The sequence below is a fragment of the Leopardus geoffroyi genome, chromosome D2 (assembly GCF_018350155.1).
Source record: "Leopardus geoffroyi isolate Oge1 chromosome D2, O.geoffroyi_Oge1_pat1.0, whole genome shotgun sequence".
Classification (NCBI taxonomy): domain Eukaryota; kingdom Metazoa; phylum Chordata; class Mammalia; order Carnivora; family Felidae; genus Leopardus; species Leopardus geoffroyi.
The window spans coordinates 87,515,891-87,794,544 of record NC_059334.1 but is presented as its reverse complement, the minus strand read 5'-3'; the positions used below and the strand labels follow the sequence as shown (position 1 = coordinate 87,794,544).

Sequence of the window (278,654 nt, the reverse complement as noted above, 5' to 3'; positions counted from 1 at the left end):
GAGGGCGTGCAGCTCAATGACCACCCCACCCCCCCGGAGGACCCGAGCCAGCACTCGGCCGGCTACACGCTCGAGTGCCCCGAGGACAACACACAGTGGGTCGTGTACCGGTAGGTGGTTCGGAGGGGCCCCGCCGTCCCCGGCAGCTGCCGGCATGGCTCAGCCACGGAGCGGGCCGGGTGGCCCAGGGAGGCTGTGCCCACACCAGGGGCGTGGCTGGTGTCATGCGTGGCCGGCGTGGCAGGATGGTGTGTCTAGTGTGTTTTAGTAGAATCCACACTTTGGCTCCTTCCAGTTAGCGAATTTTGTTATTAGTGAAAAGGGGATACGATGGGTTGGTGTAAGCGGTGGGGTGTGGAAGGGGAGCGGCTTTCCGTGCGCTCAGAGGACGAGCTGTGGTCTGGGCCTCGGTCACGAATGTGGGTGAGCAGAGCCTTCCCGTAGAACATCCCGGGAGACACAGCACGTGAAAAGCCACGGCAGAAACGCTTGTGAATTTGAGATGCTCTGTTAACAGTGATACCAGGGTCTCAGCTGTCTCGGATCTAAAACTGAGTATTTTTCAGAGAGAGTGTGGTAGTGCGTGAATATCGGCCCCATGTCGCGGGAGCCGCACACCGTCTAGCTGCCCCCCGCTAACCGGAGGGGCGAGCCTCTGTCTCTGGCGAACAGGCTCCCGTGGAGGCAGCGGGCGGGCGCAGCGTGGGGACACGGCCCGGCCCCTGCGGGCGGGTCGAGGGGACGCGGTGGGTCGCGGCAGGCGGTCCAGGCCGGGGGCGGGCTCCGCAGGCCAGTGGGCCACGGGCGGACCCCGCGTTCGAGTCCCTGGTGCCCGTGCGGGAAAGGTCTCGTTGCGGAGGAAGAGCGTGACGGGGCACGCCCTGCCAGGACCTGGATCGAGAGCCTGTCGCAGGGCGCCATGGACAGCTGGCTGCGGTCCGCCGACATCGGGCGACAGATCCAGGAAGGCTGCATCGTGCAGAACGCGGTGGTCTACGTCCTCAACCACAACCGCCACCTCATCGTGGCCGGGAGGCAGAGGGAGCTCGTGGACGCCTTGGACCACCTCCTGAGCATCGTCAAGGCCACGGGCCACAACGGGTAGGTGTGGCCAGCGGGTCCCGCGTGCGGTCCTGACCCCCGGGGAAGGCCCCGTCCTGCCGCTCCGAGAGACCTTGATTCGGGCCCGGGGACTGTGGGGTCACCCACGGGTCCGCCGGTGGGGGTGGTGCCCCGGGAAAGGCGGGTCTGCCGTCGGCTGGTGTCTGACAGTGATTGGGACGTGGGGACAGGGGGACAGGGGGAAGGCTGTGGGGGCACAGGGAGGGCTGCTCAAGCATCCCAGGCTCCGTTCACCAGCTGTGCACCCCAAGCCAGATGCTCACCCTCTCTGAGCCGCAGGGCGGCCCATAGTGGTGGAGGAAGGCCTCGGGCCCACCTGGCAAGGAGCGCCCCCACCCTCACTGTGTGTCAGCACGGAGCCGGCCTGCCCCACTCTGTTCCAAACAGAGTGATTCTAAGGAAGGTTTGCTGAGACCCGGATCAGCTGGGAAAAATGGAAGCAAAGAGCGACTCCTTTGTACGAATCTCATCTGGTTTCATGGAAGGTTGCAAACGTGCGTCTGTGTTTTCTTACGTAGACGGATGGGAGCCCGGGAGATTGCTGTTTTCGTGAACTAAAATCGGAAATTTAAAAGCAAGACAGACCACAGTGTCACCCGACAAGGGTGACATTTAAAGACTCTCCTTGTGTGTTTTTTGCTGGTTTGGTTTTTAGTCTGAGCGATAAGCTTTAGGTTTTCTCATCAGATACCGGAGTAGATGTGCTAGGCGGGGTGGGAACCAGCAGGCCGCGTGCCGGTTTTCGTCAGGGACGATTAATAACGAACACGGAGCCCGAGCTAGAGAGCCCCTCGCTGGGCAGCGAGCAGGCCCTGTGGATGCCCCTCTGACGCAAGCGCCCCAGCGGGGCTCCGCAGACGCCAGCCTCTCCCCTCCCAGCACTGCCGTGAGTTTCCATCGCAGACGGAGCTCAGACTCTGAGTCCCCGGTTCTGGACGTGCGGAGACCGTTTGCAGCAGTTTTCAACGTTTTGGTGCCATGACGTTGCCAGTGAGAAACGTGGGCGTTCTGGCCGAGGCCCATTTGATCTGTTAACCAACCGGTAGAAGTGCCCGGGCCGCGACTGAGGCCTGACGGACGCCCGGCAGCGGGCACGGAGGCCAGGTGGGCCTCTCTGTCCCGCCCCGACGATGCCCCGGGGAGCCCGCCCGCCTGGCACGGCGGCGCCCTCTCGCCAGGAAGGCCACCTGTGGCGGGGGAGCCAGGCGTCACCGGAGCGGCCCTCGTCACAGCCAGCTTCCCCTAGGAGGCCTTGGAACAGCTTGGCAAACTGGCGCCAGGACCACGGGCGCCTGTCGTTGGTCCCGGCAAGATGGGAGCCTGGCAAACGCACTTTGTCACGGACTCGTCTGCTTGAGTCTGTGCGTGCGACTGTGTTCTCACCTGCCGGCACGCTCTTTCCAGAGACTTCACTCTGCTGGGGATGCTCTGCAACACTTTGGCTCGAGGCTTGATTATCAACTGGATTCCGACCCAAGTGCCGGAAAAATCTAGAAGACCCATGCGCCCGAACCTGTTTCACGCACCACTGGACCCAGGAGCCAGCGCTGAAGTCAGGACCGCGGTGGAGGTAGAGCCCTCGCTGCGCGAGGCCGGGGGGGGGGGACCCTCACTCCACTAGCGCAGGTGACGGGTGGCCATTAGGAGGTGAAACTGGCTAGGGTTTTCCACTGCCAGGAAATGGGGTGCAGGGCAAGGAGGGGCGGAGAACATGCATTTCTGTAAGAGGAAGACAGAGAGCCGGGTGTTGTCAGGGAGGGGAGGCGGTGGAGCCGGGCAGGTGGCAGGGCCAGCGGGGGGCCCCCCAGGGGCGCGTGGGGGCCAGGCCGCCCAGCTGCAGGCCTGGTGCCTGTTTAACCCCCGCCGGTCTGACCACGAGCCAGGTCCACTTACTTTTACTAGTTTGGGTCTTGGCTCGGGCTCCTGTTCAGAGTTCAGGCTCTAGAACAAGGCCCCATCTGTGTTAGGTTTGCGAGTTCGCCCTGAACCTGAGCGCCGGGACGGAGCCCGAGGAGGTGGTGCCCGTGAGCACCCGGCAACAGCTCCTTGCCACCTGGGTGAAGGCCCGGCAGCTGCTACAGCAGCAGATCGGGCCGCGGCTGGGCGCGGACGAGCAGGTGCCAGGGGCCCGGGGCGCGGGCGGCGTCTGGGAGCTCCCCGGGGCTCGGAGGGCTCGGCCGGCCGGGGCCTGCAGGGCGGACGCCTCCTGCTGAGGTCTTCCCTGGTCTCCCGCCTGAAGGGGGACAAGCAGGGACCCAGAGAGGAGAGCTCCCACAGACGTGGGCTCTGAGGTCATGGGCGGGCCCTGCCCCACCCCCCGGCCAGCCCAGCCAGCAGACCTGCTGCCTCGTCACTGCCTGGAAAGGGACCTCGGAGAGAAACCGACACACCGATGGCTCTGGCTGTCGCCGCGATGCCGGCGTGTCCCAGGGCTCCGGACCCCAGCGTCCCGGTACCCCCGGGCTGACGGGTGCTTACGCTTCCTTCCTCCAGAGTCCCAACGAGGACATCAACTCGGTGACCAGAGTTCTCGTTGCTCTGGAGATGTACTCCTGCAACGGGCTGGGCCTCATGGACTTCTCCGTGCCCCCCTTGGCCCAGGTAGGCGCCACCAGTGCCCAGAGCCCCCAGCCTGAGGCCACTCGTTCGGGTCAGCTGCTCAGACTCAGAGCCGGGGTCAGAGGGCCTTGCCTGAGGCGGCAGACTGGGTGCCCTGTCGCGGGACCCCGTCCTCACCACGGCGCTCACCTGCCCCTCGCAGGGTGCCCGAGCCATTCCACGTGGGAGCCACCCGTGGCTCGGGGCGGGGACCCCGGGGGTGGCACGTCAGCCGCACTAACAGACGCCCCTTCTCCCCTGCCCGGAAGGTGGTGGAAATGGCTTCCAAGTGCAACTGGTCGGACCCCCTGGTGGAGCTGCAGACCCTGACACGACTGACCCACTTTGCCCACATGGCCCACGACCACGAGGTCGCCATGGCCTGCTCGCAGAAGGCCATCCAGATGGGCATTAGGCTCCTGAGGATGTTTAGCCGGTAAGTAGCTGTGGACCGATCCCCCTGAGGCCAGGAGGGGTCACCGGGCCCGAGCACCAGCCTTGGGTCGTCCCAGCACGTGTCCCGGCAGCCGTGTCCGTGCGTCCGCGCGCCTCTGCCTGCCAGCTCCTCGTCAGCCAGCACGACGCCGTCAGCCGTGGCTCCAGAGAGCCGGGTTCAGAAGGGTTCTGAGGCCACACAAGGCTCCCTGGCCGTGAGCATGACGGTCACGGGCACAGAGGCAGAAAGGGGCTCCCGGGTCAACCATCTGCCATCCCCGACAGACAGAGCTTTGATGAACATAGTTCTGAGTGGGCAACACAGACGTGCCACATAAATTCAGAAGTCACCGAGGGGGTGTCCCAGTGACAAGAAAACCCTCCGGCCCTTGTCGCCCTGCCCGCTGCGGGCTGCTCGCTCTCCGGAGGCCATGGCTGCCGGATGTCGCGGCACGAGCTCCCGGACCCCTGTCCCCGTGCGGCGCTGGACGCCTGCTTTCCCTCACAGCTTCCGGTGGCTCTCGCGTTCCGACCTCCGATCGGGAATTGTGTTTCTGCGTCTTTCCCCTCATTGTGAGTGTCAGGCTGTTTTAATTTGTTTCTACTGTGAGTTTTTTCCATGGTGACGACCGTTTTCCTTGAGGGTCTTGTGGGCTATTTCCTGGAAACCACGAAATCACCGACTCGAGAGTATGAAGAAGACGTTTGTAGTGACTCAGCAGCCAGGGTGGGCGGGCCAGACCCAGGTGTGCCGAATTACCACGTGAGGCCAACCTCGGGCCGCGTCCGCGTCTCGGGTGATTGGCAGCGTGGCGGGGGGGGGGGGGTCTGTCCCCGACTGAGAACCCCAGGGACACGGATGCATCCGCCATATCTCAGCGGCAGTTCCGGGGCCTGCGTGGGACACACGCAGCGTGTATTTGGGGGCCGACAAATGAATGCCACCTGAGATGTCTTAACACCGCCGGCCTCCAAGTGGCCGGGGTCTCAGATGCGCGTGGGGTCGTGATGGGGGCGGCGCGTGCAGGATGGCTCCCTCCAAGGACCCCGCGGCACCACCTCAACCAGCTCTCTGGTGGGTGCCACCGTCCCCATATTGCAGGTGAGGAAACCGAGGCAGGTGCAGGCCACGTCTGTGGCCGGAGGCCACCTCCCCGGCAGGTGGCAGAGCCGGGCCCGGGCCCAGGCGTCCGGTTCTTCAAGCCCACGCTCCCAGAGACCCCCGGATGCAGCCTCTTGGACGCGGCCACGCGCCCATTCTGTGGGCAGGAGCACGCCAGAAACTGCCGGAAGAGTCAGCCGCGATCCCTGTGGGTTCACGTCCCTGAGATGGGCACAGCACCCGGCGACGGGAGCCCCCAGGACGCAGGGCAGCAGGAGAGGCCCCCTCCCATGGGTAGGGCTTGGGCCCAAGTAACAAGGTCCATTGCCGAGAGGTAACGGGGAGCCTCGTCTCTGGCTGGTCGCCGTAACTTCCTCAAGAATCGGACGCTGTTGTGGCAGCCTGTGTTCTGAGGGCATGCGTCGGTCCCAGCTGCCCCACGAACAGAAGACCGCGTCACACTCTGCAGCAGCCGACTTTCCACCTTCTCCCTTCTCTCCGGGTGGGGTGGTGCATGCCCGCCAGGACCTGCCCTCCTCAGACGGGACGCTCAGGCACAGAGGCCTGGTGTGGGGCAGCGGCGGGTCGAGGGGAGACCCAGTGGCTCTCGTGCCAGCCGGGGGGCTCCAACCACGCGGGGGCACAGGAAGCTCCCTCCGAGGGCCGCAGGGCAGGGAGGGGATGGACGCGTGGCTGAAGAGTCCGGCTGAGGACTCCAGTCACCGGCCCGAAGTAGCAGGTGGGGGTGCCAGTGAGAAGGTGGCCCTGCGAGGAAGGTTGGGGTGGGTTCCCAGGACCGTGGGCCACACGACCCGTCGAGACAAGGCTGCCTTCGAGCGACCCCGGACCTCAGGGCAGCGCCTCCGAGGCCCAGGGGTCCGTAGACGCAGAGGCAGAGATTTCTGGAAGAACACCGAAGCCGTGGATGTCTGTTGGGATGAGGTGGGGCGGGACGAGGCTTCCCCACAGGAGGGGAGGAGAGGCGGCCGGCGGAGGGTGAGGGCCGTCGGAAGCTCGTGGAGCCGGCAAGTCGAGGAACGGGCAGTTGACTAAACCCTCTGAGGAGCTGGACGTTTGGGGCAGGTGTCCGTCAGCCTTGCCCGAGGTACCCGCGCCCACCGACCTGAGGTGGCAGCCGTGGGGGCGTCAGAAGGGCTCCGTCTGAAAACAGAGTAGCTGAAGCACAGCCGTGACGGAGCCTGTCCGTTCTCATCGTCCGCACTGAGGGTCGTCACGAGGGGCCCTTCCTCCGGCACAGTGTGGACTGACCTCTCTCAGAGGCTACGGGTTATTTTCTCTCAACAGTCTGTCCTGAGAGGTGCTTGGCTTCCACAAGGGAAGTCTCCCACGCTTTCTGACTTCCCACCCCAGCTGGGGGAGACCGAGGGGTGGTCCCTGGTCATGCAGCTCGGTGGCTACCGGGCGCCCACCCGCTTCTGGCCTCCGCCCACGCAGGAGCCCAGTGCCCTGAGGCGGGACGTGCGGCTGCCGTGCACAGAGCACCTGGCCGCCTGCCGGGACACCTGAGTCCGGGCGGGGCACCAGGGCTCCCCTGCTTGCTACCGGCTCCCCACCAGCATCTCAGCCACACTCCCAAATAGGGAGAATTCCTCGGGATACGCAGATTATGCGACAGCCAGAGGAGAACGTTAAGAAAACCCCCTCAAACTTACTTGAGAAGTTGCGGCATTTAAAAAGTGTGTAGTGTTGTGGAAGAAGGAATAATCAAGGACTGGAGATCCCTTGAAAAGAAATTGAGTGAAGATTTCGGCGTGAGGAGGGGCTCCTGGGCGGCTCAGTCGGTTGAGCGTCCGACTTCAGCTCAGGTAACGATCTCACAGTTCACAAGTTCGAGCCCCGCGTCGGGCTCTGTGCTGACAGCTTGGAGCCTGGAGCCTGCTTCCGATTCTGTGTGTGTCTCTCTCTCTTTGCGCCTCCCCTCTTGTGCTCTGTCTCTCTCTGTCTCTCAAAAATAAAACATCAAAAAAAAAAGGTATCAGTGTGAGGAAATCTCTCAGGAAGTAGATGAAAAAGGACGCACACAGAAAATGTGACGGAAAAGCCAGGAGCCACACCGGAGACACACCGGAGGTCCAAGGACTAACCTTCAGAACCCCGGAAAGAACAGAGAGCGTGCTTCAGAAAGAAGTTTGAATGCGGATTGTGATGCAGGAGGGCAGACAACGCCGCCGCCTGACAGACGCTGTCACCAGCAGGCAGCAGGGGAATGAAGTCACCCTCACGTGCAGACGCACCACAAGGACACGTCTGGTCATCACAGATGAAGAGAGTGTCCGAACCGCCTTTAAAAGAAATCCTTCTGCACCTCAGCAACTTCTTACGAGACACGTCTCCAGAGGCGAGGGAAACAAAAGGAAAAACGAACTACCGGGACCTCGTCAAAATAAAAAGCTTCCGCAGAGCGAAGGAAACAAGCAGCAAAACTAAAAGGCAACCGACGGAGTGGGAGAAGATATGTGCAAACGACGTATCAGATAAAGCGTTAGTATCCGAACTCTATAAAAAACTTACCAAACTCAACACCCAAAAAACAAATGATCCAGTGAAGAAATGGGCAAAAGACATGAATAGACGCTTCTCCAAAGAAGACAACACGGCCAACCGACACACGAAAACACGCTCGACATCACTCCTCATCAGGGAAATGCAAATCAAAACCACAATGAGATACCACCTCAGACCTGTCGGAATGGCTAAAATGAACAAGTCAGGAGACTCTGGATGCTGGCGAGGATGTGGAGAAACGGGAACCCTCTTGCACTGCTGGTGGGAATGCAAACTGGTGAGGCCGCTCTGGAGAACAGTGTGGAGGTTCCTCAAGAAACTAAAAACAGAACCATCCTACGACCCAGCAACTGCACTACTAGGTATTTATCCAAAGGATGCAAACATGCGGATTCAAAGGGGCACACGTTTATAGCAGCGCCATCGACAACAGTCAAATTATGGAAGAGCCCAGATGTCCATCGATTGATGAGTGGATAAAGAAGATGTGGTATATATATATACACACCCTATGGAATATTAATTACTTGGCGATCAAAAAGAATGAAATCTTGCCATTTGCAATAATGTGGATGGAACCAGAGTGTATTATGCTAAGCAAGATAAGTCAATCAGAGAAAGACAAATATCACATGGTTTCACTCATATGTGCAATTTGAGAAACACAGCAGATGAACATAGGAGAAGGGAAGGAAAAAGAAAATAAAAACCAGAGAGGGAGGCAAACCATAAGAGACTCTGGAATATGGAGAACAAACTGGGGTTGCGGGGGGGAGGTGGGTGGGGGATGGGCTAAATGGTGATGGGCCTCAAGGAGGGCACTTTTGGGACTAGCGCTGGGTGGCGTTTGGAAGTGATGAACCATTAAATTCTACTCCTAAAATCATTATTACACTCTATGTTCACCCACTTGGATTGAAATAAAATTAAAAGTTAAAAAAAAAGAAAGAAATCCATCTGCAGAGTCACAGGAAACATCAACGCAACAGCCTTTTCCAAACACTGGGAGGCAGAAGAAAAATGGCGCTTTCTAGGTGGAAATAGTTCGCAGCCTAGATTTTAACCCACTCAGACTTTGAGTCAAGTACGTGGGGAAGGAAAGCCATTTTTAGGCAGACAGGGACCCGGAATATATGTTTCCCACACGCCTGTTTGTGGGAAAGTCACTTGAAGGATATGCTCCAGAAAAACAAAGGAATAAACCAAATGAGAGAGAGATGTGGGATGTTTGGAATAATAAATACGTTCCAGAAAAGTTGTCACACTGTGCTGCTTGCTGGGAGGGCTCCCTGTCTGAACTGGAGCAGGACGGAGGGGGTGCTGGAGCGAGGGCAGGGAAGACAGAGGACCCGGGGTTAAGCTAGGAAGAGTAGAAAAGGCACGGTGCTAAATGAAAATCGTACAGTGGAGAAAAAGCCAGTGGGAAGCCCTAGGAGACACAAAACATTTGCATTATCATGGTGTTCACTGACACTTTAGTTTTGGGATTAACAGTTGTGGCTACTTCACAAAAGTGTTACCAGTTTTGGCAATTCAAAAGCCAAACGCTTTTGCAGGGGAGGGGAGAGTCCAGAAGAGAGGAGAATGGCTGTGACAGCAGCCTCGCCTGAGAAGGTGAGCGGTCAGGTGTCACTTGCTGAGGGTCCACGAGATCTGAGCTGGTATAACGTTTTAAAGAATAAAGATAACAAATAGGGGGATTAAATTAATCCTGTAATCATCTATATTAATAAGTTGAGGGCAAAAGGAGGGTCTGAGTAGTGTAAATTTTTAATTTTAAAGAGAGAGCATGTACAAGGGGGAGAGGGGAAGAGGGAGAATCTGAAATCTTGTTTTAAAATATCTATTTATTTATTTTGAGAGAGAGAGAGACAGCGCAAGCGGCAGAGAGAGAGGGAGAGAGAGAATCCCAAGCAGGCTCTGTGCCGTCAGGGCAGAACCTGACAAGGGGCTCGATCTCACGACCGCGAGATCACAGCCTGAGCTGAAATCAGGAGTGAGGCTCAACCGACTGAGCCACCCAGCAGCCCCAGGTCTGAGTAATTTAAACTTCATCTGTCGTCGTAAGAATTCCACAGGCGATGTGTGCAGCTGATAACGTTGGGAAGTCAAGTTAGATGCCAAGTTTTAGAGGCAAGCATATGCCTACTAGAGGAGAGGACTAAGCGTTTAGAAGTCATTCCCTGCAGGGAACAGCGCTGCGAGGTGAGTAGAAGTAGCAATGCCTCCCCGTGTGCAGGTACCGTTTTGATAAAAATGGACAAGTTATTTTGAAAAGAGAAACTGCAAAGACATTCTTCTAGAAAGAGTCAGCACCTGAACGCTGCTGCATAGTCGTTCTGTTGTTGGGTTAAAAGTTGCTTCGCTGCTGGTGGCGGGCGGGCCAGGAGGACTCGGTCAGGGCGGCAGGGTGTAGGCTGTAGGAAGTGTGGCCTTGCCATTCTTCTCCAGTGATTCTTAAATTGAGTTTCATTTTAGAATGAAAAATCTTATGTAATACAATAAAAGAAGATAAAAATAGAAATTTATGCAAATAGTAATAGGGAAAGTGGAGGTACCATAAAAATGTAATTTCCCCTTCGACTTTTGAAAGCTCATTTATATAGCATCGCTGCCCTCTAGCGGCATCCGGAGTCACTGCACTCAGCGGGATTGCCCCTCGTACCCGGGTCTGTGGTTCTGACCGTTCATCCAGCCTGCTGGCTTGCTAGCTGTGTCCAGGCATGCTCCTGGGTGCTTGGCAGCTGGAGAGACACGGCCCCTGGTTCTGGAAGAGATGCCCACTTGATAGTGATCTTGCTGGCCACTCAGAACGTTGGACCTTGTGCCTGGTCAGGCAGGATACATGGTCACATTCAGCCACATGGCACTCGCTGCAGATGATTCACTGTTTCAAGAAAATGACACGTATTTCAAATGTTTATGCTAATCTTTCCACTTTGCAGTTTATAGGTAGAAACTCTAGTGTGGAATTGGTCACAAAGTAATTTTATAATAGCGATGCACAGTAATAGTCAATTTTTAGTTCTTGCTGAAAAATAGTGCAGTTTCTAATCAGTATTTTCATCTCTGAGTGTTTAATTACCAGAATAACTTTCACACTCACACTATCAGTATAAAGGAATGTCCATTAATAAGAAATTTCTTGCAGATCGTTAAAACAGACACAAAATAGATTAGATAGTCTAATTCTAGATAGTCTAAGGTTAGTTGGGACATCTCTACTTTGTTCAGCATTTTCATTTAACATAATCATCAATGTTGGGTCTTTATAGAAATTTATATAATATATACAATAGATTTAGGTAAATTATTAATAATTTATATATGTGTATAATATTTATATCTTGCATATAAACATGTAAGATATTTAATATTATATTTATTGTATATTATATTATATTATATTTATCTATAAACAAATAAGTGTATAATATAAAATAGGTCATTTATAGAACATGTTTGTTTATAGGTAGAAGTCCCTTTTCCTACCATTTCTGGCCATTACACAGTAACAGTTACTATACTCTTGTGCTGTGAGAAAAAACGGTAAAGCTTGGCAAAATACACGAACCAATTACTGCCAAGCATTGGACAACAGATGATCCAACGAAGAGATTTCTGTAAAAGGGAACATCAAACGTGGCTGCACGTTCACCCTTGCTTTCTGTGGGGTGGGGTTGGAGGGGTGTTCAAACGTCAGCGTTGGGAAGCACAGCGCAGACAGAAGACACACTGGGACGAAACAAGGACCCGTGCCCGGGGCTCCTGAGACAGCCGGCATTTATCGGACATGATGTGAGAAAAGAGATTACTGGACAGAGCTTGTATGTTCCCAGGCACTGAGGTGTGATTTCTAAGCTGCAGAGAGATGCTGGAAGCCATCCGTGTTGAGGTGTTTGAATTGGCCAACCAGAGTCAACTTGCCAGGCGTCCAAAAAGACCGTATGCCTTAGGAATAGGGCTGTAAGGGCCACTCTAGACTTACCCTACAAAAGCCTCATTCAAATCTCCGTAGGATAAACTGAGGCACCAGTAAATTAACTGCCCGTCAGAATGAACCCCAACATCCCATTAAAGGAAGGCAGCAGCATCCACACTCAACAATACAGCCCTTGCAGTGTCCAGCATAAAATCAAAAAACCTACTAGACGTATGGAAAAACAAGAACGTGTTCTCCATACCAGGAGAAAATACAGTCAATAGGATAGGAACAGTTAACAGACGCAGATATGACACAAAGTTTGAAAATTAGAAGACAACAAATGTAAAACTTAAAGCAGCTGTTATAAAGACAAGAAAGCATTTTTAGTGGAAAAATTAGTGTACAGGTGGGGAATTTCAACAAAGAAATGGAAACTGTAATAACTAAGTGGAAATTCCGGAACTAAAAAATACAACATCTGGAAATGTTTCCCTGGGAGAGCTTAACATCTGAATGCTGAAGAAGTGGTAAGTAACTGTGAACGCAGCTCAACGGAGTCTGGAAACCACAGCACAGGGAGAAAAGACAGAAAACCAAAATGAACAGAACTTCCACGACACGTGGGGCAGAATCAAGTGGCCTAACCCAAGGGAAATAGGAGTCTCGGGACAGAGGCAAGAGAGGGAGGCGGAGATACGGATATTCGAAGATGGAAGAGTTTAATTTGTTTCCAAATTGAGTTAAAAACATCAAGCCAGAGATCCAAGATTTTCAATGACTCCAAGCAGGATAAACACAAAGAAAACCACAGCTATTTTCACCGCAGTCCCATTGCTGCCGGCCAAAGGCAAGCAATCATTGGACAGAAGTCGGAAGGCAAACGGGTGCGTTGTGGGTAGGAAAGCAAGGGTGGGACTGCAGACTTCTCAGCAGAAACAACGTGGACTGCCTAACGTTTTAAGGGTTAAAAAAGAAAAGAAACCTGCCAATCTAGGATTCCTGTAAGAAGAGCCTGCAAAAAATGAAGGCAAAATCAAGGCATAAGATAAACTAGAGGTAAGGTAGGTAATCCATTCCTCGAAGAGATGCCAGAGGAAATTCTTCAGGCTCAAGGACGATGATAGCAGGCGGAAACGTGGTTGAAGAAGCCGGGAGACACCGAGGTGGTGACTGCGTGGGGGAGCGCAAATGACTTTCGCCCTCAGTTCTTAAGTTCTTTAAAAGGTTTTGCCTTTTTAAAACGGAAATGCATCGCGTGGTGGGATTCTTAGCAAATATGCAAGTAAACTGCGTGACCGTGAGAACACAAGTGGCAGGAACGAGGCACGTCACAGAACACTGTTCAGAGGTTTTCCCACCGCCTGTGAAATGATGTATTAACCCAAGCTACACTGTTAGTTGAGGGTGTACGTTGTAATCTCTCGGGCAAGTACTGAAACAATAGCGAACAGAAGGGTAACTAAAAATCCAACAGGGGAGACAAAATGGAATACTGAAAGGTCGTTCACTTAGCCCAAATGGGGGAGGAAAGCAACAACACGCGGGACAAACGAAAGCAAATGGAAGATTCCGCCCCAACCACACCGGGTATGGACCGAGCGGAAGTGAGCCGTCACTCCAGTTAAAGAGCAGGGTTTATCCCACGGAATACAGGAAGCGTCTGAGACCCGGCCAGAGGCCTTTTCAAGACACGCTCTTCAAAAATAAAGACTCAGGTGGCCCGTGGAGGGAGTCTGCCCAGGAACTGTGTGTATTTCTCTGGGAATAAATCCAGGGCCCCCCCAGCTGGGTGTTGGGGATCTGGTCCCCTCCAGCACGGGATCCCCCTCCCGGGGGCGATGTCTCCGTGTGTGTGGTGGTACCTATGCACAAGCCCTGGCGAGGCCGGGGTAGTAAACGTTTAGGGAGAGGGTCTGGCATCCTTGACACAGCTTTGAGTCGAAACTGTACCGGACTGAGCTCCCGGCCCAGAGCGGAGGCCCTCTGAGACCAGCACACGGGGGCGCAGGGAGCGGAGCCCCGTTGCCCCCGGCGGGGCTCGGCCCTGCTAGGAGGGGCTCGCTGTGCCCACCTTTTGCTGCTGCACAGAAGAACACAGATTCGTCATTTAACACGCCGGTTCGTGGTTCTGGGGGCTGAGTGCGCTCAGCCAGTTAGCTGCGGTTTGGGGGCTCGCACGAGGCTACTCTGGATGCCCCCAGGGCTCGTTCACCTCTCTGCACAGCACCTGTCTCCCCGAAGAGCCCTCCTGCCCTCGTACTTCTCTGTCCCCAGGGAGGAGACTCAACTGGTGGCCGAGATGCTGAGCACCACAGCCTGCATCCAGGGCAGGAGCATCCTGGAGAACCTGAAGGGCAGAAAGCAGCTGCGCCTGGCGGCCGCGAGGTCCTTCACGGAGAGCGCCAGGTGCGCCATGCCGGGCTAAGTGGCCAGTGTGACCGCGTGGGCTGTGGGCTTGGCGTGCGTGCTGCCTGTGGGAGGTAGACGGACCGCAGTGCCGTGGGGTGAAGGGTACGGGGCTCAGTGGGGACTGCCACTAGGGCTGGCCCCCCCTTGTGACCCTGTGGCCGGGGCCATCTCGCCCCTTGCGGTCACATCCACTCCGCCCCATGTTCGAGAGGCCCTCGGGCACGAGTGGGTCGCCACAGGCCACATGGCCATCGGGGGGAGGGAGCGCCCGCGTCCGGGGTGCTCCGTGGCGCCCAGCCGTGCCCGCTCCCCGGTAAATCGAGAAGCTTCCCATGTCGCTCCTGCATCATTGGTGTCTACGCCGCTCCAGCCCAGGGATTCCCTTTCAGGTTCGGGGGCATTGCGGGGAGCAGCGCCCTGGTGATGCTGGCTGTGAGGCAGTACTGGAACACCTGGCTCCCGCTCCTGTCCTCCGCGGCCAACAGGAGGAAAGCTAAGGCTGCCGTACAGAGGCTCATCGGCATCATCAATAAGACAGAAGCGAAGAAACAGGTGTGCCATGTGGGGCCACGGCGGGGCAGGCGTCCTCCGGAAAGGGAGGGCGAGATCCCCGGGGAAGACAGACCCCGGGGAGCCGTGGAAACCAGGAACACAAGGGCCAGCAGAGGAGGGGGCCCAGAGGACAATGACGTCCCTGAAGCCCGGCAGGGCAGACACGCAGACCTCTCTTTCCTCCTTCCTCCCCTCCAAGGGGACACTGACCGTTCCCCAGAAAGCCCCAGCAGGGGAGGGGAAAGGACAGAACGGTAGATTCAGATGGCCGAGGAAAACCACAGAAACCTCTGGGCCAGAGCCAAAGTCTCGGCCTGACTCCACCCCACAGGCGCCCCATCGCCAGGGCGTGTGTGGTCTTGGTAAGTCACCACCCGCGGCTGGCCCCCTCTGTTCACCTGGGTGCAGACCCGGCTTCAGAGGGCATGCGGAGGTCAGTGAGGGCTGTCCCGCCTGCTGACCACGTGTGTCCTGTGCCCCAGGACTCGGCTTCCCACGGGGACTCCAGCACCTTTCCCGTCCGCCCAAGAAGGCCAGGCTCAGACCTAAACCTGCAGTTTTCAGCAGGGCCTTTTTCTAAGGGAAGATCTGCAGGTCAAAGTCTTTGGCAGACAGAGGTCCGTGGTCAGACGGTCTAGGGTAGAGCCCGTGGGCGGAGCTTCGTGGGCCCTCAGTCCGGGCCCCAGCAGAGCCCTCAGAGGCCGGCGGCCAGAAGAGCTGTGGGAGGTTTGGGGGGACAGGACGAGCTGGGGGAGGTTTGGGGGGACAGGACGAGCTGGGGGAGGTTTGGGGGGACAGGATGAGATGGGGGAGGTTTGGGGGGACAGGACGAGCCGGGGGAGGTTTGGGGGGACAGGACGAGATGGGGGAGCCACCCTCTGTGCTGATCCAGAGCCAGGCCTGTGGCAGGAGGGCCCACAGCTGTGCGTAAAATTCCCAAGACTGTCTCTGGTCGGGGAGACTGCTGTTCAAGGGACAGCAAGAAGAAAATTGAAAATCAGAGCCTCATAGAAGAAATTGGCTGATGCTTCCTATTTTCTTACAAAGATATTTATGACCTCTGATGGCCTAAGCCCGGTGTGGGCAACCCCCGCCCAGGGGCCAAATCTAGCCTGTCTCCTATATTTGTAAATAAAGTTTTATTGGGACGCAGCCATGCCTGATCATTTACATATTGCCTGTGGCTTGGCTACAACAGCAGAAGGGAGTAATTGTGACACAGACCATGTGACCCACAAAGCCAGAAGTACTTGTTCTCTGGCACTTTACAGAAAAAATTTGCCCAGCCCGGGTCTAGACATTTATAAAACTCACCTAAGGTTCAGTTCTTTCCAATGGGCTTTTTAAAAAGTTGTGATCAGGGGCGCCTGGGTGGCGCAGTCGGTTAAGCGTCCGACTTCAGCCAGGTCACGATCTCGCGGTCCATGAGTTCGAGCCCCGCGTCGGGCTCTGGGCTGATGGCTCGGAGCCTGGAGCCTGTTTCCGATTCTGTGTCTCCCTCTCTCTCTGCCCCTCCCCCGTTCATGCTCTGTCTCTCTCTGTCCCAAAAATAAATAAACATTGAAAAAAAAATTAAAAAAAAAAAAAGTTGTGATCAAATATACATAATGTAATTACCATTTTAACCATCCAGAAGTATATAATTCAGTGACCTTAATTATATTTAGTGTTTTATGGCCATCACCAGGGTCTGTGCCTGCAACTTTTTCATCATCCCCAACAAGAGCCGTCCCCATGGAACAACAGCCCCACTCTCATCTCTATCAATGGGAAGACTCTAGGTTCCTCACTGAACAGGAATCACACAGCGTTTGTCCTTCTGTGTCCGGTTTATTTCACTCGGCATGGTGTCATCAAGGTTCGTGTAGCAGGTGTCAGCATTTCCTTCTTTTTTATGACCGAACAATACTCCGTTGTGTGGATGGACACCATTTTGTTTATCCACTCATCTGTTGCTAACATGATGGCTTCATCCTTTCCACTGTTGTGAAGAGTGCGGCTACACACGAGTGTGCAAATACGTTTATGTCCCTGCTGTCAGTTCTTTTGAGTCTACACCTAGGAGTAGAATTGCTGTGTTATCTGGTACTTCTGTGTTTAACCTTTGAAGGAAATGCAAAGCTATTTTCCAAAGCAGCTGCTCCATTATACATACCCACCAGCAGCTTTCCAATTTCTGCACATCCTGTCAACACTCGTTGTTTCCGATTTAAAAAAAAATTATACCCATCCCAGTAGGTGTGAAGAGATACCTCGCTGTGATTCTGATTTGTATTTCCCTGATGACAACTGATTTTGAGCATCTTTTCATGTGCTTATTAGTTATCTGCATATTTTCTTTGGAGAAATGTCTGTTCGAGTCCTTTGCCCATTTTTGGATTTTTGTTGTTGTTGTTGTTGTTGTTGTTGTTGTTGAATTGCAAGAGTTCTCTATATATTCTGGATATTAATTCTTTATCAAACATCAGATTTGCAGATTTTTTTCTCTCATTCATTTGATTGCCTTTTCACTCCCTTGATGGTATCCTTTGACACACAAAAGTTCTTAATCTTGACAAAGTTCAACTACATTTTTCTTTTTACCTATGTTTTTGGTGTCACATCCATGGAGTCATTGCCAAATCCAATGTCATGAAGAATTTTTCCAATGTTTTCTTTACGAGTTTTATAGATTTAGCTCCTATGTTTCAGGTTTCCCCCACCCTCACTTTGAGATAATTTTAGTATGTGGTGTAAGATAGGGGGACAGTTTTATTTCTTTGCCTGTGAAAATCAAGTTTTCCCAGCACCATTTTTTTTTTAATGTTTATTTAGTTTAGAGAGAGACAGAGTATGAGCAGGGGAGGGGCAGAGAGAGAGGAAGACACAGAATCCGAAGCAGGCTCTGGGCTCCGAGCTGTCAGCACAGAGCCCGACACAGGGCTCGAACTCATGAACGGCGAGATCACGACTTGTGTCGAAGTCGGACACTTAACCGATTGAGCCACCCAGGTGCCCCACCCCGCACCAGTTGCTGAAGAGTGTTCTTTGCCCGTTGTATGATCTTAGTGTCTTTGTCAAAAGTCATTCACCATATATCTGAGAATTTATTTCTGGGATCTCTGTTTTATTCCATTGGTGTATATGTCTGTCCTTGTGCCAGGATCACACTGATTCGATTCCTGTAGCTTTGTGGTAAATTTTGCAGTCAAGAATTGCGAGCCTTCCCACTTTATTAATCTTTTTTGAGGTTATTTTGGCTACTTGGAGCTGCTTGCAATTCCACATGAACTTGAGGTTTGGCTTTTCCATTTCTTTGGAGAAGGGTGTTGGGATTTTGAGGGATTGTATTGAATCTATCGATCACTTTGGGTGCTATGGACAGTTTAACATTTTTCCATCCATGAACAAGTGATGTCTTCCCATTCATACAGACCTTGTTCACTTTCTTTCAGCAAAATGTTTTCATAGTGTTCAACATATATGTCTTTCACCTCTTTGCAAGCATTTAATTCTCTTAGGTGATGGTATAAATGAAATTGCTTTTTGTCTCAGCTCAGGTGGCCATAACAAAATGCTGGGTGCCTGGAGGGCTTAAACAGTGGAAATTTGTTTCTTACTCTTCTGGAGTCTGGAAGGAAGTCCAAGATCAGGGAGCCAGTAAGGCCGGGCCCTTGTCCCATCTTGCATACATCTGCCTTCTTGCTCTCTCCTCGCTTGGGGGCGTGTGGAGATCAGCAAGGTCTCCGGTGTCTCATCTTTTTTTTTTAAAGATTTTTTTTTTTAATGTTTATTTCTGAGACAGAGAGAGAGAGAGCATGAGTCAGGGAGGCGTGGAGAGAGAGGGAGACACAGAATCAGAAGCAGGCTCCAGGCTCTAAGCTGTCAGCACAGAGCCTGACGTGGGGCTCGAACCCACAGACTGCGAGATCATGACCTGAGCTGAAGTCGGATGCTCAACCGACTGAGCCACCCAGGCGCCCCTCTGGTATCTCATCTTATAAGGACACTAACACCATCATGAGGACCCTCCGTCATGACCTCACTTAATCCTAATTACCTCCCAAGAACCTCATCTCCAAATATCAGCACACTGGGGATTAGGGCTTCTGCATGGGAATTTGGTAGAGGAGGGACACAGCTAAGTCCACAGCACTTCCTGGTTTTGTTTTCAGACTGATCACTGCGGGTACATAGAAAAACAACTGACTGTTGTATTGTTGTGTCCTGCGACTTTGCTGCATTCAGTTATTTGCTCTAGTGGTTTTCTTGGGGATTCTTTGGGATTTTCTATACCTAGGACCGTATCATCTGTGAATAGGGACAGTTTTACCTCTTCCTTTCCAGTTTGGCTGGCTTTTATCCTGTTTTCTGTCTATTACTCTGGCTAGAATGTCCAGTAAAATGCTGAAACTCCCTCATCTTTTTCCTGATTTTAGCAGGAAGCTTCAGTTTTTCACTGTTGAGCCCAACGTCAGCTATGGGTTGTTCACAAATACCTTTTATATGTTGACCAATTTTCCTGTTATTCCTAGTTTTCTGAGATTTTATGATGAAAAGTTGTCGGATTTTGTCAGATACCTTTTCTCCATCGGTTGAGATTATTGTGTGGTTTTTCTCCTTCATTCTGTTAATGTGCTGGATTAATTACACTGATCGGTCTTACGTGGAACCACCCTTGTATTCCTGGGAATACACGTGGTCACGGTGAATCATATTTTCACTACGCTGTTGGATTTGATTGGTTCAATTTTGTTGAGCATTTTTGCATCTATAGTCATAGAGTATTGTCTTGGTCTGTAATTTTCTTGTGATGTCTCTGTCTGGACTTGCTATCAAAGTAACGTTGGTGTCAGAATCGCGTCAGAATCGGCCCGGAAGCATTTCCTCCTCTTTGGTTTTTGGAAGTTGAGGAGGGTTACTGCCAATTGTTCACATGCTTGGTAGAACCCATCCATGAGCCTTGCGTCCAGGACTTGTCTTTATTGGGAGATTTCTGATTACTGATTCAGTCTCTACTTGTTTAAGTTTATTGACGTTTTCCATTTCTTATTGAGTTAGCTTGGGCAACTATGTGTTTTAAAGTATTTTTCCATTTCTTCTAGATCTAATTTGTCGGTATGCGCTAGGCCACAGCCTTCTCTTAGAATCCTTTTTATCTCTCCGAGGTCATAATAGTCCTACTTTCACATCTGATTTTATTTTATTTTTTATTTAAAAAAATGTTTTAACATTTATTCTTGAGAGAGACAGAGAGAGAACGCGTGCACGTGCGCATGAGTCGGGGAGGGGCAAAGAGAGAGGGAGACGCAGAATCCGAAGCAGGCTCCAGGCTCCGAGCTGTCGGCACAGAGTCAGGCGTGGGGCTCAAACCCGTGAACCGTGAGATCATGACCTGAGCTGAAGTCGGACGCTTAACCGACTGAGCCACCCAGGCGCCCCTAGAAGTCTTTTCTAATGTGCTTTTGGTCCCAGTGATTTCAAGCTCTGACACCGATTTGGATGTGTTGCGTCATTAAAAAGGGTGCAGGCTGTGTGAGGCAGTCCCCTGTGCACGTTCTCGTGTGCACTGGGGGGCCTTTCCTTAGGGGTGAGATGTGACTTCAGTGTTTGTGGCTTAGTAGTTCAGGAACTTGGCTTCCGTTTCTGTATTCAGACACTGAGGCAAATGAAAATCAAAGTGGTGAAAGAATAAATTGCACCTTTGCGATATCTGCACGGTTTCTTTGTTTTCACCTTAGGGAAAAGGAGAAACACTGCTTCTGCACCAGTGGCCTACAGCGGACTTCCAAAGCGGAGGGACTCCCGAAGGGCATTTTCTCCCAGGTTTGTAGGCGCGAGACGCGGCCGCGGCACAGAGAAAGGGAGGTGCCGCGCGCCGTTATCCCTTGCACTGACGCACAGACCGCTTCATCACGACCGTAACGGCTCCTGGGTGACGGGCACAGAGTGCCGTTGGTGAACAACTTCCTGGAACCTGCACTTTGCGCGCAGGGAAACCGAAGCCCGGAAGGCCGCCTCGTCCGGCCCCTGGGTTCAGGGCAGGGCTCTGGGCGGGTGGCGGCCGCCGGGAGGCCCAGCCTCTGGGTCACTCTGGCAGATGAGTCGTGTTCTTGTACTTCCAGAGCCAACGTAGAGACGGACTCCTGCAAAACAAAAGCAAAACACAAACTGAACTTAGAACAGTAAGACCGTATTTAAGAATTCATGTTTAAAGAAAGAAAATGATGATTAACCGCTAAAACATCATCATTCCTGTTACTGTAAGGTCTCAGTGTGTACTGGGGGCGTAAATGCTGTGGGCTGGGGCAGCGGGCCCCCTCCCCGAGTACCGCGGGTCTGTTGGGAGATAAAGTTGATTTAAGATAACGAGCAAACAGTAGGACCGCGTGTGATTGAAGAGTGAGTTGAGCGCCACACTCCAGACGGCAGCCCGGGCCGCGGATCGAGGCTCCGTATGGCTGGGGGGGGGGGGGGGGGTGCAGGCCCCGCCCACGCTGAACTCCACGCACCGAAATGATCAAATAGGTCAGTGTAGTAGTAGCGAAAAAGGCAGATTGTAGGGGGAAGATCGGAAAGTACGATTGAGCCAAGCAGGTGTTTCGTGGGAAGATTACTTCTTGAACTTTGAAGTGAGTCAGTGAGTAACTTCTGTGATACGCAGTCGTGTTGGTCAGGACGGGCTGTGCTGCAGGAACAGACTCACCGGAGCGCCCAGAGGCTTGCCTCCGCACAGCACTTTCCTCCCTGGTGGCGACCCCACCCCGAGGCCCCGCCCGGAAGGACCTGTGGGGAAGGGGTGGAGCAGGAGGGGGCCCGGCGCACAGGCCCCCGACGACAGCTGCAGTACCTGAGGGGAGGGACTGGACCGGAAAAGCGGTGGACGGTCCAGAGCCGTGACGGTGACGGTGACCGTGAGGGCAGACCAGGGAGGATGTTGCTCCTTGGCACAGATCAAAGAAATGCAGAGCCAAGGGCAGGACCTGAGCCAGTCGGGACTCAAATGGCAGACCCCGGCGGTCCTCGCCGCCCCACCGTGAGGCCCCCGAGTTGATCGGGGTTGACCGGCTGACCCAGTCACGTGCCTGAACCTGCCTGCTCCTGGGTGTGGACGCAGGGACACCTGTGTCCTGAGATCCCAGCACTGGCGGTGCAGAGGCCACGCAGGTCCCGGGCAGTGTGTGCTGTGCTGGCCGTGTGGCCGTGTGCGTGGCCGGGTCCTCGGGCCTGCTCTCCCGGCTGCTCTGACATCCAAACAGGACAAGAAGGCTACACGGTCACCCATGTAAGCTATTGCCGCTGGGGGCCCCGTACCCGCCACGGGGCCTCTGCTTACACGGGACAGGGGGGCGCTGAAGCTGGGCGGCGCAGTGGCACGTTTGGTGGCAAGTCAACAGGAAGGCGTGGTCTCCGTCCATCAGCCCGATGCCGCCACCTGCCGGGCCTGGCCAGCAGCCACGCCCGGCAGTGCGGGTCAGGGCTTTCCAGAAAGGATTCTTCTTCCCTCACGAGGTAGAAAAGTACCGGGAGTCCGAAACAGAGACAGGGCTCGGGAAACGAAAAGTCTGAGCCGGCTCAGGTGTGGAGGGTGTGGAGGCCCGGCCGGGGAGGGGGCGGGGGCGCTCAGGAGGCACCCCTCGAAGGTGAGCCACGCGGAGGCAGGAAGAGCAGTGGGGCAGCCTGGGGGACAGTGAGCCCCTCACGAGCCTCTTCGGCGCGGCTGGTCCTAAAGGACTGCTGTCGTGCGGCCCTGCCCCCCCCCCCTTCCCCCGCGACCGGACAGCTGTCGCGTTGGCCCGGGGGTCGTTGTCGGGCCCGTGGGGTCGCCGATGCGTGTGACAAACCGGGCGCACGCCGCCCTCAGGGACGTCCGCGGCTTCCGGGCTCTCACGTGGTGCCGGGAGCCCTCCCTGTGGCGCCCCGAGGCCCGCAGGTCGGGGCAGCCTGGAGCTGCCCCTTCTCGGAGCCCCGAGCACCTCTCCCGCCGCAGGTGCCGAGGACGACCTGACGCTGCGCGCCGCGCTCTACGGCCTCCTCTTCCACTGCCACGCGGACCGAGGCGACTGGGAGGGCGGCCTCAAGGTGCTGGACGAGGCTGTGCAGGTGCTGCCGAGGACAGCGCACCGCCTGTGAGCGCCCCCCCCTCCTGGGCACCCCGCCGGGGCCCCCCCACCTGCGTCGGCCCCCCTGCCCCACCCTCCCATCTCCACTGGCGACTCCGTTTCCCCTCTGGGAATTCAACACAAGAAGGGAGGGGACTTAAAACACACAAGTCATGGGGCGCCTGGGTGGCGCAGTCGGTTAAGCATCCGACTTCAGCCAGGTCACGATCTCGCGGTCCGTGAGTTCGAGCCCCGCGTCGGGCTCTGGGCTGATGGCTCGGAGCCTGGAGCCTGTTTCCGATTCTGTGTCTCCCTCTCTCTCTGCCCCTCCCCCGTTCATGCTCTGTCTCTCTCTGTCCCAAAAATAAATAAACGTTGAAAAAGAAAATTTAAAAAAAAAAAACAAAAAAACAAAAAAACAAAAAAAACCCACACAAGTCATGACAAAGGAAAACACGACACAAAAACCCCCAAGTAACTCAGGTCCCGTTTTGTTTTGTCTTTGTACGTAGGAAAATGGACAGACATTTCTTAGTTTTGGGTGCCTTCTATATATTTAATTGTTTACCGTTCAGTTCAAGCATTAATTTCTCTCTTTGGCTTTTTTTTTTAAGCCTGATTTTCAAACACATGGTCATCGTGAAGGCCAAACTTGGCCAGAATTTTACGATGGAAATACAGAAATTCAAAGATGAAAGTGAAGATTACTTGGCACACATGTGGCACCGTCTGGCCTTGAACTCCAGGAGTGTGCAGGGCGAGCTGACCTGCTATCACAACGCCATCCAAGCCTTACAGGTCTGCCTGGGTGCTCGTGACGTCAGCCTCTCAGTTGTGGACGCGGGCCCGAGGAGGGAGGCCTGGGGAACCCCTGGCCCAGCGGAGGCGTGGGGCGCAGCCACAGGGAGGGGACGCGCCCTTCTGACGAGCGCAGGGGAGCGGGCAGACAGACCCCTGTCTCCCGTGGCACCTTCCAGCGTGGAGGGAGAGGCCCTGCGTGGGTGCGGGGCCCGCACTGCTGCCCCGGGGGACGGTTGTGGGGGAGGCGGTGAGGCCCGCAAAGAGGGGTGCCCGAGGCCGGACCGGGCACAGAGGAGCAGGCTGTGTCGTCTTCTGCGGTTCGGGGGTCTCGGGCTCTCTCCCCACGACGAGAATCACGGGAGACATTCGTCCCCATGCACCTGGAGTGAAGCAGGGCAGGTCTGGGGAGGGGACGGTGCCTCCACGTGGCCCCACGGCAGGTGGGGGCTCTGCTGGGGGACAAAGCCGCCCCTCAGTCACGGCCCTGAGCTTGTCCTGAGGACGCCACCAGCGCCAGGTAACTGACGGGGCTTTTCTGTTACTCGGAGTGTCTCCCACGGAGCAAATCCTGCCGTGAGGTTTGTCGACGGAGCCAGGGGTGGTGTGTCCCTCGGGAAGGAGTTAACTGGGGACTGGTCAGGACGCTGCTCTGGGTCCAAACACAGGCTCTGTGTGGTCAGCGCTGAGCGGCCAGTGAAGAGGCTCCCGGGACCTAGGTCCCCACCGGGTTCAAAGGGACCAGGCAGTGTGGACCCCACCCTCCAGGGAAAGGCTTCCCCGGCACCAGGCTCCTTGCAGAGGCTGTCTGTCCCCACCGACCCCAAGTCCCCTCGTTCCTCGTTTCTGGTTTCTTGGGGTGCAAGGTGTATCTTCCTGAACTCACAGGGTCACGTTGCCATCACTGCCATCGGTTTGAGGACGCTTCACCACCACCCAGAAAACCTGGCCCGTTAGCGCCCATCCCCTCACCCGCCGCCGGCCAGCGGTCCGCTTTCTGTCTGTGTGGGTTTGTCTGTTTTGCACGTGTCGCACAAGATGTGTCCTTTGTGCCTGGCGTCTTTCATCTGGCGTAACGCGTCCAGGCTGTCTTGGGTTATGGCTGTGTCCGAGCTTCACCCATTGCTCTGGCTGCTAAGGCTCCACCGTGGGCAGACGTCGTCAGGTAACGTTTTGTTGATGGGTGTGTGTGTCGTTTCCATGTTTAGCTCTCGCCAATGGCGCCGCACGGACGCCCCGTTCGTGTCTCCCGGGCACAGACCTAGCAGTGTATGCAAGGTGCCCGGGGAGCTCTGCTGACCTTCCGAGGGGCGGTCACGGCTCCCCAGAGCTCTTTCCCACCAGCAGCGGCGAGGGCCCCAGTGTGGCCGCACCCTGGCCCGCACCGCCCGCTGGCTTTCTGACCTAGTGTCCTGGGGGGGGGACAGTGCTGTCCCATTGTGGTTTGACTTGTGCTTCCCGGGTGACTCACACATGTGTGTATTTTCTTTTTCTTTCTTTTTTTTTTAATGTTTATTTTTCTATTTATTTTTCATGTCTATTTATTTTTGAGAGAGAGAGAACAAGCACGAGCGGGAGAGGGGCAGGGAGAGAGGGAGACAGAGGATCCAAAGCAGGCTCTGGGCTCTGTGCTGATAGCAGAGACCCTGATGCGGGGCTTTAACTCGCAAACTGTGAGATAGTGACCTGAGCCGAAGTCAGATGTTTAGCCAGCTGAGCCCCCCAGGGGCCCCCCTTTTTTAATGTTTATTTAGTTTTTAGAGAGAGAGAAAGCAATGTATTTTCATGCACGTATTGGCCATTTGTCTATCTTTTTAGCTTGAAAAAAATTTTTTTAATGTTTATTTACCTTTTGAGAGAGAGAGAGACAGAGACAGAGACAGAGGTGTGAGTGGGGGAGGGGCAGAGAGAGGGAGACACAGAATCCGAAGCAGCTCCAGGCTCCGAGCTGTCAGCACAGTGGCTCTCAAACCCATGAACCGTGAGATCATGACCTGCGCTGAAAAGTAGGACGCTTAACCGACAGGTGCCCCCTGTCTATCTTTTTCAGAGAAACGTCTATTGAGATTCTTTGTCCGTGTTTTAATTTAGTTGTTTGTCTTTTTATTGTTGACTTGTAGGACTTCCTCATGTGTCCTGGGCACAACCTCTGATGAGACAGGAGATTCGTATACGTGTGTTGTCTTTTCAAGCGCTTTTCACTTTGTTGGTGATGCGTTTATAGCACAAACGTTTGTAGTTTTGATGAAGTGCACTGTTTCTTTTGTTGCTTGTGTTTATGGACTGTGTCCCCGGAGCCATCTTGTAGTCCAAGGTCACGAAGATCCACTCCTGTATTTGTTGTAACGGCGTCATTGTTTCAGCTCTTACATTCAAGTCTTTGATCCATTTTGAGTTACACTTTGTGACTGGTGTGAGCATGAGGGCGCCCCGTTTTCCCAACACCATTCGTTGAGAAGATAGTGTCCGTCATAAATCCCACCCAGGCTCTGGCACCCCCCAGCTCCCTTGCAAAGCTCTTGCCAAGCCCCCAAGACCGCCGTGGGCACCCTGAGGCCCCCCCCTCCTCCCCGACCTGCCCCTGCCCTGTCTGGCTTCCTTCTCTGGGCTCCCAGGTCCCCCCGCCTCCCAGCCCAGCCACCCCCCCCCCCACCGCCAACCACTTAATGGGGAGAGGGCAGGACTCAGGGCTCCGATCCCTCCATCCACGACTCCCCTCCCACCCCCGCCAGTGATCTCAACCAGAGCCAAGCCCCACCTCTACCCTGAGTCTCCTCACAACCTCGTGTCTGGCCTGGACCCCCCTCCAACCTCACCTCCCGTGACCTGCCGCCCGTCCCCCTCTGTCTTCTTGCGTGCCAGCCCGACACCCAGAATCAAACGCCTGCTCCTCAGCACCACCCTCCTCTGTCCTGCCTTCCCCAGCCCGCGGATGGTGGCCCCCCCCGGCCTGGGTGTCAGGCGAGGGCTGTGGGGTTGGGGCGAGCGTGTGGGGCCCTGCAGGTGGACCCGACATCAGTTGGGCTGTCTCTGCTCCGGGAGGGGTGGGAAGCGGCAGCCCTGTCCCTCGTGCGGTGAGTTTCGACTCACTTTGTGTGGGGTTCTGGGGCTGCATGCTGGACGGAACAGCCTTCTTCCCCGACCCCGGAGCCCTGGGTAACCACAGACCCGTCCAGAGAAAGCCTCGCATACACATTTGAATGAGTGCCCTGGGAGGCACAAAGCTGAGCACGGACTGAAGGCAGGCAGACTCGGGAGGGCCGGCCGGCGCCCGCAGCGGGGTGGGAAGAGGGCCGGGAGACTGCCGGCTTTGGTCTCGTGACAAGACCATCAGCAACGGAAAGGTTGTGCACGAGTGTGGACGGCACTGGGTCCCATCAGAGGGCCCCGCGCCGCGAAGGTGGGTTGAGAGCCCTCCGCCCGCTTGCAGCGACGCGCTCAGTCCCAGCGTTTGGGACGCTGAGGAGTGAACACATACCCCTTCTGACCTTTTTGTTCAATCCCAAAGAAGCCAGAGAGTGACTGGCAAAAAGTAGAATACATCCTGGAATTCAGCGAGTGGCTGTATGACAAACAGTTTCCCATGGAGGACGTAACTTTCCACCTGACGTGGGCGATTCACATCCTGCTGGCGATGATACCTGCCAGGGACGCCCCTGAGCTGGCAGGTGAGGGTGGGCTCTGGTTCGCGGTCAGCTGCTCAGCGCGTGGGGCCGCGCCCTCCCCGTGGCACCGGGGTGCTTGGGTGGGGGGCTCCCTCCTGCCTGGGACGGGCGTGTCCTCACGGCCCCCACCGGGACCTGCAGCCCCCAGCGGGCAGCCCTGTGGTCCGCTGGCTGGGGGAGGAGCCCTGGACGCCCGTGCCCCCAGGTGCCCTTCAGAAGGGCCCACGACATCCGAGCGTGGACATGCTCATGGCCGTGGGCACCCCTGTCTTGCAGAGGAACAGCTGCCCACTCAGACAGCCCCTGCAAGTCCAGTGTCCGAGGCTGCGGGGACAGTCTCCTTGGAGAAGCTTTGGAACGTGAGGCAGCTGGAGGCGCTGGCCCGCGCCTACACCCTGCTGGCCCTGATGGTGTCCCCGAGCGCGGCCAGCTACCAGGACTACTGCCTCATGGCCTACACGTTCCTCAAGCGCATCTGGCAGGTGAGGCACGAGGCTGCTCCCTTCTGGGTCCCCAGCTCTTGACGGGAGTCCGAGCCTCTCCCTGTAGCCCGTGGGCCTCACCTGCTCGAGAAACCCCTCAAGGAAGGCCCGCTCCAGTGGCCGAGGCCACTCGTCTCCGAAACCCACCCAGCACCCTTGTCTGTCCGCCCAGAAGTTCCCCGGCGGGGGTGCCCACAGCCCGTGCGAATGGAGCGGCCGGCTGGCCCATGTTTGCATCTCCCTGCCCCTCGGTGGCCCAGGCACAGCAATCCTGAGCTGCCCTGCCGCTGGGCTTCCAGAACCTTCTGTGCACGGCCTGTCCCTACCCTCTCTTTGCAGGGCCCCCCACCCGGGGCAGCTCTTGGAGCCTCTGGTTCTTGAGGACCTCCTGCGGGCAGTACCCGCCCCCCTCAGAAATGTGCTGGGAACCTTGGCTGCGGGAAGGACGGGCGGGACTGGGAAAGCAGTCTTCAAGATGCCCCAGCCCACTGTCCCACCACCCATCACACAAGGATTCTTTATGCTTCTTTTAGGAGAACTGTTAAGTTATGTGTGTTCTATTTTTTTTTATTTTTTTAATGTTTTTTTTATTTATTTTTGGGACAGAGAGAGAGCATGAGCAGGGGAGGGACAGAGAGAGAGGGAGACACAGAATCCGAAGCAGGCTCCAGGCTCTGAGCTGTCAGCACAGAGCCTGACGCGGGCTGGAACCCACAAACCGCGAGATCGTGACCCGAGCTAAAGTCAGACGCTTAACCGACTGAGCCACCCAGGCTCCCCAAAGTTATGTGTGTTCTTAATTAGAGACATGAACTCACTTCATAGAGCTGACAAGCCCTCCTTGGAGGTCAGCCCCGTGTCCCCACCGCGCCCGCATCCTGGAGGCCAAATGTCCCACTCACCAAGGGATGCTGCGGTAACCCGTGCACAGGGCGGGCTCACCGACGTGGCCCTGGCACACGAGTGGTGTGAGGTCGCCACTCGGAGCGTTAGGACCACTGGCCGCCCTCAGATCTGAGCGTGTGCGGGGGCGTGTTCACGGCTGTTCCTCATGTTGCAAACCTGGATTTCATTTTTCACAGGTTTCTTTGTTAACGGCAGGAAGATCAATTTCAGAAAGCAGAATTGTAGCAGCAACGGCTAGTTCACATTTGCTACTGCCTAAAAAGGAGAAGGAGAAGAGGAAGGAGAAGAAGGAGAAGGAGCCAGGGAAGGAGAAGGAAAAGAAGGAGAAGGAGAAGGAGAAGGACAGAGAGAAGGGCAAAGACCCCACGCAGGTACCCTGACAGTGGGGCTCCAGGCCACAGACTGGGGCCACGCAAGAGGGCCTGGACCCACACCCGGGCTGCCGGGCCGTCGGGAGGATGCCCCAGGGTGTGTGCGCCCCCGCCCCCCGGCAGAGGGTGTGCGGGTGGGAGGGCAGCTCTCTGGAGGAGTGGAAAGACAGCTTCCTCGTCACGTGGGGCCCCCACCTCGTCTGCGTGGCAGTCCTGTCCGACTGCCCTCCGGAGCGGGCGCTCCCCCTGGACTCCGGCCCCACGTCCTCCGTGCTCTCCTTTGCGCGGCGCTGGCCGGGCCTGGATGTGCCGGTGGCGGGGTCACCGCGAGCCGGGGTGCCTCCGGGTAGACTCTGTTGGGCGAGGGGAGAGAGCACCGTCTTCGTGCTCTCGGGAGTGACGTCAGAGCGGGTTTTGCCTGTGAAACCGAACGTGGCTCTGGAGTGGCTCACAGCCCGGGCGCGGACCCCAGGGAGGACAGACGTGTGCAGGGGTGCTCTCGGGGCGGGGCGGGGCGGGGGTGCGGGTCCGGGCGGCACCCCGCCCCCAAGGGCGCCGGGGATGCGCTGCCTTCTCAAGGCTCACCACCTGTCTGCTCGAGCTCAGCCGGCTTCCAAAGCGAGTGCGCCGTCCCCGCTTTACAGCTTCCAACCGCGGTTCCTGGCAAACGGCTTGAGGACTTACCGGCCAGCACAGAGGAGTGGGCTTCCTACTCCTGCCCCGAGGAAGCGATATCTGTATTTAAACAAGATAAAAGCGACTTTACCGTCAACGCGTCAAGCATCCAGAAGCCGGTGAGTTGACTCAAAGAAGTGGTGTGGGCCGTGGCCACGCGCCCGCCAGCCTGCGTTCCCGAACCGTCTCCCCGAGCTGGAGCCTCCCTGTCGTGAAGTACGCCCAGAAGAGGGGCGGGGACAAGGCCTGGCCTCGCGAGGTGCCGAGGAGACACCTGTGGGTCGCCGCCCAGGCCAAGGCGCGGAGCAGGTCGGGCCCGGGGACCGTCCCCAGGAACGCGTTCCCGACCGCCGCTCTCCCCAGACGACTGCCGGTGTCCGCGGGAAGCACTTCCTTCCTTTCGCCACGCGCCCCCCCCCCCACCCGCCAGGAGCACCCCGAACACGCCAACGCAGCTGCGTGTCGGGGTCTGTGGCCGCCGTGGCCGTGGCGGTCGGCACAGCCCGGGTGGCAGCAGCCTCCGACGTCTCTCCTCTCGGCTGCGTAGCCCAGGCATCCAGAGTCCGTCTGGCCCGGCCCGAGTCAGGGCGTCAGCGGGGCTACCTTCCCTGCGGGGCTCTAGGGGAGGGACTCCCTGCCTCGCCCAGCTCCCGGGGTCCCGGCGTCTCTGGGTCAGGGCCGTGTTCCCCCCTCCCCCCCCCCCCCCCCCCGTCTCTGTCTCCGACCTCAGGGTCCTCTCCTCCGTGTCACGTCCCTCCCTGCTTCCCTCTTACGATGACCCGTGGGGTGACGCCTAGGGCCCATCTGCCTAACCACGAGAATCTCTCCTTCTCAGGACTTTTTTTCTTTTCAGTCTGGTACATGGCAATGCACCATTTCAGTTATTTTGTCCATTAATAACTAATATTTGAGAACATTTATGATATTAATGGAGCTTAATCTAAGGGAAGTTCAACTTGTTTACATTTCAGTGTTGGGTATTAATTAAGAGAAATAGTAAAAATAATTACGGTCAAAATTATTACGTCAAAAATATAATAAGTGCTTGGTGTTAAGTCTACATACAATTCAGTTTTTGGCGTCGGGTTCTTTGGCTGCGAGGAAGAACATTCGGTTTACATCATTAAGGGGAATATTCCTCAATGCTGGGATGGGCTCGTGGTATTTCTTCTGCTGTTGACTTTTAGCAGAGTTCTCTGACTGTATGAATGGAGTTGAGTGGAGAGGTACTGATCGTGTCTATTCCAAATAGGAGTACATACGTGATTACTGTCGTGACGAGGAGGTAGGCAGGCAGTGCGACCTCTCTATATTTTTGAGGCCAGTAGGCTAAGCCTAAGGAGTTTAGCCGAGACTTAGGAAGAAAAGCCCATACAAGATAGAGGATGAAGCCAAATTGGGAGCTTAAGAAAAGAACAAAGCCGTAGTTGCCCTGTCTGGCAATGGGGGCAGTGAATTTTCCACCATTTTCCCTGTGGCTTTAGACAACCTTTCTGACCTGGGACGCCAGAGCACAGGGTCAGCCAGAATGTTCCTTTCACCACCAGAGAAGATCCCCCCTACACACACCTTTTATTTTAACTACTCTTGGGGAGCATTTATATAAGATTATTTGTTATTTCTTCCTTAAATTTGGTAGAATTCCCTGGTGAAAACCTTTAGGCCTATTCTATAAGGGAAAGTCATAAATTATGAATATAGTTTATTTCATGGTTATACAGACCTTCAGATTTTCTGTTTCTTCTTACAATTTGATGGGTTGTGTTTTTCTAGGACATTTTCACTTAATATAAAATTTCAGATGTATTGGCATAATGTTGTGCTTAATATCCTTTTACTATCTTTTAGTGACTGTAGGGTCTGTAGGGATTTCTATGTCTTCCCACCCCTCTTTCCTGATCAACCTCACCAGGACTTACCAATTATTAGTCTCTCAAAGAACCACACGTTTTCCAGGCCACCCAAAGACCACTGGGTTTCAATGAAGTTCCTGAAGGGGCTGCTTGACTTCTAGATCACCCTTAACTGTAAGGTGCAGCCCTTTGGGAACCAGCTGGGACATGTAGCTTTCAGTGGGCCCTCAACTCCAGTTTTTTGCCTCCACCCTACAAAAAAAAAAAAAAATCAGAAGCATCATTCAGCCTCCCAGCTTCCTCTTGAATCAGCAGACATGCCCAGGACAAATGGACCCCAATACGTGAGGCTAATTTCTCTGGACACCCATCGTCTTCCAGGTCTCGGCCCAGTGATTTTTCCCAGCATTTCCCAGTTTTCAGTGCTTTTAGTGCATTTTAAAAATAGTTCATCTAACTTCTCTAATTTTATCAAACCTAGTTCATCTTTGTAAGTATTAGTTCTTCTCGATCTATATTCAATTTTAAAGCAGGTATTTGTGTTCCTAAAGAAAGTCTGTTTTTAATGGATCAGTAGTTTTTAGTGGAAGAAATCTAACAAAAACATTAATTTGAGTAAATATGTAAATGGATTGTTTCTTTGTTTTTAAAGTTTATTTATTTTGAGAGAGAGAGCACAAGTGGGGGAGGGACAAAGAGAGGGAGGGAGATGGAGAATTCCAAGCAGGCTCCATACTGTCAGCACAGAGCCCGGTGTGGGGTTCAAATTCATGAACTGTGAGATTGTGAATTGAGCTGAAATCCAGAGTCAGCCGCTCAACCAGCCACCCAGGCACCTCATAAATGGATTGTTTCTTGTGAGGACCTTTAACTGTACTTGGATGTTGAAGATTGTGGGTGATTTCACATGACAAGATAAAAGTTATTAGTGAAAGAGAGGAGGAAAGCACATCATTCATTCATTCATTCATTCGTTCGTTGTTCAACAAACACTGTTGAACACCTGCTGTGTGCTTAGAGCTGTGCTTGGAATGGAGAAGGACAGGGGTTTTTGTCGAAAGACCCTAGAAGCTAGTGGTCTAACCTTCCTCCCTTCTTTGACCTTACATGTTTGTTGTGTGTTTATGTAGACATACAGTTTATATTATCTGGACCACTTGGTCAAAGCCCTGCAGAAGATGTCCCTTTACGAGCTCACCATCCCAGTCCTGCAATTGGGCGTACTAATTGCAGCCTCCGTGGTAGACAGCAAGAGCCTCAAAGATCTCTACCATCTTCGGTCAGTATAGCTGTTTTATTTTCAGGGAAACTGGGGAGCATTTAGGTGGCTAAAATGAAAATTTCCCCAAAGCAATATAAAAGCAAACAGCGTTTTCATATATTAATTCTGTAGTCAACTATTTCTATAAATAATAGTGCCTATGATTTGTAAAACCAAGTCAATCAATATATTTGAACATAAAATAGTAATTTTATTTTACAATTTCTACCTGGTCTTTAAGAGAAGATCATTGTTCTAAGGAAATGCACACTGAAGTGTTAGAATAAAGGGCCACTGTGCCTGTAGCCGACACTCAAATCATCCAGAAAAAAATATAGGGTGTTGGGGGAGGAAGAGAAAACGGTAAAGCAAACGTGGTGAAGTGTTCACACTGAAGGAATCTGGGCGAGGGGCGTATAGTAATTATGGTATTTGTGCCGCAAGCTTGACATCATTTCAAAATACAACCATTTTACGCCAGAATCAACGTGGAGCCTCTCTCCTTGAGGGGGGCGGTGGTCAGAGCCCCAGCCACTGTGCCGGAGTTTTACCTCTGAAGGTGACCCTGAGACCATAAGTAGGTATTGAGTAAAATACATGAATGAGTATTAAAATTTTCTCTGCCTGAAATTTGGTAGAGTCACCTGTGTAATTTTGCTTGGGTTTAAACATTATTGAAAACCTCACTAAATTATACATTTCTTTTTCCGTTTACCAGTTTTTATCAGGTCCCAGTACAGCCGGACTCTGACCTACCCGGTCCTGTGTAACCCCATTAACTCTCCGTATTGCCCCCCTGCCCCTAGACTTGCCCTAGTTTGTTCCGATTTGAAGTTGCAAGAAGCAGCGACTTACCATGAAGAGGTGGTCGGGCAAACATACCTTTGTGACACGGAGCAGGCCAGGTACGGCGCCTCCCCCGGCTGTTAGGTCTCCTGTCGGTGGGACACGCTCCCCTGTCCAGAAGGGACGATTTGGCCAACCTGGGGCTGCTCTTGGCTGAGTCCCCTCCAGCCCCAGGCCCCATCCTTCATCACAGCCAGACGGTGGGCTGTGGGGAGACCCTCGGCCTTGGAGGCTGTGCCTGGGGGGGTGCAGATCTGTGCCTGGGGTCAGTGCCTGGGTGGGGGCTGTGCCTGGGGGGGGTGCAGATCTGTGCGTGGTGTCAGTGCCTGGGGTGGGGGCTGTGCCTGGGGGGGGTGCAGATCTGTGCGTGGTGTCAGTGCCTGGGGTGGGGGCTGTGCCTGGGGGGGTGCAGATCTGTGCCCGGGGTCAGTGCCTGGGGTGGGGGCTGTGCCTGGGGGGGGTGCAGATCTGTGCCCGGGGTCAGTGCCTGGGGTGGGGGCTGTGCCTGGGGGGGGGTGCAGATCTGTGCCTGGGGTCAGTGCCTGGGTAGGGGCTGTGCCTGGGGTGGGGTGCAGATCTGTGCCTGGGGTCAGTGCCTGGGGTGGGGGCTGTGCCGGGGGGGGTGCAGATCTGTGCCTGGGGTCAGTGCCTGGGTGGGGGCTGTGCCTGGGGGGGGTGCAGATCTGTGCCTGGGGTCAGTGCCTGGGGTGGGGGCTGTGCCTGGGGGGGGTGCAGATCTGTGCCCGGGGTCAGTGCCTGGGGTGGGGGCTGTGCCTGGGGGGGGGTGCAGATCTGTGCCTGGGGTCAGTGCCTGGGGTGGGGGCTGTGCCTGGGGGCAGTCATGGGCATTTTCTATCACCTGTAATCTCGATCTTCCTGTAGCTATTTTCATTTGTATTTCTTGACGACCGATGAAGTTGGACATTCTCAGATATTTCTTGGCCATCATATTTCTTTGGCGTATTACTTGCGTTATTTATGTTAGCTGCAGAAAAGAAATCGCCTTGAGAAAGGAGAAAAACAAGGAACTGCTCTCCGAAGAAAGTCTGACGACGGTGCCCGAGCCCATAACCACGGTCCAGAAAGCAGAGACAAAGCCGCTCATAGCGAAGGATAAGGTACCCACTCTGCCCGCAGCACCGTGTTCCTGGCTGGGCAGGGACGGTGCTGAGGCTGCAGCCCGAGCCACTGGCCAGGACCTGCCGTGACTGCGCTGCGCCCAAACCCTCCTGCCAGGTTTCCCGTGTCCCCTCCCTGTGGGTCGCGGACGTCTCCGGGGAAGACGGGGCTACAGACCGCCATGGAGTGCTCCCCCCAGGGGCCTGGGCAGGACTCAGAGAAGACAGGCTGGGGGCGGCATGGAGGGCCCACCAAGAAGGGCAGTGGAGGCCCGGGCAGCTAGAGAGGCGGCCCCAGAAGTCTGACCACCAAGCAGCTCTCCCCTCCACGCAGTGGGCACACTTTGGGCGGTCTTGCCCCCGAAGGGAAGTAACCGTCCAGGCCACCATGCTCGGGACACCGCTCCATACTTGAGACTCCGTTTGTGAGCCCCCAGAGTCAACCGTTTGGGACACTTGGTAGGAACGTGCCAGGAGCCCAGGTGCCTTGCTGAATTCAGGGGCTCGGTGACCCCTCCCGTGCTGGTGCGGGTGCCGCGTGGTACAGGACAGCGGGGCCACGGAGCACGGGGCTCGGGCGGGAGCAGGGGCCACCTGGTGCTGGGCGTGCTGGGCGTGAGGCAGCCGGTCAGAAGACAGAGGCCCCGGGAGACGGCACGCAGTGGAGACAGGGGGCCCGGCCCGGCGAAGCGGGTCCTCCTGGCAGGGAGCCGAGGGGGCACACGTGCCTGCCGTGCCTTGCAGATCTTGAAGATAAACGGAGAGACCGGGACTGGGCTGGAGGGGACGTCCTTTCCCCTTCTGTGGACCCTCAAGGCGGAAGTTCTGCTGGAGGTGGGTCTGTACCAGCCTGCGAGGCTGCTGCTGTCGGAGGCCCACCTGGCCTTCCAGGTGAGAGGCCGCCCTGCCCGCGGGGACATGCGCCCTCTGCTGGGAAGCCAGCCTGCTGCTTGCCATTCTGGAACGCCCATCTTGATTTGTATCCGAGTCTCTGCCCTTTGCCTGACGTTCCTCTGGTTTCCTTGCCTTCTGTACACAGAGTTTGCTAACATCCCTGCTTCCCTTGGCTGCCGTGGGCCTGATTCCACGGCTGCTTTCTCTTGGATGGTAGGGCTCCTAATGGGCCGTTCAGCATTGCATTTCCTGCCGTTGTGTGTGGAGGCTGAGAGCCTGGAGGTTCGGGCTGAGCCCCCCACCCATGAGTTCTGTCCTGTCTCCTCGGGTGTGGGCCCTGCAGGTGTCTGGGGCCTCTCCAGGGCCTCCCTGGAAGCCTGGGGTTTTCTGAGCCCCCTTGGAAAGGCTAGCACTCGGGCCTGGCTGTTCAGACCTTCGCTCGGCTCCTTAGGCCCCACTACTCCGTCCGCTGGGCTTCTTGAACCTGCTCCGTCCTCGAGCACAGATCTTTGGTCCTCCTGGTGTCCCCCATGCGTGGCCCTTCTAGTGCCTGGAGGCCCCAAGCCCGGCCTCCCCTCCCATGCCGGGCCCTTGCTTTTCACCTGGGCTGTGTCCCCATGAGCATGGATGCCCACGTGTGTTCCCCTCCTCGGAGATCGTGGCCCTCCAACGCCTGCGGATGGGTGGTTCTACCTGCGTCCGGCTCTGAGAACTGTGTCCACTGGGGAACCAGGCAAAGCTACAGAGCCAGACAGGTGGTCAGAGACAGAGAAGTCCCCGATAAAGGCACAAAACTTCAAGGCGTGGGAGGTTCAGGCAGTGGGGACAGGCGTGCGGGTCTCGGCCAGCAGGAGAGCTGTGTGCAGGCCTGGTGGCCAGATAGGCGCGTGCGGTCCAGACTCCAGGGCCAGGAGGGGTGCGAGGGGTGGGGCCCGAGAGGCCACAGCACCCTGCTGGCCACGGCCTCTTCTGAGAGCCCCTGGGGCAGAGTCAGTCCCCAGGGCGTGGCTGGGCCACCTTTGCCGCCTCCAGATGCCACCCCGCTCCTCCTGAACCTGACACGGGTCCCACGTGCCCACGGGTCTTTCCCTCCCGGCCATCCACTGCCCTGAGCCACCCACCCCATGGCCGCGCCTCTGTGGGGCCATAGCAGTCACAGCCTGGTGACATGTCCATGGGGTGTCTGCAGGTACGGGCCTCGCTTCCGTCCACGGCAACCCGCCATCAGCCTCTTTGCCGTGCTCCACCGGCCAGCCCCACCCCCCACACGTCCGCCTCCCGTAGGCACCTCGTCGCCCTCCCCGCCTCCAGCCTGTATTTGCCGTCCAGAGCCCCGGCTCTTGGGACAGCAGGCCCCAGGCCCACCGGGCCCTCAGTCTCTTTGGGCTACGTGCCAGCTGCCCTGTCCGGGGCCACCTCGGACTGCCGCTGTTCCGGCCTGCGTCCTCCTGCCGGCTGTGGGTCAGAGGCCAACAGCACCCCCGCCCCACACCCAGGCCACCTGCGACCATGCGCAGTGGGTGGGGGATGAGACAGCCCTGACCAACTAGGGTGCAAAATCTGCTCACCTGCCGGCCCTTGGCCAGCATCTGGACGGGGGCTCCTGGGCAGCGGGGGGGGAGGGGGGGACACTGGAACCTGCCGCTAAGGGGAGGGGGCTTCCCAGGGCCCTTGGCACTGTTGGAACCCTGGAAGTGGTCTTAGCACAGGTACAGGCCTCAAGGCCCCCACCCCTGTGCCCTGAGGGCAAATACGGGGCCTCCTTCAGAGGGCAGGGAGCAGCCCAGTGGACACGGTGCGGGAAGGCCTGCCGCCCGGAGCTGCTCTCTCTGTCTCTGTCTCCCTCCCCCTCCCGACCCCCCTCCTGTCTTTCTACGTCTTTCAGGAGCTTGATGATCCTTGTGCCCAAGCAAGATGCCTGCACCTTCTAGCGCAGTTGGCGAACAAGGAAAGAAACTACGGACAGGCCAAGCAGTTGGTGCAGTGGGCGCAGCGCCTGGGGGGCAGCGAGGAGTTCTGGTACAGCTCAACCCTGACCCTGGCGGACACGCTCCTGTCCATGGAGGGCAAAGGCAGAGAAGTGGCGGTGAGGGGGCCGGGTGCGCTCGAGAGGGGCCCGTGGCTGGTCCCGGTGGCCGAGGGCCACGCGCCGACGCCACGTTGCCATCCCCAGGTCTGCCAGTTGTTTCAGAGACTGATAGACACCTTCAAGCTTCTGCAAAAAGAAAGACCGAACCGAGTGCCCGTCTTGGAGTTTATGGCCACAGACCTAGAGGCCAGGTAGTCCTTTGTAAGAAAAGCTTAATTCGCATGACGGTCGTGGCTCACTTTGTCCTTTATGCGGCATTGCAAACCTATCGCGTGCAGGGAGTCACGCGGAGAGCCCTCCGCCCACAACCCCCTACCCAGCCGACCTGCTCTGGAGCAGAGCCTTCCCTGGGACCCCCTGCTGCCCCTGGGGGAGGGAGGCCTGGGGACATCTCGGGAGCCTGACCTTCGGCCTTCGGGCTCCTGGGGGCAGTGTCTCTTTCTTTCCAAAGTGCCTTTTTCTTGGGACGGAGTGCAGGTGGCTTGGTTTGTTCCTAAATTCTCAGGGGACGCACGCTTCTGAGCAGACGCCTCTTATGCTGAGGGGCGGGCCCAGCCCCGGTTGGGGGCTGGCTGCGGGGTCTTCTCCACCCTTCACCCTCCGTCAGTGTGGAACTGCGTCTGGGAGCAGACACCTCCCTGGGGTCTGTCCTGCTCCGTGTTCGCCCCTGTTCTGGCCGGTGGTTCTGCGCCTCCCGCCCAGGGGGCAGATGGCAGGTGCCCTGGGGACAGAGCCTCCAAGAGCAGCTCTGGGTCTCCTGTGCTTACTGGTCTTGCAGACTTTCAGCTTGTTTTTGAGCCATCTTTCTGGTAACTTCTATCCTTCTAGAAAATCGTTGCCTCTGGTTGTGTTAGTAGACGTGTTTCTGGGCTCTTCCCCTGTGACTTCACGGAGCGTTTCTCGTAGGTCCCGCTCCTCCTCGGTGCCCTCACTCTTTTCCCAGATCAGACTCCACACCAACGGCTAACTGACCTCAACAAAGAAGCAGCTCTGGCTTTCTTGACCAGAGCAGCCGGGACTTTGTCGTATTTTGGTTTTCTTGATTTTCTGCTTTGTCTTTGTTCAGTTCTTGGCTGTGTATTTGAGAGGCGCTGTCCTGTTCCGTTTTCACTGGTCCCGTGGGTCACCCAGCCTGTCCCCCCTCCCCCGGCAGGCGCCCCTGACGTCCCCTGGCAGCGGCCCGCAGGTCTGATGTGCGAAGACCGCCCCGTCCGTGTGGGTTTCTGCCCCTGAGTCAGAGGAGAGCGGTTTTGAATTTCCAGAAGCATGTGATGGCGGGGTGCGGGCTGCTACCTTCCGACTTTATCGCGTTGTGACGGAGGCGTGTGTGTGGCCCGTGCGGTCTCTGCTCTTCCGGAAGCGCTCCTCAGGTGTTTCCTCCGGCAACGCTGGTGACACTGCGGTGGCCACACGTGACGGCCCACGTCCCATACAGGTGCGTGAGCCTCCAGATCAAGGCCGCTCAGGAGTCAGCTGATGGCGAACCTCCCGGATGCTTGCTTCTGCTGAACAAAATGGACGACTGCTTGACGGAAATTGAGAAAAGGTTGATCACCTGGGGCTACAGAGACAATTGTGCGGATATAAGACTAGAGCGCGCCAAGATAAAGAGGTGAGCGGCCCTCCCGGGCCCCCGGAGCTCTGCCCGGGCCGGCGTGCCGCTCCACCCTGTGATGACCGTCACCGAGCCCCCATGACCGCGCACTGCCCCCGGGGCTGTCCAGGCCGTTCTCCCTCCGGCCCCCTCCCCGCCCCTGCCCCCCGACTCCGCGTCCTGACCACAGGCCCAGCTTTCCTCCTGGGTCAAGCCCCCACCGGCCCCCGTTGCCCTCCAGCAGAACCTCCTCCTGGCCCCGCCCTGTGGCCGCGGGCACCTCCGTCCAGGACAGCGGCACAGGGAGGTGTCCTTGCTCTCAACCAGTCCCCCCAGTGTCCCACCAGATCCGTGTCTGCACACACACGGAGGTACACTCACAGCCCCACACGCCGCCCCACCCGCACACGCAGGCACACCCGCACACCCCCACAGCGTTCACACATCGGTCACACACACGTGGGCACGTCACCCGTGATCACTCACAGGTGTTCACACACAGCCTCGCACACATCGACCCCGCACACCCCTGCACCTGCTCACACTGGCTCTGGCCTGAGGAGCAGTCCAGGCGCTGCCCTCCAGTGGGGCTCTGTCACCCTCCCCCACGTGACCTCCCGAAGTCCCCACTGTCATCACGGGTAGGCGCTGGCCCAGAGGCAGCGGAGTGAGGCTTCAGTAAATGCCCTCCCCCTCCCACCTCCCCTCCACCCACCCCGCCCTGGCCACCCGCGTGCTTGGGGTGCACACAGGCATTTCGAAGCTCAAAACCGCGTGTAAGGTAGTAACAGCGGCCTTTGTGAGGGAGAAGGAGCCTGCACACAGGCTCACAGTGTGCACGGTGTGAAGGGTGGCCTTTGGCCCGTCATCACACAAGTGACACGCGGTCGTGGAAGAACTTTAAAACATGCGGAAAAGCACCAATGGGAAGATTCGGTGGTTGAATGAGCACCGTTAACGTTGTGTTGGTTCGTTGGTCTGCCTGCCAGGTGTAGATTTAACTTTGACAAAAGCAGTACAGGGCGCGTACTTACTTTTGTATCTTTACGCATAAGACATCTCATCAAAGGGTTTAAAGTACTAATAAAAATATAGTCACATAGAAGTTATATACTCCGCACTTCGTTAGTGCTTTGAGATTTTTGTTCTGAATCCCACTCTTGGTCTTATAAAGATTATGTGCCCAGAACGAGAAAGACCAGGAGCAGAGAACCGCGTATTACTTGGAGGCACATGACTTAGTCCAGAGAGCTGTGGCTGATGCAGAGGAGCTGTTCTGCAGCGTGCGGGCCTTACTGTCCCTGCAAGAGGTGAGTCTGTGCCCTGGGCCCCCCCCCCCCCGGAGCCCGGAGCACCCCCGGGGCACACACAGACGCCCCCCACTTGCCTTAACCAAGCCGCCGGCTTCCACTTCTGGCAGTGACACTGACAGGATTTGCCCTCCCTTCTGAAATAACCAAAAAGTAGACAAAAACGTGAAGCAGATGTTCAACACACTAGACGTCAGCATCCGTGCCGTCATCCTGAGCAGAGGCGGCCCCACCTCTGTCCAGGTGGCCGAGGGGCACCCAGGGGGACAGGTACGGGGCTGGGCCCCCACTCAGGCCTGGGGCAGCGCCTGCTCCCACCAGCGGACAACCTCGTGACCCCGAGGCCAGTCGGGGATGACCCGGCCCTGGATGAGCCCTGCCCCAGATCAGCCTGCAAAGTCATCCACGTGTCTGCGCACTGGGGTCCCAGGGCAAAGGCAAGAGCGGGGCACAAATGTCCATCCGCCAAAAGAGCAAGATGCGCCGCGTCTGGCAACGGGTGAGAAATCACCGTGCCAAAATCCCAGTCAAAACTCGCGTGCGAAAATCACCATGCCCAAGCAGGAAATACACCTCAGAACAGTCTGCGAACTGGCACAGATACCAGAGTTCAAAGGCAAGGATGTTAATTACTACTGACTGCATTCCTCACGCTCCAAAGGCTAAGTGGAGATACAGGAGACATAAAGAGAGAGAGCGAACTGACAGAGGTGAAAACCACGTGTGCGGGGAGGCACGCACCGGGTGGGTAGGGGAGCAGAGACTGAGAGGGTCGGAGGCGGCCGCGGACAAGAGTGGAGATCGCCAGAACACCCGTGCGTCGACGTGCCGAGAGCGCAGTAATCGGAACCTTGCGAGGAGAGGAGGGCCAGGAGGGGACAAAGGCTGTGTGAGGAAATAATGGCTGAAAGCCACTATGAGCCTACTGGAATCCAGGTATGCCAAGGGCACGTTGTGACCCAGCTGTCTCCGGCCGGTGGCTGCGAGGGCTCTTCGAGACGGGTCGGAAGTGAAAGCACACGGTAAGTGCAGAGCAGCCGACTCCAACAGAAAGAGTGCCATCTGGAAGACGGTGACGCAGCGTCACGAAGAGCCTGGAGCGAGAGCCGCCGATCGGTACCCAGCAAACACGTCTCTCGAGGATGAAAACGAAGTAAAGACTCCCCCGGACCTCCAAGAGCCGAGCGCGTGGCAGCAGACACGCGCCGGGACCGCACAGTTGTCCTTGAGGCGGAAGGAAATCGGCCCCACGTGGAAATGGGATCTGCACAGATGAACGAAGGGCACGGCGAGTGTGAGCTACCCGGGAAAACCTGTGACGACTTTCTCTCGTTATTTAAATCTCTCCGAAGGATAGCTGACTGTTCCGGCAAAATGATAACAGCGTAGCATCAGGTCGGTAACACCCGTGAAAACGAGATGTGTGACGAGAGTAGTGTGACGGAGTTTTGTGCTCTGAGTGGAGTGGCAAAATATACTCTAAACCCCGAAGGGATTACGAAAATCTCAGAACAAAGAGGCATGCCTAATAAGCCAAGAAGGGCTTAGGAGATCCTAAAAACCATTCACTCGTCCCTCAAGAAAGCGGAAAAAGGGGAAAGAGAATAAAGAACAGCCGGGCCGTATAGGAGACAAACAAGTCATGTCACAGTCCTGCGAACCAGCATGGTCTGGATCCCCAGTTAAATGACAGAACTCGTCAGACGGTATGAAGAAGCAAAATCCAACCATGCGCTGCCTACAGGGAAGCCGCTTTACAGACATGACTAGGCCGGAAGTAAAAGGATGGGAGACGGTACACGATGCTGACACACAGCGAAGGAAGCCGGGCGGCCCCGCCCTCATCAGGCAGAGCAGGCTTCGGAGGAAGAGCGTCACGGGGACGAGCGGGTCGGTTTCAGGGTGTAAGGGGAGCCGGTAACCACGGAGACATCATGTTCTAAACTCTAAATACCTAACAGCAGATCGTCCAAAGAAACGAAGGAAAGACTTGTGACATTGCGGCAGAGAGGCAGACAAATCGGTATTAACAGAACAAGGAGACCTCAGGCAGAGAGCTAGGTTTTGCACCACCACCGACCAGGTTGCATAGTGGGTGTTTATAATGCATCTCCCGGCAGCAGCAGGATCGCATTCTTTTTGTTTCGTGGGCACACGACACAGTCTCCACGATAGATCATATTCTGGATCCTAAACATAGAACAAGTCTCAATAAATACAAAGAGATTTAAATAAATAAAAAAAAGATGGTGTACCAAGACTGCCATGGAATTAACGTAGAAATCAAAAAGCAGCATAAAAGAATAGTTTAGCCCACGGAGGCAGAAAGCTGATTCGTGGTTGCAGGGGAGGGGCTGCGAGGCCATAGAGAAGAGATGGCTGTTGAGTGGGTAAGGGCTTCCCTTTTGGAATGACAGAAACATTTTGAAAGCAGAGGAGGTGCCTCCCAAGGCTGCGAACAGACGAAGCACCACCGAGCTGTGCACTTTGAAACAGTTAACTTCACGTTATATGAACTTTACCTCAATTAAAAAACAAACCCAGAAAGCTAAGGGTGGAATTGCCCAGATACATGGAAAATGAGTAGCATCTACCAAAATAACTATGAGCCAGAGAGCAAATCAAAAGGGAAAGTGTTTCTGAACTGAAGGGGGGAAAAAAACGCATCAAAATTTTTAAGGCATCTCTAATGGAATGCTTAGGGGAAAATTTGTGGCACTAAATGACCGTATGACAAAAGAAATAAGATCGCAAATTAATGACCTCAGGCCTCACCATAAGGAAGGAGATAAAGAACCAGCTCCCCAATGAACAGAAGAAAGGAAATCAAAGATCAGAGCAGAAATCAGTAAAATAGGAAACATTAAATTAGAAGGTAAAATCAGTAAAACCACAAGTTGTTATTTGAGCAGATCAATAAATACACACACTTCTGCCTGACTGATCAGGAAGAAAAGAGAGAACGTGAATAACCAATACCAGAGAATAAGAGGTGTGACATCACCGTTGATCCCACACATATTAAAAGGATAATAAGGGGCTATCCTGAACAACTTCACGATAAAGTGGAAGATTCCTTGAAAGACACAAACAACCAAAACTCGCTCAAAAGGAGACAGATCGCCTGAATAGCCCTCCATCTGTTAAAGAAACGGAATTTGTAGTTTCCACAAGGAGAACCTCGGACCCGGAAAGCTGTGGCGGCAAATCCCAGCGGACATTTAAGGATAGCATGACACCAATTCAACACAAACCCTTCTGGAAAACTGAGGAGAGGGGAGCACCCTATGAGGCTAGTATTACCCTGATACCAAAACAAGAGCCTCACATAGATGCCTCTCGTCACGAACATAGATACAAACGTTCTAAACAAAAATTCAGCAAATTAAATCCAATGATACGTAACAAGGAGAAGACATCAATGTCAAGTCGGGACTATCCTGGGAATTTTTTTTAATGCTTTTGCTGTTGTTGTTGTTGTTGTTCTTTTTGTTTATTTATTTAAATTCAAGTTAGTTAACATACAGTGTTGTCTTGGCTTCACGAGTAGGACCCGGTGATTCATCTCTTACATATGGTGCCCAGTGCTCATGCCAACAAGTGTCCTCCTTAATGCCCATCACCCATTTAGCCCAACCCGTCACACACCTCCCCTCCAGCAACCCTCAGTCTGTTCTCTGTATTTAAGAGTCTCTCATGGTTTGCCTCCTTCTCTGTTTTTATCTTATTTTGCCTTCCCTCCCCCTATGTTATCTGTTGCATTTCTTAACTTCCACATGAGTGAAATCCTATGATATTTCTCTTTCTCTGACTGACTTATTTCTCTTAGCATAATACCCTCTAGTTCCATCCATGTTGTTGCACACGGCCAGATTTCATTCTTTCTTCATCACCGAGTAGTATTCCGTTACGTATATAAGCCACATCTTCTTTATCCACTCATCAATCGATGGACATCTGGGCTCTTCCATAATTTGACTGTTGTTGATGGCGCTGCTATAAACGTGTGCCCCTTTGAATCAGCATGTTTGTATCCTTTGGATAAATACCTAGTAGTGCAGTTGCTGGGTTGTAGTGTAGTTCTGTTTACAGTTTCTTGAGGAACCTCCACACTGTTCTCCAGAGCAGCCTCACCAGTTTGCATTCCCACCAGCAGTGCAAGAGGGTTCCCGTTTCTCCACATCCTCGCCAGCATCCATAGTCTCCTGAGTTGTTCACTTTAGCCACTCTGACCGGTGTGAGGTGTTATCTCAGTGTGGCTTTGATTTGTATTTCCCTGATGAGGAGCGATGTGGAGCATATTTTCATATCTCGGTTGGCCATCTGGATGTCTTCTTTGGAGAAGTGTCTGTTCATGTCTTTTGCCCATTTCTTCACTGGATTACTTGTTTTTTGGGTGTTGAGTTTGATAAGTTCTTTATAGATTTTGGATACTAACCCTTTATCCAGTATGTTGTTTGCAGATATCTTCTCTCATTCTGTCAGTTGCCTTTTCGTTTTCCTGATTGTTTCCCTCGCTGTGCAGAACCTTTTTATCTTGATGAGGTCCCAATAGTTCATTTTTGCTTTTAATATTTATTTTATTTTTTAGAGAGAGAGAGAGAGGCAGAGAGAGAGAGAGAGAGAGAGAGTGTGCGCATGAGCAGGGGAGGGGCAGAGAGAGAGGGAAAGAGAGAATCCCGAGCAGGCTTCAAGCTGTCGGCGCTGAGCCCAACACAGGCTCAAACTCATGAACCACGAGATCATGATCTAAGCGGAGAGTCGTATGTCCAACTGACTGAGCCACCCGGGAATTGTGTAACATTCAAAATCAATCAATTTGGCTCACCATATTTTTTTTAAATTAAAGTAAAAACATACGATCACCTCAGTAGATGTGGAAAAGCATGTGACTAAACCCAACACTCATTCCTGATTGAAAAAAAATACTCTCAGCAAACTATTAATAGAAGGAAAACTCCTCAAGCTGATGGAGGGCATCTGTGGGACTCCCACCACACCTGGGTGGAAGTCCAGAGCTAGGACAGCGCTATGTCCTCTCACCCCCTCCCTCCTGAGTTGTATTTGAGTTGTAGCCCACTCAGCAGGTGAGAGAAGGAAATTCAAAGTGCCCTGTTGGGAAGGAAGAAATACAGCAGCCTTTGCTTTCAGACAGCATAATCACGTGTATGGAAAACCTCATGCAGTCTACAAAAATGATAATAATAAAGCTACTGGGACTACCAAGCAGTTGCACCGAGGCTTCAGGACGCAAGGACAAGATGCAAAGATTAATTTTATATTTCTGTACACTCCCAACAATTTACCAGATATTAAAAATTCAAACACAAGGGCACCTGGGTGGCTCAGTCGGTCGAGCGTCCAGCTTTGGCTCAGACCGTGGTCTCGCAGTTCGTGGGTTCGAACCCCACATCAGGCTTTGCACGGACAGCACGGAGCCTGCTTGGGATTCTCTGTCCCTCTCTCTCTGCACCTCCCTCACCCATGCTCTCTCTCTCTCAAAAAGAAACATTAAAAAAATTTTTTTAAATAAAAAAATTCAAAACAATACCATTTGACAGAATGAAAATGAAATTTGATAAAAAAGTGGAAACGCCTACCCTGAGAACTGTAACACATTGCTGAGAAAGTGAAGGAGGCCCAAACAGATGGCGGGATATACAATGTTCATGAGCCAGAAGGCTTGATATTGCTAAGATCTCAATTCTCCCTAAATTTTCTGTAGTCCCGACCAAGAAGCTGCAGGCTTTTTTACAGAAATTGACAAAATTATTTTAAAATCCATACAGAATTGCAAAAGACATAACATAGCAAACACAACTTTAAAAAAGAAAAACTAGGGGCACCTGGGTGACCCAGTCGGTTAAGCATCCGACTTCGGCTCAGGTCGTGATCTCACAGTTGGTGAGTTCGAGCCCCACATTGGGCTCTGTGCTGACAGCTCAGAGCCTGGAACCTGCTCTGGATTCTGTCTCCCTTTCTCTCTGCCCCTGTCCCGCTCACACTCTGTCTCTGTCTCTCTCAAAAATAAATAAACATTAAAAAAAAGTTAAAAGAAATAAAAAGAAAAACTAAGTTGGAGATCTAACACTATCTGATTTTAAGACTTATTATAAAGTGACAGGAACCAAAGCAGTGTGGTTTTAATGTAAAAGTAAGACATGAGATCAATGGAACATAACAGAGAATCCAGAGATAGACACACTTTACAGACACAAAATTGATTTTCAACAAAAGAGCAAAGGCAATTCGGTGAAGAAAGGCTACTCTTCAAAACAGTAGGCTGGGGGTGCCTGGATGGCTCAGTTGGTTAAGCCAGCGACTTCAGCTCAGGTCACGATCCCATCGTTTGTGGGTTCGAGCCCCGCATTGGGCTCTGTGCTGACAGCTCAGAGCCTGGAGCCTGCTTCAGATTCTATGTCCCCCTCCCTTTCTGCCCCTCCCCCCGCTCATACTCTGTCTCTCTCTGTCGCTCAGAAATAAATAAATGTTAACAAAAATTTTTAAAAATAAAATAACTAAATAAAACATTGGTGCCACTGGAAATGCACACCCAAAACACAGATGGAAGGACGGAGCTCAGAGCAGATCATAGACTTACAGGTAAGAGCTGAAACTACAAAGCTTCTAGAGGAAGACACCTTCGGGACCTTGGGTTCAGCAAAGATTTCTCCCCTACGGCAACAAAAGCATGAATCATGAAGGAATAAATTGATAAACTGGAGTCTGCTCTTCAAAAGACACTATTCAGGGAATGAAAAGGGAAGGCACGGACTGGGAGAAAATATTTGTGAACCATATGACTGACAAGATTTGATCCAGAATATAAAACACTCTTGGGGCGCCTGGTGGCTCAGTCGGTGAAGCGACTGCTCCGGCTCAGGTCATGATCTCGAGGTTCGTGGGCTCGAGCCCCGCGTCGGGCTCTGTGCTGACAGCTCGGAGCCTGGAGCCTGCTTCGGGTTCTATGTCCCCCTCTCTCTCTCTGCCCCTCCCACGACCCACTCTGTGTCTCTCTCTCGAAAATAAACAAGCATTAAAAATTTCTTTTTAATTTAAAACGCTCCTAAAACTTAATAATAAGAAACAACCCAATAAAAAGGGGGCAGTTGAGCAGACACCCCCAAGGGGAACGTGTGGATGGTGGACGATGATGTGCAGAGATGGTGAACCCACCAGTGAACCAGCGAGACGCTGACGGTCATGGAAAACCACAGCACGCTGTGACGATGGCTACAGTTGGGAAGACTGAGCATACTGATCGTCAGCGAGGACGGGGAGGGACAAACCTCCGGCCGCTCGGCTGGGGGCGTAGCTCGGACCACGCTTTGGCAGTTAGACACAGGCCACCGTGTGAGCCGGCCCCGAGTGTGAGTGGATAAACGCCCTGTGGCGGGTTCTCCCCGTCAGTTAACGGGCATGGATGCGTGCAGCGACGTGGACGGGCCTGAAATAATTATGCAAGGGAACAGCGCCGGAGAGAGCACATGCTGTCAGCCCACGGGCAGGAAACCCTAGAAGACGCAAACCGGCTCAGAGTGCTGGAGTGTGGCTGGTGGCCGCCGGGAGGGAGGGACTGAGGGACACGGGCGTTGTTTGGCTGCGGAGACGGCCCGTGACGTCTCATCGGAGCTGATGGAAGCACGGGGCGTGGGGGGTCGCGGGGCCTGCCTGCGCCCTGACTGTGTCTCTGGCGGGCCCAGGTACCGAACGTCAACACGCCTCTGAGGAGGAGGCTGGCTCAGCTCCGACTCCACTTGGCGGAAGCATCTCTGGATCTGCTGGAGCTCATCTGGGCGGAGGCCCTGGCCCGCCAGTTCGAGCAGAGCCCCGTGGAGAAGCTGCTGCTCAGCTACCTGCAGAGCGTCAGTGACCACACCTCCGTCGGCTTGGTAACCGTCCCCGAGACCAAGGGGCCCCCCCCGCGTGCGGGTCTGCGGGGGCCGTGCTGGGATGGCAGGGCCACCCGGGGGCGGCTGGGGGGACGGAGCCCTGGGCCTGGCGGGCCTGGGGGTCTAGCCGAAGAAAGCCCCCCCGTCTGGCAGTTGGTGGGGGGTCTGCCGGCGGACTGTGCACGATGCACTGTCCTCCCCAGGGCGTGCGTGTGCTTTGCCTTAGCACGTTGGCATGCCAAAGAGCTCCTCGAAGCTGAATTCGTGTTGTTAAAGAGCAGTCAAATTTGCAAAATACCTGAAGGAAACATATTCTGCCCTTTTTAGACACTTTCCTAGATTTCATGTAGTATGAGTCAAATTAATTTGACATAACTATGGAGACGTGGAAGATAGCCCTGAAACTGAACTTGAGGCAAACTTACATTATTTGTTGGTGAGCCCCACCTCCGGGTTCTGCAGCCAGGCTCCCGTGACCTCCCGACGCCTCAGCCCCGGAGACCCCCCCCCCCTCCACCCAGATGCAAAAGGGAGCGTTTCTCAGAGTGCTCGGATATCGTCCCTCCCGGGGGCCTGAGACCAGGGACTCCAGGGGCGCGACCCGGGGACGCGGGGGCGGGAGGGGGCTGCGCCTCCCAGGGCCGGGCGAAAGTAACTGCAGGTGCTTTGTGCTCCCGAAGAAATGGTTCACCCTGAAGCGGACTCTGGCCCACGTGGTGCTGGCCCAGCTGGGGGCCCTGCACTCGCCGCGCACCGGCTTCGCGGAGCTCCGCGCCCGGCAGCTGGGCCTGGCGGGGAGGGCCCTGCGCCTGCTGGCCGTGCAGGCGGACCCCGTGCGCCCCACCGTCTACTGGGAAGAGGGCCTCTCGGTACGCGCTCCTGCCCTCCGCTCGCCCGCAGACCCCTCGCCCACGCGCGGGAACAAACCGTGTATCTAAGACTCACCTCCTCTCAGTAAGAACCGGGATGTCAAACAGGCCTCGCATTGTCCCTGGTTGAGAAGGTGGTGTGGCCTGGGGCACCTGGGTGACTCAGCCGGTTAAGCCTCTGACTCGATTTCGGCTCGGGTCATGATCTCACGGTCTGTGAGTTCGAGCCGCGTGTCAGGCTCCAGGCCGACGGCGCGCAGCCTACTTGGGATTCTCTGGCTCCCTCTCTCTGCCCCTCCCCACCCCTCTAAATAAATAAGTAAACATTAAAAAAAAAAAAAAAAAAAAAAAAGAGGGTGGTGTGGCCTGAGCGAGGGAGAAAAAGGCAAGAAGTGGTCTGTCCGGTGTGACCAGCCAGCGGGAGAGAAACACAGACTGCTGGGGACAGACTGGAGGGGGGTGGGTGGCAAACACACAGGTCGTCCGAGGGCAGGACGTCCCCGTCAGCAGCCCGCGGTCCCTGGTGTCCCCCGCACCTCAGCAGCTCTCCAGGGAGTCCAGGGTGCGCCCAAGTGCGGGTGCAAAACCCCCGCTCACGTGCAGCAGGGGACCCGAGCCCCCTTCCTCCCTCCCACCACCCACACTGCCTCGTGGAGCCGACACAAGGGCTTGTGGCCCCGCACTGGCCGCGTCGTGCACGCAGGCCCACACCCTTCTCTAGGGCCCCCTGCCAGGCTGCCCCGCAGGCCGGGTGCCCCTGGGGAGCACCCCACCCCCGAAGGGACCCTGCTGACGCTGCTGCAGGGCTCCAGGCCACCGTCCTAAGTGCCTCGTACACACCCCTTCTTCCATCTGGAAGGCACCTGCCCAAAGGCGAAGGCAGGCTCATCCCCACAGACCCTGCTCTTCTAGGAAGACCCCCAGCCCCAAGCGGCTGAGCTGGCCGACAGGGGCGCCTTCTCCATAGGCAGGTGCTGAGCTGAGCGGCCATAAGCCTCTGGAGACCATTCTGGAGGACGAGGCCGGCGAGGATCGCTGCAGGGACCCGGGACCCTCCAGGGTCGCCTCCCAGGAGCACGGCAGGAAGGGCTGGGACCTGCAGGTATGGCCCCTCCCACGCGCCCCGCGACGCCCTGCCTGTGCCCTGTGCCTGAGCCTGTGTCCCTGCAGAGAAGGATGAAGCTGGCCCAGCGGTACCTGGCCCAGGCGTCCGAGGTGCTGCTGCAGTGCGTGCGGGTGGCCCTGGGCGGCTGCCTCCTGGACATCGCGGCGGCCGCCAGCTTGGAGATGGTGGAGTGCAGCGGCACCCTGGACCCTGTGGCCACCTGCCAGTTCCTGGCGCTGTCTCAGGTGTGGCTCTGTGCCCCTTCCTCCGGGCCCTTCTTGGCCACCTGGGGAGAGAGCGGCCCCGGAGCACCCGGCGCTCCCTCCCGCCGGCGCCCGGCCGGTCTCGGCCTTGAGAGCCGTGCTCAGCCGGAAGACGGCGCTTCCGGCCACCGGAAGCTGTAGGGAAGGCCGCCCCCCCGCCCAGGTTCCCTGCGCCGCAGCCCCTGTTACCGACGTCCCCGTTGCCCCGGCAGGCCTCGTGCTCTTGAGGCTCAGAGCAAAGGGGTGGGAGGGTGCCGGGAGCACGGCGGCGGAGGGCCAGGAGCAGCACGGCATCCCAAGAAGCCGGTAGCAGGAGAGGCCGTGCAGCCCCGTCCACCCTCGCGCGTGGGCGCCACCGGCCCAGGGCAGGGCTCAGGCCCCTGGGCCCCTCCTGTCTGGTTCAGAGCTGCTCGGCCTCAGAGATGATGCGGGACGTGCTGTTCACGGCCACGGACGACACCAGCAGCTCACAGCTGGCGGCCCTGCTGCGGCTGGAGCACCAGCTGAAGCGGAAGGGGAGGACGTCCACCAACTTGTTCGCGAGCGTGAGGCAGAGGCTGGCGGTCATTTCCAAGGTGAGCGAGCCCCCTGAGCCGTCCCCGTTCTCACAGCTGTGCTGCGTCGCTCTGCTGTGGCCAGCCTGACTGGGGAGGATTCGGGCCGGGTCCGAATCCTGGCTCCCCTCTTGTCAGCGCGCGGTTCTGGGGTGCCACTCACCCTCTGTGACCTCCTGGTCCTCGAGGGCCTCGTGGGGATGAGGGCCCGCCGCCTCGGTGACCCTACATCCCAGGCCTGCGGCAGAGGGCGGGAGCGACAGGGCCCCCGAGGGTCCTCCTTCCGCCGCCGTGGAACGCTGCAGTCACCACACCTCCTCGTGCTGGGACGAGCAGCTGTGAAGAGGGGTATTTGAAGGAGCGGGACTCGGTGAAAACCTAGCAAGTCGGGAAGCAGCCTGGAGCCCTCTGGCTGGTCCCGCTCCCCTCCTTCCCTGTTGCTTCTGTGCACCCGTGTGGGTCTGACCTCGTCCCCTCCCGCCACGGCTTCCTGTCTCCCTCCATCCCCTGTCTTGCTTGCGGTGAGGCGTCCTGTGCTCCATGGGAAGTTGAGGGGCGCCCCTGGTCTCTTCCCACCAGATGCCAGTAGCTCCCCCTCCAGTCGTGACACCCCGAGCTGTCCCCAGAACCGCCCCCTGCTGAGAGCCAGGGCCTTAGCCCCCGTGCTGGAAAGCCTCTCTCCTCCTGAGGAGCACTGCAGGCCCCAGGAGGTGCAGGGACCACAGCCCGGTCCACAGGCAGGCCGCTCCCCACAGCCCAGCTGCCCACCTTTGGAGGACACGTCCACGTGTGTCACTGTGGCTGGGGTGATGGTGACCCAGCGCTAGCTTCAGAGGAAACCTGACGGACCATGTACATCAGTGCGTGTGCAGGGCTGAGGACAGAGCCAGACGCAGGGGGCGCAGGAGCTCGGTCCAAGACGAGACCCAGTCCGAGGTGGGATGGGTCCCAAGACAGGACAGGGTCCATGGTGGGACGGGGTCTGAGGCGGGTCGGGGTCCATGCAGATCAAGTTCGAAGACAGGATGGGGTCCATGGTGGGATGGGTCCCAAGACAGGACAGGGCCCTGGTGGGACGGGGTCCGAGGCGGGACAGGGTTCGAGGCGGGATGGGGTCCGAGGCAGGACGAGGTTCGAGGAGGGAGGGGGTCCATGGTGGGGCAAGTTCAAAGACAGGATGGGGTCCATGGTGGGATGGGTCCCAAGACAGGACAGGGTCCATGGTGGGACGGGGTCCGAGATGGGACGGGGTCCAAGACAGGACAGGGTCCGAGGCGTGATGGAGTCAAAGACGGGATGGGGTCCATGGGGACAGGGTCTGAGGCAGGACGGGGTCCGTGGTAGGATGGGATCCGAGGTGGCCATCTCTGTCGCGGGTATTGTGTCAACTCCTCCTCCTCCTCCTCCTCCTGTTTCGAGGATCCTTGTGGGAGACCTGCATGACTCTGGTCACAGACTCGGGGGTCCGCTGCATCTGGGGGTGGGGCGCAGAGCACAGCCAGGCTACCGCAGCGGCCACAGCAGGCGCCAGGTCAGTGGCATCAAACGCTGTCTTTAAAGGCCCAGCTGTGGACACACTGAGAGCAGGCTGAGCTCCAGCTCCCGAGAGGGGACTCTGTCCCCGTCTGTCCCCACATCACTGCCGGCCCTCTGGGACATGTGGCAGGCTCCTGACGACACGCCTGGGGACAGCGGCTACATTCTGGGCTGTGGGGAGTTTGCCTGAAAGCTCGTGGAAGGTGATGAAATCCATTGTGGTCTCATGGCGCCTGGGAAATGAGGGCCGTCCTGGGAGGAGGTGGCCTCCGGGACCCCGGTCCCCGTGAGATACCCCCCACGTGAGGCCTCTTCAGAGAGCAGGAGCACAGCACAGGGAACACGGACCACCAGAAGGCAGTCAACCGGAGCGGAGAGGAATCGAAAAGACAGAACCAGGGATGAGCGCCATGGGAGGAACTCTCAGTAGGCCAAGCGCACTCCTAACCGGAGTCTCCGAAGCCGGGAGAGGGAAATGCGGCCCCAAGGCGATACTGACATGACCCGATGGCTTCGAATTTCCCCAAGCCCACAAGGCCCACGAGGCCACAGGCTCGGGACCGCCAGCAACCTTGCACGGGACAAACACAGGAAGCCGCACCACGTCCATCCGCGTGGAACTGCTAGTGCCCAGGACGGAGGCCCCGAGGGCAGCGGGACCGGAGCCACAGGCCCCTGAACACAGGCCAGAGGAGACCACGGCCCGCCGACGTGCAGTGGAGACACGCTCAGATGCACAGAAACCCAGGCAGTTTGCAGGTATCCTGCAAGAAAAGAAACAAGGAGGTGTAGGACAGGAAAAGTAAGTCCCCAGAAACACGAGAGAACCAAGAATACTCCAAAGGCAAACGTTTAGTGATAGGAAATAAAATTTGACTGCGTAAGACAGTAATTCTAACATCTTGTGGAGCTGAAATTATTTTGTGGAAATAATAGGCGAGACAGTAAAACAAAGAGCAGGAAGGATTAGATGAAGAATTAGACGATGCCGAGGGTCTGTCACTCCTCGGGAAAGGTAAAGTTACATCTTTATTAGACTCTAATGAGCCAAAGGTGAATGTCTTAGTTCCCAGGGTAACCACTAAAGTAATGTGTGACTAAGTTAATAAAAAGGAAAAAATCAAATAATAGTATTTTATTATCCCGAAGACAGGCAGAAAGAGTGGGGAAGGTGAGGGAATATAAAAGCATGTGGTCCCAGTAGGGAAAAGGCAGAGCAAAGTAGACAGAAACCCAACGGGTTTGTGGTCGTAGTAAGTGTAACAAGCCGGAGACCAAGACTGTCAGAGTGGATGAAAAGAAAAACAAAGTCCAATTACGTGCTGCGTAAAAGGGGTACGTTTTACACACAAGGACCCGGAAATACTGAGCGGAAAAGATGAGAGAGAGCATCTAAATCATGAAGTTACTGCTGACATGAAAGCCAGGTGACCCGGAATCAGTCAACAGGGAATCACAATCCTAAACCTTCACATACGATGATGGAGATTCAAATACCCAAAGCAGAAGGGATAGGAGTAGAGGAGCCCCGGACAGGCCCACGTCTGGCGGGAGGACCCACGGCCACGTGGACGGCTGGACGGAGCGTGTACCAGAAGGGACCAGAGCCGGGCCGTGGCAAACCTGAACATGCCAACAGAGCGAGATCCTCCCATTTCTTTTCCAACCACAGTGAGATTGAATTAGAAATGATATAGCTGAAAGATACCGTTGCTTTGAGAGCATCATCATCGGTTAGTCAAAGAAAGAATCACAATGGAATTTAGAAAGTGTTTTAAACCGAGTTAGAGAATGAAAACACTACATATCAAAACCTATGAGACTTGTCTAAAGCAGGGCTTAGAGGAAAAATACAGCCTTGACTAGAGGGAGAAAAATCTTAAAAACGGTAACTAAGATTTTGATTTCTAGAGGCTGGAACAAAAACACCTAAGAAAAATAGAAAATAAAAAATAAGAAATACAGCAACAGAAATAGCGAAATTTGAAAACAAACATACAATAGAGGAAACCAACGCTGATAGAAGGGCTCCAAAGAGAAGATTGATAAAGTTGATGAGCATTTAGGAAGACCCAATAAAGAAAAAAAAAAAGGAAAAAAACCCAGTAAGATTCCAATATCAGTACCAGAAAGACATCATAGAGACCCTTTGGACATCGCAAGGCTCGTAAGGGAATATTCTCTTTAACCTTACTCCAGTTAACTTGACGATTGGGATGGAATAGACACATTTCTCAAAAAATACAACGTACAAGCTGACAGAACAGAAAATCTGAATAATTTATTAGCCGTTAAAGAAATTGAATCCTTTGTTAAAAACATCCCCACGAAGAAAATCCCAGACCCAGTTGGCTTCACCAGTAAATTCTGCCAAACGGTGAAGGTACAGATAACCTCCCCAACGCTTCTAGAGAGTAGGAATACTTCCTCTTTCCTTTAAGGTCTGCTAAGTCTCCATACTAGAAACCTAGTGGTGGTGCTACAAGGAAGGAAAATCTCTCTCATCGGCAGACACGAGACAGTGGCCAGCCAGATCCTGGTCGTGCGTCAGCGGCAAATGGCCACGTTCCCCGTGGCTTCATATTAAAAACATCAACGTTGGGGCGCCTGGGTGGCGCAGTCGGTTAAGCGTCCGACTTCAGCCAGGTCACGATCTCGCGGTCCGTGAGTTCGAGCCCCGCGTCGGGCTCTGGGCTGATGGCTCAGAGCCTGGAGCCTGTTTCCGATTCTGTGTCTCCCTCTCTCTCTGCCCCTCCCCCGTTCATGCTCTGTCTCTCTCTGTCCCAAAAATAAATAAAAAGGTTGAAAAAAAAAAAAAAAACATCAACGTAATTCACCATATTGACAGAACTTGATAAAGGACGTCCTTTAAACCCCGAGCAAACCTCAGCCTATCTGCTGAAGGGTTGAAAGATTTCCTCCAGCCAGGAGTGTTGGCGCCCCGGAGGCCGTGAGCGCTTCTGTTCCGCATCGTCCAGTGAGGCCAGAGGTGAAAGGAGGGGTTGAGGGAACAACAGTCAGCACAGAGGCCAGGAGCCCAGCCCGATGCGCCCATTTCGCAGGTCGTTAGAGAAGCATCAGCTGCACTCCGCGTGCCAGGTGCAAACAAGCAGGAAAGGAAAACAGCTGAGTGACACTGTCTTCAGTAACAGCAAAACGATCAGTGCCTGGGGGAAATCGGACACGAGATGCCCCTGGCCTCTCCCCTGAAAACTACAACCCTTCTGAGAGAAATCCGAGGAGATGTGCACAGAGGAGGCGGGCTGTGTGTGGGCGGAAGGCTCCGTGCCCTTCCGACGACCGTCCGCTCTCTGTGGACAAAGGGACGGGTGTGTGTGCTTTCCTCCTTGGGCTGACCCTGGCTGTGTTCCCCCGAGTTCGTAGTCAGTATCGCTTTCTAAGAAAGTGGCCCGTGGTTGATGATGAGCCAAAACCACTTGACAGGTGATCCCGCACCCGCCCTCTGTGGAGCTCATTCCCACGTACCTGACGTGTCACTGGGCGGACAGGAGTCTCCGGGAATGGCTTCCAGAGAGAGGGGTGCCCAGCACCGACCTGTCCTGATTCTCCTGGGCGGCCTTGTGAGCCTAAATGCCAAGTCACCCCAGGAAGACGTCCTATGGGCCATGAATCTGCAGTTGCCACAGAAGCCTCCTCAGACTCCCAGCAGGCGTGTACCTTTTTAAGAACTGACGATCCAATTTTAAAATTTGTGCAGAAATGCCCACTTGCTATACAAGGTATCAGGACCTTGCTATTGACGCGATCAGCATGTTATTGACACATAGAGAATATACACACACACAGAGACAATGACCAGTGGCACAGAAGAAAAGTCTGGAAACAGACCCATCCACATAACGTCCAACGTGTGTCAAGGGTGACCCCGAAGGGCGAGGCACCGTGGTGCAGATCCCGGTGACGGGACCGAGGAGGGCACCTGTCGCGATGAGCCCTGGGTGCTGCGTGGAAGTGTCGAATCACCACATTGTACACCCGAAACTAGCATAACAGCACATGCTGTACTTTAGTACAAACTTAAACACAAGCAAGCCCGAGAAGAGGCCCCCGAGCTCACATCCCGTGGTACTGGGGATGTGCTCCCGTCGGTGAGAAAAAGACACTCCCACAGGAAAGAATGACAAGAGTGGGATTTCACAAAAGATACCCAAATGGTCGATAGACATTTTTAATGGCCCCCAGCTTCATTAGTTATTAGCGGAATGCAAAGAGGCCTGCATTCAGATGCTGCCAGACCCCCGGAGGCGCTAAAATGGATCAGGTTCAGCAGGACCCGGGTCACACGGGTGGGGCGGGCCTGCATCCACGCAGCAGCCCCTCTGGCGTCGGGGTCTGTGCTCAGCTGCACCTGTGTCCCTGGCCTGCACCCCTGTGGAATGCCCCCGCGTGGTCCCCAGGGAGCACACCCCCAGGGCCCAACCCGCAGCTTCCCAGGTGGCCCAAGCGGGACTGCCACTGCCACTGCCGGGAGAGGACAGAGGCTGGTGGCGGGCTCACTCCAGTCTCCAAGAAGCCAGTCTGGTCCCCAGCAGGGGGTGCTCCGCGCCAGCCGCCCTGGCTCCACCTCTGGGCGGGTGGGTGGGGGTGGCTGGGTCATGCTTCCGCTTTGTGCCTGCTCCGCCTGTAGGCTGGGACGTGAATGCAGACACCGGTCGGTGCTCGCCAACCCGAGGCTGGTTTCAGTAGCAAGTGGGGACACGTGCTTGTGGGCCGGTTCCTCGGGACGGCTGCGGAGCGGGATGCGCCTCGGAGCCAGGGAGGGTGAGGGGGTGGGCTCGGGGCGGGGTGCGCGCCCCAGCCAGATGCGCCTCGGAGCAGGTGCCCTGGGAGCAGGGTGCGCGGAGAGCAGGGGCACGCGTGTGACCACACCTGTGGCGTTCAGGGGACCGGGCGGAGGAACAGAGGGAAGGCACTAGGCTGCTGGTGGATCTTCCGTTTGTTACTTGTTTGGGTTCTTGCGCCTGCATGTGTAGGGCAGGTCAAGTTTGCGACAGAGGCCAAGAGGGTGCAGCCTGGGTGGATCCCCGTGAAGGCCGCGTGCGCCCTCTGCCCCCTTGTGGCGGCCGCGAGTCCTGCAGGGGTCGCGCCCCAGGCCGGCCTGGGCAGACCCCAGCCAGAGGCCTGGCACAAAGCGTCTGAGCACAGCTCAGGGACTGTGCCAGCATCCGGCGTGGTCCGTTGATTCCTGTCTGTCACACGCAGGCTTGGCAAAATCTCTGGGTCACTGAGCAGCATTTTAACCACTTGAATGAAATGCCGCCTACCTTCCGGATTCTCTTTCTGCAGCACGGGAGGGACAGGTAAGGCCTTCTTGTCCCTGTTCTGGGGACGTTGGCCACCCTGTTAAGAAGTCTAGCGGAGCAGCGTGGACACGGCACTGTCGCTGGGGGCGGGGGGGGGGGGAGGTTGTCACCATGCAGGGCACGTTATGGGTTCACCGAAGGCCCTGGCTGGACAGACACAGGCTGGCAGGTGCTCCAGGCTGAGAGGGGGTGGGTGTGGCGTCCCACCAGGCTGGCATGACAGGGGGACACGATGCCCGTGCACCTGCCGAGCAGAGAGAAGTCAGACAGCTCACGGCGACGACTGTGCCCAGATGGGTCTATTTCAATTCTGCGTCTTGACTTGGCCAAGGCGTTCGTGGGGAGGGGGCCCCGCCAGGGTGTGTGTGGTCCGCTGAACGGGCTCCCCGAGGGCCCTACGAGCTGGGTTCTGACCCTGCCCCGTGTCCTGGCAACAGGACCCATCTGTATGGCGCTGCCTACGAGAGACCCAGGTCGGTCCCTGCGGCCAAAGGGAGGACGCTCCAAGCGGGCGGTGAGTTCCACTGCAGGAGGCGCTCCTCAAACACGGTCCTCAGCAGGGGGGCAGGTGGACCTGCCTTTCTCCACCGGGGGGGGGGGGGCTGAAGGGGGGGAGGCTTGCTGGGTGGGGGTCGTTGAGCCTGTGAGAGACGGGAACTCGGGCAGAGACGTGTGTTTCCCAGGGCCGGACCCCAGCCTCAGCTGCCCTCGGGGCTGGTGATGCTCAAAGTCCCTGGGTGGCCCTCACTCGGCTCCATAATCTCTTCTCCCAGGAGTCACTACTTCCCCCTTTCTTCCTTACACCTCAGGCACATAATTCCACTCCCTGTTTCAGGCTGTAGACTGGGGGACACCCGCCTGAGCCCCCACTCTGACAGCCACCATGAGTGCCTGTGTGTATCGACTCCCAGTGTTCATGCACAGCCCCCGCTCCGTCTGTCCTCGGCCCCTCAGACTATGGGGGGGGGAGGGGGGACAGCGGCAGTGTCGGTCTCCACAGGCTTCTGCAAGGTGGCACGGGTGGCCGTGAACCCAGCCACCTTCTCCTGCCTACTGGCCGATGCCCAGCAGTTCCGGGAGCTGACCCAGGTGGAGGTGACCAATGAGGACATGGCCCTGAACTCAAGCACGGTGAGACCTCGAGCCCAGCTGCCTGGGCTACTCCGTCACACGAGTGGGACCAGGACCCCGGCCCGGCTGCAGTGAGGTGAAGGAGGGGTGCTGGGTGAGTGGCACCGGTCATCCGGACCCCAGGCGTTGCCGGACGCCCAGGTCGGGGTCCCGGCAGGATGGCCGATGCTTTTCGACTCCTTGAGCGAGTCTGGTGCAGGTGCCTCCGTGATGTGAGCAGAGGAACCAGTGGGGCTGGGGGCGCCAGGGCGGGCCCCAGAGGAGCGGGCGGCTGGGACCGGCAAGGAGTCTGGGGTCCGGTGGAGCCCGGTGCCTGGGGCGGGCCGGTGGGGTGCAAGGAGCCTGCTGTGCAGCTGAGCCGTGCCCCTGGCCGCCAAGCTTTTTTCTGGAAGGGCGGGTCCTGCAGCGTCTTCCTCACTCTGTGCGCTAACTGGGCTGGGATTATATGAGGCCCCCTGAGACGCTTCTGATCACGGCCTGATGTTTGGGCTGAGGCAGGAATTGGAAAATGCGCCTCCTGAGAGGGAAGGGCACTCTCTGCGGAAGTTTGGGGAAGTCCTGGCGTCCATGGAGGGGTACCTGAGGCCGCTGTTTCCAGTGCTCGGCAGCCCTGAGGCCAGGTACCTGTCGCGGGCTGATTGCGGAAGTGTTTGCTGTCTGAGCAGCTCCCGGCACGAGGGTGGAGGCCACGGGGTGGGGGGGGGGGGGGACAGGGCAGTGCTAGCTAGATGTCGTGGTCCGGGTGGGGGCGGGTTTCGAGCACAAAGTCCAGGACTCTCCTCGGGACAGGGAAGGGAATCACCATCTCTCTGTCCCCAGAAGTGATGCCCGAAGGTGCTGGGGGCGGTCAGGAATAGGGGGCTGGGGGCCAGGTTGGCCAGGGCGGGGGCTCAGCCTGCAAGCCAGCTGTGACCCCAGCCTCCCCGAAGCCCAGCATGAGCTGAATGGCCGGCGGTGGGCTGGGTGGGCGTCATTCCCACGTGGAGGTTCGGGTCTCTGCTGTGAAGTTGATGAGCTTTGCTCTGCCCTAAATCAGACCGTGCTGAATTCAGACGGGAAAGGCCAAAGGGCCCCTCAAATCCAGAATGCCCGACTCGGGGCCTCTGTCATAGGGAAAAAGTCCCGACTCTGCTGAAAATCTTTTCTGGGGGAACATCCCCACCACTCAGGTCCCCTCGGCCCATGCCCTTGTAGTGCCGGGTGCCCGTACAGGGTGGGAGTGGGACACGTGGCCCGGGGTCCTGAACCCCTTTGACTTATTCTCGGTAGGGAAGGCAGAGGCCTTGGGCCGCCTTTGTTTCTGTCTGTGCCCAGTTATCCCTGCCCCCATCTCAGTGAGACCGGCCCCCAAAAGTGACACCCCCTGCCCTGATGTGAAACGGTCCAGGGAGATGTTCTTTACGTCCTTAGTACGTGTGATTTTCATGTGTTTTTAAAAACCTGAGGACGTGCCTTTGGCCTCCAGAACACAGGTGCCCACCGTTGTCGCGGATTCAGGGAGACCAAAGGGCAAAGACAAGGAAAGGAAAGTGTCCCTGCCCCGGGGTGAGTGAGAGCGCGCCGGAGGGGAGGCTGGGTTGGGGGAGCCCAGGTGGGTCAGAAATAGGCGTCCCCTGAGGGTCTCCCAGGGCGTGAGAAAGTCCCCTCAGGGGTCTGTGCGCCCCACGTACCAGAGCCCGGAGCGGGGGCTTCCTGCACCCGCAGACCCGCCCCTCCTGGGGGAGCTGGTGGCCTGCGTGGTGGCATACTGCCCGTCACCCTCGGGAGCGTGCGCCCCAGATGACACGAGGGCACAGGGACCTGCTGGCTCCTGAGTGAAGGGCGACACGTGCTGGTCCGGCCGCCCCTGGGGAGGGGGCGCCCAGCGCCTGAGCTCCGGAGGCTTCTGGGTCGTCTCCACGCGGTCAGGACAGCCCCTCCGGTTTCCCACTCGATGGGCCTGAAAATGTGGGAAGTGCGCTCGCGCCGTCCTCCCAGCCCCGCGGCCGGAGCGGGTGTGACCACGAGGCGTCCATCTCCCACCCGGCACCTGCGATCGTATCCATCGCTCTTGTTCGAAGGCATTTTCGTCTGTCTCCTTTTCTGGGGCCCACGCGGGGTCATCGAGCGGGAGGGAAGGGAGCGCGCCCGCCTCGGGTGCTCTGACCCGGAAGCCCCGCTGGCGCCCCCTCCCCACGCGGCGCCTGCACGCACTCGCGGCTCGCGTGTTGCAGCACCAGCGGCTCCGCAGCCGGACGACAGACGAGGGTGGGGGGTGCGTGCGGCTGCGGGGCAGGTGGTGGTGCTTCCCGCTCGAGCTGAGGGGCCGGAGTCGGCCCACCCGCGGTCACCTTTGTCCGCTGGGATTCGGACTTGAGATCCCCAGACGCAGCCCTCGCTCACCGCAGTAATTTGTTTCCCTTCGTGTGTAAGGTAAATTCGACCGAGGGGTCTAGCGGCCTCACCCTTACTACCATTTACGCCTGTCGGAAAGGGCAGGGTTTCTCTAACTGGCCAAGCAGGGCCCACGTGATCCTCCGAGGGGTCCGTGGTCACGTGGAGAAGCTGCCACATCACAGGTGCAAGGCTGCGTCCTCTGAGAGGTGGCTCCCTGGTTAGGAGTCGTGGATTCCAGGACCTGCTCCGGGAGGCAGGCCCTCAGACCTGCGGAGGCCCGGCCATCCCGTGACCTAGGCTGCGTCCGGCTCGGAGCCGTGACCCAGCTGTGCCGTGAAAACCTTCCCCCAGACGCCCCCGCGCGTCCTGCCGCCCCCCCGCCCCCCCTCCCGTCACAGGCTGAGCCGAGCTCAGACTTCTTCCTGTGTCTCCAGCCGATCGGCCTCAGCGGTGACGGGCAGGCCCGCCCAGGGGTTTGCGCGTCCTCGGGAGCTCGTCTCCTGCGGCCTCCGTAGCTGGCGCTGCCCTGTCCACAGTTGAGCCCGAGGCTGCGAACGACACCATCGTCATTGCGGACAGGCATCTTCTGGAGCTGCCGCTGGAAGGTCTCTCCGTGTTTGACGAAGGCGTGGACTCCGTGGCCCGAGAGTTTTCCCTGCAGATGCTGTGGAGCCGCCTCCGTCTAGAGGAGACAGGTGAGAGGTGTCCTGGGCCACAGTTAGTTTCAAAATGGGACTGAGTTACCTTCACGCGGACTCCTGGCAGACGGTCATCATCGGCCGTGGCAGCGCTTTTCTAGGCACGCATGGGTTCGAGGTATTGTGGATCCCCTGGTGTGTGCCAGGTGTCTGTGAGTCGCGCCGAAGGGGACATTGAGCGTCGGCCGTGGCCTCGCACGCTTGGGTTTGAAAGGCAGGGACGGCAGCCAGCAGCCGGTGACGAGCTAGTCACGGACTAGGTGGCGAAAGGTGATGCCCGGGGGTTCGGGGGCCGGGACGCGGGCCTGGGGGCGGCTGCGGACTCCGGCTGGCCGTGGCCTGTCCGCGGGCGCCTCTCACGCAGGTGCACCGGGTATGGGAAGGCCCTCCCTCCGTGCCGTCCCCGGCAGACATGCTGCACCTCAGCGAGTAGGAAGGGACGCTAAGAACAGACAGTTTGCACCTTCACCTGCATCCCGATGGAGCGACAAGGGCCACGTCTGCCCTTCCGACTGGAAGCAGGGAAAAGGCGACGTAGAGGGAACAGCGGCTTTGCGACGCCAGAGAGCGGGCACGGAGCCTGAGCCCCGAGAGGGAGCCGCGGGGGACGCGGGGCCCAATGCGCCAGGCCCGAGCCCTGGGAGGGGAGTCCTGGGATCAGGGACCGCCAGTGCCCCCCCAGAATGGGACAAAGACTGTAACCCCGTGTGTCCAGAAGTTTCCAGAAGCCCCCAACATGAGAAGCGGAGCGGAGACCCCAGGGACGGCGGTCAGACTGATGAGCCCCCCGGCGGCATTTTAACGGCGTCCCAGGCAGAGCGGCCCCTTGTAAGATGGAGGCAGGAGGTCACGGACAGATGGGAGGAGGCCGTGCTGCTGCCTCGAAGGACGGGGGGCGCCCGAGCCCAGGCTGCAAAAGGTGGAGTCCGTTGTGTGCAGCCCCAGAGGAAGCAGTCCCGGGCAAATCGTCCGCCAGAAGGGCTCCTCTGCACAAGTGTGAGAACCACGCGTGTGTGGCTTTAGGTCCCTCCACTTGTGGTCACTTGTTGCAGCGGCGACGGTTCTCACCGTGGAGTGACAGAAACACTGGCTGAATGGGAGGTGAGCCTTCCTAACGCGTTGCCGAGGGGTGGCGAGCAGAAGCGTCCCACGGCCCGGGCTGGAGGCAGGTTCTCCGTGCGGCGAGTACTCCCAGTACACGTCTCCGGACAACCACAGAAGAAGGGAGCCGCTGCATAGAGTCCACGCTGGTGAAGAGGGAAAACGAACGAGAGAAATGACGCAGCCGTGGGGCCGCGAGAGCCGGTGACGGGCAAGCGCACACAGATCGTGGGACAAACGCAAACCAAACAGTGGGGCGACGGGAGTTAATCCATCTAGATCATAAGTAAATACACAAACGGGCCACACAGCTGCCCACCGAGTGACGGCGCGGACAAGGGGACGTTGCGCACACAGGTGCCGTGTGTACAAGAGACGTGGCTAAACCAAAGGACACCCCGCGTCAGAAAGAGATCGTCAGGGCGACTGGAAGGGACAGCTGCCCACTGCCACGTGGAACAGGCTCCACAGCCAGAGGCCCTCTGGGGTGGGGTCGTCACACAGCGGTAACGGTTGACAGCCTCAAAACACGTGGAGCAGCACCCGGAACCATCACAGACGCTGGCCCACGCCAGCATGGTCAGCACGGAAACCACCAGCAAAAGGTGGCTTTCTTGAATCCCCAGGTGGAAATTTAAAGCCGCGCCCCTGCATATCTCGTGGGGCTCAGGAGAAGTGGTCACAGGAAGGCCCCAGACCGCTAGTCTCTGGAAGCGTAGAAGTTGAGCATGGAATTTACGGAGTCGGAGCAAGAACACAAAACTCAAGGCAGAGGAGAGGGGGCCGCAAGCACACGAGCAGACATCAACAAGGAGACAAAGGTTTTTAAAAACTCGTGAAATAGGGGCGCCTGGGTGGCGCAGTCGGTTAAGCGTCCGACTTCAGCCAGGTCACGATCTCGCGGCCCGTGAGTTCGAGCCCCGCGTCAGGCTCTGGGCTGATGGCTCAGAGCCTGGAGCCTGTTTCCGATTCTGTGTCTCCCTCTCTCTCTGCCCCTCCCCCGTTCATGCTCTGTCTCTCTCTGTCCCAAAAATAAATGTTGAAAAAAAAAATTAAAAAAAAAAAAAAACTCGTGAAATAGACACATTCCAGTGAGAATGGTCAAGAAAAACGTGGATGGGGCACAAATGCACAACGTGAGGAGTGAAAAGAGACTCCGGCCCTACAGATGCATCAGAGATCCGAAAGATGGTAAGACAACGCTACGAGTGACCTTACCAAGTATGTTCAAGCGCACAGCCGAAGGAGGCCGAGTCCTGGAAAACACAGCTCGTGGACTCAAGAAGGAAAACTCTGCGTGCTCTCATAACCAACAAAGAGGGGAGATCAGTGGACTTACATCTGCTGTTGAAACCGACTGGGTAGACTTTCCAGAAACAGCTGATGTCAATCTTTTTTTTTTTTTTTTAATTTTTTTTTTTTCAACGTTTATTTATTTTTGGGACAGAGAGAGACAGAGCATGAACGGGGGAGGGGCAGAGAAAGAGGGAGACACAGAATCGGAAACAGGCTCCAGGCTCTGAGCCATCAGCCCAGAGCCTGACGCGGGGCTCGAACTCACGGACCGCGAGATCGTGACCTGGCTGAAGTCGGACGCTTAACCGACTGCGCCACCCAGGCGCCCCTGTCTTAACAAATCTCCCTGAGAATAGGGAAGAAGGGCCACCCCTCCAGCCTCTGTTGGCCCCACACCCCCAAACTGCCAAGAACGGCACAAGAGAGAAAAATATGACTTTCATCACCCATTCTGACCTTGAAAGTTATAAGCGTCATTAAACTAGACCAAGGGAAAACGAACTTAATAAGCATCTTAGTCACTGCAGAGAAACAGCATTTCTTAAAATGAATGCATTCGTAATAGAAATTCTTAGCAAACCAGCTGGGAATGAACACCGCTCGCCCTGGCGGAGGGTCCATCCGGGTCCCCAGCAAGCCGCCTTCTTGATGGCACAGCACACAGGACGCGGCCAGAGCCTTGCTCTGGCGCCCCTTCCCTCCTGGAATGTGAGTGCACCCACAGGAATACGAGACATGAGGGCCGACAGAGAGGAAGTCACCTGTCACTATTTCCAGAACTTGCGAAAGAATCTACAAGCCAGCGAGCAGTGAGGGGTAGATGCTCGTGCAGGAGGCAGGGAGCCAGCAGGGTCCAGCCCCGCGACGGGGCCGCTACAGCAGGCACACTGGCGGGTGCCCCGCGTGGTGTGTGAATGGCCAGCCAGGTGGGCCGGGGGGTTCTCTGGGGACTGTTCCTTTCTCGAGGTCTCCTGGCTCGGGCCTTTGCCAGTCCCGCGAGCCTTTACATGGGAGAAATCGCTGCTTTCACAACTTCAGAAAAATTAAAACCAATCGTTGTCACTACTTCTTGGGTTTTTTTTTTATTGAGATGAAATTTACGGAATGTAAAATTAACCCCCTTAAAGTGAACAGTTCAGGGACATTTAGTGCGTTCATACTGCCTCGTGCCTCCACCTCTACTGGCTCCAAACACCTTCTTTGCTTGTCCGCAGCCGACGGGGCCGTGAAGAAGGAGGGCAAAGGCAGACAGTTCAGGAAGAGAAATCCAGCTAAGAAGGGACACAAGGTGGGCAGAGGAGGCCTCGCCGGCCACAGGCAGAGGGCCCGGGGAGCCCCGGGGTCCGCCTGCGGGCCACGGGGCCCCTAAAGACCCTTGTCTGTGGAGCAGGATGCTGCGCCCCGGCTCATCCCCCCCGACTGCATCGTGGTCGACCCCGACAACTTCAAGTGTATCCTTTATCGGCCCCACCGCCCGGGACACCCAAGCCTGTGGGCTGTTGCTCCTTAACCCAGACCCAGTCATCGTGGACCCCTACGAGGAGGCCCGGGTCATAGGCAAGTGCCTCTCACGGGCCCTCGACGTGCACACACACGCCACAACCCCCCCCCCCCCCCCGTGGACTCTGGCGCAGCGTGGCGCGGGCTCGGCGCTGCGGCCTCTGCTCTCGGCTGCCTCCCGTTACCCCGACCACGCAGGGGGAGTGGGGCCCTGGGGCCCTGGGGCCCTGGGGCCCGGACGCGCACCTGTGCTCTGCGGCCCTTCCTGGCCATCACAGCCAAGTCAGGACGTCAGTTGTACGACGAATGAGCCCCTGAAGCGAGGTCCGGTGACCCTCAGGGCCCGAAACGTGACGTGGGGCCGTCCCCTGTAGCTTTAGGTGTTTAGTTCCTTGGGTTTTTCTTTTGCTAAGCTGGTTTTCAAAACCTCTTTAGGAGAGATTTAGGGAAGGGAAGGAGCGCTGACATTTCCACAAGCGATAGATGTCGACTCCACCACGTCCCTGTCTGTGTGCACCAGGGCCACCACAGCCACACGAGGGCCACGCTAGGTGCGCGCCAAGGGCCACGCCGGGGCCTGCTGCTGCCTGTAGCCCCTCAGGGTTCCACGTGTGAGACAAGCTCCTGGGTCTGGTCCCCATTCAATTTGTGTTGCAGACATGCGGACTCCTGTCTCCGTAACCCGGGAAATTTTGGAAAGATTCCGAGACTCGTTCACTGCTCTGTGGGTGGGACATCTGGGAAACACGCACTTCCCGAGGTCGGTGTCTGGTGTCTGGAGATACGGTCCCCCATCGAGCCGGTTTATGTGACCCACCAGAGGGGTGCTCCCCACACTCGGGGGGGTGGGGGGGTGGGGGCGGTGGGACCACGGGCTTCCATGTCCCCCTGGCCCCTCGCTTCTCCCTGTTTCCCTCAGCCTCCCCCCAACCCTGAACCCCCATTTTATCCCGGGAACCACACTCCCACCCCACCCCCAGAGGCTCCTGTGGTCCGGCCTTTGGTCATCAGGCAGTGGGCTCCGGGTCCTCAAGGAGCCTGGATGGCGGCGGGGGGCGGGGGGGGGGGGGTCACTGTCTTTGTCCCACTTTACAGATGAGGACCTGGCGCCCAAGGGTGTACTTCTGCCCAAGGTGCAGGGTGTGCCCCAGGCTCTGGCACTTGGTTGAGGGAAGGCGGGGGAGAACCTGCTGGGGGCAGGGGTGGGGGGTGCTGGGCAGGGCTGTGGGTGGGCGGGGCCTGCGGGGGGGGCGGGGCTGCAGTGGGATTGTGCTGTGCCCTGGGGCCTGCTGGGAGCGGGTCCTCCGGCAGATGGGCAGGGGTGTTAGTGGGCGTGGCCTGCGAGGAGGCGTGTCTGCGAGTGGGCGGGGCCTCCTGGAGCGGTGCAGAGCACTGGCTGGGAACAGGGATGCTCACCTGGGGGTCCTCTCAGAGACCTGGGAGAGGTTGGCCATTAGGAAGTGTCCTTTCAGCTCTTTCCAGAGCCGCTGCACAGTGAAAGGAAGGTTCATTCCAGGGACGGGATGTAGCTTCTCAGGAGAACCACATGGGTAGAACCCAGGGTTGAGGGCAACGGGGGGCACCAGGAGGGTGGACATTAGTTCTGCCTGAGCGGAGGGGTGGGACAGGGGGCAAGGAGCACAGGACGGGCTTTGCTTTAGAAACACGTCCCGAGAGTTTCTCCTGCCCGCAGCTGCAGCCCCAAGGCCTCAGGACAGATCCCGTCCTGGCTGCCGCGGCCAGGACCCCCGGGGACGCCCTGGGATACCTGCTGCTTGCCTGGTTCCATCCACCGGGCCACCCTCCTTCCCTTTGCAGCCAGGCCGAGTGGGAGCAGCTCCTGGGCAGCTGCAGTGGCTTCTTCTTCTACGGGATGGAGAGCTTCCTGTCCCACGTAGCGGTGGAAAGGTTGGCTGCCACGAACCTACAAGGTGAGACAGCCCCTCGGCGCCCCCAAGCCTGATTGTCTGCCAGGACGACGGGAACCAGCACAGACACGGAGCAAGGCCCCCGCGTCTCCATCAGGCGTCGACCGTCTGACGAAGGGCTCCGAGGGCTGGGGCCTCCCTAGAAGCACGGCAGGGCTGTGGGGGAAGCCCCTCCTGCCCTCACCCCCCTCTTGCCAGTTCCGAGCTCTGGACCTGGCAGGCCCAGCCAGAGTTAGGGCCTGGGTGGGTCATCCCCCGGGGCTGTGCCTGCAGAGTCCAGGAGGGCTGGGGTGGGCGTTTCCGGAACATGCTGGTCACGCCCCCACCACTCCTTCTAGTGTAACTGTGGGCACCCTGGGTCTTGTGTTCCCTCTGGCTGTCCCCTGAGGGCTTCCGAGTGGTGGTCTGGCTCGCCCTGGAGTCGCCTTTTCCTCAGCGGGTGGCTGGATGACTGACCGCCCTACACAGTCGCTAGGAGAGCCTTTTCAAGGGCCCCTCGGAGATGCCCTCAAACTGACCCGCCGATGGGAGCACGTGGACACTCGTCCCGTGGTCAGGGCCCCTGAACCCCGCCCCCCTCTGCCGCACACGGTCACCTGGTGCCTGTCTCCTTCCCAGCCCCCTGGAGATGGGGGTGAGGCCGACACACCGCCCCATCCCAGAAGCCTGTCACCCGGCAGAGTCCTCGCCCCAAAGGGCAGCAGAAACAAGGCCTCTCAAGCTTAACTCCAAGCCTTCTCAGACAAGATGGTGTGTGAAGTCACCATGCGCGCGTGGGGCCGACAGCACCCTTGGTGCCCCCCCCATTCCCGACCAAGGCTTGTCCTCACGCATGGGAGGTCCCGCCTGCCCCTGGGGCAGCCCCCCAAACCGCCCTCAGCCAGGCCACTGTAGCAAGTGGGGAGTCCACCTCTGTCCCGTGTGGCCCCCTGCACATCCATAGCCAAGTGTCACACTTCAGGCACTGGCACCTGTTTCACGGGCCCACGGGGCCAGGGTGACCGACTCTCGCCATGTGTGTCCAACTCCCCTCCCCCCAGCCCCCCCTTCCCCCAGCAAGACCGGGGCCGAGAGCCTCTGCTGAGCAGGGGGGCCAGGCCATGGCCCAGAGGGTGCCTCCCAGCCCCCCTGCCGCCCAGCCCAGCCCGCTGGCACCAGGGGCCTGTGAAGGGTGTGGGGTTCCCGAAGCAAATGCTGTGCCCGCGGGCTCAGGTGGCCGGGGGGCCTTGGAAGAGGGCCCGTGGACGGACGTCAAGCCCCAGCCGGGCGAGGCCACTGGCCTCCTCCACCTGGGCGTGCGGCGGCTGAGCTCTGCCCTCCTGGGTCCCACAGAGTGCCAGATGATGGTCCTGCTGGACCTGACCAGGTCCTACACGAGCATGCAGCGGCACACAGAGCACTCGGACAGCAAGAGGTGCCCGATGTCCCCCCCGCCCCGCCCCGTGCCAGCAGCCCCGCCTCCGCATCCCTGACTGGGGGGCTCGTGATGGGGGCCGGGGGGCGTGGGGGGAAGACAGAGCCCCACGAGGGAGCCGGGACTCCGCAGTCTGCCCCGACCCCTTCCCTGGAAGAGTCTGGCGGGGGCGTTGTGGGGGCGGGAGGGCAGCCCCAACGCAGACCCCGAGGACAGAGGGCGGCAGCTGGGAGGGTGCCCTGGCTTCAGGGCTCCCCACAGGGCCGGGGGGGCCACCGAGGTGGCGCAGCAGGGCCCCCGCCTCACGACGGATGCCGCGACTCCTGGCTCCACTGCCATGCTGGGAGTGGTCCGGAAGGATCTGGCAGCACTCTGGAGGCTTCTTGTTAGATGACGTTTAATCTGCCGAGGCGGGCGGGGTGGGGGGTGGGAATGCGTTCTCGATTCTTCCAAGAACTTGGAGAGCTGTCCGTCGAAGGACACATGCCCCACTTGGTGCTATTCGGGCTGTGCACTGGGGACGGTTCAGGCGGTCACACTGGATCCTGGTCCCCGCAGTGTGGCCCAGCTGTCCCTGGAGAGGCCCGTCGAGACTGCCGTCCTTCTGAGTCTGGTGGGGGTCAGGAGCATCCTGGCAAACCAGTGGCCGACCTTCCTGCAGGACAACGCGCTGCGGGCCAGCGTCCTGTGGGAAAGTGAGTGGGCGCGGCCGTCCCCTCCCCGGGAGCCTGCCGGCGGGGTCCCTGGCCAGCCTGAGGATGTTTCTTTCCTAGATCTGTTGACAGCTGGCAGGCCCATCGGGAGGGCCGCCCATCTCCTTCGGCAGACGGGAGCTGGGGACACGAACAACCATGGTAACGGAAGCTGTTCCACATCCCCGCTCATCCTCTGCCATGCAGGGCCACCTCCCGGCCTGTGTCCCCGCCCCTCGTCTCTGCCAGTGTCCCTGCAGCCCCACAGTCCCGTGTCCCTGCCCGCAGCCCCGCAGGCTAGGGTGTCTGCCTCCTGTCTCTGCACAGGCTGACAGCAGCCTCAGGGACGCCTGGCGTCCTAAATCCTTAAGGGAGGCACCCTGGCTGTTAGAACTGCCCGTCTGTCTTTAGAACCGTCCAAGTCACATAAGTTCTGAAAGCCCAGGTGTGCTCCCTGGGAGCAGGGGCCCCGGGACTTTGTTCTTCAGAGCAGACAGACACCCCTTCACACCTTCACGTGAGGTGCTGGGGCTGAAAATAAGTACGACACCAGCCATAGCTCGAGCAGCGCGTTAAAGGAACAGTCTGCCGTAACTCAGAGAGGTTTATCCCAGGGTGACTTACCACGAAGTCTTCAGACAAACAGCACAAGGGGTTACGTGGTCCCCGGGGCCCAGAACACAGTGCCAGACGATAAGCGCGGCTTCAGTGGATGGAGGAGGGAGGGAGGGCCTGGCGTCCGCAGGTGCATGAAGGTCGATGGCGTCTAGAAAGAGCCGGTGGCGGAGGAGCTGCTGACTTGCGCTGGGGGCGGCAGGAGAGGAAGCCGTGGCTCCTGCGTGCTCCGTGGTCCCGCGTTGATGCGCCTTGAAAGGAAGGGACAGCACCGTGATTGTCATGCACGCCCTGCCCCCAGTTAGTGGTGGCGGCCAGCTGGTGGCAGGAGGAGGCCCCGAGCTGCTGGAAGCTTCTGGACGCCTCACACTCAGAGTGGGGAGGTGGTGCGGAGGGGACGGGGGGTGGGGACACTCGGTGTCCCGGGTGTGGGCGTGCGGCAGGGCCCGTGTTCAGGGCTACGTCTGGAGGCAGGGTCGGGAGCACCCCCGCCCCCCGCGTGCGTGAGCCTCTCTCGGGCCCCGGGCGTCCTGCCCCCAGTGAGCTGTGCCGTCCTCAGATGAGTCTCCGTGGACCTCCAAGGACCAGCTGCCGTCCTTCCAGCCACAGCTGCGCGGCTCCGAGCGGCTCCCCGTCGCCCTCAACTCGGTCCTGTATGGGCTGCCACACCTGGCCATTGGGTGACTCCCCGAGGACATGGACCTCGACGGCCCCTCTGAGGACCCACCGCCCACCCCTCCCCACCCCACCCGTAGGCGCCCCTCCTCCAGCGGCCTTGTCCCCGAGTCCCAGTTCTGCGCAGGGTCACGCCAGGGCCTCCCGGCCCGGCTGCCTCTGGGGCTGCCTCCGTTCCCCCCCCCCCCCACGCCGCATGCACCGGACCCTCGTGGAGGGGAGGGGATGCCTCTGGGGGCTCCGCAGGGTGGGTAGGGCGAGGGGTGCATCGGGGCTGGCCCCGCAGCTGCCCGACCCCCAGATCCCTCCCCTGCCCCGGGCGTTCCCAATAGTCCCGTGGTGCGGGGGACCGCCTGAACGCGGGGCTAGGGGCTGGGACAAGGGGTGGCCTCCGCCTCCCACGGGTCCTCAGCAGCAGGTGGGCCCTTTGGAAGACAGCCTCCCTGGGGTGAGGCTCACGGTCCCCGGAGGCCCACCCTGGCCCCCGCGCCCTGGCTCCTGGAAGTTTATGTGCTTTAGTAAAAACGACTAAATCACTGTGGTGTGGCATCTGTGGTGTGGTTTCTGTGACCCCGGGTACGCAGCTTGGCTCGAGTCCCTGGAGGGGGCGCTCGGTCTGGCACCATGCTGTGGCGGGGTCCAGCCAATATTTGCTGAGTGAATGCATGAACGAATGAAGTCAAGCCCGGAGGGGGCCAGCAGGAGGTGCCCGTGGACGTGCCCTTGAGGCCGGGCCCCCAGGAAGCACGCGGAGGCTCCGTGTGGGGCAACCACATGTGCGCTGGAGTTCCCCAGCGTGGGACACACAGCCGCGTCACCTCCCCCAAAGCTGGACTTCCAGCACACCCCCCCCCCCGCCCCCATGGGCCTCACCGCACGCAAGGACGGCCCCGGGAGAAGCCACTGTCCCAGGGTAGGACACCCGGCCAGAGTTGAGGGTGGCAGGAAGACAGGTGCCGTCCTGGCCCATGGGGAGCCTCGGGCAGGAGGCTGAGTGGCTAGGACCCGTGTCCCAGGGGTCTCCCAGGCTGCGGCCAAGGGGCAAGGGAGAGCCAGCTCCATGTGTGTCTGGGGTGAAGCCAACCCCGCTAGCGGGTCCGTGGGCGGGGTGGAGGGGGAGGGTCAAATCTCCCCAGGCACTGCGTCCTGGCCAGCAGCCCCTCGGACATCTGCCAAGGCCAGGCCACAGAGTGTCTTTGTCCCCAGGAGCCCGGCGGCAAGGCCCGGGCACGCTGGCCCTGGGGGCCACTGAGAACGCCCTCTCCAGGCCTCTGAGCACTGGCTCTGGGGCCACCTGGGAGCCAGAGGCAGCCACCCAAAGGCCAGAGGATGCCAGGTCTCAGGCCAAGTGACCACTGGTCACCATCTGGGCCGAGGCTCAGGAGCTAAGCAGACAGACACGGTACAATGCTCGAGGGTTTGTCCCCTGGCGCACGTGAGGCAGGCAGGTGGTTGTACGTCCTCTCGACCCCGAGTCCTGGACGCTGGTGGCAAACCTTTGCCCGCAGCAGCACGGCCTCCCTGCTCTGGGCCAGGGGGGTCAGCACCGGGACCTCCTGGGTTGGGGCCTAGGACAGGCCAAGTCCCGAGGCGAAAAGCACGGAAGACGGCCACCACTAGGTATTCCAGTGCACCGACCAAGGCTGCTGAACTAAACAGTAGTGACCACAGCAAATGCTAGGGAAGGTGCGGGGGGACGGGCGGGCAGGTGGGACGGTGCAGCCCCTCAGGGCGACCGTTTCCCGGGAACTCTGCACACGGTCAGCGCGAGAGCGCGTCCCAGAGACACGAGGCGCCGTGCACACACCCGAGCCTGCCTGCTTACAGCGGCTTTGCTCCATTAGAGCAAACGCTCGAAACCGCCCGAGTGTGCCTCGCCTGTGAAGGTTAGACTGGCTCTGGGCATTTATCCGTGGAGCTCAAATGAGGAGGGAACCACTGACCCCTGCAGGGACTTCAGAAGCACCACGGGGAGTGCAGGAGCCCCTACCAGCGAGGTCAGACACCAGAAGATGCCATTTACGCAACGCTCTCAAGGTGACAAAACCGCAGAGCGGAAGGACAGACTGGTGCTGCCGGGGGGGGGGGGGTGGGGGGGGTGGGGACAAGCACACCAGTGCCTGGGGGGAGCACAAGGGTGTCCGGGAGCGGCCAGAGATCTGTGCGCCAGAAACCACCGCACAGAGCTGCACGCACAGGAGCTCCCGCCCCTGCCGACCCGGCCAAAGGGAGCGCGGTCCGCGGCCCGTGCGCGGTGCTGCGCCTGCGGGTCTGGTCTCCGGCTTCAGAAGCCACCCCTGGGGAAGCGGTGGGAAAGGTGCCATCGACACTATGTTCGCAACTGCCTGCGCATCATCATTCAGCATAAAAAATCGAAAAACAACTCATCTTGGATAACATCGAGAGGTGGTGATTCCCCTCTTTTTGTTTAATTTTTTTTTCCTTTTCTCCAACACATACACATACTTCTTCCAGTTAACAAAAGAAGCTAACTAATGATCGGGGAATAAATTCAAATCAGGGCAGCCTTGGATATACGAGCTTCCTTCTAGAAAGATGTTGGCACGCACCCAAACAACAAGAATAAAAGCCTCTGGAAATATTTCATCCGTGCAGGACCACATTTTTTACCTTCTGGTGTGTCTGCTCCCGTGAGCGAGATGGAACGTGAGTGCCGGTCCGGGCATCGGAGGCTGTGAAATAACTTTCTGAATTATGCCCCAGCAACATAACAAATCACATTATCAATTAGCTTCTGTAACACAAGTGGCATTCCGTAATATATTCAAGCATGAAAAAATTGCAAAGGTGGAATTTCTGTAACCCTAAAAACTATAAGGAGAGAAAGGATCACTTGGAATTTATTGGTGATAAAAGACAGAACGTAATTGGAACCGGACAGCCCTCCCAGGAAGTGGGACCAGATCTGCACGTTCAGAATGTCGCGAGGGCCCTGAGGCTCCAGGAGACCGCTGTGCCCACGCCCCGGCCCTGCCTTCCCTGCACGGGGTGACCCTCGCGGGGCGGGGGGTGGGGGGCGGCCAGAGGGGAGTCTGACCTTGAGCCGGTCGCTCTCGTCTGGAGCCCCGTCTTCTCCTCTGGGAAGCACAGCTCCAGGGCTTGGACCTCAGACCCGCGTGTCGCCCCCCGGGCCGGCCGCGACGGGGCCCCTCGCTTGCAGCACCTTGCAAACTCCGACGTGTTCTCGGCTTGTCAGTCGCCTTTTTGCAAGTTCCACTTATTAATTTATGTCTTGAAAATGGTGATTTCCATGTTTTCAAAACAAGGACTTTTTTTAAACAATATGTTCTACTGTAGGGAATTTGTACTCACAGCCCACACACGACGTTCTGACGGACCGCTGGATGTCTCTCCAGCCCGCTCCCGGCGTGCGGTCAGCCTGTCTCCTGTGTTCTCCCTCAGCACCACGCAGGACCCCCCCATTTCAAGTTGTGGAAATCAGAATTCTCGTTAAAGCATCTCCGCCCCCAACGGGCCGCTTGCCAACGCAGGAGACCCAGCACGGCCGGACAGGGGGGCCTCTGGGCACGGAGGGGGGGGGTCCCCGCAGATGGGCCAGGGCAGCGTGGGGCTCCCACCTCACCGCGGACGTGGGCCCGGGACCCGGGTCAGCCGGGGTCGGCACCTCGCTCCGGCCAGGACCCCCGCGGGGCTCGCATCCGTGTCACCTGCAAGGTGGGTCCCGCGGCCCCGGGACGTGTGTCAACCTCATCCCCACGGAACAGCGTCACCCAGGCACAGCCGAGGTCTGTGATGTGGCCGCCACAGGCCCCACTTGTCTCAGCGCCCACCGCCTCCCCGGCCTCCGGCCATCCTGGCTGGTGGTCCGGGCTCCTGGGTCCCTCTCTGCGGCTGCCAGCCAGTCCTCCTGGGATGGGAAGTCTGTGGTCCCAGCGGGCACCCGTCTGCCAGGGCCTCGGGCACCGGGCCGGCCCTCCTCCGCAAGCAGGAAATTCACAGTCACGGCCGAAGCGGGCCCCCCAGGTGGATGTGGACGAAGAAATTAGGCGGGTTAATAAAGCTAAGACGTTCGCAGACCCTTGTGCGTCAATGTCTATTAAGCTCCCTCATCCAGCACCGGTCTCCAATAGTTTAATTTCTGTATTAAATAATTAAAACTCTATTTTCAATTGCTGTGAACAATTGTTTTCCTTAATGATCTTCCCAGAGGAGCCAGTAATTTTGTATCTTGTAAAAATGATTAACTGGCATCATTATCCCATATCTCTGAAATATAACTGAGCAGCTTCAGGGAAGGCCATTTGTATTCAATTAACGCTCCCTTGCATTAAGACGGACAATATTACTTCACGCCACGGGCAACCCTGCTGTCCCCTCGTTTTATTATGACGATGATGGAGATAGAAACAACCAGTTTAATTATCCCATTTCCAACAGAAATCAATTTTCAACGTGTCCTCACCCTCACACAGAGGAAGAGGCCACAGTGCCATTCCGGGGAAGGGCAGGCCTGTCGTGGGTCCACCCGCCATGCCGCCCGCGCTCGGCTCTGGGCCCCGCCGCGCGCACGGGCACGGGCCCCCGCGAGGCTGCAGGCCTGGACCTCGGGGGGCCTGCAGACCCTGCGAGGACCTGCTCCCGCCTCCCTGAGCGTCGCCCTTCCTCGTCACCCCTTGTCCCGCCCCCCCCCCCCCCCGCCCCCCAGCACCCGGGCCCCCAGCCTTGGTTTCCTGCCCCATGCTGCTGACACTGGTGCCCGCCGTGAAGGCGGATTTATCGCCCCGCACGGCTGCCATCGTCAGGGTGATTCAAGGGACGCGCCCTGCCTCGCCGCTCAATCACTCCGCGCTGTTGGCCAGTATAATCTAATTGTTTGACATTTTTATCACAATTCATTGAGACCAGAAGGAGATGACTAGATTAATACCCCCGTGCGCTTGGCTAATGGCCGGGATGAAGCCGATGGGCCAAATTACAGGGGACATTTTCTTATTACAGAGTTTAATTCTTTGTGACAAGAGGCGGGAGACGGTGTTCAGACGGAGGCGGCTGCCCTCAGCCCGGTGGCCTGAGATCCGGGGTCCCCCAGGCCCTCCCCCTTGCCTGGGCCGGGGACACGGGAGGCGATGGGGACGTTCAGCCCCGGGCGATAGGGGACCAAGGGCCATGGGCTGAGCCAGAGGCTCCCCGGGGAGCCTCCAGTTTGAGATGAGGGTCCGTGGGGGAGGCCGGCCGAGGTCGGGGAGCGGCTCCTGGCTTGCAAGTGGGATTTTCTCCACCCAGGAGGCAATGTGCCCCGTGCCCGGTTGGATTTCCTGTTCATGATTTGTCCCTCTGCTGGGCCCATCGGCTTCCCTTTCTGCTATCAGCGCCTAGTTCTCTCCCATACGGACACTAATCTTTTCTGTCGCAGACACCGAAACATCCTTCCCAGCTGTCCATTCGCCGTGGGGTCTGTCTTACCATGATGGGTTTTGCCCCGCAAACGTTTTACACAGTTTTCTGGCATCACGTGTGACCTTCGTCTGTCATCATGGTCAAAACGCCAGGTTCTGGATCCAAACCGCATGGAGTCAGACCCACCTCTCCAAACGGCAGGCCTGGGGGGGCCAGGTGAGCACGAAACTGGCTCACGGGGGGCCGGGAGGAGCACGGGGCTCAGGGCCCACCAAGCGACCAGCCGATGCCGCAGGACTGCCAGGTGAGGGGGGCTCAGGCCAGGTGGGTGGGAGGGGCAGCGGATCCCACGCCGACTGGCCTGGGCCCTGCACGCTCCTGGCTGCAGGACGCAGAGCCGGCCACCTGCCGTTCTCCCTGGCCCGGCCTCCAGGGTAGCAGGTGCAATAGCCCAGGGGCTCTGGGTCCCTGGCACCTGCCTTCCTCTTGACGCAGGAGCAGAGGTTCGAGGCTGGCTTGCTGAAAAACCACAGGGTTAGGGGCCGGAAGCCCAAACGGAAAGAGGCACATATGGGCTGGGGAGGGGAGGAGGCCCGGGGGAGGCAGAAGAGGGTTCCCCCCACCCCCACCCCAAAGTGGTCAGGCCCAGGGCATCGTTCACGGGGCTGCCCCTGGGGCTGAGACTCCCACTCGGAGCCCCAGCTGGAGAGCCCGATGCCACCCTGGGTCCACTCCCTCGTCTTGGGGGGAGACGTGGCTGTGGACCCCAGCCTCTGGGTCCATTCCATGGGGCAGGGAGGGCTGATCCCTCCTCAAGGTCTCCAGGATGACCGAGATGTGACCCAGCCTGGGCAGTGCAGCCCTGGGGCCCAGGTAAGCCTGGAGGCTTCTGGGAGCCCCACCTGAGCACCCCCTCCCGCCCTCCCCCACGCATTCCCAGGCCACTTGCCCCAAATGCCCAGGGAGGCTGGTGCCTGCAAGCGTCCGAAAAGGGCAGGCCTGAGGATCGTGAGCCTGCAGCCCCGACTCTGAGGACTGAGCTGCGTGCGGGGACAGAGTCCTTTCACCCTCACCCCTTCCCTACCGCCCCCAAATGCCCCCTCAAGGGGCCCCAGGAGCCCCACTCAAACCCGTGTTTACAGAAACAGCCCTTCAGTAAGTATACACACAAAACGTGGGCCTCACAGGCCCAGGTACGGATCCAGCCCACCCAGGCAAGGGCACTGATGTGTCCCGCACTCGGGCCTTGGGCTGGGGCCTTCTCGCCGTAACGGTGCTCGGACTCCCCCTCTCCTGCGTGCACCGCACGGCCCTCAGCCCTGGAGGGTTCAACAGCTCTGGCCGCCACCTGTCCATCTGTGCCCTGGGACAGTGAATCAGGGTGACTGTGTTGGCCCTGTGTACCTGGCCGTGGATGAGTATTTTAAGCCCACATTACTCAACAGGTATAATCTAAGGAGTCATCTTGATCAAGACACCATGTGACATTCCCCGTAAGCGCACACACGGAGACTGCGCACTTTTGTTTAAAGTAGGTCTTGTCTTTTTTGCTTGAAGCCTGGCGCCCGAGGCCGTTACTCCAGATCACAGGGACACTGTCTTCTGAGGTGCAGATTTAGCCAGAGAAAGACGTCACAGAGCCAACACGTTCACAGCACAAGGAACAGCGTTTGGTTTCTTTTTTAACTTCTTCAAATTACTCCTGTGGGTATGGAAGTGGTTAACAGATCAATATTCTTTCTAAAAGGCAATTGGAAAAAGATCTCACACCAATAAAATTTTAATAGACCTTATAGTCTGTTTAATTTCCCCCAGAGGCAGACAAGGTGTATCAGGCAGTTTGGTCTGGGAGTGTATTTATCACACGGGACCTGCCATCGGCTCTCGTGGAAGCCGGGGGACCGGACGAGAAGGTCAGGGGTGGCTGGGGCGGCCGGGTCTCATCAGGACACGCTCGGAGGTAACCTCGCGTCCCTCATGGGAGAATCCCCGAGAGGCCCTGAGCGGTTTGAGGATTTCCCTGAACTCCCAGGATGCACTCTGTGCTGCCCCCACTCTTGCGAGAACGGTGGGAACCCCCATCTTCATTCTTCTTAAAAAATTCCCAAGAGGCGTAATCTGGAGTAATTCTGTCCCCCTGAGCCCTGCCGGCGACCTCTGCCCGCTCGGGGTTCGACTGTTCCGCGTCCCTGCGTTTCCCTTGGGAAAGGCATGAGCCAGACAGGAAGAGGCCTGTTCTGGGTTCTGTCCCCATCGGCCGCCACCCGTCAGGAACCCAGTGGCTGTCACCTGCCACCCTGCAGAAGTCATTTGGGGTCAGGCTGCACAGTTAAACCCCGGGGTCCCGAGCCACTGCCCCAGCGTGGACACGGCTGCGTGGTCAGAACCAGCAGCAGACCTGGAACCTGCTGGCTGAGGCTCATGGGGCCTGGGCTGGGTGGGGGTGGGAGTGGGGGCTCCCCGTGACTCCCAGGCAGCCCCACAGGGCACCTCCAGAGTGACCTGTCCGGGCCAGACACAGACATGACCGCGGAGATGCACAGGGCAGTCCCGGGCAGGACGGCCATCCTCTCAGAGCAGCTCAGCCGGGAGACGTCCCAGGCTTTGTCATGTGGGGACCAGGTCTCGCTCAGGTGACGCGCCGCTGGCCGTGCTCAGGTGACGCGGCGGTTTCCACGTCGATTTGGTTTAGCCTCTGATGCCCCAGGTGAAGCGCACGGTTTTGGAGGCAGGACCCCCGCCTCTGCTCGGTCACAGGTGGCCTGAGCGTGGGGCGTGGGGACGTGACTCCTGCCCGGGACAGGTCAGCAGCCTAAGCAGGGCTGGCCCCGGGTCTGGCAGGTGCCTGATTCTGTCCGTGCTCGAGCCGAACAGGACCGTGCCCGGCACCCCCTAAGGGTTGCCTTCTTCCGACCAGCCAGCCTGTTGGCTCAGAAACCCAATGGCACCAAACTCAGTGTTCGCACATCCAACTGCTTTAAACACAGTCCAGCAAGGGGTACGATTAGCCGCTGAGGGTTCGCCTGTGCCCCACACCCCACACCCCGCACCCGACACCCCAAAAGCCACACCCGACACCCCACACCCCGCAAGCCGCACCCAACATCTGCTAGTTGACAGGACTGGGCCTGGGCTGCAGGAGCCCTGGGGGGGCATCCCCTCTCCTGACTCCCCCTCCCCCTCTCCCTGCCTCCCCCTGCCCTCCTCCCCTCTCCTCCCTCCCCCTCCCTCCCTCCCCCTGCCCCCTCCCCCATCTCTGCCTCCCCCTGCCCCCTTCCCTCTCCCTGCCTCCCCCTGCCCCCCTCCCCTCTCTCTGCTCCCCCTGCCTCCCCCTGCCCCCTCCCCTCTCTCTGCCTCCCCCTGCCCCCCTCCCCTCTCCCTGCCTCCCCCTGCCCCCTTCCCTCTCTCTGCCTCCCCCTGCCTCCCCCCTGCCCCTCTCCCCTCTGGTGGAACCTCGCTCAGCACTGTGTGTCCATGGGCACAACCCCGCCCAGAAAGTAAGTGTGTGCTTTCCATGATCAGCCCTGACCAGCCCTGGAGGGGCCTCGGGACACACGTCCTGGGAGTGGCCAGGGTGGATCTTGGGCCCTGTGCTCAGCAAACCCAGAAACTAATGGAAACTCCAGCCAAGAGTGAAACCAAACACCGCAGAGAAGCGGCAGCTGTGTGGCCCAGCGGGTTCCAGTCAGAGGGTCTGTCCCGCCACATCGCCGACTTACTCAGAGGACCGAGGTGTCACGGGCACCCGGCTCGGGTCAGAACCACCCGGGTGACCTCTCCCCTCCGCCAGCTCCCAGGGCGGGGCCTGACCCGGCAAGGCCTCTGCGTGTTCGTGACTTCACGACCGCCCCAGACTCTTCTCCGGGATTCTTCTCTGCCCTGGCTCACGCGGGGGACCTGCCCTGCACACAGAGGCCAGGTCGTTCGGAACTTGCCCGACCCCAGAGAAGCTGGTCGCTGAGGGCTGGCGGCACCCCCAGCGCCTCGGTCAGCCCAGACACGACGGCCGCCTGGCCTCCACTCGTACCCGGTGCGATTTTGGGGGATTTTACAGCGAAAGCGGCACACGCTCCTGGGAAAAGAAGCCAAACACACCGGGGAATGGGAGAAGGCAGAGGGGCACCGGACCCCCTTCCCTCCCCAGGGGAGGGTTTGGGGCCCATGGGTCCTTCCAGGTCTCTCCTCTGGAAAGAGCATGTTCACACGTTCCACGATGAAATGGCATTAATTTATGAAACAAGAGTCGCCTTTTCCAGGTCGGCTTCACGCCAGGTAGGCTCTCACGGCAGGGTCTTCCCCTCGTGACGCTGCTGGGGACACCTTCTTCGTCGCACACACCCACGCGCTGTGGGTGTGAGCGGTGTGCCAGCTCTGGTGACGCCACCGGTGTCTTGTGCCCGTCCCCACGTGGGGCCGCACGGGAGCTCACGAGCACAGTCGGGTTGCCTTCTGCCTCTTCGCGCGCTTCTGTCCCTGCCAAGGATTGCGGTGCGCGTGCGCCTTCGGAACGGCCAGCAGCCCCCCCCACCAAGCGCGGCTGTGTCTCAGGCGGAGCCCTACAGATGCGACCGTCCGACCGTCTGGCTCGCGATTCCTACTGCCCGTCTGCGTGTCACACGCGAGTCACATGTTTGTCAGGGACACGCCCGCCCCCTTCACCTGGACCTCCCGGGGCTTCGCGGGGAGACGGCTCCTGGCCCCCACCCTCCACGCCCGGAAGCGAGACTACAGGTAGAAGGGATGACGGAGGGTAAGAAGCAGGGGACACGGGAGAAAGGGGGCAAAACACAAAGGGCATGCTGTGGGACAACGACGCAGCCGGCCACGGGCTTCCCGCCAGGTCCAAGACCTGAGGGGTAACCGAGGGGGCCTCAGAGGTTTCACTGGGGGGGGGGCGCCCACCTTCCCTGACAACCAATCACCAAAGAGGTCAAGGCCGCTGACCCAGGGCCAGCAAGGGCACCCCTGAGGGCAGAAGCCTCATCCCAGACCCTGCGGCGGGTCAGCCTCTATCTACGGCCGCTGGAGCCCTCGGAGCCCAGACCCGGGCGGCGTGGAGACCGTCTTCTTGCCAGTGGGCGAGGGAGGGGTCCGCCGAGGAAGATCCCAGCGACCACGCAGGGCAGCGTCTAGGAGCAGGGGGGCCTGTGCCCACCCCTCCCCTTGGGCCCTATTCACTCGGATGCCCCCAGGCTGCCTGTGGCCTCCAGATGGGCCCTCCCTTGAGCGGACGTGAAATCTGGATCCAGGAACCTGTCACTCGGGGAGCACGGCTTGGGGCACTCAGGCAGGCATACAGAGGTCCCCCCCCCCGCCACCCTGCCCCCACCAGCCTGCCCTGAGGCTGAAGCAGCCGCCCAGCCCTACGTTCACCGCCTCGGCCTTTCCATCCACATTCTGTTTATCTTACTTTGGGGCCTTAAGCACCTTCAAGGACCATCACCGGGTGGCAGCACCCGCCCCTGGACTTGCCCGGCCCAGCTGTGGAGGGCAGCCTCCGGGTGACCCGCCACCCCCATGGACGCCTGGCTTTCTGCCTTCCGGCCCAGGCGGCGGTGAGGCGGTTGGCCTCCGTGGGTTGGTCCAAACCTCCTCTGGTGAACATGCTCTCTCCGCCCTGGCCTCTGAGTCCTGGGCAGCTGGAGAGGTCGCCAGACCCCCACCCACTCGTCCGTCAAGGGCTCCTGGTCCTCTACGGTGCGGGAAATGCCAGGGTACCGGGCACTGCCCGTGTTTGGTCCCCTTTCCTGGGTCTGTGAAGTCTTTCCTTGGGAGCAGCAGAGACCAACCCCCTAAAATTCCTACCTTCCCGGAGGCTCAGCTCCATGTTACCTTCTCAGGGAGCCTCCAGGATTTCCCCAGGCCCCTACTTGTCTCCAGCATCCTGGGTGAGCTGCCCCAGTGTCCTTTCCCATCACACCGTGCCTGCCACTGGAGGGCAGGGACAGGCGTCAGCTGTCTCAAGTGTCCAGGGAAAGCGGCAGTGAGGAAATCACAAGGACCCTCCAGTGTCACCCAAATGTCGGTCACAACTAGAGGCCTCAGAACATGGATCATCCTCTTCCGTGGGGATTTGGGAAGAGCCCCTTTGTTACTGTCACGCACCAACCAGCCTTTGTCAGTGGTGCCAGGTAACAAACATGTCCCCCCACCAAAGCCCAGTGGGCGATTTCCCCGGCTAGCCTGCCCTGCTCCTTGGGTCTTCTCGCCTGGAGCTGGTCCGAGACATGCCTCTTTGCAGAGGGAGAGAGCCGGCAATCTGGCGGACACACGGGGCTCTGAAATTTCCTGCTCAGGCCAGCAAGTGTCCCCTCCGCACACCTTCCCTTGGGCCACGGCGGTCATGTGGCAGCTGAATAATCAAGAGGCAGGTACAGTCCTCCCCAGAGAAGCAAGGTGAGCCCCAGGGCTCGGGTGGGAGGGCTCTGGGGCGGGGGGGGGGGGGGGGGATCTCCTTATATGAATCAGCACCGGGGGGGGGGGGGCTGGGGCTCACGTGCCAGAGCCGAGCGCTGGGCCCAGCTCACTCCCTCCCCAGGCCCACTGGGCCCACTGCCCACAGAGGCCAAGCCGGGCAGCAGGCAGCCTTGCGCCTGGAGCACAAGACCCTCATGCGTTGCAGGGAGTGTGGGGGGCGCATTGTCTCACATGCAGACCACCCCCCCCCTCCCAGCATCAGGAGGCCTATTCTCCACGGCCTGGATGTTCCCCACTCACGGGACCCAGGGCAGGGTGCCCAGGCTAGAGCAAACACGGTCTCTTACGTGAGGCGCCAACCGGAGAGGCTTTCCCGAGACAGAGGCCCCTGAGCGCCCCAACCGCGGGGGGAGTGGGGACAGGGCCTCACGCCAGCCTCTGGCCAGGGCCCAGGCCCCACCCCCTGGTACTCAGTGACCCTTACAATGCAAATCTGCCCTCATAATTGACAGCTCCTTCCTCTGCTGGACTCGGGCCCCTCCTCACCTGGTCCTGGGTGGCCCCCGGCTCCCTCCCAACTTCCTGTCTGCTGGGACGCAGCAATGCGCTGACGAGGCCTTAGCAGGAGCGCCTCGGTCACCGTGTGAATAACCAGCTCACACAGTTGTCACTTAGCGTGTCATCTGCTTCCACCCCAACCACAGGCCTGCGATGGACAAAGACGGTCAAGCCAGGGAGCCCAGGCCCCGCACGCAGGGTGGGGCAGACACAGCCCCACGATGGGGTCAGCCCCCTCCCACGTGGCCAAGACCGCTGCACACACATCGCCAGGAAGGGGCACCTGAGGGGCCCGTGGAGGCCACCCATCCCGGGGCTGGTGCTGCCGTGGCACCGCTGGACCCTCACCCGCCGGGAAGCCCCACAGAAGGGGCCGGGGCCAGGCTGGAGTGTAGCCAAGAGCCCTTCCGGAAGCCTCCGCCTGGCCGGGGCTGGTCCCGTCCCACCCTGGGAGCGTGGCCACGGCAGCCGAGCAGAGGCCCGAACACAAATCTTTTACGCGGTGCTCAATTAGTGCGTTTGGCACGCGGTCAGACACCCCCAGGAGAGCAGCCCCCGGGGGAGAGCTCATTACCAGCGACTGCTCATCTGGGGCCCGCGCGGCCCTGGGGAACGAGCGCTGGAGCTGTGATTTACGGCCGCCTCTCTTTGTCCTTTCCTGAAGGAGACAAGATTCTTAGGACCCCAGTAGAGGGCTTCTGAGACACCGTGTGACGATCGCCCTGAGACCGGCCTCTGTGGTCCTGTGGTGGTGGGTCGGCCCCTGCTGGGGGGCCCCCTTGTGGCTGTGATTCAGGTAGCTTTGCAGAGTCCCCCTCGCCCGGATCCCGTTTCTACGGGGCACTGGAGGGGGGGCGGCACGTCCCAGCGGGGCCCTCCTCAGTGGCGGTCCTGCTCACTGGGCCCGTAGAGGGCGCTGGGGCCTCGGCCGACCCAGCTCGGATATGGCTGCAGGGGACGGTGGCCACAGGTCTCCAGGAGAGCCAGGCGCATCTCAGAAGCAGGACCCCAAACAAAGCAGGGAGGCGGGCCTAAAGGCTCAGGTCTCTTGCAGGGGGGACCACCCCTCCTGGGCTCTGGGCTGAGCTGCCTCTCTGCAGGGGAGCTGTTTATTCAAGCTCTTCGCAGCCACCGGTGGGCTGGTGCCTGTGGGACGTCTCCATGGAGAGCGTGAGTCCCAAGGGAGGGACCCGGGAGGCAGAGGAGGCAGACCAGAGCCCAGAGCGCCTGCGCCGGGAGGGGCCATCCTGACTGGAGAGGTCAGGTAGCCACAAGTGAGTCTTGGCGCTCTGGCCAAGGAGGTGGGAGGTGCCAGTCTCTTGAGAGGCTTTCTCCAGAAGCTAATGATAGACACTGGCTGTGCATCAGCAGAGGTCGTGGGCACGCCTGCCTGTGGGCACCTGCAGCAGCCACGAGGGGCCTGTGGACATGTGTCTCCCAAGCAGAGATGACCCACAGTTGTGTGGCCGGGTCAGAAGAAGTCACAGCCTGCACAGAACCCATGTAGAGGGCACCCCCCCCCCACACACACACACGCTTGTTCTGGGAGACGGGTGTGTGTGCAAAGGTCCCCAGCAAGACAGCGACTCCAGCAGACCCAGGGCGGCGGGTGGAGCCGATCCGTGCAGGCTCCGGAGAAGGGAAGTGAAGGCTGCAGCCAGGCTGTTAGGGACACGAGGGTGACGCTCTACGGCCATTACATTTACCAAATAAACAACTTTTGAAGGAACAAAGGTGCTGGAGTTAGGGGAGAGGAGCTGGGGTGGCGGGAGGGGCAATGTGGGAGGGGCCTGGTGGGGGGGGGTCCCCACGCTGGGGGAGGAGCCTCGGCACAGGAAGCAGAGGATCTGCGGAGGATGGGAGCATTCATGCGGCTGGGGCCAGGTGCCTACTGAACCCTGGGGGAGCACAGAACCCCTCCCCCACCCCGCCAGGGGCTCTGGAACCCCCCTGCAGGTGGGGCCGGATGCTGGGCCATTCCATTCCATAGTATTTACTCAGCCCCGAGGCACCTGAGCGTGGAGTCTCCGCTGACCTGGGTGCTGACAAGGTGACAGGCTCAGAGATGACCACTCGGCAGGTGCTGCTACTCGAGGGGGCTTGGTACTACTCACTGGGGAGCGGCCCAGGCCTTAGCGTGCAGGCCGCAGAGCAGTGCAAGTGGGGGGAGGGGGGAAGGGGTGGGGAGGTGGAAGGGGTGGGACGGGGCAGGCCTCCTCTTCCAGCCCCTCCCACCTCAGGGCCTCCTCTGGCAAGGCTCCCGCACGCAGGGTGAGGCCACTAGAGGCTCGGGGAGCTCGGGGGCTCTGCGTGGGGCCCCAGGGGTGTTTGCTGAGGAGGGTGGGACTTGCTCCTGCCCCTCCTCCTGTGGCAAAGGTCGGCCTCCTCTGAGCGGCCCAACCGCGTGGGTCTGGGCTCCCGCACCTCTTCCCTGGCTCTGTGACCCGGACGCTGCAGAGGTTACATCCGGGCACCTCCGTGGTCTTCCTCAGGCTCGCGGACCCCTGGGTTAGCTCAGCAACCCCTGAGTCGGACCCCCGTGAGGCCTCATCGTGCGAGGGTTTGAGGATCATGGGCGCAAAGCAAGGGCCCTTTGCAGGGGTGGCCCCCAGAGTGGCCATGGTCCCGGCGGGCCGCAGCTCAGCGACCACGACGAGCGGAACACAGACGGAGGACCGCTTCGTTGATAACGTCTCCGAGGACTCGATGGCTCCTGAATCCAAGCTCCATTCCTGGGACCGCCTCCCCTCCCGCCTCCGCCCAAGGAGTCGGCTGCGAGGACCTGACCCCGGCCCGCCCGCCCTCCGCAGGGGCCCACCCTCCCGACCCGCCTCCCCCAGCGAGCCGGTCCGTCCGGCAGACACTCCCCAAGCCCCCTGTTAATCGTTCGTTACCCACCCGCACCTGCCAGTGCGCGAGGGGTCGTGGAGCGCGCTGCGTTCCCGGGCGCGCCCGGCACGTAGTAGGTGCGGAATAAATACGATCGAACGCATGAGGGTCTGTGCCAAGTAGCGCGCTCTGCGCTTCCCGACAACGTGTAAGTTCGCCCCGAAAAGCGCTCCTTTGTAGGACGTTTTCTTCAAGACCAGGAGATGGCATTCTCGAACCTCTCGGCTCAGGCGGCGGAGGTCCGCCCGAAGCTGGGAGCCCAGAGGCGCTGCTTCCCCGCAGGCCACCTTCGCCGGAGGAGGGGCTGCGCCAGGGGGCGCCGAACGGGGTGCGGGTGGGAGCCCCGGGGAGGGGGCGGCGGGGGCGCAGGCCAGAGACGGCGGGCGGGGAGGACGCCGAAGTCCACAGGCCTTCACCCGCGGGACCCGGGCACCGGGGGAGGGGGGCCCGAGGCGCGGCCTCCAGCAGGCTGGGGACCGTCCGGGGCGCGGCCTTGGGAACCCTGGAGCGCCGGGTAGACGCGCGGCCCTCGCCCCGCGCTCTGGTCTCGCACCGCGGCCACCGGCTCCCCGGGGAGACGCGCGCGCTGAGGCCAGAGGACACCCCAGCCGCAGCGCAGGGAGGGCCGGGCGACGTGGACAGACCCGGGGTCGCTGGGGCGCAGGACGGCGACTCGGGATCTGCTTCCTCCGCGGTGAAAGACGGCCGGGATGCTCTCGCCCAAAGCGCGGCGCCGGGAGCTTGGCGGGTCCTCCTGCCTCCGAGCCCAGGGCCGCCCGCACCGTTCGGAAGGACTGCGCGCCCCTGTGGTCCCGCCGGGCGCGCCCCAGAGGCCCTTCTGGCCGCCACCGCCCACCGTCGGGTCCCGAAGAGCAAAGGGCGTGTCCGGAGGAGGGACGTGACCCCGCCCCGCGCAAGGCCCCGCCCACCTGCCCCGCCCACCCGGTCTCCTCCTCCCCCTGCCCCCGCGGACCTCCCCCCACCCCCCCCCCCGAAGTCCCAGCCTGGGCGGCGGTGCCTCGGCCTCTGGGGCCCCATCCTGCGGGCAGAGTGCCCCCGCGGGCAGGCTCTCAGGGCGCACACGCGGCTGTTTGCCCCGGGGACGTGGGGTGTGTGGCAAGCGAGGCCGGGGCGGGTGTCCTGGGGGCCGGGCCCCTCTGGGGCAGGTCACCCGGATCGGGCGAGTGCAGCCCTGGCCCAGGAAGCGGGGACGCAGGAACCCCCAGTGCGCCCGGGGCTGCGCCGCACACGGAGCTGAGGGCCCCGCACGTGCCGCAGCCTCTCCTGGGCAGCACGGCGCGCGCGCACGGGACGCAGGGGCGACCCCCAGCCCTCAGGCCCGCGCAGCCCAGCCGGCCAGTGGCTTTCCAGCCGCGATCTGGCGTAGGGACTCGCAGCGCCAAGACCCCGCCGCTAACGGCACAAAACGAAAATGGACCCCCGAAGGTCGCCGTGCGAGGGGACGCTGGGTCCCCGCACAGAGCCGGGAGGGTCGCCTCCACTCGCACCATCCAAACCCTGGCGGCCCGGGGGAAACGGGAAAGTCGTTGCTAACGGAACCGCACCAGGCCCGAGACAGGCGGTCCGTTCGCCCACGCTGGGGTCACGGCTCCCAGTCGGCAGCGAGTAACAGTAGCGGCCGCCACTTACGAATCAGTGTGACGCCGCCCAAGAGACTAGAGGCGACAACGGCCAGCGTCTTACTCAGCTCCTGCTCCTCGCAGGCGCGGAGTCCGCCGCGATCTCACTGAATCCCCCCAGCAGGGCCATGGGCGGGGGGCTTTTCGTAGCAGGGGGGACGGCTTGGGCCCCGCGTGTCCCGTGAAGGCGGCGCTTCTGCCCGCTGCGCCTCGGGAGCGCACACAGGTCAAGGCCCTGACCGTGGCCCACGCGCCCTGGGTTCGGGGCTCTGAGCCGGCCACGTCGCTCTTCTCCACGAGACAGCAGCGGCACGTGGGCTCGGTCGTGGGGTCCGGGTGGGAGTTCGAGGCTGAGGTGGCCTTCCGGGAAACGCGGGGCCGGGAGGCCCGAACCGTCCGCGGGCTCCAACCCTGCAGAGGGCAGTGCCACGGGCTGGGAGGGGACAGGGAACTGCCCGCCTGGCAGCGCGCGAAGCCGGCCACCTCGCTTGGGGCCCCCGGCGGGTCTCGCCAACCGCGTCAGCAGAGCAGATTCGCGCTGGCCCCTCGGCGCGCGGGCTCCGAGGTCCAGCGTCCTCCACCCGTCTGCGTCACAGGGAACGTCCCTCCCCCCCCCGCCCCGATTGTTCGCGGTGCTCCCCAAAACCTGAGCCCGGGCCGGCGCTCTGGCCGTGTCCCCACGACGGTGCCAACCGGCTCCCCGCGCCCGCACACCTGGGGGCTCTTCGCCGAACGGGACGCACAGAACGTGCGGAGCGGATCCTCAAATCTGCATTCTTTCGAGCGATAAAATATGTTCTCGTATTTTTTCCCGATTCCCCATTAAAACCTTTGCCTAACTAAACTCCCATCCAACGGGATTTATTTCGTCCCGGGGGAGATAAATCAGGGGGCAAATTTACAGCCGGGGAGGCACCTGCCGCGCTAATGGGCCCTTCATGGAGTGCGCGGCCGGCGGGGGCGCGCAGACGGGCGGGGCGCTGGCCAATGGCCGGGCCGCGGGCGCCCGCAGCCAATCAGCGCGCGCGCCGCTCGGGGGCCCCCGCGGTTATCAGCGCGTCCGGCCCGCGCGGCGCCGCTCCGATCGGCCCCGGAGCCGCCGCCGCCGCCGCCGTCGTCGTCGTCGTCCCGCCGCTGCCCCGCCGACCCCGCGGCCGCCGCCCAGCCCCGCGCCGGAGCCGCCGCCCTCGCGCCTCCCCGGGCCGTCGGCGCCCGCGCCCCGAGCGCCCCGCTGCAGCCGGCGCCCCGGGCCGCGCGCGAACTTCCCGGGCCGGCGGGCGCGGGCGGCGGGCGGCGGCGGCGGCGGCGGCGGGGCCCGGATGGGCGCCCGGGCCGGCGGCGGCGGCGCCCATGGACGCTAACCGCCCGGGCGCGTTCGTGCTGAGCAGCGCGCCCCTGGCCGCGCTGCACAACATGGCCGAGATGAAGACGTCGCTGTTCCCGTACGCGCTGCAGGGCCCGGCCGGCTTCAAGGCGCCCGCGCTGGGCGGCCTGGGCGCGCAGCTGCCGCTCGGCACCCCTCACGGCATCAGCGACATCCTGGGGCGGCCGGTGGGCGCGGCGGGCGGCGGCCTCCTGGGCGGCCTGCCCCGTCTCAACGGGCTCGCGTCGTCGGCCGGCGTCTACTTCGGGCCCGCGGCCGTGGCGCGCGGCTACCCCAAGCCGCTGGCCGAGCTGCCGGGGCGCCCGCCCATCTTCTGGCCCGGCGTGGTGCAGGGCTCGCCCTGGAGGGACCCGCGCCTGGCCGGCCCGGGTAGGTGGCGCGCGCGCGCGCGCGGGGAGGCGGGGGTCGGGGCGCGGGGCGGCCGGCCGAGCTCACCGCCGCCGCCAACCCGCTTTGCAGCCCAGGCCGGCGGGGTCCTGGACAAGGACGGCAAGAAGAAGCACTCGCGGCCGACCTTCTCGGGCCAGCAGATCTTCGCGCTGGAGAAGACCTTCGAGCAGACCAAGTACTTGGCGGGCCCGGAGCGCGCGCGCCTCGCCTACTCCCTGGGCATGACCGAGAGCCAGGTCAAGGTGAGCGGCCGGGAGCGGGCCGGCCTCTCGCGGGCCCCGCTGCGCGGAACGTGGTGGTGGCGGGAGGGGATCCCGGCGCCCGCGTCCGGCGAACGGCGCGCGACCGGCCTCCAGCCCGCGCCCCCCGCCCCGTCCCCCCCAGCCTCCCGCAGCCCCCCTCCCCCCCCCGGGGCGCCGCTGCCCCGCGGCCGGACCGAGGAGCTGCCGCCGAGGGCCCTGCGCGTCCACGCGGGCGGCGGGGGTCTCGCCCGGGGAGCCGCCTGACCGCCCCCCCCCCCCCCCGCTCCCCGCCGCAGGTGTGGTTCCAGAACCGCCGGACCAAGTGGCGCAAGCGGCACGCGGCGGAGATGGCGTCGGCCAAGAAGAAGCAGGACTCGGACGCCGAGAAGCTGAAGGTGGGCGGCTCAGACGCGGAGGACGACGACGAGTACAACCGGCCCCTGGACCCCAACTCGGACGACGAGAAGATCACGCGGCTGCTCAAGAAGCACAAACCCGCGAACTTGGCGCTGGTCAGCCCGTGCGGCGGCGGCGCGGGGGACGCCTTGTGAGCAAGCAGGGTCGGGGCGGGCCGGCGCCCCTCGCCGCCGCCCGCCCGCGTGTATATATATTTTTACAGAATAAGTTATAAGGCGGCCGCGCGTCCCGGGCGGAATCACTTTGTATAATCAATAAATTATTTAACACGTTCCCGGCGGAGCCGCGGCTCCCGAGGCTGCACCGCGTGTGTCTTCCTTCTCGAGAACTCCGTTCTCCGCACGCCCCCCGCCCCCACTTCCCCGCCCCGCGGGTCCCCCGGCCCAGGCTTCGTCCCCGCGGGGGCCGGGCTGGCGGGGGCGGGGGGGGGGGCGCGGTGCGGCTCCGGCCTCCCCGCCCCGCCGTGTCCCCGCGCCCGGGCGGCGGCAGCTCGCAGCAGCGAGGGGACCGCGAGGGCCCGGCCCCGCGACCCCTCGGCCGCCCCGGGAGAGCCGGAGGAAGGAGCCGCGACGCCAGCGAGCGCCCAGCGGAGCCGGACGGAGACGCGGGGCGCGGGCGGCAGGTGTGCGCGCGGCGGCAGGTGCGGCGCCTCTCCGACCCGCGCCGCCACCTGCGCTCGCGAGCGGGCGCGGTCCCCGGGGCTGCGGGGCCGGCTCAGTGGCGGAGGTCTGCGGCAGGTGAGCCCCCCCTCCCCACCCCGCGCGCGCGTCCTCCTCCTGGGAAAGCCGGGGGGCGGGCGAGGGGCGAGGCCTACGCCGCCGCCGGGCCCCGCGGCTCGGGCCGACCGGCCTGGTCTGGTCGGGCACATCCGGGAACGCCTCCGCGGCTAAGCTTTCCGCCCCCGGAGCCCGCACTCGGCGCGCAGCCCACGAACACGTCGGGTTTTAAACTCTGCACCGGGGCCCCTGCAGCCCCCGGCCCGTAGTCTTCAACCGGCAGAAGCTGCTGTTTGATCCAGACTCGGGCGCCGGAGAGCACTCCAAAGCGACCCCGCACAGGGACAGCGAGGCCCGCGGACCAGGCGGCTTTGGGCCCCGAGGGCAGCGGCCCTGGTAGCGGGGGGCCGGCCCGGCCGGCCGCTCGGGGCCGGAGCCGGGGCTCCACGTGGTTGCGTCCTACTGCTCATTAACTGTTGACTTTTAAGTTAAAAATTAAATACGAGTGATGACAGTCCGACAACTGTTCTCCCGGAAGGCGTTTTTTAAAACGTGAGACAGAAACGTGAAAGGCTGAAGTTGGTCTCTGCCACAGGGGCCGCACCATTTTACAAAAGACATTTCCTTTGAGCCGCTGGCTGGTTTTCTCTTTAATGGCTCGGTCTCGAAATCTGCCTCATTTCTGCGAGTGAACTGTTCTCTGAGCTCAAGTTAAGAGCGGAGGAATTTCCAGTTTTCAACTTTCGCGGAACGCAGTGCGTTTTTATAATCTCCTTTTCAAAGGCCGAGGGGTAATTGCCATTAGCTACCACTGTCCACGGAAGGGTATTCCAGGATCTCTGCGGGGCCGGATCGGAAGGAACAGCCCACAAAGGCTCGCCCTCCGCTACTTAGCATTTCAAAGGAGGCGGGAGAGGGAAGGAAGAAACAAAGCGGACGCGGCACTGTTTTCACCAGGATCAATTTTATTGCTTAGGAACCGGGAGCGGTCGTTTCTAAAGGCCTCCACAGTGACCAACAACTGAAACCCCGTGAGACAGAACGGCGTGGGGCGGGACTGCCGTGTGGCGCGTGGACAGAGCAGAGGGGCCACAGCACTGACACAGACCCCCAACGCGCGCGGTCAAGGACACCCGATCACTTGCAAGGGTAGTGATTCACCTAAAGACGAGCATCTGAGGCCTTCACACAGTCCAGGCATTCCGTAGTGTTCTAGAGCAAATCAATAAAACCCACGTTTGTGTTTCATCCACAGGCACTGCAGTGACCTTTAATGCCGTACTTTGTGCTAGGAGAGAACGTTTGCAGCAGGGCCATCACGTGGGTTGGTTGTAGCTGAGCAGCCGAGGGAACTTACGGTTAATGTTTTTTTATATACAGCCCATGTTAGAAGCAACTTCTACCTGAAGCAGACTAGATATTGTGGTTTTCATTCCTCCCATGATATTATCATTTTACGTAGGATACTTGGCACCATAGAACAGTAACAAAAGACAGACAAACAGGTTACAAAATTCTTAAAAGGTACACCCGAGCTAGCTACAAACTTCACATTCAGTTCTTAATGTTACACAGAAGAAAAGGCATAGGAGTAAGAATCTGCAAGTGTAGACGTGCTGTGGCCGACGTTCGCGCCCCGCCGGCCGTACTCTCGGATGCGTCCGCGTGATCTACGCAAAACTGAGCTGCTAGACTCCACTCCTACCTGCTGATAGGACACTCTCGAGCATTCGTACTGGAAAGTGTATTTAGCATAAGTTTTGGTAAGGTTTATAAATTATTTTTAAAAAGTATATATTTATATATATTTATATATATAAAAATGGAAAGCAGCTGCAGTGTAATTCAAAAACCACGTAACACGGCAGTTAGAGTAAATAACACGGAAGGGGGGGGGGGGGCCGGAGCACAGCGGCCACGCTGCCTGAGGCGGCAAAGAGCCCGCGCCCGCCGCCCACCCCGGGCTCGCCTCCAGCTGGCAGGGGGGTGACGCCCGTGGGCTTTCTACGCCGGAGACGCTCTTCCCACGCTGACAATTGTTAAAAATTGAAACCCTGGAGCCTGAAATACAGACTCCCTCTGCTGTCTGTAGAGTTTTGGCAACAGGACGGTGACTTATTACAAAAACCCACTATTTCTACTCAATGTCACACGAACAGACAAGACAGTGAGGTATGTGAGGCTTTTCCGGAACGGTCCGGAGGCTGAAGCGAAGTGTGGGGCCGGCCGTCTAGCGGGTGGCGCTCGGGCGGGTTTGTCGATGCAGCTGTTAGGAGTACGGATTTCATGGACGCGACTTCCACTTGCTCCTTGCGCTACGGGGAGGTCTCGCGAAGGGCCCTCTGCTGTCGCTGCCATCGCTTCCCTGCCGCGGAATGTGTCATTTGTTAAAGGAACAAACACACCGGGAAAAGCTGAGAAAAGGTGAACTCGAGGGAAGGAGTCATATTTACCACACGTCACTGCACGACACAACACTTGTGCACATGGGCGTGAGGTTTACCTGCCCCGGGCGCGATGCGGAAGGCCAGGAACACGGGCTGCAGCGGAGAAGAGAGGGCGTCAGGACCCCGGCCGCGAGCTCACCCCGACCCCCGACCGCCCCAGCCGCGCCCCCGGGCTTGTGCGCTGGCACCAACGTGAGCCCAGTTGACCCAGAACCGGAGCCGGGCCGGGTGACTGGACGCCGGGGGCCACGCGCCTTCGTGTTTTGTCAAGCGGGGATCGCTTCCGGGTGGGGAGAAGCTCACCCACAGACCGCTGGATAAACCCCAACTAGCACGGGGAAGGACCGGTGCCGGGGGTCACGGCCCGGAGGCCTTGCGGACAGGACCGAGCGCCAGTGTCTGATTTGGCTGAAGGTGGGACAGGGCCGGCACCGCCCTCGGTGAGCCTGCGGGGCCCTGGCGTGAGGGCCGTCCGCTTGTACCAAGGTGGCCCCTGCACGCAATTCCTCGTGCCCACAGAGCACTCACACTCCCCACCTGCACTGTGGCCGCGGCTCGGCACGAGAAGGCCACTACAGTAGTCCCAAGTGCACGCTAGAAAAACGACCCTCAGAAATCATCGGCTGTAGACGGTATTTTTGTATAAATAGCACAATTCTGTATTTTGTTCTGCCTTCTTAATCCACCCACCTGCCTGCCTGCCTGCCTGCCTACCTTCTGGTATTTATTACAAGCAAATAAACAGACCAAACGTGGCCTGTGCCGTGGAGGCCGACCGAGGAGAAGCAGGGGCCTGGCCCCGCCCGCCGCCCGCAGCCCGCCACCCGCCACCGTCCGCCCCTCGGGCCGCGCCCCGCCCCGCAGCAAAGGCACATCACCTTGTGGTCTCCCATGCAGACGTTGGGCCCGATGTGGTCGTAGGTGACAACCTTCTCCTCGCTCTCCGACTGGGGAAGCAAACAGAGAGAACCGTGTGGGAGGCAGGAACGGTGGGGCCTCCTTGGGGAGCGCCAGCTACCGCCCCCGCCCAGCTCCCTGCATGCAGGTCTCTGGCCGGCCCCTCAGAGGGAGAAGCCGGCCAGCACGCAGAACGTTCTGGAAGCCCTGGGAGCCCCCGACCCTCCCTGCTCCTGGACGGGAGTCGGGCCGGGGGCCGCGGCACGTGCCCCTGCCAGAGCCCTCGCTCAACGGCAGTTAGTGCCGCCGTGAGCTTTTTTCCCGGGCTGCCCCCCGGCACTGGAGCAGCTTATCGGGCTCCGGATGCCCCGTGTACATCTGTTCTGACAGCCTGTTGTATTAACCCGGAACTCGGTTCACAGGACGCAGCCGCCACTGACCCCCCGCTGCTGCACGGGGCACTCTGCACACGTTAATTAAGCGCTGCGCACACACCGGCTCCCCTCCCTCCTCGCTGGCTCTGCCAGCCCGCGGCCGCCGGTATTTTGGGTGCGACCCTGAGGGTTCGCTGCCGGCCATCAGTCAGCTCCGACTGGGCCGGAATTTTACACCCGCAGCCGGAGCGTGTGAGACTATAAAGTTAAAACTGAATTATCTTTAATGCAGTAGGAGGCTTCAGGTCAGATGTACTTTCCAGCGTGGTCGCCTGCCAGAAAGTATGAACACCTAACCGGCACCGCGCGCGCGAGCACGCCCCATCCTTCACGGGGGCGGCGCGGCCTCGCGGAAGGAGGGGACATTCATCAAACGCGGCCCGGTAATTTACAACGGCAGCATAAAATTGTGGACTTCCAACCGCATAATCTCGAGACAGATAAACAAATTACAGCAACGCGATCATCCCCGCGGATCCCAGCCCGCGCCGCCAGCCCGCCACCTTTCGTGTTTTAGGGCCGGGGAAGCAGAACGGGACATGATGACGAGGTGGCGGAGCGTGGCATGATGGATGAGGCCGAGGGGCTGCTCGTGGTGCGCGTCTGCTCCCGCTGTAAGGCCCGCTGCCGCCGGGCAGCCCCCCGGGAGGGCCGGGGGGGACGTCTGTGGGGGGGGGGGGGACCCTCCCCTCCAGCTCCGGCCCCCCCCCCTCCAGGGCTGAGGCACCAAAGCCCGGAGAAGACGTGAGGGAACACAGAAGAGCGGGAAGCCCCTTCCACGGAGCCACGTCAAGCCCGGGCGGCGCACCAGAGATGGCGCTCGGCAGCTGGCTCCCGAGAGTTCACTGCAAATGCGGTTTCCTTGGTCGTGGTTGTTTTCCCTGGTAGACGGCTTGTCCCTTGTCTGTCCCCGAGGCCCCGGGGGCCCCATGCTGGCTGCGGCCCCGTGCCCAGCTCACCCCACGCGCTCAGGGCCGGCAGGTATGCGATGCCGTGGGCCCCCGCGCGACCGCACACGGCCGTCTCCCGAGCGCCAGAGGGCAGGCACCGCTGCGTCCACGGCGGGCGCCGGGCAGGCCCCGGGTCTGTGCGCTTGTGGCCCACGTCCCCTGCAGCATCAGCCAGGAAGGCCAGTGGGGGAGGGGCCCCGGGGGCCAGGGGGCCATAAGCGGGTGCGGGCCTTGCACACCGCCCGGGGTAGGACTGCCGAGGCCCCGCCACGGCAGGCTTGCCGTGGACCCATGGAAGCCCCTGCCTCCAGCCCAGTCCCCCAGCCGGCTTCCTCTCCACGGGCCCAGGCCGCTCTGGGCTCGGGGAAGAACGTGGAGAGCTGGGCCCTCAAGGAAAAGGGCAGCGGGGGCCCGCGGGTTAGGGGGCACTGGGGAGGTGTGTGGTGGGGCGGCTCTGCCCTCCTGGCCGTGACCCCTGTTGGCCCAGCGCGCTCCGCGTCCCCGGGGGAGGACCCAGGGCCCAGCCGAGCGGTCCCGGGGACGGCCCCCACCTGAGATGTGCCCCCGTCTGCTCTGAACACTGAGCACTGGACCCCGGCGCGCCCACCTCACCCCAGGGTGAGGCTTCTTCACTACCGGGTGGACAGAACCAGTGCAGGCCTGGATCCTTCCGAAAACACTCTTTTTGCATTGGAATGTGGACACGGAAGATTCTGGAAAGTCAGAAGGCCACAGGAAGCCCAAACGTCCCAACACCCAGTGCGGTGTGCCACCTCCTGAATGTCGCCCGTCCGTCTTCACCCTATCGAGCCCAGATGTGAATCAGGCTCGCGATTCACAACTCAGGAAAATAGCGGCGGACGTCTCCACCACGCTTTCCAGCCTACGCGCTCTCTCGTGGACCAGAGCACATTTAGTTCCCCGGGATACAATCGACCACGATGATTTTTTAAAGCGCTGACGACCACGTGTGCCCGTCTCGGGTTCAGAAAGGTACGAGATGTCGCAGAGGCCCCTGAGGCCTGAGCGCCGGGTCTGACGCCAGGACTCGTCCCGGGTCTCCCCTGCGTGGCTGGTCCCGGGGCGGCTCTGGCACTCACCTTCAGAATCAGCTCCCTGGCGGACGGAGACATGAGGACGCGGTCACACCACGCGGGGCACCGCGTGTTCATGTACTGCCTGCCCTGGCCGGAGTCCTCGCTGTACGGGTAGCTGGGGGGACACAAAGGCACCCAGTCAGCCGCCGGCTCCGGCCCCTCCTCCCACCGTTCTCCGCGTCCCCCGGGGAGGGCCCTGTGGGCTGCCCGTGCACGTGGGATGGCCAGCGCTATGCAGGGAAGGAATGCACGGTCAGAAGTTTCCAGAACACAAGGCCAAACTTGCAATTTCAGTCCTCACTGGAATCTTGGCTGTAATGGGATCTTGGGACAAGCCTTTCCTTTACAGAAATGGAATCCCCTGTTCACCTGTGGTTTTGGCTCCGTACGTGGCCTAGGGTACACGGAAGACCTACACAGGGAAAACCACGCCCCCGCCCCACGTCCCACCGGGAGACGTGCCCCCTTCCCCACCTGCGCCCCAGAGGCCAGCAGCCGTCTCCTCACCGCAGTGGGATCCCCGCCAGACGCCCGTCATGCCCCCGGAAGCCGGGGCCCGACGCGGCACACACGCTGCCCCCACACCTGCTCCAGCACGGCACCGCGTCTCCAAGGGTGCCCGGTGCCCGGGCCACAGGGTCACCGCTGTGGTCACGCATGAGTCTATGCCCGGTTCTCCCCTTCCCACCCACTGACCTGGCTCAGCCCCCAGGGACGGAGCCGCCACCGCTGACCCACCCGCAGGCAGGCGACACGCCCTCGGGCGGCAAACAGCGGGGTGCCACCAGCTGACACGCGTGGTCATCCTGGGGACGCCCGGCTGCGGCCCCTCATGTCCTTCTGCTGCCTCCTGCATCCAGAACCCTCCGGGGCAGTCCTGCCCGTGAGCCCCGTGCAGCCGCCTCGGTGCCCCTACAGTGGCCAGCCCACCCCCAGCGGGCGTCCTGTCCGGGAAGGACTGAATCATCGGTGGACAGACTGGCTGTGCTGTGTGGGTCTCCTCGGCGTGGGCTGTCCGCACGCCTTCAGGAGGGTCTCAGACCCTCCCTCGTGGAACAGTTGTTCAGGTGAATCCCAAACCACCCGCAGCTTCTTCTCCTGTTGCTTTGAGCTCCGAGAGCGGGACGCGGGTGGCCTTCTGGGCTGCTCCCGAGGTGGCCCCTGGTCTTTGGAGGACCCTGGCCCCTCTCCCTCTGCTCCGTGGCCTCCAGACCCGAGTCAGGCCTGTACCTTGATCATCAGGCTTCTGGATGTGTGCCTGCCCTGAGCCAGTGGCTCCCGGCCTCACGGGGCCCCCCACCCCTCAGGGAATTACCACTTCCCTCAATTAAGGACTCAAAGCGGCAAATGCAGTTAAAACCTACACGAAGGAGAGAGGACCAGCCACTCCTGTGTCCTACTGGTCACAACGTCCTCGTGAAGAACCCAGACGCCAGCTGCCCCCCAGCCTCCTCGGCAGGACAAGCGTGGACGAGTGTGCTCCTGGCTGGGCCGGGGCCACGGACGAGCGACATCGCCTGGCACACGCCAGCCCGCCTGGGTGCCGGGGGGGGGGGGGGGCTCGCCGAGGCCGGGTGGCGGGCTCTGTCCGGGAACACGCCCAAATGAAGAGCCAGTGGCTGGGGCGGTGGTGCCCGTGGGCAGGGGCCGGGCAGTCCGAGCCACCAGCCGCCCCCGGCAGCCCTCCTGGGCAGGCTCTGCCACCAGCATTCCGCCCGACAGCTGGGTGTTGGCACGGTTCCTGCCCACTTCTTTTTCTTTGACTGTAGCTTTGTTTCTTTCCTTCTCTTTTCCAGGAGTTTCAGTAACAGCTGGTATTTTTGAAACCAAATGTTTGGGGGACGCCCTTATCCGCTTGGGGCTGGTGCGCTGCACTGGCCGTGATGGGCGCGCGTCTGCACCTTTTCTTCTGGTAACGCGCTGGGGGGTCTGCGATCGCTCACACGGCGGGGCCGACTTGGCAGGCAGGGGTCCCAGGAGGGGCTTCTATCCCTGCAGCCTCCCTGAGGGCGCACCCCCGCCCCCATGGTGTGTGGAACGTACTGGAACGTGCCAGTCTGGCTGTGGTGTACCTCCCGTTTCCTCCTGAGCCTGGCGTCCCCACCCGCGGCCGGCCCCGCGGATTCGGCCGGCGGACACAGCCGGGCTTTGTGCCCTCCCGGCCGTGTTGTCCGGCTCGGGGCCCGCGGCGACTCCACCCGCCCGCCCAGCCGCGCCAAAGGGGCCGCTTCCCACATCCTGAGGGAAGGAGCTCGAGGGGCAGGGAGGGAGGGAGGCCGAGTCCTCGAGGACAGGTGGACGATTGTTAGCTCTACCACACGCCGCCAACAGATACGCGGCTGTGCCTCTCCGTGGGGGCGAGGGCAGGGCGTCGGTCCTGGTCCCCACCCTGCCACGGTTTGCTTTCAGATAAGTGTGTACACACGGCCGGCACCGAATTAGTCACTGTCGGCTCTGGAGGTGCTCAGGCCGCGGACAGGCGGCATCGGGCCAGGAGCCCTGTGCTCCGTGCACCGTCTGGGCAGCGCGTCAGGCAGCGGAGGAAGGACCCGACCCCGCCCGGGCCCCGCCCCGCCCCCCCCCCCCCCCCGGCCCATCTGGACCAGCACCGGCACTATTCTGGCTTGCTGCCCCTGGTCCCAGGAGTGGCTGGGACCCCTCTCAGGGGTCAGGGGCCACAGGGTACGGCCCCTGCGCTGTGGGGAGGAGGGCAGTGCCCCCAAGAGCAGGACACCTCTTGGGACCAGCCTCTTTCTCCTTTGGACTCCCCTATAGTCACATTGGACTCTGGTGGCCGGGTCCTGCCCGAGCACGGTGGGGTCGGGCCCGGGGCTCCCCTCTGGGTGCATGCGTTTTAGGGCCGAGGCGCGAGCTTCGCCGCCGCTCTGGGCCTTTCTGGCTCTTCTCTGGGGCTCATCCCAGCACCGCCGTGTGAGTCGTGACCACTCGTCAGGTCCCACCGTGCACAGGCGCCCCGCTGACAGATTTGTGTCCTGGCACAAACCTGGGCCTGCGGTGCAAACACTGGGCTTGGGCCCTGGGGTGTGTCCACGTGTGTGGGTGCTGTGCGCAGCCCTAGACGAGACCCGAAGACCGTCAGGGGTCTGCGAAGGGGTTTCCTGTAGCGTCGGTGGCATCGGGCGTAGCTGAGCATCCAGGGTCATGTCTGAGCATGTGAAATTCATCCAGCTTCCGTCCGGACTTTGTCTCAGCATTTAAGCCGGGCCACCACAGCCACCGGCTGCCCTCACGGCTGTCCCCACCCCGGACCTTTGCCCCTGGCCAGCGGGCTTGCTCTAGTCCAGCAACTCGGCATGTTGTCCCCTGGAAACTCGGGGCAGATCCGTGTCGACCCCGACCCCCAGCTCGGTGGCAGCATGTTCCCGGACAGAGCCCGCCACCCGGCCTCGGCGAGCCCCCCCCGGCACCCAGGCGGGCTGGCGTGTGCCAGGCGATGTCGCTCGTCCGTGGCCCCGGCCCAGCCAGAAGCACACTCGTCCACGCTTGTCCTGGCAAGGAGGCTGGGGGGCAGCTGGCGTCTGGGTTCTTCACGAGGACGTTGTGACCAGTAGGACACAGGAGTGGCTGGTCCTCTCTCCTTCGTGTAGGTTTTAACTGCATTTGCCGCTTTGAGTCCTTAATCGAGGGAAGCGGTAATTCCCTGAGGGGCTGGGGCCCGAGGCCCCTCTGTGGTCCAAGGGTGGGGGGGCCCCGTGAGGCCGGGAGCCACTGGCTCAGGGCAGGCACACGTCCAGAAGCCTGATGGTCAAGGTACAGGCCTGACTCGGGTCTGGAGGCCACGGGGCCTGCCGGTGCCCACCCCGCGCATCTCCGTGGACCACATCCAAACTGGGCCCAGAGACCCGCTGGACAGACAGACGTCCTGGCTCCTTCCCAGCCGCCAGGACTGGCAGATGCCACCTCCTTGTCCCAACTGCACAACGTCACACAGATCATTATGGATGAGAATCTACAGGTGGTTAAGCTTTAAATCTGGCCCAGGAAGAAGTCTGGAAAGAGCATCTTTATCCTTAATTTAAAATTAAGTGCATCCGTTAAGATAGACAACCCCTCCGCTGGCCTGAAGCGGTGAGTTTAGCTCGGTTACATACGTTTCTTTTTTCTTTTTTTTTTTTAAAGCTACAATTTGATCTTATTCTGTAATTAACTCCTTCAGGAAAAACCTCTCCTTCCGGCCGGCCGTGGGGAGTTGGCCTCCGGGAAGGTATGGTCGTGTTTCTTCCCACTGCTTCCTCCGAAAAAGTAAATCACTTTGCAAACGTCTCAGGGGCAGACCCAGGCCACGTTTTCCTGTTCTCTCAATCAGCTTTATATTAAAGTGTCACCCGCACTGGGAAGGGCCCACACGTCCCCACGTGTCCCCTCATTTGGGGGGAGCCCTGCCGGCCCTCCGGCCACTGCCTGCAAAGTCACGGGTCGTGACCCCAGCAACGCCAACTAGTCACGTCTCCGGGTCCTGTACCACGCCTGGCGTCCGGCCTCACGCGCGCCACGACTGGAGATTTGTGTGCAGAGAGCGGTCCGGAGCCAGTCGCTGTCGTGCGGAGCTTTGCTTCAGTAGCAAGGATCCGTCCCGCCACCGGTGGGCACTTGGGCTACTCCTGGTTTCTGGCTTGTCCTTAGGGGGTGGCGTGTGGGCCCCGGGGGTCCCCGAGACCCTCCGGGGAGCGTCTGTAAGGTAAAACTGCCTTCACGATCGCCCTAAGATGCCATCCGGCCTTCTCATGGTGCTGACGTTTCGCTGACGTGAGGGAGGCGCTTCTCAGTGTGGCTTCTGTGCAGCGGCCCCACGCCGAGAACCACGCGTGGTTACTCTGCCGGCTCTCCAGACCGCGAGGCGGGATGTTTCGAGATGCGGCGGGACGAGATGGGACAGACAGCTTCCTGCCACGTGGCTGTTTCAGATCACTGTCATGGAACGGCTTTTTTCTTTTTTTTTTTTTTTTTTTTGCGAGAAAGGCGGAAAGACTGTTGTCACTCAGACGGGAGTTTTCTCAAGAGGCCACGAAACGAGCCAGTTTTCCTCTCCAGGAAAACTTCCAAGAGAATTTTTGCCAGTGAGAAAATTCAAGCTTTCAAGCAGAACCCAGGAGTTTGGAGAACTGGTATCAGCCCCACGTGCCTGGCAGTGTGCCACGGTACACGGTGCTCTGCTCCGTGGCCCTGAAGCCACGCGGCAAGGGACACGCCGTCTCACACCTGCCAACATCTGGGACGTCTGCACAATGTGGCACCCCAGGGGCTCCGAAGGACCGACCTGTGACGTCCCCAGTCGTGCACGTGGGCGGCCCCTCCCACGGCAAAGAGCCGGCGGCCCACGGATGTGGTTTCAGCTCCGCTCTCCTGTCGGAGGAGTGTTTATAGACCCGCGGACGCACCGTCCGGCAGGATGGGACTTCGTCGGGCCGGGCGCTGCCCCGGGTCTGGTGGGGGTGGCGGGTGCCATCACACAGCCCGGGGTGGGGCTGGAGGGCCCCCCGCGGTCCCTCTGCCTGCTCCCCCCCGCCAACCCCGGGGCGAGCGGCACACTGCCTCTCGACCACCGCCCACGGCCGGTCACTGCTGTGGTGGCCCCGGGGAAGGTGCTATGCGAGCTGTGCCTTCGTGGAGAAGGACTGGAGAGTCTGTAAACGTCCAAATATCAGCACCTTTTCCAGCAAAGCGACGGCATTAAGTTCCAATCCGTTAGGACTGAAGTTGTGTCAGTCCGTGGAGAACGCTAACAAGCATCTTCATGAAGAACCCCTCTCTCTCGTCGCGAGGCCCAGCTGCCGATGAGACGCCTGTGGGGCTCGCGGGTGCACGGCCACGCTGGTGCTCCACGCTGACACCCGCCCGCCACCCGGGGCCCTGGGGAGCCACCCCCGGAGCACGTCCTGCTCGGCACGGCGCTGCGGGAGGGCCAGAAACCGCAGAAACCGTGCCGGGCACTCACCACTTGGATAAAGGGCAGAGAGTACAGATACGTTCTGGAAACCAGCCAGAGGCCACGGGAACGGATGTTCAGGGTTTGCGCTCACGCACTGGCACGGGCACATGCCCTCAGATGCCGCCACGGTTCCCTGGTTCTGACGGACCGAAGCACACACGGGCCTCCCTGAGACCAACGACCTGACAGCCCCGGCTGCCCGGGCCCAGTCTTCACAGCCTTCCAGAAAGTACCGAGAGCAACAGCGAGTCCTGGCGAATACCCGAGAGCCGGGTGGGGGGATGAGAACACACAGCCTCGGAGACACAGGCATTGCTTTGTCCGGACCTCCCGGCTGACCCAGAGCAGCCTGGGAAGTGAAAAGCGATGTTCACAAACTATACGTGTGTTGGGTAAAACCCTCCGGGCTGTGGAAAGGAACTGGTGTGGCACTTTGCGGTCAGTGAGGGGTCTCGTGTACAAGCCTGCCCTGCCCAGGCCGCGAGGACAAAGGCAGAAGGTGGGGACCCTTTCCCTTCTGGGAACATCTTCACGGGACCCGGCCAACATCTGCAAACAGAAACCTCTGTCGGAGGGAACGAGCGTGGGGAACCCGAGCTGGGCATCCTTCAGTCCAGAGCCCGTGTGCCGCGCTTCCCGAGGGGACCGGCCTCCACCGGAGCCCCCTCCCAGCAGGACAGCCGCCCTGTGGGTGGGGAGTGGCAGCTGGGGGGGGGGGGTGCCTTGAGCTCACCCCCCACCCCCAGGCACCCCGGCACTGGAGAACGACAGCCCCCACTGAGACGGGGGCCCCGTGGTCCAGCCTCAGACCCCGTGCTGGGGACGGAGTTCCTGCCTCCTTCCCCACAGGGTGATGTCGTGTCCCTGGTCGGGCGGTGCCGGGAGTGTGGGACAAGAAGGAGCTGGACGAGAGAGCGGGACGCTTCAGGCCTCCAATCTTCTGGAAGGCTCCGGCCCCGGAACAGGTGCTTCTGCGTTCAGGACTCAGCCAGCAGCGCTGCCTCTCCCCAGGCGGGGACAGGACAGCCGTGTCACCGAGCTCCTTCCTGCAGGCAGCACTCTGGGGCCTTCTCACCCTCTGCTCCAAGAGGGGACAAAGGACCGTGTGCAAGGAAACCACTCCGGGTCAGAAGCCCCCAACCGCTTCCAGCCGCGAGACTGCTCCATGCTGGTGGCTGTCCAGACACGCGCACCCGCACCCAGGAGACAGCCCCCCACGCTCACACCCCCACGCTCCCCGCCCGGGCAATGCATACTCTGTGCATATGCATCTTGCACGTGAACACACGCCCATGTACACTCATGCGCACACGATGTACAAGAACACACACCTGCCTCATGCACACCCGCCCCCTCGGACGTGCACACGCCACATACAGGCCCCTGGGTACACGCACCCGTGCACATGTGCACACCCAGCTCACACCCAACACCCACCTATACAAGACACACGCACACACCCAGACACACATCCCTAAACCCATACGTGCGCACATACGAGCACGCGTGTGTACAAACCCCAGATCCACACTCCGTGTACATACACTACCCCCCATGCACACACGTGCACACACACCCACGCGTTGTGGATGCTACGCGCATGCACAGTAACCTACATTCTGCACACACACTCCCATACCTACACACGTGCACACACGTGCGCTCTTACCTAAGTAACGCCCACCTGCACGCACACAACCTTCTGTTCACACCCCCACGTGTGCAGCCCACGCGGGCAATCGCCCATACACGGCTGCGCGTGAGCTCACACCCCACGCACGCACACACGCACGCACACGCAGCATGCCTGAGACCACTCATCGTACAGGAGAGTCAGAATTCACCTGGCAGACATCAAGCCTTACAGCCACCGTCCCCCACACTGCCCGTTCTCTCCCCAGACTTTACGGGGGCTCATGCCCTCCCCACATGGTACAGCAGCTCCAAACCCCACATGGGAACCCTGGTCACACACAGGGTTTCAAAAATACAGAGGAGCTAAAGGAGGAGGGGCCGTGTGTCTTGGGCAGTGGGGGAGGGGGGCAACGTGGCACGTGACCCAGGCAGGGGGGAGGGGGATGACCCCGGGATCGGGGGAGGGGTGGACGATGGGGCAGCGGGGGGAGGGCGCCCTGGGCAGCATGGGGACCGGCCTTAGGAGCACTGGGTCGGTCTGTGCCAGAGCAGGTGCGGGGACTGCGCGCAGATCACAAGGGTTTCAGACCCGGAGCTGGGCTCTGACGTTCCAGAGCTGCCGATTTCCTTAGGAAAACCCTTTCACCTCTCTTGTCCCACACGCCCATCTTGGGACACCACTGTGTTACTTCCTAATTAAAGGAAATCGACCTGTAATCGGTCACTTAATAACTTAATCGACCAGCCCAGCAGCCCCTGCGCCTGTGAAGCCAGCACTGGTAGGACATCAGGTGTCCCCTCCTTTGTCACAGCTCCTGTCTCTAGCCAGAGCGAGCTCTCTGCCCCTAAGGGCTCAGGGGGCCCCGCAGGCCGCCCTGGATGGCCCAGGACACCACCTGCAGTGAGTGCCTTCTCACGGCATGTTCACAGGTGCCAGGCTGGGGCAGGGACGCCTCCGGGCCGTCCTCCTCCCACACGCCATGGACCTTGCCGAGGGCAGGGTGAACCCATCCCCTGTGCACAGCCGCCCCTCCCCGGGCCCTGGTGAACAACGACCAGCACCCACGGGCGGCTCTCTGAAGTTCCTCCCACGTGGCACGAGATCACCCCCTTCTCCTGTCCAGGGGCGACAGAGGCCCCAGACGAGCGGGCTGCCAGGCGGCGGCTGCTTTCCGGGGGAGGCCTGTGCCCGCCCTGCCAGGAGCCGCCAGCCCAGGACCCCACTGTCCTATGTGGCCACGTGAGGGCTGACGTCCTTCCAAAGTCTCGCCGTGTCTGGGGGGTGGCCAGGCGGGCATCTCTGCTGCTCCCCACCAGGGCACTGGCCACGAGGCCCTGTGAGCTCTGCACTCGGGAGAAGCTCGAGAAGCAGACGCCAGCTCTAGGTGGCCGTGTCCACAAGGCCGTGGCCTCTGCCCCAGGCGCCCCCAGGCCTCCTCCCTCCTCGCCAGCTCAACAAAGCCTGGAGAGAGACCCCGGAGGTTGTTCAAACAGGGGGCACTCGGGGGGCCTGGCCCACCACACCCGGGACGAGGCCGCGTGACAAACCCCAAGAATCTCGTCAGGTCTCAGGTGCATCTGGAAGGACGTCTGACCGCACGTCACTACACCCGTGAGGGGTCGGGGCCATGAGGAGACATGCTTGGTCAGCACCCACCTGGGAACTGCCGGGGCACCGACCAGGACCCAGTCCCTGCCTCTCTGGTCCCCTGGAACTCCCGCCGTGGCCCTCTCGGCCGGAGCCTGCCCATGCCCTCGAGCCGCAGGGAGTCACTCGTCCAGTGGTCTGTGGGGCCCCCTTCCGGCCTCCACACGTGTGACTGAGCTGTGGCGCGGGGAAGGGAGGCCCCTGGTTTTCGAGCTCGTTCTGGGAGCAGAGCTGTTGGGTCTGGTGATACTCCCCCCGTACCCCCCCCCCCCCCCCACGTTAGAAAGTTTCTGGAATGTGCCCGGGATCTAAAAGCAGAGAGAGGGAGGGGAGGAGTCTGGGGACAGGGTCTCCATGTCTCGAGGGTGCCCTCCCCCCAGGATGCCTGGCCCACCCTCTGCTGGCCTCTTTTTGCCCCACGCCGTCCGAGAGCCTGGGTGCCTGTGTGGGCCGTGCCCCTCACGAGGGGATGGGGTGGCGTTGCTGTAGACCGCGAGATTCCGTAAACATCGGAGTAAAACCCAGCGAAAGCTTCTCTGCCCGAGAAAGAGAAAAACAGCCAAAAACTCACCCAACACACGACGTTGTGGAAAACCCTGATGCTCCCAGACAGACCCAGAACCCAGAGCAGCTGCTGGGGGCCCCCAGTGTGCCAGTCTGAGAAGGCAATATTTTGCGTACTTAAAAACGTCTTTTTGTTAAGGGAAGCTAGCAGAAGCTAACAAGCTCCTCTTGGTCTCAGCTGGCTGCTGCCTTTGGGCCGTGGAAGGGCAGGGAGAAGGGTGACCTGCTCGTCCGGCAAGCGGCGCTCCTTACCTGGGAGGGAACGAGATGTCCAGTTCATACAGTCTGTCCTTAAAAACAGACAGCTCTTTGTCAAATTCTAGGAGCTAAAGAAAAGAAACAGAAAAGCATAAGGTCACTTTGCTGGGCCGCACCGGCGGGGGGTGGGGGTGGGGGAGCCACGGAACCCGCGGGAAACACGCCTGGCGGACCGACTGGACCTGTGCGGGGAGCCCTGCCGACAGCCGCCCGTTGGTGTCCCTGGAGAGGCCACGGGTGCCCAGGAGGCCCTTCTCAAAACCACGAGGGGCAGCAGGCAGCACAGCCACAGGCCACGGCAGCGACCCGCAGGGCGGACACAGTTCTTTGTTTTGCCCGAGCTAAGTCACGGAGCAAGCCACGTGGACCTCGCACGGGAGTGTGATTAAAAATGGCCACAGGGCGCCGGGGTGGCTCAGCCGGTTAAGCGTCCGACTCGATTCCAGCTCAGGTCACGATCTCACGATTTGAGTGACTGAGCTCCGTGTCGGGTTCTGTGCTGACAGTGTGGAGCCTGCTTGGAATTCTCCCTCCCTCTCTCCCTCTCTCTCTCTCTCTCTCTCTCTCTCTCTCTCTCTCTCCCTCTCTCTGCCCCTCCCCTGCTCTCTCAAAATAAATAAACGTTAAAAAAAATGTTTGTTAAAAAAGAACGGCCGAGTCGGCACACCGGGGGGACCCCAAGAGCACACGTGGGTGGGGAGCACGGTTCCTGCTTGCGGAGGACAGGGTCCTGCCCCGCAGACTCCTCGGAACCAAAGCCCGCCCTCCCCCGGGGAGGCAGGGGTGCCACCGGTGGCCCAGCCACACTGGCTGTGCCAAGGCTGCACTGCCCACAGCTTCCGGACGTGCGCGTAAGTCGTGTCCCCACGCAGCCCGGCCCCCGCCTGAGCACCCGCGCCCGGTGCTCTCCTCGCGTGGGCCAGAGGGTGACACCCGGACGGAGCTGTCGTGGGGCTGTGGGGTGGGAGGGTAACCAGTCCCCTTGCACACACGCTTGACCGTACCTCACACACGTTCCCGCTGAAGCCTGCACGCTCACAGACACCAGCCTCAGACCCCGCCTGGGGAGGCTCGGATGCCGGGGGTCGGGGGACGGATCCCCCGGGAGCCACTCGCGAGCCCACATCCACCGAGCACGACCCTGCTCAGCGAGGCCCCCACGGGCATGGGGCTGAGGGCCCCCGGGGGGAGGGGAGGCACAGGGAGGCGGGTGGAGGACCACGGGGGGAGGGGAAGCTTGCGGGAGGGCGCGGGGGCTTGGCCTCCAGGGCACCACACGGCCTTGCTGCCCCCGCACCAGGGGGGAACTCTAGCTCCTCTTCCAGAGTAGGCTCCAGGCCAAGCCGCTTCCGGAAAGTTCCTGAGTCGGGTCCTCAGTGGAGCCGGGGACAGAGGAAGTCTTCAGGGAGAGAGAGACACTCCCCGGGGCCTGGACAGGGCCTGCACTTACACACACGTTTACACGTACGTCGGTGCTGGTAGACACACTCGTATTTACACACGCACACTCACACGACTATAGTGTGTGGCTCCCGTAGGTCACCCTGGCGCTTGAATTCTTGGCCTTCCCGGGTCAGAGGCAGGCCCCGCGTGCGGGGGGCACGGGGGCGCTCAGGGTGGCCGCTGGCTTCATGCAGGTCCCGTGTGCAAGGGAGAGGAGCCAGCCTACCCGAGGCCACGAGCCGGGGTTCCGGAAAGGACCCGTGCGTCTGGAGAAGTTTGGCCACGGCTGACGGGCGGTTCAAGGAGACGTCGGCGGCACGTTCCTTTCCACACGGTGACTCTTTTCAGCCGCGGCCAACCTGCTGGTCCCCCCAACCCAGCTGACTCTTAGAGAAACGCAGCATGGCAGACAGAGATGCCGCGAGACCCTCCCTGTCCCCCGGTGGCCACGCCCTGGACGGCCGTGTCCCGCGAACCCTGTGCACGCACGTGTCCACAAAGAGCAGCTCGCGTCGGGGGACACTGGCGTTCCCGCGCCTTCCTCCTGCCGCGGGTTCCCGACTCCGCCCGGCGCGAGTCCCTGGGCTTCTCCGGCCACGGGCCCTCGCTGCTCCTCTGGGGTCAGGGTGCCGCTGCCCGGCGCCAGCGTCCCTCTCGAGGGTGACCCGCCGCGCTCCTCAGTAGCTCCGCATCTTGCCTCTTCCCGTCTGGTGTCCCGCTGTTTCTCGTGGACACATCCTTCTCCTGAGGACTCGCCTCCCGCGGTTCCAACCTCCGCTCGCCAAACGTGTCCTCCACGGCCGCACACCGCGTTCTGCCCCCGCCCCCACCTGTGCTGCCCCGGTCGCAGGCGCCGTACCTCCTTGCGCCCTCGGGCTGTGTCGCCACGAATTCGCCGGCGGGGACTTCACTGGTAACTCTGCCACGAGTTCTGTGTCGTTTTTAACCTGCCTGCTTCTTTCAGGGTGTGTTCATTTGCTTCTGATTCCTTCAAGTTTTCAATCCTATTAAATACTCTTATTTTGTGATTTCTATCAGTTATTTAAACGTCTGGCGTTCTCAGAGGTGCACCCGCCCCCCCCGCCCGGCTTGTGTCTCTGGACCGCAAGCTCGCCTTCCGTGGACCTTCACCTGGGGGGGCAGTAAACGTGGCGCCCCCCTCCATCAGACAGCCGTGCGCGTCGAAGAATCGGAGGCGAGGGGCCAGGCGCCCGGACACAAATACTCAGAACGTTCGGTCGTGAGCTGCAAGACGTTGCTCACGCTTTGGAGGGCACTCAGGGATGGCCCGGTGCTCGCGGCGGCCGCAGTCTCTTCCAGAGCCTCGGTCACGTCCGGTGCTCCCTCCTCCAGGTGACGGCGGCGATGTCTCCCGTGCTCCCCGTGTGGCGCCACGTCTGGACCCTCTCGCACCGGTCCGCCTCCGTCCCCAACAGCCCGCGAGCCCCACGGGGGCATCTGTCGGTTCTGGACCCAGAACACAGCCCGGCTCCAAACGGTGCGCAGTTAGTAGCCCCAGGAATCTATTTCACAGAAGTCCAAAAACGGTTTCGAAAGTTGCCTCGGGAAACGAGAAACTATACCTGTGCCCGGATTTCTTCCATGAGAGGGGTCTTCTCTCCCCTTCACGGCGAGATGCCCCCCGTTGCCACCCACAAAACCGCATCCCTAACAGAGAGACGGCTGCTCGCCGGCCACGAGACCCCTGGCTGCGCAGGGCCGCCGTCCCTTGCCAGCAAGGGTTTCGTTCACGCGCACGCACGCAGGTGCTCCTTCTGTTCTGGTTGTGTCTGGCTGTGTCAGGAGACGGCGGACCAGAGTGGCCGTGGGGACGCTGACCACCCTCACTCCGCTGCGGCGGCGGGGGGCTCCCGGGGCCCCATGGCCAGCCCCGGGGACACCGAGGGGCTGAAGGGGAGCGTGACCGCACACCGCGTGTGGGTGCCTGGGTGCACGTGAGCACGTGCGTGTGAGCCTACTGGACATCCTCCGTGTTGTGCCGCCTCACAAAGGGCCCCTGCACCCCCTCGGTGGCCGGACCTGCCCAGAGGGCGTCCACGTGGGCGGCGCCCGCAGATGCCCTGTGAGGGGTCTGCAGGAACCTGCACACACACGGGCACACACACGCACGTGCACACGCTCCAATAAGCACAACGTCGCAGCAGGCGACGAGACTCCGGAAAACCCTGGCATGAGGTGTGGTCGTGGCTCTGCGTGCTGACAGGCGGGTGGCAGCATCTGGGCAGGGAGCCGCTCAGACAGCCACGCTTCTCTGGCCAAGGGTGTGAAGTAAAATTGAAACTAGGAAGCATCTGGTTTGGAAAGAGCGTGAACCTTCCAGCTGCCAACGAAGTGACAGAGCCCGTCTGGGAGGAGCCCTCACCTCCAGGGTCTCCGTGGGCGAGGCGCCCGCACGCTGGCCCCTGTGCTGAAAGGGACTCCTTGGGGAGCACCACCCGTAACGCACCCGTCTGCCTGTCCACGTGGAGACGTTCCGGAGCGCGAGCATGCTCTCACGCCAGGTCAACACGTACTTACGAAGCCTCTGCTGCGCGTCGGGGTCTCTGCCAGACAGACACTCTGGCGGAGGGCAAGGCCAACACCCGCCAGGCCGGGGCGCCCCTGGGCTGTCTGACACCCGCGGGGGCGGGGCACAGGTTAGTCCCACACCCGTGCACACAGCTGCAGCCCCGTGTGGCCCACGTCCTGCCCCGCACGGTCACAAACCCCGATCTGCTGCTTCGGGTCCCCGGCCGGCTGCCAGGTTTCTGGGATGCTCCCTCGCGGGGCCAGCGAGGGGGGACCGCGTCTGGGGCTCCGCGACGGCCACGGGGCAAACTCCAGCTGTGAGAGGTTCCTGATTAGAAATTACGTGGCATTTCTGTTGAAACGATAATTTGTATCTCTTTGAGATTTTTCACTAACACGATAACCAATTTCACATGTATCTTAAACATTCTTCTTGATTACAAAGTGAAAAACAGCTCAGGGCGTGTGTGGACAATGATAAAGGGCCTGGCGGATCGTCCGTATCTGTCAGGGCTGCACAAATCCCACTGTTGCTGCAGAGACACCGCGCTGATAGAGAAAAAAGAGCCCGGAAAATCAATGCGCCTTGAGCTGAGCAGTTGCTAAACACACAGAAAACATCTCTATCCAACAGGCCAAGCGCTGTGAAAATTCCCAAGCCCTGCCCTGGGACAGCCGAGGAAAATTTAATCTCTCCAAATCCTCACCAGGGCACTCCATCCTGCGGCCCTGACAGCCACACTTATAATTAATTATACAATTTCGATGGGAATATCGACTAAACAAAGCTATAAATCATAGAAAAAGTCAATAGGCATGGACACATTCAATCATGTCCCGGCCAATGATTACTACTCTTAAAATACAATAATTATTTCCAGAAGCCAGCTCGAATTAAATTTCTGTCAGACGGGTACAAGACCGGTGCTTGATGGAGGGCGCGATGGATTTTGGGGCCGCATCCGGCGCAGGCACATCCATCCTGAGGACGGGTAGTTTGTCCCGTGGCCGTGGGGCTGCGTGCCTCGCCGCGGCGGTGGCATGGCTCGTCACACCATTTATCTTGTCCCCCGTGGCCGGTCCCGACGACCCTACTTCCTGTGCGTGAGTGACGCGGAGGCGGCTTTTCAACGTGCCGGGTCGCGGCCAGGGGCACGGGCATCGGCGTGACCCCGCCAGGTGTCTCCAAAGGCACGGAGCCCCCGGGGCCCGCAGCAGCAGGGGGGCGGCGTGGCCGGCCACCCGAGCCTGGAGGAGCCAGGCAGATGCCCCGTGGAGGCCCCGGGCCCGGGCGCGCCTCCCGACACGTGGGATTCCTGACAGACACGACGAAGGGGCACGTGGGGTCTTCCCCAAAACACCAGGTGGAAACCTATTCTAACTCTGTGCTCCGTTTTTAAATCTTTGAAATTCAAACGTTCCCCTGAACATTTGAACTAACCTTCCCCCCTCTTAAAAAGTTTCATATGCGGATAAATACGGAAATAAAAATTATTACGTCCGACAGTGACAACACTCGTCATTTCTAACGGCAGTACCGTGAGCTCTGTCCAGGTGTCAGCTCTGTCCACGATGTGGGTCCGTGTGCACTGGCTCCCCATTTCCGGAACACACGCCGTCTCCCAGGCCCCCCGCGCTGCCCTGGCTCAGACCCCACGGGACGTCCTTCTCGCCCATCTCCTGCTCCTTCCCGAACGGTCCGGTCCCTGGCTGCCCCCGTGCCAGCCCCGCGTCCATGTGTCCACTGCTGGACCCTCGGCTTCGCTACTTCCCTGGTGGCCTCACTGCCCCCCGCTCCGAGGCGTTGCCTCTGCAGCAGGGGCCCCTGAAAGCCCACCCTGACTCTGAGCTCAAGAAGTCACACAGCTGCCCAGAAACAGCGTGGCATGCCCAGTCTCCTGGGCACTTCACCACGACAGTGCCTCGGGCTCCCCTGTGCCCCCAGGTCCCCGGGCCCGGAAATCACAGGGGTGCTGTCCTCTTAGGTGCAGACGGCAGGCGGGACACGGTCCCTACCCTGGTGCTTCCCGCCTAGGGAAGCAGCCTGGGCTGTAAGCGTCCGCGTGCTGAGCTGGGCGCTGCGGAGGCTGCGGAGGGAGAGTCACCTTGCCTGGGCCTGAGGCCCCTTGAGGACGTGACATGTGGTCTGGCCAGGCCCGAAGGGCAGAGCCCCTGCTGGGACAGGCTGGTGGGAGGAGCAGAGCATCTGCTGGGTCCCCTGCACAGGGCATGGGGCCGGGGGATCACACAGAGGCTCACCGGAGGCCTGTGGCTGCGGGCCTGGAGCTGAGGCCTGACTCTGTGCAGGAGACAAGCCCCTGGCTGGGCTCTGGGCTGGGGGGCGCGCTGCGTGGGCTCCTGCGGCGAGCGAGAGGCAGCGGCCCCGGGCTGGTGGGGACAGACGAGGGGACAGGGACGGGGGCAGTGCCTGTCGCCCGGCACTGACACGGGCAGAGCTCCACTTGCGCTGAGGGGAAACTGAGGCACAGGTGCAGCCCACGCTCAGCACGGCTGGGCTCCCAGAGTCAGAGAGGTGAGAACAGGGATGGCGGGGCGGGGCCCACAGTCCAAGCACCACCCCCAGGCTTTGGCAGAAAGACGTCCCTGACATGGTCCCAGGGGTCTTGGAGGCACGGGGGCCGGACCGCCAGGGTGCGGGCAGACTGGGAGCTGAACAGGGGTCGGGGGGGGGGGGGGGGGCAGCTGTGCACAGAGCCTCTACGGAGCGGGGTTGGGGGGAGGGAGAGCACGAAGGACAGAGGGCGGGCAGGTGCCCCACCCAGGGCCTGCCCCTGCGCCACGGAACCCCGGGGGCCGGGAACCGGCCACACAGGGGACGCTTAGGCCTTGGAGACTGGCAAACACCACCCGTCACCTGTTGGTCTACACGAAACAGACACCGATAAGCACGTGACAAACAGGCGCTGATCCCGTCACGCGAGTCTGGTCGCCCCGCACGGCCTCTCCGGACTCTGCAGGGCACGCGGTGGCTTCGGGGAAGAGGAGGTTCCCGCGGGACCAGGGCTCCACCGACTGGTTTGAGATGCACGTTCCACGCACACGCCCTTGGTTTTGCACACGTGCACGCGCACAGCCATGGAGACGCCCGGTCAGGTGCGTCAGCCGGCCGAGCACCTGGGGCGCCGCCCGGGCCGCCCGACAACCAGACGCTGGGCCAGCAGCCGCAGCCCGGGGACAGGGGACGGCGGGGCTCACCGCGGTGCCGTTGTTATCGCGGAAAACCTCCTGGTTGAAGTAGTGGAAGACTTTCTTTTCCAGCTGAAGCATCACCTGGAAAGGAGAGGCGGACGCCAGTGTGGGCAGAGCGGAGACAGCGCCTCCCGCGCAGTCCAGAGCGCCCAGCTCCAGGGCCCTCCAGGGGTTGAGGGCTCTCTTACCTTCCGGTCGTTGTCCGACTCGCGGAATATCAGCTTCACCACCTCGTTGGTGTCGGCGGCCCGGACCGTCTGCATCGTGGCCTGGGTGCAGAGGGTCTGGGAAAGACACAGAAGGGACTCAGTCCCCGCAGGGAGGGGCCCGTAGCCCGTGTCCCCTGAAAGCAACCGGCACACCTCCCGGCCTCTCCCCCCCCCCGCCCTGTCCTCTCCAGGCTGCTTCCGCCTGGCTCCACACGTCCCCGGAAAGGGACCACGGGCCCGCCACACGGGAGCGGGAGCACGACCAGCTGACCAGGCACGCTCTCCAAGGGCAGTGCCGGGAAGTGCCGTGCACCTCCGGCGGCCCCGGCCTCCCTGCCCATCTCTGTTCCCCGTGCTGCCCCCGAGCCGGCGGGGCCTGGACCCTAGATCTGCCGGAGGCTTCACGGAAATCGGCACGAGCAGCGGAGGGGCGGGGAGGTCTCTGCCCTTCACGGCATCCCCACAGCAGGCTGGGGACACCCTGCGATGAGATCTGCCTCAGGTGGGCAGTGGGACGGGACCCGGAAGGCAACGCCAGGGAGCAGAGAGGCCACGCTGGGTTTTCGGGTCGCCCCCAGGGCCGCAAGGCTGGGACACTCCCCACAGCACACCCCAGTTCATAGACTAAGTTAAATCCAGGCTTGCCGAGAAAACTCCTCTAGCGTCAAGCTGGGTAGGAGGCAGGAAAGGTGTGGATGGGTGCAGCACACTGGAGACCCCCACCCAGCGGGGCAAGCCTGCTCTGGGCAGCGAGAAGTCGCAGGCTGGGTCAGGGGTACTTAGGCATATGTTCAACAAAAGAGGTTCGGGAAGAGCTGAAAGGATAGACCTTCACGGGAGAGGACAGAGGACTGGGGAGCTGGCCCCCACCCCGTGCTGCGGATGACGCTCTTTCCTCGTGGGAAGGTCCCGTCACCAGGGTCCATGTGCACAACGTGTCCAGGAAGGGCAGCTGGAGGCAGAAGGCAGAGCCGAAGCTGCCTGGGGGCGGCCAAGGAGAGTCCGCTCCGGACCGAGGCCTGTCTGTAAAGCACACCTCAACGGAGCCGCTCTCTAACACATGACTCGATGACTTTTATTTAAGAAAGAACACTGCAGGAAAACAACGAATTCTGACTTTTTGAGCACATCCTCCACTGAAGGCCTTTGCGAAGCTGGACACACGTTCCCCAGGGGAGAGTGGCGCCAGCCCGGAGAGGCCCACTGAGGGGCCGGTTTTGGTGGAGGGGGCAGGGACCCCCGGGACGAGCCCCCCAGCCCCTCTGCAGACCCCTCCCAGGTTTGCTGGGGACACACACACACACACACACACACACACACACCGCCCAGCATGCGGCAGGGGAGGCAGCGGCCACCGCCACCGTCCCCAGAGCGTACTCCAGGACAGGCCATTGACATTCAGAGCACAGATCAGTTAGGCAGGTCAAGCCCCCAAAGTGGCTTTTGGACTCATGTGTCACAAATCAGTCTGGCCGCCTTCAAGCGGTGAGGATTAGAACAAGCACAGAAGAATCCGGAGCAGAGCACGGCCACCCGGCCGCCCCAGTCCTCGGAGGTCCAGCTGCATCCAGATGCTAATGCGCTTAAGTGGCTTAAGCACTTCCGTGAATGGGGGAGGGCCCCCCGGGCGGGCAGACGGCCATTGTGGCCACCCCAGGACGCGATTCAGGGGATTCTCCCTTCTTCTCCCAAAGGCACCTGCTAGAAACTTTTTAAAGAAATTGCTTTATCTGGCCATTTCGGGCGGGCTCCCAAAGGATAAACATCTGATCAGCCCGGGCTCTCTGGGAGGGCCGCCCTGTGCCTCCTGCTCTCCGGCCCTTTCTCTGCACCCTCCCGTGGAGCCACCACATTCAAGGGGTTTTAAAGAAGTGATCAGGCCTGGCCGCGGCCTCGCCTCAGCTTTCAATCCGCAGTCATGGCCAATCATGCAGAAACGTGCCGGGGCCTTTCCGCTCGCCTCCTCATGAAGGGATTTTTCTTTTGAAAGGAGAAAAAGAAGTGCCCCAAATGCTATTTCTACAGAGCCATCCGAGATTTATTTCATTATCAGCAGCCACACGAAGGGGCACCAGACTGGACGTTCCTGCAGTCTGTCCTCTCGGCACTCGAGCACCTGATTTTTGTCTTGGAATCTCGCGGGGCCGCTGTCGCCAAGGGCGCCCGCCTGTCGTGTGGCTAAGGAAACTCCCGTGTTTCTTCTCAGTGTGATAACTTTTGAAGTAGGCTGCCGGGACGGGGTGTCCCCAGGACCCGGACCCCAGTGTCAGCCCAGAGGGCCATTGCCAGTGTTTTCTGTGAATCCTGTCATTCACAGCCTACCTGACTGGCCCAGTCCTCCCCCGTGGCCCAAAACTCTACCAAAGGCAGCACGTGTGGACCCTTCCGGCCGGGCCATCCGACACTGTCTCGCAGAGCCCACCCTCTACCCTCTGCTGCAGACAGAAGGACCCTGCGGTCCATGGCAGCAGGGACAGGGCGCGGGCGGAGCTCAGTCCCCAATTCAAGCACCAGCTACACAGGCGCCTGACACCTGCAGGGCAGAGCTCCAGAGCCGAGGGGCTCGGGGATTCCCAGGAATGCCGGCCGGTCCTGGACCGGGCGGCTCAGCAAAGTCCCCAGTTGGAGTCTCCTTCTGGGCCTTACTGAGCAAAGCCTGATCTGGGGGCAGCTTGGGATGGGATACGTCGGTTAGGAAGGACGTTCCAAGGTTCCACGCGGTACCTCTCAGTCTGTGTTGGTAAGAAGCACACAGAACAAAAACGTATAAACGTAAATTTAAAAAACTCCATCAGGAACAGAGCCTGAACCAGAGTCTGCCAAGTTTCCCTGTCTGGACAGCTCAGTGTGTGAACTGAAGTAAAAGCCGGGATGCTGGGCCGTGTCCACCCCGAGAGGCGTCAGAAGGGCCGAGGCCTCCAGCTGCACGGACGACGGCCGTGACGCTCCCGCCCAGCCGTAAACGTGGCTTCTGAGCAGGTTCCCCGCAGGTGGCAGCCCCTCGTCCAGGGACTGCGGCCGGGAGGGGGCGGAGGGGCAGGATGGCCAGCCCTCACTTCCACCGTGCGGTTTCCCCAGAGTGTGTCCGCTGGACATAAGTCCCCAGTCCTGCCTCTGTCGGCGAGGCCCGCGTGGACGGGAACACGAGTTTGGTCTCGCTCTCCCCCGCAGATTCAGGAGAAGCCCCCCCGGGAGCGGGCAGGGGTCTCGGTCTCCCTCAGGCTCACAAGGATCCCCACCCCGGGCCCAGGCCCGCACACGGACCCCGCCGTGCATGCTCAGATGCCGCTCGGGGTCACGGCACGGGCCGCTCTGGGATGCGGTGGGGGTGAGCCTGGGGTCAGCAGGCCCCTCGTCGGGGCCACCCCCAGAGCTTGTGCGGGAGCCGCCGAAGCCACCGTGGCTGCAGGAACCAGAGCCGAGCTCCCGGGGACTTGGGTCCTCACGCCTGGAAAGACCTCTTCCAACGGCCTGCGTGTCCTGTGTCCTGGCAGTCGGTGGGCACAGTCCTGTCTCCGTGTTTTGACACAAGTCATCTCTTTGTTGGTGGGGCCACGCCCTCCCTTCTGGCGACCGAGCCCACCTGCCAGTGAGGGCTGGGACCCACCGAAGGCCATGAGCACGCACACGGCAGGTTCTCAGCAGATGGCCTGCCTGACCTGCCCAGAGCCTCCCGAGGAGACCCACTCCCCTGTGCTGGGCAGGCAGAGCCACGGGACCAGGACCACAAGGTCCCGGAGGCACCTCAGGGAGCAGGAGGGCCGCCACACAAATTCATCACCGTGGCCTCCTGCCCTGGCCACTGGCCACTGGCCACTGGCCCCAGCAAAGCCCATCCCACGTCCGCACCAAGGGGGCAGGGGCTCCTGACACCGGCCCGTATCTCACAGAGGCCAGACGCTCGCCGTCTGGAGGCGTGAGCAGGGCCGTTGTCTAGGGGTCCACAAAGAGGTGGGGGCAAGTTTTAATCCTGACTTCAGTCGGCAACGAAAACCAGCCAGGCCAGATGTCTGCTGACCGTTGAACGTGCGGGGCGCGCACGGCGGTGCCCGGGCCGGGACCCCTCGAAAGGCCCCTGCCTTCCCTCCCTCCGCGCAGGGGCGAGAACACCACGGGCTGAACTGAGTGGGTGCGGCCACGAGGCCAGCTGGGGCCCCACACAGACACAGTACAGGCAGCGCCGTGAGAAACAGTCCAGCAAATTCTGACGGAATCAGCCTACGGCCGCGGGAAGCAGACTTCCCTGTTTTCGCACCCAGACCCTCAGGAGGAGGCACTGTGACCTGGGAGAGCCTCACACCACAGAACGGGCTGGGTGGGGGCACCCTGCACCTGCCATCCCCCCCCACCTGGCGCTCCCGGGCGAGGCTCCCGAGGTGTGAGCTAACCCAGCTTTAGCCACTTACGAGCCTCATCCCGGCAACAAGGAGAAAGGAGTAACCCATCCGAAGAAAGTGACGGTGGAGGAAAGCGGACATCTGGCGCTTCTCAGACATCAGTAACAACAGAGAAGGGAGGAGAGAAGGAGAAGAAAGGAGGGAGCGAGGAGGGGGGAGGAGGAGGGAGGAGGGAGCGAGGAGGGGGGGGAGGAGGAGGGAGGAGGAGGGAGGAGAGAGGGGGGAGCAGGAGGGAGGAGGGAGGAGAGAGGGGGGAGGAGGAGGGAGAAGGAGGGAGGAGAGAGGGGGAGGAGGAGGGAGAAGGAGGGAGGAGAGAGGGGGGAGGAGGAGGGAGAAGGAGGGAGGAGAGAGGGGGGAGGAGGAGGGAGAAGGAGGGAGGAGAGAGGGGGAGGAGGAGGGAGGAGGGAGGAGAGAGGGGGGAGGAGGAGGGAGGAGGGAGGAGAGAGGGGGGAGGAGGAGGGAGAAGGAGGGAGGAGAGAGGGGGAGGAGGAGGGAGAAGGAGGGAGGAGACAGGGGGAGGAGGAGGGAGAAGGAGGGAGGAGACAGGGGGAGGAGGAGGGAGAAGGAGGGAGGAGAGAGGGGGGAGGAGGAGGGAGAAGGAGGGAGGAGAGAGGGGGAGGAGGAGGGAGAAGGAGGGAGGAGAGAGGGGGAGGAGGAGGGAGAAGGAGGGAGGAGAGAGGGGGGAGGAGGAGGGAGAAGGAGGGAGGAGACAGGGGGGAGGAGGAGGGAGAAGGAGGGAGGAGAGAGGGGGAGGAGGAGGGAGAAGGAGGGAGGAGAGAGGGGGGAGGAGGGAGGAGGGAGGAGGAAGCAGGAGGCAGAACAAGCAGGAGGAGGAGGAGGGACGAAGCAGGAAGGAGGAGGGAGCAGTAGGAGGAGGAGGGAGGAAGCAGGAGGGAGGACGGAGCAGGAGGGCAGAGGGTGGGGGAGAAGCCCTGAGCCCTGCCCCAGCCGTGTGCCCAGGGACTCGGGAGGGCACTCCCTCCGCACTGGCGGCCTGGCCTCGGTGAGCCGGTGGGTGGGCTCGAAGACACATCTGGCCCGTGGTTCACACCTCTCCCCGGAACCGTGGCCCTGCCGCTGCTTTCGCCGGCTGACGGCCTGGTGCGGGACACGCAGACCCTTGTGAAACTGGAAACAAAGGAGCGCCCCAGTCTAATTTCAGCCCCAGACGCTCATGGCTGAGTCTGGCCAAGGCGACAGAAGTCTGCAGAAGAAACGGACTGAAGACGCCTCTGGCCTTCCACGGAGGGTCAAGGAGCCGGGAGCAGGGAGGCCCCACGGGCATCGTGAGTCTCAGGGACATGCTTCCTTTGGCCCGGCACGGACCACAGAGTCGGGAGGAGGACCGGAGCCGGCCGACCTCCAGGGCTGGGGGTGCAGCACCAGCCTCCGCGGGCGGGCCAGTGCCTCTCAGGGTCAGCTGCGGGGCCCGTGCCACCGTCCCCAGGACCCTTCCCGGGCCCCTCCTGACAAACAGCTGCAGGGAACCGGCAGCAAAGCCGTGCTACGGAGGCACAGAGTGAAGCGAAGCCGTCCGCCGGCGAACAGCGCCCAAGGCGGCCTCTGGGGTCAGGGAGGGGCTGCGGATGCTTCCGGAAGGCGGGAGGCGCAGGGCAGGGGAACACAGTGCGGGAAGCTGGAGCCACTGGAAGGAAGCAGCCTCTGCTGCCCAGAAAGGGGTGTGGGCCCGGGGCCTGGATGAACCCAGAAACGGGCAGGTGCCCGCAAACAGCCTTCTCCAGGGGCCCAGAGCTCCGTGTGCCCACAGGGGGACTTCCTCCCCGGAAACGGCAGTCTCAGCCCCGTCTGCAGGCCCCACGCACGCGCCCGGGGGCCCCTCACCTCCGGGAGTGGGGGCTCGTGTGACGGACCCGAGACCGGGATGCTGAGCTCCCACTGGCGACCCTAGCCGGGATTCACCCGGGCCCAGGGGGCAATCTCACACCCCCTCCAAGGGGTCCGCCCATGTTCGGAATGGGGTATCTGTGGTGCTGGAGCCACGTCAGCCACACGGTTGGCACGAGCGCGCGCACCCGACCCAGCGCCTCCTTCCCCCTTGTGCACCTGCGTCCGGGAGGGACGGGCGTGGAACCCCCACGTGAGACCACACTCGCCTGCTCTGTGCCGTGTGTCCAGCAAGAACCAGGCTGAGAACGGCTTGCGCTCAGGTCGCCGGCACGGAGCTGCTCCCCAGCCCTGGGACGGTCTGCTCCCGTTCCCTGGGACCGGAATCTTGGGGTTCCTCGCCCCCGCCCCCGGATCACACAGATGTCAGGGAAAGCGGTCCCTCAGCAGCCAGCGCCGGGAGGCCAGCCCCGCACGCGGCGCAGGCCGCCTTCCCCGAAAAACCCTCGACCGGAGGCGTGTCAGTGAGACCTGCCCACCGCCCCGCCGTTCTTGTCATTCAGTTGGCGGCTGAAAATAAAGAGGGGGCTGAGTGCCCCAGGTCCAGCCGGCCCCTCTCACGGGGCAGTCGCCGCAGAACAGGAAACGTTCCTAAAAGGTAGCTCACAAAGGCCCCCTGGATACATTCCACTCTAGAAAACAGCTGGCTGGAGACAATAAACGTCATCTCGTGACACGGACGGTCCTCCCAGAGGCGCTGGCCGCGAGGGGCCCACACGATGTCCTGGAACTTGCCCCTGGCCGTCTGCACACACCTCTCCGAGTCAGGGGTACGGGGGCCTCCGAACCCACCAACGGGTCAGCCCGGGGTGGGGGCCCTAGCATCCCACACGGGCTCTCTGCCAAGTAGGGGCAGAGAATTAGAGCATCAGGTTTCGACAGACATTCCCGTGCCCTGGACATCCATCTAAGTGCCAGGGACACAAGATAAGCATTGTCGGTCCCACGCGATTAACGTTCTCTGGTGATTCGCATCTGCAGACATCGTTCTGAGTCCCGAGAGTACGTGAGGGCTTGACGGGAGGCACCACTGAATCACGGCTCTGAAGGTTCTGGAATGGAAACTGGCGGCTTTAAAACTTGCCTTGGTCCCTGGTAGCCTTTGCATCTGAGGGAAAGAGCTCAGGAAAGAGCCTCTCGCCCAACGCTCTCTGACCGTCCCCGCTGGGGGAGGGTTCACACGGCACCGCAGAGAACGAGCGCGGAGAAGCCGCCCCCCCCCCCGCCCCCCCCGCCTCGGCAGGGTGAGCAGAGCCCCTGCAGGTGAAGCCCTCCCGCCCCACCCCCACCAGCGGAGCCCTGACAGAGAGAAGAGGCCGGTGGCCAGAGCAGCAAGGACATGCCAGTGCCCATCCCGCCCTGGTGACAGCGTGGGTCACTAGCGGGCAGGAGCGGCACGAGTTCTGGCCGTTTTGGCTTCCTTCCCGTCACACACAGGCACACACACGTGTACACAGGTGGCCTACGTGCATGTGAATACACACGCCTGCGTTCAGCGCACACGTGTGCCAGCGAGGCACACACAGGGCACACCGTGCACACGCGCCCGCACGCACAGCTCCCGGAAGGCAGGAGGGAGCAGCGGCAGGCGAGGGCGGCGGGCCTGCCGCCCGCAAACAGCCACCGTCACACGAGCGCGTCCCGGTGCCGACCCCCCCTCCCCGGTTCTCGGGACCAGGGTGGCCGGCCCGACACGGAGAGCAGCCCCGGGCGGGGCCGAGCAGGGCAGCCTCCTCCCGAGAGCACCTCGGGGTCTTGTCCTCTCTCTGGAGAGGTGCCCCCTGCCTCCAGCAGGAACTGCCCCGAACGGTCCGCCAGCCCGTTTGTGCTAACCTCCCGGAGGCCCTTCTGGTGAGCGCTTTGTCTCTTCCAAAGGTTTTCCCACCAGATCCCTGCGCTCCCAGGAGGAAAGGCGTCTATTAGTAAGTGTGGGGGAAACACCGCCTCTGGGGGCCCCAGAGTGCTGAGGCTGCCGCAGCGGGGGCCCTGGGGGGCTGGTGGCAGGTCGTGGGGAGGCGCCGTTACGAGGGTTAGGTCAGCCGCCACGGCGCCTTCCCCCGCTTTGTTTCAGATTGTGCACTGTTCCTCCAGAACAACAACACCATAAAGACGCTTTCTTTCATCTCCCAGGACGGCTCCCGCGAACTCCCTACCGGCCTGGCCACCAGGGCAGGCGCTAACGGAGCGGCACGCTGGGCAAGCCCGTGGCGGTTCTGAGCCCACACGGGCCCCTCGGCCGGTGTTCTGGAAGGAAGCCAGGTGTGTCTCCAGCCGGGGTGTGCAATGCACGCGGCCTGGGCCCGGGACGGCTCCCCAGGGGTGACGCCTGCAGCAAGGCCCCGGCTGGGGCCTAGACATGCCCTCGGTCTGGTCTCTGGAGGACACCCCGGGACAAGGCAGGGCAGGCGGAGCGGGACCCCCCAGCCTGGCGCTTCCTCCTAGCGCCCACGCAGGCCACAGACAGACAGGGAGCCTGCCCACCAGCTCTGGCCCAGAGGTGGACGGTCCTAGAACCCCCGCGGGCCGTGCTGACCCAAAGAGCAGCGGGAGAGCAGTGCTGCATACAGCAGGATGCACATTAGTGAGCACAGAGCCGTCCACGAAGCAGAAAATCAGGCTCTCCAACAGGGGACAGGCGAGGGCGAAAGGCACCAGCGCTCTTGTCTTTTTTTTCTCTTCCCATCATCGTGGCGATAATTGTTGGGACATCAGTGTACCAGTTGGAAAGGCCAGCTAATGTTTGTAAGGCAAACTTCCTGGCAGAAAATCCCCCACACGTGAAACCCAGAACGGTCATAACTGTGACGTTACGTAGTTGGTTTCAGGTTCGTGTCACGGGCCCCTTATCAAAACAGACCGGATTCTCCTTTTTTGGAACAGTAAGTAAATAAACCTAACAATTTAGATGCGTAAATTGGCTGCTTTAAACTCTGACTCTTCAAAAGCCACACAGACAAGCTGAGCAGAGACGCTAAGGCGCCTGCACGAGCCCCCGACCCAGCGGCTGCAACTCTTGGAGTCCACAGACACGAGAGTGCCCAGAGCCAAGGAGGCCGCCGGCACGCCCAGCCCCGTCTACACCGGCTCCCAATTCAGATCAGAAACCCTCACGCCCACCAGCGTTCGCCCACGACACAGAGGACAGAGCTGTCTGCACATTTAAACCCACACCCTCTCAGGGGCGCCTGGGTGGCGCAGTCGGTTAAGCGTCCGACTTCAGCCAGGTCACGATCTCGCGGTCCGTGAGTTCGAGCCCCGCGTCGGGCTCTGGGCTGATGGCTTGGAGCCTGGAGCCTGTTTCCGATTCTGTGTGTGTGTCTCTCTCTCTCTCTCTCTGCCCCTCCCCCGTTCATGCTCTGTCTCTCTCTGTCCCAAATATAAATAAACGTTGAAAAAAAAAAATTAAAAAAAAAAAACAAAACCCACACCCTCTCAGAGCTGCTAAGGGTCTGTGAAAGCCCCGTCCCCCAGGAGGCTCTCTCGGGGCGCATCACGGGGGCGGGGGCCGGGGCAACCCTTCCACCTGTCTCAGGTTGCCAGGCTGCCCTCTCCTCAACTGCTTGCTCCCACCACTCATTGCCACAACACGGGCACAAATGCCAGCTGGCTGCTGGGGGGGGGGTCCGCGTGCCCCACGACCCGGGCTGAGTGTTGGGGTGCGGAGGCACGGCTGGGGTTGGGTTCAACGAGCTCACTGGAGAGCAGATGCGAGCCAGCCCGCCGTCTGGCGCTCCGTGTGGGCACCGTGACCGTGCAGGCTGGGTGGTTCCTGGAGGGCCTCCTGGGGGCGGGGGGCTGGCAAGGGCGTGATGGGGTGATGCTCCCTCAGGCCGAGTGGGAGCACCCTCCCCAGGACGCGGGGGCCCCGAGGAAAGGAGGGCGGTCTGGGGACGGGGCTCCGGCCACCGGGCAGCCTGGCCGCACCACTCTTGCTGGCTGTGGTCTGCGGTGGTTTCGTGACGCGGGGGGTGTGCCCTGCGTGGTTCCTTCTGGCCCCTTCCCAGGCCGGCGCTGTCAGTGCTGGGGGCGCCCCCCCCAGACGGGTCCTCCCAGGACCCGAGTCCCCAGGGGCCCACCTGGCACCCGGGCGCATGTGCACGTGTCAGTAACTGGCAACCGGTTTTCAAGACGGCCGCCAGCCTCCAAAATCGCATCCGCCACCATCGCTGTCAGGGACGAAGCACGGCAGGTGGGCGTGGGCCGGGCCTCGCCGGGACGGGAGCGCCTGGCACTGCTGATGCTCTTTGTCACTGCGGCCAGCTGAGCGTCCCAGCTGCCAGTTGCCACGGCGCAAGGCACAAAACGTACCCTCTGAGCGATCCTGCCAGCGGGGCTGAGCCAGAGGCTGCGTCAATAAGCGGCTTCGTGACGCACGGCCCACCGGACGGCACGTGATAATCGTGTGGAATCTGCGCGTCTTTTAATTACATCCAGCAGCACCAAGTCCGGTCCTCTCGGTTCTGCTCTGCAAGCATGTTGGCATGAATTTGCATCTGAAACAGACAGCTGCTGATTCCCAGGGGACGGGCTCCCTCGCTCTGCGGCTCTTCCCGAGGCTGCTGCCGGGCAGGACTTGGCCACTTGTCTCCGTCCGGCTCCACAAGCGACCTGGTTCCCCTTCCTGCACTCGGGGGCCTGACTGGCCCCACCTCCTTTGCCCGCAGCAGGGTCGGTGGCGGCCCGTGCCTCCTGGAGGCTGCCATCCGCTCACCGGCCCCTCGCTGATTTGGAGACAGGTCTGCCAGTGAGCACGGGGGTGGCACCCAGGAGGCGAAGAACCCCGGACGCCAAGTCCGGGGAGGCTGACCTCACCGCCCTTGGTGGGGCTCGGCAACAAAACCCAAACCCAGTCCGGTGGTGGCTTCTCACCCGGCAGTGCTCAGCAGAAGGGACCCGCTCACACACAACGTGACCACACGCTTCCGGAAGTCGCCGTCAGGCAGGAGGCACAGTCCCGCCTCGACGCCTCCTCAGGCCTCCTCACACGCAGCTGCGGCACGGTCCACGACATCCGGGGTCCCCTGCCACGCCGACCTCGGGCCCGCCGAAGGCTACACGTGGGGTGGGCGCAGGCCGCCTCGAGGACGGAGGGTGGAGGCCAGCACGGCCTTCTCTTCCCGTCCCTGGCACCCCGTCTTCAGGCACTGAAAGCGGGTGTCCATAACTGGCGGCCTCGGGAGGGGGTCGCTGCAGAGGGCAGTCTGCCTGTCTACCCAGGTGGAGGGGAGGACGGACAGTGGTCGGTGGTGGGCAGCGTGGGTCCGGGCCAAGCCCCAGCGGGCTTCTCCCTGACTGTGCTCTTTCCTGGGCCACGCGGTGCTTCAGAAGGACAGGTCAGGCGCCCCGCTCGCCTCCTCGGCAGATCACAGGGGCAGAGGCCCCGCTCTGAGGCCCTGGAGGGGGATGGACGGAGGACACTCTGCCCTCGTCCCGGCCCCCTCCTCCTGGCTGCCCACATCCCAGTGCCCACCCAGGGCTGTACCACCACCCCCCACCCCCCGTCCACACTGCCAATGGCATTGATGCCCCCAGACCACGCTTAGGAACCCCACAGGACTCCACGGCTCCCAGCCAGGCCTTGCCCACAGGAGGCCCCATCCCAAGACATGCCCCGCTGGCCTCTGGCTGACACCAAGGTCACAGACACAGGTGCGTCTGAAACAGGGCTCTCCCGCAAGAGGCAGCTGCTTCCAAGAACAGGGTCATGGGAAGCACAGACACCCTGGACGACGCTGTTCTCAGGCTGCTCCTGGGCCTCCCAAGAGGATGGGGCAGACGAAACACAGCACTCGTGTCCCCAGGCTGGCAGACCCACCCCCACGGCTCTCCCGGCACCCAGGACCATCGCCACGAGGGCCCCGGGCCACACGTCCACCCTGGCGTGCACCACAGGCACGCAGGAAACATCGGCTGGACAGATGTGGAAGAAACTCCAGCTCTGGGGCAGCCGACTGTGAAGCCGTAACCGAAATCAGAGTATCAAACCCGCCACGGGCGTCTGTGAAACAAGAACCACCATCCAGGCCGTGGGAAAGAAAACAGCGGCTCTGCTCTCCCCGGGGCCACGGAGCCGCCCTGGGCCTCATGGTCTTTCTATCTACTCCCTGCCGGCTGTGAGGACTCAACAGACAGAAAGAGGAGAATGTGATGCAGGAAAGGCCAACAACCCGCAGGACCCCACAGCCTCTAAGAACACAGAAGGCAGCCTCCCACGTGTGTTCCGGAAACATCGAGGCTGTAACAGGGCCGCCCCGGGCACGGTCCAGCCCAGAGGGGACACGAGCCATGACGTCCACGTCACGTGAAAGGCGGGCATCTTGCGTGAACACCTGCGGGGCCCATCACCCCAGCTGGTGCGGGGCTCGACCTGAGGCGCTTCTCAGGCTGTGGTTCCCCAACCGCAGCCCCAACACAGGGGCCTGGAGGTGCCGGCCGGTCCCTGTCGCATCCTCGTGGCGCAGTTAATTTGGAAGAAAAAAGCAAAGTGAAGTGAGTCGGGGGCCAGGCAGCCTGTCCCTCGGAGTGACCTGGGGCTTGCTGGCACCCGCCTGTGGCCCTGGATCCACACCTGCAGAGGCCGGACTCAGGGCCCCGGCCTGGGACTCCTGACGCCTCTCCACATCTGTCCTCTCGAGGAGCCGACCACTGCCCACCCAGCCGGACTCAGACTCTCAGGAAGCGTGCAGAAATGTTCTTTGGTTCCCACAAAATTTCTATCAATTGTTTTTACTGTTAAAAACTCCTTTAAAAAGCCACGCCATATGCCACTGGCAGATTCTGATTTTCCAGAAGACGTACTTACGTGGTACTTCACAATTCGATAACCTACGGCACCTTGACTGACGCTATTGAAATTAATCACCGACAAAAAAAATTTGTTCTTTTTCAGTTCAATTTACTTTCAGGCACACCTTTGCCAAGAAGTACATTTACCGTGTTAGTGTTCAGCGCGTCAAGTGGTGGGGAGATATGCCAATCCAGCGTTACCCGCTGTCAGGGTTGAAGAGTGTCCCCCAAATTCATGTCTACCCAGACCTCACAAGGTGACCTTGTTGCCAAGTATGGTCTTTGTAGATGTAACTAGTTAGGGATCTCAAGACAAATCAGGCTGGATTCAGGATAGGCCCCAAGGTCGACGACTGGGGTCCACATGAGGGAACAATGAGGACAGGGGGTGGGGGACAGGCCGCGTGTTCACGATGAGGGACGACCAGGCCACCCTGACTTTGGAGTGCCAGGTTCCAGACTGTGAGGGAACACGCATGTGTGGTCCTTGTCACAGCAGCCCAGGACCCTGCCACGTGGCGGCACAGGGCCCGGCACAGGAAGGCTGCACCGTGCGCTCACCGTGTCCTACGTGTTCAGTCAGGAACAGGCACGAGATTGGTTAGAACTTTCTCGGTAAGCAGCACGTGTGTGAGGCCGGCAGGGAGGGGCCCTGGCGGCTTGGCGGTGACGCGGGGGCATGAGGGCAGAGGACCGGGGAGGGATGCCTGGCCTGTGGGGGTGGTCCGGGACATCACCCGCCATGCCGGGCGCCAGGGTTCCTCCCGGGCGTCAGTCCACAATTCTCAGGAACCACTGGATCTTTCTTTGGGAAGAGCGAGGCACCCATACCTGCTTCCTCGGTTTACTCCACGACGCCTCGACTTCTCGGGCTCCAGGGAAGTTTCACAAGTGGTTGATGCCTGTATTGATGCCGCTGCCCGGGTTTCGAGAATGGTCTTGGGCTCCACAGCTAACATCTTCATTGACCCAACGGTCCTTAGAAACTCTAAACTGAAAGTCATATTCCATGCATTTGGGATCACGATCATCTCCCGAAAGTCTGCTGTATTTACACAGCAACCCCTATGCAAAAATGTAATTAGAAGTTTTGGCAAACGAACGGCCGTTTATCCTGAGGCTTTAAAAGAGCCACGTGGACGTGAAAATCCTCCAAACATTGAAGGACGGATCGTAGGCGCACTTGTTTAATGAGCAAGTGATTCCACTGAAGCCCACGGACTTCCCTCCCACTCTTGGCGGAGGTGCCACAGAGCCGAATCTGACGCGTCCCGGAACGGCACTCCGCGGGCAGCGTCCTGGGGCGTCGCTGGGCGAGGCTCGCTGCTCCCAGGAACTGAGCTCGGCGGCCCGTGGGCCTTCCCAGGCCGGGGGTGGAGGAGAGCCGTCTGCCCGGTGGCGCTCGGGTGCATTCAGATGCTCTGTCCTGTCCCGACACTCACGCGGACTGAACAGAAGCCCTGGGACGTGCCCCTGGCTCGTGAGCGAAAGACCCACGTCCCCAACTAACAGGCTCCCGGGGAGGCCGCGTCTCCTGCTGGCGGCCAGAGCTCCGACAGGAGCAGCTGAAGACCTCTCTGCTCCATCAAGCCCAGCACCTCCAACCGGCACCGATGGGAAAAGCCGCTGGTCGAAACAGCTGCCCAGCTGCCTCACTTCCGTCGGGAGAGGCTTCTCTGACCTTCCGAGGCCCTCACACACCCTCCTCGCCCCCGATGGGAGACCCTGGTCTCCCCGCGATGCGCCCTGGGCGTCCCCGCTCTCAGTCTACCGTGGCTCAGCCCTCGAGTCCCCAGGACCTCCAGCCGCCTACGGCCCCCCACGCCTCTCCAGCACTGCCACCGTGCGGCTTCCCGGCAGGTCAGGGGGCAGGGATTTGGACACACAGAAATGCTCACGCTGGGACACACGGACACAGTGGTGGTGTCACCAGTCGACCACCTGATGGAGGGAGGCAGGGAGGGGCCGCACGAATACACATTTATTACTTTTCCCAGTACTTGACGCCACACTTTGCACCTGACGTCATACAGGTGCACAGCGGTGGGGCGGAGCACACGATGGCAAGGGGCGGAGCCTCTCACCCTCCGAGCTCCAGAAGTGCGGGCGGCCCGGGCTCCTCTGGGCTGGCACTGGGCTGCCCGCCAGTTGCCCCGGGAGGACGGGACCCTGAGCTGCTGGGGCCAGGGGTGGCGAAGCTGACAGAAGACGAGGCTGGGGGCCCAGGACAGGACCCTGTGGGGTCAAGGAGGGGCGGACATATGTGTGCTGCTCTCCTTCTGAAAACCAGCTATTGTGGGAATCGTCTCCTAAAAATAGCGTTTCAAATAAGTCCTTATCCGTGTCAGGTAATTGTGATGGGAAAGCAATCGGAACAAAGACCTCCTGTCTTTTCCTGCAGGAAGGGGAATAGAAAGCTGGAGACACTTATTAAAAACTCAGGTAGCCCGTCAGATAGCGGTGCTTAGGAATCCTGGAACATTGCGGGCTATCAGCAACTTAGAGATTCTTGAGGCTCCTTAGTGATTTCGAGAAAAACGTGTCTGCTCTTGGGAAAACTTCCCGCCAATTCGCAAGACAGTCCCTCCTGTCTGCCGCGACCCCTGTGTGCAGGAGCCCCTTGTTTTAGGAAACAGGACAAGTCAGGAAGTGGGGGGCATGTTAGAGATAAAGACAGCACCCCAGCCCTCAGCCGTCTCCCCGGAGGGCACAGCAGCCCGCGTTCCCGCTGTAGGGGAGGAAGCGTCATTCTCAGATGGGCCGGCCCTAACTGCGCCACCGACCGCACTCTCCGGGCTGCGGCCGGCTTCTCAGCCCAGCACCCGCCAGGGGCTCAGCCGTGCTGTGCGCCACACAGCCACGGGGCAGTTCCGGACGCACACCTGCAGCGACCGTGACCCGAGCTGGAGCACTGCCCCTCCTCGTGGTGTCTGTTCTCAAGGAAGAGAAGGCCCCGTTCAACACCTCCCGGACCTTTCTGCACGTACAAGCTGCTGGGCAGCTCCCGTCTGGCCAGCTCCGGTCTTTCGAAGGATCTTTACTTCCCTGCAGGCGGCTCGGCTCAGGGAGGAGAGCGAAGGATGCGCTGGGGCCGCTCTGTGCACGGCAGGCTCACCGTCCTGAGCACCGTGAGAAGCGACCCCTGTGTAGAGGGTCAGGATCTCATCGAAACGTGGCTTTTCAAGCCCCCAGTGGCCTGAAATCAATGGGGTCGGTGGCCTTTGGCGAGGGCACCGGGGGCCCAACAGCGTCAGACACGGGGCCAGCTTTGAACAAGACAGACGTGCTCCCGGGCTCGCTGCAGGGCCTGAGAGCGGACCGATGAGCGCTCCGGCCCCGAAGTGACGAGAGAAAAACCAGCAGAAGCAAGCGAAGACGCCGGGGGCCGACAGCCCCGCTCGTGACACACACTCTCCCAGCTGTCGGTGAGCGTCCAGGCACGACCAGCACGTAGCCGAACATTCACACACGTGCACCTGTGAGCACGCCCGCTGAGGAGCCGTCAGACGAGCTGCGTCATCAGACAGGAGAACTTCGACGCCACGCTGCTCATCTCCGCCAACCAAGGGGAGCTACAGAGTGACGGAGAGTGCGTCCGTCTGTCTTTCGGGGACGTGTGGCAGCGTCTGTGATGGTGACGCCGACAGGACGGTGACTGCTTGAGGGCCGCCACGTCTCTACCCGCTGTGAGCCGGGTGCCGGGCGAGCCCTCGGAGGGCTTCCTGGTGTGGGCCGCCCGGCCTCCCCGTGCAGGCTCGGCACAGGCAGCGGGGTCACGGCTGTGCCGGCGGCGGAGAGGCTCCGCGGTCACACGACGGGGACCCACAGGGCCGAGGCTTCTCACGTGTGCCTGTCCCTAGGGGGCGTCCCGCCAGGGCCCTGTGGGTGCGCCCGGGACACGCACGGCCTCCAAGCTCCAGAGAAGCGAGTGACAGCCACGAATGTTTCGGCGAAAGACGACACTGGCCTCCAGCAGCGCCTGCCCGTCGGGCGCCGCAGAAGCAGCCCCCTCCAGCCACACCTCCCGGCCGGCTTCCTGGGCGTCTCACAGCCGAAAACAGCCCTCACGGCGGGGCGTCACGTCCCGCCGGTTGGCGATGGGTCACCTGATTAGCTTCAGAAGTCCGAGGGACTCCAACAATGGCCCCCTTTTGACAGTGACACATGGTTATTAGGAATTTCTGCCATAAACATGGCCGGTGAGAACGGCAAGGTCACACCTGCCCGCGAAGCGCAAACACAGCCTCTGCGGCTTTCCCGAAACCCGTCGGCCGCGGCGGAGGCTCCCGCCACGGCGGGGAGCGGTGCCTACCTCCACCACGGACTTGGAATCCAGCCGGAAGTTGAAATCTCCAAACACAAAGTAGGACACTTTCTCGAATCGCTGGTCGATGATTCTGGGAGGAGAGAAGGAGACCACGTTACCGCCACGCCGGGCGATCAGCTTCTGCACCAGGCTCCCCTTCCACGCACCCTCCCCGCACCCCCAGACAGACGGCGCGGCTCTCTCAGCACGGACGCGCCCTCAGCACGGGCCAGGGCCGTGGGGAAGCCGCAGCCGGTGGGTGGTGCAGCCGGTGCGGGGGAAGGACCGAGGCCAGGAAACGGGGCTCTCGCTGGGAGCACGGGACTCAGGACGCAGGGGGAGGGAGTCTGCACGCTCCTCCCAGGTGGGGTGGGGCGCGAGTGAGCTCTGGAAGCGTCTGTGACACTCCGTTTCCACGTTTCAAAGGCATAAAACCGCATCTGCTTTTCAAAGCGAGACGCTGCCTCCCTGACGTCTTGCCCACGTGTTCTGAGTCAACCGCAGCCCCTTGGTATCTCCCCACTGAAACGCACACACGGCGGCCACTGCGCGAGAGCAGCCCCTCACGCACAGTGGGACAACCGCTCAGACCCCAAGTCCTCGTGGTTACCGACCGCTGCTCGCTTCTGACGGCAAAGCAAGGTGCCGGCCGTTTCCGACCGGAAAGCAGAGCGAGAGCCATACGCTGACCAGCAGGACGGAGCGTGTGGCCGGCACAGAGGGAGGGACGTCCGGGGAGCCCGCGTCACTGCCGTGGCTCCCCTCACGCGTTTGCAGGGACGGAGCTGCGGGGTGCAGGGTGCAGAGTGGAGGGTGTCCCTCCCACGGGCCCATCCCAAGATGGACTAAGATCGAATCTTGTCAGGCAGGCAAAGGCCAGGGCCAGGACTGCACCGGATTAACTCGGAAAGTGCCACCGGTTACCGGGAAAGCTGGCACAGCCGGTAATGCCTCGGGAGCCGCTTACCGACTCAGCCTCCCGTCACTTGACTCGTTAGCTTGAGAAACAGAAGAAAGGGCCAAGCACAGGACGACGTGCCGCCTTCTCCGGCTCGGCACGTTCTCCCAGGTCACAAGAAGGGTCCCTGCAGGCTGCGGCCGGCAGCGAAGGGCTCACGGGACACGCAGGCTCCTGGCGCCCAGGCTCTGCAGAGGCCCCGCGACCCCGTGCTGCGAAGGTGCAGGCGGCGTGCGGCGAGTTCGCCGGCACCCTGTCAGCCCGTCCCGTCTGCGGAACAAACGACACTTCCGCTCCAACTGCGCCCTCTGCCCATCCCCACCACGGAGACCACCTGCCTCGTCAGGCACTTGTCGGGACCTGGGTTTCTGTCTCTACTTATTTCTGGCCGGTTTCTCTTTCCAATCCTTCCTTTTTTTTTTTTTTTTTTTTTTTTGAATTCCGGAAGGCTCCCTGTAAGCTGGTGGTGATCCACGTTCTCCGTCCGTGGATGCTTTCCGCGCAGTTCCCTGCGGGTTCTGCCCGGTACGCGCCGTAAGCTTCACCGGGGGTGCGGGTGCCAGCCGCTGGCCGTGCGTCCTCTCCAGAAGCCCGGGCCCCTGCCAGGCTCTCTCTCCCACCGTCGTTAAGGCAGAGTTCGGTGGTTAGACTTTAATCCGTCTGGAATCACAGTGTGAACCAGGGATCTCAGTTCATCGATTTTCCCGGCGGCCGATCGACCGCACCATTTGTTAAACACGCGACGCTCTTGCCATTCAGTCTGTGCAGCACACAATTGCCCCAATCACACGGGTCTTTCTGAGATCTCCATCTACCCTGCACACTTGGAATTAAGGCCACTTTCCACAGCGACACCCTTCTTGCTGACGGTTCCTTTAAAAGTCACCTCCACCATTTCCCCATTTCTCTTGCAGTCATGAACTGCTGTCATCGACCTATGTTCCACAAAACATCCCGTTTTCCCTTTTAATTGGAGTAACTTTTACCTTACACGTGAACTTGAAGACGAAGGACACGTTCGTACATCACTAATACTGCAGACGACCAGTAGTTTCCTTTCCTTGTACAAATTAAACTTTTTAATTGAGGAATAAGACGGTCAGGGTCCTAGTGGGAGCACCTGCTGACGCATCCGCACGGGCCCAGGACCACCGCCACCCCTCCTCCCCTGCCTCTGCCCTGCACGGGACTCAGTCTGTCAGCAGGAAGCCAGCTGCCTCTGCCGTCCTGAAAAGGCTAAAGCTTCTTCTGCCGTTAAACTCCTTTAGAACAAAAAACTCTTTAGAGACCCTGCGTAGGTTCCTAGAAAGGTCTCCAGAATGTCTACAGCATCAGGGCACCTGCAGCATGGGCTTCTTGGCCTCCCCCATGAAGGTCGGGGTCCGATCCTGCCTCCCTCCCCTCCCCCCATGGAGGTTGGGGGTCCGATCCTTCCCGTCCCCCTCCCCTCCCCCGTGGAGGCCGGGTTCCAGATCCAGGATGCAGAAGCCCCGACGGGAAAGGAGAGGCCACGGTGAGCTCTGTTCTTGAGAGGGAGCCTCCTCACCAGAGCTGAGGGCTCTTCATGCAGTGGCGATGCTGCTGCCGGGAGGCCTTCCGGGGCTATTTCGGGCAGAGAGAATACAATCACTGGGGGGTCAGTCACATTATTAGGCGGACAGATTTCTGTTTCCGGAGGTTGCACAGGGATGCATGTTGCTCCGAGGGCACCTGTCCCCAGGGGCTTCCGGGGGAGACGGAGAGGCCCCTCGGCGAAATGGAACTGTGTGTGTGAACCGGGAGGAGGCCGCCCCCCTCTGCCCCCAGCCGACTCTCTCTGCGCCTGGCTCGGCGACGCCACCGGCCTGCCCTGCCTCCCTGAGCAGAGGCAGAGCCACCTGGCCAGGTTGGCTCCGTGGGCATCACTCCACCAAGGCCCGGAGACACAAGAGCCTGGTGGGCGCCATCGGGGGACTCCGTGGGTCAGAAGGAACGCCGCCCACAAGATGGCCGCTGCTGACACGGGGAGCTGGCCTGTCGCCGTGGAGCCCGGGACGTGGCAATGAGAAGACTGGCCAGTGCCGGGGGACCCCCGAAGCCCCTCACGTCGTCTGAGCCATCAGCGGTCACACCGGCACCACCCAGTGCGGCCACACACGTCCTCCCAGCCAGTGACCTCGTGCCCCTCAAAGGCTTTTCACTTTTCTGTTTTATTTATTTATGTTTTTTTTTTTTTTAATTTTTTTTTTTTCAACATTTATTTACTTTTTGGGACAGAGAGAGACAGAGCATGAATGGAGGAGGAACAGAGAGAGAGGGAGACACAGAATCGGAAACAGGCTCCAGGCTCTGAGCCATCATCCCAGAGCCCAACGCGGGGCTCGAACTCATGGACCGCGAGATCGTGACCTGGCTGAAGTCGGACGCTTAACCGACTGCGCCACCCAGGCGCCCCTATTTATGTTTTTAAGAAAAACGGAGCCAAAGCAACACTGCAACTTTCCCTCGCCGAGGGAAGAGGGGTCCGCTCGCCGGGCAAACGCTTCGAATGTCACAGGGTCCACACGTCTGGTCTTTAAGATCTGCCAGCTTCCGTCCGCTGGGGGCACGGGAACTCGTGTTCCTTGAGGACGCTGCACGTAGAGCACGATTCACCACTCCGCACTCTCTACGCATTTGCCCCTCCTGGGACCGCGAGCACGGAGCTCAGGGAAACGCTTGACAGGTGACCCACAGAGACGGGACACAGGAGACGTGTGTGCACACGTGCCACCAGCGGGGGAGGGGGGACACAGCCGTGCCACGTGTACGTGGTGTGCCTGCGCGCGGTGACGCCTCGCATGCGTGTGGGCGCGTGTACCCACGTCACGCGTGTGCTCTCCGTCTACCCCCGCAGCGGTAGAGACGAATGAGAGGGACCGGAGTTCGCGTGCGCCCGGCAATCCGTAACCGTTTCCCGGGCTGACGCCGTCTCCTCGCGTCTCTGCCTCGAGAAATCCCACCTGCTCTGGTACGAATCGCTGCGGTCGCCCTCTGTGCTGGCGCAAGGCCGGCACTTTGCGTTTCCTCGGGTCCGTGAAAGTTCAGAAGGTGGGTGAAGCCACCGGGGTCAGGGCGCCACTCCAGGTCTCCGGGATGCGCGGACGCTGTGGCGGGAGCGGGCGGAGGCGACGACGGCACGTGAGGAAGTCGGCTCCGGGCCTGGGGCCACTGGGCGGCCGGGCGTTCTTGAGACGGCAGAGACCCCGGGCTCACGCGCACAGGGCCTCCGGCGGGCGGGGGGGGTGCGAGGGGGTGCTGGACATGGGCCACCCGTCCTCACGGGCCTCGAGGCATCGAGCTGACGTGACGGGAGGGGACAGGGGCTGCAGAAGGTGCGGACAGCTGACGCCCGGGACGGGAATTATGGACGCCGCCCACTGCTGGCTAATGAACGGTACGAGGCGTTGGGAGGTGAATTCCTTCTTTAAAAAACTGACAAACTTGAGATTTAGCATCTGAATGGAGGTTTAAAAGCTCCAGCGTGTCTAGAGTGAGAAACGCGAGGTTCCTCGGGCCTTGTCGCCATGGAGGCGCACGGGGATGCCCGTGGCCCGCGGCCCCGTCTCCCCCTCCCCCGCACAGGAGCCCCGGCAAGGAGCCGGCGTGGCCCCCGCAGGGGGCTCTTGTGACACCATCATTAAAACCTAAACTCGGTCACGTTTCCACGCCCGCCCTGCTCCTTTGATGGAATGGCCCGCGCTCATCAATAACCACCACCATCCCCAAAGGTCGCGTTGTGTGCAAGATGGAGGGCTGTCACGGCCGAGGCAATCACCTGAGTGCCAGGCCCGCCGCCCTCACGGCACTCACGTTTAATTTCGATATAGTGCCATTTGGGCCCAGAGAAAAAAGTTGTTTTAAAATTAATTACCTTGTCAGACGCTATTATGATTAAAAAGTAGGCCCACATCAATATCATGTGCCTAATTCAGAAAGAGAATTACAAGAAGAGCCATAAAAATCAATTTTTTAGGCCTTGAAAACAGAGTCTCTTTCTGTTTTGACAGGCGATTTCATTATGTGACAAGCCACGCCGACACGTGCCGTATCACAGAGGCCCGCGCGCCGAGGAAGGGGTCGCGGGCTCGGGTCTCGGTGAACGAGCGGTGCCCACCCTCCGAGGATGGGAACAACGTCCCCCGAAGGAAGTCACGGCTCCAACACTCAGAAGCTACAATGTTCCTGGCCGGTGGCCTTGGAGCGGGCGGGCGGGCGGGCGAGCCGTGATCAGTCCCGCGAGGCACGGATGGCACCCGACACCCCCAGAACCTGGTGCGGTTCGGGAAGCAGACGGTGACCCGACCGCACCAGGACCGTTCCTTCTCTTTGCTCTCCTATTTCCGCTGCCGCTGCTGGACAGACAAGACTGCTGACCCCGGGCAGGGCATCTTAGAGCTCTGGAAGTTTCTTCTCACCTTCAACACCTGAGTGGTTTGCTGCAGACACATCTAAGCTGTTTCGAGCAAGCAAACGGATCTCTTTTCACTTTCCTAGAAGCAGGTAGACTAGTTTCCACGTCACTTTTCATTCTACGCCAGAGCGTGCGGGCCGGCCGGCCCCCAGATGGACAGCCACCTGGACATGACGTTGGCCGGCACCAGGGAGCCTGGGGAGGCTTGCGTATGATGCACACGAGGCAGAGACAGGAAAACGGACCTCAAAAAGGGAAACAGGAAAAATCTGTTCGAGGGCCCATGCCAGGCAGGCTTTCACAGACACCTCGATGTCCCCCTGGTGTTAGGCCACGTCCCAAGAACCCACCTGCCCGAGGGGCCTCAGTGTCGGCCCGCCGACCGGCCAGCCGTGAGCACTCAGTGCACAAGGCAGTCCCCAGGGCCAGGGTGTCGGGGCCTGGGAACCTGAGGGTGTGCTGCCCGAGGGGCCCGAGGTGGGGAGCTCTGCGGCTCGGCACTGGGGGGACAGAGGCCGGCACGGTAGGCACCCCGCGGCCTGCCGGCTGCTGGAAGCGCGTGCCGGGGCCTCGGAGCGTCCCTGGTGGTGGGCAGCTTGCTGTCGGTGCTGGAGGGCCCCAGGCAGCACACGCACCCTCGGCCCCCGCGTGGGTTCGGCTGGAGTGGTCGTGGCACGACTCGAGGGCACCGGGCTGGGGCTCATTCTCAGCTCCCCCACAGCAGTTCTCATTTTCACACCCTTTAAATAGCATCAAGACATTAAATACGCCTTTTCTGCACCAGAACCAGAGTCCTGGAGAGCTGCCGGCGAACTCAGGATGCGACGTGGAAATGCAAACCAGCCACGTTTCCCGGCCGGCGTGAGCACGCGTGCTGGCCAGGCGGCCCGCTCGGAGCGCAGAGCGGCCGGGCCACAGCTCACGACATCGTCCTGTTAGCAGAACGCCAACAAGACAAATGCCAACACGACAGTGGACGAGCAGGGGCGGTCAGGGCTCGCATGGGATGAGGCCGGAGGCCGGCGCTGCAGATGGGGACACGCGGAACACGCGGCTTGTGGACGCTTACACGCGGGAAAAGGCAGATTGCACACACACGCCCCTGCACGCATCACTGCGTGACAGCAGCATAGGACGGTGCACACGGGTGTGAACGGGAGACACGGACGAGGGACAGCGCCAACAGGAGTGTCGGGAAAGGAGGGTGGGAGCAGGACAGTGACGCAGGCTCAAGGGTGCCCGCATTTCGTTTCTTAACAGAAGGACACACAAGACGAACACGGAAACACAGACGTGGCCATGCCGAGTGGAGGGCGCACGCTGTCGTCGGGTCTCCCCGGCTTTTCTGGACGCTTGAGCCTGTCCTCAGGTAGACAAGACAGGCTGTGATCACACCACCACTCGCCTGAGATGCGGGGCGTAGGGAGCTCGGGGTGCCGGGACGGCCACTGGACTTCACAGTCCCCCGGGGCGCGCCCCCGCCTGAGCCGTGAACGCGCCGGTGGCACAGACCCGCAGACTGAGGGGCTCGGGGTTCTGGCGCCCCGCGTGCGGCCCCGGGATGCCACGCCGTGTCAGACACACCCACGTGACGACGGCCGCCTCAGCCTCCAGGCCGTCAGACGCCTGAGTGGCGTGTTTCCGGTCCCGAAGGACAGACACGGCCTGCTCCCCGTGGGCACTTGGAGCAGGAAACAGGGTCGCGAGAAGCCGTGCGGTGCCTGGCCACGCGGAGGGAGCGTCCCAGATGACCCACGTCTTTAGCGCCCTGCTCGCCTTTGCCTAGAGACGCAGTGGCTTTTCTTCTGCCCGCTGAGCAGCCAGGCGAGTTCTGGGAACGGCCTGAAGAGAAACGTTTAGGTTGGAGGGTCTTTGAGCGGCTGACAGCTGACTGATGGCCGCCCGGGAGGCCACAAAGGGGAGCTGTGTGGCGGGGCGCATCACATCGCCTCTCCCTGGGAAACTAATTGCTCCCAATTGTTCGCAGCAACATTATTTTTCTGGCAATCATTTCCTTTGAATACCCAAAATGAGCATGAAACAGCTCTTTTGCCTGGACATAAAAGTTAAATGTCCCAATGTTGATCAAATTAACTTCAGCGCCGTGACAATGGACTGTGTTTGTGAGAAAATAATGGGGGGACAACGGGGCGCTTTATGCCAGGATTTCACAGTTGTAATGTAAAATGTTTCTGTTGAACTAGGCCAGGCCACATCTCAAAGGGGACACACAGAAGCGCCCTGTCACTTGTGGAAAAAAATCTCATTTCACGGCCGAGAGCTCGGGGGGACGTCAGGAAGTTTCGGTGCTGGCGGCTCTGAAGGACAGCGTCCGAGGTCTCTGCTCTGCCTTAATCCCCGAGGTGCTCCCCAGGTGCCGAACTACGTCTGGGACGCGGGCAGGCCCGTCCCCACGGTCGACCTGGAGGTGCCCGCGGGAGGAGGGGTCCCCAGGATGCACAGGGGCCCCCCCCGCGCTGCCCGCTCCCCACCCCTCAGACGGACACCGTGCTGACTAGTGGACGGTCTCCTCCAACCTCCTGTGAGATTCAAAGCAAAACGCTCAAGAGTCGCACAGGAAGCAGGAGGTAGTAAGGGCCGCGCGGGAAGCACAGAGGTCGTTACTTGTGACAAAAGCGCGGGGTTCTCCAGGGGCTGCACCCCATCAACCCCGAGGACCCGACTCCTGCCGCCTCCAGGAGCCCCTTCCAGGTCGGCCCGGCCAGCGTGCGCGAGACTGCCCCGCGCTGCACGGAGGCGCTCCACGGCGCTCACCGTCGCTGCCGTGGGGGGCACACGCTTCAGACAAAGAGACGTTGTCTCTCGCGTTTCTTGAGAGTCGGGTTTTACTCTGGGATCATCTTCAATTTCCAGGAAATCCGCACACACGGCACCGAACGCCTCTGAGTTGCCACCCGGCGTTCCCCCCGCCAAGCGCTCGAGGACGGGACGCCAGGCGCATGCGCCACCGCTCCCGGGTGCGACGCTACGGGGAGCCCAAGCCAGGAGGAGGCAGGCTCCCCTCTCAGGAGCCTCCTGGCCGTCCCCCTGCGTCCCCGGAGCACGGCGGACAATGCTCCCGGAGGTTCCCAACGCCGTGAATGGGGCTCTGTTGGTGGCATTGTCCTCCCCACCGGCAGAGCAGAATGCAGTCTGCTGGTGGCCGCCAAAAGGTTAGCCGCGCGATGAAAGGCCGGCCCGTCACTCACCGCTCCTACAGAGCCGCCCTTTGTGCCGGGCGGCCCGGCCCTGCGCCGCGGAGGCCCGGATCTGCGGCTGGCTGCGCGCCCCACAGAAGCCATTCATGGGAATGCAAAGTTGCAGAAAAGTGCCCCGGAACCCAGAGGCTGCTTTCCCGCAGGCCGCGAAGCAACAGCGGTTCGGGGCAAGGACACGTTTAATGCCCTACCCCACCGACAACCAACCCGACTACTGTCACCGAGACCTCTGTCTTGGCCCCCAGGCTCCGCGGGAGGCCCCAGCGAGCGGGCGCAGCCGACACGGAACCATCGGGCCGGGAGACCTGCACGTGGCTGCACCTTGGACCAGGTCCTTGCTCCCAGGCCGCGGGCTCGCTGTCCCGTCCGCAGCGCCCCAGCCAAGCGGCTCGGTGGGGGGAGCCAGGCCACGGCTCCTTCGAGGTGACCCCTGCCCAGAGGGCTGCTCTTGTGCATCTGATGTACCTGCACGTCCCTGTCCTGCCTCCTAGGACCAGACGGCCTTCCGGGCCAGGTGCTGGCGGGTCAGCGCCCACCTGAGTGTTTCAACCTGCTCGAGCGGTGCTGGTGTTCTCAGCAACCCAGGGCCTCAGATGGGGCACTGCTGAGGCCTGCACGTTGGGGGCTCTCCAGAGCGGGCTTGGCCGAAAACAGGGGAGGGGGAGGCCCACCGTGAGTGGCCATGGGACGGGCCACCATGCGGGGGTACAGGGCCCAGACCCACTCGGTGTGCCCAGAGCTCAGGCTGGCTCAGGCCCTCTCCACCGGTCCATCAGCCCGGGTCAGTCCCTTCTCTGCGCCTGGCTCAGCCTGAGCCTGGGAGGCCACTGAGACCCCCCCAAGAGCAGCCAGCACAGAACCTGTTCTGGGCTGAGAGCCAGGCCCTCCGTGTGCATCAGCTATAGCAGGAGAACCAGACCCCGGTGTCCTACGCTCACAGCTTCTATGTGTGTCCCTGGCAGGCGGCAGCAGGAACCAGGGTGCCCAGAACCCTGGGCATGAACCCTGGTCTCGAGGTCCCTTAAGGTGATGGCCACCGTCCCACACCTTCCAGCTCCCTGTCCAGAGCGCATCCCTGCGGAACCCCATGAGGAATCCAGAAGGATCATGCGCGTGGGGGTGAGGCCCCATTCAGGCCAGGGCCAGGCCGGGTGCCCATGGGAAGGGTCAAACGTCAGAGTCTAAGCCCTTGGCACATTTACGCAGACGCAGCACGGGGGCAGAGGTGGGGTGTGGCAGGGCCCCGGGGAAATCTGAGCTCGCCTGGGCAGAAACGGGGAGACCCTGTCTGGTAGCGACCGCTCCCCCAGGCCCGGGAGGGTCACTGACGTCACTCAGGACACAGAAGCTGGTCGGGGAGGACGTCCATCCGAGGCCTGGGCAGACCCTGACAGCCCCGTGCACACACTCACACTGCAACGCTGAGCCTCAGCCAAGGTCCCTCTGTAAACCCAGAGGGGCGCCAGGCCGAGACCAAAGGCAACCCGTTAATCAGGGTACGGGGGGCTGCCTTCCCCTCCCAGACGCCTACCGGCCCTGACCCCGCGGAAGGTCACACGCGGCAGGGTCAGGGACAGGCGGTGGGCCTCACGGGGCCCGGGGTGGGAAGGTCCTGAAAAGCAGCCTTGAGGGGAGCGCCGAACAGCCGGAATGACGGAGGCGGGCGGAAGCCCAGGCAGGAGGGGCACACCCCAGAAGACCCCCTGAGCCCCACCCCCCCAGGCGCGTGCACCCTGGCCCCGGGAAGCAGGACCCGGCTGCAGGGAGGCAGAGCCGGGGGAGCCGAGCCTGTGCAGCCTGGGCTGCTCCCAGGTGCCCGGAGCCCGAGCCTGGCGACACCAGGATGGCGAGAGGGCTGGGGCCACGGGAAGGCGGGCGTGCCGTCTGTGGCGGGTGGAACCCACACGGCAGCGTCTCTGAGCCTTCGGGAGGCCGTCGACGCTTCAGCGGACACCTCCGTGGGGCCACAGCTCTGGGCACGTTTTCTTCTCTCCCCCACAACGCGGGAGAGAAAGTGAGGCCACCCACCTTAAGCCTTGGGACGGGGGGCGGGATTCGGGTCAACGTTGGCAAGTTTTGTGTTTTGGCAAATAGGAGAGAACAGAGGAGGCAAAGCAGCTGAAAGGCAGTGGCCACGGGCCCTGGAGGAGGCGGGGAGGGAGGGCCGCACGCTCAGCACCCACCTGTCAAGCACGTAGCCCAGGGCCTTGTGCCGGATCCCCGAGTACACGGACGGGCTTGTCTCCCAAGCGACCAAATTGGAAGCGTCATGGAAAAGATGGATGTTCACCAAGTCGAAGGCACTGCAGGGACAGAAAGGAGACATGGCAACAAAGGCTGGAGCTGCCGGGCACCTGGCGTCCCGCCTACACCGTCCCGGCCCAGCTCCCGAGGGGCCCGCGGGGCCCGGGCCCCTGGGTTGCAGGGGGCGGCCCTGCCCATGCCCGCGCGTGTCCCCCGCAGCCGCTCCGGGCTGACCCAGACGTCCCCCCGCCTGGTCAGAGAGGACACACGCGGCCTCGGCCTCGGTCTTAAAACGCATCTGGTCAGCTGAGAAGGGGGCTGTGTTTCCTGTCAAAGAAAATCACATGGCATGATCGCAGGAACTCTCCACAGGCCAAGAAGAGTCGTGAGGAAGAAGGAGGAGGAGGAAGAGGGAGAGAGAGGAGGGAGGACAGGAAGAGAGAAGACAGAAGGAGGAGGGGGAGGGAGGAGGAGGGAAGGGGAAGGACAGGAAGAGAGAAGAGAGAAGGAGCACAGAGGAGGGGGGGGAGGGAGGAGGAGAGAGGAGGCAGAGGGGGAGGAAGGAGGAGGACAGAGGAGGAGGGGGAGGGAGGAGGACAGAGGAGAAGGGGGAGGGAGGAGGACAGAGGAGGCGGAGGGGGAAGGAGGGAACGGGGAGGACAGGAAGAGAGAAGAGAGGAGGGGAGGGAGGAGGGAGAGGAGGACAGGAAGAGAGAAGAGAGGAGGAGGGGGAGGGAGGACAGAGGAGGAGGGGGAGGGAGGAGGAGAGAGGAGGCAGAGGGGGAGGGAGAAGGAGGGGAGGGGGGAAGACAGGAAGACAGAAGAGAGAAGGAGGACAGAGGACGATGGGGAGGAGGGGGAGGAGGAGGCAGAGGGGGGAAAGGAGGACAGAGGAGGAGGGGGAGGGAAGACAGGAAGAGAGAAGGGAGGAGGGGGAGGGAGGAGGAGAGAAGGAGGGGGAGGGAGGAGGAGAGAGGAGGCAGAGGGGGAGGAAGGAGAAGGACAGAGGAGGAGGGGGAGGGAGGAGGAGGGAAGGGGGAGGGAGGACAGGAAGAGAGAAGAGAGGAGGAGGGGGAGGGAGGAGGACAGAGGAGGAGGGGGAGGGAGGAGGACAGAGGGAGGAAAAGGTGGAGGAGGCAGGAGCAGGCAGCCCGATCCCGGGCCTGGACCCCACCAAGGGCAGCTCGGGGCGGGGGCGATGCTCCTGGAGCCCATCAGCTGCTCCCTGTGGGTCAGTGACACCGGAAGAGGGGCGCTAGGTGGGTCCTTTCACCCCTGAGAAGCCCCCCAGCTCACAGCCCCAAGAAGCCCGCAGGGGGACCCCCGCGGCCCCGCTGTGGGTCTCTGCTCTGGGGGAGGCCGTCAGCCTTCGTGCCCCATGGAGGGCCCCTGGCGTCGCTGCAGACAGGTGGCCTCGCCGGGGGTCAGTGTGGTGGCACAAGCACGCTACAGCTGTTACAGTGCCAGGGGCCCTGTGGGGGCCCAAGACCCCATGAGATGCGTGTGCTGAGCTAACGACCGCACCACGGCCCGGCCCGCTCTGTGCCGAGGTGGCCGGCGTGGCGTGAGCGAGGGCACGAAGTGCTCCCTGGATTCCAGCAGTGAGTCTGAGGCTCGGCCTGGGGCTCCTCCTGCCCCTGCTCCGGGGAGAGCCAGCCCTGAGGGGCTCTGGGGAGGCTCCCGGCCAACAGCAGGGGCGGCTGAGGGCCGGCCCGGGATGGGGCACCCCGTCTGGACGCAGCCTCGGCCAGCAGGAAGGCCTTTCCACGGCCACCGGCGGGACACATGCCCCTCTAAGACCCTAAGAGCGGGTGCGGACTGCAGGCACCCTCAGCCCCGCGGTGGCCCCGTGAGTGCACGTTAGGAAAGCAGGTAAGGGGTTTCTGCAGAAGGGGTGCGGCCACGCCGGATGGAGAGCCAGCCCAAAGGAGGCAGGGCCCAAGGGTCGGGTCGGGGGCGGGCCGCCTGCCCTGCGCTCCAGGCCAACTGCAGCGGACCGTGGCCGCGCTGGGACCACCACAGGAGCGGCTGGTTGCCTGGGCAACGCTCACGCCCACGGGAGGAGGTGGTGGGGCCTCTGGTGGGGCCTCCGGTGCGGGGACACGGGACACGGGGACCAGCGACTACACTCCCTGTCACACGGCGTCACCGAAGACAAAGCCACAGGGCGGTGGGCACTCGGGGCTTTCCAGTCGGGGCAACTCTTGATGGGACGTTCGCCCCCCACTACGCGTGCGCAACCAGCGAGAATGTTCCAGAATTCAGAAGCGGAGGTAAACCTACCAGTCCGCGACACACCATCTCGTCCGCACGAAGCCTTTCCTTGACCACTTGCACTGAAAACAAACAGGATGCACAAGTCAGCCGGCGCGAAAGACGGGGGAGGGGCGCGGAACTCAGCGGCCGGGGTGGGGGGGCACCCCCGTGCTTTTCCCACCCTCTTTCCGCCAGGGGACTTCTGCTCGGGACCGCAGCGTGCGCCCGGTGCAGGCGGAGCACCTCACCCTCGGCCACCGGGGACGTGGCCAGCCCGCGGCCAGGCCGCCCTGGCCTGGGGCAGAGGACGGCTCCCACGTGCCCTCGAGAAGTCCCGGCCCGGAGGGAAGGGAGCCGGCCGCCACAAAGGCCCTGCCCGGAGCGCCTACCAGCGGCTCCAGGGTCGGTGCCCCCACCCGCGGGAGCAGCGCAGGCCCCTGGCGTCAGACCAAAGAAACCCAGTATTTGTCTCTGCTACGTTTTCCCGAAAAGCAGCCTGTGTTCTAGAAGCCGGGAGAAGGTCCGTGTTTCCCACACTCCTCTCTGGCTGGTTCGTGCGGGGATGGGACGGGGCAGGCGAGAGGCCGGCCGTGCCGACCTCTCCCTCGTCCGCGGAGCTCACACCGGGCAGGGAGGGGAGGGGTTGTGCTGTGTCACGCTGGCCCACACGGGAGCCACGGCCAGCTGGGCTGCTGCTCCGGGCAAGGGCTAAGTACGAAGCCAGGTGTCTTGTGTGGTCTGGACAGGGTGACTTGCGGCCCAGCCAGGCAGTGGGACCGGGGCTCTGCTCACAGGCTGCGCGAGCCCCCACTTTACAAATACTTCAGCAAGTTGCACGGAAACGTCCCGTCTCCCCGAGCCCCGGGGTGGGTCCCTGTGCCACCCCGTCAGGAACCGCTCTGAGGACAGAGGAGGAGGACGGCCGTGGTGACGTGGCCTCGGTGGGCCTGGGCTTTTGGTGCTGGGGGTAACCATGCGGGACCCGCGGCTGAATGCTGATGGAAAGTGTTCCAAGTGAGAGAAAGGTCCAGAATGACAGGAGCTCTAGCCCATTCAGTGGTTACTCTTTATCTAGTGCAAGTAATTGAGTGGCTACGCACCCCTCCCTGACCCCACATCCCCCTCAGCCACTGTCCCACCCGTGTCCTCTCCTGATGACCAGCTTCCCAGGCGTCCAGCTTGGTGCCCACGGCAAACGCCCTGCTGGGGGAGGGGCTGTCTTCAAGGTCACTGTCACCTCTGGGTGCAAACCTCTGGAGGCCTCTCCCTCACCGCCCCGACGCTCCGGGGGCTCCCACGGCCAAGCGTCCACACCTCGCAGGACACGTCCACGCCGCCCGCCCGCCCGTACCATCGTCGCAGGCCTCCTCCTCTCTGTGCTGCCGCCCCGAAGCCGCCCGCGGGCCGGTGAGGCTGCCATCCGTCCATCCTGCTCTCCCTCTGCACGTGTTCTGTCTGAGAACTTTGGTCTTCAGTTCCAGAAAGCTCCCTCTTGCAACAATCGCCCTACTGTTCCTCTCTGATCTTCTCGTGGAGGAGCACCAGAGCCCCCCGCGGGCCCTTCGTGTCTTTTAACCGACCTTTCCTTTCAAAAAAATGAAACCCAAACACCCAGCCAAGCGGAAACGACCACGGTCTCCACCAGCAGGGTCCGGACGCAGCCGGTGCACACCCTTCCGCCACTTGTGCTGTTTCTGTCTGCTCTTCCCCAGACTCCCTCCGTTTTCGGTCTTTGTTTGGGGCTGTTTTAGTTTCACAAACCTTGCGTTTGCGCCTTGATTAGCGTCCTGAGGGCCTACACGTACTCATCCTAAGTCTTTCTCCACTTGTTCCGCAGGACGCGCCTGCTTGGAGTAAACTGCGTCTGGCGCGTTGGCGTCTCGGCTCCCTGGGTGGGAGCCCTGCTCCTCTGTCCCGCAGCAACCTGCCGCCCAGCCGCCAGCCCCCGGCTCCCCCGCCGCGGCCCCGCACCACGAAGGAGGGGGTCCTCGCCCCCCCGGGCGCCGACCTCCCATGACCCGAAGCGAGTCACTGCGGGGTGGGTCACTTCGTTTTGCTCCTTGATCTCAGAAACCAAGTCTTCAGGACTCCGATGGCTCCTCCCCGCCTGCCGCCTCCGGGCCGGCAGCCGTCCTGCCCCGCCCTGCGATTTCCCCCTGCTCACGCACAATCCACTGACGCTCCACAGGTGCCAGCGTGCGCACTCCTCGAGGCTGCGGTCTCCGCTGGACCCATGGCACCCGGGGTGGGTGTGGAGGAGCGAACGGGGATGCGCCCACCCTGCTTCCAGAAAGTTCCTTCCAAAAGCCAGGATGGACACAGGACAGGAGACCCCGCCCCGTGCTGGGCGGTGCTGCTAAGGTCCGAATACCATGGGTTCTTGCCTAGAATTTAACATAACCAGCACTGATTTTATTGCATTAAAAATGGAAGGCATTTGTGAATTTAATTAACCAAAAATGAATTACTGTTCCCAGTTTTCAATTACGCGTTAACTGAAGTGTCTCCGTGCACATACGCCTGCGTGCATATCTTCAATACACGTACCATGGGTGTATCTCTTTTTAGACACTTAAAATTTCTACAATAATGAAGCACTGTTTGAAATTATTAATAGAACGAATACACATAGCAGAGAACAATGTGTTGCTTTTTCATATAATGTAGATTTGTAATAACTGTAATTTCCAGAGGATTCTAACAAAATTTAAGATTTTTAGCTGCATCGCAAACAAATCTCATAAACTTTCACAGCATGGCGTTATTACACCCACGCTATTTTTTTTAGAATTTTTTTTCATTTTAGAGAGAACAAGAGAGAGGCAGTGTGTGCGCATTCACATAAGAGGGGGAAGGGCGGGGTGGGGGGTGAATCCCAGGCAGGCTCCACACTCAGCGTGGACCCGTCATGGGGCTCGATCCCACAACCCTGGGATCATGACTTAAGCAGAAATCAAGAGTGAGACCTTCAACTGACTGAGCCACTCAGGCACCCCAACACCCAAATATTTTGACGAAACATTTGCAGAAAATACATTCCTTTTGAAGTAAGTTCCTCATTACAATCACAAATGTGTTTAGGTGGCATTTCCAAGTAATTTCACAAGATGACAAGATGGGGTTACAGCCCGCGACCTCCTGGACTGCCAGAGCCTGTGCTCTGCGGGTGATCACGTGTCCTTGGGTGTGACGTCAGGGGTCCTTCCAGAAACTGCCTTCCTCACCCACAGAGTGCCCCACAGCCCTCCACCGGGGCGCCAAGGAGGCGGTCTTGGTGAACGCTGCCACATTCACGGTGCAGACCCAGGGCCGAACGCTGCCACCTGCCCGAGACCACCGGCTCCTCGGGGAAAGGACCGGAACTGGCATCTCCCTAAGCCCTGGACCCAAGTCCCCTTGCTGTGACCATCCCTTCCCTGTCGTGGCTGGGCCCCGGGTCACGCCGGGCAGGGCAGGGCCAGGGACACACCCCAATCAGCAGAAGGTGCAAGTGCCCGCCTGGTGAGGCTTCACTGCATAACCCCCTATGGGAAACACACACGTGTGCTCACACACGCACGAGCCCACAGCTGTCCCGCACCCGGGAGGGACGGAGATGGGAACCCGTCGCCTCCGTCACAGGCTAGGGGTTCCCTCGAATGTCAATTGATCTGTTTCGCTCCATCTACGTTCTGAGGCTTTCTGGTCACCAGGCACTTCTGTCTGAAGCCTCCCAGAGGACGCCAGGTGACCGTGCGTGGGCAGCAGCGGCCGGGCGCCCGCCCGGCTTGCAGAGGCTGTCGCCGCGGAATGAAACCACGTCACGCCGGGCGGGGTGGGGGGCTGCCGCATCGCTCACCTTGCAATATTAAGTCCCTGCTCAGACCCCCTGTTAATAGGATTCCTTTAGCCAGCAGATGGATGGTGACGGCAGGATGGTTCATCCACTAAAGGACGGCATAAATCACCACGGAGAAAAGGGAGGCTGTGGGGAGGTTATCGGCACGCAGCCTTGCCCGTGAAAGGCCCGCTTTGGAGCATTAGTGAAATTAATCCATCTTTCATAAGAGCTTGGAGCAGTCCCTGTGATCTATGGTAACAACCAATTTCTCACTACGGGCAAGAGGAAAAAAATGCCTCGGCCCTGATCGACTACACAAATCTGCTTTTTAAAAATGGTCTCACATTATCTGGAGTGCTGCTCCCTGAGGCAGCATTTGAAATTCATGCCGAGCCAAAAGCACCCATAAATCAGCAGAGAAAGTTTTGTTAGTTTTACATGCAGTGGGCTGTAATTATTTGGAATTGCATTATGCCTCCATCACGGTAATTACATTTAGATTATCCTTAAGTGACGGTAATAAAAGGAGAGAAATCAGGCCTAGACTAATTCCCTCCCCTAAAATGTGTCCAGATACAGCTGCAGGACTGGCTGGAAGGCCCAGGAGCAGGGCTGCGAACGCGGCTGCCCAGCGGGGACGGACCGCACGGGCACGGACGCGGACTTCCGCACGCCCAAAGAACACCACGCTATCGACGGAACGTTAGAAGCCTGTACGTGTTTTCTACACGTTTTTCCTTCTGTTAATCAAGCCACGTGCACTTCTGCCACATCCACGCTGTCGGACCACATGGACCAGGCACTTAGTTTCGAGCGCAGCAGCAGCACGTGGAACAGAACAAGGATGGCGACCGCAGGGAGCCCAGGGACACCGCGGTCTCCAGTTGAGAGACCGGGGTCTGCCTGACGACGCCCCATTTCTCCTTCCAGAAATCCCTCCCCTCTGCCGGTGGATGGGACAGCGGTCACCTGGGGGCTGGGAACTGGACCCCCACTGCTCCCCCAGGAGAGACGCAGCTGCTGGCTATCTGACCCAAGAACCACACCGGCACCTCAGAGGGGGCCGCGCGCTGGCCACAGTCCCCGGGGCCATCGGCGGTGTCTGCCTTCCGAGGGGTGTGCAGGAGGTGGGACATTGCCGCTGGAGTAAAGCCCCAGACTTCATGCTGACCCACCTGCGTGGCCGGGGCCTGCGGAGGGAAGGGCTGGGATCAGGGCCAGGCCGCAGGGCCCCCACACGGGCTGGGGTCTGGGGGGCTGGCCTTCACAGAGCTGGGCTGGAAGAGAGCCTGAGGGCCGGGGAGCTGGGAGCCCCTCGGAAGGAGGCCCACCATCCTGCGGGGACAGAGGCTCAGGGCCAAGGGCTCAGCAGGGGCCTGCCTCCTCCGTGGGGTGTCGTGCACGGGGCACTGCCGTGCCCTCCCCTCCTGGCACCCAGAGGGATGCCGAGACCACCACGTGGGCCTCTTCTCTGGGAACATCACGGCTCACAGCCGACAGATTCCAGGGGCTCCAGGGACGAGACGAGGGCAGGGGTGCCACCGGAGGGTCCCGTGGCAGGAGGAAGAGGGACCTGGGAGGTGCGTGCTGCACGCAGGGTGTCTGGCTCACATGGGGCGGTCGGCCGACACCAAGCCCCCAACGGCGTGGGGCACAGCCGGGTCCCCCCCGCCCCGCCCACGTGCACATAGTGGCACCGCTCAGCACGTCCCCGCGGAGGCTGGGGCACCGCGGCCACTCGCTCCTCAGCAAGCGCCGGTTCACAGCCTTCGGGCAGGTGGATGCTGCAGACACCCCCCCCTCCGCTGGCCCCCCAGAGTCCTGCCCCGCCCCCCGTCCACGCCCTGTGGGGGAACCCTCCCTCCGGGCCACAAGCTCACCAGGCGCAGGTGAGCGTCCCAGCTGGGCTAAGGACGGAGACAGGCAGCCCTGGGTCTCAGCACAGTCACGTGGCTGATGGAAATAGCGGGAGAGGCAGCCTGAGGAGACCGCGGCCAGGACACCTGCTCCCAAACCACCCCGGCACCCGTCAGGGCTTGCTGTCCTCCTGCCGTCAGCCCCGCCACCAGCTCTCTCGGCCCGTGTCCCCCGGGGCCCGCGGTCACTCTCGGGGACCCTGCTCGGCTCTGAAGCCGACTCTGCGGCCCTTGGCATCTCCGAGGGGACAGCAGCCCTTGGCCGACGTTCGGAGAGGGTCGTCCGGATCCCCTCAGCTGCTTCCAGAGCCTTCGGGCCACGCTCCAACCTCAAGAGGAGCAGGGGACGGCGGGGGCTGGGCAGCCAGGACAGGGGCCGGCCCCCCGACACCACGTCCTTGGCTCAGGGACAAGGAATGAGGAAGCCTGCCCAGAATGACAAGCACACCCATCCTTCACCCTGCACTCAGGTCACAGACAAGTTAATACCGTCGTGGCCTTGCTGAAAATCAGCTCCGGTGCAGGTGGGCGTCTCCGTGGATGGTGGCCAGCCCTCAGGCAGAGGGGCCCCGGCGGGGCCATCCTTCTGGCGCCGAGCTGGCCTCCCGTGTGGTGAGAACACCGCCCCCTGCGCTCCACGTCCCGTTGCGGTTTAACAGACGACCGCAGGGCGCCGGGAGCGAGCCTGGGTCAGCGTGTGAGTCACGCAGGATCAGCAGACTCCGGAAGGCTGGCCGTCCCGTTTGCTAAAACTAGCAGAACCCAAGCCTACCTGGGCCGCAGCGACTGCGCACGAATAACACAGCCACGCAGAAACGAGCTAAACCCAGTGGAGACGGAGGCGCGTCCCGGCTCACCGCGAGCAGTGCGCGAGCCACGCTCTGGGCTGCAGGCACCCCTAGGGCACGGGGCGGGGGCTCTCAGCTCTAGTTCTCCGCGGTGCCTCTCGCTCGCTGCTCCCCCGAGGCCTGACCTGGGAAATGGCCAGAGGGCCAGCACTCGGGCGCCGGGACGTGGCCTGCGTGTCTGGCCACCGGCACCCCGCACCGCCGCTGGCCACGTCAACGTGCTCGCATCTCGCGCCTGCTCCGGCCCCCCCCCCCCCCCCCCGTGAGCTGATTATTATTTTCCTACATCTCGTAGTCAAGGTGCTTGTGCCTGGAAACGACGGTCAGAACACGTGGCGATTCGTGCAAGGACAGACACGGTGGTTCTCTCAGCCCCCACCTAAGACACCGGGACGGACCCACGTGCGTGCCGGCCCCTCCCAGAGAGACGGTGCGCCGCAGCCCTCAGCAGCCACACTGGGATCCCTGCCCCGAAATATGACGGCTTCAGGCCCTAAGCGTGCTCGTGTGTTCCCTGTGTGCGCTCTGAGAGGGAACCGTGCGAGGGGGGCGGGCGGGCCGTGACGCACCTCGGGGAAGTAGTCCTGCGGGAACTTCTCCTTCTCCAGCATCGGCGTGCTCTCCAGTGTGTCCGAGTAGATCTCTTTGCCAGTGACCTTTTTATACTTCTTAGCTGGAAAAGAGCACAAGAATGAGCTCATCACTACACCCCACCCAAGCAGTGCAGCTCTGTGGGGAGCGAGGGAGGCCCCCGGGAGGGGACCCGCGGTCTGGGGACGCCAGCGGCTCGTAAATTGCCATCCACGACCCGGAACCCGACACTCCACTTCATTATCCCCTAAGAGCTTCCAGCCTGCAGATTTACAAAGGCTAATTGGCATCCTCCGTAAAAACCGTGAATATATTCAAGACGGCTGCAGAATTGCCGTTCACTCATACCTTAATACGAATTTATTTAATAACATCGATTTCCTCCTCACATCCAGCCAACATCACTCATGTCCGGGGAAGAGCAGTTTTACGTGAGACGGAGCAGATACGGCGCGGGGCGCTCTGCACCCACTGCCTGCGGCTCCCCAGACCCCATGCCTGGGCTGACGCCCCTGCCCTTTCACGTCGAGGCCCAGGACCCCTTCCTTCCACAGACGCACGGCCCACACCCACGCCGGAGTCTCACGAGCGGCCCGGGGGCGCGGAGGCCGCTGGCTTCCCCACAAGACCGCGGGCAGGGACCTGGGGCGGCACGCGGGCCCCGATGGCTGCCGCCTGGCCCGACGCCTGGCTCTGGGGTGAAGTTCCTGACAAATCACGAGGTGTGCTCTCAGTGTCTGTGGGGCTCATGCTCCCTGCCCCACGGCACTCACCGCTGCAGCCAGTGAGCACTAAGCGCCCCACGGACCCCCTGACAGGGGCGGACGGCAGCAGGGAGACAGGGGAGCACGGGGGGCGGACGGGGGGAAGGAGACAGGGGAGCACGGGGGGCGGACGGGGGGAAGGAGACAGGGGAGCACGGGGGGCGGACGGGGGGAAGGAGACAGGGGAGCACGGGGGGCGGACGGGGGGAAGGAGACAGGGGAGCACGGGGGGGGGACGGCGGGAAGGAGACAGGGGAGCACGGGGGGGGGACGGCGGGAAGGAGACAGGGGAGCACGGGGGGCGGACGGGGGGAAGGAGACAGGTGAGCACGGGGGGGGGACGGCGGGAAGGAGACAGGGGAGCACGGGGGGCGGACGGGGGGAAGGAGACAGGGGAGCACGGGGGGCGGACGGGGGGAAGGAGACAGGGGAGCACGGGGGGCGGACGGGGGGAAGGAGACAGGGGAGCACGGGGGGGCGGACGGCGGGAAGGAGACAGGGGAGCACGGGGGGCGGACGGCGGGAAGGAGACAGGGGAGCACGGGGGGCGGACGGGGGGAAGGAGACAGGGGAGCACGGGGGGCGGACGGGGGGAAGGAGACGGGAGCACGGGGGGCGGACGGGGGGAAGGAGACGGAAGCACGGGGGGCGGACGGGGGGAAGGAGACAGGGGAGCACGGGGGGGCAGACGGGGGGAAGGAGACAGGGGAGCACGGGGGGGGACGGCGGGAAGGAGACAGGGGAGCACGGGGGGCGGACGGGGGGAAGGAGACAGGGGAGCACGGGGGGCGGACGGGGGGAAGGAGACGGGAGCACGGGGGGCGGACGGGGGGAAGGAGACAGGGGAGCACGGGGGGGCGGACGGCGGGAAGGAGACAGGGGAGCACGGGCGGCGGACGGGGGAAGGAGACAGGGGAGCACGGGGGGCGGACGGGGGGAAGGAGACAGGGGAGCACGGGGGGGGGACGGCGGGAAGGAGACAGGGGAGCACGGGGGGCGGACGGCGGGAAGGAGACAGGGGAGCACGGGGGGCGGACGGGGGGAAGGAGACAGGGGAGCACGGGGGGCGGACGGGGGGAAGGAGACGGGAGCACGGGGGGCGGACGGGGGGAAGGAGACGGAAGCACGGGGGGCGGACGGGGGGAAGGAGACAGGGGAGCACGGGGAGGCAGACGGGGGGAAGGAGACAGGGGAGCACGGGGGGGGGGACGGCGGGAAGGAGACAGGGGAGCACGGGGGGCGGACGGGGGGAAGGAGACAGGGGAGCACGGGGGGCGGACGGGGGGAAGGAGACGGGAGCACGGGGGGCGGACGGGGGGAAGGAGACAGGGGAGCACGGGGGGGCGGACGGCGGGAAGGAGACAGGGGAGCACGGGCGGCGGACGGGGGAAGGAGACAGGGGAGCACGGGGGGCGGACGGGGGGAAGGAGACAGGGGAGCACGGGGGGGGGACGGCGGGAAGGAGACAGGGGAGCACGGGGGGCGGACGGGGGGAAGGAGACAGGGGAGCACGGGGGGCGGACGGGGGGAAGGAGACAGGGGAGCACGGGGGGCGGACGGGGGGAAGGAGACGGGAGCACGGGGGGCGGATGGGGGGAAGGAGACGGAAGCACGGGGGGCGGACGGGGGGAAGGAGACAGGGGAGCACGGGGGGGCGGACGGGGGGAAGGAGACAGGGGAGCACGGGGGGGGGACGGCGGGAAGGAGACAGGGGAGCACGGGGGGCGGACGGGGGGAAGGAGACAGGGGAGCACGGGGGGCGGACGGGGGGAAGGAGACGGGAGCACGGGGGGCGGACGGGGGGAAGGAGACAGGGGAGCACGGGGGGGCGGACGGCGGGAAGGAGACAGGGGAGCACGGGCGGCGGACGGGGGAAGGAGACAGGGGAGCACGGGGGGCGGACGGGGGGAAGGAGACAGGGGAGCACGGGGGGGGGACGGCGGGAAGGAGACAGGGGAGCACGGGGGGCGGACGGGGGGAAGGAGACAGGGGAGCACGGGGGGCGGACGGGGGGAAGGAGACAGGGGAGCACGGGGGGCGGACGGGGGGAAGGAGACGGGAGCACGGGGGGCGGATGGGGGGAAGGAGACGGAAGCACGGGGGGCGGACGGGGGGAAGGAGACAGGGGAGCACGGGGGGGCGGACGGGGGGAAGGAGACAGGGGAGCACGGGGGGGGGACGGCGGGAAGGAGACAGGGGAGCACGGGGGGCGGACGGGGGGAAGGAGACAGGGGAGCACGGGGGGCGGACGGGGGGAAGGAGACGGGAGCACGGGGGGCGGACGGGGGGAAGGAGACAGGGGAGCACGGGGGGGCGGACGGCGGGAAGGAGACAGGGGAGCACGGGCGGCGGACGGGGGAAGGAGACAGGGGAGCACGGGGGGCAGACGGGGGGAAGGAGACAGGGGAGCACGGGGGGGGGACGGCGGGAAGGAGACAGGGGAGCACGGGGGGCGGACGGGGGGAAGGAGACAGGGGAGCACGGGGGGCGGACGGGGGGAAGGAGACAGGGGAGCACGGGGGGCGGACGGCGGGAAGGAGACAGGGGAGCACGGGGGGCGGACGGGGGGAAGGAGACAGGGGAGCGCGGGGGGCGGACGGGGGGAAGGAGACAGGGGAGCGCGGGGGGCGGACGGGGGGAAGGAGACAGGTGTGCAGTGTCGTGGGACAAAGCTCTGGCCACTGTGGGTTTGGGGGAGCATGAACCCCAGGTCAAAGCAAAGCACTGGAGGGTAAAGACTCATCTAAAGACCCACCAGAGGGACACAGGACGAGATGTTTGGGGACTCGGGGAATTCAGGACACAGCAGTGTGTGGAGCCATCCCCAGGTGCACACAGCTGCTCACTGTACCCACTGTCCCTCTGTTCCTGTTCCCAAACATGGGCACAACCTGCTGAGGTGACTAGTGGGGGAGGGTAAGTTGGTCCCCCGGTCTCCCCTCATCACCTCACCCCTGGGCTCTGCGTTAGCCGGTCGGCACCTCGTGGGCAAGCCTGAGTCATGACAACAGGCGGCCGGGGGCACGAGCTCCTGAGCACAGGTGGTGCACGCCCCCAGGACAGACTCCCCCAGGACAGACTCCCCCAGGACAGACTCCCCCAGGACAGACTCCCCCAGGACAGACACCCAGCAGTGTGTGATGATGGGGCGGCACTGGGTCTGCGGTGTTTTAGGTCAGTGACGAAGAGGAGAAGCCGTGGCAGGAAGGCAATTTGGCTTCAGATGAAAACCCTCGTTGCCTTTGAGGAAAAAGGAAGAGCTCGGGAGAGGTGGAGAGAAAGGAGTTCGTTCTTTGTTAAAAAATAGACTTCAGCATAGTCTAATAGTTTAGAGCAGTTTTAGGACTACAATCACCCGAACGGGAAGCACCACCTCGCCCACCGCCGCCCGTCCCGCTACCGACACGTGGCACTGGTTCAGCAGGGGCACCCGGCCTGGCACCTGGGCTCACGGTCCGTGCCGGACGTGCCCGGGGTTTTGACAAAGGCACGGCGCCACACGCCCAGCACGGCGGTATCACACCTACCCTCCCACGGTCCGGAAGTGCCGGGCGCTGGCCCAGCCCCCTGCCCCCCCCCCCCCCAGCCCCTGCCACTCTGACTGCTTATACCCTCCTTCTGCCTTTCCAGAAACATCATCTTGCTGGAGCCTTTCCCCACAGGCTTCTTCACTCGGAAAAACACACATTTAAGGCTCTTCTATGTATTTTTGTGGCTCCATTTTATTGCTGTGTGACATTCCACCGTTTGAATTTTCCACAGTCTACTTATCCATTCACCCAGAAAGGACATATCCTGGCTCCTTCTGGCTTGGGGTAATTATGAATAAAGATGTTATAGATACTTCCGCGTAGGTTTTTGTACGGACATAAAATTCCAACTCCTTTGGGTAACATGCCGAGTGGGATCGCTGGACCCCACAGGAAGCCTGTGTTTGGCTCCTAAGGAACCACCGAGCTGTCCTCCCCAGTGGCTGCACCGCGTCGCACCCCCAGTGGCCAGGAGTGAGGGTCCTGTTGCTCCACGCCTCCCCGGCACGCCGGGCGGTCGGTGCTCCGCACTCTGGCCGTGCGAACAGGTGCACGGTGCTGTCTCCTCACACGCGATGCGGGGCGTGTGCTCCTGTTTTCATCTGTCGTCTGTACATCTTCTTGAGTGAGAGGTATGTTGAAATGTTTGGCTCATCTTTTCATTGGACTTGTCTCTAATTGTTGAGTTTTAAGAGTTCTGAGCATGCCGTGGACTACCAGCTGTGTCTTTTGCAAACAGCTTCCCCTGTCTGTGGCTTCTCTTTCCACTCCCTCAACAACTCTTTCACAGAGCAGAAATTTCTAAGTTTAACAAAGTCCAACTTACCAATTTTCTTCATGGGTTGTGGAGCTGTATTTCAGAGTCATCACCAAGCCCAAAGTCACCTGCGGTTTCTGTGTTATCTTCTGGGCATTTCATACTTTCATCCTTTATACTTAGTTCCGTGACCCGCTTTCGGTTCACTTTCGGGGAGGTGTAAGGTCTGGGTGTGGATTCACTATTTTGCACGTGGACACCCAGCAGTTCCGACGCCATCTTTGCTCCGCTGTGTTACCTTTGCTCCTTTGTCAGATGTTAGTCACCTATATTGACGTGGGTCCATTTCTCTGACCCACCGACCCGTCTGTCTACCGTTCCGCCAACCCCACGCCATCTTGATTACGGTGGCTTTTCTGTGAGTCTTCAGATCAGGTAGTACCAGGCCTACAACCTTGTTTTCCTCCTTCAATATGGGGTTGGCTCTTCTGGGTTTTTTGTCTCTTCCCTATAAATGTGAGACTCAATTTGCTGAGGTCTACAAGGTAACCTGCTGGAGTTTTGATGACGATTGCACTGAATCCACGGATCAAGCTGGGAAGAACCAATATATTGACAATACCGAATCTTCCTGTCTGTGACCGTGGGCTACTGCTCCCCTTATGTGGATCCTTTTTGGTTCCTTTCAACAGAGTTTTGTGCTTTTCCTCATATTAATCTTTTTTTAACGTTTACTTGTTTTTGAGAGGGAGACAGCACGCACGCATGGGGGAGAGGCAGAGAGAGAGGAGGACAGAGGATCCCCGTGGGCTCTGAGCTCTCAGCCCAGAGCCCGACGCGGGGCTCGAACTCATGAACCGTGAGATGGTGACCTGAACTGAAGTCGGACGCCCAACCGACTGAGCCACCAGGTGCCCTTTCCTCGTATGAATCTTACACGTATTTTGCTAGATTTATTCCTACGTATTTCTTGTGCGTGTGTGCGCTAATGTAAATGGTATTTTGTTTTCAATTTCAAATTCCGCCCATTCACTGTCGGTATAAAAAAGCCATTGACTTTGTATATTAACCATGTATCCTGTAACCTTGCTCATTGGTACCAGTTTTTGTCGTTGAGGATTCTTTCAGATTTCCTACGTAATCATGTCATCTGAGAACTAAGGCCGCTTTATTCCTTGACCCCGACTCCCATCAATAAGCCTCTTATTTCTTCTTGCCTTACTGCACCGCCAAGATTTCCAGTACGATGTTGAAGAGAAACGGTGCGTGGACATCCTTGCCTCGCTCCTGGTTCTAAGCGCAAAAGCATCTAAGTGTCGATTACATGTTATGTGGACGTAGGTTTCTGTAGCTGTTCTTTACCAAGTAGCTCTTTCCTGTGCCTAGTTTGCTGAGAGTTTTTATTATGAAGAGGTGTCAGGTTTAGTCAAAGACCTTTTCCGCATCCACTGACACGTGATTTTCTTCTTTAGCTTGTTGATACGACGTATGACATTAACTGAGTTTCAAATGTAGAGCCAGTCTTGCGCACCTGGAAAAAATCTCCACCTGCCACGGTGTAGAATCCTTCCTACACACCGTTGAATTCAAATGGTTAATATTATGCTGAAGAGTTTCGCATTTTATGTTCATGAGAGACACGGGCCTACGGTTTTCCTTTTCTATGACGTCTTTATTTGATTTGGGGATTAGGCAAGGCTGGCCTCACAGAACGAGTTAGAAAAGTTTTCCCTCTGCTTCTACTTTCTGGGAGAGACTGTAGAGAACGGGTGTAATGTCTTCCTTCAATGCTTGGTAGAATTCACAGTGAAACCATCTGGGCCTGGTGCTTTCTTTTTTGAAGGTTATTAGTTATTGATTCAATTTCCTTAATAGCTAAAGGCCTATTCAGATTATCTAGTCTTCCATTTATGAGTTTTGGTAGGGTGTATCTCTCAAGGAACTGGACCATCTAAATGATCAAATTTATAGGCCAATTCACAATATACCTTTATTATCCTTTTAGTGTCCACACTGTCAGTGGTGATGACCCCTGTCTCATTTCTAATATTAGTAAATTGTGTTTTCTTTTTTCTTGGTTAGCCTGACTAGAGGTATATCAATTTTATTGATCTTTTCAAAGAATCAGCTCTGGGTTTTGTTAATTTTCTCTATTGAGTTCCTGTTTTCAATTTCATTGATTTATGCTCTAGTTTTTATTATTTCTCTTCTTATGATTTGGATTTATTTTGCTCTTCTCCTAGCTTCCTAAGGCAGCAGCTTCGATTATTGACTTCAGGTCTCACCTCTTCTCTGCACATCTGATGCCACCGACGCCTGGCTTTCACTGTAGCCCACAAATTTTGATCAGCTGTATTTCATTTTCATTCAACTCAAAATATTTTGAAACTTTTTCTTGAGATTTATTCTGTGACCCGTGTGTCAGTTATAAGCGTGTTCTTTAACGTCCAAGTGTTAAAATAAAATACAGTGACCAGCCTTTGAAATTCCCTGAGCACATAAAGCCAATTCAATCATACAAACAAAGCTGCAATTAGCTTATTTTTATTTTGCAAGGCTAACTTAAGCTGGCTCATTTCTTACTTATGCCTCTGAAAATCATAAGCAACCCTCAAACTGTTTCCAAAGCTTGACAGGAGGTAACCGCTCAGCGATTCCCCATTACTCACGAGAATTCTTACAACCACCACGGGGAAGAAGGAGCAGTCACTGCCCACACACCGTGTAGGCTGCTGTCTCACGACACACCCCGGAGCCTCACTCCACGTCTCGGTTTGAGTGCTCGGGTTTGCACACGGTCTTGCTGACGTGCACCACCAACTTTGGCTAATTATTACCTCAGTGATTCCCTGGCTTTACTTCTGTCAGTTCTGAACTTTTGACACACGTATTTTGGGATTTTCCGGCCACCTTTCTGTTATTGATTTCCAGTTACATTCCACTGTGGCCCAAGAGTATACTTTGTGTGATTTCTGTTCTTTTAAATTTGCTCAGGAGTGTTTTATGGCCCAGAATGTGGCCTATCCTGGTGAATGTTCCAGGTGAACTTGAGAAGAATGTACGTTCTGCTGTTGTCGGATAGGATAATCTATAAGTGTCCATCAGACCCAGGTGATTGATGGTGCTGTTGAGTTGGACTATGCCCTTACCACTTCTCTGCCTGGCCGGGTCTGTCCATCTCCGGTGGGGGGCACCGGAGGCCTCAACTCTTAACCGTGGATTCATCCATTTCTCCTTGACATTCTGTCAGTTTTTGCCTCTTTTGTGGCGACGGTCTGTTGTTAGGTGCGTCCACGTTAAGAACTGTTATGTCTTCTTAAAGAATTGACCCCTTTATCGTTAAGTGGTAAATGGCTTTGTTCATCCCCAGTGACTCTCCCTGCTCTGAAGTCTGAGGTGTCTGAGATTAAGACCGCTGGCCCAGTGCTCTTCTTGGCCAGTGTCAGTGCCATCTCTCTCTCTCCATCTCTCTCCTTTTAATCCGCATGTGTGTACGCATCTTACGCGGGTTCCTGGCAGACAACACACACGGGTATCATCTTGTTAACCACTCTGACGGTTTCTGTCTTGAAATTGGTGCGTTGGCACTGCTAACACCTAAGGTGATTCTGAACACAGTAGGACACTCGGTGCCGGTAACTTTTCCATCTGTTGCCTTCATTTCCCGTCTTTCTTGTCTCCCCCGCTTCCTGCCTTCTTTGGTTCAGTTGAGCATTTCATCCGATTCCACTCTCTCTCTTCTGTCAGCATGTCCACCGTATTTCATTTTGAAAGTTTTCAGCTGCCACAGTTCGCGATACACATTTACAGCTGGGCCGGGTCCGCTTTCACGGAGGCTCGTATCCCTTCACAGAGAGCCCGCGTTCCCCGCGACAGAGCCCTGGGCTGTCCCCACCCCTCCTGACGGCACTGCTACTCATCCCTTGTCCGCAAGCTGCAGAGTCACCCAGAACGTTGCTGCTGTTGGCGCTCTGTACAAAAGTTCTCTGTCAGACTAAGGATAATAACAAATACGACGTCACCCCCATCTACTCCTCTCTCGCGCTCTGCCCCCTTCGTGTGGATCTGCAGGCACCGTTTTTCTTTTATCAAATAACTGTTAACATTTTTTTTATAAGGCAGGTCTGCTGGAGACAAATTCCCTCGACTTGGGTTTGAGAAAGTCTATTTTTCTTTAAACTTTGAAGGATAATTTTGCTAGCCACAGAATTCTAGATTTTTTCCTTCCAACGATAAAAATATTTCACACTGCTCTATTTGCTTCGTGGTTTCTGAAAAGAAGTCCAATGCAAATCTTGTCCTCGCTCCTTTCTAGGTCACCCCTACCCACCCCCGATTCTTTCAGCGTCTTTCCGTCATCTCCGGCTTTCTGTGGCTCCAGAAGGACCCGCTCGGGGACGGATTTCGGGTGCTTAGCCTGCTCGGTCACCTAGAGCTCTCTGGATCTGCCGCTTGGTGTCCATGATCAGTTGTGTACAATCCTGGGCCGTTACTTCAAATATTTCCTCCGTTCCTTTCCCCGCCGCCCCTCAGTGCACGCGTCCCACGGCGCTCGGACATCTTGCTCTGCTTTCGTGTTGTGTTTTTCCCCCACTTTTCAGTTTGGAAGGTTTTCTACCACACTCTTCTGGCCGGCTGGCTCTGTCTACAGCCGTGGCCAGGCCGACGAGCCTGGCAAAGGCCTGGTGCGTTTCTGTTACGGCGGCGTCCTTCATTCTGAGCTGTTCCCGTGGATTCGTGGTTTCCGTCTTGACTCGCGCGGCCATCTGCGCGCACGCCGTCCGTTCTGCCACGGGCGCCACCGGTGTGTGAACCGCAGCCATCCACGCTTCCGGGTCGGACAGCTCCACACGGAGCCACACCCCGGTCTGGCTCCGACGCGAGCCTGCTCTCTGCACGCCGGACCTCCTGTCCGTCAGCTCAGTTTCTAGCTTCGGGTGGAGGGCAAAACGTGAATAATTGGGAAAAGGAACTGAGCAGACGGGCCGTCCACGCGAGGCGTTGTGCTGATCTGGCGAGGAGCCGGGCTGTGTTTCCCGCGAGGGCTCAGAGGCTGAGCCCTCCTCCCGCGTCCCGTTGTGGCTCCCCTGTCGTCTCTGTGCTCTTGCCGGGGACACGCTGCAGGCCTCCGCCACACCGCGTCGCGGTGACGGGCGCTGCGGCTGGGTGCAGGGACACTGTCCCGCAGCCCCATGACCGCGCCTCAGTCCTTCAGCCAGCGTGAGCCCTGGCTGCAACCTCGGCACACGCTTCCTAGCACCGCGGCCCCTCGGGCCCCGCAGCGAGGCCACCTCCCTCCGCCAGGCCGGTGGGGCTGCTCTGGGGAGGGCAGGCCTCTCGGGAAGAACCCAGTGTCCAAACAGCTCCTCCCACCCCCAGCAGCACCAGGGGGTTTTTCTCTGATCTTCACCAAGACAACACGGTGGGGCTCCTGCAGGCAAAGCTCACGGAAGTGGGGGGGCTCCGAGGCCGGGCCCCCACGGGCTCTTCTCTCCCAAGCCCCCATCCTGGAGCCTCCGGCCTTCCGCCCCGTCAGCCGCCCCCGCCGGCTCCGGGGTCCCGGTCCGCCCGCCTGGTCCTCCGGTCTGGAGGCGGCACCGGCCCGGCGGCCTGGCTTTGCTGCGGGATCTCAGAGACGCGCCCTCTTGGGTCCGCGCAGTGCCACCCGTGCTCGCAGGTGCCGGGCCAGAACGTGACGTCCCTATCATCCTTCCCACCCACGGCTTCAGGGCGTCCTCGGATTTCTAACTGCTTGTTTGTGAAAATACAGGCTATTCTTAAAAAGTTCATTCAAACTTCTCACAACTCCTACGTTTGCTGTAACTTGACTCAAGGTGTAAGAGTGAACCTTCGAGAGCTGGGGCCACAGTGCAGGGCGGCGGCCCGCCCCACTCCTCTGAGACCAGCACCTGCTCGGAGCGGCAGCAGTGGCACGGCCACGCTGGGCCACCGCTGCGTCCCTAGGGTCCCCACAGCCTCCCGCCACAGACGTGCTCAGGGCATGGCCACTGCCACCATCTCAGCCCTTGTCACTGACGACATGGGGGCCCTCGGGGAAGGTCTGCTGGGGTCACGCGTACATGTACCTAATGGATGGTTTTGAATAAACCACGGGCCGGCCAGGTAGTTTTGACCCATCTGATTTAGCAATAAAATATGTATGTAGATGGTCACTCAAAACAAAGGAAAAGTTAAACAGATCAGCGACACGTCTGAGCCTGAAGCACAGGCTTAGTAGAAGTGCAACCCGTTCTGCTTCCAGCCCCGCCTGGAGCATGCCGTGTCCGAGCACCTCCCCCCTGTGCACTCTCGCCCACGGCCCCGCTGCTTGACAACGTGACACAGTGGTGTCCACGGTCTATCAAGTTCGGGGGACGGTGGCCTCCGCCCGTCTCTCACCAGGTCTGCGTGGCTTCCCCAGTGGGAAAAGGCAGGTGCTTGTGTTCAGAAAACCGTGTGAAGCATCCTCAGGCAGCAGGGCCAGTGAAAAATAGTCCTGCTGGCTGGAATCCTGTTCTTAACATCGATGAAATCACTACTCAAGCAATTTAGAGAAGGCTCTGCTCCTCACTTTCCTGAGAGGTGATCTGTCTCGTAAGTGAGCAAAGATAATGAATCTGGACAAACTGACATAATTAGTCGCTCTCCAGAGTTATCACAACTCCAGTGACATCTCAAATTAATGTGATCTGGCTCAAGAGCATTGTGGAGCCAGAGGACTCACAGGTGGCACGAAGGGACAGCGCCCAACCAGGCAGGCGCACAGCACCCCAGCCGAGCAGGGCAGACGCTGGGGCCGCCCAAGCCGGGGGGACGGCTCACACGTGCTGAGCCACAGAGACAAAGGCTGTGTCTTCGGGAGGCACGTCTCCTCCCCCACTCAGCGCACGGTGTCGGCCCAGACGCACGGGCATTTTTCACTCCACCGCAAACAGCAGCGCTCGTCCTTCTCTGTAAAGACAGCACACTCTCCTGCCGTTCTCCACTTTCTCCCATTTGATACGGACACAGACACAAGACCATTCCCTTCTCCTCTCGACTGCGCTGCAGGAAAGCCTGTGTCGCCTACAGGCCCTGCCCAGCAGGGGGATGGGCAGGGCTGGGGTCTGGGGCAGGCCCGCCGCCTGGACCTCAGAGGGGCCAGAAAGCCAGGTTCCCCTGTGAGGTCCCTGGTTCGTGGCTGTGAGCCTCCCACAGGGACACGGGGTGGGGTGAGCCCTGCCAGAGATCCCAGAAGAGTCTTACCTTTAAAGTCAAACTGGTAGATGTTTTTTAAGGATTCATGAAGAAAATAAAAGCTTCCTAGTGCCTGCAGAGCAAAAAGAGAAGTCAAGTGAATGACCAGCACCGGGAACCATTTGAAAGCGTCGTTAAGTGACGCACAAAAAGCTCTTTTGGACCAGAAACAAAAGTTAACTCATCCGGACTTAATCACGGTCACGGGGAGGAGATGTCAGCCACGTCTGAGGCACAGGGGTGCGCACTCCGGCGCGGTCTCGCCTCTGCTGTGAGCGCCAGGGTCCAGCGGGAAGGGCTCGGGCACCCGCCCCCGGCCTCGGGCACCTGCCTGCCCCCCCATCGGCTGCACTCCACACCCCTCCTCGGCCCGCCCTGCTCCTTGCCCTCCTCCCCTCCTCCTCCACGTGGGGCTGCAACACCATTCCCCCCAGAGCTGCCGGGCCCCTGCCCGCCAGGGGCTGACTATCCTGGGCATCGGGGTCAGTCCTGCTCCCCACGCTTGGGAAGGAGGCGAAGCCACAGAGGCCAGGCTGGGGGTGGGATGACCGGCAAGGGAGGCTCGCACAGCACACCTGACACTAACATTATTTGCTGGTTGTCTAAAATTCGAACTTGACTTGGTTATTTCCTAAACGCGTCTGTGCACGCATATATATGCTTATGCGCATACGTGTGCGAGCAGGAATAACGTGTGTATGTGTGCGTGCATATACGTTGAAATGCACACACACCCGTGGACACGTGTAAATGTGCACGCAGCAGGTGTTTGTGTGTGTACGTGTCTATGTGTAGATGCGTATGCATGCAGGTATATGCGTGTGTGTGTATGAACGTATGCATGTGCACACGCATGTGCGTATCTGTGCACACACGTGCGGATATGTGTCAGTGCATGTGTACATATGTGCACACATGTGTATTCAGGCAGATACAGATGCAGATGTACATGTGTGCATGGATATGTATTTTACGGTTTTGCAAAATGTGGCCACCTGAACAAGGGGCCGGGGAGACTTCCAGGCAATAAAACTGCTCTACGACCAGATTACAGCTACAAAACTACGCTTTGCCCAAACCCACCGCACTGGACCCTAGGAAGGGTGTGTTTCGCCGGCTGTACATCGCGCCTTTACTACTGTGACTTCCACGGACGAGCCCCGTCCTCCTAGAGTCCACCCCTCACGGCACAAGATCAAGCAGGGAAAAGAGCCCAGCAGGGCCGTCTGCCCCGAGACTGAGCCGAGTGAGAGGCGGGGGCGTGGGCGCCAGGCTGAGGGGCCGGCGGGGGGCGGCACACGGGCGCTGGCCGAGCAGGGACGCCTGGCTGCAGCCAAAGGCGGTCGGGCCGCGGCAGGCAGGGCCTCGCTGGAAGGGAAAAGTGGGGTTCTACTTTTCACTCTGCAGCTCAGTCCCGAAGGGTGAGGGGAAGAGCCGGGGGAGGGTCGGGCAGACAGAGAAGGGCTGGTGTGCAGAAGGCTGAACCAGCAGGACAGTGACACGGGGGTCCCTCAGCCAGATTCCCAACTGCCGGCACCTGCCACATACACCCTGTCTTCTTGTGTACACACACACACACACACACACACACACGGACGTACACACAAGTACACACACGCACGGGCGCACATACGAACACCCAGCACATACGCACACGTACATGGGTGGGTACATACAGCACACACGGGCGCACACGCGGGCACACACAGGCACAGGGGCACACACACACACGTGGACACACGTACACACGTGCATGCACATGTGGCCAAACCACCCAAAAGCAGCTGCTGCTGACCCTACGACCCTGCATCCTGAACACGGCAGCGCGGGTCCCTTGTAAGAATCTTCTTATGACCGCAAAGTGTTATCTCTGCAGAAAAGGGGCAGCGATGCCACAGAGTAACACTATCAAGCCCAGATTAAAGTTCCCAAACTGCCTACAAATCCTTTATCCGCTCCCTTCCCCCCAGCCAGTCCAGCCTGGAGCTCCGAGGGGTGCCTTCCGCACTGAAAGGCCGCCTGGTGGGTGCAGAGGGGGAGGGGGAGGGCGCGGTGCAGGCAGCAGTCGTCACCCTCTCATCTGGGGGGGGCGGGGGGGCGCCTGCTGGCTCCCACGAGCCCTCCCGAGGATCCGTGGGCAGGACCCTGCCCGGGTCCGCAGTTAGTGTGGGGGCAGGGGGTTACATTTGCCGGGCACACGTGCAACCCCCACATGCCCTGACCCCAGCATCCCCCCACCGCACTTCAGCAGCCTTGGAATTCCAGTTCCTGGGGGTTTCCACATCCCGGGGCTCTGTGTTCCAAGCCCTCCCGCCAATGCTGGCTGTCCTCAGGCCTTCCCCCAGGGAAGACGCTACGACCGCGGCCTCTGTCAGGCTGGGTCAAAGGGCACACAGGCCCCTGGTCCTCGATGCCGTTGCCGACTCCGCGAGGGACACCTGGGTTCAGAACCACAGCATGGGCCCGCCCACAGAGGCTGCAGGCACCACGCCAGGCGCCCTGCAGGGGGCCCGGCTGTGCCTGGTGCGTGGCCCTGCCCCAGGCCCAGTCCTGGGGGCTGGCGGTCTCCTTCGGCCCAGGAGTCCAAGAGCAGAGAGATGACACCGTCCTCCAGTCCGAGCCCGGAGCTGCCTCACAAGCCTCCCCGACGTGACCCGAAGACAAAATGCGGACACTTCCGGCAGTGCAGGCGACCCTGGGGACCTTCTGAACCGCTCCAGTGGTCACTGCCTGAGGAGCCACAGGGACAGACATGGCAGCCTGGCGAGCAGAGTGGGCGGGAGCAGGGGAGTGCCAGGCTTCGGGCTCCTCCCCAGGGCACAGCAGGCCGCTCGCCGGAGGCCAGACGTGCGCAGACTTGCCAGAAACGCAGAGCGGAGGCCTCGTCCCGATTGGGAAGATCCTCTCGAGGCTGCGAGCACATCCGGCCAGGGACCGGCCGGGGACTCGGGGCCGAGGGGCTCACCACACGCGGCAACCGGGCGGACTGCCCGCCTGCCCCCTCCCTGTCGGGCACCCGCCCCGGGTCCGCTCACAGGAGGAGCTGAGGCACCGTGGTGCACGCGCCTGAGGACAGCCAACCCTGTCTTCTCTTTTGACAACTTGGGCGAAGGCCCCTCCAGGCAGGAGAGACAACAGGACCACGGGCAGCGCGCGGCCCTAGGGAGCACGTGAGCAGGCCTGCATCCCTGGGGGAGCCTCCCTCGCTGTGGCGCCGCATCAGCCCTTGACAGCTGTGCCTCCCTTGATCCGGGAAAGAGCCCTCTGAAAAGCGTAAGCCCACCAAGGTCACGGCAAACGTTTAACTATGACCTTGTTGAATGTGATAAAGCCAATACAATGTTATGAAGTTTACAATAAATAAATGGAAAATAAACGGCCAACACAGGCATAGAAACTGTAATTCATGGAGTCAGAAAATCCATAATTAGCTCTAATGAATATTTAAAGTCAAAGTTCAAGCTAACTTTTTCAACGTTTGACCTACTCTATCAATACGGTTCAGGGCACACATCTATCACAGGACATGACGACATCAGGACAGAGCGCGCCCGGGCCTGCCAACGGGGGGGGGGGGAGGCCCCGCGCCCGGCGGGCCTTCTGCCCACAGCACCTGTCAGCACTGCGCTTGTCATGTCGGAGAATATTGACTCCTTGCCTGTTTTACTAAAAACAATTAAAATACTTTTTACATATTTATAAACCTGACTGTCAAGGGTGCCTATTAATTCTCCATTAGTGAGACACAGTCCAGTCGATGCTGTATTTCTGCCAGAACAGCAAGCGAAAGGTGGGCGCCCTGGACGGGGTGGGGACGGCCTCCAGGTGCGGCCTGATGGTGCCGCGGCAGAGCCCGGAAAGCCCGGAAAGCCCGGTGCCCGGGGCTCTGCCGCGCAGGGCAGGTGTGGCGGCGCAGGAGACCCCAGCTCCCGTGCTCGGTGGAACGCGGCAGGGGACGCGTCTCCCGGTCGCCGTCCACCTGGGCATTCGTGTGAATCGCGGCCCACGGCTCAGCGGCCGACTCGGGGTGCAGGCGCACGCGCCACAAAGCCAGTTCTCACTCAGCTCAACTGGAGTCTGCTGATGTGATGAATGGTCCCAGCTGGAGCTGAACTGTGAGGGCGGGAACCCCACCCCACCCCCCACCAGCACAGCAGACTCAGGGCCGCGACCAGAGCAGCCGGCCTCCACACATCCGGTCAGAAAGCACCATGCGCTGCAGCCGCCGAGCAGCCTCAAGAGGGCCCGTAGCTGTCGAGTGCTCCCACTTTCCGTGTCCAGCGCTCCCACTTTCCCGGTGGGGCTGCCTCGGGCCTGGGCAGAAGCCGACCAGGAGGGAACACAAAGCGACTCTTACAAAGGCCTCCATCACTTTTTATTTGCAAACAAATCAAACGGCCAGTAATTTATCATTCCGGCAATTAGGTCAGCAGCCAAAGCACACATCATTAACCTGCAGGCCTGCAGCTTCCGGCTCGCTTTTCCATGAAACAGAACATTCCTGCCGCCAGATCGACAGCGGCGAGAGCACATGGGAACACTCTCTTCTTCTGCGGACGCTACGGAAGAGCGCCTGGAGAGTGACCCCCGGGGTGACGGCGGCCAAGTCCCGACAGCGCCCTGGGAGTCACCAGGACTCAAGCACTTCTCCCAGGGGACAGGTCGGTGAGGGAGGGGGAAAGGGCCGGGCAGCCAGCTGTGGGGTCTGCACTGGGGCAGGAGAGCGCACAGGGCGGGATCCCAGCACAGCACAGCTCGGGAAATCCCACCACGGGGAAGGGTGACGGCATTTATCAAAAGTTACGTGGGCTTTGGCGGGTCTCTGCTCCCCCAGGGTGGCACATTATGTTGTTTCTATAACTAAAGCGTTTTCAACTTATCTTTTAGTTTTTAAAAAAGTGCTTATTTATCTATTTTGAGAGAGAACAAGTGGTAGGAGGAGGGGGGCGCAGAGAGAGAGGGGGAGAGAGAATCCCAAGCAGACGTCACAAACCCCAGCGCGGGGCTCGAACCCACGAACCGTGAGAACGTGACCTGAGCTGAAACCAAGAGTCAGACGCTCAACTGACTGAGCCACCCGGGCGCCCTTCAACTTGTTATTTTTCAAAATTAGAATAAACGCATCTACGAACGGGAAAAAGAACTTCGTAAGATGTCGTTGATAAACTTCTTCAAGTTTACAAAAAAATCGGAGACCCCTAGTTGTTCTAAGCTAGAATCAACAGACTGCAGTGGATCATGGCTGGAAAAGCCTCTTCATCTGGAGAGAGCGACGAACCCTCTTGCGCTCTGTCCACTGTATCCTGGCGCGGGCGGACAACAGGGAGGAAGGACCCCCACGTGACAGACGTGGCCTCGCCTGCGACGGTGCGGCGCGCAGTGAGCGGTAGAAGCCCTCGTGAGGAGGGCAGCCGTGCTCTGAGGATGGCTACACGCGTCCCTCTCTGGGCACGAGGCTTAGACGCCGGAGGGAAGCCTCGTGTGTGCGGCCCCCGGAGCAGCACCGGGGCGGGCGCTCGGCTCTCTCGATGCCACCCCCTTGTCCAGGGGGACAGCGATCCCTGAGCACAGAAGACACAAGCCACAGGGAGACGGGTGTGCCCGCTGACACCCACGCGGACGCACGGAGAAGCTGGAGCCCTCAGGAGGGGTGCACGTGAATGCAGTGGCAACACTTCCAGAAACACTGACGAACGACCAACAACGAATGCTTCACGTGAAGGCGGGGGAGCAAAATCTGACATATCCCTACGGGGGGGGGGGGGGGTCCTATCCAGCAAGGAGAGTAAACACATCATACCCCGAACCTAGACGGGCTTCGCGGTGTCGGGAAAGAAGAGGCTCTGAAAACTCCACACGGCCATGGTTAACGAAAACTGAATCCAAAGGAGCTGAAACAAAAAGCGTGATGCTAAGATTGTACCGAAAAAGGAATAAAATGGCAAACACAACTTCAGAGCAGGGTTGCGTGGGGGGTGGCAGGGTGTGCAGGTGCCCACGGGCACCCGGGGTCAAACGGGGACTGCACAGGCGTCTGCTGTCTCCCCAGAAGCGGCCGCCATCTTGAACGGCTACGATCAAGGTCCAAAGCCAGAGCCCTCAACTTCGTCGATGTCATCTTATCCACCTTCTCCTCAGAACTTGGTTTTTCTCCATTTAAAGCTGTATTTTACAGATGTTCCCATCGAGACACACAACTTCAGCTTCCTTTTAATGCTGCGTAACGATCCAAGATATAAAAATACTGCAATTTTTATCCATTCTTCTATTAGAGATGAAGACCGTCTCCGATGTTTTCACGATTACAACTGATGCTACGAGTGTGCCCCCATGGCATCCTGGCACACACACGTGCCAGGCACCCACACAAGCTGCCCGCGTGTCCTAACCGTGCACGCACACAGAGGACACTGGAGTCTCTGGGTCGCAGTGTACTGCACCTTCAGTGCAGGTGTCATCGTGTTGCCCTGACGACCACACGTCCCCAGTATTTCAGGCAGTGGCCGCTGCTCCACACCCTTGCCAACGGTGGCGGCAGCAGACTCCTCTTCCCCAGCCCGATGGTGTGAATTTACACGTCACCGTCGTTTCGACCTGCATTTTTGTTATTCCATCATCGCTGAGCCTCTTTTGAAGATTACTGGCAATTAGATTTCTCTTGTGAACTCCTTGTTCATATCCCTTGTCCACCTTTCTACCTACCTTTTTCTCACCTTATAAGATTTTTAATTTTTGAATATAATTTGGAATTTTTTAAGTGTTTATTTTTGACAGAGAGAGAGAGAGAAAGAGAGAGAGAGAGAGAGAGAGAGAGAGAGAGAGAGAGAATGAGTGGGGGAGGGGCAGAGAGAGAGGGAGACACAGAATCTGAAGCAGGCTCCAGGCTCCAGGCTCCGAGCTGTCAGCACAGAGCCAGCCGGACACGGGGCTTGAACTCACAGACCGCGAGATCATGACCTGAGCCAAAGTCGGACACTCAACCGGCTGAGCCACCCAGGCGCCCCCTAATTTGCAACGTTTTCATCTATTACTTGCATTACAAAGAATTTCTCCCTCTTTAGCTTATCTTTTCTTTCGGCATCTTTAGTTAAATAGAAGTTTTTATTTTTAAAGTAATCAAATTTATCAATATATTCCTTTATGGTTTATGCCTTTACGTCTTACTTGGAAATAGTTCCCTAATCTGATTCCACAATGGTATTCTCTGTATTCTTATGTGAAAGCCTAAGGCTGCGTTTCACCCATTGAAGTTTGTATGGTGACAGAGACTTGTTTATGGGTCTGGCTCAAGGTAAAACCCAGCATTACTACGTTTTCTGTAGAAACCAATCATCTGGTCTCCCAATAACTTACACCTCTATTTCAACTTTGTGGGGGTCTGCTCATGACTTCTCCACGCTGCCCAGCTGGTCTATCTCCAGTAACACATTTACCTTTATCGTACGTCTTGATATTTACTAATATAAATGTCTCATTTTATTATTCCTCACAACTGCTTTCGTTGTTTTGGGCCCTTTGTATTTCCAGATGAAACCTCAAAATGGCTGCTAGATTACACCCAAGGCATCCTACCGGGGTTGAGATTATAGGCCCACAGATTGGGAGTAGGGGGCATTTTTAGGATATTCAGCATTCCTTCCCATAAATATGATACATCTTTAGGCAGATATTTTAAAATCTGAAGTGTTTTAAAACATCTTCTAATAAAGTTTTATAATTCTCCATAAGGGTCTTGAAGATCTCTTATTAGATTCACTCTCAGTTATCTTTTGGTTTCTGTTGCTGTCAGCAAATGCAAGTTCTGAGACCACTGTTGGGTTAGAACCGTTTGTCGCCAGGGAACAGGAATGCTGCTGGCTGTTGTGCATTAATCTTTTATTCAGCAACACTGCTCAGCTTGCTTTGAGTGCTAACAGTTGAGCACTCTCCCTGATGGTCTGTGAGTAAGGACTGTTTGTTTCCGTCTGGTTCCTCTCCGTAATCTCCACACCCTTTTCCTCCTTTCTGCTTGTTTCGTCGTGTTGCGGGAAAAGACACCTGGCCCCGTGCGGAGAACAGTGTGTGGGGCGGGAGGGCAGCAGGGGACGTACCTGCGCCATGACTTTCTGATGAATGCAAAGTAGGCTAGGCAAAAGAGGCAAGGTCAAAGATGCCCCCTTACGAAAGAAACCGGACCGGACAGTTTCCTGGGTGCAGGAGAATCCAAGAGGAGTGGGATTTGCTGGGAAACAAGAAACCGGGAGGAATCTGCCACGCCGATGTGCCTGCTGGACATGCACACAGGGATGCCGCTCAGGCAGGCGGGTCATGAGTCTGAAGTTCCGGGCCAACGTGTGAGCAAAAAGGGACATTTCAGCTGCCTGTGAAGATTGGTATGAGAAGCGGCGGGAACGCTGGGGGAGAGGGCTGAGCCCTGGGGCACTCCGCCAGCAACGTGCATCGGCCGAGAGAGAGGCGCTGGCGGAGGGGAAGAAGGGACAGATGATCGTGGTCTTTAATTGGCTAAAGCAGTGCATCGCTTTAGGAAATTTCAAAATGTCAAGCCAGCCTTGCATTCTTGGCATCAACCTGGATACTCATGACACCTGCCTTCATGCGCTGTTGGATGTCTTCCCAACACCGTGTTTAGTCTTGCGGTTTCCAACCTTGTCTCTGTTCTCATCACCCCGGCGAAATGACTCTCTTTATTGACGTTCCACTCACAAATCCAAAGGACGCTTTTCACGACACAGGTCTCTTGCCCTTCCCTCGTCCTTTATTGCCAGGTTTGAGGACTAGCGTCTGTCTCTCTGGACTCTCCTCCTCCTCCAGGTGACGACACACCGGGTCTCCTCGGGACCCCTCTGGAGCCTCTTCCCTCCTCCCCGCTGTGGTGGCCAACCCCCCCCCTCCCCCGCCGTCTTCCAGCTGGCAGCTCCCGCATGCACAGCACTGGGCCTCCCCTTGAAGGCCAGCCTCGTGGGTCAGAACTCGGCCCCCGTGTGGACTTCTCATCAGGAGCCGGTCTCTCCCGACTCAGGACATTACTCTGTCACTCACCCTCCCACACCCTGGATACCCGCAGCCGCCTCCCCCCGCCACGTCTCTCCTGCAGGACCCCTGCTTCCTGCACGCCTCCCGCCCCCTCTGCCTGTCCGCCCGATGTCAGGGTGACCTGTCAAGAAGAGGCTCTGGCCCCGTCACTCCTCTGCTCTTCGGTGACTGCCAGGACACGGGGCCTCCCGGCTGCCCTTCCACGTTCCCAGGCCCCGGCCCAGCACACAAAGCCCTGACCGCACTGGCACCCGGGCCTGGAGCAGGCTGAGGCCTGCCGTCATCGGGGCCTGGGCCTGCTCTGCCTTCCCTGTCTCAGCTTCTTCTCACGTGGCCCCCTGCTGCTGCAGGTCTGCACGGAAAGGCTGCCTCCTCTGAGCAGCCCTCCCAGACTGCTCATGCAGAGCCTCGGCCCAGCACAGTCCCCCACCCTTCCGCAGGGCCGTCCGCTCCGGCTGCAGGCTTGTTTCCTTCTCGCGTGTGCCTTCTTTGCCAGCAGTCGGGAAGCTCGCGGTCAGTGTTCTCGGGACCTCTGAGTCCCCAGCTCAACACCTGGCACCAGGCAGAGACTCCACAACTGCTGGTAAAGGGACAGGCGTGGAGACGAGCCTGCGGGACCGCCTGGTGGGTGGTGTGGGAGGGCCCACTCAGGTTTCAAAGGACAGCCTAGCGCACACCTCCCAGCGCTTCCAAGAAGCTGAGCGTGGTCGCAGAAAACAACATACTTTGTATCCAAGAGGGAATAAGTCCTTCACGAGAGTGAGCCCAGAATCCCGGTTTTAAAACAATTTAATAGACGGAGTAATAAATCAAGGCAAGGCTACTAGAACACTCATTAGATTATAAATAATAATAAATGAAACAAAGCTTTTGTTTAAATCCGCGTAGAGCTTCATTGATCTCTTCCGGTATAACACACTCGCGGACGGCCCATCTAATCGGATGAGGCGGCATCATTGCGCGTTCCACCCGGCATCACCCAGGAGGGGGCCTGTGGGAGCAGGTCGCTGTCAGGACCGGCGCCCTCCCTCTCAAAGCGGCTTTGTAGCCGTCTCAAATGAGGGCTGACTCACGTACAAAGTACTAACTTTCCAATTTCAGCTTCTGGGGCTGAACACGAAATGACGGCACGAGGGTGTCCCCCCGTCTGACCCTCGCCCCAAGCCCCTCTCCAGGCCGGCCGCCTGCTCCAGAAATGCACGTATGATTTCATTTCGTCTCCCGTCCAACAGCCGGCCTTAGAAGTTAATTAAATTGGTCGTCCATTGTGTTCACCTACTTGCAAAGCTAATGATATTCCGTTCCTGAATTAAAGAGCATTTTATAAAGCTTGCACCACGGGAGCTGGCGTGCTGTATGAGGGGTGCCGAGCCCTGTCACAGCCCCGGTGATCGTGTCCCCAATTAGGCAGCCCAGCGAGGGGCCTGACAGGGAGGGTGAACACACAACAGCCACTTAACATCACACGTGGTCACGATAAATCCCCCAGATCAACGCGCCTGTTAACGTTTCACATCACCACCGCGACGGGCACCTGACAGGTGCGGACGGCCTTCTGAAACGGTCCCCGGGACGGGCTGCCTGGAAGGGAGCGGCGCATCGTGAGGGTGGTGACGCCAGACCCTCGCGCGCAAGGGACACCGGGTAGAACGCCTGACTGGGGAGGCAAGGTTACCAGCTGGCCCAGGAAACGGCCTTCGAGAGCGGGCTCGCACATCCATTCACACACCCAGTCACTGCGCAGATGGTTACTGGAAACTTCTCCGGGCCGCGTGGTCTTGGGCATCCGACAGGGACCGAGGAGTAAATGGCCTGAGGCGCGGGGGACAGTGACAGGTGCTTCACACAAAGGATCGGCCTCTGACCACAGGGGCTCCGTCCACAGGATGCCTGGCACGGCGGCACGTGCGTGGGGGGCCCCGGGACAACACCTGGGGCTTCTGCCATGGAAGCCGGGCCAGGCGCCTGAGACCGGCGCTCCGGAGAGAAGGCGTCCAGCTTGACGCGGCTGTGGGACTCCACAGGCAGACTGAGAAGGAGACTGGACGTTTGGGCCTGGGGTCCAGGACAGAGGTCTGGGAGCCGATGCAAATGTAGGCGGACAACGTGGACGGCCGACGGCCTGGGTGCCGAGCTTGCCGAGGAGGGAGGACAGCCAGAGGCCCGGGAGCAGGACGGGACGGGGGCGGGTGGTATCTCGGAGGTGAGTGGGGAGGAAGGGGCAGCTGCGGGGCCAGGCAGGTGGAGGGCACGGCGACTGACCCCCCGCCTCCACCCGCAGAGGCCAGCGGCGCTGTGCACAGCCACCTCGAACGGCCGACACTCGAGACTCCTCACGGTGGCTGCAGGGACGGGGACCCCGCCGCTAAGCGTGGGGAGTGCGGCGCCCCGGGAAGCAAGGGGGCCAGAGACTGGCCGCAGCTGCAGGGAACCGTCGAAGCGTTGGCCCAGGGAGCACGAGCCCACCCGCCACGTCCGTCCTGCGTCCTCCCGCTGCCCGGACGCGGTGGGCCGTGGTGGCAGGTTCACCCGCAGGACACCCCGGAGTGCCCTGGGGACGCGGTCAGGCCTCGGGGGCTCCCTCCCACAGGACAGTCGCCAGCCGCTGAGCACGTTCAGACCTTCCCTTCCACACCGAAACCCTACTGACTTACACGTGACTTACTATATCTCACCAACTGATGCCGCACAACCGGCGGGAAAAGCCGGTCAGTTGCTCACACGGTCTTTATTTGGGAGGAAGGGAGGGCGGGCCGGGAATCCACCTACGTGACGGAGCTCCTGCCGTGAGCCGTGGGCGACAGTGACCACGGAGCCCCTTTGCAAGCACCCCAGGGTGCTTTAATTTAATTTGCCTCGCCTCGGTATTTTCCCCTCCAAACGAGATGCGTCTGCGACCCCTCCAAACGAGATGCGTCTGCGATACGGATGCACTTCTCGACAACATGCATTCTGCAAACTGAGTTTCAATAATGAGCAAAGAAAAATATCTTAAAATGACCAGTTTTAATTATGAGACTTACTAAGTCATTTTTTTTCATGTCTACATGATTACAAAACTAAATCAATACACTTTTATGCCAATTAAATTACGTGGAGCATTTGCATCATAATCAAAACAGCTCTTTTATCTTTCCTCTTACAAAAATCATTAGCTTTTCAATTACAATTTCACCCTCACAAACGTGGAGAAATCCGTTACGTGCGTGACGGACAGAGGATAATTGAAGTCCAGTGCACTTGAAGAGATGACTGGCACCAAACACAAGCTGTTTACGGAATTCCTTCTGCCGCGGGGAGGCTTGGGGCAGACAAAACGCTACTAAAAAGACTTAATTGATTTTTAAATTTCCATTACACTGGGAACACCATCTACTTCGGAATCAAATAAGTCAGTGGGTCCCTGTAGGCGGAAATGCTACCCAGCAGCATTCTGAGTGGGCCGTGTCCTCCCACAGCCTCACGGTCCGGTCACTGTCACCGGTCCCTGCGGCACGAAGCCCGGGGGGTGTCGAACCCTTCACTTCCCACCGCGAGCACATGCGCCCCGCACCCTCCTCGGTCCGCGTCTCTGCGCGAAGAATGTCCTCGTGTGGGTCTGCTGGTGACAGAGTCCTCACGGCTGCACCCGAACGAACCTGTCCGTGTCACTCTCCCTCCCGACAGGTGCTCGGCGGCTGCTGCCCTCGGGCTAACCGCTGCCCCGTGAAGGCAGCCCACCCCCTCCCCGCGCGGCCTCTGAAACATCCTCTGCGTCTGTGGCTTTGCTCGGCCTCACTGTGGTCTGTCGGGGTCCCCGGGATTCCTGACTTTGTGTGTTGAGGTCTCTCACACTGGAGAACTGTCATTTATTACCTCTTCAAAAATGACTTCTTGTTCCTCTCCCAGCTTTGTCCTCAGGCTCTATCCTCAGTGTGTCAGGCCTCGCACCTTCCGTGTCCAGTCACGTCCACCCCATCCTTTCTGCGTCTCTGCGGTTTTAGCGATGTGACTGGGGCAAACGCACCAGGATGGCCTCAGTCGCCCCTTCTGTAAATAGGACTAATCATCCAATTCCTTCTCCGTGAAGGTCACGGGAGACCCCATACACATACCAGGGTCTGTGAGAGAAGCCACTGCGACACACAGCTCTCCTCTGGCAGCCCTAGTCTGGGGGTCCGCCGACTCAGCCTCTGGGACGCGGGTCCCTAAGCCGGCATTTCCCCAAAGGCCCTCCAGGTCAACACGCACGGCCCTGACCGTCACCCCACCTTCTTCCACCGCGGCCCCTTCCTGGGTGAGCAAGTTCCTCTCCCGGGTTTGGGGGCCTCCGTCAGTCAGCGGGCGGCTGTGTACCCGACACGGGAAGACAACCCCGGCACCTGCCCTCCAGGGTTGCCAGGAGCCCTCGCGGGTGGTTCATGTAACACGCACGCTGTGACGGTGCTGTGACCGTTCAAGGCCAACTATCGTTCCTATTGGGTGCTATCATTAGCTATTTCCTCTTGCCCCCAGTGCCCTCAGCCCGCTGCAGGAGGACAGGACGGCCTCAAATGTGGCCTGGCTGACCCCAGGATGCAGGGCATGGCAGGGAGGGGCACGCCGGCCAAGGCGGGGGGGGGGGGGGCTTTCTGCTTCCACAGCACAGAGGCAGGGGCCTCACTGCTCACACCTTCTAAATCCCCCCGGGTGAGTCTGACGGCGCCCCCTCGTTCAGGGAGAGGCCACTGGGCACCGGCCCCCCGTGCCCCCGGGGTCCCCCCAGGAAGAGGGGTGAAGGACCAGCTCCGGCGCAACCCACGTTTCACATCACGGGCGGGCCGGCCGGCCGCTGACGCTCCCCACAATCTGAAAGGCCCTTTTGAGGCCAAATCACGGCCGCCCTGACGGGAAGAGCTATCCGCCACTCACGGCCTTGATGTCAGTGAGGCTTGCTAGCAACGCCCACGGAGGAGTGACCCCCACCGCCGGCCCGTGCGCACCTCCTCCGTCTGGTGCTGCTGCCCAACCACACAAATACCTATTGTTTTCCTTAAAAAGGAAAAGGACCGTGAGCCTGAGGGCAGGTGGGCCCTGCCGGGAGGCTCCCCCCTAAAAAGACGGACGTGCTGGCACGAGTCTGCTGTCGGGAGAATCTGCACAAAGGGAAAACCTGACAGGCGGGGGCAGGGAGCATCTGCCGGAACCCTCTAGAAAGCCAGTCTGAGGTGAGGTCATTCACAACCGCCAGCGTGAGGCACCTGTGAGGCACAGGTGACCTGGGAGCCACCCCCCCGCCCCCCGCTGCGCCTCCCTCTTTGGTGACCAGGGACTCACGGCATCCACCTGCCCAAGAATGTACCGGTGGGAACGACAGTCAGCCGGGGTGGGGGGGGGGCCCGCATGCCCCCTCTCTCAACGTGGTGAGAGGGTCTGACGCACGGGGGTGGTGCCACCAGGGGACACGGAGGCCCCGAGGCCCAGGGCGGGCAGAAGACAATCGGGGAGGAAGAGGGAAGGGGCTCAGGAGCCTGGGGCTTTGTGGACGGGGGTCCAGACACTCAGCGGGGCTCAGGGTCAGGGCCGGAGAGGCCAGAGGGATGACCGGGCATCGCCGGGACAGCAACAGGGGCACGATGCCACAAGTTCCAGGGCTGTGCAGACAGGAAGGGGCCACGGTGCTCGGGGACACGGAGGGCAGTCCCTCCCACATGGAGACCAGCCACATGAGCCTGACATGCGGTCTGTAAATGCAGCAGGTCATACCAGGAACCGTGCCCGACGAGGAGCGTGGTCCACACAACATGCCAAAACGCCACCGTGCACCACATGCCCACGTAGAGTGGGGAGAGGTGCCAGCACAAAGCTGTCCTGGAAGTCAAGGCCAACGACTCGAGCAACGAAACCTGCCTTCCCCGTGATGCTGGTCTCCCAAGCGCCCTGAGGCCCACACTCACTCTGTGGCAGACCCGGGCGCCAGCCACACGGGCCGGGCCTCACACGCTCCCCGGTCACCGTCACGGCAACGACACCGAGAGCAGCCGGCCGTCGTTCTCTCCCTGCTTCTACGGCAAAGGCCGAGCCAGACAGAGCACGGCCGTCTGACCCCAGGAAGCGTCCTCCTTGGGCACTGCTATTCCCAGTTTATAAAACAGACGTCACTGAGGCTCCCTCTCATCGTCTGTGAGGATGTGCTGGCAGGTCTAAAACTGCAAGGTTAAGAAAAACATGCAGTCATGTTTTCCCTCGTGTCCACCTCGGGCAGCGGGGCGCCCACTCCCGTGCTCGCCAGCTGCCCGCCACCCAGGACCGCGCACCAGCCCCGGGCCGTCCCGTACCTCGCGGCCGCTGGCTGTCGCGGTGGGGCTCACGGTCAGGTTCGTAGAAAACCTTGACAAAGGGCAGGTGCCCGGTGCAAGTGAGGCTTGGTGCAGGTGTGTGAGAGCACAGCTGGTTTTAAAGGAGAACAGAAACCAGCCGAACGGAAGTCGTGAGCACTGAGGACCACTGGGCTATTCAAGGAGTAAGGACAACGGGCAACAAGCTTTGAAGTCACATCAAAGAGAAATGACGGGCAAACCCGTCTAAGCTCCCTGTGCAAACCCACGTTTCACTTGGGGACAGGTAGGACTCTTTTTTCATTTCCCTGATCGTGTTTTAATTAAATCTCCAGCCGCCATTTAAAATAAAGCCATTATGGACAGTGATTCAGGAATTTCATCATTCCCTGTCGAGCTATGAAATCAATCACCTGAGTTTTTATTACGTAAGTTCTACAGAGTAAAACGGTTTGAGGCTGAGAGATCCGACGCGCTCTGATGTGAGCCAGGAGCGCGTCAGACGTGCTTCCCGAGAAGGTGGCGCATGCACACGCTGTGGGCGGGATGCCGCTTCGCATGGTGATCGCGGAGAACCTGAAGGCCACCTCGAGAGGGACGAAAATGTGAGGTTCCCCTGTCATTCTGTCTAAAGAAGGGCCTGGCAAAACGTCAACCTGGGATTTGCAAGAGTGAAGGGGGGGGTGTGGCCGCGGGCGCCCAGCAGCCCTGCCACCCCCCCCACCGCTCCCCACACACGGCTGGCCCCCACCGACGCCGGTACGTTAGAGAAACCGAGTAATTTCATCTGATGTTGCCTAGAAATAAGGAAAAATAACAAATACTTACAAAAGTTACACCTGAAAAATCTGCACTCAAACTTATGTTCAATGTACTTAGCAAAAAGGTCAAAGCTCGGAATTTGCTGGATAAATAAATGTTGGTGAGGCGGATGAATCACTGGAGAATTGGTGCATGGCAGCGAATGAATAACCTGCAAACGCTTCCCAAACCCCATTATTTCCCCTTTTCCAAGAGCCCAAGATTCATGTCCCCGCATGCCGCCAGTTCATTACCGAGAAATACCATCCCTCTTCCGGCCCTCGCCGGGCGGCACGCGGCCCCTCGAGGACCCTTTAATGTTTAATTCCCCATCATCCGCTCCGCTGAACAGCTTAATCTCTGCTTGTATGATCAATACTATATCAGTGTAAATTAAAATGACAATTTTAAAGTAATTAAGCCTGTTAATGCTCGATTCAAATGTCATTATTTGCACAAGGGATTGAGGAGAAATTACATCGTGTCCAGGGTGACAGGAAGATCTTTGAGCCTCCTCAATCCTGCTGCGTGGTGCCACTGGAGGCTTTAGCAAAGCGGATTAACTTCTGCCTCGCCCCGCCAGGGTACCTATCCAATTTCTAAAGAGGATAACGCAATTTGATAAATTTAATTCTGGCTACAAACTCAATTATTGTGATAACAGATGAAAACTGGGAGGAGACTCAAAACAAGGCCCACATTTCTAAAAACACACTTAGCTCGGGAATGAGATACAGCAGTTATGGTCTGATTTGATTTGTTCTCTCTCTTTCGAAAGCCCTTTAAATAATTACGGCGGTTGGATACAGCCGCCATTTATTAAATCATTTATTAAATTAAACAGCGCAGCTCTACCCCGAGAGGGGCTGCGGCTCCGTGCAAGCGTCCGCCGTCCGGAGCCCGAGAGGACAGCGGCCACGTCATTACATTAGCGGGCCTCACGAGGACCTACAGAGAGCCGCGGCAGCCCCCGACAAGACCTCGGTGGGCCCGGCCCCCGCTGGGAAAGCGGCCTCTGGCGCGTGCGGTCAGCGGCGGGGTGGGGTGGGCGAGCGGACACAGAAAGTGAGCCGGGGCGGCCCCCCCTCGGCCGCCAGGCTGCGGGACCGGGGCTCCGCCTGAGCTCCGCACACGACCCGCGGCACGGCGCTCACCGGGCTGCTCCGAGGGGCGGCGGCAAGCGCGGGGCCTCATCCGTCAGATGGGCAATAAAAATTGACAACCCAACATTAATTTCAGGACGAAGAGCAAAGCGTAACAATTTCCATGTGACGGATGTGGACGCGCCGCGCGGCCGATCCCTCGGGGTCTCCCCGGACGGTCGCAGACCCGCTCCCCTCCAGAAGGTGACCCGGAGCGGCCGCAGAGACGCCCGAGGCACCGGGGCCGCCGGCCGACCACCTTTCGCTCCCCTGTTCTCGGTGATGTGACGGGTTCTGGGTGCGGCGCGTGGGTCCGGACGCCACGTGTTCCGCGGAGGAGCGTGGTCTGTGGCCGGCAGGGCTGCACCGGGCCCCGTGCACACCGACGAGGCCTCAGCCGCCACCTGCCTCCCGTGTGAGCCGCGTGCACGTGCGAGCAGCGTGCAGGCCGCACTCTGGGCACCGGACACACCGACAGCCCTGAGTCTGAACCATTTCCCGTGTCCACGGATGAGGAACCAGACAGGGCCTCACGAGGCGCTGACAAGCGATCACAACGTGGACAGGAACGGTGACTAACAACCAGGCGTGCAATGACCTGATTTTACGGCAAACGTAAGGGAACGGCATGGTTAGGACTCTTCCCTTCCAGGCAGGAGACCCCAGATCTGAACGCTACGTTTCTTTGTGACAATTAAGGATCAGGTCCTCTCCTGAAAGGTAGCAGACACGAGCTAGAGGGGAAAGCGGGGGAAGAGCCGACTGTCAGGGTAGTTTCACGCACCTACTAAGGGGGCAGTTTGCCCGAAATCGAGAGGCGCGTGCGGTCTCAGGATGCGCAGTCTGGGAGGACGCATCCCAGCTGACGGGAAACAGGTGCTGCCTCGTCAGCCTGTTTTGAAAACACTGGAAAACCCACAAGGAACACCACGCGGTGTCTAAAGCCGGCTTTTCATTTCCTCTTGTCCGAGGCGCCTGGTGCACAAGGGGCCCGTCCCGGGGATTCGCTGGAGCCCGCGTGGCCCGGCCCCACCGGCCGCCACCACCTGGGGCGGCCGCAGGCAGAGACTCAGCACCTGGGCCGCGAGGGGCCCGATGGGGGCGCCAGCCTGACAGCCGCCCCCCCCTCCCCCACAGCAGAAGGATGTGGGACCCACGCGGGCGCCAGCACTGGCCCCTCCTTCAAGCCGACACGTGTGTCTAACACAGCAGACGGGAGGCGGCGTGGACTGCAGTGTGGGAGCAAGTCTAACAGACACAGATCCACGTAGCAGGCCTGCCGAGCACACGCCCTGCCGACGATAAGCCCGCCCCACAACGTCTGTCCGCACACGTGGGCCGGGGGATTCACCGACAGGCCACCAGAGACCGGCCCACAAGGCCACCACGGGCCACAACCGCCACGACCCAGGCTGATGGCCCTCGGCGGGCCGAATGCCACCGTGCGCGGGCAGCCTGGCACAGGGAGGCCGCGCCCTCTCTCGGGAAAACACGCTCCTCGCTCCCCTCGGGACGGGGCTGTGAGTGGAGCCCGGCCACCCCACTCTGCCGGGCGCTCTGCCGCCCTGACCGGTCACGGGAAGCGCAGGGACCGTCAGCCCAGAAGGCTGGTCAGGATGTCCACCTGCCTGTGCAGAACGAATCCGCAACATCCCCTGGGAAAGCCCGGAGCACAGGCGCAGTCGAGCCCCTCTCTCCTCCCTGGGTCCTGCGACTCCGCCGGGGTGTGACCCCCGGGGCGCGACCCTCATGACCCGCCCCCTGGACTCTCGGTCCACCTGTGACCTGGGCATCATCGGCTCTCGGCAGTGCCGTCTGGGCTTCTGGGAAAACCTCTGCACCGGTGTTCCTTTTGTCCCCTTTGGGGTGCTGAACACAGACGTCCAGGGAGGCCAGGGCCGGGGACCGCGCAGAAGTGCCCCGCAGCGGAGGACTCCCAGAGTGAAATGTCGCTCGAGGCCAAATGAGCAGAACAACAAGCCAGACTGTGAATCAACCGTGACTATTTTTTTTATGTTCACTGCTTCACTGATTTTCTGTCAAAAAATGCTAACAAGCAGGAAAGTCCTTAAGAGCTTTACAATTTTTCAGTTTGTTCACCAATACGTTTCGAGCGGCGTATTTGTTTCCTGGGCTGCGAGTGACACGGCCCTCGATCACGCCTGTCTGCGCCTGATGGATCGGCCGGCCGCGAGGCGCCCGTTCCGGATTCCTACCAGGGAGAGCCCGACTCGCACGGAGGAAGGGGCCGCTCGGACGGGCAGGGGACCCAGGGGAGTCCCCGTGGGGGCGGGAGGGAAGCAAGACGTATCGGCTGCCACGCTCAGAACTGGCCCAGCCGGGGCTCTGGGAAGAGGGCCGGGGAATCGCGTGCGGTGCCTCCGTGACCCCCGTGGACGGCGAGGACAGGCGAGGCCACGGCAGCTGTGTGAGCAGCCTGCGGGGGGAGAGGGGGCCCCTCTTTAGGCCACGTGGCTGCCGCGTGGGGTGGCTGTCCCTCCTCACACCCTGCCCCCCGGCAGACCCGCTCCTCGCCGAGATGGAGCCACCGCGGGCCGCAGCGCGAGCAGACGGGCTGAGGAGCAGGTCCCGGCGCTCACACAGGCCCACGTGCGACCTCCCTCTGTTCAGAGTGGGCCCACCGGTGCCCCCCGAGCACCCGGCCCAGCCCCGGGTCCAGACCGCCCGATGTGGGGCGTGCTCTCACTGACACCTGCTGTGCGCGCCCCCGGGTCTGCCGGCCAGCGCCCTCCGTGTCACGCTCCCGAAGGAGATTGTTTTCGGTACCAGCAAAGCCCGGCCGTCGCCCGGGAGGCACGGCTCCCGGACACACGGGGCAGGGCCACGGCTGGGACCAGCCACCCGGACAGGGGCGCAGAGATGCACACTGTGTGTGCTGGGCCTCGAGGGACACTTGCGGCAGACGGCACACCTCCAGGCCCCAAAAAAAGCTCACGGTCAGGAGGGAGGCCAGACACTGAACGAGGTGACTGCCACTGAGGAGGCGTGGGTGGAACAAAGGAAGAAGCTCCACGGAGAATCTGGAACCTGCGGATCTGAACTCGAGATGGGACACAACATACGAAAAAATGCAACGGCTCATAATCATAGAAATGGCCCCATTTCAGGCACATAACACATCTGCAAATCGACCGGACAACTACGAGCCACAAGACGGCACCCCTTCCGCCCAGAGCACAGACACAGCGTAGACTAAAGTTACTCTTAGGTTCAAAACCAGCACAGCTTCATTTGGTCTGAAGAACGCTCTGTTAACTTCACATCGACGGTATCTGTTCAGCGTGTGTGTGACGGTGACAGTAAGTCACACTGTGCTGTTCCTTCTTGTGGACCGACACGTGTCCTGACCCGTAAGACGCACGGCGATCTGCGTACCTGGTACACGAAGTCGGCTGGTGACGGACGCGTTTCCCTTCTCAGTTAAACGCTTCGAGGTCTGACTGCTCAGCCATTCACCACACGACTAGTTACAGCAGTTACCGATGGACGCCTAGCACTCAGGAATCCGCGCGGGCCGTGTGCACGCGGAGGGGGCCGGAGGCACGCACACACCCATGCAGCCGTCACGAGAGTCAGGAATGCCAGCGCGGCCACTGCTCCCGGGGTCCCCGTCCCAGGAAACCCCTGATTTGCCTTCTGCCATCACAGATTAGCGTGCATTTTCGAGAACATCCTATGCAATGGAATCCTGCGGGAAACCCGCGACACGCGGCCCGTTCCCTCGACGGTGGAGCAGGACTCCAGCTTGCCCATCGCCTGGGTGCTCACGGTCGGGACGCCCTGAACGCGTAGGTACCGTCCTTGCCGGACAGGCTCCTCCACTCTCTCAGGAAGACTCCTGGGATCGGAGCGGCCGGGATCCGATCACGGTCAGTGGGTTTTCACTTCCCAAGAAACTGCCAGTGTTCTCCCACGTGGTTGTGCGGGTCCACATCTCCACCTCAGCCACACCGGAGGGCCCAGTTCCTCCGCGCCCTCACCAGCACTGTGTGTTGTCGTTCCATCCAACAGCAGAAAGTCTGTGATCTCTGACGAACATGGCGTTCAGCCTCTTGCTCTGGAAACGGCTGGTGTTAAGTGATTTTCATGTGATTATTTGCCGTTTACAGAGCTTATTTGGTGAAGTGTCTCTTCAGAGCATTCAAAAATTCCGTTGTCTGGTTAGCACTAAGCTGTAAGAGCTCTTTATAAGATACAGTACTCTCGATGAAATTCCTTTGTCGGATATAATTTGCAAATATTTCCTCTCTGGCTGTGAACTGCCTATTCTTGTATCTTTCGAAGGGCGTGTGTTTTCCATTTTGATGAACTGCAATAGATTAACTTTCATTCATAATAGTTTGTGCTTTTTGTGTCACATTTAAGGAATCTTTATCAAAGCTGAGGTCACTAAGATTTTCTCTTACGTGTTCTTGCAGGAGTTCATAGTTTCAGCTCTGATACTAACTACGTCTGTGATCTGTTCAGAGTTAAGCTCTGAAATAAAGGCTGACTTTTTGCACACGGCCATCTAAATGTGACGGTGCCATCTGTGAAAAGATGACCCCACCCCACCCCACCCCCGTGAGTCGCCCGACCCCCTGTCAAGTCCAGTGGAGGGTCTATTCCTAAGTTCTCTACTCCGGTCCATGATGTGTTCATCTGGTTTCACGCCAATGCTACTCTGTCTCGATGACTGCAGATTTATAATAAGTCCTAATCAGATAGCGTTAAGTCCTCGTTGTGGCTAATCTAAATCCTTTATATGTCCACGTAAATTTTAGAACCGGTTTCCACCAAAAAACGGTCTGTTCAGATTTTGACAGGTACCACACTGACTCTTAACATCAATGTGAGGAGAAATGCTACCTAAATAGTACCGCCTTCCAATCCATGAACATAGTACATCTCTCCGCTTATTTAGATTTTCTTTAACTTCTCTCAGAGATGTGTTGCAGTGTTCAGTACACAGGTCTTGTGTATCTTTGGCCAAGTTTATTCCTAAATATTTTGTATTTTGATGCTATCATACATGGTAAAGTTATTTAAATTTCAAATTCCAACTGAATTGTTTGTGAGTTGACAGCTTATATAAAGCCGTAACTACACGACTAGATTCTTAAAACGTAAACAAAATACTTTTACGTTGGTCAATCCCTTCTGACTACTGGTGGAAGCACTTCATCCCATATTCTTCTTCTCCTGAAGGAGATACCGTCCTCATTAGTTTCAGTGCAGTTAATTCAGTAAAGCTGACCTTCAGTCTCACACCATTTCTACTCAGCTCTGGACTGTGTTTTCAGAAATAGAGCACAAAGGGGCAGACACGCATTTGGGAGCACATTGTGATCTGGCCGGAGTGAAAAGGCCTATGTAGGGGGCAATGCAGGCTTTGCTCTAGGCCTGGCCTGTTGTGTCTGGCTTCCTCACAAAGCTGAGATACCCAGATCTGCACTGTCTTCCACCTGCCGGGTTCGGTCCCACTTCTCTCTGGTGTTCACTAGGGCACGCCCCCGGACGGTTCGAGCTTAGACAGAGACCACTTGGCTTCAACAAGAGCTTCAAAGGCAGATCTGATAGATCTTTTAACTGTGGAACAATCTACCTACCCTTCTCTGTCTTTCCGTAGCCCCGATAACCTCACCTCCTTCCCCCAAACTGCACTGGTTTCCCATCGACCATCTAATCTTCAACTCCTTTGCCTGATACTCCAAAGGTCGCCAGGGTTCAGCCAATCTTTGTGACGGCCTCGGCTCAGATGACCGAAACCCTCCGCCCGCCGTATACAGCCGCTCAGGGCACCAAAGCACAGGTCCACATGCCTCCTCCCTGTCTTCAGCTCCCCTCCCCATGCAAGTCCTTCTTTGGGGTCACCGTGAAGAGAAGGAATCTCTGCCCTCTAAGTTGTTTCTTCCACAAAAAAATTAAAAAATTTTTTTCTTTTCTTTGGTTAAAAAAAAATCAGTTTTGCAAGGTTTGTTATGAAAAACAGCAGCGCCCTGATCATTTCGGTTTTCTCTTCCTAAGAGAAAATTACTTTCTTTTACTTGTTTTCTTTTGGTATTTACCTCCATCTCACTAAAACTTGTATTGCTACTTCTTGACTTTCTAGTTTTCAACATTATTGACTTTTCCACTCTGGAAGATGAAAACTTAATCCCTTGCCCTGGTTTCCTGTGCACTCACATGTCACGCACGTGCACTTCTGATCCCCTACCCTCTGGGTACAACAACATTTTTACTTGAACTGATAATCAGTATTTATGTCACCACAACCGTAGAAACGTTCTTCGTAACGGGAGAGCATTACGGCGGCCTTTCCCCTCTCCGACAGCTGTTTGTTTCTCCTGCGGTTCACAACTGGGTTCTCTTTGTGTCATCCGAGTCCCTCGCACGTGTCACCGTAATTCCCCCACACCCGCTCCTCTCATCTCGGTACGTCTCAGCACATCAGACAGCCTATCGCTGACACCTCCTGGGAGAGTCCTCTCAGAAACGGAACCAGCTTCACAACTGCTCACATGCCTGGCACGTGGTCCTCCTCCCGAGCTCTGCCTTCACCCCTGACCTGAGGACTCCCTGGGAGCTGGGGCTCGGGCCTCACACACAGGAGCACACGCTGGTGTTTCCAGAGCAGGACGGAGAGGGCATCGTGTCCAAGAAACAGGGCAAAGCCCTCCGCGGACTTTCGGTCATGGCGGAGGTGACCCAGATGCACGCGTGAACTCTCCGGTACGCACCCTCCGGGCGCTGCTACGTTCGAACCCCTGCTCCCTGTTTCCTGGATCACGCGCCCACTTTGTGGGGTACGGTATCTCCCGACGGCACTTCTTGACAAAGGGTGCTGGGGACAAGATCTTTTTTCAGATCTGACGTTATCAGATACACTCACTTTTCCCTGCTCACAGACTGGCCCGCGGGGATCGCGGATGGGAGCTTCCGGTATGCCAGGGCTTGGGGACAGCGCTCCCGTCTGTCATCTGCTCTCCAGCGCAGCCCTGGGAAGAGGGGGCCGCTGCGGCTCCCATGCCTTTGGCGAGAACATGGCCCTCCCCGGCCTCCCTCAGGGCCGCCCTGTGGGGCCTCACGGCTGGGTCTTCATACCCGCACCTCGCCGGAGCCCCAGTGCGGGCTGCCCGGGCAGGTGGGGCCGTGGGGCGCTGTGCGGGATCACGTGCTCCCCCGCTGGCAGCAGGCCACCCCCGAAGGGGCCCAGGAAGCACAGATCCGCGTCTCGTGCGGCCTCTGTGCACCCAAGGGCCCAGCCTGGAACGCGTTCCCTGCTTCCTTCCATGGCCACTCCCGCTCACTTTCCAGGTTCTCCTCGGAGCGGCCCGCTCGTGACTCCTGTTCCCACGAGGCCCCTGGGGCGCTCTCCACACCTGGTAACTGCACATCCGCGTATGTGTGCCCTCGAGCCTGTGTGCTCCACGTGGGCAGAGGCCCCGACGGCCCCTCGAGTGCACACAGTCACGCGTGGCAGCTATGGGTCACGGCCGGGTGTCGTGTGCACGCGCGTGCTCCCTGGAGTCTGTGAGCTCGAGGACAAGGAGCGGGCGGGTGTCGCGTGCAGCCGTCAGGCGTCACACCCGCGTGCTGTGCCGCGTGGAGCCAGCCCTCTGCCGGCACAATCGGCACCGGGCCCCAGCCGGCCGCGGGAGGGGGTGTTGGACTTCTCTCCCCCGTTCCCGCCGCGCAACCGGGCTGAGGACAGGCTGGTCCGCTGGAGCGAGGGTCCGACCGGCTCCCCCGGGCACAGAGGAGACCGGGCGAGCCCACTTCTCAGCGCTCTGGCTCCAGCCTCACGCCCGCACCGGGGGTTCTCTCTCAGCAGAGGACGAGCCCCGTCCTGTGTCTGCCACGCCTGCCGAGGTGCAGGGGCCAGACCAGGGTGTGCGGGTGACCGAGCTCGGTGCTCCGCTCACTGCTGAGGCTCAGATTCCGGCCGAGTCTGAGCACGGCCATCCTGCAAAACTCAGCTTTCTGAATCCGTGCTGCGGACGCACGCCACGTGGGCTTGTCAGCCATGCCGCCGACCAGCGCCCTGCCTTCCTCACGGAGGCACAGGACCTCTGCACACGCTCCACGGCTGGACACCCACGGCCGGCCCCCAGAGCTGCGGCCACACCGTTCTTTGCCTCTCTGGCTCTGGACTCTTCCGAGGCAGCTCTCGGCTTAGAATTGTGTGTACTTGGTGTGTAGACTGTGATGACCGGGCTGCCCGGCAGACCCTCCCTGTGCCCGTGAGCCTGCGGCGTGGACTCCCGGGCCCGAGGTCAGGGGCGACCACCCACCAGCACCGGCCCCGCCCGCGGAGCACCCCACCCGCGCTCCCGCAGACGCGCTCCTGCAGAGGGACGGACGGAAAGGCTTCAGGTCACCTTCACACTGCGAAGCCCGACGGAGTCGGGTGCCGAGGCCGGAAGATCCCGGTTCTTGGGAAGGAGGCCAACTTTCGGCCTCAACTCGCTGTCTCTGCATCGACTGGGGCACAGACAGGACCCTGGCCCGGCCTGTCCGCAGGGGAGCCCGTGCGCCGCCTTGCATCACCCTCTCCGGTCCGGGGGGAGGGGACGGAGAGGCGGCACTCTGGCACTCGGCGCAGTAAGCGTCCGCGTGCACTCGTAGGGCACGCCATCCTTCTGGAATATGTGTCTCGTCTGAAACATGGCTTCCAGAGGCAGACGTGGTGCCCAGAACAAAGGGAAATGCCAGAGACGGGATTACGGTCAGAAAACAGGACTGCGTGCCTGGACGCTCACAGATGTCTGGCGCTCAGAGACAAGCCCTCTGCTGGGGAGTGGCCATCTGGGGCCCAGGGGAGCTGGTCACGTGTTCAGTATGATGGGGCTCCTCCTGCCTCCCACCCTAAACCTCGGATCAGAGCGATGCTCCCAAGGCGCCCCCCCCTCCCCCCCCCCCGCCATCACACAGTGCGGTCAGCCCTTCCCCGACCACCTGGCTCCAGCCTTGCTCCTTCGGCCACGACCCCACCCTCCCCGCTGGCGACCGTCCCTCTCTCCGGCCGGCGCACCAGCCACCCTCAGAAACGTCCGTGGGGCTCCCGAACCTGTTCTGGCTTCAGTCGGTCGGAACCCCAGGCCCCCGCGTGAGGCACGGAAGCAGTCTCTGTGCTCTGGGTTCCAGTCCGAGCAGACGCAGAAGAGCCTCCGTGTGCCCCTGCCTCCCCTCCGTCCAGTGGCGAACGCGGGTTACGCGCAGGTGCTGTGCGACGCCCTTGTCGAGCGCATCGACCGGCGCCGGCACGGGCCCCCCACGCCTCCTGCTACCAACACGCAGCATCAGCAAGAGAGACGGCTCGCGCAAAGAACATCCGGCCGTGGCGTTGCTTGGCCCACGAGCAGGCCGCCAAGCAGGTCCTCCCGGAGGAGGACGTGGTGGGGGGTGCAAAGGGCCGACCGGGGCGGCGAGGGCCAGAATCCCGAGTCCCGGGGCCAGGGCCCCTTCTTCCCGCGGCCCTGCTGCCGGGTCCAGCCCGGGGGCCCCCAGGGCCAGCAGCTTCTCGTTCCAGACGCTGGAGAGTGGGAAATGGTTGCAGGGAACCCTGGCTCTGGGGGCGGCAAGACGTGCTATCGATCACGGGCCAGGTTTCAAGTCCTCAGTCTTCCCAGCAAAGTTTTTGTCCCCGCAAACAGCTGCACGGGAATGGCCATCCTGCCATCTCCCCTGTCCTTCCCTCTCCCATTCTCCTGCTGGGCCACGCGGATCCACGCTGTGTGGCCCTGGGGACTCGGCCAGAGCCCTGGGGGCTCCTGAAAGCCTTTTCTCGAGAAGCACACGGTCCCCCCACGCCCACCAAGAACCGCAGCATCCGAGACGCCCGCCTGCCCGCCGCACCTCACTCGGCCGCGGGCCGCTGGGGCACCCACAGGCCAGGGCCCTGTTGGGTACAGGGGTTTCCGGAGGTGACGGGGGATCTGCTGTGCCAGGACATACCCAGCGTCCCCTCAGAATGCACAGAGCCGGGTAAAACCAGCCTCGCGGCACCCGTGCTACCCTGCTCGACAGCCCCATGCCACCTCATCCGTCAGAGGCAAATAAAAAAGTCAAGCGCAAATGTATAAAAAATTATGATAGAAGCCCTAAATAAGGCAGGGACTGCAAGCTTATTGAGTCAAAAATCAATCAATCAATGAGTGAGTGGATCAGAAGCACCTCATAAGCCCCAAAGAAATAATTTGCCCAAACACTGGGATTTAACAGTGGAAGACCAAATTTCAACACTTTTAGGAAGTAAATAATGAAAAATCAATTCAAAGAAAAAACAGATCAAGAACCCTGGACCCTGACGTGCCGACACATTTATTGCCGAGGCCGTTTCTCGGCTGACCCGAAAACTTCGGGGGGTGTTTATTTACTTTCAGCACCTTCCAGAGATCAATATTTTTAATTTGGATCCGAGTTATTATTTTTCACATCACAGCAGCGGGGAGTGGAGTAAAGTGGCTCATATTTTAGTGCTAAAAAGATCGATATGACAGCTTCACCTTCACTTCGGGCCCCCGCCGCTGCCCAGCCGCACATCACCGCGTCCCGCGGGGCTGCAGGTGCCGCCGAGGGGAGCGGGTCGTTACCGCCAGCAGAGCAGACAGCGTGATTTAGCTGAGCGCGGAGGGCCCGGTGCCCTCGGAAAACCAATCTTGTTCCTCACACTCCATCAGGCCTGTCTGGCCCCACAGGCGGGGCGCGGAGGCGGGGCGCAGCCACGGGAGGGGGGGCCTCTCCTGGAGCAGATTAGTTCCCTCATCACAAATGCATTTGCCTCCTTTCCCTTTCCTCAGATCAAAGAACATCAGTAAACTCCATTAATTTTCCATAAATTTCCCCTAAAATCTTACTCGGGAGAGCAGACACAGGAGGAGGGGGCCGATCGTGGGGGGAGCACGGGGGAGGTGGAGGGGCACCTCCTCCAGTGCACGCCTTCCCGCCAGCAGGGCCGGGGCCCAGGGGGGAGCAGGCAGGGGCCCGCAGCAGTGGGAAGGGAGGGGAGCAGGTGCAGCCCCCCTTGCCCCCCCAGCAGATCTGGGGCAAATGGGAGGCAGGCCCCCACTGATGAAGGCCCAGAACCTCCCAGAAAAGTGGGTCCAAGGCCAGCACCGAGCCCTCCCGCCCCGTGCTTCCCCGTGGGGACCCTCCTCTCAGCACTGCCAAAGACAACGTGGGGTTGGGGGTGGGGAAGGAGCCCCCCAACCAGAGAGGAAAGTAAGAGGGAGCCCGGTCTGTTGGTGACGAGCAGTCCCGGTGTCCCGGGACGGGGAGCCATCGGCATGGGCACTCCCAGCCCGGTGGGGGCCAACCGCTCCTAGGCCCTCCTGGGCACCAGGGCCTGCCCTCAGGCTGCATGGTCTGACCACAAGGGAGGACTCGTAAGGCAGCCACCGCACGTTCCCGGGAAGGAGAGCCTGCTGGATGGGATGGGTTTGCCGAGCAAAGGTTTCAGGCCAGGGAGGAGGGGTGCTCACCGGAGGGGAGCCCGCAAAGGGCAGCTGACAGCCCTCTCCGGAGGTCTGCACACGCACGGAGCCACGCTCCCAGGATGCCATGGTGTCCCTAGAGCTCTTGGCGGTGAACCGCTGCTTTGGACCACACTTCTTGCCTCACAGAAGGGAACTCAACCTGCGCACCTCTTACCGGGAACTGAACTGGCTGGCCGAGCCGGCCGGGGCACCGCAGGGAACGGGGGCATCTGGGTCTCCCCACTAAGGGCTCGGAGCCCGGGAAGCCCGCTCCCCAGCCCACAGACCCACCCGGGGCCTCTGGGTGAGGCCGCGTTCCGGGCGCTAAAGGACACAACACGTCTCTGGCTCCAGACCCCTCTGCCCAGAAGAAACCCCACTCTCAGAGCTTCGAGGAGAAGTCGGAGGCTCCGTGTGCTAAGGCAGCCCTGCGGTCACAAAAGCACTCTCCACGGACTCTCCGTGCTCTCCGTGCCGGGAGGCCACCAGGGCACTTGCCCAGCTCCGGCCCGCCACTGCCTGGGAGCTCTCACGGCTTGTAAGACCCTGGCAGGAGCTCACGGCTCCCGCCCAGACACGGCTTCCCTCTTTCAGCTGCCGGCTGTGCAGGCGTCGGCCCAGTGCCAGCAGGGACGGCATCCTCGGGCCCACCCGCACCTGCCCTGCAGATCGCAACACGTGCACCACTGGCGCTGCCCGGCCACGCGTGGCTCCCGGGCCCCAGAGGCTCCGCGGGGCCTGCAGCGTGCAGACCGGCAGGGGCCTCGCGGGCTGGGCTTGGTGCCCGTCGCCCCCGGCTTCTCCGCCAAGAGGACGGCCCGGTCCGTGCCCGCCACCGAGCCGACGCTGCCCAAGGAAAAGCCGCTGAGCCAGCGCGCTCACCTGCAGCCTCACGTTCTAGAAGCACCTGTCCCAGAAACGGAAGGGCTCCCCGGGGAACGCGACCTCGGCCTGCACCTCCTCGGAATGGCCCCTGACGCCGCGCATCCTGCCTCAGGAGCCAGGTGACCCCCCTCTGTCCTCCTCCTCCTCCTCCTCCTCCTCCTCCTCCTCCTCACAGGACACCCAGTGAGGGGAGGACGGGTGGCCTCTGGCCGTGCCTCTGTGAGCCTCCCCCAGCCCAGAAGCCCTGAATTCACACAACGGGGGGGCCTGCCTGGCACACGCACGGCAGACGCTCCGTTCCTGCAGTGAAACGAGACGAGGAAATTATACCAAAATAAATTTGCAATCTCTTCCTCATTTAGCCATTTCTGAAGGCAGAGTATAGGAAAGCCGTTCCCTTCACGTCCCTCTATCGACGTTCAGGCTTTTCCGGTGGTAAGTGATGTGTTTTCTATGTTCCTCCGGCGAAATGAGACACAATTCCTGTGGTATCAGGTCTCCAATCAATAGACACTGGGAAGCCCTGGAAAACTACACCGGGCACTTCCTCAGTGTCAAGGCACGAGTGGCCGCGCCCTGGGCTGCTGTGAAGTCAACTGTGACCAACCGTGGGGCGCCTGTGACGTCACCGGGAGTTTCCCAAGAGGCAGATCCTGGAAGGCTTCGTGTGGGAAGCGTTTCAGGGCACTCGGGACCCAGGCGCCCCTGGCGGCGGGGGGTGCTGGCTGTCATTCCGAGGGTGTCAGGTCCCTCCCACGTGGCGGGCAAGGGGACCTGCGGGCCCGGGCCCCAGGAAGCCGGCAGTCTGAGGAGCGCCCCACCTACCTCAGAGCCCACGCCTGTAACTGAGAAGGCCCTTGAGCCACCTTTATGTGTCATAAGCCCGGAACATACCCGCCTGTCCACACGGATCCTGGGACGTGTGGAGGGTGTGTGGGCAATGTCCTCGGCAGGGAACAGGGGTGCTGGCAAAGGGCAGAGGTGCATGTGACAGGGACCGGTCCTCCAGGGCCAGGGGGAACAGAGAGGCCCCGGGAAGGAGGGGAGGGGGGGAAGGGGGCCACGTACAGCGGGGGAGGGGGAACGCACGGAGGGCAGGACGCACAGCAAGGTGGCTGCCACCTCCTCCCACGTGGCGGGCACCACAGAGTCTCCGCCCACAGGAAGGGATGACCTGGGGACATGAGGCCCATGCTGTGAACGTGCTGTGAGGCGCGGGCACGCCAGGGATCCTGTGGACGCTGAGGCCTGGCCAGACACGCTGAGCGGTGGCCGCCGGCTTCTCTCCCAGATGCTGCCGCGTCCCCGGCTACGACGGGTCAGGCGCCCCGCACGAGCTCCGGGTCACTCGCACCTCGCCACCTGGTGCCTGGGCGGGGACACGGGAGCAGGGGCAGGGAGGCCGGTGCACAGGGGTCCAGTCCTGCTGGAAGGGACACCACCGCTCCTGAGCCTCCTCTCCGGCCGGTCCCGGTGCAGTGGCCACAGCACCGTCAGCATCTACCTTCTGTCCCACAGCCTGGCGTGCTCTGTCCACGTGGCGGGACCAGGACGAGAACGCCTTCACACCTGCTGGCGATCAGCACTGGCACGTCTCGGTTCTTCGTGGGCAAACACAAAAGCTCACTGGGATGTGGAAAGCGGAAAGCCTGACGGGACACTGAAGGGCCCGGCGTTCTGTCGTGGAGAAGGCCTCCCCCAGAGGAAGGACGGCGGGGCGTTCGGTCAGGTCCTCCCGGGACGTGCGGGCCGACTCCAGGGCTGGGCCAGGGCAGGGCGGCACTCAGGGATGGGGCTTCAGGGAGGTGGGCAGCCAGAAAGGAGACGCAGCAGGGCCGCTTCCTGGACGCTGCCACAGGGGGAAGGACCTGAGGGCACCGGACGCAGCCCGCCCACTCCCGGCCCACCCCTCCAGCTCACGCGTGGCTGTGCTGCTGTGCCCACGCCCTGGGCCGGGGTCCTCAGTCTGCCCTCAGGGATGTCCCCGTGAGTTCCCGCGAATGGACAGGGTCTGGCAGCCCTATGAAGAAGACGCCCTCCGGCCTCCACCTTCCAGGGAAGCAGGAAGCAGGTGACCCAGCCGGCGACCGGGCCACCACACCGGGGGCAGCCATTGGGGGCTGGGATGACACCAGCCTCCTCATCAGTAAGTGGCCCCCCAGCACGACTCTTAGGTGCAAACCAAACTTCACGTAATTGTTGCTGATTTGAGTCTAGAAAAAGCCCTGTGAGCATCTCCTGAACCAAAAGCTTGACACCAAGTGCTGCTTTGGCGCCATCTTCTGGTGACCAGGGGCACTGGTGGGCTCCCGACGCAGTCGGCAGGACCCCCCCCCCCCCCCCCCCCGCCACCCACACAGAGCCATCCAGGCGGAGCCCCCACCCAGGCCCAGAGCCCCCTGCCCCCCCCCCAGGCTGAGTCCCCCAGGCCCAGAGGCCCCCTCAGGCCGCAGCTCCCCAAGCTCAGACCCACCCCAGGCCCAGAGCCCACCCCCCAGGCCCAACCCCCACTCCAGGCCACAGCCCCCACGCTTCTGTGTGCAGAGCAAACCCCCACGGTCATGTTCATACACCAGGTGCAGCTTCAGGCTCAACCTCTTTCTGGGAACAGGCCACTATTTTCTGATCCCTATTAATACCTGTGACAGCATTTATGTACAAGATAAATTCATTTCAATTTCCTTTTTCAATTAATGGCCTATTATTTGAACCACACTCAGCTAAAAATACTGCTCCAATGCCATTAATCTTGTAAAAATTAAATTTTCCTCCGTCTGACAGGCAGAGGCCACCAGGCTGGGGTGGGAGAGTGGCCACACAGCTGGCCAGTGTAGCCCAGCCCTGCCCAGGACCCTGGGGGTGCAGGGTCCCCTCGACCAGGACGTCCGGAGGCCCCAGCAACGATGGTTCCACCCACGGCACGCTGAGGGGGGCGACGGAAGGGCACAGAGGTGCTCCAGGGGCCCCAGGGTCAAACAGGATTTTATCGCCAACCATCAGCATCACGGTCACGAGGCAGGATCACACACACTCGGACCTCTGTGCCAACTCTGGGATGCGCTCCAACGTCTAGAGCTGCACCGTCCATTCCCCACCCGCTACACACGGCTGTCTGGTTATCCGGGGGCCATCAGCACACCTCACCCAGGACTGCGGCCGCAGGAGGGGAGCCCCCACCTCCCCACTGTGCACCCCCCCACCCACCCAAGGGAAAGCCGGTCCACAGCACTGTGCAGACGCCCCAGGACCGGCCGCCAGGCGCCCACAGCCGCTGCAGGCAGGCCAGGCCTCCCGGCCCCTCCCCCCGACCCCATCCGGTCCTGCGACACCTCACCTGCAGACAAGGCCTCAGCGGCGCAGGCCTGAGCCGCACCCGAGGCAGTGTGCCGGCGGCTCCTTCTGCGGCCCCGTGCTGGCCAGTCCCGCCCAGCCGGATGCCATTCTCCAGCCCGGTCTGAGGCTCCCACCAAGCAGCACGGCCACGTCTCCGGCTAACGTGACGTTTCTGTGTTTATGACCGAGAGACGAAAGCACTGCCCATCTCAACTAAAACGCCACGGATGTTGGGTGCTCCCTGGCTCCAGACGCTTTAAGTCTGAAAACCTATCCGCCAAAGAACAGACTGGATGTGACACGACCGTGAAGTACTTCAATGCACCAACTGGACAGCAAGGTCCTCCGGCGGGGAGAGCGTGGGCTCCAGCCTCTGTGCCTCCTCGGGGGGGGGGCTGCGGGTGGGTCCCCCTCCCCAAACGCCCCGTGCCACTCAATCTGTCACGCGGCTGCCCTTCCCATCGGCGTCCCGCCAAGGGCAGCAGGGTCACGCTGGCGGGCAGCATCGGTCGGTGCGAGGCGGTGTCGAAGCCCGTGCTTGCCACGGCTCCGTCCTCCCAGCTGCCAGCGGCCGTGCACGTGTGCAAGCCCCGACGCTGGACCCGCAGCCCACGCGGTCGTGTCCTCTTGAGGGGCTGACGCCCTCGTCTGTGCACCGGGCCCCTTGACCCCTGGCGCGCTCCTCGTCGTACAACTGGTTCTACGCACCCACACGTTTCGTCCAATTTTGAAAAGTTTCAGCCAATTCGTTAGGTGCCTGCTGTCTCCTGCTCCCTCGCATCCTGGGGCTCCACTTACGCGCACACCGGACCCCTGGACGCCGTACCCCACGGTGATGTCCCGGCAGTGCCTTCCGCGTGTGCTGTGAGTGCTTCCCGCTGCCAGGGCTGCGAGTTCGACTGCTGTCCCCTCCCCTCCGCTCGCCCCAAACCCATGCAGCTTCCATCAGAGCTGCCGTGACTCCATCTGAACCAGTCCTGATGGGAGAAGCAGGAAGCAGGGTCCCAGCGCAGGGAAGCGTGAGGGTCAAGAGAAGAGTGTTCTTCTGTCCAGGGCGGGCTGAGAGCCAGCGGCCCTCGGCCCAGGGCAGGAAGGCAGAGGGAGCACGGGGCTGCGGCGGCCTGCGCGTGGCGTGCCTGCGCCGGGATGTGGCTGACACAGGTGGCGGTGAGGCCACGTGTGGGTGTGGAGGGGGGCAGGGGTGCCTGAGGACAGCAGGCGCGGGGCCCGGGGGGTCCCATGGGCACGTGACGGTGACCATCTCAGCCACGGAAGGTACCACCGAGCTGGCACGGACACCCTGAATTCAGAGACCGCAAACGGACAGATGCCTTTCTAACCACAGGGCCATCTCTAGTGCCGCTCCCTGAGCAGGACACGGCTCCCCGGCCCCGCCTGCTCTCGGCACACCAGCACCCACCGCCCCATGCGACCAGCACGCAATGGCCGAGCGCCTGCTGCATACCAGGCTCCTGGCAACACGACAGCGGTGAGGTGAAGGACGCCGGGAACAGAAGCCGGAGGAAACTAAGCTAACGACGCAGCCCTGAGCTCTCCCCAGGGATGGGGGGTGAGATGCCTCAGTCGCTCGAACCAACAACCAGCGACTCAAAACCCATCTGACGTCTGCTCCTCCGAGAAGCCTCCAGCCTCCCCAGCACCTTGTGCCCCCCGCAGCCGCTGCACCCCAGCGGGGCCCCCTTTCCGGGCGTCCGCTGACCCCCGGACCAAGGACTGTCGCAGGAGAGGCCAGGCCCCCCGGGGTGGGCTGCTTGGGCCCACAGAGGGACTGGCCTCCGTCACTCGAGCTCTGCGGAGCAGATCCAGGGATGGGCTTAATCCCTCGCCTCTGTGAAGAGCCCCCCACTTGCGATCACCATCCCACAGGCCACGGCCCGGGCTGAATCCATGCAGCAGAAGACACGTACCGTGAAATGCTCCTGGGATTTGAAGTTCTCGTCCAGGTAGACGCGAGCCCTGTTGTACTCCTTCATGGCGTCACTTGACAACAGCTCTCTAGAAGGAAAACAGGGGGTTTCTCTGGGATAAAAGCCACCCAAAAAGCTGCTGCCAGACCCAGGCTACTGGCTTGAACACCATGTCGTACGTCACCCCAAAAACGCCACCAAGCAGTGGTGGGAGGAAGGAAGGGCGGCAGACACCCAAACCCACTGTGTGCAGGTCGAGTCGGGCCATGTCGTCAGCTGCGGCCCCCCCCCCCCGACACCCGACAGATGCACAGGACCCAGAGGCCTCTCGGGGACAGAGACGTGGAGGTGGGGGGACACCGGGAGCTTGGCCAGGGCCGCACGCCGCAGCGGCACAACCCCAAACTCTGTGGGGTCTCCTGGCTGTTTGTGTCTCGTGCTAACGGAGAAGCAGGCCGGAGTCCACACGCCCCCGGGACCCAGGCAGGTCCCCCCACCAGGAGGAAAGCTGAGCATCAGCGGCCTGCCCCAGAGGCTTTACGACAGGAAGGAGGAAGGGTCTCGAACACCCCTCGTCAGAGGGGCTTCCTGGTCACCTCCCTGCCTCGTTTCACAACCAGAAAAGGCTTAGGCGGGCACCCACGTGTCACCTCAGCACGTGTGGCTGGAAGGGAGCCACCGTGCACCCAGAGCCCCGAGAATGCACCAGAGCCACGCCGGGAAGCGAGGGGGGCCTCCCTGCTCACCTGCCGGCTCCCCGGCCGAGGCCCCCCCCACCCTCCCACCAGCTCCGCAGCAGCAGGGAAGGGGGCACGTAGCCATCTGACCAGCCAGCACGGGGGTCAGACGGAAGAGGGGTTCGGGCCCCAAGAAGCCAAATGGAAGAAGGGAAGAGGCTATGTGCCTCGGGAGGGCTCACACCCCTCCCCCCCTGCAGCCTCCACCGTGTTCGCGGCAGGAAGCAAGGTGCAGACACACACCACACGATGGTCGGAACGTCTGGCGTCACGCCAGAAATTAACTTAGTGTGCAGAGAAGCAAAAAAATACAACCTACAACCTGCAGAGACAGACCTGGATGGAAAGAAGTCAGCCGAAAACACCCCTGAAGCAGGGGCTGTCCATGCAATCAAAGATTTCAAGGAAAGCACAAATATGAGGAAAAGCAAACGTGAAAACCACAAATTAAGCTTCTCAGGCTGAAAACAGAACTCACCGGGTGGACCTAAAAGCAGGTTAAAACCTAAGAAAATAAATAAGGAAGAGACCCGTGACTACAGCACACAGCAACAGAAATGACCCAAACTGAAGCAAAGAGCCTGGAAAATGTCGGAGGAAAAAGAGCTCAAGGGGCAGAGGGGCCCTGGGTGGTGACAGACAGGCCGACCCCAGGAAAGCCGAGTCAGAGACCCAAGAGAAGGGAAGGAGAAAAACAGGAAAGTGGTGAGCAAACTTTTCCCAAATATGATTAGAATTATAAACCCGCTGAAAAAGCTCAAACACAAGGGAAATCAAACTCAAATACAACATAATCAAGTTGCTGCAGACCATCCGGGGAGACAAAATGCCACAGTCAGGGAAAAAAGACACATTATATACCGAAAATTAAGACGGGGACAATGGCTAAGGCCCGTCCTAAACAACAGGACACAGAAGACAAGGCGATGATGTCCTTTAAGTGCTAACAGAGAAGCGCGGGCAAGCCGCAGTCCCAGCTACAACAACCACGTCTTTCAAGAGCGAAGACAAAGGCTTTCCTCACACAAACAAAAGCGGAGAGAATTCGTCACCAGTGACTCGTGTTACGATGGATGTCACAGAAGCTCTCAGGCTGAAGGAAGGTGGTACCAGACAGAAACCGAGGCTTCGAGAGAGCGGGCAGAGCACAGAAAGCCACAGACAAAGTGGTCAAGATAAAGGGCACCTTCTCTCCCTTCTAATCTTTATAAGAGGTACCAGTTTAAAGCAAAAAATGGCAACACGGGTCACATATGGCAAGCAAGGGTAGGGGTAGAAAGAACGGGACAGCCTCCCCAGGAAGCAGGGGTGATGGCAGAAGGGGCACACCTCGGGGGCGGGGCATGGGGCGCGGGGATAAGGGGCGGGGTGGACGCCCGGGGAGGCAGGGCCAGGGGCGGGACATAGGGGAGAGGCGGGGACATGGGGCGGGGAATGCGGGACGGCGGGGGGGGGGGGGGGGGGGGCGCAGGGCTGGGCGCGGCTGGACAAGGGGGCCTCCTTCCGCAAGCCTGCTGCGCACCAGCAGGGCACCCCCCCCCCCCCCCGGAAATGCCGCTCTCCCCCGCCAAGCTCCTTAAGGTAAGGTAAGTAAGGGCTTTGGTCACCAAGGTGTGCCACAGGTGTCTTTCCCAGGAGTAGCTAGCCATTTACTTCCTTTACAGGGTCTTTTGGTAAACAGTTAACTTGTTTAACATTCGCATTTCACATCCCTTTCTTTTGTAGGTGGCACTTTTTGCGTCTCTTGAAGTTAACTCCCTGCCCCAGAGCTACAGACAACACCCTCCAGTATTTTAGCCTCAGCATTATTAGAGCTCGGCCCTCTCCCTTTACTCAGTAACACAACTGAAACACTATCCTCCTGCGGGGAGGGGGGGGGACCCAGTGCCATTTTCTCACGCACACATGGCCTTGTGGCTCACAGCCAGTCCCCAGATGCATTCAGTCCTTCCACAGCTCTTGCCCGCCCTGCACCCCTCCCCCTGCCCTCACTTCTCCCCAAGGAGCCTGCAGCCTGGGGAGGGGGGGCACTCCCACCTCGGGCCTCTTCGAAATTATTTTGGCTACTTTTAGCTATTTAGCGGCATCCCCTTGCCCTTATGTTAACTTTAGTATTAGTTTAAGTGGTAAAAAATTTAAAACATTTTTTTAATTAAAATTGCCGTAAAATTGGATCATTTGGGGAAAAATTTGATCATTCTTTTTAAAAAATGCCCTTTAGCAAATCGGCCCACAGTTTAACAACTGACACGTGGATGGCTTGTGTCCACCGTATCAGGGACCTCAAGCAGGACTGCGGCTGCTGACGGCGGCTGAAATCACCCTCAGAGCCCGGGCACCAGGTGCCCGGGCTCTGAGTGCAGACCCAGCACAGTGGCCCTCGATGACCCGCCTTGGAAGTCAGGGAGTGTCACCTCACACCCGGCTGGCGGGAGCAGTCAGGATGCCCCAAGTCCACAGCACGGGGACACGGAGGGCAGGCACAGTGGTGCCCAGCGCACAGCGGGTGTCCTGGGCCCTGGGGCTGCGGGCAGAACAGAAGGAGGAAAGGCGCCCCAGGGCCTCCCGCGGCGACAGCCAGAGGCGGGCCCTGCTTCTCAGGACTCCGCCCTCCGCTCGCTCGCTCTGCCCCCGCCCCGCCCCCATGCGTGCACTTCCCAGGTCTGTGCAGAGGCCTGTGGCTACTTCCTCCGGAACGACGGAGATGTCACCACCCACACGCGACTGGGGCTCCGTCCCCGTCTCACTGTGACAAACACAGATGTGAGCTGCTGGATGGAAACCAGCTGTCTGTCCGTCCATCCACAGCTGGCAGGCTGGCAGCCGTCACGCCACAGGTGTGGCCTCCAGGACGTGCAGATGGGACACTCCACCTGGAGCCCAGGGCTGAAGTCTCCAAGCCCAAAGCACCACTGTCACCCTGCAACTGCACACCCCCAGGAGCCACGCTGTCATTCTGTGGTCCTCTGCCAGGAGTCATGCTGTCACCCTGTAGTCCCCCCCCCTCCGGAACCACACTGTCACCCTGTGGTCCCATCGCCAGGGGCCACACTGTCACCCTGTGGTCCCTCCCAGGAGTCACGCTGTCACCTTGTGGTTCTCTCCAGGGGCACGCTGTCACCCTGTGGTCCCATCGCCAGGGGCCACACTGTCACCCTGTGGTCCCACCCCCGGGGGCCACACTGTCACACTGTGTCCCGCCCCCAGGAACCACACTGTCACCCTGTGGTCCCACCCCTGGGGCCACACTGTCACCCTGTGGTCCCTCCCAGGAGTCACACTGTCATCTTGTGGTTCTCTCCAGGGGCACATTGTCGCCCTGTGTCCCGCCCCCAGGAACCACACTGTCACTCTGTGGTCCCTCCCAGCAGTCACACTGTCACCTTGTGGTTCTCTCCAGGGGCACACTATCACCCTGTGTTCCCCCCCCCCCAGGAACCACACTGTCACCCTGTGGTCCCACCCCCAGGGGCCACTCTGTCACCCTGTGGTCCCACCCCCAGGGCCACAATGTCACCCTGTGGTCTCACACCCAGGGGCCACACTGTCACCCTGTAGTCGCCCCCTGGGAACCACACTGTCACCCTGTGGCCCCACCCCCAGGGGCCACTCTGTCAACCTGTGGTCCCACACTGTCACCCTGTGGTCCCACCCCCCAGAAACCACACTATTACCCTGTGGTCCCCCCCCCCCCAGTAGGTACACTGTCACCCTGTGGTCCCACCCCCCAGGAACCACACTGTTACCCTGTGGTCCCCCCCCCCCCGGTAGGCACACTGTCACCCTGTGGTCCCACCCCCAGGGGCCACACTGTCACCCTGTGGTCCCACCCCCCAGGAACCACACTGTCACCCTGTGGTCCCCCCCCCCGGTAGGTACACTGTCACCCTGTGGTCCCACCCCCCAGGAACCACACTGTTACCCTGTGGTCCCCCCCCCCGGTAGGCACACTGTCACCCTGTGGTCCCACCCCCAGGGGCCACACTGTCACCCTGTGGTCCCACCCCCCAGGAACCACACTGTCACCCTGTGGTCCCACCCCCAGGGGCCACACTGTCACCCTGTAGTCCCCACCAGGAAGCATACGGTCACACACTTGGGACAGGACTTCTCTCTTTGGAACGCCAGCCCACCCAAGGAGCCTCACAAAGGTGGGGTCATGACCTGGGTTTCCAGAGACAGCCCCCTAGTGGCACCTCGCCCCGGGAGGGGGCAGCAGGGCGTGGCACACACCGCCAGGACTTACTTGACGAACTTGTCCACGTGTGACATGGAGGTCTCATAGTTCTTCCCTCCAAACTCCTGGCAGTGCAGGGCCATGAAGTGTGGCTTGTGCGTGTGCACGACCTGTGAAGGGAAGCGCAGGACAGGCCGTTAGTGGCTCCGTGGGTCCGTGTGGCCACCCTACGAGGAAGGTGGCTGCCGGGACCAAAGGCCCCACGTGCACGACCACGGCTTTGAACGGTCTCTAGGAGTCAAACCACCTTTGTGCAGCACTCGTTTCGGCTTCCCACGTCTTCCCGATCCTCAGACATGATTCGGAATTTCTTAGAACCTTCCCCAATCACTGAGAGGAATTCCCCCAGCTGTAAAAAGTCAAACGTGTCAACTGCGGAGCATCCAAGTCCCACAGAAACGAACGTACCAGTTAGCGTCTCACTGCAGACACCTGGCTGCGTCCTCCACAGAGGATATGAGCCCAGCCAGCCCCACACGCTGTCGTGGGCACACGTGCCAGCACGGGGACACGCACACACCCCAGACCTGCCCGGGAGTAAGCAAAGCTGACTGCGCTCAGCGGGGGCCCACGCTGCCTTGCACACAATGTGCACACGACTGCCTGACGACCCGACACGGCAGGTGCCCAGCACCCGTGTCACCGCAGGGACAGCTGCGGCACACGGTGGTCAGCAGCAGAGGTGGTGTGGCCACGGTGCCGCTGCCCCACTACAGCCGGGGGGGGGGGGTCCCGGCACTGTCCCCAGGGCTGCCGCAAGCCGCGAACCCTCCCCACGCTTTTGTTCCTCGATGGTACGGGTAAGTACCCCCAGTGACGCGGATTGATGGCCGCAGAGACGCTCTCAGCAGTGTGGTTGCTGTCCAGAGGCTGTCCAGCCATCCCGGGCCCCCACCCAGCACAGGGGTCCTGACAACCACCTCAGCCACAGCTTGGACCCTGATCTCGCCCCCTGCAGTAAACCGCACCAGGCATCTGGGCATGACCCACAGGTGGCTGAGCCTGTGTTGACCAGCACACGCTCGTGGAAAGGACAGGACACTCACTGGCCCCGCTCTCCTAGGGCGCAGGGGACAGCAGATCACTGCTGAGCTGATGAGGCATCCAGGCCACGACAGCTGGGGGCTGCGGCAGGGGCTCGTGGAACCAGAGGGTCGAGGGCAACAGGGCAGAGTGCAGGGGGCGTGTCCCCACGTCCTCAGCTGCCCATCACGCTAACTGCACTTGGCCGTGGTGGCCACGATGCTCCTTCTGGTCCTGCGCTCCTCCCCTCTCCCAGGCACTTGCCAGAAACCCGCATGATGACCTTCCCCATCCCGAAATACACCATCCCAGGGCAGGCCCCCCATTCAGTGCTCTGTCACCTGGAACCCAGCCTCAGGCACTGTTTCCTGCCCGTGCCTGGCGGCCAGCGAGCCATCAGTGGCCTCAGAGGGACGGGCCACTGTGTGCAGCCCCGATGGAAAGTGGCCACTTCTAGGAAGTGCCAGAGGGCTGGCCACGGACAGACAAGCTGGCCACGGAGAGCCAGGCCCGCAGGCCGTGCCCCATGAGACAAGTGACCTGACCACGGCCAGGAAGCGCCCCGCGGCCACAGTGGCCCCTCACCGGGTGGCCGGCGTGCACGTGGCCCGCATGGAGATGTGAACACACGATCGGAAACTCGTGATGCGTTCTTAAAAAGGGACACAATTCTGACCAGGAAAAGCACGGACGGCGTGCGCGAAAAGCGTCAGTACCTGATGCCAGCTGTTTGAGTGAGCTGCTCCTTGCGTGTGTGTTGTTCTTGGAGAACCGGGCTACCACAAGCCCACTAGGGCGGCCCATCTGCCATTAAACACAGTCATGGAACACTCCCTCCCCTGACCCCACCGCTCAGTGCTCGGGGCTGGCGGGGACACGGGACGGGCCCTCGGGTGCTGCACACGAGGCCGGTGGCACAGTGAGCCCCGTCCGGAAGGACGCCTCTCATGTGCACCGAACTCAGGAACGCCCAAGCGTCCGGGAAGCCAACCCGCCCCACAGCCCGCTTGGCAGCTGCCCCACAGGGCACCTTTCGCGGCTTCTCCAGAGGACGGTGTGCCTCACCGAGGAAGAACGACCACGATACCAACCCTGGGAATACAGCCTGGCGGGCACCGGCGTAGGCTCCCCTAGGCACTCGGCGGGAAGGGACAGCCCCGACCTCTGCACGGCGCACTTCCCCTTAGCGGCAGGCTCGAGCATCCTTCCCAAAGGGCCAGCCTGTCCGCACCAGCTGTGCCTGAAGCAACAGAGTTCTCCGTTCTCAGAGTTCTGACTGCGTCTGCCACTGTCCCTCGACACACAGCTCTATGTTTGCCGTGGCGTGCCCACATGGCGGAAGGCTGGGTCGGGTCCCAGAACGCAGATGGGGGCCTCAGGGCTGGCCTGGACAAAAGGGTCCGACGGGGACCCCGGCAACCCAGCAGAGTGCTCAGCCTGGAGACAGCAGCCCCCACCTGGTCCCATTCACCCCGAACCCAAAAGGGGAGATGGCTGGAGGCGCCACGGGCTCTGGACACGTCCCTCGGTGGGCACTTGCTCTGAAAGACACGCTTGGGACGGACTCAAGCAGCAGGCACTTCGGGGGGTGTCGAGTGAGAGCACAGAGGGCGTTCCTCCGGGCCCCGGCCCCTGCCAGTGTGCACCTTTGCCCGCAGCAGCCCCTGCCCTGCCAGCTCGAGCCTCTGTTGCAAGGACACGCCATGGGGTCGTGCTCTCTGAAGACAACAGTTAGCCAAGTCCTTGGCACAGACCCAGGGCTCTGACAAGGAAACGTGCCTTCCCTTCCTTTGAAACCCACAGGCCACCTCCCTCCAGAAGGCCTCACTCGCCAGCTGGGACAGAGGTTTTGAAAGGTGCCCGACACGGGGCAGTCCCCTCCCCAGCGTAGGCTGGACGAAGTGACGACCCAGAGTGGCCGGGGGGGGGGGGGGGCGTGGAAGGCCACTGCCACCGCCCTGGCTGCTCCTCCCCCGGCCCCTCACCCTGGCCTGAGGACGCTCGCTCCCAAGGAGCCAGGCCCGAGTCCCTGCCCCAGAAACCATCTGTCTGTCCGTCTGTCCTCCCAACCATCCTCCTGCTCAAGCTGGGCCCTCCTCTCCCTAACCCTGCCGCTCCGGGCAGGGTCTGGCCACTTGACCTGCCTTCCCAGGGAGTCCCCTCTCTGCAGAAGCAGCCACCCTGCAGCCGGTCCAGGCCCAGCACCTCTTCGAGGGGCCAGGGCCTCAAATCCTCAGTCATCTCCTTATCCGGGAAACAGTCACGCTGTGGATGCGACGCGTCCAGAGGGCCCAGGTCCTGGTCCCTCTTCCTCACCATTGGGTGCCGCAGCCCCAAGTTCACAAGCGTGAGGGACATACAGGGGATCGGTGCATGGGGTCGGCGACACAGGCCCATGAGCAGACGCGGGCCTTCCGGCCTCTGTCACAGGACCTCTGAGCCTACCCTGGAGCTCCGCAGCCTGAAGCACGTGGCCGGCCACACCCGCTGTCTCTTGGCCTCCTGTTCTGCCACTTCCTTCAGGGTCTTCGACCCACACATCCGCCCCTTAGTTTTCCTGGGACCACACACCTGTCTCACCTCTCAAGGAGGTGCTGCCGGTCCAGAGCCCTGCCCCGTGTCCCATGCCACGCCCCACGCCACGGCCCCGCCCCTTGCCCTGTCCCAAGACTTAGGGCCTTGTGGCACAGCCCCGCCCATGCCCCGCCCCATGCCCGCCCCACACCAGGGCCTTGTGGCACAGCCCCGCCCATGCCCCGCCCCATACCAGGGCCTTGTGGCACAGCCCTGCCCCCACCCTGCCCCCCACCTCAGGGCCCTGCCGCACAGCCCCGCCCATGCCCCGCCCCCACCCAGCCCCCCCACCTCAGGGCCTTGCCGCAGGCCCGGCCCCCACTCTGTCCCAGGCCTCAAGGGGCCCACCCCATGCCGGGTCCCGCAGCCACAGCACACACTAGGTGCTGTGGTTCACCGGGATTCAAGTTCCCGAACTGCCCTCGGGCACAACAGCCGCACCCTGACAGCTGCACTTCTAAGGAAGGAGAGACCTACGTTCAATACATGTTGTGCAGAAAACAATGATTTTCCAAGTTAAATTTACCATATTTGAAACTAAATTTTAACTGATCATAAGTTTAAAAAAACAGCCAAATAAAGGGAGCACGCCGCTGACCTCCACGTGCTCAACGCAGCGACCCGAACGGCACGTTCTGCGCAGGAGCACGAGCGCGCTCTGACCGCAGGCGCCGCTCCACGTCTCTGCAGCCGGCACCCCACTTTCACCGCCAGGAAGGGTGAGACGAGGAGGACCAGGACTGAAGCATCAGCGGGCACTCACCCGCGTGCGGTGGCCCCTCCACGTGGAGAAATGTGTGTCCGAGTCCTGAATGCACACTCAGCTGCCAACGAAAGGTCGCACTAGTCTACACCAGGGCAGCCTGGACTCCCCCAAAACCCTCGCGTCCAACGGACGCACACTTAGAGGCCGAGGGGGGCGCCCGATTGGCCGGTGGGGGGTGGCACCCGGGACACACCCGGCCCCGGACTCAGCCTCCTCTCGGGGCACAGGGTGGGCTGGGGAGGCAGGGGCGAAGCGGGCGCCACAGCAGGGCTCATGCACAGACGCCCGCCAGGGTGACCACACACGGAGCAGTGTGGCCCCCCAGGAACCTGGCCCACCTGAGGACGGTCAGGGGTTCCCCGACTCGCCCCGCAGCCACTGCCTGGCTTCACAGGGCGGCCCTCACCTCCACCCCAGCAGCTGCCCACGCCTCCAGAGGCAGCTCCTCTTGGAGATGGGCCCCGTGGTGTCACCAAGAAGGCCCCCCACACCCTGCGAGACTCTAAGCCCGCCTGCCCGGGAGGATTCCATGACACCTGCCCGGCCCTGGACACACAGGCCACACGTTAGGACTGGCCAGGCCCCCAGGTGCTGCCACCAACACAGGCTCTTGCAAATCCCAAAGCTATGCACGGAGAGCACACACCGTCCCTGCCCTCAGGGGACATTACGCAGAAACGCGGCATAACAGATACAAGGTCACGTGTCATTGGAAAGCTGAGTTATTACATGACAAGACCTTTACCACGCAAAGTGTCGGGAGACACATAACGGACAGTCACACGAGGAGCCCGGCGTGGATGCACAACACACGCTCCGCTGCCGTGGGCTGCGCCACGGACACACACAGGCTCCCCTACACAGACCGGAGACTAACGTGCAGCCACGTTGGCGGAGCTGGCGATGAGAGGCCTCGCCCGGCGCTCAGGTGCACGTGAGCCACCGCAGGACTCAGAGCAGGAGGAGCCTGACGGGCCACCTGGGCCGCAGGGTCGACTCCCGCACAGGAGCCGCCACACCCTCGACAGCACAAGCCCGTTCAGGACACGCGGTTACTGCCTAAAATGGACGGAAACAAAATACGTCTGTATCCGTGGCTTCGTGGGGACACGAAACAACCCACACGTTGGCCACCCTGGACTCCGGACTGCTCCTGGAAGCGGTGACTGCAGACACAAAGGGAGCGTCTGCCCTGCCTCCGGCGCACCGGCCACGTCTCTGGAGAAGCGGACACCCCACCAGCAGAGCAGGGACAAATGACAGGGCTGGATCGGTGGCTGGACCACGAGGGCACTCGCTAAGTGGGAGGAGAGGGGCAGACACAGCACGGCCTCAGGGGCTGCACGGATGCGCGGTCCTGGCTCCTGGCGGCCAGCGCCCGGCAGCGTGTCCCACACTTGCAGCCGCTTGGGGGGGCCCAGCACAGGGCCAGGGTGCGGCCCGGAAGGCGGGGCCTGAAAGGAGAGAGCACGCAGCAAGGAGGGGACCGCAGGGCGTGTGCCGCGGCAGGACAGACGCATCTGGACGGGACTTGCGGGGAAGAAAGGGGACAGAGAGGAGGAAGGCAGCCTTGGGCAGCTGGTGACGGAGGAGAAAGGAGGGCAGGGGGAATCGGGCTCGCAGACAGAAGAGTGCACCTTCCTTGGCACAGACGAGACAGGCTCTCGTGGCTCAGGAGCCCAGACCTGCCTGCACTTTGCTGGGAGGACAGAAGGGGGCGCTGTCGGGCTGAGAATCCACACACCCCTCGCCAAGCCCCTGCAGATGGCTGGGGAGCCCACACTGCAACGGAATTAAAGACACTCAAACCACCATCTCAGAACAGGCAAGACACACAGAGTCGGAACGCAACACTAAACCAGAAATGGACCAGAAAGACAGAGCGAAGGAAATGACATTAACCTCTGGGAAGAAATGGGGGAAAAAAAAAAAGACAAAATCCTCACAGAAAAGATGAACCAACGACAAAGCCAACAAGGGAGGGTCTACTGACAAGACAAACCACAGCGAAGGGGAGAGGGAGGGGGGGACGGGGAGAGGGGAGGGCAGAGGCAGGACGGCCACCAGGCCCTGCGGGAGAAAACATCCGATCAGAACTAATCTTTACAATCAGGATCCAAGGAAACTTCCCCTAAACAGAAAGAGATCTGAACTTACAACTCAGAAGGACTTACTGCGCGTCTGAAGAAACTGGCCCGGAACAACCCACCCAAGACGCACCCTGGCGGGACCGCGAGGTCTCACAGGTGCACACACAACCCCGCAGGCCTCCAGGACAGACCCGTTAACCAAGTCAAAGGAAACGGGCCCACCAGACTGGTCAGAACCAACACGCAAACCAAGGCGGCGACGGAGGCACCTCTCTGAGGGCCTCAGTGACACAAAGTGTGACCGAGGACACACACCCCCACACTAGTGTCCTTCAAGTGTCGCAGGCACAGGAATACAGTTTCAACAGACAGAAACCTAGGGAATTCTGGGTCCACCAGCCCTTTTGAGGCATCCGCTACAGCACGTGCAGGCGAACGATTTCCACGGAGAGGCCACGCCGTCTGCACGGCAACAGCTCCACTGTGCCGGTGTGGACAAGAACGCACACACGCACGGCGCACCAGAGCACACGGGCAAGCCCCTGGATGGGACAGCCCTCGCAGAACCATCCAGCCCGGGGAGCGGTCACTGCTGGGCCTCGGGACTCTCCAGACAGACAGCACACGGAGCGCAGCGAGCGCAGGCAGCCAGTAAGAGAAAGCACACACTGTCTGATTCCGTGTACACAGAGATCCGGAAACTGCACGGTGATGGGCAGCGAGGGTGGCTGTGCCGGGCACAGGGACAGCGGGGCGGTCTCAGGCCGCCAGCAACCTTGCGAGCACGCGAGCTTCCCAGGGCAGACCAGCCGGCCGCTTCCGACACGCCAATTACATGCCAATTCCAACAGCTAATTCCACCCCCACAGCCGGACAGGGAATGTTAATTTCTTCTGCGACAGTGAGAGCCACTGCAGCACACACGGGCGACAAACTACATGGCCACGGCCACGGGGAGCCTCTGAACACGGGCTGGCTGGTCCCATCAGTGGTTCACATCAGTGATGTGATGAAATTATTAGTAATCTTCTGGGGTGTAATGACACGGTCTTTCCGAGACATGTGCTGTGACATTGATGAGTGACACGGCACAGCCTGGGTTTTGCGTCAGATGATGGGGGGTGGGGGGAGCGGGAGGTGGGACATAACTGAAACCAACCCGGCCGAGAGCTGGAAACGCTGAGGCGAAGCGGCACTGAGGGCCCTCGCACGACTCCCTCCGCTGCATCGTTCACAGTCATCAGAATAAAAGGTCTGCCCGTCACGTTCATTGGGTAACTCGGGGGGAGCAGGGCCAGAAACCCAGAGAGCGGCTCACCAGCCCACCGCCCAGGGCTCCTGCGCTCCAGCCCCCTGCTCCGAGCTGGGGGAGGGGGGGAACGTCCCACGGCGCCCGTGTCGGGTGACCTTCCCTGGTCTCTTAATGGCGGGCAAGGACACAGGTTCCCCCTCGACGTCCCACCCTGGAACTCAGCTTGAAGACCACTGCCGTCTGCCGGCTCTTGTCGGGGGTGGGGGCAGGTGCCCGCGCTCAGACGCTAAATCCATCCAGGGTGCGGGCAATGGGGTCACTCAGAGGCACACACACACAAACTGAGGACTTTGCTTGAAAACAAATTTAATTATGGCACGTGATGAGAAATGCACAGTAGCTCATTAGAAAATGGTAATTTTGGTGACGTACTATGGGAATTTTCACTGATAGAAAATATTTCCTTTGTAAGCGAGTGATGCTGTGGGGTGCTTTGTGAGGCAAACGTAAGCCTTCAGTGGTAGAGTCATAAATCGCTGTGGCATGGGAAGTCAGGCTGGACCATTCCGGAAAACGCCCCCCCCCCCCCCACCGCCCCATTGTGCACTCTAACCAAAGGTCACCGACCGACAGGCAGTACTTCTGTTGCAGTGTCCTCCTCGCTTGACAAAAAACGCCCGTGGTGGTTTCGGACACATCCCGAGAACCGCTGCCCTGGAGACAGACGTGTCTTCAAGGGTCTGAGCCGCCGCTGCTCCGCCCGCTCCAGGTGCTAACACCTGGCTCTCTGGGGCAAAGCCCTGACTGGTCGGATGTACCTGTTCCCATGGCCTAAGCGCCCTCCCCGTGGCCCACGCTGAGCCGACGTGACGGTGCCGAACACGGGCTTTGGGAGATGCTCAGCGGCACTTAACGTTCCATCCTCCTACAGACACAAAAAACCTGGATCCCGTTAGTAAAATGTAGCAAAATCACTCAGAAGTGGTGAGTGTGGGGCCTCTGTTATCTCTGGTTTCATCACCACTGACTCCATTACATGTTTCTAGAACCAGATTTTTAATAATGCGTGTAACGGCCAACTTCCGGGTCCTGAGAGTAGTGGGCTCCCCACAGCTTGCCGGGGGTAGGGTGGCAGGGTGGGTGGTGGCGTGGGCTCTCCAGGGAGCACACCTGCTTGCTTAGAGTCCTGCTCTGGGCTGCCTGAGCATCCACTTCCCGGAGAGCCTGCCTCTGACAGTCACTGCGAGGACACAGTGAGGACGCTGGGGTCGGCCCACAGCACAAGCCGGACACAGAGGAAGCCCCTTAACCAGCGGCGTGAGTCTGACGCTGCTGCACGCGCCGTGGGCACGGAGACCGGCCACGGTGGCCGTGCCAGGCAGAGCTTTGGGCCCTCCCGGCCCAACGGGAAGGAAGTCTGGACCTCAGGTGATCCTGGGCAGGGATTCCTTCAAGGCTGATGGCACAGACACCTTGAGGGTGCACAGGAAAAAACCCCTCCGAGTTATGGGACAGCGAGCTCACGTCACTTCTGGTTGGAAAGGCATCTCAGTACACAACACAGGGTGCGGGGAGGTGCGCGTAAGCAGCCGTAGGCCCCCGCCAGACCTGAGCCTTCACACAGCCGGTCACATCCTGCCGGACGGGGACACTGGCATACCTTCACCTGGGACAGCACACAAGTCACTGCCCGAAGCACATATTCACTTGGCCAAAATTTGCCACAAAAAAAAAAAAAGAAAACTTATGATAAAAATGCATGGGTCCTTTCATCGGAAGGATCAAGAAAAACATTTTAGAAAAGAGTGAATGAGAAATGTGGGCAACTGGGGCGCCTGGGTGGTTCGGTTGAGCGTCCGACTCTTGTTTTTGGCTCAGGTCATGATCCCAGGGTCATGGGTTCAAGGCTGTGTCTGGTTCTGCACTGAGTATGGAGCCTGATTTTCTCTTTCCCTCTCTCTGCCCCTCCCCCACTCACATAGGCATGCACTTGAAAGAAGGAAGGAAGGAAGGAAGGAAGGAAGGAAGGAAGGAAGGAAAGAAAGGAGAAAGGAAGGAAGGAAGGAAGGAAAGAAGGAAAAAAAGGAAGGAAGGAAGAAAGGAAGGAAGGAAGGAAAGAAAGAAAGGAAGGAAGGAAGGAAGGAAGGAAGGAAGGAAGGAAAGAAAGAAAGAAAGAAAGAAAGAAAGAAGAAAGGAAGGAGAAAGGAAGGAAGGAAGGAAAGAAGGAAAGGAAGGAAGGAAGGAAGGAAGGAAGGAAGGGAAGGAAGGAAAGGAAGGAAGGAAGGAAGGAAGGAAGGAAGGAAGGAAAGAAAGAAGAAAGGAAAGAAGGAAAGGAAGGAAGGAAGGAAGGAAGGAAGGAAGGAAGGAAAGGAAGGAAAGAAGGAAGGAAAGGAAGGAAGGAAGGAAAGAAAGAAGGGAAGGAAGGAAGGAAAGAAGGAAAGAAAGGAAGGAAGGAAGGAAGGAAAGGAAGGAAGGAAAGGAAGGAAGGAAGGAAGGAAGGAAGGACAGAAAGAGAAAGAAAGAAAGAAAGGAAGGAAGGAAGGAAGGAAAGAAGGAAGGAAGGAAAGGAAGGAAAGGAAGGAAGGAAGAAAGGAAGGGAAGGAAGGAAGGAAGGAAGGAAGGAAGGAAGGAGAGAAAAGAAGGAAGGAAGGAAGGAAGGAAGGAAGGAAGGAAAGGAAGGAAGGAAAGAAGGGAAGGAAGGAAGGAAGGAAGGAAGGAAGGAAGGAAGGAAAGAAAGAAGAAAGGAAGGAAGGAAGGAAGGAAAGAAAGGAAGGAAGGAAGGAAGGAAGGAAAGAAAGAAAGGAGAAAGGAAGGAAGGAAGGAAGGAAGGAAAAAAAGGAAGGAAGGAAGAAAGGAAGGAAGGAAGGAAAGAAAGAAAGGAAGGAAGGAAGGAAGGAAGGAAGGAAGGAAAGGAAGGAAAGGAAGGAAGGAAGGAAGGAAGGAAGGAAGGAAGGAAAGGAAGGAAAGGAAGGAAGGAAGGAAGGAAGGAAGGAAGGAAAGGAAGGAAGGAAGGAAAGAAAGAAGAAAGGAAGGAAGGAAGGAAAGAAGGAAAAAAAAGGAAGGAAGGAAGGAAAGGAAGGAAGGAAGGAAGGAAGGAAGGAAGGAAGGAAGGAAAGGAAGGAAAGGAAGGAAAGGAAGGAAGGAAGGAAGGAAGGAAAGGAAGGAAGGAAGGAAGGAAGGAAGGAAGGAAGGAAGGAAGGAAGGAAAGGAAAGGAAGAGAAAGGAAGGAAGGAAGGAAGGAAGGAAGGAAGGAAGGAAGGAAGGAAGGAAGGAAGGAAGGAAGGAAGGAAGGAAGGAAGGAAGGAAGGAAGGAAGGAAGGAAGGAAGGAAAGGAAGGAAGGAAGGAAGGAAGGAAGGAAGGAAGGAAGGAAGGAAGGAAGGAAGGAAGGAAGGAAGGAAGGAAGGAAGGAAGGAAGGAAAGGAAGGAAGGAAGGAAGGAAGGAAGGAAGGAAGGAAGGAAGGAAGGAAGGAAGGAAGGAAGGAAGGAAGGAAAGGAAGGAAGGAAGGAAGGAAAGGAAGGAAGGAAGGAAGGAAGGAAAGGAAGGAAGGAAGGAAGGAAGGAAGGAAGGAAGGAAGGAAGGAAGGAAGGAAGGAAGGAAGGGAAGGAAGGAAGGAAGGAAGGAAGGAAGGAAGGAAGGAAGGAAGGAAGGAAGGAAGGAAGGAAGGAAGGAAGGAAGGAAGGAAGGAAGGAAGGAAGGAAGGAAGGAAGGAAGGAAGGAAAGGAAGGAAAGGAAGGAAGGAAGGAAGGAAGGAAGGAAGGAAGGAAAGAAAAGAAGGAAGGAAGGAAGGAAGGAAGGAAGGAAAGGAAAGGAAGGAAGGAAGGAAAGAAGGAAGGAAGGAAGGAAGGAAGGAAGGAAGGAAAGAAAGAAGAAAGGAAGGAAGAAAGGAAGGAAGGAAGGAAGGAAGGACAGAAAGAAAGAAAGAAAGAAAGAAGGAAAGGAAGGAAGGAAGGAAGGAAGGAACAAAGGAAGGAAGGGAGAGAGAAAGGGAAGGAAAGAAAGAAACGTGGCCAAAATATGCCTAAGGAATTACACGAACACACACACGATTGCGCACACGTGGTTGCACAAACAAGTGTGCACATGTGCTCCCGCACACACACAAGTGCTCACACATGTACATTCACACACACATGCTCGCGCACACATGCACATGCTCACACGCGTTCACACACACATGCTCCCACACGCACGTTCACGCACACACATGCTCCCCACACACGTTCACACACGCACATGCTCACACATGCACGTTCACGCACACACACGCTCCCGCACACACGCAGCAGCCGCCGGCCCTCCAGACGCTGTGCAGGTGGCCCGGCCAGAAGGCAGGGGCCCAGGGCACCAGCAAGGCAGCCCCGCCCCACCCCCACCCCCACCCCCACCCCCTGGCGGCCAGGAGTCAGCGCTAAAAATAGCAGCAGCCGCGCCGTTAGGCCTTCTCCCTTCTCGGAGAGGAGCATCTGAGTGACCTAAAAAGGAATTACATCCTGCGCACAGGCCAGTGGAAGCCTGATGGCCAAGATAAGGGGCAGAAAGGGGACAAAAGAATTCCCGGAGGGAAAAGTGACCGCTATTTGCCAAGTCTGCCTGGAGACGCGCTCACCTCGAAGCACCCCCCCTCCCCCGAAGCCCCCCCACCCCCGGGGCCGTGCCGGGAGGGGGCGGAGGCCAGGGGCCCGCCCCCAGCTGCCCGCCGCCCTGCCTGGCCGCCCTCCCGGAGTCCACGTGGGGGCCGGGCCACCAGCAGGCATTTCCTCCCGCACGCGGCCCACACACCGCCGCAAGCTCCCGCGGCCTTGCCAGCGGGCTGCGCCGCCATCGGCCGAGGAGCGAGGGGCCTTCGCGGCCCTGTGTGAGGCCGGACCCCGGCTCCCGGTCCAGGATGGGTCTGGCCCGGCTGCCGTCCCAAGGCACGGCGCCCCAGTCTCCTCCGGGCGGCCCTGACCCTGCCCGGCCCACAGGTGACGGCAAACGCTGAAGCCGCCGCTCTCGGAGGCCGTCAGCGCGGGAACCTGCTCCTGCTACAGCCCAGAAACACACAGCGCCGTTCAATTTTACTAATACCCGTCGCTTTGGGACATGAAAGCTCCACTCCAACCGCCTGCTTTTCACTTAAGAAGCACTCTGCCCCGACTTGGGGTCGGGGTGGGGGTCCGGGGAGGGAACAGAATCAAACCAGGTCCTTGGCAGATGCGGCGAGGCCTCCAGACCGCTTCCCACACACTCGCCTGGCCTCACCCTGAGCACAGGGGTCAGTGGTGGCCACGGTCCCACGGTCACAGCACGAGACCCCTGGGCACCCCATCTGGAGACCTCCTTCCCAAGGCCCACCCGCCACGGAAACTGCCACGAGGCCCCTCCTTTGAGCCATTTCCAGCCAGCGAGGGACTGTGGTCACGGGGTCCGAGAGGGTCCCTGGGGGCCATACCGGGCTCTGGCCCTTCCCTCAGCTGCCCTCCCGTCCCTCCGGCCCCGGCCCCCCACCCAATGATCATCTCTCCCCAGCCCTGCCCCTCCCAACCTCCCCAGTCCCCCTAGGGCAGATGGTCTGTCCTGAACTCTAAGTCCACACCCTCCAGAGGCCTGGCCGGCAGGACCACCCTGTGCCCACCCCAGGAGCCGGCAGGTTCTCCTGCCTCCTCTCCGGTCTGGGCCCTAAGGACTCCTCGGGACAGTTGCTCACCAGCGCTACTGGGAACCCCGGATCCCAGAGCCAGGCAACCAAGGACTCCCCTCTCTTACCAGCTTTGCGGGCCTCACCCCTGCCCGCTGGCCCGGCCAACCTCTCCTTCCTCACGTACCCCCACAGCAGGGGGCTGGCCCTCGACCCGGAGGGCCCGGGTCCCTCCTCCTTCCCCTGCCTGCTGCCAGGAAGCCACACCCGGACCCCTTCCGGCAGCTGCCCTGCCTCGTGGACTCCGGCCACCCATCCCTCGAACCGCTGCCCCTTGCCCTGGCGGGACCCCTCGCCCCAGGCCTCCCCGCTGAGTGGCCGGCTCCACCTTCGGCACTGCAGAGGCTGGGACTCCCATCCTGCAGCCGGGTCCCTCTGACACATCTCCTGACCCCTTCATGCCTCAGCTTTCTCACCTGTAGAGTGGGGCCCAGCACAGCTGTGATTTGGGGAACAAGGGCCCAGCCCGGCCGGCAGCGAACACCTACCACTCAGCAGCCACCGCCGAGTCTGCGCGATCGATCCCTAGAGACCGAAGGAAGCAACTGAAGGAACAGATCACCTGGGATCCCACGGCTAACTGCCGTCTGCACATGTGCACGTCTGTGCCGAGCGGGACACGGTAAACCACGTCCCAGGTCACTCTGTCAGGGCCACCACAGCTGTGCTACGGAAACCGACGGTGCCAGACCACCTCCGGTGGCCCTGAGGTGAGCGGCAGGGCCTGGTGGTGCTGGGATGGGCCTCCGCGGCTGCGAGTGAGGGTCTGCGCTCCCCGGCCCACCTAGGAGGGGAGTGGGCACCGGGGTCAGGGGCAGAGCCACTTGGAGGCTCTCACATCCGTGGGCGCCAGAGGCTGGATGGGTCCTCTGTCACTGTCAGCCGCAGAACTGATGCGCGGCTCTGGTGGGCGGGGAGACGGGACAGCCCGCCGCAGTGGTGTGCAAAATGCGCCTGGGCACGTGGCGATGTGCTGCGGACAGAAGCCACGCGGGAGGCGGCGCGAAGGGACAGAGGGCGTCCTGCCAACTGTGCTGGTTACGTGTTAGCGTCGGGACACGCTGGGTCGAATGAAACGTTATTAGACTTGATCTCACCTATTCTTTTTCCTGTTTGAACACGGCTCCTAGAAAGTGGGATTTTGCACGTAACTCTCAGGACCTTTCTGTCGGGCAGCACAGGGCTCAATCCTACGAGATAGATTTTGGCCACTTTTCTATTGTAGTTTTACAAGTTCTGCTTCATTTGTAAGAGCGCTTTACAGAATTTTTAAAAACTGCAGTTTTATTGAGTCACATCCATCAGTCTTTTCCTCAGTGGTCCTTCAACCATTTGGAGCTTAGAGAAGCCAGCCCCGTGCACCCAGAGAGAAGACGACAGTAAGCCGCGGAGCATATGGCTCGGCGCGCTGTGGCCTAGCAGTTCACGGCAGCCTGGCGGCCAGGACGGCACCATGGGCCAGGCCGTGTTCACGGCACCCCAGCAGTAATAACTCTGTTCTCCTTACAAGACCCCCAGGTGCGGGGACACAGACCCCCAGGTGCGGGGACAAAACCCCAGGTGCAAGGACACCCAGGTGCGGGGACATAGACCCCCAGGTGCGGGGACACGACCCCCAGGTGCAGGGACAAAACCCCAGGTGCAGGGACACCCAGGTGCGGGACACGACCCCAGGTGCGGGGACAAGACCCCAGGTGTGGGGACACGACCCCCAGGTGCGGGGACATAGACCCCCAGGTGCGGGGACACGACCCCCAGGTGCGGGGACATGACCCCCAGGTGCGGGGACATGACCCCCAGGTGCAGGGACAAAACCCCAGGTGCAGGGACACGACCCCCACGTGCGGGACATAGACCCCCAGGTGCGGGGACATGACCCCCAGGTGCAGGGACATAGACCCCCAGGTGCGGGGACATGACCCCCAGGTGCGGGGACATGACCCCCAGGTGCAGGGACAAAACCCCAGGTGCAGGGACACGACCCCCACGTGTGGGGACATAGACCCCCAGGTGCGGGGACATGACCCCCAGGTGCAGGGACATAGACCCCCAGGTGCAAGGACACGACCCCCAGGTGCGGGGACACAGACCCCTGGACGAGACCCTAGCCCCACACAGGACTCCCACCGCTCACTAGGACTCGGGGGAGTGCTTCCCTCCCGCTCCCCAGCGGGCAGCTACTGGCTGGGCTTGGCCAACTCCTAATTGTGACAAATTCTAATTCATCAGTGTTTTTCTCTTATGAATTGTGCTTCGGTGTGTCTAAGAAATCTTTGCCTAATTCAAGGTCACAAAGATGTTCTCCTAAGTTTTCTTCTAGGACTTTTATAATTTTGGGTTTCATACTCAGGTCCACAGCTGACTTTAATCTGCTTGCGGTGCAACGTATAGAAAACGCGCTGCTTTCTGCGTGTGGACGGACGAAGGCCCACTTTCCCAGCACCGTGGGCTCAACGACACCCTTCCTCTGATCAACAGCCGTCAGCCCCGGTCGATCACTTGGCCATATTCCTGGCTCTACTTTGGGATCTCTTTTCTGTTCCATTGGTCTGTAGCTCTGTCCTTTTGCCAGAGTACTGTCCTGGTGGCTGTAACTTTACAAGAAATCATGAAATCAGAGTGTGAGTCCCTAAACTTTTGGCTATTCTAGTTCCTCTGCTTTTCCACATAAAATCTTAGACCTACTTTGTAGACTTCTACCGAAACACCACCCAGAGGTCTGGAGTGGAACTGCACTGAACGGGGGCTCGGCCAGAGGGGGGTCACCGCACTAGCATCACAGAGTCTCCATGACACAAACACAACGTGCCTCCCCGTCCCTTCACGTGGTCTCTGGCGTCCCTCGTACATGGCTCACAGGCCTCTACGCGCAGGTGTTGACGCCAGTACGTTTACGTCAGGCCCCTCCTCTGTCAGCGCCACGTAAGGCTCCAACCGTTCGTGGCCAAGGGGACAAAGATGTCGCCGCAGAGTCCTGGCACACTGCCAGCAAATGCGCTTACGCTAGTAAGGTTCCCGTGGACCCTCTGTGAGCCTGTGAACCGCAGTCGTATCTTCACCCACACGGGGACTTTCAGTTCCTTCTCTCAGATCGGCCCGGCCAGGACCCTCGGGACCACACTGAGCAGGGGAGGTGACGCCAGGCGTCCCTGCCCCGCCGTCGGGCATGAGGTCAGCCGTGGGCTCTAAAGACGCCTTCACGGGCTGAGAGGTCCCCTCAGTCCTTAGTTTGCTGACAGTTTGCGTGAGACGTGGTTACAGAATTTTGCCAAATGCTTTCTCTGCACATATTGAGATGATCGCATGGCTTTTCTTCTTTAATCTGCTGACATGGTAAACTTTATTTATCGATTTCTGATCTGTTCCTTGGTGACGACGCATTAACTTTGTCATCCGCTGTGCCTGTGTGTGTGTACCCATGTGACACGCTGGTACACGCTGCTTTACGTATTCGGTGCTAAAGTTTTATATTTTGCATTTATTTCAAGGGAGACGTTGGCACACGTACCTCTGTCATGTAAAGCCTCTGCCTGCCTTGGTGCTCTGGTGACACTCGTGTCACGGGAGTGAGGAAGCATCGCCCGGGCCTCAATATCTCTGAAAGTTTCTGCAGAATTGCCACTGCGTCTTGCTTCAGTGTTTGACAGAATTCACCACTGAAACCACGTGGGCCTGGGGTTTTTTGTCCCAAAGTGGTGGGCAAAGTTTAACTTAACAGATAGAGGACCACTGAGTTCACGCACTTCTTGACTGTGAGCTTTGATGCTTTGTTTTTCCAAAAACAGGCAACTCTCACATAAATCTTTGAATTTATCAGCATGAAGTTGCTCACTGATATTCCCTTATCTTTCTAATGCCTGCAGGGTTGTTAGTGACGATGCCCCACGTCAGATTTCTGAAATTGGTGATTTTTATCTTCCACCTTCAGAAATGAGATAGAGAAAAGCAACTTAAACCCAAAATAATCAAAAGAAAGCAAAACATAAAAAGCAAAAAATCAACAAATGAGGAAAAGAGGAAAACAACAGATGCAACCCGTAAAACCCACGGCAGGTTCTCCGAGACGGTAAAGCTGGTAATGCTCCAGCTCCAAACGCCTGCTTTCTCCTCACTACGGGTCCCACTTGCCCGCATCCTTGCCTGTCTGGTCATCTCCGGTCGGCTGTAAGCAATGACCGCACCCTCCACCTTGCCGGGGCCCGCCTGGACGCCCCCTCCGGTGGCGGGGGGGGGGGGGGGCAGCCGCAGGGCTGACCCTCCGTGGTCACTGTCCGGCCTGTGGGCTGGGCCTGAAAACCACAGTTTCGTGTCTCTTTTCCGGTTTCGGAGGGTAAGTTTGGTGCCCGCTCCTGCAGGTTACCTGGAGGCAGGACTGCTCCGCGCATCCATCTTAGAATCATCCTCCGGAAAACGTGTGAAAGACGTTGACACGGCCAACAGATTCGCAAGTCCAGAGTCCGGCTGAGCTCCCATCTGGGCCACCTTGACCTTACCGATCACTGAGCTGTGCTACAATTCTGTCAATTCTAAATCCTGATGACAATGCAAATGACTCTTGACCACAGGAACAAGGTGTCTGGAGGAAAGAAGTGATTACTGGCCTGTTTTCCATCTCTTAGGCAAATAAACTCACTCAGCTGCTAGAAGAATCTGGGTTTGCTCTGGGGAGTCTTGCTTGAAGCAGGTCTAACTTCTCATCTTACTTCTCTCGCTAATAACTAATACTTATTACCGCAGTTTAAAACATCTTCAACACTTGTTCAATTTATACTCGTATGAGAGACATTATATCTGTGTTACAGTTTATCTACACCATTACAATAAACTCGAGACAACCTAGGAATCCATCAACAGAACGGTGACTCTAAAAAGGCTGGTGTGTCCAGTTAACGAAATCCTCTGAAGCCATTAAAACAGGGAGCGTGCATTCACTTACACAGAAAGATCTCCCGGCTCAGCTGTAACAACACATGTGCCTGCAACCTGCTAAGGAGGTCGCCCTCTCCTCCGGGCACACAGCTGGTGAGACACGCGTTAGGGCGTGTGCGTCAAGCCGGAGGCAGAACGGGCTGGGGGTATTTATTCACACTTTCTGCTTTGTGCAATTTCCCCAGACTGTTATTCAAGAAAGAACCGTTGAGCACACACCCCACGTGCCCGACACACTCCCAGTGCTCAGGACAAGCATGAGCGGGATGGCAAAGAGCCTACGTGCAAGCACACTCCCATCATACAGGGGAGAAAAGTTCAAACCGACTTCCCGGCAGCCTCGCCCGGGCACGGCCTCCTCAAGAGCTTTCCTGAGAACCCCACCAACAGGGACCTGCACCCCCAGCCCCAGACAGGCCATGTCCTTCCCAGCACCATCCCTGGACCACCCATGGGGCTTTCCGGCTGTCTCTCCAGTGTGACAGATGCTCCCGAGGGCGTGGCCCCCTAGCACCTGGCCCGCTGGCCGGCCCTCCCACACTGTGGCCCCTCTCTCTCCTTAGGGGGGCAGTAATGTCATCGTGGGCCCGCCGCATGACCTCATCAACCCTATTCCCCTCGCAAAGGCCCCACCTCGAACACTATCCTCGGGGCAGGAACTTGGCGGGGCACAAAGATCCAGGCCGTGACATGCAGCCCGCATTTCCAGGGGGACAGATCAATATGCACCCAACGGACATGGACTGCAAGTTCAAGCTCAGATGAATCCACAAAGCACAGCAAGAGTAAGGGGAAGCCAAGAGAGTGACCAGGAGGGGCCTCTCGGGGGAGGTGGTGGGGGTGACAAGGACAAGAACCGGGAAAGTGGGGGCAGGGGAGAGAGTGGGGGCAGGGGCGTGCATGGGGCGGGAAGGCTCGGACGGCCAACTTGGAGCTAGCACAGAGGCCTGAGACGCCCAGCGAGCGAGTCTGCAGACAGCGCAGAGAAGGCCACGCGTGGACCCTAGGCTCTCACCCAGGGGGACCAGAAGCACGAAAGGCACCCAACCAGAATACGGCCTCAGGGAGCACTCTGCCGCTTACAGAGAGCAGAACGGGGACGTGGCCGGGCCCTGGGGGAGGCTCTGGGTGGGCCATGAAGGGGTCACAAGGCCTGCTGCTGGCATGGAGGTATGGAGGTAGACGAGAGCAGAGATTGGCCCCCGTACGTAGAGCCCGTGCACCCCAACAAGGGGGAGACTGGTGTCACCGGCCACAGGACCAAGAGTCTGATGCTCAGGGAGACAGGACAGGGAGGGAATGACACCAGGCCAGCAGGGGTGACACCAGGCTGTGCACCTTCTGGAAGACTGACCACCCCTCTGGTGCCAAGGCCACACTCAGGACCAAATATGTAAACATCCTGGATGCCAAAAGCATGAGAGGCCATCAAAACTAAGGACGGAAACGCCAGCAGTGTTTGTCTTGTCCCCTGCTTTTTTATGGTGATAAGTGTTACAGAAAAAGGAAAATTAACCCAAGGGTTCTAAAAGGCACAGATGTCCTATTCAGTTGTGTTGACAAAAGCAGCTTATCAAAGGCTCCTTTGAAAAATAACTGCATAACAGAAACTCCAGGATTAAACACTTTTTCAAAAGGCAGGGACCCAGAGGCCCCCGGGGCCTCGAGGCGCCTCGTCCCTGAGTGCTGGCCCAGCGCACCGGCCCGGGCTCTGGCGGGACCCACTCCCTCTGCACTCGGGCCAGCTGGCTGAGCACTCACTGCCCAGGTCAGCCCAAAATGTGTTGGGGGGCTCCCGTTTAATTCTTATAAGAACCGTCACTGAGGGTCGCCTGGGTGGCTCAGTCGGCTACGCATCGACTTCAGCTCAGGTCGTGGTCTCGCGGTCCGTGGGTTCGAGCCCCACGTCGGGCTCTGTGCTGACAGCTCAGAGCCTGGAGCCTGCCTGGGATTCTGTGTCTCCCTCTCTCTCTGCCCCTCCCCTGCGTGCACTCTCACACTAAGATAAATAGACGCTAAAAAAAAAAAAGTGTTTTTTCAAATAAGAAAGAAAGGAACCGTCACTGGAATCTCTTCCTTCTGAGGAGACGGAAGAATGGCACCTCCACGTGCACACCGTGGCTCTCAATCCCCTTTCTGTGAATAAAGGCTCAGCACTCTGGACACCAGGTGCTCTGGCAACAGGCTGCCTGCCCCTCTGGGTTCTGGGTCCCGGGTCCCCAGTTCCGGAAGCAGCCCAATGTGGCTGTGTGCAGCGAGGAGGCTCAGAGAGGGGGAAACACCTGTTGGTCTGTGGTTTTCCAGGGGTCAGAGTTCACAGGAGGGGCAGCTGCCCGGCCCCGAACTCCCTCTCAGACCACTGGTACCTGGCTGCCACGGCAGTGGTGACCGGTGGCCCCATCACCAGCAGAGTAAGAAGGGCAAAGTTTGCACTGGAGTCCAGTTTGGGGCCTGTCGGGTGGCGTCCCGCCTCCCAGGGGCCTCTCTGCGCGCCGGGAGCCAGGAGGGCAGCTCGCTGGCCTCCCAGGACGTGCGCCTCCCCGATCTCACGCTCTATGCTCCTCCCGCCCCCCACCCGGGGCCCACCTCTGAGAAACGGGAGCTGTAGCTTTCACGGGGCAGCCGCTCCGGCCAAAATGGACACAGACCCAGGGAGCCAGGGAGCCGCAGGAGGACGCCACAGGCAGCAGGGGCCCTGGGGCCTGTCCAGCCCCCGAGAGGCCAGCGCTTGGCCAGGAAGGGCCCTCGCTTCGCCTGCTCGGCCGGCTTCCCGCCCGGAACGGACACTGGCAACGGCTGGGCCAGGGCTGGGCCTGGGCCGGAGGTCCCTGGGCAGGGCAGAAGGTTAGAGGGGGAGGGCGGAGAGCCCACCAGCCCCACCTCTCTGCCAGAGACCCTCGCTGACGGCCTCCCACCTGCTCACCCCACGGGCTGCTCCTTCCAGAGCTTCCCTGGTGTCCCCAGGGTCTGCCTTCCATCCCTGCCTAGAGCCAATCATGACACGTGGCGGACAATTCGTGCGGGATGGGCGAGGGAGGGACCCCACCTCCAAACACCCCAGAAGGACGCACCCCGCTGGACGGGACAGCAAGGGACGAAAAGGGCTGCCCGAGGCTCTGCCCTCCCGTGCCTGCGGCCCCACCATCTGCCACCACCCGCCGCTGCCCCCTGGGCCTCTGGTAGATGGCTCGGCACCAGCAGACCCAGTGCGCGACCGCCCCCGACACCCGGAAGGGACGGCGGGAGCCCGGGGCCGGCACCTTGCCCAGGCAGGCAGGACACAGCCCGTGCCCATGTCCATCGGCTGCCGTGCCCCGCCCCTGCCCCTCAGCACCTCGGATCTCGGCCTGCCGGACCCCAAGGCCAGGAGGAAGGGGGGCCCAGGGCCATCCCCAGCATCTCCTACTGTGTCCTGTTCACACGGCCGCGGGCTCAGAGCTGCAGGAGGGCAGGGGACAGGGGCAGGGGACCGTCCCCCAGCTGCCCCTCCCCCAACGCCCCACCTGTGCCACCCTCCTCCAAGCTGCCCTCGGAGCTGTGGACCCCTCACACCCTGGCAGGGCCAGTCGCCCACGGCCCTCGCCGAGCTGGACACCTGGCCACTCAGCTCCTCTCCCCCACAAGGTCTCCCCAGGCATCCCGTGCCTCGGAGTGGCCTCTCCGACGTACTACCTGGGGGGTCCCACGTGTACACGTGCCACGTGCTCAGCTCCGCTGCCGCCTGTCATCTGGAAACACCTGAGCTTCCCCTGGCCCCCTGGCCACGCTGGCCACCCGTCTGCTCACGCAGCACGCACCCTGGGAGCACAGCCGTCTGTCCGCCGCTTCCAACCCGCCCCCGAGCATCCGGAACAGAACTCGCGCCGACCACGGGCCCCGCCAATACCTGTTCAACGCTCGGTGCCAGCACCTGGCCCCTCCTCCGGCAGCGCCTCCCCCTGAAGCCTCGGACCCGGGTCCTCCCCACACCCCGGCCCAGACCCCAGCGTGGCCTCCCACGTGGCTTTGCCGCCTTTATGCTGCCACCAGAGGACCCTCCTGAAAGGTACCCTAATGTCCCCAGAAGCTCCCAACGCCCCCCCCCCTCCAACCATGCGGAGACCCCCACCCGGAGGGAGAGGAATCGGAACAGGGGCCTCCGCGGAGGCACGTGACGCCCCGCACAGCCAGCCCCAGGACAGCCCCAGCCCGCACCCAACCCGGACACAGCACGGTCTCCACAAAGAGCAGGTACTCACGGCACAAACAGGCCATCTGAGAGGCACGCGGTCACGGCACCTCTTACCTGATAGAACTCCCGCAGCCAGTTCTTCTGCAGGTTTTCTGGCTATAAATTAGGAAGAGAAAAAGAAAACACAGTCAGATCGCCGACACGGCCCCAAAGAGCCACGAGCAGACGCTGGGGTGGTGAACACCACCTCGCGGGCCTCACTGTGGGGCCCGTGCTGGGGGGGCGGGGGGGCCGTCCACATGGGGGACCTCCCACCCCCCAGGAGGGGGCCTGGCTCTCAGTCCCCGGGGACCAAACTCGCCAGGCGACAGGCAGGCCCCGCAGTGCCGGGCGTCCACGGCCGACCCTCAGCCCTGCTCTGTCCCCATGGGGGTCACGGGGAGGGACGGTCCACAGCCGGACCAGTGTCTGCACGGGACGGCACAGCACCCCAGCAGCCCCCACCCGCAGTCAGCGAGCCCCCCCAGACTCCTTCGTCTCCCCGGGGGGCAGCGGGGAGGACGCCGTCCCACAAAAAGAACCCGGGGCAGGTCTGGGCAGCAGGAGCACCAGGTGCATGGAAAGGCGCGTCGTGGGCCGTCGGGGACAGCCAGGCCCACCCGGCAGGCCCCCTGCGCAGCCCCCGCGGCGGATGCAGAGGAGCCAGAGCCCCCAGGTGCTGCGGGAAACAGTCCAGCGGGTCCCTAAAGCGCGAATCAGAGTCTACACGTGATGCAGCAAAATGCAAACAGCCGTCACAGAGAAACGGGCACCGACACCGGGGCACCGGTCAGAGTCGCCAAAAGGTGGACACGGCCCAAATGTCCATGCGCGGATGAGCGAATGAGCAAAACACCGCCCATCCACACAAATGACTGCGACTCGGCCTTAAACAGGAAGGAAGCTCGGCCACCCGCTACAGCACGGCGACCCTCAAAAACACGCGCCACGTGGGAGAACCCGGACACAAAAGGGAAGTAACACGTGACTCCACCTTCGGCATGGTCCGCGCAGACGGGAAGCGGACCGTGGCCAGGGGTGGGGGTGGCCGCTGCTGGGCACGGGTTTCCCCATCACGGGGTGATGGACACGCTGTAACGTGGACCGCGGTGGTGGCCGCAAACTCGGTGAGTCCACGCGCTCTCCCACCGCCCGAACCGGCGACACCGCGAGCCCCGGGCTACATGGCCAGAGCGAGGGGGGCCTCCCGGGACGGGCCCGGACACGCGGCCGGGCCCCGGCAGTCCTGCCGGCCCCCAGTCCCGGCACGGACGAAAGAGCCGCGGGCAGGCCGTCCGCTGACGGGACGACGCGGCCACCTTCCGGTGCAAGTGCTCCCGGGCGCGGAGGAGGAGACCACGCGGCTGCACGACCCGAGGACCAGATCGTGGCCAGGACGCAGCTCCCGACGCCGCTCCTGAGGACAGAACAGCGGCGTGCGAGCCAAGGGCCACCCTTCGGTTTCTTCACTCCTGATACGCTTACGGTCACCACACGTTACTTTCGTATTTGAGGGGTTTTTAAGTTTGCTTATTTACTTTGAGAGAGAGAGCGGGAGGGGCAGAGAAAGAATCCCACGCAGGCTCTGTTTTGTCAGCACGGAGCCTGACGCAGGGCTCGATCTCACGGTTCGCGAGTTTGTGACCTGAGCCGAGACCAAGAGTCGGACGCTTAACCGACCGAGCCACCCGGGCGCCCCTACTTTCGTAATTTGTAACTTCGTGTTCAAAACCTGAAGCAGAGACCGTGACGGCTCTCGGACGCGGTGCAGCACGCTAACCAGCGGCCGCTACAAGCCACCGTGAGAGGCGAACGGGGAAAACTCTGCGGAGGGCACGACGGCGGCCCCCCGGGCCCCTCCTGCAGCAGCAGCTGCTACCGACGGGCCGGGCCGAGAGCGACGCTTCAAACACGCCTCGACGTGCACGCACACCCACACCCACACACACCCACCCGCGCGCGGTGGCCCCAGGGCTGGACGGGGTGGCCCACGGGACGCTCCCACTGACACAGGGACCGGCACTGTCGGTGGAACCCTCCACGGTGACAGACTTGCAGCAGCCAAATTCACACTTGAAATGTGGTTCCTGTGGCTAAATCGCTGCATTTTTAACATCACTTAATTTTAAACCGCACGCGTAGCTGGTGACGTTCGCGGGCAGCACGGCTCCACGGAAGCTTCGAGGTCCCTGCTCTGAAGCAAACGTAACGCTGACACATATACATGATGAGACGGCGCACACAGAAAGGGAGGGACGTCTCACCCACCCCACCTGTGACGATCAGCACAGACACCCACGCTCAAGGAGGGTGACAGCACGTTAAAGGCTCACCCCTCACAACCAACCGCGTGGACTATCCCGCGAATGCACAGAAGGCTCCACCGGGAAAGCGGCCGAGGCAACTGGCCGCACCAGCAGCTCAGAGAAATCGGCCGATTCTCGTCACAGGTAACGGGCCAGCCGGGACCCCGGTCCAGCCGCAGCCACACGGGCTTGGAAGTCCCGCTCCGGGCATCACGCCGGCGTCCCCTGGACCCGCCAGGGAGCTGGAGCGGGCAACAAACCGCCACCCCGGAGCCCAGACAGACAGGAGAACACTCGAGTCGCGGCGCAGACCTGCTCTCCCGGAGAAGATGCTGGAACCAAAGCCCAGTACCAGGGCGCCAACGGTCAGCTGTGACCTGCGGGAAGCCGGGCGCGGACGAGTGTACGGAGAAGCCCTCGGGACCACGTCGAGGAGGCCCCACGCTGTGGTGGGTTCTCCCTCCAGGTAAACCGGCACGTGCTCATGGTCTAGGCTGGAGAAGATCCCTGGAGAAAGGCCCCTCCTGGCGCCGGCCGGGGGACGGGGGGAGCAGCCTCGGTGAAATACACCCAGCGCCCTCTCCGCACCGAAAGCCCGCCACGCCGGGGAAGGGGGGTCACCCGGGCCTAGGCCACCCCTGGAAAGGGCGCCTCCCCCCAACCTGACTGCCTACGGCCCCGAAGGAACGGGGGAGGGGTCACAGAGCAGGGACACAGGCGCAGCCACAGTCCGAGACGGGCCGCAGACCGCGGGGCGCTCCCCACCCCCACGCCGTGCCAGCACAAGGCAGGGCTCCGGCGCAAGAGGGCGCGACACAGACCGCCTGTGAGCTGCCCTCAGGGAGCCCCCGGGACACAGGTGAGGACACCGGGGGACCACGAAGCCTCCCACGCCATGGCCGCGGCACGCCGTAAACACGGCCCAGGGCCACGTTAACAGAAGGCCTCACGCGACCTCAGCCCCTGGGACCCGACGCTTCAAGTCCAGCTCCCGGCAAAAAACTGCCAGGCTGCCTAACGGGCGAGGGGAAAACAGTGCAAAGACGCAGAAAATGCGTCTGAGTCCCTCTCGGCTGGGACTCCGATTCCGGAACGCCAGAAAGCAAGCGCAGGGCACACGGAGGGTGCTGACGGGACGGCCACGCGAGCAGCGCGGCGGAAGCTCTAAGAACGCAAAGCAGACGCTAAAATCGAACCCACTGTAACAACAAGAAGAATGCCTCCGGCGGGCTCATCAACACGCCGCACACGCGGAGGGAGGGAGCCGCGAGCTAGAAGACCCGTCAGCGGAAACTTCCAAAACCTAACGCCGAGAAGAACACTGACAAAAGGACAGAACGTCCGGGAATCATGAGACGATCTCACATGACGGGGTTTCAGGAAGAGCCAGGAAAGAGAGTGGAAAACACCTGCGGGGTCCTAGGGACCGAATTTTTCAATGAAGGACAAACACCAGACACAGACGCTCCCTCGCGGGGAGAGCACTCGGTGCCACACCCCCCAGAACGGCTACTCGCAGGCACACAGGATCCAACGCGCACCAAGCCGGGGACAGAGAGCATCTGGGAAGACGGAGGAAACGGGAACCCGGGCCGGATCACGGCGACCTTCCCGACGGCGGCGCGAGCAAGCAGGCAGTCGTGCGGGAAGCTCCCCGCGGTGAGAGGGAGCACCAGCCACCCAGGACTCTGCGTCCAGCAAAACCATCTCTCAAAAGCCAAGTTGAAATGAAGGTGTTCTCACCTGGGAAAACTCATCACCAGGGGACAGGCCCTAAAAGTAACGTTTTAAAAAGTTCTCCAGGGAGAAGGAAAATTATACAGATTAGAAGCGTGGTTTCGTTGGGGCGCCTGGGTGGCTCGGTCGGTTGAGCGTCCGACTTCGGCTCAGGTCACGATCTCACAGTTCGTGAGCTCGAGCCCCACATCAGGCCCTGTGCTGACGACTCGGAGCCCGGAGCTTGCTTCGGATTCTGTGTCTCCCTCTCTCTCTGCCCCTCCCCTGCTCTGTCGGGCTCTGTCTCTCTCTCCAACATAAATAAACATTAAAAAACTTTAAAAGAGAAAAGAGTGGATTCGCATGAAGAAAGACAAAGAAGAAATACATGAAACTTCTTCAATAAAAGTCTGCAACCATTAATGTCAAGTTAACAGACCAGGAAGTGCCTGCACGCGCCCCACCCCTGTGCTCCCCGAGAACCCCTCCCCGGGGAGTCTGGGCGCCCGTGGAAATGATAAGATGTCACTCCCCTGGTCAGGGGACACCAGTGGCAAAGGTGGAAGGATTCTGAGGTATAATTAAACCCCAAGATTAGTTGATCTTAAGTTCATCAGAAGGGGCGTTATCCTGGGTGGGTCTGCCCTTATCAGATGTCCGCTGGGCAATTTTCCAAGAGGCTCTAAAGGTCGGGGAGGGGAGGCTGAGCACTGGCTCTCTGCGGCCCGCCCTCACCTCTGCCGCAGCAAGGTGCTGACGTGGGCCAAACCCGGGGCGGCGTACTTCCCTCCAGATGAGGGCGGGCCCCCCCCCCCCCCCCCCCCCGCTCGGCTGCGCCCGGACGCCCACCCCCCAGAACCGAGAGGCGGGGCCGCTGTGGAAGCCTGCACTTGTGCTGCTGTCACACGGGCAGAAAACTGACACACGTCCTCCGTGTTACGAACACGGGCGGGTTGCATACAACGGAACAGTTGGTGTCCCTCTGAACGCTTCGCCCACTCAGATTTTACTGTGAGATAAGGTCTCTGGGGAGGACTCCGATCCCACTGCGGGAGAAGCCTTGACCACGAGAGCAGCCATGTGGCCTGACGTCCCGCCCTCCCTCTGGCACCTGCCTTTCTCAACTACGCGTTTCACGTTTGGGTGCAGACAGCCATCAACATTGCCTTAATTTACTGGTTTTCCAGTGGGTTTTTGTTTACTTTTTCATTCAACAACAAACATGGCTTACATTCATCTTCTCATGTGACTTCAGTTTATGACATAATTCTGTATTTTGGCTTTTTGAGTTAAATGTTTTCTTTATTCTTTCTTGTTCTGTAGCAACAGAGTTGAGTGTGACAGAACCATGTGTTAGAAATGACACACAGCACACGCACTCACACCCTGGAGCCGGTCCCTGTCTTGTGGGGAAACACTCGCCCCCCCCCCCTGCCCCCCCCAAGGTCAGGAACGGGGCAAAGACACCATCATTTCCGTAACACCTAGACCAACGCCAAAGAGATTAAGGAATAAGACGAAAGAGAGAGAACAACCAGGAGGGCACAGGTGAGAGGACAGCATGTGCAAAGGACCAGGGTCGGCGATGCAACTAAAACAGACATAAAAGCATTGAGGAAAAGGTAGCAGGATGGAAAAGTGAGACCCAGAATCAACACCTGTCCTAAACACAAACACTGGTCACAAGATGAGCTGAGGAGGAAACCCCATCACAACTGCAACACCGAACAAAGATGACACTTAGGGACCAACGTTTAGCTGTGAAAATTCTGTGCACGAAAAGCAGCAGGACGCTCCTGGCGGAGGCGACGCCAGACTGGAGGCCGCGGGACGACACCCTCGCCTCCCCCCACCCCGGGGTGGCTGGCCCGGCGCCATCCCGCACCCCTGGGCGAGGCCCCGCAGCCCCACTAGGCCCGCGGACTCCAAAGCTCACGGAAAACACACTATGACTCAAAGTCTGCCCGCCGCTGCTGAACAGAACCACACGCTCGACCACAACGAACGTCGAAAGGCACATGGGCGAGGGCTCGGCTGCCCGACGCCGAAGAACCGGACGTTTTAGGTCTGATGGAGAAATGACCAAAAGACGCCAAGGGGGCTGACACGAGTGAGAGGCTCCCCTCTGCGGACGAGAGCCGGGCAGCGGCTGGGCGGGGGCGCTCGTCCCCGCGTCCTTGCCCACGGCTGCGGCCCAACCCGCGCCACACCCACGCAGAGCCCCCCGACAGCGCCGCTCCCCACAGCCACCGTGGCGGCCGGAGAGAGCAGGGCAGGAGGCCCAGGGAGCCAGACGGGCCATGCCCCCCGCCCCCGCCGGAGCACATGCCTCAGAAAAGCGGCAATGAGGGCGGCCGAGGCCCTTGGAGGCGACGGGGCCCGTGACTGCAGGCCCTACGCAGACCCCCTTGGGCCGGGGCCACATGAGCCCAGCCAGAGCCTCGCGCGCTCCATGAGAACCTCCCCCCCCACCACCACTCCCCTGCAGCTCGCCCGGTGCCCCAGGGGGCGGCCTGGCCTCTAGCCTAACGCACCTCTGTCCCCCTCTCCCTCCCACCTGCGGGAGCCACCCCCACCTGACCCCGCAGTGGCTGCCTAAGCGGAAGACGGGACAGGGACCCCTCCCTCCCTCTCTCTGTCTCTCTGTCTCCCTGTCTCTCTCCGTGTCTGCCTTCACTGCCTGGCCCTTGTAGGCAGCGAACACGGCAAACGCTCACGAACACACTAACTACAGATGTGCAGTTGAGACCTGTAGAAGCATCTGGGGGCGCCTGGGTGGCTCAGTCGGTTGAGCGTCCGACTTCGGCTCAGGTCATGATCTTGTGGTTCACGAGTTCAAGCCCCACGTCCGGCTCTGTGCTGACAGCTCAGAGCCTGGAGCCTGATTCAGATTCTGTGTGTTTCTCTCTCTGCCTCTCCCCCTGCTTGCGCTCACTCTCTCTCTCTCAAAAATAAATAAAAACATTTAAAAAATTAAAAAAAAAAAAAAAAAAAAAGACCTGTAGAAGCATCTGGAAAGAGGACTTTCTCAGGAAGGAAGCCAAGGTCTGGGCCGCACGGGAAAGAAAGTGCCGGAAGCAGGAGCTGCTGTCACAGGAGGGAGCCCCTACCCACGGTGAGGCCTGAGGAGGACGGGAACAGCCCCTTGCCGTGCTCGCCTCTGGTGGGAAGGGGGGCCATGGGGACAGGCCTTCCAGGGGGAACCCACCCCATTGTGACACCCACCCCATTGTGACTCCCACCCCCAAGTGCGGAACCCTGTCCGGGTGGTGGCGTCCACGCAGCCGCTGGCTCGTGTGGCCCGGGCACAGCTGTCAGGAGGAGGGGCTGCAGGCTGGGCTCAGGGCTGCAAGCCGCCACGGCCCGAGTCCTGTGGGCCGCATCCCGACAGGCTAGCACGAAGCCGGCCCGCGGTGGCAACGGGCCCCGTGTTCGCACACAGCGTATGCCAGCCCAGAAACTCCGCTTTCTCAAATACGTCCTTAAAACTTTCAAATACGAGTCATTTAAAACAATCGAGCGCCAGGGGCTCCCTAAGCCTGGGGTGCAGAGAGGGCCAAGGCCTCCGGTCCGCACCACCGATGTCCCGGGAAATCCCACCCCTCGCCAGACGCCTCTCCCTGCGGAGGAAAACCGTTTCCTTTCACGAAAAAGGAAGTCTTGCCTGCACGTTCAGAAATACTGAGGCTAAAAACAGTTTTGTGAAAGGAAGCGAAGGTGGGCCTTCCACGAGGAGAACGCGCACGGAGCGGTGCAGGGCGGTCAGGGCCTCACTGCGGAGGAGCAGGGACAGGGCCGCCCGCACCGCTCCTCCCCTCGGCCACCACTCCTTTCGCGGCAGCCGCCACGGCAAGAGCATCCAAAGTGGAAATGAAAACCGCAAGAGATCCTCCCACGGACGACGGCTCAGAAACGCGCCCTCTTCAATTACGCACGAGGCAGGATCGTGCTCAGCATCTGGCAAAGACGTGCTCAGAACCCGTCGCCACTGGGAACAAGGCCTGGGCGAACCTGACCACGAACGAACATTTTCTCCTCAAGGGTGCCTGGGGACAAAATACACTTACGATGACAACGTACGGTCACTGAGGACTGACTTCTGAGAAACTAAGGTTTAATGGGGAATAACGGCCTATAAAAACCGAAATGACCCACCCCATGGACACCTTCCACCCAGGCCAGCCATCGGGGCTGAGACCATTTCTCAGCAGAGACCTGCCCAGCCGGGCCCGCCTGCCAGATGCACAACCAGAGAGGGCGAGCGCTGGACCGCGGGCACCCTAGCGACAGGTGGGAACGTGCCCCGTCCCGGAGCCGCACAGCCGCCCTGCCTACCCGCCCGCGGACAGGCCTCCCTGGGCCCCCGGTACCGCTCAGAATCCCCCACGGACAGGCGGGTGGCTGCTGCGGAGGGTGGGGCCCTCACCCCCACGGTCGGGACCCTGGGGCCTCACAGGCAGACATCTGAGACACGGAGGCCCCGCCGTCCGGTCCCGTCCAACCTCCACAACGGCCAGCAGGCCACGTGCCACCGCGTTCACACGGCTTCTCCGGGTTTGCAGAAGACCGTGAGCGCGGCCCTTGTCATGTCACACCTGAGAGGCTGAACCCAAACCCCCTCAGACCGCAGAGCGGGCAGGGGGGGCTGAGCAGGGGTGAGGGGGTCATGCAGGGCGCCCCCAGGTGCACAGGTGACGAAATCTGAACTCCAGCTCTAAGCACGCGCCTGGGTTTGGGAACACGGATGCGCGGCAGCAGCAAAGTCCAGAACGCAGGCGGAGGGCTGCGGGAGAGGAGACCGCGGGCGGGGAGGGCCCAGAGAAGGGCGCCACGGCCTCCGTCGGGCACAGGCCGCTCTCGGGCCAATGCTCAAGGAGGCCGCTTCTCAAAGGCGAGTGCCGGGAGACCTGGCAGGGGAGGCTCCGAGCACGGCGGGCCGCCTCCGGTGCCGCCCGGGTCCCGCGCTCCGCGCCCCGTCGCCGCCCCCGCAAGACTGTGCGGTCGGTCGGGCAGCTTCCAAACTCCCACGCTGACAGGGTGCAGACTCGGGACCCACCGTGCCCCACGTCCCCCACGAGGAGGCGCACCCACAGCCCGACGGAGAGCCCAGCGTCGCCATGTCCTCCGTGGAGGGCACCCCCGTCCTGTGGCACCCGGCACCCCCTGCCCCGTGGCGCCTGCCACCCCCGTCCTGTGGCACCCGGCACCCCCCGCCCCGTGGCGCCTGCCACCCCCGTCCTGTGGCACCCGGCACCCCCCGCCCCGTGGCGCCTGCCACCCCCGTCCTGTGGCACCCGGCACCCCCCCGCCCCGTGGCGCCTGCCACCCCCGTCCTGTGGCACCCGGCACCCCCCCGCCCTGTGGCGCCTGCCACCCCCGTCCTGTGGCACCCGGCACCCCCCGCCCCGTGGCGCCTGCCACCCCCCACATTCCACTGCGAGAGGAGCACCCACACTCGCCCCCCGCCGGGCACGGAAGCAGAGAAGACAACATGCAGCGGGCTGTGTCTGCAGGTGCTGACCGCGGACACACGAACAGAGGGGCCCTGAGGACTCGGCCGGCGCGGCCACCGGCTACAAGATCAATCCACGAGACCTGGTGCGCGTGTCTTTACAACAACAGCAGATAACTGGAAAGTGAAACATTCGAAAATACTGTTGACGGTAAACTACCGCAAAAACCACAAACTGCGTAGCAACACGTTTAATGAGAGACACACAAGACCTCTGGGCTGACAACCGCAAGAGATGCTGAGAGAAGCGAAGACCCGAGGAGAAGACGACACCGGCCATCCCCATAAGCCCCAGCTCCGCACCGGGAGACGTCAGCGCCCCCACGCTCGCGACGGATCTGGGCGGCCCCGGCCGCAGTTCCAGCCGCTTCTGCGAAACGGACCAACTGTCTCTGACGCACATGTGCAAATGCAAAGCGCTGAGAACGCCCAAAGCAATCCGCGGAAGGACGGACAACGGAGCCGGGGGGCTCCCGCGGACGCCCAGCCTCACCATGAAGCTGTCGTGACCAGGGCAGGTGGCCCTGGAGTCACATTCAATGAGCAGATCGATACAACAGAACAGTCAGAAAGAGACACACACGGACTGATTTTCAACCGAGGCGCCAAAGCAACCCACCGGGGAAGACAAACTTATCCACCCACGGCGGCGAGCTAGCCGGCACCCGTGGGGAAAGGCACACCTCCGCCGTACGGAGTCACACACAAAAATCAACTCGAGATGAAAACCCTAGGTGTATGTGGATCCTGAGAAACTTAACAGAAACCCATGGGGGAGGGGAAGGAAGAAAAAACAAAAGAGGTTAGAGTGGGAGAGAGCCAAAGCATAAGAGACTCTTAAAAACTGAGAACAAACTGAAGGTTGATGGGGGGTGGGAGGGTGGGGAGGGTGGGTGATGGGTATTGAGGAGGGCACCTTTTGGGATGAGCACTGGGTGTTGTATGGAAACCAATCTGACAATAAATTTCATATATTGAAAAAAAAAAAAAAGAAAGAAAACCCTAAGCGTAAAAGATAAAACCACACAGCTAAAGAAAGCAACAGGAATGGGGCGCCTGGGTGGCTCAGTCGGTGAAGCGTCCGACTTCGGCTCAGGGTATGATCTCACGGTCTGCGAGTTTGAGCCCTGCGTCGGGCTCTGTGCTGGCAGCTGAGAGCCCAGAGCCTGCTTCGGATTCTGTGTCTCCCTCTCTCTCTGCCCCTCCCCCGCTCACATTCTGCCTCTCTCTCTCTCAAAAAGAAACATTAAAAAAAAAAAAAAAAAGGCAACGGGAAGAATGTCTTCCCAGCTGGGCGGCCGGCAGACTTCCTAGGGTAGAGGGAGCAACAATCGTGAAAAATCCTGATGAGGAACCGCTGGTCACCGAGGTCACCATCAAGAAAACGAGCAGGCGAGCCACAGTCTGGGAGACAGAAGCGCACAACAGGTGTGTGACAGAGGACGGGCATCTGGATACGAAAGGAACTCCTCCAAATCAGTAACAAAAACAATTCAGTCGGAAACAGGCAAAGGACGGGACCAGAGAACCTCACCGAAAACCAACCAACCAACATAACGGACACACGGACGGCCAACGAGCGCCCGAAACGGGCTCCAGGTCACGACCACCCCAGCGAGCCTGAGGTGACGAGAGCCGCCGGGGCCCACACCGCTGGCGGCGCGCGAAACGGCACGTTCGCTCCGGGAGAAGTTCCACGGCGACACAGCAGTTCCACTCCCAGGTGCGAGGACCGGAGAGGAACGGAAGCGTGCGCCCAAAACACGCGTACGGGGAAGTTCACAGAGTCTGCTCATGACGAGCAAGACGTTACAAACGAGCAGCCCCGTGAGCGTCAGCCGGAGGACAGCCGGACAGCCTGCAGCGCGGCCGGAAGCCGTGCGAGGAACGCTGCCCGCGACACGAGGGCGCACGCTCGGCACAGGCAACGACAGGACGCCGTGTCCAAGGCACGTGCAGGAGGCCGAGGCGACGGGGCGCAGCCGGCGTGCGGCCCGCTGGCGGGACGTCCCAGGACAGGCTAAACGGGGCCGGAGGGAAACGGGGGCCCGGCTCCCTGGCGGGGAAGGGCGGGGGAACCTTCTGGGATGACAGCTGTGCTCTACGTCTTGATAAAGGTTCGGGTTGGCCGAGACCCAGCAGATGTGTGTTCAAACGCGCACTCTTCGCTGCGTGTAAATGTTGCGTCAAAAGAAAATCCAAACCGACGCTGAACTCTAGCTAGTGACACTCCTACTCGAGTATTTGGGAACGAGTATACTGACGTCTGCAATTTCCTCTGAAACACATAAAAGGACAGAATGACTCATGGATGAAAAGACAGATCAGTAGGTCATAAAACAAGGACAGGAACATGCTAATGACAGAACCAGCTGGTCGATACATCAGTGTTAATGGCAAAGTTCTTTCAACTTTATTAGATGCTGGGAATCTTACGATAAATGTTGTCAAAGAGTTTAAAAATAAAAGATAAAAGGCTGAACTGGACAGTCTGTGAGGCCCTTTCCATGACTCTCACCACAAAGAACGGCCGGCTCCAGGGGGCCACAGACTTTTGCTTCGCTTTTCCTCAGACAGAATCGACTACAGGCCGCCAGACCCTTGCTCTCACACCGAGGCACAGCCCCCAAACCTCGGCGAAAGCTGATCCGGCCCAACCCCAGGGGCTGCAAGTGAGGCCCGGCAGCAGCAGAGTGTGGCCACAGGGTAGGGCCTCTCCGGACAGGGGCAGTGGGAGCTGCCCTCTGTCACCCCTGGACGGCTGCAGGCCAACGAGGGAGACCAAGAGTCGGGAGCCACAGAAAATCAGGGTCACGAAACGGCAAAGCCCAAAACATCCTTTCTCCGACAATCAGACATGCTAATTCTGAGTCTCGGGAGGTTTTTGTTTTTTCTTTAACCTTAAAATTCAAGTTCAAAATAACTTAAGTCTAAAAATAGGGCCCCTGTAAAATAAACACGTGCAAAATCCTTCTCGCTGACAACCATAATGGAGCCACGCCCTGGGCAGTGCTGAGTGTCACATGCCCCCCCCCCGCCCCCCACAGGGTCCCTGTGTTGCAGGAGACGGACAGGGCTGGAGGCTGGGGACGCGCACAAGGCCCCCCCAGCCTCGGGCAAGGCTGGTTCACAGCCAGAACCACCGCCAAAGCCCTGTGCTCTCCAGCTGGGCTCCACAGGCTGCATCGGGAGGCAGGCCCTGGCTGGTAAGCAGACCGAGACAGACAGCATTTCCCCATGTGCCGGGCACACTGCCAGCCTTGACCCACTTTAGTCCTCGACTCGGTGAGTCAGGGGCCCGGAACCCTCGCCCTCCTGTTGGCCTCCAGCCAGGCTTGGGGGACAAGACGGAGTCCCCATCTGCGGCCCAGGATACCCAGAGAACCCGAGGTGTGGCAATTGATGGACGGACAGGCAGCCTTTGACCGTGTTTTGGGCCAGGAGCGAGGCACACGGGCCTGCAGGGTGGGTGCCCTGGGTGGGGTGAACCAATCACCGTGAGCCCTGGGGCTGCCCACAGACCAGCTCTGGGCCACCCGTGGCCTCAGCCAACTTGACCCCAGGCTGGAGGCTGGAGGTATGAACACAGGGTTCGTAGGACATGGGATCACCACACCTGGCCCGTGGAGCACAGGGCCACTGGTACCTATGCCTGTAGGCCATGGGGCCAGTGACATCTGACCTATAGGTCATGGGGTCAGTGACACCTGACCTGCAGGCCTTGGGGACAGAGACACCTGACTTGTAGGCCGTGGGGCCGTGGGGTTACTGACACCTGTCCAGCCAGGCTGTCCCAGTGCATGAGCTGGTGAGGGACAGGGGACGGATGCAGATAGACACCACCCAGGCGCTCCAGAGAGCCCTGGGGGAGAAGCTCAGTCAGAGCTAGAGGAGGCAGGACAGGGCCTGGGCAGGTGAGGCTGTCATCAGGGACAATGGGGGTGCAGAGGAGGGGCCAGATGAGAACTGAGGGGTGTCGATATTCTCCAAAAGCCTGAAACACACATTTTTACAAATCTTATCAGATATTCAAAGCAAAACTAACATTTTCCCGCAAAGAAATTATAAGTGAACTCAGAAAACATGTGCTTTTCCAAGTTACTATTTTTTTAGATTTCTTTTAAAGGTTTGTTTATTTTTGAAAGAGACAGAGAAAGAGCGTAATTGGGGGAGGGGCAGAGAGACAGGGAGACACAGAATCCGAAGCGGGATCCATGCCCTGAGCCGTCAGTACAGAGCCTGATGCAGGGCTCGAACCCACGGACCGTGACATCACGACCTGAGCCGAAGTTGGATGCTTAGCCCACGGAGCCACCCGGGCGCCCCCCCCCCCCCAACTGACTACTAAGGAAAGAAAAGGAACATGAGGAAGTAACGAGAGGAGGAGGGCACCGACTCGGTCACTCGGGACAGGCACCGCCCTGAGAAACGCCACCCGCCCCCGGAGGCAGAAACTTCCCAGCAAGAGTAAGAAAGGCCGTGAGCTGTACAAACACGGTCCCCATGCTGGCGACGGGCAGCAGGCCAGGGAGGAGCCCAGAGTGCCTTCCTGAAACGAAGTGGTCACTCGAGCCCAGGAGACTCCTTCCCGTCCCGCTTTTGTCAAGAGGCCGGGCTCCGGTCCCCATGAGGCTGTGGCCTCGGTGTCCGTCCGGGAAGCACGGGCCCCGCAGGAAGCCGGCTCTCACAAGGCCCCCAGGACGAAGAACACAAAACACATCTCCGACGACAACTCCGCTGAACGTGGGTGTGGATGCGCCTCTCTGCTCGGGACGCCCAGGGCAGCGCAGGGCAACCGCGGGCGCCCTTCACGACAGGGAGCAAAAGCCTGAGGGCAGGTGCTTAAGGAAGACAGTCGTGAAAATTATGAATTCTGCGTCCTCCACCCACACACACACAGGACTGTGGAAGGGCAGCCTGGAGCCTGCGACACCCACGGCCCGGAGGACACGAGGCCGCCAGAGGCCCACAGGTGACCACCCTTCCCGGAGCAGGCAGGCTCGACTCTCTGGACCCGGAGTCGGGGCACCTGCTTCCGCGCCTCCCTCTGCCCACTGCTGGCACCCAGTTCCCCTCCCGTCGCGCCCCGCTTCTACCGGGGCTCACGCCACGGCGGCCGCCCCTAACAAGGGAACGTGCTCCGTGACCTCACTTCCCGCAGGCACTGCCGCCCCAGGGGCACCGACGGCCCCCAGCTGCTCCCCCAGAGCCCGGGAGCTGCCCCGCCCGCACGGCCCGCTCCCCCGTGCAGATGCTAGTGCTCCCAGGGGAGCCGCACCCGCGGGGCAGGCCCTGCGACCGGCGCCCTGTCCCCAGGAAGAGACTGGCCCGAGGCCCCAGGGCCACCGGGAGTGGCTGCAGGACGTGAACCCAGGCAAGGCGCCGCGGCCAGAGGCGGGTGGGAGCTCCTCAGCAGGCCTTGCGAAACCCCTGCCAGGGCCACGGGCCCCACAGCCAGAGGGTCCTGCCCCAGAACACGTCCCCCCCCCCCCACCGCGTCCCCGTGCACACTGGTGACAGGCCTCGCCCCTCCACACATTCTCCCTTCCCCTCCCCCCCCCCCCCGGGCCTCCACCATGCCCCAGACTAGGGGTCTCTCTCCTCCGGTTTCCGACGGGAGGGGCGCAGCGGCACGTGGTCACAAGGGCGCACCGCACCGACAGGTTCCACGCAGACACATGCAGCGTCTGTAAGGCTTTCGTTGGCCCTACGCACACCACCACAAAGATGTGAAGCACACTCCGCGGCCACGTTTCGTCCCGGAGGGAGGGGAAGCCACCCGATTTTGGTCACGTACAAGGTCACGTTTCACAGCATTTGAAACAGACACAACACGAGGGTCCTATCTGCCTTCACTGATGCAGAATCAGAGTCTGGAGACACGGTGTGGGTACGACTCTTGTCCCAAACTTTTAGTGTTAGATTCCTGCTTTCCTTCTTTCCGTTCAAGGGCAACATTAAGTCTACTTTCAAAACAGTGCTGAGTGAGGCGAAATGGCCGGCACGTGGCCAAGATGCCCACCAGAAAACTGACCCAGAAGTCTGTCAGTGCTCCTCGGAGCACAACCTGAGTGCAGCCACCGAGCCCTCCGGGACAGGAAGCCCGTGCTACCCTCTCAAATCGGGAGCTGGACGGCTGCCCAGGAGCAAACGTGGCTGCAACGAGAGACAGAAGTGACCGAGGAGGACACAGGGCACTGGCCGGCATACAGGAGAAGCGTGCGGGAAACCACCCGGCCCCTGCCCGCAGGCGCCGCGCCTTCTCCGAGACAGGAATGGCCTCACTGGGCTCTGGCAGGCCCTGGCTCTGCCAGTTCTTGCCCACCCGGCCGCCCCTCCACGGCCCCGCGGCCCTCCCTGGGGTCCCTGCCCCACACGCGTCTCCTCCCCTGCTCCCGAGGGGGCTGGGCCCTGACGCCAGCCCCCAGGTCAGATGCACTCTTTGCACCAAAACACGGGCTCCCTCTGGTCACGTCCACCCCAGGGCTCAGGCCCCAGATAAACGTGGGACACACAAGGTGGCGAGCCCAGAGAAAACACTGGCAGGGACTCAGAAGTCCCCAGCGCCTCCCTGGCCCCACGTCTCTCATGTAAATTTAATCTTAGACACAAATTAGAATATCCAAGCTAGCTCGTAGGATGCCCAGAGGACTATCCAGAAACACGCAGTAAACCGCATCACTTCACCAGACGGGGCTGCAAGACAACCGCGGGTTCCACGGCTCCGCGGGCGGGCTGCCCGCCGTGCTTTGTCCCGCTGGCTGCTCTTCGGGCGCAGCGGCCCTATCTGGAATGCCCTCGTGCCTCCCACATTGCTGCTGCTCCTGTCTCAGCCGGAATCCCACGCACACGTGTCAATGCCCTTCCAGGCCTTGAGGAGCCCGCTCACAGAGCCCCCCAGGGGCCGCGGCACGCGGGGTTTCTAGACTGAAGGTCCGGGTCCGCTGGTGAGCTCACGTCCGCACGGTGGGTTGCGGGCAGCAGGCAGAGGAGGACGGACCCAGGAGAGCCCATCCCCACAGCGCGGGAGACTCCGGTGCAGCGGTGGGGTGGCAGGCGGCCCACCTCGGGCCTTAGGACGGAACCCAGACTCGTCCAGCGTGCGCCCCGCCTTGGGCACTGGCGAGACGTGGACCTGTGCCGAAATTAACTTAGCTCACGAGGCAAACGCTTAATGCTGAAATGTAACCCGTGCAGTGTGTATTCCAGGACAATCTAGAATACTCTAACATGCACACTGCTAGCCCATCGGGTGGAACCTGGACCCTCCCCAGCCACCGAGGCCTCGGGGAGCTGCCCACAACCGGGGCACCGAGGCAAGAGGTGTCTCCCTCCTCCCATCCAGGGCTGGGCCCCACAACCCGCGGGCGCTGTCCGCACTCATGTGTCCCCCCGTTCTGAACCTACCCTTCACTCAGCAAACACAGCCAAACCTACAGGCCTGGGGCTCCACCCCCTGGGCCGCACAGGACAAGCGCGGGTCCTCAGGGGAGGGGACCGGACCGCTGGGCAACCCCGCCTCCGCCCCGCAGCCTGACGCCGCATACAGCCTCTACCAACGCGGCCGGGCATGCGCAGGCAAGGGCAGAAACTGCAGTGAAGTGGGGGGAGGCACCATGGGAGAGACCGCATCTGCGAGGCCAGGGGCCGGGGTGGGCAGCAGGGAGAAGTCACGTCCCCAGACAGGACGGTGCCGCGGGAACGGAACAGTCCACGGGTTCTAAGATTCACGAGAGCCACAGCGGCAGTTATGTCAGATGGCTCTGTGGCGGCGAGTTCGAGAAGGAAGAAACCAAGGAGAGGCAGCTTTGCCGTCACACTGCAGGCCTACTGCCGTCACATCCCTGTGGCCCCTGAACACCTGACAGCAGGGGCAGGCCCCCAGAGCGCACACACTCTCTATTTTCCGGTCAGCCATGCGGCTTCTGACCCCGCAAAACCACGGCGCCCCACCTGCTTCCCCACAAGCCACCAGGACAGTCGCCAAATGGGTCCCTCAAACTAAAGGGGGGAAACGGACTCCCTCGGCCTCCGCTCACTCCCTGGGCCAGCCCTGCCCTCCGGGAGACAGACCCACCGTCCTGGCGGGGCTCAGACACCCCTACCGCGGCGTCTCGATGCACCCGCGTCTCCGCAGAAAGCAGCCACACACAAAGTCCGCTGAGCCGCCGTCTCTTCAGAAGGGGCTTTCCCTCTGCTTCCTTTCTACTCCCACATGCACACCTTCCACCCTTCGGAGACCAAGACCCTTCATCTGACCGACGAAGGCACCCCGCCTCTGCTCCGGCCGCGCTTTCCTCCCTCCCTTGTGACAGTTATAGGAGGTAATGGCGCGCCCTGCAATGGATCCCTGGGACCTGATGGAACCGGGTGGAACGCCGCCCCCGTAGGACTGATTTGCTGTCGGGACTGGCGGGGGGACTTGGCGTTCTTTTCCACCAGGGCTTCCACACTGTTCCACACACCAAGTAAGCTGGCTCCTCTGGCTGAGTCGCAGCCCTTGTCCCACGCCAAGTCCCCACAGGCTGGCATGCCCCTTTCCCAGCTCCGGAAGGCCTCACTCACCTCTCCCTGTCTTCCGCAGTTTTACTGAGACGCCACAGACAAAATGCTGCGGAAGGTCGGGGTGAGCGACGTGGTGACCCGGGCATGTGGCATCGTCGTCACGGCAAGGTGAGCTGACGTCCAGGCCTCACAGCTTCAGGTGCCACCTTGTCGTGCCGACTCGCAGGATCTGCTCTTCAAGCGCTCAAAGCAGCGCCGCTAACCGGCCGCCTGACTGTCCTGCGCATCGCCCCCAAACCGCTCGGACCTCCACGGCCTCGTGACCAGGCGGGAGCCCCCGCTGAGGCAGCCCTTCGCGTGGCTCTTCCTTCTCAGAATTCGCCCGGCTGCCACACACACGTCCACCTGCCCGTCCCACGTCATCAAAGCAGTGCAAACGCATCCACCCCGGAGTGGCCCGGGGCCATCCTGCTTCCCTCTGCGTCTGGCCCGGGCGGGCACGAGGCTCAGCCTAGACACAACCCAGGGAAAGCGTTGAGCCTTCCGGGAAGACCCCCCGCCCCCCCCCCCCATCACAGGAAAGCTGCATGTGACCCCAGGGGAGTAATGAGCCAGATCCTGTTACCAAATACCATTCTCCAATAAAAGCAGCAGACCCCGGGAGAACTGGCTGACTCCAGGGAGGGGGCAGGGAAAACACAGGACGAGTCAGCAAGTTCCCAAAAGACAGCGGATGCCCACGGACTCGGGGCCAAGTGAAGGAGTCCAGCGGCCAAATCTGGGGCACCCCGAGCCCCTCCAGGCAACGGCTTGGGCGCCCCCCCTCAAAGGGCAGCCCACTCACCCCCACGTGTGGGGTGCATTTGGTGACCGGACGGTGGAGAGGTGGCGGGCACCCCGGCAACGTCTGTCTTCTTCCCAAACGCCCACAAGCCCGGGCTCATCATGAGAAGGCATCTGACAAACCCAAGGTGAAGGACGCCCACAAAGCACCGAGCAGTCTCCTCAAAGTGTCCAGAACGTGGACAACAAGAGTGGGAAACTGCCAGGGTCCACAGGGGACAGAGGAGGCAGGACGACCGCACGCGGTGCGGTGCCCTGGACCGGGTCCTGGGACAGAACAGTCTCATTTCTGGGAAACCTGCTAAGACCCAAGTCAAGTCTGTGGCTCAGTCAATGGTGTCCTGCCAACGTGAATTCCTCGGCTCTGACAAAGGTGCTGTGGTCCCACGAGATGCTCCTCTGGGGGGGGGGGGGGGGTTGTGCCACAGGGTCTCCAGTCCCTTCTGTGCCACCAATTACCCCAAACTAAAAAGTAATATATCCCCAAATATAAAAGATCCCAAATTCTAAGAAGTTGCATCAAAGTTGCCCAAAGATATGGGGAAGGGGGCTTCCTATGTCACCCCCCTGCCCTCCGGCAACCAGCAGCTTGTTCTCTGTATCTGAGGCCACTTCTGTTTTGTTCATTTGTTTTTAGATTCCACACACACGTGAAATCATATGGTATTTCTCTGACTTCTTGCACTCAGCATAACGCTCTCCAGGCCCTCCGTGTTGTGGCAACGGCAAGATTTGCCTCTTGTTTATGGCTGAGTAATATTCCACGGTGTGCACACGTTTTCTTTGCCCAGTCGTCTATGGATGGACAACGCTGGGTCGCTTCCGCGTCTTGACTATTGTGAATAACGCTGCAGCCACCATGAGGGTGTATGTATCTTTCTGAATAAGCGTTTCCATTTTCTTTGGGAAAAAATGGGGTTGTTGTTTGGGGTTTTGGCAGGGGGGTGTTGGTGTGCTTCCTTCCCCCCCCCCCACCCGGTGTCTCTCCTTTCCAATTTTGCAGGACGCGGTGTGAGAATCTGACGGTGGCATCCAGGCTTTATCAGAGGGACAGTACCACAGGCACAGGGAGGCGTGGGAACGGAGACGTGGGGGAGCTGGGCCCGGACGGCGTGCCGAACTGCCCCGCACGCTTCCCGCCCTGTGTGTGACCAGGGAGGGATTCTGTTACTCGTAACCATCAGCATCCTGACACCATGTGTTTCCCAGAAGACCAGTTAGATTTAAAGATCAGCAGAAGTGACTACCTCTTTGTAAGTTAAGTCTTTGCGTTTGCAAACGGGCAGTGTCTCCACGGACCGTCACCGCTCTCTGCGACTGTGTCGAAGCTGCCTTCACACAGAGGTCAGAGTGCTGGACTCCACACCTGTGCGTTTCGTCATCACAAACGGGATCCCTTCTGCTTACTGTCTGGATGTATAAGAACTTGTACGGATTAATCACTAAAGGCTTTCACTGCGTATCACAGGTTTTCAGTAAATCCACTTGAGTTTCCCAGATGCATAATCACATTTATAAATAACTCTCCTTCCTTTCTGATACTTCAGGATTTACGGTAATTACTGATTTCAGTAGTTAAAGCTTCTAGAAAATGTTTAAATAAACACGTTTATGTCAAGCATCTTTGTCTTGTTCAACTTCAACGTTTGATTTCCATGTTTCCAAAACAGTATTCGTGAAATATTACGTGTTTCAATTTTACTTTGAGTAATCGTTGTTTAATCAAGAGACGTTGAGTTTTATCAAATATATTTTCAGCATCTACAAAAAACAGATATTTTCCTATTGATAAATTACTAACTTACTAACATGCTGGATCATGTGACGCAATTTTTCCGAATACAAAACCACACTCACACGCCTAATAAACAGACTGTTTTCTACTTGCCGCTGGGTCCTCCGTGGGACCCTCTGACGAGCACGCACAAGCGGCGGTCTACGGTGCTGGCCCCTGGGGCTCCGCGGTCTCTGAGTGTTTGTGATCTCTCTGGAGCCGGACAGTTCGCACAGGGCTGGAGTCCGCCGTTCCTGGACAACTTGAAATACCTGTACCTGGCGACAGGTCGATCGTTCTGTCTTCCTCTAATAACTGGCCAACTTAACTATTCTCTCTTCTTCAGCCTGTGTGTTTGTACATACTTTCCTAGAGAATTACCCGTTTTTGCTCATTTTTTCAAGATCATTTAAATACAGTTGAACAAACTAAGGTCTTAAAACCGCTTTAAGTTTGACAGGTTTCCCTGGAGAACCAGGAAGAACAACACAGGTGGCCAGGTGACAGTCATACTCTGAAGCCTTCCTGCCCCCTCCCCAGGTTGTCACTGCTGCAGGTGACGACCTGGAAGAAAGTAGCATTCCTTCCTATGACCCTGCTAAAGTCCCCAACTCAGAAACAAGAAGGAGGAACGGCCATATACGTGTGTTGATGGACAAGGGGCTGGTCTGCTGGCCTCGGCCCCGGCCCCCACCCGACGCTGGACCCAGAGCCACCTGGGAGGGCTGAGCTCTGGTCGACTACAAACCCCGAGTATCCTGTGCGTCGTCCACACCGCAGGGTGGACGTGAGGAGCGCAAAGTGCCTTAGAGCGTCTTTGGCTTATTTCTTAAGTGGTTTAGGCTTGGAATTGAAACAAATTTTCAAAGATGCACCACTTCAAATACACGGTAAACTACGTGGAGCCCAGAAGCTGTGAGACAACAGTGCAGAACAGGCTCGCTGGTGTCTGCGCCACACCCGGCAGAGGAGCTCCCGGCAAGGCTCCCACGGGGGGAGCTCCTGGGGGACGGGGCGAGGGGGCTCCCGCAGGAGGAGCTCCTGGGCGGGGGGGGGGGGGGGGGGGTCTCGCATCCCGCAGGGGAGATCCTGGGGGGGTGGAGCAGGGGGGGGCTCCTAAGGGAGGGGCTCCCACAGGGGGAGCTCCTGGGCGGGGTGGGGGGCTCTCGCATCCCGCAGGGGAGATCCTGGGGGGGTGGAGCGGGGGGGGGCTCCTAAGGGAGGGGCTCCCGCAGGGGGAGCTCCTGGTGGGGGGGGACAGGGGTGGCTCCAGTGCAGGGGCTGACGTGGCCCCCAGACGGGCCCAGATCTCTGAGTCAGCAGCGGCCAGTTCCCATCTCCCTGAGGCTCACACCGGGCCCGGGCAGGCGGTCTCTCCAAGCACAGCTCAGAGTCCACTGCTACAGTTCCCACACCCAGAACAGGGCCAGGCACACAGCAGGCACTCAATGAACACCTGCTGCAGGAGTAAGAGAAGCCCGGATGTAGCCATCGTGAAGGCCGGAGCTCCCAGACCTCAGGGAAAGGAGCTCTCTCTACCACACCCAGGACCTCATGGCATCTACGCTGTTCATCTGTGACCTTAAGACCTCAAGACACTCCTGAGATACGCCTTCTCCTCCTCAAAGCCTAGAGCGTTTGGAACCGGGTCTCCATTCCAAGAGCCATTTTCACAGCCCCCGCTGCAGGTGGGAACACTGAGACCGGCATGGCCACGGCCACCATGGAAACCCCGGGTCCCACATCCACGGAGAAGGGGTCACGGCCTCTCAGACGCACGGTGGCCGCACAGGCCCAGGGGGAAGCCCGGGGCTGTGGGGACAAACCTCCTTCCCCCACCGCGGCCTTCCCAGGACAGGTGCTGGCCACACTCCAGGAGCCACCCCGAGAGGGCAGCACGGGTGGGGAGCGGTGGGAGGCAAGGAGACACGACAGGGGCCTCCGGCCACCACACGGAACCGGGAGGCCAGACGGACCAGAGGACCGCAAAAGGTGTGCGCATCGGCCACCAAGGCTCCGAGGCCTTCCTCGGCCCCTTCGCGGGTCTCCTGGACAACTGCCCAGAGCACAGAGCAATAATCCCCAGTTAGTAGACCCTACGGTCGGCCTCGCCAGCAATCACAGGGCCACCAATAAAGCCACCACGCATCGGGGAGAATTCAGGGCCTGTTTCCCCTACTTTCCCCTACTTTTTCTGTTCCTTTTCTTTTCCCGTGTGGCACCCACTCAACATGTCATTTTTCTTTTTTTTTTTTTTTTTTAACGTTTATTTATTTTTGAGACAGAGAGAGACAGAGCATGAACGGGGAAGGGTCAGAGAGAGGGAGACACAGAATCTGAAACAGGCTCCAGGCTCCGAGCTGTCAGCACAGAGCCCGACGCGGGGCTCGAACTCACGGACCGTGAGATCATGACCTGAGCCAAAGTCGGCCACTTAACCGACTGAGCCACCCAGGCGCCCCAACACGTCATTTTTCAATAGCCATCCTGAGAAAAGAATTCCTTCTAATTTTAAAGTTCTTCCGTACAGCAACCCATGATTATGATCTTTTTAAACATACACATGTATTCTGTTGCTTTCCCGACCCTGTGTATGCTCTGTGCTCGCTACAACACGGAAAATTACCATTTCTGTAAAACCTGTGGCTAAGAATATGCTTGTGCCTAATTGCCACGGTGAGAATGCGTGGCCGCACCCTCATTTTGACACACATACTCACTACGGAGGGGCAGACGCGGGACCACGCACAGCGGCACAGCCCCACCCCCCACCCCCCCGCCAGGAGGCCACCTCACTCCCCGAGAAAGGCCAGAGCCAGACCTGCAGGCCACACGGGGTGCAGGCAGGACACATGCACGGAGACAGGGGAGGAGCCCCCGCAGCGGGAGAGACCCTCAGCCGGCCCCCAGGCGCCGGGGAGGCTGCGGGACTCCGAACAAAACCTCACGCTGGTTTCTAGTCTTGCCCAATTCCCAAATTCACACCATCGCCATCTGTGACCCACTCACTCTTACCCCAAAGTGAGCGTCTGGGGAATGTTTTACATAGAAAAATACATAGAAACCGAAAGGACAAGGGTCCCACGATCATTTGCACGCCCTGCCCCTTCTCGTGGCACAATGTGCTGGAAGCGCCACGTCCCCCAAACCAGCGGGAGCACCGGTCCGGAGGACAAGGGTGCCTTGGTCCCGGTGGGGCCAGGGAGACTCCACCTTCCAAGGCCCACTCCTCATACGCACGATGCGAAGGGACCCTCAGCCCCAAGGCGCTGGCAGCCTGCGGGCTCCTCCCCGACGGCCTGGACGACGTCCCTCACACTCAGCCACCCTGTACCCTGCAGGCCTGCCCCCGACACACTCCATCCTGACCCCTGTCCCCTCCGGCCCCCTCCTTGTCCCTCCCGTCCTCCACTCCTGTGGCTCCTCTGCCTCAGGGAGGAGGGGGTCTCCCCGGGTCCTCACGTGCTCCTCCTCCCCCCGACAGACGCCCTGTATGTGGAGGCTCCCGCCGCTCTTGTGACTCTGGAACTAACCCAGTTGGCCGTGCCCCTGAATGTCAGCACGCCGGACTGGGGACTGCAGTGACCCCACTTGGGAGGGGTCCCAGTTCGGTGTGACCAGCACCACACACTTAAAACACAGAGCCAACCTCAAGCACTACCTACTGTTCAAGTCTGACACCTGCCCCGCTGAAAACATTCCAGAAGGTTCTGCGCCATCTCAACGGGTACGGGCAGAGGGCAGTGTGAGACTGAGGATGGGCTGAGCCCCGGCTGATCTGGGGAATCAGAGGGCCAGGCTAGGGACCCACACCACATGGAAATAAGACACTCTGGGATACCCTCCCTGGGGCCACCAGGTGGGAACCGTGGAAGGCCACTAGCCCAAAGACACACTGCTAACCTGGCCATCGGGGGCCCGGGGACAAGGAGTGTGCGGTCAAGGACAGAGCGCAAGTGAGAGCCGACCGCCCGCGGCAGGACCCTCCTCGTCCTGATCCTCAGAAAGCGTTTCTTGGACGTGCTTTCCAGGATCGGGGCCTTGACCCCCCTCCCTCCCCAGGCCCTCCACACCACAGTGAGAAGTCACCCACAGGCTAGCCGGCCCCACTCTGCCACCTGTCAGCTGTGACTTGGGTTTTCTCGTCAAGGGCAGAGAACAAGACGGAGCGGCACGCTCCACCTCGAAGGCCTTCGCTCTTCCGACGTGAATCCGAGATGTGTCCCCAGGCCCCTCGGGGAGTTTGCCTGAACCCTGACCTCGCGGAGCTTCCCTTCTGCGGGGACAGACTGGGCGCGCTAAGACACTGACACCAGGTCACACGCTGTCCTGGGAGGGGAGCCACAGGGAACGAGAAGGGGCCCACCCCTGCAACTCAGCGGGCGCCAGGGGAAGAGGGCCCGGCTGACTGCCTCAGACGGTGGCCCTGGTGGCCCAGGGTCCCAGGCGAACTACGGCTGGGAAGCGCTCCGGCAACAACTGGCTCTGGGGCGAGGGCAGCCAGCTCCTACAGGCAGGAGTGTGGGTGTGGCCCGGGCTGGGTTCGGGCTGGCAGACATGCCTCAGAGCTGGTGGGACGGTCCAGCAGGAGCTGGTAAGGAGGTCAGGGTGGGGATCGGCTTGCAGGACAGAGGACCCAGGGAACGCTCTGTGTGTCTGCCCTCCCATCTCCCCACGAGCCAGCCTGGGGCCGTCCACCTTCAGGAAAAGGGGATCAGGGGCAGACTGGCCACCAGGCTGAGGCCACACTCAGGAGGCAAGGGGCGGGACCACGTGTAGGGGACAGTCTACCGGCCTGAGGTCAGCAGGACTCCCACGGCGGATGGTGAGCTCTGCAGGCTGAACTCAAAACTGTAGCTGCAAAATATTCAAACCTGCAATTTGTTCTCTAAAGAAAAACACAGTCGCAACCAGCAAGCAGAGCCCGGAGTCACTCTCAAGTTCCTACAGCCCCAAAACTAGCGAACCAACCCTGTGACGTCAGCGATCCCGATGGGAAAGAGGGCGGCCAAGGCCCCCAGACCCGCCCAGCCATCCTTCCCAGCCTGGACACGCTCCAAACCCCAGGAACCACCCCAATGCTCCATGCACCGGCCACCAGGAACGTGAGAGCCGGGGTACGGACAACCACAGATGTGACAGCTGGTCCCCAGAGGTGAGAGGCGGTCCACAGATGCCCATGGACACGAGAGCTGGTCCATGGATGTCCAGGGATGTGACAGCTGGTGCACAGATGTCCACAGACGTGTGAGCTGGCCACACACACAAGCGCACATGTTCAGCCACTCCTGCCGCTTCCCGACAGCCCCTTTCACACCCATCTCCAAAGTCAAAGCTCTCAACCTCACGATATTTGGCAAAACTACCCCTCCGCCTCTCCCGAGGCTCACCATGGCAGTGCCTCTGCAGAAACCCGTGAGGGCTTCCTAACTGGCTCTCGAGCCCATCAGCCGGCCACACCCAGAGGCCGGGGCACTGGCCCCACAGGGCCCAGCTCACAGGCAGGAGCTGTCACAGCTGAGCAGTGATACATAGGAAGAAGGGCTCAAGGTCGGCCCACGGTGGCACAGCTGCCAGGACCACTGCCTGGAGACCCCTCCTTCCGCGGGGATACCACCCCTCGACCCCTCCTGTGCCCAGGGATGTCAATGCCCTTTGTCTGGAGGGTGGGCAGTGGGGCCCCAACAGGCAAGGTGAGGCTCCTGCAGCATCTAAGCCCCTTACTGTCACCCCGGTCCCCTTCGTGGGGCCACCTGGGAAAGGTCTGCTGGCACACAAGCAGGAGGGCACAAAAGACACGCTATGGCGGAGATGGGCACGGAGGCCGAGCTCCGCGGCGGCCTCTCAGACAAGATGGACACAGAAAGAGTGGGGCCCACAGGGAGCGGTGCCACTCCTGCTAGAAGGCCCCACGCTCCTCGAGACACAGGCAGTAAACCCGGCAAGGGCTCCACGCGCAGCCCAGGAGCTGGGGGGCTCCCTGCCTTCTTCGGGTCATCTGCCTGTGACAGCCTTGTCACTCAGCCACAGTCCCCTCCCTGCGTCTGAACCCAGAAGCAATGATCCCTGTGAGGCCCTGGAAAGCTGCTCCTTTCTGTGATGCAGACTCAGGCATGGGGACCCAGGGTGAAAGTCACATGCTTTCCCCCCTCTGCGCCCGTCAGAAGCCGCCCCCCGCCGTTCAAAATTAGCACCATGCCCTGTGCCCTTCGTTACCCGAGCTGAAACTCAGCGTCACGCTTCACCAAACATCAGTTCTTGAAAATAATGTACAGTTGGACAGTTGGGGCGCCTGGGGGCTCAGTCGCTTAAGCGTCCGACTTCGACTCAGGTCATGATCTCATGGCTTGTGAGTTCGAGCCCCGCGTCGGGCTCTGTGCTGACGGCTCAGAGCCTGGAGCCTGCTTCGGATTCTGTGTCTCCCTCTCCCTCTGCCCCTAGCCCACTCGCATTCTGTCTCTGTCTCTCTCAACAATAAATAATAATAAAAAAAAAATTTTTTTTAATTAAAAAAAAAAAAATCAATGTACAGTTGACCCTGAACACCGGGGTTTGAAGCACACAGGCCGGCTTCTCTGCTGGTTTTCCCGGTAAGTGCAACGCAGTGCTATAAACGCATCCTGTCCTCCTGATCGTTTTCTTGGTACTGTCTTCCTTCCTCGCTTGATTTACTGTAAGAATACACAGCATATAACACGTGCAACACGCTACACACGTGTTAATTCACTACGTTCCTGGAAAGCTTCCAATCGGGACACTGTTAGCAGTAAGTTTTGGGGAGAGAGACGTCATTACGGGGCTTTCTGATTGCGCAGGGCGTCATGCCCCTAACCCCTGGGTTGTTCAAAGGTCAACCGTATGTCAAGAGCGATGGTCGGAAAGTAGTCTCTGTTAAAACACATATTTACACAGGGGCGTGTTAAACGTACACACAGACGCACCCAGACACGCGCAAACGCATTTGGCCTCCATGTTAGAGTATAAAACTTCTGGAAAACGCCAGTTTAGGAAATCTCAAGGAACAAACACACCGCGTGCCATGGCAAACAACGCGGGTGCAGAGGCGGTGGGGGCGCCCCAGACCGCCGCCCCGACGGGGAGCACCACATCACATACAAGTCCCGGAAATCAGAGACCTCAGGCTCTTGCTTTCTTCCTTACCTCTCAGGTTAAAATGTGCATTTTCAGACTGCTAATGACAAACTGTTAGAAAAGGGTACTTTAAACAGAACTACGATCGACCTTTAGAGCAGCCAGAACTTGACACTGGGACACTTCAAACCCCCAAGTGAACGTGCTCGGCGGGGAGGACAAGGGCTGGGTGAGGACCCTTGTGTGGCCTCTAGGCTCCTCCCAGCACTGCGCCCCGGAGGCAGGAACCAGGTCACCCTTGTCCAGCCCCTGCCACCCACACAGTGGAGCCCGAGACACCAGTGACGGGAGGGGAGAGGCTGTCAAGCGGGTCCTCTGCCCAGCGGCAGCAGCAAGGGTCCCCAGAGGCAGGGACGCACTCAGCCACCCTCGCCTGGGCCCCCCAAGCCCGACTCCCAGCCCTTCCCAGGAGCCACCTATTTTTAAAACCTCCTTTTCTGCTCAAACTGGCAAGAGTTCCGTCTACTCTTAACTAGAGCCCCGTAAGCCGCAGCCGTTAAGAGTCTCACCGGCATCTTCCACACCAGACTGGATGATCCCCCAGAGCAGGGCTCACCCAGTACCTGGCTCAGTAAGGACGGCGTCACCCCCTGGAACGCACCCCTCGTGCCTGAGGCCAAATGGACGGGTCCCGAAGGGCATTTCTTCCCAACCCCGCTTCCGAAGACCGTTCTGGGTACTTGCTGGTTCTGCCTCCTGTCAGCCACGAGGGGTCGGAGAGAAGGGAGCCCACTGGAGCACGTGAAGCCTGTGACGGAATCGCAGGCTCTCGGAGCCGTGGACCAGTGCCCAGCCACGTCACAGCGCTCAGAGGGGCATCTGGCTGGAGGCTTTGCGTTTACTCAAGCAACAAAGTCAACCTACGTGCGCAGGGGCCACCTCACCCGGGGCCCGGGGCCGGGCATACAGGCAAAGACTGTCCTGAGGGTTGGTGGCACGGGACAGAGGACCCCAAGTCAGGGCCACGACCGGTGCGCCCAGCACAGGTGACTCTGGACGCCACGTCGGAGTGGTGTCTCTGCTCAGGAAAAAGCGGGAGGAGGGCTCGGCGTCAGCCGAAAACACAGAAGGCGGAAAGCAAAGAGTGAGGCTCTGTCAGCAGGAGCTACTGCGGCAACGTGACTTTCGAGGAAGGTTCCTGGGCGACTTAATCCCGGGCGCAGCCCATACTGAAAACAGAAAACAACGGAAAAAGCGGTGAAACCAAAAAGCTGGGGCTTTGAAAAAAGATCAACAGAGCTGAGAAAACGTTTGGCTAGACCAACGAACACACTGTGGACAAACTGTAAAGCTGGGGCTGAACAGACCGTGCGGGAACCCCGCGAAGGGCCACACGCCAGCAGACCGCTTAACCCGCGTGAGGGACGCACGCCCGGAAAGACGCGCTACCAAAGCCGCCTCGGAAGAAACAAAGGCCCGATGCACCGGCAGAAGGGTCAGGAGTGAATCAAACAAGACAAGCGCAGGGCTCGTGCTGAAGCGCGTAACGCATCACGGAAAGGAAGCGAAGAGGACCTAAGCCCTCGGCGGGCTCTCCCGTGGCGGCACACTGCAGGCACAGTGTTGGCGTGGCGACACGATTCCCAGAGAAACTGCGGGTCCGGTGCGGCGGGGACCCCGGGGAGCCCCCCGTGGAAGCGGACAGGCCGGTCCCGGAGCGCGTGTGCCGTGCAGGAGACCCACAACGAGCTCGAAGAACAAGCACCACGCGGAGGACTCACACTCCCCCGTTCCAAACCCGCGACAAAGCTACGGTCCTCCACACGGTGTGGTCCCGGCACAGGGCAGACGTGCGGGTGCGGGGAGCGCACCCGAGAGATGCGTCTTTATGGCCAATTTTCAACAAGGCGCCAAGACAGTCGGGGCGGAAACCAGGCTTCTCAACAGACGGCACCAGGACCGCTAGGTAGAGATCCTAACTCACGATACACACAAAAAGTGCGTCCAACAAGCGAAAGACCCAAACAGAAGGGCTGAAGCTGCGATCTTAGGGGAAAGGGCCGGGGTAGATCTCCGTGACCCTGGATCGGGAGGCGGCCTCTCAGAGACAACAGCTAAAGCACAAAGAACGAGACAGAGGACTCGGACTTCATCGGAGTGCGCTTGCGAGGACGCCGTCGAGAATGTGCTAAGACAGCACGGAGCGACCCGCTCTCCGCCATGGGGCACTGCTGCGGCACAGGGCTGCGGTCGGTGGCACCGAGACCGGCGGAAGCCTGGCCCCGAGGGAAGACCCCTGGGGGGCTGCCGGTCCACCACGCGCCCCCTGGGTCCAAAGGCCAGGGCACGCTGCCCGCGTGTGTCAAGCGATCCTTCCTCCGAGGCCAGGGGTCCTTCTGACGCTCAGTGGCACTTTCTCAGCTTGCAACCAGGAGTCCGCGGGACAGTGGGGGTCCGGCTCGGGCGCTCAGGTGGAAGGAGGGCACCCCAGCCACCCTCCTGCTCCACAGTCACACCAACCCAGACAAGCGGCGGGAAAAGTCCCTTCGGCCAGCCACAGAACGTACAAGTGGCCGTCTCCTCAGCTTTCTACACACAGGAGAAGGAGTTTATGGGGACCCGGTGAGCGTGGGGGCGACCCACAGCCGGTGCATCCCTGAGGAGGGATGTGCTCCAGGAGCGACCCCCTGGCCCCAAACCTACCTGGCTCCAAGCACACACCTGCCACCCGACCAGAGACTCATTCCACCGGCGCGTCCCCGTGCACCGGCCGAGGCTGTCCACGGCCGGGCTCTGAGCCGGCGGTGTGCCACTGGCCATGGTGTGCGGCTGGGGAGGTCAGGGGCGGTGTGCCACTGGCCACGAGTGTGCGGCTGGGGAGGACCTATGTGTTTTGTAGCTTGAGCACCGGCGGTGGGGTCGGCCTGTGTGTGACAAGGAGGGGTTGGCCCGGGCTCCCTCCGCCCCGGGCCCTGCACCCCCACCGGGCACTGGGGACGCTCACAGACCCCCAGTCCACCGCCCCCGACCTGGGAACGGTTCTCCCTCTGTGAACACACCGCTGGGGCCACGTTAAATCCCGGGGGGGGGGGGGGGTTGTGCGTCCTCTCTCACGACATGCTACAATTTCACGTCCACCTGTCACAGGGGAGGTTCCTCACGCAGCAGCTGCCATGACACACGGACCGGTCTGCGGTCTGTCTGCACTGCCGGCATTTAAGGCAACTCGAAATGTCGTGCAAGATACCGACGAGGCATTTAGGGAGCCTTTCTGGGTCACTCTGCGTGACTTTTTCCATTACAGAAAACTAGAACCATCAGGGTTATCAAGGCTCACAGACGTCACTTTTCTCCCCGAATCTAGGAGACGTCCGCCTGCCCCTGGCAGAACCTTCTCACACCGTAAACAGACATGGGAGTGCTCCCGCCAGGACCTTGCCGCCTGTCACCCCTCGCTCCGTGGGAGGCGCTCCTCGACGGACCCCGTCCTGGAGGGCCAGTCTCGCGCACCTCTCCGCTCACCTCCCTGGGCTATCCGGAGCTCCTCACCCTTCCAGCCCAGCCCTAAGCACCCCCTTCTTCCCCTTCCGGACTGACTCACTTATCAGCAGTGAAAACGCAGGCAGGGCGCAGACGGTTCCGACGGCCCCCGTGTGCATGGAGGAGGGAACTAACTGTCCCTACTCAAGGCCGTGCCCTGGGGGACGACAGTGGGGTCGAGGCAGTGGCACGCACACCTCTCGGCTTCTTCCTACTGGGCCACGGTGGGGGGGGCGGGGGGGCCGCGAGCCACAGTCCCCATGCACGGAGGGAACAAGGGCTCGAGCACAGTCAGACCCACGCAGCCTCTCGGCCCACAGTGCAGTTTCCGCCCCTCACTGGCTTTGCCGGACCACGCCGACCACACCGCCCACGCCGACCGTGCGGCCTCCCAAGCAGGCCTGTCTCCCCATTTCCTGCCTCTGCTCCTGCCCTGCAGTGGCCCCGGAGGCCGCCTCTTCCTTACTTCTCCAGCCGGCCCCCAGGCCCCAGACACTTCAGGTGCTGGCTCTGGCTGCTGGCCCAAGAGGCTACCTGTGGTCTCTGGGCCCAGGGCATCTCTGGGCCTCCTAAGCGACCTTCAAGTTCCTCTCCTGCCCCACTGGGCAGCCAGGGCAGCTGGGTGCTCAGAGTATGAGCCACGAGCCAGGCGGCCCCAGTGTAAGGCCCCTCTGCCCCAAAGGTGGGCTGTGCCTCATCCCAGCAAGACACGAGCGGGAGTCCCTGCCTCGGGGGGTGAGGCCCTGACCACGTACGAGGTGCCTCAGACGACAAACCCCAGCTCCTGCCTGCGGGCTCCTGGGGCCCTGCGCCCCACACCCCAGGACACCCTTCTTGACAGGCCTCTGCCACCCCCCCCCCCAGGCCCCTCGCAGGCTCCTGTGGCCTCCTCCCCTGGCCCAAGGAGCCTCCCTTCTTGGTACTCGCCCCTGTGACCCACAGCTCCCTCCCTGGGATTTATCCTGCAGTCCCTCGCATCCCAGACAGAACCGGTGGGATGGGTATGGGAGACAGAGGCAGGGAAGGTGGGATGTGAGGGGCCTCGGGGGCCTCCCCCAGGGGCCCTCAAGATTCTCCAGTGCTCAGCCGCTGTGCCTGGCCAATTCAAGGAATGCTCCACGGAGGCGGGCAGGGTGAGCGTGCTGCTGGGAGCACGGGCACGAGGAGCCCTCAGAGGTGTTCCCTGGAGCTCCCTGCCAAGGCTCCGGCCTCTGGACGAAGGCCCAGCTCTGAGGAGCACTCACTGAGCCCAAGGCCACCAGAACCACGCTGTTAACAGTCCCTAAAAATGAGTCCTCTGGGCCCGCACCTGCAAGCCCGGCTGGGGCAGAACCTGGACGGCACAGCACAGTCGCCAGCAGCCTGGGGGCCCAGGCCTCCTGCCCCCAAACACCTCTCCCACGGCACCAAGTGTGCCTGGGCTGCAGAGGTGAGGACAAGGCCCTGGGGGCTTCAGAAGCTTAGGCGAGACCCCACCTGCTGGTGTCCCGGACGGTCCCCGAATCAGCCACCGGGACACTACTTTGGTTCCCCCGGTTGGTCAGTTCCTTCCACTCACCCACATTCTGCTGGCGGCCTCGACAACCACGACTCCCTCCCACGCGGCCCAGCCTTCCACCCCCCACCTGGACGGGGTGCACGGGACGCTGCCTGGATGCGGCGGCGAGGGCGGTGACGGCCTTGCAGCAAAAACAGGAAGTTGCAAAAGATCTGAAAAACCATAGGTGATGAAGGAGAAAAGAGCAAACAAAACACGTGTCCCCACAAATTTGTTTGTCACTTGGACAGATGTCACTCTCAACAGAACGTCTTTAACAAAAGTCCAGATCACCCCAAGTGACAACACAGAGAAAAGCATGCTCCACACTCAGGCTGGGCAACCACCTGCAGAGCTGGAAAAGCATGGCCCCGGGATGCATCCCGGTTAACCCTGGGGCCCAGGACTAGAACGGGACTCTGAGAGTGCCTGGAGGACGCCCACGGGCAAACTAGGATGGGATGCTCCCTCTGTCCCCCCACCCGTCCCCGGCCGCCTCTCAGGGCCACGCCTGCCCCGGGCTCTGCAGGCCACACCATGGTTTTAACAGCACTGACCATCGGGGGCCCCTAGGTGGTTCAGTCAGTTAACCGTCCTCTTGATTGCGGCTCTGGTCGTGGTCTCATAGTTTGTGGGATCGAGTCCCACGTAGGGATCTGCACTGAGTGTGGAGTCTGCTTGGGATTCTCTCTCCGCCCTCCTCCCACTTGAGTGTGCTCTCTCTCTCAAAATAAATAAACATTAAAAAAAAAAAAGTACTGACCATCCAACCCAGCTCTCAGCTCCACATGACCAGGTTCACCCAGAAGGTCACAACTCCCCAGCCTGACCATCTCTGGGAACGTCTCACGGAGGAGGCAGCCACCCACCGACAACGGCACGGGAGCCTAAGTGGCAAGGCAGGGAGCCCAGAGCTGGGGCCAGGCAGCTGTGTCCCAGTCGTCCTCAGGACCCCGTCCTCCCTCATCTGCCCTGCGCACCCCAGGCGGCACCCCGGGACTCATGAAGGGTGTGGCTAAAGAAAGCCCCTGAGCCAGATGGGTGTGGGCGCAGCCCCCTTCCAGGCAGGCCTCGGGCCCTGAGCACAGGGCCTGCCCTCCCCCATGAGGACCAGGCCCCTCCCAGGGACAGGGTCCTCCTGCAGCTTTGGGAACACGGCTGCCAATTCGCTTGAGCTCCCCACCTGACAGGGTCTCTGCTGACAGCTGGTGCACCACGGGATGGCACCCCCATCGGCGGGACCACAGAACATCCCAGACATCTGGGAGGGGCAGGGACAGCCATGACACCCAGAGGCTGGGAGAAGAGAAGTCACCTGCCAGAGGCACTCTGCCCTACTCGGCGGCAGGGGTCCTCCCTGTACCGGGGCAGTAAGGGGGACCTGTGGGTGCCACCACTGCCCGGCTCTCGAAGACCAGTACCACCAGACTGACCCTCGAACATGGGACTCGGCACCAGCACTACAGAGAAATGCCCCAGCCCAGCATCCACACGGGGGCTGTGAGGCAGAGAAATAGAGTCCCAGGAGCCCAGGGTGACCTGGGAGGCCCTAAGGCAGCCATCCTTACTCCTGTCCCACCCACATAACCATGCTTGAGGGCGTGACACAATGACAGGTATGTTCCACCCAAGGAGATGGCCCCTCCTGGGAGGTCCCAGGAGCCTGTGGGCCTGACCCGGGGTGGGGGCGGGGAGTGAGCAGAAGCACAACAGCCCCAGAGGCGCCCTCCCGCCAGCACAGTCACAGTGTGCCCAATACCACCGTCAGGACCCGAGAACACCGTCGTCGTCAACGGCATCATCATCATGGCGCAGCAAAGTGCCATGGCTGGATGCCTAGTTTTTAAAGGCAGAGGCCAGAAAACGCACCGGGCAAGCACAGGATGGCTCAGCCACACACCCACAGTCGAGGCCGCGCGCCAGCCCGGCGTGGACAGGGGATCGGCGGGCCCTGGAGCGGGCGGGCAGTGCCTGGAGAAGACACACGCTCCTTGGGCACATGAGCACAGGCGCAGACGACCGTCCGCCCCAGCTCAATCCAGGAACCACACCGCATCCGCAAGTGGGGTGCGTGCCCAGCTGAAACCCACTGGGCCCTAAGGAGGGACCGAAGTGCTGACACGAACAGCGGGGGGGGGGGGCGGAAACCACCAGCCAGACTCGAGGGCCGCAGTCGGTGGGACTCGAGCACGCGAGGTCCGGGCTGAAGGCAGGACTCCGGAGACGGCACGCAGAGCCGCGGCACCGAGGGCCTCAAAAGGCTGGGAGGGTCGTGTTCTCAAACGAGCGTGGTGACAGCTGTACCCCTGCAGACACCTTCTGAAGTCCCCGCTGGGCGAATGGCGGGACACCCACACCGTCCAGCGGCAAAGACACGCAGAGAAATGCAAGCTGGAGCCCACAGCCCTTTGCCGGACCAGCAGAGGGGCTCTAGGACCCAGCTCTCCCACTCCGTCAGGTCCAGGAAGGCACAGGATTCCCCACACCCTGGAGCAGAGCCCCAAATCCGCCTGCCCGCAGCGCCCCAACACAATGGAACCTGATGACAGCCACATCAGCAGCAAAGCACGGCAGGACAGAAGCACAAAGCCTGTCACTAGTTCAGGTGGGGAAGGGGAAGGGGAAGGGGAAGGGGAAGGGGAAGGAGGGCTGGGATGACAGCGCAGCACCGGTCACTGGAGCGGTCCCCTGAAGGGACAACACAACCCTGCCTGCGCAAGGAGGCCAGAGAAGCTTCAGGAGAAGCATGACCATGGAAGAGCACACCCTGTCCAGGCCACGGACAACCAACCTGCCACAGGCACTTGGTTGGGGAAGGGGCGGGGGGGCAACAAGGCACGTGGGGTGACAGTCCCAGACGCGCAGCAGGGGAGAAGGCCAGAGCGGCAGAGGCAGGCCAGGGAGGCCGTCCCATCAGCCACACACAGGAGCCCATGCCTGGGGCGGCTGAGGGACCAGCCCGGCGGCCCAGGCACTGCTCAGCCCCGGACACAGGTAAGGACCAGGCTGCCACCCCAGGAAAGGCTTGGGTGGGAAGGAGGGGACAGAGACCTTGAGAGGAGGTGCCTGGGGCCACCCGACAACACCAGCACCTCACGCTGTGAGGGTTCCCTCCTCCACCTGCCACAGCCACCGTGCCGGGTGTCACTCCTGCCTCTCTGACGCACAACAGGCAAAAGAGGGTACCAAGTGACAAGAGGCACGCTCCAGCAGCCACATCTTCCCGTCACCGCGTGTCCCTGCAGTCCACGGCACGCGGCCTGGCAGCAGCACTGGGAGCAGGTCCCTGCAGGGAGGCCCAGGCCTGGCCTCCGGTTCCCAGAATAACTGCTAGCTGCTCAGGGGCCCTGAGGGGCGGGGCAGGAAAGAAGGGTGTCTGAGCCCGGGCACTCTGCCACGGGGAAAGAGGGGCCCCCCGGCCTCCGGGGCACAGTCCCAGACCCAGCTCCCGTGAGGCTCGGGGTGCAGACAGAGGAGGGCGCGGACCCAGCACGCGCCCCAAGGCTCCAGGGTAGGAGCAGGAAAGCCACCCCTAACGGCGTCACATTCTGCTCAGACAGAGGGGGGAGCGCGGCCCAGGCCCACCAGTCCCACCAGCCCCCAACCCCAAAGAAGGGCCCGAGGCCCCTGTCAGAGCAAAGAAGGGAGAAGACAAGGGGCCTCGGGTCACAACAACCCACCAGTGGGTCAGGGTTCAAGTGACCCCAAAGCCACGCTCCCGGAGATGGGGTTGAGCTATTCACTAAAGGGAAAACCCACACCAGAGGCAGCGTTTTCCTCGAGCCTGCATGGCACCCATACGCCTCCCTGTCCACCGGGGCACAGGGTCGGCCCGGGAAAGCCCCCCCTGCGAGCGGGCGGGCCGAGCGCCGTCACCCCTGCCCTGCTCCGGATGGTCCCCACCCTGAGCCGCCATCCAGGGACCGGGCCAGCTCCCGCACGGTCTCGGGTCACACGCACGCGCTGCACCGCACGTGGACAGTGTGCCTCCACAGACAGCACGGCCCAGCCCGGCCGGTCCTGCGGGCCCGCCCCTGCCGGAGCGCCATCACCCCCCCTGCAGACCCAAGTGGGCACCCCGTTCAGCGCCTTTTCTAACCGCAGGACAAACTTTGCGAACTCAAAACAAACTGTCGAAAACGGTGCAGGCACCCTATGGATTCCCGTCACCAGAGGACAGGCAGAGGCAGGGACACCGAGCAGAGCCAGAAAGACAGCTCAAGTCCCAGGACGCTCTCCTGAAACACAGGCCCCTGCGCAGCCTCGCCTTTCCCGGACCGGCCTGCAGGCCACCTACCTCCCGCCACTCTGGATTCACGTAAATCCTCCCACAGTCACATTTCTGGATCGACGCTGCCGTCACTCGAAAAACCAGAAGGCTTTCACATCATTTCCACATTTTCCATGGGGCTGGATGAGCCGTCGCTTTATCCGCATGCACGGTTAAAGGTCGGAACCCCGATGGCGTCCTCACCCTTGTCTCTGTCCGTCCGTGAGCGTGATTATCCGAGCTCTCCCGGGAGCCCAAGGTCAGACCTGGAGTGGACCGACTCAGCCCCCGCGCCCACTGAAGAGCTCCGTATGAGCACGCTTTTCACGGTCAAACACATGCTGAAACATATCATCTGCTCCCCCAGAGGGGAGGCCCTGGTGAGGGGGCCCAGGCTTCAGAGTTCTGTCTCCACCGCACAGGGAGGGGAGGGGGCCTCAGAGCAGAGGGTGCCACCCAGAGAAGGAAGGGTGCCACAGGGCACCCCTCCCAGCCTGGGCCAGGCAGAAACCGGGCCTGGAGCCTGGAGGCCGGCTGCTATCCCCCAGCCCGCCTGGGGAGCGGGTCGAGGCAGGAGAGTCTCAAATGCCCTAATTAACTGAAGCAGTAACGGAAGACAGAAGTCAAAGTCACCTTATGTTCACCTGGGGAACGTGGCACATTTTCCCCGCCACCTCCCTTCCCCAGCCCCCACGACCGCACTCCTTTAGTTCCTCCCGTGTTGGAAGGGCCCGGGGACACATAGGGACAGCCAGGCTGCGTCCCAAAAAAGTGGCGACAGACAGGTGACCACGACAGCGCCCAGACGCCTCCACTGCTGTTCTGACCAGCCACCTGGCCCTGTGTTGATCCCCCACCTACTGGACCCCATTCGGTGGGGTGGACACAGCCCACCTTCCAAGAGGTGACCCTTGTGCCCACCCGCCTGCCCGCAGGGACAGATGCTGGCGCTGAGCTGGCCCACGTTTAAGGCACCATCATTCCACAGTCCCTTAGCAACCCTGGCCCAGCTTCCCCATGTCCCCTCGGGATCAAACAGTGGGCTCCTTATGGGCCATCCGCTGGGAGGCAGGCCTGCGTCCGATCCAGTAACTTCCAAACCGGACCCGGCGCCATCACGGAACCACACCTCAGCACAGGCCTCTTCCCCCAGAAACCCGCACACCACCCGAGGCAGACCCAGGGCGCGCCGGGCCCCCTCCCTTGCTCTCTCGCTCCCCAGGGGACACGGTCTGCGTGCCGACAGAGTGTGCGAGACAGGCCCTGGACGCAAGTAGAGGGAGGGCCCTTTCTCAGCCACGTCCAGCCTCGGGCGGGCCCCAGGGGATGAGGGGGCTGGGGGAGCACTAAGGGGCTGGCAGAGAGGCCCAGCCCTGTCAGCCCCCAGCCCTGCACCTGCTCCGGGGGCCCAGGAGGAGGTGCACGTGCCCCGGAGATCCAGCAGCCCCGGGCTCCCTGATGTGAGCTCCCCACCGTGCACCGGGCTCTCCTGGGCAGTTGCAGAAGGAGCAGAGCCGATCTCACCGCACCACGGGCTGAGCCCCGGGCCCGGGGCTCCTTCCTGCTTCCTGGGGATGAGCGGACAGGGTCTTTCAAGGCCTGAGTCCAGACAGGCCCCCATCGGCAGTGAGTGCAGCCACGGAGAAGCGGCCGATGCCGCGACGTAGGGGTGAAGAGGGAGCCAAACGCAGGGTGTGTGCACAGCCCAGGAAAAAGCCTTTGAAGCAAGCTGACAAGACCTGGAGACTGGGAAGCGACCAGAAGCCTGGAACGTGGCTGACGGAAGGTAAAATGGTACGGACACCGGGCAGCGGTGAGCAGTTCCTCCAAAGGAGAAACACAGAGCCACCAAAGACCGAGCAGTTACCCTCGTGGGCATGTGCCGGGAGAAATGAAAACCCACGTCCGCACAAAGCCTGGACACGAATGCTCAGAGCGGCACTAGTGGCGGCAGCCAAACCCTGGAAACTGCCCAAATGTCCATCAACTGACAGTGGCCCTACACACTGTGGTATGTCCACACCGTGGCACAGCACTCAGGCCTAGAAAGGGAAGGAGCACCAACACCCGCTACGGGTTGAACCCTGGACACGTCACATCCAGTGAGCACAGCCAGACACAGAAGGCCACGCAGGCGATCCCAGTTACGTGGAACCCCCAGAGCAGGTAAACCCTAGACCAGGTAAACCCCAAAACAGGTAAACCCCTGAGCAGGTGAAACCCGGAACAGGTAAACCCCAGAGGCAGGAAGTAGCCTGGTGACCACAGGGGCTGGGATTTCAGGGGAGGGTGGCTGCTGAGGCATCCTTTCTGTTTAGGCACAAAACAGGTTCTACAATCGACTGTGGTGGCCTCTGCACAAGCCTGCAAACACACTGAAAACTACTGCTTCATAACCACCACGTAAAGGGGTGACGTGTGGCAGGGGAATGATGTCTCTGTAAAGCCATCAGCGAGGTCCTGCAGAAGTAGACAGATCCCTGCCATCAGGGCTGCCCAGAGCCAGGGACGGACGGGGACTGACCGCCGACCCTCCAGTTCGAGGTCCCCGTGGGCTCCACCAAGCCCATGTGCCCAAGTGCTGGGACAGGAGCTGTGATGAGAGTGGGGAGCCAGCAGGGATGGCCACGCACACAGTACTAGATGGGGGGGGGGGGGGCCTTGGGGTTCAAGGAGCTTTCAGGCTGGGATGAGAACAAGAACGAAGAGTGCAAACCTGATGGCACAGGACTGGGGGGGCAGGTGCCCAAGGCAGCCGATTCCCCCACCGGGCTGGGGGGGGGGGGGCGGGTGCCCAAGGCAGCCGGCACCCCCACCGGGCCAGGGGCAGGGGCTCACAGACACCCACCGCCAGAGAGGCCTTGGAGGGCACAGCACAGCACCTCTGCAGAGCTCGTTGCACAACCACTCTGCAAGCCTGGGTACAGGGCTGCTCAGCCGTTGACCGAGCAAAAAGGGAAACCAGCTCAAAACGGACAGGGAGCTCAGAGGCACCGCAGGACGCAGGCCCCCCGGCAGACGCCCAAGGGCTGTGCTCTCGAAGCCTGCCGCTCGGCTGACGGCCTTTCCCAAGAACAGCCTTGCCTTGTAAGGGTGGGACCCGGCTCCAAAACCGTGGCTGCAGGAATTCACCTTCTGACTTCACTTCTAGCAACAACATAAAGAACCAAAAGCTGGAAACCTCCCTTGTCGGAAATCTAGCCATCTCAAGCACAATTCGGTATGCAGCCCGGGCCACCCCTTTCCAGGACACCGGGTAGTGCCACCACGAGTCCAGCTGGGGGTTACAGAAGAGCCGCAGGGCTCCAGTGGGGCAATCAGGCAGCTGCTGTGAACCCAGAAAAGTCACGGCACCCCCAGCCACGTCTAGGCCCCCCATCCAGGGAGATGCTTGTGCAGGTTAGGAAGAGCCACCAGCTTGGACAGAGTCCCTCGGAGTAAAGGCCAGGAGACCTGGCCAGGGGTCTGCTGGGTCACAGCTGTGTTCACAGTAACACAAGACTCCCATCTCCTGTCCCGGGCACAGTCTTCTGAGTGAACAGCGGAGCTTTCTGAGGAGGGGAGGACGTGTGACAACGTCACCACCTGACACCCAAGCAACCAGCTCGCTCTCTGCTTTTCTCAGTTCCTACCTCCCAATGCGGCAAATACTGGTCATGCCAACCTACATAGCCAAGAACTCTTTGGAGTCCCCTGTTTCTGAAGGACGTGAGGGTAACATTTGAGAACGATGGCACCCCTCGTGGGTAACCGCACGTGGGGGAGGAGGAATCTGGTCCGCCAGCCGTGGCGGGGGTCAGGAGCCAGGGGTGCTGAAGAGAGGAGAGCAGCTGCCAGACAAGGTACAAGGGAAGATGGCAAGACTGCAGACGCACAAACACACCACCTACCGCAGACGCGTCCTTCACAGCACGCCATGCCCGTTTCTAACTCGGACGCCCTCCCTCCCCAGGACGATGAAGCCGGGCAAGAAAGCATTCCTTCCCAGGCCTTGCCACCTTCTAAAGAGCGTGTTGCTCAGTGTGGACACGTGTTGTGCAGACAGAGTCACCAGGCAGGTCTTCTGAAACCTGCTATAAACCAAGGAATTAACGCCCCCGTCACTCAAGAATCCACTGCTCTCACCAGCCAGGTGTCTCCCACAGGCACCACTGCCCCACACCCCAGCCCCAGCGGGCGCCCCAGAGCAGGATGAGACTGCTGTCCGTGCTGCCCCTCCAGGCTGCCCTCCGCACCCCGAGAACCTATGGGTTATGGGCAGAGACTTGTCTATGAGCCCACAAACCAAAGACACCCTGCAAAATTAACCAGCATACTGTTTCCCAAAACAAGCGTTCCTTCCAGACGCAAAGATAATGCACAGCTCCATACAGCCTTCGTGACAAACAAAAACCCGGAGAGAACATGTCGCCACACAAAAGTAAATGAAGTTACCCATTTTCATGTCAACAGAGAGAAGTGCGCGTATACAGCTGAAACACAACAAAAATGCTAGAACTCAGAATCAAAGATTACTGGAAAGAATGTTTGCACAGCAAAATTCTTTTTCCCTTTGAGACTAAAATGCCCCACCATGCTTAATTTTCCTGACATTTCTGAGGCTTTGAAGCCTCAGCTAACGGATCTGAATCATCTGAGCAAAACCATGTTATAGTGGCATGTTACTGGAAAGCCGAGAATAGAATGCTAAATATACAGACACACACCCATACAGGGCACTTTTGTAGAAGCGATCAAACGCCAAACTAGATAAAGTTGTCCGAGGGAAACGGCTCACCCCCGGCAGGGAAGGAGAATACACAGACGCCTGGAAGTTAAAATAAGAAAAACACAAAAATAGCACCTACTCTTTGTTAATAAAATCAAACCTAGCCCGTCCGTGACCTCAGCTTACTGAAGCACTTCGCCCCTGCCCACTGCCGGCGAAGGAAGGTTCCGCCAGAAGCCAGAACCCTCTCCGGAATCGAAGTCATGCTTGTGTCGGTGGACCGGCCCACACCCACCGCTCACCTAGCGAGGCCGCCTCAGGCTCCGTCTGTGCCGTCACCCTTTTCTCTTAAACAAGCACGCCACTTGGAGCTGCATTCTGCTTTATTTGGGTTGGCGGTGTAAGTACCAACAGCGGGCTGGCACCGCGGCTGAGACACCCAACTAGGTCAGCCGGGGCCTGCCTCCCGCCCCGGGCGCTCTGGGCGCCCCCGTCCCCCGCTGCCTGCTCTCTCCCAAGGGCCGCCCTGGGTGCCTGGGTGGGAGGCCCCCGGAGGGAAAGGCCTTGGGCAGTCCCATCCCTTCTTTGGCCTTGGAAAGCTTCTCGGCATCTTTCTCTTTAATAAACGAGAAACAGAGTCCTCCGGGGCTCCCACAGAGGCCCTGGTCTGAGAACTAGACGGATACTAAGTTACAAGGTGAAATGAGGGCGCCGGCCCCCGGAGGAGTGAGCCACCCACCCGGAGGAGGCCGGCAGGGGAAGCCTGCACACCCCGCCCGTGGCCAGGGGCCAGTGCCGTGGAGGTGGGAGGGTGGGGGGGACGCGGCGGCAGAAGTCAGGGGCTGGGGTTTGGGAACCAAGGTCAGGGTTGTGCGGTCAAGGGTCAGGGACCAGAGTTGGGGCCCGTGGACAAGGGTCCTCAGGTCAGGATTCGGGGACCTTGGACAGGGATTAGAATTGGGAGTTTAGGAACCAGGGTCCAGGGTCCCGGCTCTGAGGTCGGGGTTCAGCCTGCGCAGTCTGGAGGCAGGAGGTGGGGGACCCCGATTCCAGGGTTTGGGGCATTGCTCAGGGGGCCGGGGTCTGGGGTCCATGGCCCTCGGGTTTAGGGGTACCAGGGTTTGGAGGACCCAGAGTCCCGGTCCAGGTCCCGACGTGCGCGACTCAGGGTGTCAGTCCAGAACCTGGGGCTCCGCGCTCGCGGACAGGGACCAGGATGTGGGCCCCCGGGGCCCCAGGGCGCCGGGCTCAGGGTCGGGGTCTTGGTCTGGCCGCCGCCGCCACAGCACTTACGTCGTCGAAGAGCGAGCCCACGTTGGCCGTGACCAGCAGCACCGCGGTGCCCGGGGCGGCCGCCTTGCCCGCCATCGTGGCCTGGGCCGGCGGCGGCCGCTCGCTCGGGGCCGGACGGCCGGGGTCTCCGCGGGCCGCGGCGTCAGCTGCGCCGGGGGGCGGCCCCGGAGCGCATCGCGGGCTCGGCGGCTCGGGCCGGGCCTGGCCGGGGTCCGGCCGCGCGCGCGCTCGCTCGCTCGCTCTCGCTGCTCGGCGGCCCCGCGCCCGTCGCTCTCCGCCCGCGCCTCACCGCGGCCCGCGCGCAGCCATTAGGATCGCCGCCACCGCCGCCGAAGTTCCCGCAGCCGCCGCCGCCGCCGCCGCCGAGGCGAGTCCCGCCCGGAGCCGGGGGGCGGGGCGTGCGCGGGGCGGGGAGGGGCGTGCGCGGGGCGGGACTGCGCGGGATGGGCGGGGCCACTGGAGCGGCATGCTCGGGCAGGGCGGGGCCCGTGGGAGCCTGGCAAGGACGGCGGAGCGACCCTGCGCGGGGCGGGGAGGGGCGGGGCGGGGCCTCTCGGGGGAGGGGCTGAGCACTCGGGGGGCGGGGCCTACGCGAAGCGCTCCTGCGTCAGCCCCAGCTGCTCTTCCGCCGCCCTCCCATCGGTCAGCGGCCGCCCCGCCCCGCCCCTCCGGGCGCCGAGGCTGCGCACTGTCTCCGCCCCCCGCACTCCTGTGACGTCACGACCCGGCACCGATCGTGCCTCTTAAAGGGACCGTGCGTTCGCCCGCAGGCAGCGCTGCAGGAGCAGAGGGGCAGCTCCAGGGTTTAGTCGTGTGGCCCGCGCTCGACCCACGAAAGTGGGAGGCGGCGGGCCGGGATGTTTAATTAACTCTCACGCAGGCTGTGGGGACCCCAGCCCAACGTGGGGTTCAGAGGGGCGTGAAGGCCTGGGCCGGACAGGGACGCCGGAGGGGAGGCAGGCGAGGGTCTCGCGGCCAGGGACGGAGGGCTCAGAGGGCTCGGGGAGAGGGAACTCGAGGAGGGGTCCTCGAGGCGGGGGACAAGGGGCGCGGGCTGGGGAAGGGCTCTCGGGGGCGTGGTCGGGCGAGGCGGGGGCCAGGCTGGGGCGTGGTCGGGGGGGGGGGTGGCTCGAGGCCGGGGCGTGATGGGGGCCTGGGGCTCGGGGCGGATAGCTGGGGTCTCAGGGCGGGGCGGGGCGCGGACTGGGGAGGGGATCTCGGGTCGGCGCGGGGGTGGGTGGGCTCAAGGCCGGGGCCTGGTCGGGGGCCAGGGGGCTGGGGACAGTGGGTCTCAATCCCCGGGGGTGGGCGGACTGGGGAGAGGATCTCCGGAGCGTGGTAGAGGCTTGGGGGGCGGGGGAGCGGGCAGAGCCGGGGCGTGGTCGGGGAGGAGGGCTTGTCGTCGGAGCGGAGGGTTTGGGGGCTAGGGCATGGTCGGGGCAGGGGTCTCAGGGCCGGGAGCCAAGGTCTCACGGCCGTGGGCGTGGGCTGAAGCGGGGGATCTCCGGGTCGTGGTCGGAGCGAGGTGGGGCGGTTCCGGGCAGGGGCGTGGTCAGTGAAGGGGCCTCCGGAGCTGGGGTCTCTTGGGGGCGGGAAGCAGGCTGGGGACCAGGATCTCGCGGCTGGATTGCGTGGTCCCCAGGGGGGCAGCCCCGACACGGACCACACAGTCTCTGGGGCACCGGGTGGGACCCACACTTGCCAAGCATCTTGATGGCTACATTGTAAAAAGGCGACAAAGGAGACCCAAGGCTAATTGAAGAAAATCTTTTATTCAACACACTGGATACACACGCAGCCCACATTTAAATGTTATCAGTGAAGTGTTTTCGCGGCTGTAAACCTGCGCCTGGGCGCACAGTAGGCCTCAGCGCCGCCGGCCCCCTGCCCAGGAGAGCTATGCCGGTGTGGGCAGAGCCAGGGGCAGCCCCGCCAGGCCGCCCTTCAGCTGCCCCCCCCCTCCCCGGTCCGTTAGAACAGACGGCAGCCCCCACCTGCACGAAGTGACGGGCAGCTGCGCCCTTGCCAAGGAAAGCATCCCCTCTAGTGATAATTGGGGGATCCTGCTTACAGCGTCCACCTCGCCTCACCACCAAAACCCTTTGACTTGGAAACTGATGTCTGATTCATTCAGCAGGGGTAGCGGACAGACTGAACTGGGCCCACCGGAGCGGGGTAAGCTGAAGCCCCATCCCCCAGGATGCTTGTATGCGCACATGGGGACCACAAGGAGGTGATTACGGTTAAAGGAGGCCAGAGGGTGTGTCCGTTTTCCAAGAGAATTCATGTACCTATAGGGGAAGACCCCAGAGCACCTGCTGTCGCCCACACCCTCCAGCCCCTGGCAGAAAACAGAGAAGAGGTCATGGGAGCACACAGAAGGTGGCCGTGGACAAGCCAGGAAGAAACCAGAGCTGTGGGGACTTGGCCTGAGACTCTGGGCGTCCAGAACCCCGAGGAATACGTTTCTGTAGGAAGCCTCCTACTGTGTGGTACCTTGTTGCAGAGCCTCCCTGACCAATACGGTATCTTGTTTCCCTTTTCACGAAATCTGCACGTGCCAAGGATGCCCTTCGTAGAAAGCAAATGCAGAGACATCACTGATGCCTGGAACCTGCCTCCTAAGAAGTGGCATTGCCTGTTCACCTGTCCGCAGGCTGCCTCTCCCGCCTCACCTCCACCACCTCCGCACCCCTGCGTGCGTGTGTGCTGGCTCACTCAGAGGCTGTGCCTGAGTCGGGGAACACCCAGCCCCTGCCCTGGTACCCTCCTCGCCCAGCACCCACCCTCCTGGCTCCCCTGTCTGACCCCTCCCCCCCCGTCTCCAAGCCCCCAGTGGGCCTTCCCACTTGGTGGACAGGCTTGCCCTCCCCCTTCGGAAAGGATTTGCAGTCCTTGCTCCACCCAGCCCACCGCCCCCTCTCGGTCCCGCCATCAGCTCGCAAGCAGGCTGCAGTGTCTCATATCCTGTCCAGTCCCCCGTGTCCTCGGCCCCTCTGCGCCCTCCCGTCTCTGCTCCTTTGCTGCTGATGCTTCTCGTAGGAGCTGACCGGTCTGCCCCAAGTGCCCTCAGCTGTGCTGCCTGCACCCTGACGGGGCCATTCTCACGGTTAGTGCTGGCCTCCTAACTCAGCAGCCGGTCCCCACCCCAGGCTCCCACCCGCCCGATTACCCCCCAGAAATAGGGTCTGCCTGCTGACGATGACATTTGCAGTCCTGGTCCTCCCCCTGGCTGCCCGCCCCCTCTGCCTCCTTTGCTTGCTCCTCCTGGCACTCCGCCTGAAGTCCTGGGGTCCCCAGGCTTGGTCCCGGCTCCCCCTTCCTGTGTGCACACTCCCTGCTGATGGTCCTGAGACGATCGCTTCACACTCTCTCCACGTGTCTGCTGCTGCGCTGGGAAGGGCTATCGCGAACCCCGCAGACGGCAACGGGTTCCGGATTCACTCCCGCCTCCCGAGGCTCACACTCCCAGGTGCCCACCTGATGATGCATGGAGCCCATGGCCACCTCGGGTCCTTGGCAGCCTTCTTTGTCTCTCTGCCCCAGAGGCAGCTTCACTGGCTTCTTCCGGCCCTTCGGCCTCTCACGTGCTCCTTCCTCCTTCAGACCCCCTGACCCACGGAGCACACCACCACGTCGGCTTTCCCTTCCCCTCTGCCTGTTGACCGCCCCCCCCCCCCCAGGCACACAGGTGTAGCCTGCCACCGAGAAAGAACAAATATGTGCCACGTGAATAAGTAACATGTCAGAGCCCTCGCCATGCCTGGATCCTGGGGGCCTGACTTTCAGAGACGCTGACCACTAACATCACCAATATTAAAAGCCACAGTCATGAAATCACGGGTAAAAGGGAGGCTTACTTTTCCTTGTGTGCCCTTCCTTACCTGTGGAATGCTGTCCCATGTCTATGTTTCCTTTGCCAAAATAACAACAGCATTATTTAACTTTTGCAACGTATTATATACGTTTTGCAAAGCCCACTTAACAGGCTCCAGGAGAGGCCTGGGCCCCCCTAGCATCTGGGTCTGGATCTGACCCCTCAGTGTGAGAGGGCAGAGGAGGGGGGTAGAGGTAGCCAGAGCTGTGATGTTGATTCCTTGGTGGCAGCCAGCCTGCCCCCACCCAGCCTGCTTAGCCAGACGCTCTCTGGGCTCCCAGGAGAGAGTTTGGTCCAGTCTTCTGTTAATAATAGGCTGTCAGCCTTTTTTCTTTTTTTTTTTTTAAGGACAGCACATTAGCAACTAAATATCATATCACTACTTAGTTTAAGATAGTAACCGATTTACTTATGGGTTCAGACTATTGGATGGTTGGGAGGTTTACACCGGGGATTCCCTATCCACAAACATGCTTAAAAGCCATCCTTCAGCAGAGAGACGGATGGAGGGATTGCACTTTGTAGTTGCAACGCATGTTTTAACTGTGTAGCAACCAATTTGCAATACCACTACCGGGTGAGTCACCCCTAGTCCTTTCTACAGAACACACTGTGTTCAAGGGCTGGCTCCAGTCAATTTTCTGCAGAGAGCCTGGCCAGACACGCAGCAAAGGGAACCCAGGACTGTGTCCCCTTGGTGAGGGGCTGGACTCTGTCGCTTCAGCCAGAGGGACATTTGCCATCCGCAAGTTAATGGGCGGCTTCTTATTTCACACTCCTCTGGGAACGGGAGGTTTCTTTCCTTCTGAATTATTTGGATTCTTTCTTCATTAATCAGCTTTCCCCAGTAACAGCTATCGCTTTGCAGACACCCATCGTGTGTGAGGCCTTAACAATTCTTGCATCTAAGTCCTCATAAGCAGTCTTGACATGAGGCATGTATCTCCGTTTTGCAGATGAGAAAACTGAGCTTTGGGAGTAAAGAGCTGGCCAGCTCCCCACAGCCAGCAGGTGCAGGGCCAGGACCCCAAGACCTGGTGACCCCCAACAGCACATGCGGCCTTGCCCTCGTCCATTCATTCATTCATTCATTCATTCCTTTACTCGTTCACGGATTCATTCAACAAATCTTCATCGGACGCCTTCCCCATGCTTGGCAGTACCCTGGGCTCCAGGAAGAAGTTGGCAAATGTCCTCGGGACGCTGAGGCCACAGCGGCAGAACGGGCGAGAAATGCGCACGGGGTCGCTGTGATTGGGTGGTGCTGTGCCCGCTCACGGAGACTCTCCTTAGGAAAGTCACATGCTCATCATAGGCGACTCGAAGTCTGTAGAGTTGCACACAGAGTCTGCTTTGGAGGAACTATGGCTCATAATTTCACTCCAGACAAACCAAGCCCTAGCTGACAGCACTTTTGCTAAGTAGCCTTTACACCTAGCTCCTCACCTAGCACTCTGGTCAAGCCATACACACAGTTCTGACTCCTCTTTTAAAACCCAGCATTATGGGGCGCCTGGATAGCCCAGTCAGTTGGACGTCTAACTCTTTTGTTGAAAAAAAATGTTTAACTTTATTTATTTTGAAAGAGACAGAGACAGCACCAGTAGGGGAGGGGCAGAGAGGGAGGGAGAGAGAGAAAATCCCAAGCAGGGTCCGTGCTGCCAGTGCAGACCCTGATGTGGGGCTCGAACTCATGAAACCATGAGATCATGACCTGAACCAGAGCTGGACGCTTAACCAACTGAGCCACCCAGGCGCCCACAGGGTCCAACTCTTAATCTCAGCTGAGGTCATGATCCCAGAGTCATGGGATTGAGCCCCTCGTTGGGCTCTGTGCTGGGCATTGAGCCTGCTTGGGATTCTCTCTCTCCCTCTGCCCCTCTCCTCTGCTTGTGCTCTCTCTCAAAAGAAAAGAGAAGAAGAGAAAAGAAAAGAAAAGAAAAGAAAAGAAAAGAAAAGAAAAGAAAAGAAGGAAAGATGGAAGGAAGGAAGGAAGGAAGGAAGGAAGGAAGGAAGGAAGGAAGGAAAAGAAAGAAAGAGAAAAAGAAAAAAGCACCCAGCATTATAACATCAGTGCTTTCTGATACAACTGAAACTCTCCCTAGATGTTTTTAATGTCCGAGTCATAGACACCTGATAGACACATCATGCTGCAAATTTAGTTGTTTCCAGTTCTTTTTTTGTTAAGTTTATTTATTGAGAGAGAGAGAGAGAGAGAGAGAGAGAGAGAATCCCAAGCAGGCTCCGAGCTGTCAGCACACAGCCCAATTTGGGGCTCGATCCCACAAACCCTGAGATGATGACCTGAGCTGAAATCAAGAGTCAGACACTCAACCGACTGAGACACCCAGGTGCCCCATAGTCATTTCCAATTCTGCATCATCAGGTCAATGGGTTCAGAAAAGGCATTTGACAAAATCTAGCATCCTCTTTGTGATAAAAAAGAAAACTCTTTGCACACTGAACATAGGGGGTGTCTCCCTGAGTCTCATAAAGTTCGTCTGCGAAGAACGTACACGAAGACCATGCCAGTGCTGACAGACACCCTGGCTTTCTGAGTTTCAGGACAAGGCAAGAGTGTTCGCTCTCACCCCTCGTATTCCACGTCGAACTACAGATCTGTCCGCACAGCAAAAACAAGAAAAAGAAAGTGAGGGCATACAGACTGGAAAGGGAGCAGTAAAACCGCCTTTGGTTGCAGGCAGCGTGATCATTGACACAGGAAATTCTAAGGATGCTACAAAAAACACTACCAAATAAACGCATTTCACACAGTCACGGAATACACATCCATATTCAGAAATCAACTGCATTGCTGTATCTCAGAAACTGGCATTGCAAAGCAAAACTTTAAATCATTTCCACTTCCAATAGCATAAAACTTGAAACGTTTATGAATAAATGTCACAGGAGACCTCCCAGGATGGAAACCACAAAGCACGGGGAATTGTCAAGAAGGGAGACCCACAGAAACCAGAGGACAGGGGATGCGAGGTGCTCGGGGGTGAAGGATTTGCCAATGCCACGAGGTCGTTTCTCCTTGGCTGATCTTTAGATCTAATGCGATTCCACTCCGATTCCAGCTGGCTGGAGCACTCTTGAAGAAGAACAAAGCTGGGTACTCACACTGCCTACTGTCAAGACTTACCATAAAGCTATAATAATCACGACAGAATTCTGGGCATGTAGATTATAGGAACAGAGTAGAGACCCCAACCGCAGACCCACATTCAGGGGGTCTGATGGCTTAGACAAAGATGCCCTTTCAATGGGAAACGATCATCTTTTCAACCACCGGACCCGGGATCAATTGGATATCCATATGGAATAGAGTAAACGAACTTACTAAATATGGATCGTAGACCCCCACACTAAAGCTAAAGCCATAATACTTCTAGAGACACATGAGAATATTTCTGAGACCTTGGAGCAGGCATGGATTTCTTAGAGAGGAGGACACCAAAAATATCACCCGCAAGTGAAAAAAAAAATAAAATGGTAAGTTGCACTTTATCAAATGAAGAGCTACTTTTTTCTCGCTCCAACATCCATCATGAGAATGGAGAGTATAAAAGGATTGTGGTTTGTGCACACAATAAATACCCCTCCGCAATGGAAACAACGTGGCTCAGTCCCAGAAACTGCGTGCTGACTGAAAGAAGCCGGACACAAAGAGTAGACGCCACCCGATCCGTGCAGTCGGTGCTGGAGACAAGGTGGCTGTGCTCCACAGCGACCAGAGTGGCCGTGGCTACCCGCCCCCCACGCCCCCACCCCGGACAGGGGCGATTGAGCACCAGGGAGCAGGACGGTGGGTGCTGTTTGCAAGGAAAGAGATATGGACAGGTTAAGTGGGTGTGTACGTTTGTCAAAACTCATGGAAACGCCCATTCGACACAGACGGATCTCACTGTACAGAAATTACACCTCAAGGCGGACCTTAAGTGCTTGACAAAGGAAATGAATTAATGGTGATGTTTACATACATCTACTATGTCTCCTGCACGGTAACGTAAACCCAAATCCTCCATAATCAGACAGTTGGTTTTAGACTCGTTTGTTGGCATAACCGGAACTGAAATAAGGCAAATCAGGGTCCTTGTGTGCCGGCCTAAGGTGAAAATCCTCATGTGTTGTTTCTGAAAGATTGAAACATGTGGCCATGGGGCTCTGCCGTCTTGCCCCATCGTACACGGACGTGAGGGCGGCAGGAGATCACCGGGAAGAGTGGGATGGGAGCCTTGGGGCGCAGGGAGGGGAGGCAAGGCCCGGATGGCCAGGGAGGCCTGGGGACGCAGGGGGAGCAGAGGCTTGGGGGGCCGTCCGCCCGCCCGCCCTGGACAGAGGGAGACCCGAGCTGGGAGGGGGCGGTGGAGGACGCCAGAGCCCCGCAGCAGGTCCCAGAGGCACAGCACCGTCCATCCACCCAGGTGGCAGGAGG

General features: G+C 60.4%; 3 protein-coding genes, 1 long non-coding RNA gene and 1 pseudogene across 12 annotated transcripts in view; 3 read left to right on the top strand and 2 right to left on the bottom strand.

Annotated features, from left to right (window-relative positions):
• The window catches only part of CFAP46 (cilia and flagella associated protein 46), a 97,765-nt gene extending 25,647 nt beyond the window's left edge, over window positions 1-72,118 (top strand). For 3 of the 5 annotated variants that reach the window (XM_045439330.1, XM_045439326.1, XM_045439328.1), the window contains 42 exons: window positions 1-110; window positions 889-1,101; window positions 2,527-2,692; window positions 3,090-3,239; window positions 3,616-3,723; window positions 3,990-4,156; window positions 13,983-14,114; window positions 14,507-14,669; window positions 20,390-20,474; window positions 22,639-22,777; window positions 23,365-23,548; window positions 27,057-27,216; window positions 27,490-27,695; window positions 28,778-28,972; window positions 29,617-29,766; window positions 32,631-32,779; window positions 33,568-33,666; window positions 34,593-34,725; window positions 35,470-35,616; window positions 37,505-37,705; window positions 37,793-37,899; window positions 39,144-39,320; window positions 40,477-40,612; window positions 48,316-48,504; window positions 49,185-49,373; window positions 50,341-50,475; window positions 50,544-50,723; window positions 51,146-51,316; window positions 58,055-58,152; window positions 58,593-58,669; window positions 59,156-59,286; window positions 59,785-59,906; window positions 60,752-60,831; window positions 62,199-62,357; window positions 65,972-66,045; window positions 66,148-66,208; window positions 66,279-66,314; window positions 66,915-67,017; window positions 68,076-68,188; window positions 69,518-69,599; window positions 70,158-70,294; window positions 70,373-70,849. The exon at window positions 1-110 is cut by the window's left edge and continues 24 nt beyond it. In XM_045439330.1, coding sequence (XP_045295286.1) covers window positions 1-110; window positions 889-1,101; window positions 2,527-2,692; window positions 3,090-3,239; window positions 3,616-3,723; window positions 3,990-4,156; window positions 13,983-14,114; window positions 14,507-14,669; window positions 20,390-20,474; window positions 22,639-22,777; window positions 23,365-23,548; window positions 27,057-27,216; window positions 27,490-27,695; window positions 28,778-28,972; window positions 29,617-29,766; window positions 32,631-32,779; window positions 33,568-33,666; window positions 34,593-34,725; window positions 35,470-35,616; window positions 37,505-37,705; window positions 37,793-37,899; window positions 39,144-39,320; window positions 40,477-40,612; window positions 48,316-48,504; window positions 49,185-49,373; window positions 50,341-50,475; window positions 50,544-50,723; window positions 51,146-51,316; window positions 58,055-58,152; window positions 58,593-58,669; window positions 59,156-59,286; window positions 59,785-59,906; window positions 60,752-60,831; window positions 62,199-62,357; window positions 65,972-66,045; window positions 66,148-66,208; window positions 66,279-66,314; window positions 66,915-67,017; window positions 68,076-68,188; window positions 69,518-69,599; window positions 70,158-70,294; window positions 70,373-70,623 — 5,865 coding nt within the window. In that variant the 3' untranslated portion in view covers window positions 70,624-70,849. Of the gene's footprint in view, window positions 111-888; window positions 1,102-2,526; window positions 2,693-3,089; window positions 3,240-3,615; window positions 3,724-3,989; window positions 4,157-13,982; window positions 14,115-14,506; window positions 14,670-20,389; window positions 20,475-22,638; window positions 22,778-23,364; window positions 23,549-27,056; window positions 27,217-27,489; window positions 27,696-28,777; window positions 28,973-29,616; window positions 29,767-32,630; window positions 32,780-33,567; window positions 33,667-34,592; window positions 34,726-35,469; window positions 35,617-37,504; window positions 37,706-37,792; window positions 37,900-39,143; window positions 39,321-40,476; window positions 40,613-48,315; window positions 48,505-49,184; window positions 49,374-50,340; window positions 50,476-50,543; window positions 50,724-51,145; window positions 51,317-58,054; window positions 58,153-58,592; window positions 58,670-59,155; window positions 59,287-59,784; window positions 59,907-60,751; window positions 60,832-62,198; window positions 62,358-65,971; window positions 66,046-66,147; window positions 66,209-66,278; window positions 66,315-66,914; window positions 67,018-68,075; window positions 68,189-69,517; window positions 69,600-70,157; window positions 70,295-70,372; window positions 70,850-71,465 lie in introns of those variants that run through there. The other 2 variants (XM_045439327.1, XM_045439329.1) reach the window with 2 other exon arrangements.
• LOC123577255 lies at window positions 30,667-31,200 on the bottom strand (annotated as a pseudogene).
• Window positions 72,119-89,717: 17,599 nt separating the features above from the next.
• NKX6-2 (NK6 homeobox 2) lies at window positions 89,718-91,200 on the top strand. The gene is made up of 3 exons (XM_045439325.1): window positions 89,718-90,217; window positions 90,308-90,480; window positions 90,777-91,200. The coding sequence occupies exons 1-3, from the start codon at window positions 89,815-89,817 to the stop codon at window positions 91,029-91,031; spliced, it is 831 nt and encodes a 276-aa protein (XP_045295281.1). The 5' UTR covers window positions 89,718-89,814; the 3' UTR covers window positions 91,032-91,200.
• Window positions 91,201-92,558: 1,358 nt separating this feature from the next.
• INPP5A (inositol polyphosphate-5-phosphatase A) lies at window positions 92,559-270,657 on the bottom strand. 5 transcript variants are annotated; one of them, XM_045439320.1, is made up of 16 exons: window positions 270,337-270,655; window positions 227,316-227,357; window positions 204,727-204,827; window positions 199,744-199,831; window positions 164,858-164,921; window positions 152,540-152,643; window positions 145,414-145,466; window positions 143,070-143,189; window positions 132,285-132,369; window positions 114,864-114,959; window positions 114,682-114,756; window positions 107,488-107,561; window positions 97,442-97,553; window positions 94,939-95,007; window positions 94,117-94,153; window positions 92,559-93,978 (listed from the first exon to the last, which is right to left on the bottom strand). In XM_045439320.1, exons 1-16 carry the CDS (start codon window positions 270,409-270,411, stop codon window positions 93,929-93,931), a joined length of 1,245 nt encoding a protein of 414 aa, XP_045295276.1. In that variant the 5' UTR covers window positions 270,412-270,655; the 3' UTR covers window positions 92,559-93,928. The 5 variants fall into 5 exon arrangements, 4 of the variants coding, with proteins under 4 accessions (XP_045295276.1, XP_045295277.1, XP_045295280.1 ...); XM_045439321.1 differs by having other exon boundaries at window positions 94,067-94,153; window positions 270,337-270,653; XM_045439324.1 differs by lacking the exons at window positions 199,744-199,831; window positions 204,727-204,827 and having other exon boundaries at window positions 270,337-270,657.
• On the top strand, window positions 217,084-221,367 carry LOC123577252. Its single transcript, XR_006701791.1, has 3 exons — window positions 217,084-218,811; window positions 219,419-219,619; window positions 220,452-221,367. It is a non-coding gene; the product is annotated as an uncharacterized LOC123577252 (long non-coding RNA).
• Window positions 270,658-278,654: the final 7,997 nt, after the last annotated feature.

Coding starts and splice junctions, on each gene's coding strand:
- INPP5A (XM_045439320.1), bottom strand. CDS start 270,411: ATGGCGGGCAAGGCGGCCGCCCCGGGCACCGCGGTGCTGCTGGTCACG. Junction 204,828..227,315: donor GGCTGCGGGAGTTCTATCAG/GTAAGAGGTGCC, acceptor TTCCCTTCACAG/GTCGTGCACACGCACAAGCC. Junction 114,757..114,863: donor AGTCGGACAACGACCGGAAG/GTAAGAGAGCCC, acceptor TCTCCTTTCCAG/GTGATGCTTCAGCTGGAAAA.
- NKX6-2 (XM_045439325.1), top strand. CDS start 89,815: ATGGACGCTAACCGCCCGGGCGCGTTCGTGCTGAGCAGCGCGCCCCTG. Junction 90,218..90,307: donor CCCGCGCCTGGCCGGCCCGG/GTAGGTGGCGCG, acceptor CCCGCTTTGCAG/CCCAGGCCGGCGGGGTCCTG. Junction 90,481..90,776: donor TGACCGAGAGCCAGGTCAAG/GTGAGCGGCCGG, acceptor TCCCCGCCGCAG/GTGTGGTTCCAGAACCGCCG.